Consider the following 288,358-nt stretch of genomic DNA (forward strand, 5'->3'; position numbering starts at 1 on the left):
AAAATCAAATTGCAAAGCTACAAAATGAACTAAAAAAAATTAAGCTACAAACGACTTTCCATTATAGACTTACGGGATTACCAACAGATAACTCCTTCTTAAACTTATCTGTGAAAAATGAAGTCGAATTTGATCTGTCGCTAAGGAAAAGACACTTCCTGTAAATTACGTTCATTTTTTTTTTAAATCTTAACTTCACTCAAGTTCAAGAAAAGTTATTGCTTTTAATGATGTATATAGTAGTAGTACGTCTGTTTGCAAGGACGGTTTCTGAGAGGTTTGTTACGGCACATTTTGGTAAATCGGCACATTTTGGTAAATTACCAAAATGTGCAAATTACCAAAATGTGCCGATTTACCAAAATGTGCCGATAGTGCACCTATACCTGACGGGATCAACTGTTACCAAAATGTGCAGTTAAAAGTGGATTTGCCTGCACATTTTGGTAACTGAACTAAAAACCCATGGATGGGCTTGAGATTTATAATACGGTCAAGGAGTTAAGGTGATATGGTCCTCCTGCAGCAGTAAAGACAGGCAAGACACCTATTTAGCTCACCCGAGCCGAAGGCTCGAGTAAGCTATTGCGATTGCTTTTCATGCGGGTATGCTGTGTGACCTGTGTGCTAGGTGCGTGGGGCTGACAACTCAGTGAAGGAATTCCTCTGAACGAACGGCAGAAGTACCACAGAATGTCATTAATTTGGCCGCATACGGGGACTGCGTGGGAGTTACCTGCGAGGTGCTGCCGCTAAGGGCCTCCTACTGGCGTTCTACGTGTACCTCTGCGGGCAATTCCCACGACTCACCCGGAAAAAGTTTTGGTCATGCTGTTCATTGACCCTACCTGCCAAAATATCAAAAATCCTTTATAAATTCCCCAACAATTCTTGGATCACTACCAAAATTAATCATTTGTTACTTGTATCATTCTAAAGCTTTCCTGCAAGTATCTTTTTTAGGTAGAAATGTGCGCTTTATAAGAGTCTCACTATTATTATTAGGTGATCCGAGTATCCTCTCGGATCACCTTCTGTATCTGTACGGATTCTTTGTTGGGTCTTCTTCTTTCTTTATTTCTGGACAAAATTTGTGTATCAATTAGCTCAGAAAGAGTTCTTTCTATCACTGTCAAAATTATGCCATCTATGTATCATGTCCCAAAGACGACGGGTAAAATAAAATCATAGTGATCAGTCGACCGTGACGTCACTATGACGTCATTATATGAAAACACATTTTCATTCATATCTCATTAATGAAATGGAATTTTTCAATGAAATTTACGTCTCATATATTTCAAGTTATGCACATTCTACTCATATTATCAAAATTCATATTTTCTCTTAAAACGTGCGCGTACGCGCGCGTTGAAATATTTGCATGCCAAAGAGATTATACCACAAGAGGGCGTAGTCCAGTGGGGAGGCAGCCGCGCGAGGGAGCTGCCATTTTGCGTTGTGGGAGCCGCCATTGCACGGATCCTGTACAATTATTAATCAGTGACAATGACAATGACAATGACAATGACAATGACAATGACAATGACAATGACAATGACAATGACAATGACAATGACAATGGTTTTTTTATTTTCTCATGTCACCCAACGTCAGGGTATTGAAGAAAATCAAAAATAAACACCGTAACAGATAAAATCAGTTAATTAATACATTAATACATTGTAAATTACATATATATACAGAAAATTGCATATTTACAAAATATACAAAATATACAGAATGGTGCAGGACCCAGAAGAGAGAAAGAGAGTGAGAGAGAGAGAGAGAGAGAAGGAAAGAGAGAAGGAAGACAAACAAAACAGTTAAAAAAAAAAAGCAGGGCAACAATAACGCAGATAAAAGCAATTTCAATAATATAAAACTAAACATTGTAAAAAGCTATATTTACATGAAAAAAATACAAATAATGATATTAATAATTATTATTTCTTATGGAGCTTCATTATTTCCTTACAAAATTTAGCTAAATTGATCAACTCACTACGATTTTGGGAATTAAATAACTGAGACATCTTTAAAGTGTTTGGTCTTATTTTATAATAGGATTTAATGAATTTATTCCTGGCATTATTCAATGTATGACACTCAAATAAATAGTGAAATTCATCCCCTAGTCTATTAGAATTACATAAATTACACAATCGATCACAATGTTCAATACCAGCATACCTACCCGTTACAATTGGCAATTTGTGGTTGGCGCAGCGAAATTTGGAAAGAAGTTGTCTGAAAATGTAAGGGATTTTTAACAAATATGGATCTAAACATAAATTCGTTTTATAGATTCTGTAATTCGTACAACATGAACTGTTACTTATCTTAGACTGCCAATTCTGTACAAATTCGTCTCTTAATCTAAGTTTTATCGAACACCTAAACCACGAAGAACTTACGTTTTCAAAGTTATTCCTAACAAAAGACATTCCTAACTCATTTAGTGTATCATAAACTTTCAACAACCATGGTGATGAATATATCTTATAATTATGCAAAAGTGATATGATATTACATACAATAGATGAATATTTTCTTTCTTTTCCTGTAATAATCTTTAACCAAAAATTAAGCATTCTTTCTTTAACAGTACAGGCTATTTCAAGCCTTCCTAGTTCTCCCAGAGCCATGCTATTCATAGTATTTTTTGTTAGTCTCAGTAAATGTTTGCAGTATTGATAATGTAGACTCTCTATGAGTGCTAAATTCTCATATCCCCAAACTTCACTACCATAAATAAGAATGGGTACAACAAGCCGGTCAAACAATTCTAATTGGATATCTATTGGAAGCCGCATCTTTCGAGACTTAACCATTAGACTATACATTGCTCGTTTCGCTTTATCAACTTGTTTAGTTTGGGCCTTTTTAAAATCATTTTTATAATTAAACACCACTCCAAGGTAAGTATACTCATCTACAACCTCTAAAACATTCTCATTAAACATAAAGGGCTTGAGTTTTCTAACTTTTCCTCTTGAGAAAATCATTACTTTTGTTTTACTGACATTAACTTGTAGTAACCATAATTTGCAGTAATCACTTACAGCATTGAGTGCAGATTGCAATTCGTTCTCACTAGTAGCTAGGATTAAAGTATCATCAGCATACATCAATGAGAAGAGTCTTAAAAATACATCTATTCCTTTATCATGTAATACGGTCAACAAATCATTAGGCAAAAAATCAACACCATTATATGCGGAACTTACATAATCTTGAAAATCATTTATATACAATGCAAATAGCAAAGGAGAGAGATTTTCACCTTGCCTCACTCCAATATTACAATTAAAAAAGTCAGAACGCTCTGAATTGTTGACAACACATGACTTTAGATTTTTATACATATTTCGGATTACATCAAAAACTTTTCCCTGTATGTTACATCTAGCAACTTTGTTCCATAGCAATGTTCTATCGACAGAGTCAAAAGCTTTCTTATAATCTATAAACGCGCAATATAATCTTTTTCTCTGTGATAAATACAAGTCAATAATTGAATGCAACACAAATATATGATCAACAGTTGAATAAGTCTCTCTGAATCCTGCTTGTTCTTCCCCAATGGCATGATTATCATCGAGAAAATCTGTCAATCTATCATTAATTATTGAAGTAAATACTTTGCCAATGCAACTTAATAACGATATGCCACGATAATTATCAGGGTCATTAACAGAACCTTTATTTTTGTAGATAGGGCGTATCATACCAATCGTCCAATCCGTTGGAATTATTCCGCTATCTAAAACTAAATTAAATAATTTGGTTATTACATTCACTAGGGACGCATTGCTGTTTTTTAAAAATTCATTTAATATCAAATCAAAACCAGGTGCCTTATTATTCTTCAATTGCTTTATATGAGCAGTCACCTCTTCTTCAGATATTCGGTCATTATAATCATCATCAGTAGGTGGCAGCGCACTGTGTAATGCGCGCTCGACTTGAATATTCGGCGCAGTGACCTTGCGTTGTTTTATTGTGACGTCACAATGGTCATGTTGAAGCGTCATAATGGTGCTGATGTTGTTTGAGTTTATGGCGTGAGTGGGAATGTACGCAAAACAAACGTCATAATGCTCAAGTACTGTCTAGTCTACACCCAAGTTCCCACTGTTTATTTTGCGAATAACAAAAAGGTCTGGACTCTACCAAATGGTTCAATTGATTATGATATCATCGTAGAAACTAATATTTAAACAATTAATCACATTGTGATTCTGAAAATGAAAATGTGTAATGAAGAATAACATATCATTCCACATATGATATGAGAAGATATGACTTGAACGTAGACTTAGATCCAGTGCCAGGAGCTGAGTGTGCGCTCCCTCTTCAATTTTAGACGCACTATTTGTACGCACGCGTATGGCGACTACTTACTCTATAGGTATAATCTCTTTGTTGCATGCTCAAATCGAGCTGAAATTTTTTTTGCACACGTTTCAGACCATTTAGAGCATTTTTTGAAAAATTGAAAAAATCGGACGGACGCGTACGCGCGCGCGCATATACGCACGCACAGCTCATATGCAATAGAAATTTCCCGTTTTTTTACAAGGATCGGATGTCTGAAATGTCAAGGAATATTTCTACCAAGTTTCAAGTCAATCCAACTCAATATGACGTCATACGGGCCCGTCAAAGTTGAAATTCCGCGCGCGCGTCAATGGCGATATACAGTGCAACTATGCCAAAAAACCGCCAATTTTAAATCCGACTTTACTCGTCAGGATGGACGGTGACCCCCCATTTTCTTTACATATTCTGAAAGCTGATGAGTTGTTCATGTCATTTCATGGGTTGGCGATGCTAAAAAAATGATTAAAAGATATCAAATTTCTTAATAAAATAAAAAAATTAAATTTTCAAAATGACGTCATCAAATTTTAAGTTCATTCGAGCGTATCTTACTAATCCTTTGCCAATTTTCACCGAGATTTCAGTATGTTGTAGCTTATTAAATGCTCTTTCCCTAATGTAATAACAGTATTTTGATTAGATGACGGCATCACCTCGTAAAAATGGATTGAATGTAATCTTGTCAAATTTGACCAGTTTACGTGTTATCTCTATGGGAGTGCAGTTTTTCTGGAAATGAAAATTGACATGACTATATTTATCGAGCACTAGCTCACTTATGCTTCGGTGAATTTCTCCCAGATTTTAATATGTTGTAGCGGAGACTTTGTGCTATCGGAAATGTGCCTCTCGTTTTTTCATACGATGTCTGCATCACGTCAAAAAACTTGGTTGAAATTAAAGCTTATCTTCGATGTATTGAAATATTTCTTTCTTTCTGCAACTTTCTTTGCAATAACTCAAGAAAAACATATCCTATCACCCCCATATTTTGCACATGTTTAGTTCATGTCACGTTCATTATTTGATAAAATAACAACTACTTGATCAGACGCCATCTTGGGTATGTAAATTAGGGCCAAAGGTCATAAATGTTTTATCCTGTATCTTGGTGAATACATGTTTTATCTTTCCCATATTTTGCACACGCAAAGACCATGTTACAAGAATCATTTCACCAAATAACCACTTTTTGCTCAGATGCCATCTTGTCTGTGGAAAGTGGGTTCAAAGGTCAAATGTACTTTTTTCTCTATCTTCGTTATGACGTGTTATCTCTATGGGAGGAAATTTTTCTAGATGTGAAAATTGACATGATTGTCTTTATCGAGCACTAGCTCACTTACCCTTTCGTGAATTTCTCCCAGATTTTAATATGTTGTAGCTGAGACTTTGCGCTATCGTTATGTGTCCTCCGTTTTTTCATACAACGTCCAAATCATGTCGAGAAACTTCGCTAAAATTTAAAGCTTTTTGCTCAGATGCCATCTTGGCTGTGCAAAGTAGGGTCAATGGTCAAACATACTTCATTCTGTATCTTAGTTAGTTTATACGGAATTTGGTACCAAAGATGGCAGACCTGACTCCATTTGTAACCGTGCACCTCAAAACGAACATAAAGTCGCACACACTGATTTTGTGTGAGGACTGAAAATAAGTGAAATGGGTCAACCTAGCCGAACTTGACTTTTTCATATTTTCTGAAAGAGCGGGTCTTCTTTTACATTATGCTAAAATTTGGTATCATGAAACGGGCAGGAAAGTGTGTTTTTTTAGCAGTTTATCTCGAACATTTTTGGTAGAATAGTGTGATTAGGTGTGTCTTTAGAATCCCTTTTTCATTTCTGAAAAACCTTGCCACACTCTGCACTTTCAACTCTAATAACTTTTGAAAGGATGATGCTGCTGCTTTCAAAGTTGGCATTAATTATGGACAGAATGTGTTAATGAGGCATGCTTAATTTCAGTTTAATCTAATAATCCCTTCATTGTTGTTACTCTGGTGGTTTACTTCCTGTTTTTTGTCCCATTCATGGCACAGCCAGCGCGGTTTGGTAAAGATTAAGCGCTTGAATAGACACTGTACTTCAGGGCCTCTTTTCTCAGTTCACACTTTTCCTGAGTTTGTGCTTTCTTTCCAATATTTAGATAGGTTAGGAGAGTCCATTTGATTTGAATTATACATCATTTTAAAGCTTAAAGTGTGCTCTTTCAGAATATGGTCTTAACTAAAAAATTCATGTCTGGCGACTTTCTGTTTGTTTTGAGGTGCAGGGTCACATTTTCTAAATGAGAATCCAAACATCACACGGCCAATGTCCCTAAACACAGATGAAACCTGCATGGTCATGCCTAATGGGATCAGGACTCAAATCATTGATTTTCGAATACATCGGATCACCTAATTTCTCAACTTGATGACAAATTCCAAGTCTAGTTATTATTATTATTATTATTATTATTATTATTATTAAACTTAACTGCGGGTAGATATATTATTATTATTAAACTTAGCTGCGGGTAAATCGGACTTGCGTGCGCACCTCCGGGCAAATACAGGCGAGATACGCGCTTATAGGTACTGTCAGGTGCGGACCAACTGCGGAGAGCTCCGGGTAGCAAATTTGCTTACCCGCAAGTCAAACTTCCCCAGATACGGTATGGCAAGGCCTTGAACATGTTCAAAATATGTTCCGTGTGAGTTGCGGGGGTACACGCAGAACACTAGTAGGAGACCCTTACCGGCAGCACCTTGCAGACAACTCCAACGCAGGTACTTCGCAGTACCCGTAAGTCGCTCGTAACAGAAAACGGATCGGTTTCAAAGTTTTTCAGCACGCAGGAACATTTTCTCGTTGCGGGCGGACAAGAATGTTTACGAGTTTCGCACTTGTGTCTTACTTGCTGGATGCGTGCTACTTATGTTCTTCTTGCAGGTATTCTGTGTGACCTGCGTGCCAGGCGCGTGTGGACTGACAACTCAGAAATTCATCTGAAGGAATGGCAGAAGTCCAACAGAAATGACAGAATGTCATTATCTTGGCCGCGCTGACCGCATACGGGGACTGCGAAGTGCCTGCGTGGGAGTTGCCTGCGAGTTGCTGCTCAAAATTTGGCTGCGGGTAAATGGGACTTGCGTGCGCAGCTCCGGGCAACTACGGGCGAGATAATTTCCTGCGTGCTGAGAAAAGCTTACTCACAACAAGCCCGCGTAGCTTGCCCCGGAAAGGTGTGACACGGCCTCTAGGCTGCCGAACTCATTCGATGGGGATAAAAACCAACTGCACTTACAATTTGTTTTTGTGATGATTGTGGAGGAGCAGAAAGTTACCAAAATGTGCCGTCAATGTGCTGCGTAAATTTACCAAAATATGCAGTTACCAAAATGTGGCGTAATATAGTTACGGCACATTTGGGTAACTGCACATTTTGGTAATTTACCAAAATTTGCAATTTACCAAAATGTGCCGTAACATGGTTGATGAATAGCTCATACAAGCAGGTACTCTGACTGCACAGCCTCACCTGCAGTTGTAAGTGGGGGAACCAAATTCCAAGGACCGTATGTCCTTTGTCTTGCTGCTGTTTGTCGAAACCTGTCGAAACTGAACAAGTGGGCAGGTTTCGTGGCGCCGGTCTCTTCAGTAACGTCCAAGACCAGTCACTCCCCGTGTGGTCGCGGCCTCTGCTATTTGTTGCTGTTAATGGATTGGTTCACAGCCTGTGGCGGGAAAAATAATTATTACGAGCACAAGTTATAAGGAACGTTGACGTCAATTAACCTATACAACTGTATGCGGTCACCGAAGTATAATACGATTGAGTTCAACTCATCTCTTTTATACTCCTCAGTGAGAATATTAGTGTATGTAATTTTGCAAGCAGGGTGACTGGATTGATATTGACTGAAATCAAAATACAGTACAAGAAACATTTACAGAAGTCGGTATAAGAGCCAACGCAAAATAACTTGCACAATTTTACAAGGGAAGTGTAATTTATATATACATATATATATATATATATATATATGTATATATATATATATATGTATATATATATATATGTATATATATATATATATATATATATATATATATCACGTAGGACTGCATGCTCTAGTTTCTTCTTTTTATTTTATACTTGTCCTACTTGCCCGAAAGTGGGCAAGTTTATCGGTAAGTAGAAGAAATTGTTTTATTTAATCTTAAAAGTGATCTATTGCCTGGAATTTGGGTCCTATAGGTTAGACATCGAATGCTCCGACAACAATGGCAGGTGTTCTCACGCATCACCTCATGGGATTACAAAAACTTGTAAAGAGCAATGAATCGGCGTCAATAGATCACATTTTCACAGCCGATCCTGACATGTATGTTAATGGAGGATGAAACCTAATGTAAATTGAGGGAATGCAACAACATTTAGTAGAACACAATAAGCGGACAATCAATTGAAAAGTTGTGACTTTTCAAAGCTTTGGTGCAGCCATTGCTGGACGAGAACTCTTCAACACGTCATGTATGGACAACGGTAGCAAGAAAATGTTGAGAAAGCCATTTCATTTTCAATTTTTTAGCATAAAGAAACAGCACCTGACTTGCAAGTCCAGTTTTGTAGAAACCCATGTGAGTTACAGTTATGTTGCAAAAATTCCGCTTCCTCAAGCCGGTAATTAGGGAGCTTTAGATTTTAGACGCGCGGACGTTCAAAGAGAAAAAAACATGATCTGAGTGTGCGCAGTAAATTGATCCGCGCTACTGCACACGCTCAGATCGTGTTTTTTTTTTCTCTTTGAACGTACGCGCGTCTAAAATCTAAAGCTCCCTATTAAAGGGAAGATAAACCCCAAGAACAATGTGGATTGAGTGAAAGCAGCAACATTAGTAGAACACATCAGTGAAGGTTTGAAGAAAATCGGACAATCGATGCAAAAGTTATGAATTTTTAAAGTTTTGGTGTTGGAACCGCTGGATGAGGAGACTACTAGAGGTTATGACGTATGAGTGGACTACAATATCAAGAAAATATAAAGAAAATACTACAAAAATCCATTTTTCATGAAAATTACAAATTCCATCAACTTGATATTGACATATGTTAAGGGTAGCAACTATTCCCCCTGCTTTCTGAAAGCGGTTGGTCCACTGCTCTTTCATAATTCTAGAAAAGTGAATTTTTGTTGAATATCCTTTATATTTTCTTTGTATTGTTGTCCACTCATACGTCATATCCTCTAGTAGTCTCCTCATCCAGCGGTTCCAACACCAAAACTTTAAAAATTCATAACTTTTGCATCGATTGTCCGATTTTTCTCAAACTTTCACTGATGTGTTCTACTAATGTTGCTGCTTTCACTCAATCCACATTGCTCTTTGGGTTTACCTTCCCTTTAAGATCAACTGAAGAACTATCGAGCAATCTCTTTATTGTATCATAGATTTTTGAAACGGCCGTACGTGAACATTATTTGAGTGAATATTTTGGCAACAATGACACGTACATGTACTTTCTTATAGTCTGGTGGGGGGGAGGGGGTCCCCGTGCACCCTCCGAACACGTTCTCCTAGACCCCGTTTACAGTGCAGGGCCGGGCAGAGCCGCGGCCGAGCCCACCCTCAATTGCGGTACCCGGCCCCGCAATTTTGTCCGTTTACAGAGCCGGGGTGGGCCCGGGCTTTTGATTCAAACCTTTCAATATTTTGTCGTAGTGGCGCTCTGCTTGTAAACAAACGACTATTATTGGGAGCGCGCCGGTCGCAATTTGGTACCGCATTTGGCCCAGTTTGCGTTTACAGTGAGAAAAGGCCGGGCTCGGCCGCGGTCGAGACTACGACCCCGTTTACATTGCGGTGCTTTGCCGAGCCGCGGCCGAGCCCAGCCTCAATTGCGGGGCCGAGCCCCGCAAGTTTGTCCGTTTACACTGCCGGGCTCGGCCGCGCTTTTGATTCAAACCTTTCAATATTTTGTCGTAGTGGCGCTCTGCTTGTAAACAAACGCAATTTGGTATAGTCTGGTTTTCAGACTCTTTGCCAACTGGATTCCGTGGCGACGAGCAAAGGCCTTTGCCGAAGGAAAAAATCGTTTGCAGGACAAAACCACCTTAAACTATACTAGTTTTCGACGTTGAGGGGGTTAATATCGTGAATAGCGAAATAGTACGGACAGAGGGTCTGGAAGACAGACTAAAACTGGCCGCGCATTTGGCCCAGTTTGCGTTTACACCAAGAAGAGGCCGGGCTCGGCCGCTGCTCGGCCGCGGCCGAGACCACCTCCAGAGCGTGGCCAAAATGCTCGGCCGCGGCCGAGCCTCGCACTGTAAACGGGGTCCTACTCCAGAACTTGGCCAAATGCGCGGCCAATTTTGGTACCGCATTTGGCCTTTTGCACGTTTACAGTGAAATGAGGGCCGGATGGCCGAGCCCGGCCTTTTCACTCACTGTAAACTGGGTCTAATATTCAAGTGATTCCTGTTACATTCTTTTTGTTCACACAATGATGTGTTCCAGGAGACGATACGCTACAGTATATCCATGAGCTGTTGTCTAACCAAGAGGAGACAGGCACCATCAAGTACGCTGCTAAGATTGGGTACAAGGCAACTGTGGTGAGGACGCCAGACACAGACCTTTTCTTGACTCTCTTGTACCACGCTTACTCCATCGCCCTCACTATCTCCCTTGATAAACGGACTGTTAAGCATTGCCAGATTGTGAATGTCAGTGAACTGGCATACAGAATCAAATGGAGGTGACTCCTGTACCACAATACTTGGACTGTATGTGTTCACCGGGGAAGATGTAACAAGTGCCTTCAAGGGTAGGGGCAAAATTGGACCTCTAAAGAGGCTACAAAGCCACCCCATGTACCACACAGCATTAAGGTGAGAGTAGTCTGACATCATAATTTCAGCAGTATCTTACTGATATCTAGTAACTTACTCAATATCATGTCATAATAAACACTGCTGAAGTGTAAAAACATTACTTTATAATATGCCAATGAGTTGGTTTTTTTTTCCCTCAGAAAATTTGGTGATGAGTGTTCTGTGGAGCCAGAGGTGACAAATGACATTGAGACATCCACATGCCTAATGTATGGCCAGGCCCAGGAGAAGTCTATTAATCGTCCGCAGCATCATGGTGAGGCAGGTGGTGGGAGAGGGTGAGCAACTGACGACCAAATCCAAGGTGGATTTCTCCATGCTCCCCCTTGCCGAGACAACCTTATCCAACACATTCGACAATGTGAACCACCGCCTTGCCATCTTCAAGCGAGCTGACCAGCCAATCTTCTGGTGCCTTAACCCCTTTGATCCTGGACAAGGGTGGCAGAAAACAGAGGACGGTATTATGGAGCCAGTGTGATAAAGTGGCCCTATCCTTCCCACTTCCCTCATTGATTTACTTCAGAAAACTACTGAGGAGATGAAGGAGGATGAAGAGGAGGAGGAGCCAGACATTGCGATGATCGTTTTGATAATGACTAAAAGTTACAGAAGTGTGAAATGAAAAACTGACATATTGCTTACCGCTTCTGTGGTTTTTATAGTTGCACAGGATGATAATTCAGAATACTTTTAGCAAAGTGAAGTCATATTGTGTTACTTTTTTTCCAATATACGTCAATTCCACACTTCAGGAAAAACATATACCCACCTCATAAAATATAACTAACCTCTTTATCTTCTGATCATAACTCAAATATTGTGTCTTGTATTAGAAAACTTTTAACAGAATTTGAAAGAAAATTCGATTCTAACAATTTGAACTTTCCGTTGTTGAAACTGAATGCAGAATATAAGCACAGCAGCAGTTCATATGCAAATATCCCAAAATCAAAGTTGCAGCAATCCACATTGATATAGCAGCATTTATTCATAGAGTGGATTTCTGGCTGTCAAGTTAAATTGATATGTTTGTCTTTGGACAATAAGGTTTAAACAAATACATTTGAATAGATCACATTTAACTTTATCTTGAATAAGTTTTAATGAAAACATTTTGGCGCCTGAATTGTTGAAATCGACTGAACATTTTGACACAGTGATTGTTTTCATGAAAATACCCCCAACTCAAACTCTTTTTAAATGTAAGTGAAACAAAATGAAATCCGCTCAAAGAGAGTTAATTTTCATTTCAAATTTTATTTTTGTCCATTAGTCATGTTCACATGCTTTCAGTAAAGCACATACCTTACGTCTAAAATATGCGTGCTATAGCATTCATTCTCTCTTGCACTGTCACCTGCACACACAACGCACTGTCACCTGCACACACCTACACTTTTAGGCCCGAATTCACGAAGGTGGTACAAATGAAACCATGGTTAAAACCATGGACAAAAACCATGGAGCGCCAAGTGCCGCATGGAATATTTCGTTACGATATCAGTCATTTCGTCGATGAAATGATTATTTTGTAACAAAATGACAACATTTTGTAACTAAATGAACATTTTGTCCACGAAATGCTAATTTCGTTAACGAAACGGTCATTTTGTCGACGAAATGACCAATTTCGTAACGAAATATTCCGTGCAACACTTGGCGCTTGGCGCTCCATGGTTTTTGTCCATGGTTTAACCCATGGTTTCATTTGTACCACCTTCGTGAATTCGGGCCTTATTGTCTATTATGCCAGTAGTCAATGGTGCTGCGTGCTTTTTTTATTTTTTTTTCTTTAAAGCGCCAAGTCACTGTTTTTCTTTTCTTTCTTTAGCAAAGTGCGTTTCGTGTATTAAGATTAAGAGATTATGAGTAGATCCATAATTGGTGTTGTATTATATTCGTATTACATAGATAGGGCCTCATCCACGTCAAGCTCTGCTTACGATGGCGGTCCTATGTATTAATTATTTCTCCTTTGTTCATAAATACAGTATGCCTTAATATGTTGTTTTGTTTCATTTATGTAATTGCAGACTGATGTTTTATGAAATTGACATTTCTTATATTGATCTGTATGTTAAGCTCTCCTTTTTTGCATACTCTGTATTATTATTATTATCATTATTATTATTGTTATTATTATTATTATTATTATTATTATTATTATTTCGCTTTATTTATACAGGGCGGCCCCGTCAGTAATCAAGTACTGTTTTCCAGGGGGCCCTGTAAACACATCACACCCTGTATCACTTTGTTTTCATTTGTTATGGTATTTGGAGAAAGGAAATGCAGAAATAAACCAAACCCAACCAACCAACCAACCAACCAACATGAAGTGATCAAAATTAGTATCATGTTTGATATCTTTTGTCCTTTTATTTTAGGGGTATTTGCATATGAATTGCTATTGTGTTTACATTCTTCCTTCAATTTCAACAAGTGAGGTGTCAAAGTGCTTGGAATTAAATTTTTCTTCAAATTCTGTTGAATGCTTTTTGATACAACACACCATATTTGAGCTATATGGTCTAAAGACAAAGTGGTTAGTCACGTTTGTGAGATGTGTAGTTTGTCATTGTATACGGACTATTTGGGTACTTTCCAGTGTAAATGACACTGAATTTTTCACATTTTGGGATTTTTCTTGTATCAAACTTGCTTTAATGATGTAAATAACCATTTCAATCGATTCCTTATGCCACGTTTACCCCGAAGAAATGTTTTATTTGTCCCTGTATAGTTCAAAAGTTATGGAAATTAATGATTTTCGTTGAAAATCCAAGATGGCCGCCAACATGGCCGCAAATGACTCCCATGGGACACGATTTTTTCTTGGGACCAAAAACAAATCATTAAATAGACACTCTAAGGGTTATAAAAAAGTAAGATTTTAAAAAAAAATGTGTTCGGAGGGTGCATGGGGACCCCCATTCCTACCAGACTATTGTAAACCACTCTTGCGAGACAGTATCTTATCCCATGCAGGGAGGTGCTAGAGAAGGAGAAGAAACGGGTATCTCTCCTTTGGACCCATGCTCCGTACCGCCGAGAAGTTATGCGCAGGTGTTAATAAAATGCTTTGACAAAAGACAACCCTTCTGCTTAGTATTCATCATTCCTAAAATACAACATTTCTAGACAGCAGTAATTCGCTGTCCCTTCAATATTTTTGGCAGCAATATATTACGGTGCAAAGAATATAGGACACGCGAAGAAAATTAATACATTGTAGATATTGTACTTAATATGCTTCTAAACACAGCAGAAACACGCATTAGCTAAGTACTCTATATGAAAGACTTAACATTCATGTGCAAACCTGGTGAACAATATTATGCACAAAATGTACGCAAGATGGTCATATTTTAACATCTTTATGAGATGATACTCCTTTTTCAGTCCGAAGTGTTAATAACAAGGAGATTTGAAGAAAAAAAGTAGTTGTTCCGTAAAAGATTACCACCAGGTTCCATACAAGATTTCAACATTTCCTCTGAAATACAGCTTAAAGTTATCAAAATCAAGAACCTCTTCTTTGGTCTATATAATATGAACTCAATGGAAGAGCGGCTTGGTGCATTGAACATCAAAGCCAGTGAAACAGTAAGCACCCAATTGTCATGCTGTAAAACCTATACGCATAAATTTGCACAAATTGCGAAGAGATTCCACTCCTTCTCTAACACCTTAGCATGCAATGCTGATTGGGGGCAAGGATGGTCATACAAATGTCAGCAACAAGGCTAGGGAATGTGTAATTTTCATATGAAATGATATTTTGTGGAATTTTCTTTGTTTTCTTTAAATAGTAGTGCATGTACAATTTTTAATGTGATGTCATGATCTGTAGTAGTATTCTGATCCAGCGGCCCCGTCACCAAAATTTCAAAAATTGATAACTTTTGAACGCATGGTCCGATTTCCCTCAAACTTTCACTGATGTGTTCTACGAATATTGTTGCATTCAATCAATCCACATGTGTTTGGTTTTCATTCTCCTTCAAAGGGTAATTCCATTCTGATATCATGTTGCTTTGCTTGATAACAGAAAAATCAGAAAAGTAGATCAGTGAAAATTTGGGAAAGAAATTAGACACACACACGCATATAATAATAATGATTATATATATATATATATACACACATTGAATCATATATATATATATATATATATGTATATATATATATATATATATATATATTTATTTATATATTATATATTATAAAGTGGCAAGGTGTGAAAGTTCCGATGTCGGGCAGCTCTCCATTCTGTTCGCACGAAAAAAAAAAGGTCATTAACGTTCATTAGTTTATATCTTGACGACACTCTGCAATAATGGATTATGTCGCTAGTTTTCAGTGCCTAAAAATTACAATCGACACAAATCTTTACATTCAATGAACATGTGAAGGAAACTTATACGAAAGCTGTGATGAATCGCCAAATACAATGTAGTATACTTTAATGAAGCAATGACACTATTAAAAAAAAAAAAATCATCATTCCTTCAGCAGTTTTGTCCTTGTTAGACTTCAACAAAGTGTTGGTATTATGTTTCGACGAGAGAACCCCCAGCCTCGCTTTGCTTCCCCAACTGATCCAGCATGAGCCCGTACTTTAAACAATTCTATTCGAAATATTTTGTATCACGGAAATTGCATGTCAGGCATATCCATGCACGAACCCATTTGCAAAGTACGCTACATTACGTATACGTTAATTTTGTTGTGCTTATAATTGATCAGACGAGATGAAGTTCATGGCATAATATTACAAGGCTAAGTACAAATGTATTGTGCAACCTTACTCTAAACCATATTCTGCAACAAACAAACAAACACATATTTCATAGGTCTCTGTTGGAATGTATACCCATTTTTCCTCAAACAAAATATACATATTATTAGGGCAAATACACAAGTATAACTTCCACTACAAATGGATATCAAAACATCCTCTCTTTTCTTTTTGTGTATCACATAAAAATGTCTTATGATATGGACTACTCAGTATTCCAACATCACTAGCCCTATGTTTGCATGGTAATGACATTCAAGATAACCCAAGCTTAAGTACGCATTCAGGTTCTATTAGCACTTCCAACAACTCTTGCAGCAAACACGGTCTATCCCGTGCATTCATCCAAACCCTATATTTTGCCAACTAGATTACATTCTAATTCAGACATGATCACGAGTGTGATAAATCTAATAAATGAGACCTGCAAGAGAGCGAAAAGACATGTAAAGAAACAGAGAGAGAGAGAGTGGGGGATAAATATAGGTACAGTACCTCCCATAGATGAATATCCTGCGTGACCTTTCGTTCGATTATGTGTGTTTCTGTTTTCATTAGCAGTACGTCTTTGAGAGGTATCTGGACAAAGAACGTAATTGACCGCAATTTTTGTACTCACACAAACACCTACCCCAAAAAAAAAATAAGATAGACCAAGGACATACATTCTGATTTCTTCATTTCATACCCAGAAAAGAATAGAATGGATGGGAATGTTTTCTCTTGAAGAGCATGGTAAGAATCATTTTTGGTTACTTCGTGTATTGTTTTTAATGTCTTTCCTTCCGATGACTAGTCATAAATGGTTACTATATCAATTATGATAATCTGAGAGAAGGAAGACGAAGTAGTCCCCTGCCCCCCCCCCCTTTAAAAAAAAAATATGTATGTATGTATATATATATATATATACATATATAAACATGTTGAGATTTCACGTATTGGCTCCACGAAGAAATGAAGAAACATTGTAATGCATTTTGTTTTGGTTTTTTTTTTTGGTCAAAGCATGATTTTTTCGACTCAAATTTTCGTTGTCCTACGCCTGCTTCAGGAGTGTTATGTATACATATATATATTATTATTATTATTATTATTATTATTATATATATATATATATATATATATATATATATATATATATATTATATACATATACGTGTGTATATATGTATGGTGAAGACTCCCAACAGAAATCGCATGAAATGGCCGGTTTCTTTGAACGGCGTGGCTACCCTAAACAGGTTGTCAAGAAGGCGACAAGAAAAGTTTCTAGCTTGAGCCGGCAAGAAGCCCTGGAGCCCAGGAGACAACATAACAGCGACAGAGTACCACTAGTGCTGACATATCACCCATCAACGGAAAAGCTTGTGTCCACCATTATGGACAACACACACATCTTACAAGAGGATGCCTCGACCAAGGAAATCGCCAAAGATCCTCCTCCCGTAGCATACAAGAAGGACCGGAGTCTGCGGGATCTGATGGTCTACACGGGGTTGAAGGTCCAGGCCCAGTCTGAAGCAGATTTTGGATGCGGTACCCAACCCTGTGGAAGGAGAAGGTGCAACACATGCAGCCATGTGGATGGAGTAGCACACATCAAAGGTCCTAAGTACACCTGGGTTGTTACTGTCGAGAATGTGATCTTGAGTTTAAAACCTTATTATGGCTTACGCATGCTTTTACAAGATGTTGCAGCTGCGATGTCTCTATCCACCAAGATGTTAAAACGGGTGACTGGCGATGCTGGTGTAATGATAATGACACAGTCCTCTGAAAAGCAGTAGGCCTACCAAAAGGGATGTTATCCTGCGTGGACACAGAGAATTGTAGTTATATGTCATCATTACTATATTTTATGAGGCGAAGCACATCTCTCTCGTTCTCTCTCTCTCTCTCTCTCTCTTGTCTCCAGCAGTTGTAAAGTCCAATTCAAGGGAGTGTTCACTTATACGACCAAGCACAAGAATCCTAAAATCTATAGCAATCCTTTTAATGTCGTCGTTTCTGAATTTCGGAATTATGAGAAGGTGTATTCCCCCATTTTGGTGTTCGCTATCATCGGTTCTGCTCTCAAAATGTTATGCAGACTGTAACAGCTTTGAGTATACACAACTGACACTGCCTGGCAACAGAATAAAATCACCCGGCGCTTAATAATGTGCCACTTGAGTACGACCCGATGCTTTCAAGTCGATTACGGTATGCTCTTTAATCCTTGAATTTTTGAATTCACATTGTTCAGTCAAGTACCAGGTTATGTTATCTTTCTGACGTGTGTATTTCAAAACGATGATAATACAGTTATAGTCTAGTGGGATTTCTGAAAAAGGGCTCTCTAAAAAGGTGTTAGAGGCATTTTTTAGTAAAAGTTGGGAACCGGTCTCTTTTACCTAATTTGAGTATGCTGAATCCGAAAAATCCGGTTCCCAAGCAAAATTTACTGATCTTGACCATCTAGTTTGCATAAACAAAATGGATGCCCAGCCACAGAATTTGTCGGTTTTAGACACGCATTTTCTATAGAAATTCTTTGCAAACGAGCTGGTAAAAAGTGATTTGAAATCTTTGTACAAAGAATGGAATTAGCAATTTTGAGGGATAAACGTTTCTCAGGTGGTAAATAGTTTATTTTATTCATAATTATGCAAATTAGGACTGAAATACGCATTTATATATGTATATATATATATATATATATATATATATATATATATTAACAGTAGAAGAGTAATTTCTACTTTTTTTTTTCTTGAGAGTCAAGTTAAACACTAGATATGTAGACTTTAAAGTTTTGAGGGTTAGGAAAAAATCCGGTTCCCAAGCGAAACTCACCGATCTTGACCATCTAATTTGCATAAACAAAATGGCTGCCCAGCCACAGAATTTGTCAGTATCAGACATGTATTTTCTAGAAATTCTCTGCAAACGAGCTGGAAAAAGTGATTTGAAATCTTTATACATAGAATGGAATAAGCAATTTGAGGGATAAAGGTTTCTCAGGTGGTAAATAGTATATTTTATTTGTAATTACGCAAATTATTACTGAAATATGCAGATAGATTTATATATTAACACTGGAAGAGTAATTTTTACATATCTTTTTTTTTTCTTAAGAGGGAAGTTAAAAACACTAAATATATAGACTTAAGGCTTTGAGGGTTAGATAAAAACCAGAATCCCTTCTCAGTGGTATCTAAATAAATGCAAATATTGTAATCGGTATGCAAATCATATGTAGGCTTCATTAGTTTTATGCGCATGCAGATCATTCAACAGCCTATATACCCCGGTGGGATTTTTTTTTTTTTCAAATCCTCTAAAAACTTCCTTTTGGATTTCCTTTTTAGAATTCATGTTAGGAACCCGATTCTTAACCAAAATTGATTGTGCTATAGGGAAAAAAATGGGTCTTCTTCAAGCGAATGAACTTAAACACCTAATTTGCATAATACATAAAAAATGGATGCAATATTGCCATAAAATTGTCATTTCCTTGAAAAAAATTTCTAGTACATCGATAATCGCAAAACGAATTGATGAAAACTCTTTCTACGCGGATCAGGACTCAACTTTTCATGGGAGGTGGAAAATGTCATCGATCAATGCCATTTTGTTCATATGCAACATACGTTATTGTATTGTTCAAATATGCAAATCTGTAGCATCAGCACGGAAATTCTATTTCCCAGTGAACCAGAGCATGGTAATCATGACACATAGTTTTCATTGTTATTATCATGTTTTATAACACACACGTGAGTACCACAAGTGTCATGCAAATAACTTTCGGTTTTAGTGAGTATAGATTATGTATTGTATACATGTATATATATATATACATATATACACACATATATATCAAATATTCGTCTATAGGTTGAAAAGGTGTTGGTTGTTTTATTCTACTTTTTCTTGAGGCATTTTTTTTCTTGCACGTAGAAGAAAAACATCTTTAACTTATCACAAAGACTGGAGAAGGATCCATTAGGAAGTAAAGCTTGTAGAATAACCGCGATCACAAACTGGCAAAAGATCAAGAAGTTTAAGATCGCAATCTTTAAGATCTTGAAGTTTTACAAGTGCGTGTGACTGCAAACTTTCCGCGAAACTTCCCACTACAACTAGGGATATTTCATTCTATAAAGCCATCCCCGCCAAACTTCTCGATCTCTTGCCAGTGTGACCGGACAACAAAAGATCGCAAAGACTTCGCGATCTTAAACTTTACGATCTTTTGCCAGTCTGACTGCGCCTTATTATGATAAACTTAAATAACGATGTTAGAATAGCAATGAGGGAGAAGAAATGGAAAACATCTCCCTAGATTTGATCCTTCTACATCTGTTATAAGAATGTAACTTAGTCAACTTCCAAGACAGTTGAACTCTGAAATTGCCTTGGCCAGTGCAATCTGCGAAATAAGGGGTTCACACCTTCCTGATGCTTTTTGCTTTTGTTTTCAATATACGTTGGTAGCATTCCGCCAGTGATAACTACCAGGTATTGATGTATTTCAATTCATTCTTAACTTGACGACGCCACGCTCCCTTGTCTGTCTGACTTTGGCTAAATGGGTAAATTATTCGGTCCCATTCCTCGAAAATTTATGCTGTTATGCATCTTAAACAGCGAGAAGTGATATACCTTACTTATTAATCTGCTTCCATTGATCTATGTTATTTTCTGTTGATCTTTATAATTCTAGATATTGAGCTTAAGTCCATGCTTTATGTTAGTCTAGAAGACACATTTATGATAGATCTCACCAGGTCTGATTCAGATCATAGAAATGGCATTCTTATAGTAAATAGGCCTCTATCTTTAATGGCCAGTGGTTTGTATGAACTAATGAATACTGAATACTCATAAGGAACCATTTTACATACAGAAGATTCCACTTCGTATAAGACGTAGATGGTCGCCGTTTTGCCTCTCATTATATGCTTTATCAAGAATGATTTTTGAATATCCATGTTGTCACTTGAATTTCTGCCCAAGAATTAGGATATGAATCTTTTTATGGAGGACTGGGTTTTCCACCACCTTGTGAACATGAAATTCCTTTTGTTCCCTTGAGAGATAACATCGATCCGATAGCTACCTTAAAAGGGCCTTCTTCCGTAGATACTGGAGTTGTGCTTTTTCTGCCAGACTGATACTGACAGTAGCACTCTTAGTAAAGCAAGTGATCAAGGACTCACAATCATCAAGAATGCTGCTTGTGCGAGAAGAAAACTAAAGGATTCCAAGAACATGGTTGTTATCAGTCGTCTTTATAAGAATAAACTTACATTCGATTCAAAAGATGCATCACACAAGCTCGTTTGGCACAAAATATGTTCCGCCCATTTTACTGACAAAAGTAAACTAAACGCTCGCGGAAGCAGTTCAACGACAATACTCCTGTATAAAAAAAAAAAAGAAGAAAAACTTGCTCACTGTGCCAGACCTGATCTTTCTTCAGCAGTAGACAATGGGTGGGAACGTTTTGATCTGGCCTACAGCCTGTACTGATATCTAGCTCCAATCCTGCAAAGTTGCCTTGAATGATTTCATGTGCATGCGAAAGCAATGCAGAACGTTTCGATGCAAATGTCACAAATCAGGCCTGCGATGTACAGCAGTGTGTGCATGTCAGCAACTATGCGATTATGCAAACCTTGCAGGAGTGTAGACTAATTCAGCTTGATTGAGAAATAAATTTTTGGACTCAGGTTATGTTTCTTCGACAGCCAAAACATAAAGGTGTTGATGATTGAAGAATTACAAAGTCATCCTTCGTTTCTGTTTCGAGATACCAGGATTTTTTATTTATTTATTTTTTTTTTTGCTTGAGTCTGCAGAGTGGGTGAGGAGATATATAAGAAAAAAATAGAAATCATGTTCGCAGACGAGATTTATGAAAGTTGCCGCTTGATTTAAATTCAACTGCAGATTGAAAATAATTATATACCAATTTATCCAATGAAAACGACAAAGTACAGGGAAAAATGAAGTGACTTTGCACTAATCCATAGAGCAATGTATTAGGATGATTGCCCAATAATTTATCCTTTTTTCATGACGCCATGATACACTTTGATAGCAAGTCCTTGTTTGGGTGTAAAATATGCATAGAAAGTGGGTAAATATTTGCATAATTTATTATGCAGATGAGATAATAGAGGTGTGTTGTTTAGTAGTTGCAGTTCATTTTTTGTATCTCTTAGTCACACCAGGAAGAATGAACAGGTCTTGATGTAATAACTGTTATGAAACATATTTATATATTGCGGCAGTGCGTTGTAGAATCTCGAAATCTGCCTGGTCTACGGCCTCTTGAAGACCAATTTGCAAACATATTTTCGCAAGTATTATTCAGTTCTTCTTTATCGATTGATTCCAGTACTCGATTTACCTCGGACTGTGACGACACTAATGTGCGCCTTGTTTGCCCGATAACTTAGCTGTTTTTCAGTACGCCAAGGTACATTTTTGATAGCAAGACTTTGTTTTAGGGACAATATTCAGAGAAATGGCCAACTATTTGCATAATTCATTATGCAAATTAGATTATTAGGTCATTTCTAATAGCTGTTTTTTCTTGTATCTCTTCATCACAAAAGAATCACCCACTTAGGTCTTGATATGATAACTGTAATTATTCAGATTCATATATCACGGCAACGTATAGTCACTTGCATACCAATTTGCATACGTAATTGCAAATATTGTTATTCATTTTTTTTTCTGAATTGGTCGATTCCAGTACTTGATTTTCTCGGACTCTGATGACATCATATACACTTTGTTTGACCGACAGCTGATCTATTTTTCACTACGCCAAGGTACATTTTGATAGCAAAACTTTGTTTTAGGGGAAAATATGTTGAGAAAATGGAAAAATATTTGCATAAATTATCTGCAAATGAGATGCGTTTTTATCTTAATACTTGAAGTTGGTTCTTGTATCTCTTTGTCACACTAGGAATCGTGAACCGGTCTCGATACAATGATAACTATCATCAGAATTATGATTCAGATTCATACATGTTAATATTGCGGCAATGCGTTGTAGAATCTAGAAACCTGCCAGTTCTGTATCCTCTTATATACCAATTTGCATAGATGTTTGCATAAGCGTTATTCAATTCTTTTTGAATTGCCTGATTGCAGGACTTAATGTTGATTGGACTCTGATGACACTATGGACTTTTTGTTTGTCCGAAAACTTGTTAAAATGATTAAAAACAGAAGTGAACAAGTATAAGGTACTATACATGTGCATATGCGGCACTGCATTGCTGTACATACATTCAGCGGCAACTCCTAATTTGCATATTTCACTTTTTAATTTGCATATATAAGTGAATGTTATGAGCAATTGATGACCTAACTAGTGTCTCTGCACCTTGATTTCTGAAATTATTACTATTTCTGCATTCCTATGGAGGTTTTATGAAAATATCATCGAAACACCTTAAAAAGCAATGGATTGGCTGCAATTTTGTTTATGCAAATTAGATGCTCTTAGACTCAAATTTCCGCTTGGGAACCGAAATTTCCGGATTCAGCGTACTTGAATTATACAAAATAGACCGGTTCCCAACTTTTACTTTAAAAATGTCTCTAACATTCATATTTTCCCAAACTCCCACTAGACTAAGTCCGACCTCTCCAATCCAGACATATCGGGACCGGCGCTCATCGGGATAAAGGATTTGGCCGTATATGAGGGACTCGATAATACACGCAGCTGCCTATACCCAGTGGTAGCTATACATGTAACCTATCTTAGACCCAGACTGCAGGTAGCGTATATACATTGCGGTGATTTGCGGGTAGTGAATGTCTGAATGAATGCTATTTAGATGAAAATTAGATGTGAATGTATGTTAATTATGTGGGGAATAATATTTAAGCCATATGAGTTTGTGTAGGAATTTCGTTTAAGTTGGAAATCCCCCTTTCTCCCGTAATTATTAGATTGGGGGGGGGGGGGAATCACGCTGAGATCGCATCCGGATTATAGAGATATCCGGATAAAGGGAGGCCGGATAGGAGAGGTCGGACTGTAGTTTATTTTAGTTCGAGGAAGACACCTGAAGCAAATAGGTCATGATGCAATTTGAAACGCAACGTGCGAAAAATACAATTAAATGGAATATTTTCCCTAAAAGTAAAACAAATTTTCAACATCATCACACCTGTTTCAAGAATCTTAGAGCCACATCGGTTGGTACTTTTTCTGTCTTTCGTTCCGATGTAGGATTTATGGTCATCTCTTAATTTCTGGGACTTAAATTTTACATTTTTCTTACGACTTAAAATATTTTAAGTCTTTAAGAATTATTTTAGGTGGCATTTGAACCTTCGATTAAAAGTTGAATGTCGGAGCTGGTTCGCAATCTAAATCTAATAAGGACTTAAAACTTTCAGCCAATCAGATGACTTGTAAATGACGTCATGCGCGATCTTGAACCGCCTAAAATCGGAATCAGTGGAGCAGATATGTGAAAAAGATGCTCACATCCGGCGGAAAGCATGAAATTTTGCACATAGGTGTATTTTGGGGCTCTGATTTCAAAATTTGCCGGATCCAAGAGATCTGACCATTGGATCGGCCGCCATTTTGAATTCCAATATGGCCGCCATCACAAAACATTTAAAGATCCCTATCTTCAGTTCTGAACAACATGGGCCATTGAAATTTGATGCATAAAAACATGGTGATATGATGACTTCAATAATAGACCTGTTTGATATGTCTGACAAGCTACACGGCAGCCAGTTTGAATTTCCCTACATTGTTGCCATGTTGGAGTGTTCAAAATCTCTATTTCGGGTTTGTAATAGTAGAGCAGATAAGCCCTCAAAATCACGTGAATTGTGCAAAATTTGACTAAAGCATGAAACTTTCACCAGTGTTAGTACACACCATAAGATTTATTTTAAGATCGGGAGGTAAGTCTGATTTGACCTCTGATGACCTCCAGAGGTCAATGTACTTTAGATATCAGAAAATCGATGTTTTTAGACATTTGCAAATGATATATGTGGTTATGTTGCACTAAACATGCATTTATACCACAGAGAAATCATTTCCAGATTCAACAGAGCACTGACAGGTTTTTACCTTTGACCTCTGATGACCTCCAGAGGTCAATGAACTTTAAATATCAAAATATCGATGTTTTTAGACATTTGTGAATGATATATGTGGTTATGATGCACTAAACATGCCTCTATACTTCAGGGAAACCATTTTCTGATTCCACAGAGCATTGACAGGTTTTAACCTTTGACCTCTGATGACCTTTGGAGGTCAATGACCTCAAAATATTATATTGATCTGTGATGTCATTGGTTAATAGTAACCATTGTTAAGATGTACAAAACAAGCATATCTGTCTTACAATGAATTGTCTTCATATTCTAAAGAGCAGACAGGTTTCTACCTTTGACCTCTGATGACCTTGAGAGGTCAATGACCTCAGAATATCAGAATATTGAAGTATGACATCATTGGTGAAAGGTCAAACATGGTAAGGATGTACAAAACAAGCATATCTGTGTACAATGACATCGTCTTCATATTCCAAGGCACACAGACGAGTTTCTGCCTTTGACCTCTGATGATCTCGAGAGGTCAATGACCTCAAAGTATCAGAATAGTTTGGCATCATCAATGGTAAACATGATGATGTTTTAGAGAGCACTCGTAGGCCCTGTTTATTAACGAGCCATTACCGTTCACCTATGAAAATCACACAAGGTCAAATACCTCGAATGAAATGTGAGGATGTTAATATTGATATTGCGATAGTTAATAGTTAATAATTGTTTATAATGTAGGGCTTACAAACCATGCATTTCTGTTACCAAAAAAGTGGCTACTCATTCCGCAGTACTTTTCAGGTAATTATCTAAGTCGGGTATGTGCACAGAGCAAGGGGTGTCGATCTGTTTTCACGTGGGGGGGGGACTTGGAAAATATGTAAAAGCATAAGTTCATGGTGCAAAAGAATGAAGCGAAGTGGGAGGGGGAGGATGTGGGTGGGGGATTGGATTTTTGCAGGTTTAGACCTGAAATCAGTGATTCAGTGTAGCTCTTGTTAATGTGTGCGTCATCACTTATACGGAAGTTGATGGGGTGTGGGCGCATCTCACCTACCCTCCTCCCAAAGACGAAGTTTTTTTTTTTTTTTTTTTTTTTTTAAAGAATCTGATGCATACGTTTTGGAGATATTTGGAAAATTATGGATCAACAAGGTGTACCAAGTCTATATGGATGGGAACCCAGGAAGCGCAGCGTTGGCGAGGGTAGGGTATTCCACTCCCATTCGACAGAGCTCTTGTATTTTGAGAAATGAGATTCAACGACCTGGCACACAGGCACTTTTGAAGGAATACCTCGAAATTTGTATCAAAAAGGTGTAGTAAGTCAGCCATCTATGGAGGAAGACCAATCGACAGAAGGATGTGGGTGGAGGTATCCCCTCCCACATTTTGGAGCTTTTGCATTCTTTTGTTTGCAATTCAATGATCTCGTGACACTCTCGGTTGAACTACCATTTTGAAAAAAAAAAAGTCCATACCCAAATGTGTAGCCATAATCAATGCATGGAGGAGAGGTTGATACAGCGAGAGGAGGGTATGAAAGGGGCTGTCCCCCAATCCTTCCCATGCGAGGGAGCCTTTGCAGTAAGAATAGAAATGTAAAAAAAAATCTAGTATATACATTTATGATGGAATATTTGGAAAATCATCAGTAAAAGGAGTGTACCAAATCTAAGGGTAGAAACCGAGGAGGGATTGTTAATTGAAAGATACACTACCCCCTCCAACAAGAGGGATTTTCTTTAATATGTCGGAACTGAAATAAAGGTCTAGTACATACTTTGTGATGATATAGAACAAAAATGGGACAAAAGCACTGAGCGTATATGGAAGGGGACATAACGAAAGATAGTGTGGGGGAGGGGGTATGCAAAGGAGATTCTGCCTTTTAATCTCGTGCATACTATAGCTAAAATGTTCAGTGACAATTCATTTTCTGTCAAAAAAGTGAAGAAAAAAAAAATCTCAATCTCAGGAAATACTTGGAGGCAAAGTCTTATGTCCCCACCATTCCCCCTCCCATATTTTCTCGGGAGGCGGGGCAAATGCCTCTTGCCCTCCAAAATGAACAATCTTGCATATATAGGAAAGCCTTTTCATCTTTGGAATTCAAATAAAAATATCTCTTAAAAACATTTTTCATAGAATAAGGGAAATTATCATTCCCCAAAGTATGTTATATCTGTGGAAGGAACCAAGCAGGGGGAAGGAGTCTATCGAAAGAAGATATCCCCTCTCACAGAAGGGAGATTTTGCATTTCAGAATTAAATTTTAACAATCCGATGCACACTTAAAGTGAAAAACTTGGGCAGTTTTCTTTCTAAAAAGCAAAAAACAAAAAACAACAACAAAAACTAACAACAACAAAACATAGTCCACATCTCAGAATTTAATGGGGTGGGGGTCAACTATCCCTGCCACCACCCCACCCCTCCAAACTAATGCCCCGGTATGTACATGTGTTTTATTCCTCTTGTTGAAAAGAAGAGAGAGTTTAAGAAACAATATTGTTCAGTGGTCGCTATCCCAGTCAAGTAAATTGTTGATCAATAAGGTGATTTCCTTCACCTGTATACCTTAAGATGATGTAGGCCTGGTATTTGCCTTGCACGTTATTACATCTATATCTTTTTTAGTATTCCCGTTTATATTTTGATGTGAAAGCTGTTTACTTTGCCACGATTTTATTTGTACATAGAAAAAATAATCCAAGACTGAAAATGAAACTGATACAATATTTAATGATTGACATGATGCACATATTGTGTATTTCTATAGCAATAAAAGTGAGCAATTCAAAAGGCGTGTACTCATTTCACTTACATGAACATTAGCGATGATCCTCTGACCCCTGGAGGATATTGAAAGATATGCATCAAAATGTAAGAATATTGATGTCTGGTCTCATTGGTGTGTAATGGCCTGCTGCTTATGAAATAATAATTATATTTAAAAAAAATGCATTGTGTGTGTGTGTGTGTGTGTGTGTGTCCAAAATTGTATGCAGAGTATACCACACACAGTTCAATTTTGACTTCCATCTAGGACAATGAGCGGTTACTTTTTTCTCAACTACACTGTAATATCAAAATCTATTGAAAAAACACGGTGGCGGCTGGGTCTAACATATTATCATTCCTTTTCGTTGAAGATCCATGCGGGATGGTCAAAACAAACATAAAAAATAGATATCTCAGACCTAATTGTTATAACAAAGCATCATATTTTCATATACCCAACCCAACCCTCTATGCCCAGACAATGTAAACCACCCCATGGACTTACTGGGACCTTTAGAATATCCTTTGACAACAGAGAGAGACATCCAAACCTTTGCAGTGCCGACTAAGATCTGCCATGGAACCGATTGGTATTGGCTCTGCATCATTGACAGCAGATCTCGTTTCCTATTCTCCTTCTTCTTCTTCTTCTTCTTCTTCTTCTTCTTCTTCTTCTTCTTCTTCATTATACTGTGTAATCTTGTAATATTCTGCCATGGAGCCTTTTCTTAATTGGTTAAAGAAGGTATCCAAAGAAGGTATCCAAAGATATGAAGCAAAAAACAACAAACAAATGCAAAAACAAAAAGAGAGACATATGTATCTTTGATAACAGAGCTGAATATTGAGTATCTCTCTCCTGAAGTGTTTCAAAGAGATACAAGAGACAGTGGCCGAGAGTAGCCGCCACCTTTTTTGGGAGTAGGCCTACTTTGTGTTCTTGCAAATGATGCCTGACATTTTTGGTCATCTGCCCTTTTTGAAGAATGCAGCAATAGAGCCACAATTTCCTGCGGAGTGGATATTGTGGGGTTCTTGATGCAGAACATCATCGCTGAATTTGCCTGAGCTGTACTTTCTTACAGGGATTGCCATTGTAGTTTTGTTTTGTTTTGCTTTGTTTTGTTTTTCAAGTGTGGCTGTAACACTGCTTGTTTTGCATACGACTTGCAGCTATAGAGTGCATATCTTCTCTGGATCATTCCAAACTTCATGATGTTTCACCTGGGTGAATGGATCCCAGATGATGCATGCATATTCCAGGACAGTTCTGAGCGGCATGGAGTAGCAAACACCTGAACTTTATGATACTCGTATCTTCATCTGGAGAGAGTCTTTGGTTGAAGTATAACCTTTTTAAGCTGCTGTGGCGATTTGATTCCAGCTGAGCCTCCTATTGGAACTCCAAAATATTTTGCACAATCCACTTTCTCCATGGTTTGCCATGAATGCTTATCTATTCCCTGGGTAGGTCTCGGATGGCAATAGCTAGTTGCAATACACAGGATTGCTTCATGTGGAATGCATGTTGGGCCTCACAGTATGTCGAAGTTTTCAAGATGGTCCATGATGTCGCAGCTGTGGACTGTATACTCCAGGACCATGAGTCATTCATCGCAGTCATACTGCAACAACCCACCAGCTTTACACTGGCCAATACAGGCCCACCAGCTGGAAACTATGCAAATATTGCCCATGAGCTTGACACTTAGGCAAACCAGTCCCATAATGAGTCCGACAAATGGGGGAAAAGATCTATGAGACTTACACTGAATAGATCAAACACTCTGTATATCAGTCTCTTATGGGCCTTGTTTTCCTCGAGTGTCGAGATAATGGCCATATTTGCTAGTCTACATAACTAACCCAAACATAACAGTTGTATTTGCGGTCACTGCCATCACTCAAGAAACTTAAGCTTTATTTCTGAAGTAATTGACCTCTCACATTTCAGAGACCTGTTACTATAAACCAATGCTCTGTGGAATATGCATACATACTTTGATCAAAACATCAATGCGTGATTTGTACATGATTAAGCATTTACGATTACACCAATGAAGCCAAACATCAATACAGGTAAGCCTACACATGTGACCTCAGTGACCTCTCATTGTCCTGAGAGGTCAAAGTTGGATAAAATGCACAGGCTAATGACCAATGTTCCATGGAATGACAAGATTCTTCTATCATAGCATAAATGATTGTACATCGGGTATTACAAAGTTGACCATTGACTATACATAGAATATCAATATTTTGATATTTTGAGGTCATTGACCTGTCACCTTCCTCAGAGGTCAAAGGTAGAGACACGTGAGTAATTTCTCTTGCTCTGTGGAATAGGAAAACAATTCAATTGTAATACAAATGAATATAACATCTAAATCATGTTTGTCATCAACCAATTGCACCAAATATCAATGTTCTGACATTCTGAAGTCATTGGCCTCACCATAGGTCATCTGAGGTCATCAGAGGTCAAAGGTAGAAATCTGACTCGAAAGGCTCAGTGGAACATTGAGGCAATTCCTCTTACAAAAATTAGTTGTTAGTACATAATTATCGTGTTTCAGTTATGAGTGATGCATTAAAATATTAATTTTCTGACATTTTGAGGTCATTGACCTCTGAAGGTCATCAGAGGTCAAAGATAGAAACCTGTCAGGGCTCTGTGGAATATAAAGACAATTTCACAGTGACAAAAATTAAGTTTTAGTACATCATTACTGTGTTTATCATTAACCAATGACGCAAAATATCAATTTTCTTAGATTTTGAGGTCATTGACCTCTGGAGGTCATCAGAGGTCAAAGGTAGAAACCTGTCAGGGCTCTGTGGAACATAAAGACAATTTCACTATGACAAATATTAAGTTTTAGTACATCATTACCGCGTTTATCATTAACCAATGACGCAAAATATCAATTTTCTTAGATTTTGAGGTCATTGACCTCTAGAGGTTATCAGAGGTCAATTCAGACTTACCTCCCGATCTTAAAATTAATCTTATAGCATGTACTAACAATGGTGAAAGTTTCATGCTTTAGTCAAATTTTGCACAATTCTTCGGCTTATCTGCTCTACTATAATTAGGCTACCTAATTGAGCGCGCGTTTGTAACTGATTGAGTGCGCGCTGCTGTATTTACATTGTGACGTCAGTGAAACGTGCATTATGCTTTATTTTGCAGCACTTTTTGGCATGCCCGTGAATGTTAGTCGTGATATTTTTCTTCGCAGCCATATTGGAATTCAAAATAGCGGGCATTGCGTTTGTCAGACACATCACATTATTCCATTTTTTAACTTAGCATGTTGAAATACCCGCTTGCACCTAATTTCGGAGTCACTCGTCACTGAGAATTCGAGATAGGAATTTTGCACATTTCGTCGAGGCGGCCATATTGGAATTCAAAATGGCGGCCATTCGATGTTTGTCAGGCACTTCAAATTAATCTGCCATCAAAGTCAACATGTCAAAACGCTCTTGTGTACCAAATTTTGGTGCCACAGGTCAATTAGAACTGCAGATAGGGATCTTCAAAGATGTATCGTGACGGCAGCCATATTGGAATTCAAAATGGCGGCCGAACCCGTGGTCAGATCTCTTTGATCCGGCAATTTTTGAAATCAGGATGTGAGTATCTCGACCAATTTTTGCTACATATCTGCCCATTGGCGCTGGCTGTCAACCAAAGACGCTTAACTGAAACAAATGGACAGTGCGCGGTCCTCAAGCGTATTACGCACATCACCTGAGACGCGCTGTCTTGATGCTTGATAAACAACATTATAAAATGGGTTCAAGAATGTTGCCAATTGGAAGCGCTGAAATGAGTCACGTGTGCTCGTATTAATTTCTCACTAACATGCATGCGGCCTGACGTCACAATGCTTACACTAGCAGTGCGCACTCAATCAGTTGTTACAAGTGCGTCGCGCGCTACTATACGCGCTGTCAATCCTGTAAACAACTTCTAGTTCGGGCTGCCGGCCGGCCTTTCTTGTGCATAACATGTGTGGCGTACGTATACTCTTACGTACAGTACTTATGTGCGGGATTTCCGAGTGCGACGTGCGTAAATGTTTGGGACGAACATCTTCGGACATCTTGATTCACAGCTATTCACAAAGGTACGGGAAAAATGCTGTTAGTTTTCGACCCATTTTATAAAACAAATGATGCACAGGATTATTTCGTGGCGTTAGTGGAGATGCAGCTCACTCTCGGGTATTTACAATGTAGTGCAACATGCACTCGGCTTCGCCTCGTGCATGTTTCACAATTGTAAATACCCTCGAGTGCGCTACATCTCCACTAACGCACTCTATCATGTGCATCATTTGTATAGCAGCGGCTTCTATCAGGGACAGCGCGTCTCATGGTGATGTGCATCTTTGCCTGAGACGCGCTGTCTTTGAAGATGTTGTTGTTGTTTATCAAGCGTCTTTGCTTGTGAGATCATAATATTGTTGCCAATTTTTTACCTCCACGAAGTAATCCTTATTACTTCAAAATCTCGTTCTTCAAAATAATCCCCTTAATCGAAAAAAAAAGCTACGACTATAATTTTCAGATCTTTTTAAGATAATAAAAATACCACTTCCTTTGGAAATGAATTATGTTTCTAGGTGCATGTACTGAGTTTGTACCAAAGAGATTTTCCCCAGTGACTGCTAGAGTGCGGAGCCTTCATACGCCCTGTACTATTGTTTTGTGAGCGCAAGGCCGTGAGGGGAGCATTGGATGACAACGAGGCGGTAGGCTCACCCCTCGTGCTAACACGCTAGCAAACGAGCAACCGAGGAGCAGCCAAAATCAAGTGCGTACTCGCGTAAAAGTTCAGAAGTTCGCGTAATACGCGCTGTAGAAATGTATACATAATTATGTACTTAGTACGCAAAGTCCGCCATTTAGTGGTATATGGCGGCCCCATTGTAGAGTCCGCCCTCTAGTGGTGGGGAGGAGAAAATCTCTTTGGTTTGTACTTAGCTAGCTCTCTTTTGTATCGTCATGTAGGGTAGCCATTTTGTGTCCATTTTTATCGCGCGCCTTTCCATCTTGTTATCTACGGTTATCTACTATCTTTGCTGTCAACGCTAGCATATAGCGCTAGCGCTACTTTTATAACCCTAGCGCCAAAGATCGTACACACATTCAGTGCACTTACTCTTTGCAGTGTAAGCATATACGATCTCTTTGCAAACGCTATCGACTCGAACAGTTGGTCTTGAAGGTAACTATAGACCGATTCAATTTCGATGACCTATTCACCTACCGCCGCTAGCGGCGCTATAACGGTCGCCATAACTGGGGGCCAACGGGGGCTTCCAGTGAGCTAGCTACCCAGCGAGTTGCACTTGCAGCTCAACAGCTTAGCGTACCCGTCGCGCATAGTTAGCCGGGCCTGGCCGCTGCGCCGCGGCCGGCGACCGCCGCGCTAATATTGTGATTGTTTACTCACTGTGGGAAAAGTCGTTCAGCGGCTTTTAATGCTTTTCTTTTGGACAAATTAAGTGATTCAGACATATTGATCTACAATGAAAGCTTCAGAGGAAGGATCAGGAAAACATATTGTGCAGTTGTTGGGTGCACAAATAACAGAAAAAAAAAACAATGGAAATGGAAGCTTCACGGCAGTGTGTGCAATTCAGACACCACTGACGCATGATAAATATATAATTAGAGACAATTAAGTGAAATACAACGGTATAAAAAATGCATAGATATCGAAACAAACTATGCCTACTAGATTCTCTATTTGATTAGGCTTTCACTGCATATTCGTAAAATATGTTGTTCATTTTAGAAGACAAGTTCAGTTCAGGTCAAAGATTTTGATAATTCACTGACTTTTTTTTTAATGCTTTTGTGCACTACTTGCCAAAGTTAGAATACACTTCCTGGCTATACTATATCATTATGCCACACATTTTACAGCCTACACTACAGCTAAATAAATGTTTCAAGATGCGTTCAATTCTTATAGGGGCCTATTGATTTCACTTCTTTAATGTTCAGCACTGAATTGACCATATTCAATTTTGGCCTGAAACTCTGAATTTGATTTTTGATAAGGTGATACTTTTAAATATTAAACCATGGATGGTGGCAAACATCCGTTTCATAATCATAATTTATTAAGAAAGTATGATTTGAAAATCTCTTTTGCAGATCTTAGGCGTTAGGGTGATGTTATGCAAGGTTACTTAGACCCAAGTAGTTTGGTTGTTGACATCGGGCAACGTAATTTAAGTTTATACGGCTTAGAAACGCCTAGATTTGTATTCCTTTTGGTTTACTTAGTTAGGCTTGCCTGAAGTTATCGACAACCGAAAATGATATAGGATGTAGGGTTCTAGAAGTCAATAGGTCTAGATCTAGTCTGGACTCTTGCCTAGAATTCTAGACAAGATCTAACGTAGATCTAGACAGATTCTACCCCGCTGGCCCGAGACTCCCGAGTAAAGGCAAAAGCCTAAAAAGGTTCAAGTTAACTGATAGGTTGCATTTATAGCGCCATCTCTAGCTCAAAGTTCTTATTCATTATTTGTATTTAATTATACCAGTTAACTTCTCAACAGTCTATGCTTACTAGCAAGACGTCTGCCTGCGCCTAGCCATAGTTCTCCCCAGCGGTTTTTATTCTCTTACACAAATGTGAATATATGGGGCTTACACGCGAGTAACCAAGTCATCGCCAAAGAAATAGAGTCTACAAACACTCACGGATCGTACCGATATTTACCTTGAAATTCAAGTTTTGGCTACAGCCGTATGTCATCTACCCATTCGCTCATAGTCGGTAGAAGTTGTTTAATTTTTTTTTTAATTAGCTAGCAAAAAAAAAGTAGACTCTAGGGCCCGTATTCTACTGTAGACCAAGGTTTAAACCCATTTTAGACTCACCTATGGTTTCGCTAGATCCGAGGTTTAATTTTGTATTCTGCTAGCGAGGTTTAGTTAAACCCAAGTCTATTTCGGGTTTAAATTAAACCCGAAATAGTCTTGGGTCAAGCCACCATGGTGCCCTCTATGGAAGAAGAAATTCCCTCTCTGAGTACTTTTCTCTCCACAAATCCACTTAAATTTATTATTTGCAGTGTATCAGTCACATGAGCGTGACTTTCTTGGATTTTGAATCGTTTTTACGGGTATTTATGTCGAATAAGGGCATGCTGTATTTTTGCTTGCGACGACTCGTGAAGCACTGTACATTAGTTTGTGTACGTGTGCGACACACATCATCATCGCGCCGCGCCGGCCGGCGGCACGGTTGCTGTGTGCACTGGATGGGACATGGCTTTTTATGCCGATTGAATCGTGAATTCGGAATGGATTGGCGATTGATTAAACCAGGACTTTGAGGTAGGAAATTGAATAAAAGCTTTTCTCTTAAGATTGTCGGTTAATAAAAATGGAAACCATTCTCAAATTTAGAAATAGATCTAGACATAGGCCTATATCAACCCTGTCTCGATATTATTACTATGCTAGAAGTACGGTAGATTTTACCTACCGTACCACACTAACCTAACTGATCTAACGTTAGTCCTAACGTTACAATAATGTACTCTAGCTATTCGAATAGGTTCTACTAACGTTAGTAGGGCCCTACTCCTAACAAAGTCCCCCCTAACGTTTAACAATAGTCCTACGTCCGATCTAACGGTTAGGTTCTCGATCTAGTAATTTAACACTACCTATGCCAAATCGACCTCGGGCTCAACCTACCCTCTAGTCCTACATTGAGTTCTTGGTCTAGTCTTCAGGTTATTTTCATCGTAAAGTCTAGACTAACTACAGGTAGTACTAGGTAGGCCTAGGGCTAGTAGTATTTCTAACATTTAGATCTCGAGTCTCTTCTATTATAGTGTACAAGTACTAGATCTAGCGTTAGTACGTACGTAGTTAGGCGTATCTCGTGTGTACACGCGTGTGGCCGGCAAGCTAGCTGCAGCTGTACGTATCCAGGCAGCCACTCGTTTGTGCCATTGCATTGGCATTGATCTGTGTTCTGGTACCCTTACCAGTCATCATTTATAGACTCGATTTAAACTCGAAATAAACCTCCTCCTGGGTAGGTTTAATTTAAACCCAATTTAGACCACAGCTGGACTTAGTAGAATACAAATTAAACCTGGGTTTAAACCTGGGTCTAAACTGATGGTTTAAACCCAGGTTTAAACCCCCAAAACCCACTTTAGACCCAGGCGTGGGTTTAAACTCGGGTCTAAGTTTTTAGCAGAATACGGGCCTAGTTGTCACAAATCCAGATGCGTCGATCGCTGCCAGCGCCAGAGATAGCTAGCTGGCCGGCTGGCGCCGGGTGGTAAAAGCACTGGCTGCCGCTGGCACCCTTGCCACGCACGCAGGGCGCTTGCCGACCCGGCCTGGTTGGCCCCCAGTTATGGCGTCGCCATAAGAGGGCGCACTTCCATGAACAGTCACTTGAATCGGTCTATGCACAGCCCAGTCGCTGTACGTACGTATAGTTTTCGCACAGAGTAAAAACAGCGTCTGGTCGGGCTAGTCTTGAAGGCAGAAGTCATGCAGGCCGGAGATTCTTGAGGGCATAGATTCCGACGGAAGCTTGACCATATTGTTGTATGAATGCTTAAGAATGTGTTTGATAACTCTGGGACTCAAAATCCGAAGATAAAGATGTTAAGATGCGCACTAGATTTTTGGCGACTTGAGCCTTGCAGCCTGCGTCTGTGTAGCTATCGTATCGGATTTGTATACAGCGCTGTCCGCGAAGCGCCAGCCAGTGCTAACGTTAGCTGTGCACGGCTAGTGTCTCAACAAGTTTATGTAACGTTATATGGGGGGGGGGGCTCTATCTCGGTGAAACTACATGTAATATAAATAGAGAGACTCTACATAAAGCGCTCATTCTACGTAAAATTAACGGTGTTATGGTCTGACGTTAGAGTGAGTGTGTTATATCAAGACTACAGTAGGTGTATACACTAGTCTTTAGGCCCCAGTGCAATGGAAGGTGGAAAGTAAAATTTCGCACTCTGTTTGCTAGTTAGAATAGGCCCACCGTATTTGTAGACCTAACCATGTTAGGCCTTAATGGGGGACTGCGTAAAGTTAATATCAATCAAGGGCAAAGCCATAACAGGCTACTGTAGCGTAGGCCTAACTGTCGATCGGTCCACCCCTTCCTACACTCTTGTATTTAACGTTTAATTTATTAATTACTACCTATGCCCTATGCTGTGATATTCTATCAATCATGACGGTAGACGTCTAACTGTTAGATGGGTCTATACTTTAACATTAGTATGGGCGGCAATAACTGCGACCAGCCCGAACACGAAGCCCACTGTGTGATGAGCGGCCCAGGGTTTAGGGCACCAATATGGCAGTGCCAATGCAGTGGCATCAAGCTTTGAACTTTAAAGACCTCTAACGTTAGATCTCAATTTGTTTCACATTTTGGTTAGACAATCCACAGGGTAACAAGAGTAGAAAACGCTAAGACCTAACATGTATTTGATCATTTGGTACTTTAATAGACCCATGTTGTTCAGACTAGTTCACTACTTATAAAGAATCTTCAGTCTATTGAAGGAGGCAGACTTAATCAGAAGAAGAAGAAGTCATTTGTTTGAGCAAAAATGGATGTCGCATGGTTGACATCTCCAATTTCCATTGACTCCCGTACGTGTTAAACAGTTTCTGTTCCATTGCACGACTATTGAGTCTGATGTCACAATAAACAATTACCTTTGGCGTGTGCACTCAACAGTTATAAGCGCGCATCCTGTCGCTCATCTTACTGGAGTAAACAACTTCTCGGCTTCGCGTACGTAATGTGAATGTGCTACTCATTTGCATTCCATGAAAATACTAGTAGACACCTAGGCCTAATGGTTGTCATTTCTGTACTGAATTCAAGAATCTGTCTGGAACTACGTCTGTTATCTTTGAAGGTGTTGTATGAAACAAATAGTGTATGGAATTTACTCGTGCAATTGAACAAGATTTTGCACTCTGTGAAAGATGTTCTACTCCAGTCTTTCTGTTTATAGCATGATCAATGTGATGATCTGCGTTACAGTAGAAGGATCTAGTATTAGACTTAGAAATTCTACAGATCTACACTTCTGGCTGAGATATGCACTAGGCATCACATACATCAGTGAGGGAATGTAGTGACGTTTTACAAATGTGAAGCCTTTTAATTTTTTTAATTTTAATCTTTTTTTAAGGTAAAAGGAATGAAAATTACCTGTTATAATAAAATTTTATAAGTTTGTACTCCGAGAGATACAAACTCTCTCAGGACTATCCCTTCTTGGAGTTTAGATATGCAAGACATACCTGGTATTTCTAAAAATTGATTTTAACGAAAACATCTCAAACAAAAATCAAAGATATTGGTCTCACTTTTTTCCCCAGCATGAAATACAATCGTCGAGACCAATAAGAAATAATTCATTACATAAAAAGCTAGAAATGTTGCTATGGCGACCGTTTATACTCCTGATGCATGTTTGTTTTCTTTTCTTTTCTTTTTCAGAAGTTTCTGTTTTTCATTTTCCACTTCCTTATCACTGATATTTCACAGTTTTTGTGTTTATTTTCAGATCAATGTGGACTTTGTCCAGTTGTACCCAGCAAAGTGTGATGAGATGGTGAAGAGTACCCAGAAAAGTGTGATGAGATGGTGAAGAGTACCCAGAAAAGTGTGATGAGATGGTGAAGAGATGGGGGCCATTTTACGTCGATAGAATAATTGCACTTGCCAAGCGAGACTACCCTAAGTTGCAAGACAGCGTAAGAAGAAATGACATGGATGGAGACAGTAAGACCTTCCTCATAGATCTTGTGGCAATGAATCAGGTCCTACATTAAACCATGGTTAATTATTGGAACAATTTCTGTCCATAGTGTAATAGTAAAACTTACTCAATTGTTCATGCTTCACTGCTATTACACCTTTCAGAAAAGTGAATGTGTACGAGTTTGCTCTCCATAGACTAATTTTGATAATAAATCAGAAACTTAATGTTAAAGATTGTCAGAGCTGATACAATACGTCATATCTAATATGTTAAAGTTAATGTGTGAAATACTTGAAGTTGAAAAAAAAATCATTTGCATTGTGTTGCATTCTATAGGACTTGTGTGGGTTGTCACTACTTGCAGTGATGCTTCAAAGACCCACATGTAGGAGAAAGGGAGAGGACCTCTCATTCTCCCGAGGGGATGCAAAGCATTGTCTGGTGCAGAATGTGCCTGTAAGTACAGTATATGCTTTATGTTTCTAGACTTGAAATCAGTTTATGATCAAATCATTGAGCTTCAAATTTTGAGAATTATCAATATGCATGTTTCAGTGGGCTTTTAAGTACGAGCTCATGTTTAGAGAAGAATGTTTGAGCTTTGTATCTTACAAAGCAAGACTCGTGTAGAATCTGCATGTAACAGGTTGATTTTAAAAATCTGAATTTCTCATGCTGTCGTGAGAAATTCAAAGTTTTCTTTTAATAATAATAATAATAGTGATATATCAGTGTTTTTGAAGCGATTCTTCTCAAACAAACTTTAGAACATTCAGCAATGAATATTGTGTATCTATTTTGACAGTTTTCTTTTGAAATTTTTAAAGGACAATTAAGGATGAAAAATGCATGCTGACTTCTATTGATTTGTGATAATGTGTACATCAAATATCTTATGAGTCTGGGACATGTAGATATCCAGTAGGCCCCATCCCATGATGTCAAAAAAGTAATCTGACTTCTGGGATTTTTTCAAGGCTTGAGGCTTACCAGATAAGACAAAATGTTTTGAAATATTCCAAAATATATCAGAAATATTTACATCACAAACTAAACGGTATGTAATGAATATGTTATTAGTATTTAAGATCAATAAGTAAAAATGTAATTTTAATTTAGTAACCCATAAATAATCTTTCCCTCCAGAGTGCCCTCTCACTGAGAACTGAACTTCCCTCAACGTGATGCAAAGTTTACTTGATATAATTGTAGCCTTTGTCATTTGCTCACACGTTTCAAGTGAACTTTAATTCGAAATATCATTAGTACTATACATGTTTAATCTCTTTTCACCTTAATCTCTTTTCAGGTAGGAACCAATGTTCAAGGTCTTGCTGATGCAGAGACTCTTACCCCAAGCATCTTCTGCAAACGGGAGACGCCAAGTTGATGTGCGCGAAGCGCATATCACGAGCGAGAAGCGCGAAGTTCAGTGATGCTAAAGATGCCACCTTCAGCCAGCCCCACCTAGTCAGATTAGGGAGTGACAAGACGTACATCCAGTACTTTCTCATCCTGGACAAGACAATACTAAGTCCAAGCTGCAGATGACCGGGAGCAAGAATTTGACAAACTCTTTAAAGCCCACTATGTCTTCATCGTCGAATATGCTTGGGTGCTTGAAGCATTCTACGTATCAGTTTGTGGCGGCATATTTTACAACGTACTGCTACAATCCCAAGTGAGGGCTTCGGTCTGGGCATTAGTCACGAACTTCAAGAGCACGTCAGTGTATATGGTGGTAGTAAAATTTTCCGACATTGCGCCACAAACCCATGCACACAAGAAGCATATCTGGCATGCCCTGATGTGCATTAAAGTTTTCTTTTAATTTATCTGTGCATTCTTAAATCAAAATAACACAATAAGAAAAGTAAATGCAGCAATGTTTCCTTTAAAGGTACTATCATGCATAATGTTTGACTCCTGAATATTGAATTATGTGTGTGCCTCACTTTTGCATTTGCATTGTTACATTTAAACAATATTTCAAGTTTTTATACATTGCCAATTTCAATATTGTTCGTCTTTGGCTTGTTTTCTGTATATATGTCAGGTTGATGATAAAAAATGTATTGCCAGATAGTTGGCATACAGCTTTGATTTAAATTGAAAGAAGAAAGTTTAAGTTCTTCTGAACACTTATGTAATTAAACAAAGATTACCTATTTTGATCACTCCCACAATGTTGTTGAGCCATTGTCCATCGCATTTATTGAGCGGTGATTTGTTGCTAGTTTTCACAATGATGTTGTGGCTATACACTTTATGAAACTCTCTATAAAGAAAAAACTTTGGTTTTCCAGCCAAAGTATGTGCTTGAACCCACGAGGAAGGATAGATTCAGCGGAGATGGGCACCTTAAGCATTCATGTGAAATCAACATAAACTTTGAGACAATCTTAAATATAAAAATTCAGATGGCATCACTTCGACATAGTGCTTTGTTACGAAAATGTGACATCAAAGTAATTAAGAAGTCTAGTGGTCCATCTCACTTGAACAGTCTCTTGAGATGGTCCCCTGTCATCGGTTGAGATGGAGCCTTAAAATTCACAAAATCAAGCAGGAATTTGTATATTCTTTTGTCAAACATTTTGTCCACCAAAATGCAGTATGAAATTGTACTTATGTAAATCCATTTGAGACAATCGACATTGAAGGAATTAGCTCAGTAAGTTTAGAATGTTAATTGTTATTTGAGCTTGTTAATGTTTTAAGATGAATTTACTTCAGAGTTTACATGGATCTTGATCCCTACTTTGTATGTAATGCAATTCGGATTCAATTGTAAATTATCCCTACGGAATAGTGGAAAAAATAGGAAAGTCTGGTAAGAAAACATTTCTTGACTAGTCCATATGAATATTCAAATGAGTAAGCTGGTCATGTCATCCCCTCGCAATTTTTCAGAAATATATTGTACGTGTAAGTAGTAAGTTTTACTGTCTTGTAGCTAAATTATGAGATTTTTGTCATTTCTCTCAATGAAAAGTGTAAAAATATTGTGAGGGAATGACATCATCAATTTCCTCATTTGAACGTTCATAAAGACTAGACAAGAACGGTTTTCTGAAAATGTGTGAAATTGAAAAATGCCATATCTTCCTTATTTCTTAGCTGATTTTCATAATTTTTGCACCATTCTGTATAGGGAAATTTCTTCTCTTTTCTAATTTGATTACACTAATTTTGGCCTTTACTTCCCCCTTTAATTAAATTTATACTATACATTATTTCACAAAAGCAAATAATTCTTTAAATTGCATGCATGGGACAAAGCGTGTAAATTTACACATCGAGTTATACTGGAATATTATTTATTACACGGCATCATTTCTGAGATTGAAGTTATTAGAATTCACATATAATCTTATGTCTGTTCATAGTTTCCATCTTAACGATGCTCACCAGTGAAAGGAATATATAAAATACAAGTCTGAATCGAGTCGTATGGAGTCATCTTGCAAGATGAAAAAAAAAAGAAAAGAAAAAAGTCATCAGTTTGGCAATGAAGGTTCCAGTCTAATAACTTGTTTATAAAACACAGTGAAAGAAGCATCAGTAACATTAAGGTAAAGATGTGACCATCTGAGACTATTGCAAGAAATGCACTGTTTTCATCATGTCGCATTTCCTTTTTTCTGGAGCCTACATGTGCATGACAATCGTCTCTATATTTTGTAACTTATCGATGTTTGTGAAATATATGCAGCAGTTTAATTTTGATAAAATAAATAGACCTTTACATGTGCAGAAAATGCATCAATTGGCTGTCATTTTCAGTAGTCTGAGTTCAAAAACATGATGGACTAATTTGAAATAAAATCCAAGGAAGACTTGAAATCAGTCTTTCGTCATTTAAATCTATGCTGGACTTATTCTAAAAACAAGTCTAAGAAAGGTTTAAATGTAATCTAATAAGACTTAAAAAATAAATCCTATAGACTTGAAATTTAAATCGTACATAGACTTATATTTTTATATCCTAGGTAAGACTTACTTTTAAGTCCTATGGTTCTGTCTGTAATTACAGTCCCCTAGGACTTTAAAAAACAAATCCTTAGGACTTCAAAGTAAGTCCTAGAAATTAATTTGTGACCATATCTGCTTTGAGTGCCATTTGCCACAGAAAACTCCACAGCGTGCTACACGCGGTCCTAAGTCCCTGGCAAGAAGGCGTTCAGTTCAATTCAGTTCAATTAGATTAGATTTTAATGTCAATTTCTGGAGATTGTATGCATACACAGAACACAGAAACATTGCAAGTCCACCTTCATAAATATGTGAATTGAGAAAATGCAGCAAGCGTTAGAATAAAGTGCTATGTAAGAAAGTATTATACATTTATGAGAGAGTTCAGCAATATTAGTAGAACACATACAATTGTATGTGAAAGTTTGAGTAAAATCAGACAACCCGTTCAAAAGTTAATGAATTTTTGAACTTTCAGTTGTGAAAACGCCTAATGAGCCCAACAGGTCGTCTCATTCACATGGACACTAGGCGTTTTCACATCAGCCCGATGTTGCGAAATAGCGCGCTATTTTCTGACTTGGGAAATTTTCCCGATAGCGAAATAGCGCGCTATTTGATAATGTGAACACAAATTAGCGCGCTAATTGTATCACTCTGATCGAGAAAATTTCTCGACTCCAACTCGGGAAATTTCTGAAATAGCGGGATAGTAGCGTGCTATTTGATAATGTGAAAACGACTCGAGAAATTAGCGCGATGAATCCCATCATGCCTAGCGTGTGTGACCCGATCGATCGAGGCAAACTGCACACAAATCATGAGGAATTTTTGAGAGGGCACACACATTACTGATGCTGTTTGCACATACTCGGCTGTCAGATTAGCTATTTTAAAATTTTTAACTACTCGGGCTACCCCCTCTTCGGGCTGATGTGAATAAGAAATGAAATAGCGCTCTAATTCGCAATCGCGGAAAATATTTCGAGCTTGGATTTTTATCGGGCTGATGTGAAAACGCCTAATGACAATCACGCCGTCCGCCCCACATTCCACACATTGTGAACGTTACTGGTTTTTATATGGCAAGCAGAATGGCAAGCTGGTTTCGGTATCTCCAGGGAGGTGTTACAGAGATGGAGTGGCAACTCTTCGTAATTCATGCAAACACATGTTTGGGTTCAAGGCGTTACAATGGGATGTCTAGCATTCCACTACGCTTTGAAGTCATGCTCGGCACCGCTCTAGTTACAAGACGAAGTTCGGAGACGAAGAACGCATTTCACCTTTCGTTGAATTACAAGCTTTATTTCACTGCAAAATTTTAAATGAAATACTCGAATTGATTTAGAATAGTTTAGGAAAGAATTCAATATTATTAACATGTATTTCTAGTTTCTTCGTTATTCGCAAATCGAAATGAAATGAAAATAAGGCCCTCTTAAAAACCTAATATTTTTCTATAATGCGCACATTTCCGCATGTTAATTTTCTATCTTTTAATAAAGGATATTTTGATCTTTCAAATAAAGAAAACCGTTAAAGCGTGTTCCAGCGTGTTTTCAAACTATTTGCTGTTAAAATTGTGAGTTTTACACTGCATTTTGATTCGCTGCTCCAATACAAGGTACACAAATTCATTGTTGTCATCACATTGAAAGAGAGAGCGAATTGCAGTAGGAGCAAATATTTCTAGATGTGAGAGCGCTAGTCCCGATTATTGATGCTCTCTTTTGTCAAGGCACATGGGTAACACCTGTAGTTGAACGCATAACTTCTCGGCGGTGCCGCGCATGACTTCAAAGGAGAGCAGTAGTTGCCTCTCCTTCTCTAGCACCTCCCTGGTATCTCTGAGAGTGCAAAACGATCACATTTTGAAAATTGCAAGGGTTGACAAAAATGGTCCTAAAAATAAGATCTTATCTGTTCCGTTCTTTCTGGGCCAACCTGTATGTAATGGATCTAATAAATAATAACGTAAAAAGATAATTTGGCCATTAATTGTTTGTAATTTCAAGGCCCTGACATTTCATTTGACTATTGAGATTGTGTACCCCAAGTCATCATTCTTAGCTACTGTGAGTTTTTGCTATTCTGCAAACTCTTCTTTGACGATGCTAAGTTCAAGATGGACATCCACTTCGAAAAAAAAAACCCACAGTTTAATATAATCCTTATTTTGAATACGCGTGTGTTTGTTTTATTTGTGTGTGTTTTGTGTAGTGGATGGGTGCGTGTGTGCATGTGTGGGCGACGTATACATAATTATACTTTGAGAAGCCATATGATATTTTGACATCGACTGCATGCCTTAAAAAAGACAGCCATCGTATAAAAGAGTCCATTCCAGATTCGTAATATGTGCCTTGTGCTCAGCATACCTACCGAGTTTTGCTTCAAAAGAGAAAGAAAAAGAACACTTTAGAACATACATGCAATCAGCGGAAGCCCTCTTCTACTCAAGGGCTGCCCGTCAGATTTCTCAGATGGTAATGAAAATGATGTCTTAGAAAATGAAGCAAAATGATATATCTTGAATTTGAGTCGCACTGTTCAAATTAATAATGAACATAAATGACATATTCATTTTTACACACTCACGACTTATCTCCACACAAACACTTCATATCTTTGCACAATGCGCCGCTGCATTTTCTTTTTGTCTTAATTTTTTCTCTCTCTTTATCTCCACCAAGTGATGGGTGGTGACTTGAGTATATCCCCTTAATTTGTCGTACCACAAATTACTTAGAAAACTGTTTCTAGATGAGGTCATTATCCTCGTCAAGCGTTGCTTATGATGATGGTCTCCTGTATTTCTGTTGCATTTAGAGTTATTTTGTCTTTTGAACGAGGGGACATGTGATTCTTAAGTTTGCGTATATATATAAGATAACACCTCGTCTTCATTTTGCATTATCATGGAAAAATAACGTATCCTTGAATTACTTAGTAATCTCTTACCTGCTTCAACTGTCAGATCCAAATAATATGGTATTCAATCAGTTTGTTCAACTGACTTTGTATTACATTTATGTACGAAAAACAAAATGCAGAAATAAAATCAACCAATCACTCAATATGGCGGGGGCACTCGAAATGAAGTCCGTCTCAATTTTCTGATCATGACTCTCAAACATTAACATCAAATAGTTTTAGATTTTTTTTTTCAGAGATGGGCTACTCTCTAACATCCTGCTAGATTGGAAATCAATCTATAAGATTTGTCATTAGGGACAAATCCAAAATTAGACTGAGAAAATAGATTGACTTCTAAATCTATAGATTGAGATTTTCAATCTAATTTTGGATTTGTCCCTCATCTTAATATAAGGAATTTAGAGAGTAGTAGCAATGACATGACTGGCGTTGCACTATATAGTAAAACTGAAGTCGCCCGAGGTCAAATTTCTACTTCCAAGTCGTTTTGAAACAGAATCTTTACCTTCATACAACATTGTCATGTCATAACTACAAAACGTTAAGGCTTCACCACATCAAATTAAGCTCCATATGTATAAGCAATTACACACACGCACATACCAATTTATATATGCTTTGATATATGTATATATATATATATATATATATGTGTGTGTGTGTGTGTGTGTGTGCGTGTATATTACATATACATATATGTGTGTGTGCGTATATATATGTACATATATGTATACATACACATACATATACATACACATACATATAACAGAGCGTTGTTATGTTATGATTCATGTAGATTTTGTTTATACACTGACGAAGGCCCGAGGCGGGCCGAAATTTTTGTTAATAAAAACCTTGTTGGAACTACAAATGGCGTACTCGAGACTCTTTCTTCTACTTATAATGATATTTCGTTATGTATTTTGTACTTTCTATTACATAAAATAATAACCTTATTTTCGGAAAGATCAAAATTGTCGACTGATAGACGTGCTTTCTTTTCTGCTTCCTCGTCTTCGTTCGCTGCGTTTTTCTTGTTTCACGTTTGCATATTCTTCATCATTGCCTTGTGCTTTTCATCAGTTTCAGGGCATAAACCAATGCTATTTCAAAATATCAACTTGGACATTCAATAAACCACTAAAGTTCAATCTAAAAATGTTACTTCCAAAGAAAAAAAAATCACAAACTAGTTCTGGATATTAGAGGGCAACACTTTGGCGACACAGAATTGTTAAAAATTTGGCGATCCAGAATGACCAGTGCCTTGAAGTAACAAAACAAATACAAAGATACGAGTAAAAATCGGCATATTGATATCACACAATAATGTAACACAACGAGAACATTAACAGTTAGATTTAATTAAAAATTGAACTTACAATAGGAAGTTGAAAGAGTGTAAGACACTTGCCTCAATTCAACTTTACTTGTCTCACATTCACAGCTCTGTTATTCACTGGCGAAGTTCCGAAGACTCCAGGGCATCAACAAGTGACATAGTTTCAGTATTTCGAAGAAATACCTGTATGCCAGGCCTATAGATGATATTCCCGATGCAAAACGGAAGACAAAAAACTGACTACAGGCTGATTTCATGCGACAGTAGATCCATTAGCGAAGACTCCACAACATGTCATGGTACCATCATCGTGCGAAAGAAATGACTGTCGTTTCCCCCTTCTCGTTACCCTTGACGATCTGTGCGTAGGTATGCCACTGTACGGTCAATCCTTTTTCTGTGACAGCACGTCTCAATGAGCAGTATGGTGCACACGGTCTTTTCCATGCAACAAAATGGTGATATTTGTCGCCTCTGCACGTGCGTTAAAAGCTATGACACATAAATATACATTGTCAATTACTATAAATGAATAAACAAATACGCTCACACAAAATTACGATACGCGTAGACACAATGCACATGAAAGAATCCATTGTTCACGTAATAGTTAATTTCGCGATTAATTTTACACAAAATTCGTATATATGCCTTTTAAAGCACATTTTAAATAGACAAAATAAAAATCAGACGTGATACATGCTTGTATTATAACTGTTTGTAATTCACTGGCAGCAAAAGGAACATGGAATTGTTCAGTTTCTTATCATTATTATCATTCATCCAAATGCCATAACTTTGATTCTTTTTTTTTTGGGGGGGGGGGCATTATGATGTGATGCAATGGGCATAGTAGATTGTTGCGAATGGTTTTAAGTCACATTCGCACACATTATGCAACAAGCATATTTCATATACTTACGAAAGTGAAACCATATAAAATATACTGGTAACGCTGCTGATTATGATAATAGTGTGGCAACTTGTTCTGCTGTATTGTGATGTTTGTGGCGCGGTTCAATTGAATTCCACTTATAGGACCACACTAAATAAGCATAAAACAAACAAGGCATGACATTAACATCAAGACAAATCCATCAGACAATTTATGTAAACGGACTCGGTGTCCATAGAAGAGTTAACGCAGTGAAATCCGACGGCTTCCCAAATATTCCAAATGCAAATGCACACCGTTCCAAGCAGTATACCCTACGTTTTTCTGGAGTCTCTGTATGTATGATTATGTGCTGCAAAAAACGAAGATTGCGTATATAGTGTACCTTATATTCAATTCTAACAATATGTATACAATGTATAATTGTGATGTATAAGAAATTATCAATATCAATATTTTTATTTCTTCCGGGAAATTTTGAATCATAATGAAAACGTCCGATATCCAATCACGCCAATCTCGATTCTTTATCGCATTTCTTTCATTAACTGTACCAAATTAAAAAAAAAAAAAAAAAAAAACTTTTCAATAAATTTAGTGCCTAATGACTTCCATATATTATTGTTACCTATTACTATTATCTAAAATCCTACAGATAGATAAGACACGATAGTACCAAAGATTAAAAGGCCATTATAGAGCTTATAGGAAACCGACTTATGATGTTTAAACTGGCGGCTCGCGATTTTCTCTCGACTTCATTTGAAAATGTTCTTAAATGATCTGCATGATACAAGCTGAAGCTCTATGAATGTAAATCCTGAATGTAACAGAAGGTTGTTTTCTGTATCATTTCAAAATAGCGGAGAATGCAGTTAATGCCATAAAATTAAATGTTTGAATTTTAAAGGGGCATTCCGGACGATTTTCACAATTTCACATCATGTAGTACATAAATCAACAGCTTCATGTATAGGTTTGTAGAATTTATTGTGGTTCTTGAGCAGAGAAACAGTACTTTCAAAAACCTTAAACAAATTACACTGAACAAAGATGATGAAATAGGAGCCTCACATATCTCAGAAATGTAGCAGTGTCATTCCATTACAATACCGCATGCTTGCAAGCTCACCTGTGTATAATTTATGCATGCCTCCTTCTTTTGTTCTGCTTCTTTGAACCACGTCTCATGCATTCTTATGGTGAGGCTCAGTGGCGTATCTAGGGAAAACGGCGCCCGGGGCAAGCACGAAAATTGCGCCCCTAATTTCTGAAAAAGTGTTCAACCCCAGCCCCATCCCGGTAGGGACTTTAAAAAAAGTACACATGATGCTTTTTCAAGCACTTAAAAGGGATCTTTTTGAGGGTGATTTAATTGTAATGAATTTTGATAGATTTTGGCGAGCGAGCGCAGCGAGCGAGCCGAAAATTTTTGTATTTCAGCTCACAGAACATGGAATTTTTGTGTGAACACAATAAACATTGTCATTTTGTCCGCGTCATCATCATGATTTGTTTTTATCTTGTTTGATTTGGTTTTCTGCCCCCCCCCCCCCCCCACCATTCTCCCTCCCCCCTTCCGGGCGAGTTTTTGTTTTTTGTTTTTCCTTCTTCTTCTTCTTTTCTTTTTTTTTCTTCTTCTTCGTTTTTTTTTCTTTTTTTCTTTCTTCTTCTTCTTCGGTTTTTTTTTTCGTTTTTTTGCGCCCCCAAGGAGTGGCGCCCGGGGCACGTGCCCCCCTTGCCCCCCCCCCCCCCCTAGATACGCCACTGGTAAGGCTGCCATGTCATCATCCTTGTTCATTGCAACTTGTTAGAAATTTCGAAAACATTCTTATTTTTCATCCCAATCATTATAAATCCTGAAACGCTGTACTCAGTATAACTAATTTATGTATGTTCAAATGTGAAAATGTGAAAATCATCCGGAGGTCTCCTTTAAGGATAACTCCGTTGTCAGTGTTTGCCTCCGGATATGAGATCGATATGCCTTGCAGCCCTTGAGCACAGGCCTGCCATACCTACGTCAACATTATATAAGCACAGTCCTGTCGCATCAAACACAAACACGCATGCACACACGCGCACACACACACATTAAATGTGTGTGTATAAGAGAGAGAGAGAGAGAAAGAGAGTGAAAACTTCGACCAAAGAAAATGGGTTTCCATCAGGATTCGAACCTGAGACCTTCGGAATGCTAGACCGGTGCTCTACCGACTCGACTGAGCTACAGAAAGCCCTAGTACGCTGTTCGTCCCAAAACCCTTGATTCTCTTTGCTCGTGTGGTCAGGTGCTATAGTGTGTGTATGTGTGCCGCACACACATACACATTAACCTGACACCGGAGTGATGCAGCTGTTTTTTAATATACAATGTAAACAAAGAAAGGGAAACCTGACCAGAAATGACTGATAAATAGTGAAAAGAAAATGGGTTTCCATCAGGATTCGAACCCGAGACCTCCAGAATGCTAGACCGGTGCTCTACCGACTGAGCTACAGAGAGCCCTAGTACGGTGTTTGTCCCATAACCCTTAATTCTCTTTGCTCGTGTGCTCGTGTGGTCAGAAGCTAGTGTGTGTATGTGTACCCTCACACACACACACACACACACACACACACACACACACACACACATTCACACACATTAACCTGACATAAACCCAAAGGATGTGAATCAAACATTCCCTTGAGAACGGCTGGAACATGCTTGCCGAAATGTCGGGATTGGGTAGGCCCATAAGCCCTTTTCAAGGCAACACACTTACCCTAGAAAGAATACGTGGTGCACCGTTTAGCCTTCTACCACCCGATGTAAATCAACTTTGGAATAAATGCGAGGGATCACCGGAGTGATACAGCTTTATATATATATATATATATATATATATATATATATATATATATATACGATGAAGACGAAGAAAGGCAAAACTGACCAAAAACGACTGATAAAGTAACTTTGAGCATGTTTTCGTATCTATGCTTTGACGTCTTGTCCGCTACCGGCGGTTTCACGTTGCAGGGCGATCTTCAGGCAGACTGACCTTCAAAGTGATGTGCTTCTGTGTTTATGTGGCGCGTAATCCGAATATGGAAACGGCTCTTGTGTATAAGGCAACCGTCAGACATGGCAACGTGGAAAAACTACGGACTGGCCGGGGTACATTCAAAGATACAGGAACCATGTTAAATCGATCAAGCATGAAAAATACAAAAATGAGACCCAGTACATTTGGAGCCTGAAAGACAAACATCAAAAAGAGTGGTCTGTGTAATCTCTGCCTCGATGAGAAGGTCATTATCATCCGAAACAAAAACGCGCTCAACAAAAGGTCCGAACTTATATCAAAATGTAGACACTGGAACAGGCAAACCATCCATGCGTTAAGCCGATCCACCGGGCCACATAACCACAGAAGCACATCACTTTGAAAGTCAGTCAGTCTGCCACAGCGTGAAATCGCCGGCAGCGGACAAAACGCCAAAGCACAGTACTACGTACGCCTGTATATATATATATATATATATATATATATATATATATATATATATATATATGTATATATATATATATATGTATATGTATGTATATAATTATGTATATATATATATATATATATATATATATATATATATATATGTATATATATATATATATATATATATATATATATATATATAGACGATGAAGACAAACAAGTTGACATAATGCATTAGAATCCAACTTCATTTATTTGTAAACCAAATTTTCGACCCTTGCACGGATCTTCCTCAGGGTAACAGTGATATTTGTATTTGAAGCTCAGCACAGAAAAATAATAATAATAACAAAGAAACGCGCCTGGTTGTCAGCTTAGAGTTTGAGCTAGGTTAGCAACCAACACGCACGGTTGTTAGCGTAAAAATTGCGCTATCTTCATGAGTGCAAAATCCTTAAACTCAATTATGACGTAACAATGCATCATAAAATGCATAAGAAGTAAGACATAGACATTTTCAAATCAAACTGATCGTTTACCAGCCGCGCAAAATACATACCAACACGCACGGTTGTTAGCTCATAATTTGCGCTATTTGAGTTTAAAGCCCAAAGAAAGTTCTGGTAAGCCTGCAAAATTTGTCAAATTTTGCTCCAAAATGTGAACGTGTGCCTAGGAAATGTGCGGAATAACGCTGTAATAACAAGATATTCGATGGGTAACGACGAAAATGGGAAATATTAACAAAAAACGTTCAGTCTTAGAACTTACCCGAACGGGGTCAGGCTAGACTCGGACTCGGGGATAACTCGGTCTCGCTGTGCTTGATGGCGGGATGAGTTGTATTGGTTGTCCCTCTGGATTGTACAGCGTTGTACTATGCATATGGGAGCGGCCTGTATAAACTACATTGGAGGTTGCATGAAACTCCGAGTAGCAATAAATACGGATGAACCTGCTGTCAACCGAGTGAACTTGTTCCAATACTTCTGTATATATATATATATATATATTATATATCTATATATATCTATATATATATATATATATATATATATATATATATATATATATTGACAGCAAATCTTGCACATATAGACGTGGCTGGTGTTGGGTAGCACCCCCTTTAATCATCGAGCTTTCGGGCGAAAAGCCCTTCTTCAGGATCTACACAGTCAATGACAACAACGTATAAATAGAATCAACCTAGGTATAAAATCATACTAAACGTAACTAACCTTATATACTATACATTTCAAAATATACTCAACACAAAACATACCTCAATTCAGAACAAACAAAAAACAAACCAACATACTACAATGTATTACTAGATACAATCTCAAAACAAAACTTACTGTGTTTTTGCTGAGTGTGGTCTTGTACTGTTGTCTGTGTGAAAGGTATGGTCGGGTGTATCTTATATGTATTTGTGTATGGGGGGCGTTTCTGTACTAAGGCTCGTTCTCATTTAATCAATCATAAACTACCAATACTCAAGTTTTTTCACCTACCAACAATATAAAAAACTTCCAAATTACCATTACAATTTCTACATATTAATACACCTCTTATAATACATACAAACATACATATCTGCGTACATAATATAATTCATACACATGAATCTATTTATCCAAATACTTACATACCTACACCCACATTACTTTAACAACAATTCAACTTTCCCAAAAATTCATATACCATTATAACATTACCTATTATATATCTACCAACATTTACATCAATCACTAATTCTATCTAACTAAAAAATATTCTAACCTTCTCAAATAGTAACATATTTATTTATACATTTATATACATATATATATATATATGTATATATATATATATGTATATATATATATATGTATATATATATATATATTATGTATTATATATTATACATTATATGTATAAATATATATATATATATATACAATCGTATACAATCGGATATTTGCATTGATAACTTCCAATATGATTAAAGTGTCTGAATGCTATATCAGGGTCTTTAAATGTAACATCTATTTTGCAGAACCCCCCCCCCAGTTTGGTTATTAAATATGGATTGTTGTAAATCATGTCATGGGTCTGATTCTTCCAAGTTGCACTTGGATGCTCTTAGAACTGCATAATGTGTGAACAAAATGGACAGAGCTTGGAGGGAAGGGATTCCTGACATGCTCTTCAAAAATCCTCATTTCTCTCTGACTACTGAAGCAAACCGAATTTTTTTTTTTTTTTTTTTTTGGGGGGGGGGGTAAGATGTGGGTAATAAGTTACAGTTTCATACTCTGAAATTGTATTCGGATTGACTCACTATTTTTACAGTTATCGTTGCAGAGGTTCCCGTTCTAATTTGTAATTTTTGGGGGGACATACGGTATATATATATATATATATATATATATATATATATATATATTCACACTGTATATACATGCATACATAGATTTATAGAAATAGATATCGATATATATATAGTGCGAAAGATTGTTCGTTTATATATATAAGTATATATTATATATATATATATATATATATATATATATATATGCGTTCCTTATCACCTCTATTTCACTGCTCACAAAAATAGAAATATTGATATTCATGCAGAACACTGTAAATGATTTAATACTGTGTATCTATCATCTCCTTGTGTACCAAGTTTTAATGAGGTGGACGAGAAACGCTGGCAAAAAAAAAAAATCATAGGAGCTTATGACTGACGTAATTATGATGTTTCATTGAACGCCTTTACTTAGGCGCACAATTTCCTTATGGTATACTGTAAACATAATTTCATTTCATTTCATTTCATTTATCTTCATATTTCTCAATCTAAATAGAAATACATCAAATATAACAAAATTGAATAATACATAATATCCAGCTAGGAGACATACATAGAATACTGCAAACATATAAAAACATAGTGGTCGATCTATAAAAGTTGGAATATGGGAATGGATGCTAAAGAAATATGAATAATGATAGAAATAAAATAAATATAGAAATAATGTTTTCTGAGGCAGAATGAATATCAAGTGACAGCTTATCACATTGTCAAAGGCATTTCCAACCTCTCCTCTCTCTCTCTCTCTTCAAGATTAAGACATAATCAAACGTGTTCTATGTGTGTGTCCTACGATACTTTTCTTTGATTGAGTACAATAATGCTTTGTATCTTTATGCTTGTTTTTAGGGGCTCACGAGTTGTATCAAGCATGTGTACGCTTCTATGATTTTAAAAACTGTAGAAATGAAAAAGATCAGTTGTTATAATGTTCATGCTGTGACCGAGTGTTAGTTTTTCTAGTCTTTACATGTACATAAGCCAATACGGAGTAATATTCAAAGATGATTCATCCTTGGAGACTATTTTTCAGGGTGAAGAACTCAAAATTCTGCAAAAATCCTACGAATCACTTACGGGATACACATGCACTCGCTTACGCATACGGATGCAGAAATGTATACGTATACAACCAAAACAAAGCACATGCGCCAATCTGAAATCTGATGATATTATGTACTCACCGTTTTTACACACACACACACACACACACACACACACACACACACACACACACAAACACACACACACCACATCACATCACACATATAACTGTAGCTTTATGCCAAGGCCCTCTTGCTGTATGGTGGTGAGCGACCAAGCCAGCTCGGAGTTAGCTCATGGGCACATTGTTACGAATGACCTTTCTTTATTCTCAGTTGGTTAGGGGCACTTCACTCGTTTTCAGAGCGACATAAAGCATAAGCTTTACGTAATGATTTATCGGATTCATCAATCCTGTTCAAACGAAGAATGAACTTGCGTAGACCAGATGACCAGAATGATTCGTCAATTAATACTTGGGGAAGCATCCATTTCATTTGCACTGAATGTATTAACACTCTCGTTCTATTGATATTGTCAGATGGATGTGCTGGCAAGCATCATTTATAGGGATTACATGAATAATCATTACATCACTGATGCTTATCCCAGCGAATTTAAAAACCAACATGCCTGTTGGTACGAATGACCTTTTTTTCTGCTCATGTGCAAAGTTGAACTGCAAACTCGCTTATGGAGGCGAACAAACACATACACGGACACAAACCTTCAAATATAACCAGGGCTCTACAAAACATCGCAGGAATTGACTTATAGCCATCTTCCCCATTCCCCCACATCTTCCTCTCTCTCTCTCTCTCTCTCTCTCTCTCTCTCTCTCCCTGTCTATCTCTGTCCTTCTGTTTCCCTCTCTCCCCCCCCCCTCTCTCTCTCTCTCTTCGTCCGTTTGCGACGACGTATCTTTCTACCACATTTTTATGTGAATGTACATTTCACCAAAGTCTGCAAATTTTCCATTTAGGGGCAAAAACATCCTATTGCTATTTCAAACGAAGAGTTGTGACACGGCACTTGTCAATAAATTTCCGGCGTTCCTTGTCATAGTGGACATTCATAGACACTGGTTTGCACACGCAAACAAACGCGCGCGCACACACACACACACACACACACACACACACACAAACACACACACCAAACTCCCTTTTTTCTCTCTGTTTTCCTCCGTCTTTGAACGAGCAGTACCAAGTCTGATATATTTTGTGAGTAATTCAGGCTGTGTTTTCCTCGCACACTTGCAGCAATGACACCAAAGCGTTATTCAATTCTATACTTTTCCTACTATTTTAACTTATCCTTTCTTTCGTATTGTATTGTTATAGATTATAATATTTCAATGTTCACACATTGTTTTAAATTCTAAACTGTATGCAGATTGTTTTATGTAATAAATGGCTTTCTTGCAAGGCAGGTTTTATGTATATACAGAAGAGGCCATACCCTAAAGAACACAGACTTAATAAGTAATCAAATCATTACACACTAAACAAACAAAAATCATATGTTCGGGTCACGTAAAATCAGATACATATGCTCTCTCTCTCTCTCTCTACAAGCATGTCAATTACTACTTTTTCACTTTTGAGAATTCTTGCTGAACTTGCAAGACCTCTAAAACAGTGTTTTTCATGCATCTCTTTCTCTTTCATTCATTATGAAAATGACATAAATACAGAAGGCCTTATTCAAAATCCCTGCCCCTTACAACCTCGAAAGTTTTCCTGACATGCACCTTGGGGTTACGTGAGCTACATGCGATGTATCAAAAATGTATACCTTAAAGCATGATCGAAAGGCCGTTGTTTGTTTGTTTTTTAAAGTATGGTGTTCCTTGCAGATATTATCGATTGCAACCTTGTAATCCACATTAAACAAAGTAGATGAACAGAATGCCATATCAAAGGATATCTATTACAATAATACCACGAGGTCATCGGGACACTGAAGTAGGCCTACACCTGTCAACGGAAAGAAGTGAGGTGTGTTTTGTTCAAGATATTCCTAGAACATTAGCATATCAAGTGTGGCTTTTCATAATTTATTATGAAAAGATGGAATCATTTTACCGTCGTATGTCGAGTATATGCGTTCACGAAGGAGTGCGTGGGCGAGTGTATGTATGTATTTGTGGGAGGTAGTACGTGCTTGTGACTGCGAAAGGACAAATGTGTAAAAACATACCTCATGCTGTAAACGTTATTTTTGTCTTAATCTTCTCCTTGCAGTCAGTTCGAGGGTTGATTCATGTGTCACTCTTCCTCATTAGTCTAGTCGCTTGAAGGCATGATCATATTTGATATTATATTGCAGCACACAATCTACAGATAAAAAAGTACTTTCATACTATTTGTGTCTCGCCTGCTTATCGGAAGCGAGACATAGGCATCATATTTCTGTCGTCGACGTGGTTGTTGTCGTCGTCGGCGGCGGAGACGTCAACAATTTGGTGTATTCTCTATATGTTTGCAGTTTCATTAAGTCATTATTCGTTCTCTTATGTATTTTCCGAGGGTCCCATATCGCATAGCTTTGCTTCATAGCACCTCCATTTCCATTCCCATCCTTATATATTCTGTATTGTGCATATGTGTATATTCATTAATAAAAATACAATTATGTTGTTGCTCATTATCACATGTATTTTGTTAATTTACGTTGTTGAAATTATTACAAATAATTTATAATTTGAACGCCCTTTTTACATATTCATTTAAGAAACCGCATGAAATCGCATGCTGATGAAATTAAATTGAATGAACTAGTTACCTCTTTTATGTTGATCTCAGTGATGGATGCAAGTCACGAGACAGACACCCACGAGCCGTACAGTCCTCCAAGCTATATAGCCCACAAGTCATACAGCCCACTAGTTATACAGCCCATGAGTTCGACATTAAGTAAATAAAGCCCACGAGTTCGACATCCAGTGAAATAAGCCCACGAGCTATACAGTTCACGAGTTCAACACTACGCTGTAAAGGCTCACGAGACAGACCTTACGCAAACAAAGCTCACGGGAACTCATGGGCTGTAGTTACAATCTCTCGCTGAATAGCGTGACGAAATCTCACCCGCCAGTATATTACTTTCTCCTTCATGGAACACCCTGTACAGGAACATACTTGTAATTGACATGTAGATGGCGCTGTTTATCCTGTCGGTCTCGTGAGCCTTCCTTGCGTAGTGTCTGTCTCGTGAGCTTTCTTTGCCAAGTGTCGGTCTCGTGAGCCTTCTTTGCCTAGTGTCGGTCTCGTGGGCTTTCTTTGCCTAGTGTCGGTCTCGTGAGCCTTTTCTGCGTATTTTCGGTCTCGTGACCATTTATTGCGTAATGGCGTTCTCGTGGGCATTGTTTGCGTAGCGTCGATCTCGTGAGCCTTTTCTGCGTGGTGTCGAACTCATGGACTGTAGGACTCATGAGCCGTATAACTCGTGGGCTGTATGACTGACGAGCAATTTCGTCGGTCTCGTGGACCTTATTACTTGTGGGTGTCGGTCTCGTGGGATGACATCAAAGGGTGCAGGTCACGAGACCGACTCCCACGACACATACAGCCCACGAGTTATACAGCACACAGGTTATACAGCCCACGAGTCGTACAGCCCACGAGTTCGACACTGCTCAAAAAAAGGGTACAAGAGACCGACACTACGCAAAAAAGCCCACAAGACCGACACCATGCAAAAGAGGCTCACGAGACCGACAGTAGACAAAGAAGGCCGGACAATAAAAGTAGCGCCAGCTATAAACTGATGAAGACTGCGTAATTGTATAGGTGTCCCGGTAGTGGCATAACGAAGAAATGAGTGATGGGAAAGGGGAGTTGCAAGGGCCTTCAGTTACCCTCCCTCAAGCCCTGGAATTTTCAAGAAGTTTGTTTGTGTGTGCGTACGGTGTGTGAGTGTTTTTGCAAATATTGATACAATTCACGAAAGGTTTGCACTAAATCTTTCCACTTCAATTCCCAAAATGCAAAAGCACCCTCGTTTGCGTGTAAATTCATCGATCTTAGTACTACCTAAGTATTCTTGCTTTCCCCCACCCCCCTTAAAAAAAAAGAAATCTATGTACCACCGTGTGCTATTTAGGTGATCCGAGTATCCTCTCGGATCACCTTCTGTATCTGTACGGATTCTTTGTTAGGTGATCCGAGTATCCTCTCGGATCACCTTCTGTATCTGTACTGATTCTTTGTTTTTCTTCTTTATTTCTCCTCAAAAGTTGTGTATCGATTAGCTCAGAAAGTGCTCCTCCTATCAATTTGAAAATTATACCATATATGTATTGTGTCCCAAAGACGACAATCGAAGTAAAATCATAGTGATTAGTCGACCGTGACGTCACTATGACGTCATTATATGAAAACACATCCTCATTCATATCTCATTAATGGAATGGAATTTTTCAATGAAATTTACGTCACATATATTTCAGGTCAGGTTGGTTCTACTCATTTCTCAAAATTCATCTATACTCTTAAAACGTGCGCGTACGCGCGCGTTGAAATATTTGTATGCTCCAATCGAGCTCAAATTTTTTTTGCACATGTTTCAGAGCATTTCGAGCATTTTTTGAAGAATTGAAAAAATTGGACGGACGCGTACGCGCGCGCACATATACGCACGCACAGCTCTTATGCAATAGAAATTTCCCGTTCTTTTACTCTTATCGGATGCCTGAAATGTCAAGGAATATTTCTACCAAGTCTTAAGTCAATTCGACTCAATATGACCTCATACGGGCCCGTCAAAGTTGAAATTCCGCGCGCGCGTCAATGGCGATATACAGTGCAACAATGCCAAAAAAACCGCCAATTTTAAATCCGATTTTACTCGTCAGGATGGACAGTGACGCCCCATTTTCTTTACGTATTTTGAAAGCTGATGAGTTGTACATGTCATTTCATGGGGCGGCAATGCTGGCAAAATGATCAAAAGATATCAAATTTCTTAATAAAGTAAAAAAAGTAAATTTTCAAAATGACGTCATCAAATTTCAAGTTTACTCTAGCGTATCTCACTTATCCTTTGCCAATTTTTACCCAGTTTTCAGTATGCTGTAGCTTATTAAATGTACTTTCATGTTTATAATTACAAAATTTTGATTGGATGACGTCATCACCTCGTAAAAATGGATTGAAAGTATCCTTGTAAAATTTGACCAGTTTACGTGTTATCTCTATGGGAGAGCAGTTTTTCTGGAAGTGAAAATTGACATGACTATCTTTTTCGAGCACTAGCTCACTTATGCTTCGGTGAATTTCTCCCATATTTTAATATGTTGTAGCTGAGACTTCGGGCTATTGTAACTGTGCCTTCATTTTTTCATACGGTGTCGGGATCACGTCCAAAAACTTGGTTGAAATTAAAGCTTATCTTTGATTTATTTTCAATTCCTTTCGTTTTGCAACTTTCTTTGCAATAACTCAAGAAAAACAAGCCCTTTCAGCCCAATATTTTGCACATGTTTAGTTCATGTCACGTACATTATTTCATAAAATAACAACTACTTGATCGGACACCATCTTGGGTATGTAAATTAGGGTCAAAGGTCATAAATGTTTTATCCTGTATCTTGGTGAATACATGTTCTATCTTTCCCATATTTTGCACACGCAAAGACCATGTTACAAGAATCATTTCACAAAATAACCACTTCTTGCTCAGATGCCATCTTGTCTGTGCAAAGTGGGGTCAAAGGTCATATGTACTTTTTTCTCTATCTTCGTTATGACGTGTTATCTCTATGGGAGGAAATTTTTCTAGATGTGAAAATTGACATGATTGTCTTTATCGAGCACTAGCTCACTTACCCTTCGGTGAATTTCTCCCTGATTTTACTATGTTGTAGCTGAGACCTTGCGCTATCGCTATGTGTCCTCAGTTTTTTCATACGACGTCGAAATCATGTCGAAAAACTTCGCTAAAATTAAAGCTTAGCTTTGATGTATTTTCATATTTCTTTCTTTTTACAACTTTATTTGCAATAACTCAAGAAAAAAATAGCCTATCACCCCCATATTTTGCATGTGTTTAGTTCATGTCACGTGCATTATTTCATAAAGTAACAACTACTTGATCGGACACCATCTTCGGTATGGTAATTAGGGTCAAAGGTCATAAATGTTTTATACTGTATCTTGGTGAATACATGTCCTATCTTTCCCATATTTTGCACACGCAAAGATCATGTTACAAGAATCATTTCACAAAATAACCACTCTTTGCTCAGATGCCATCTTGTCTGTGCAAAGTGGGGTCAAAAGGTCATATGTACTTCTTTCTGTTTCTTCGCTATGACGTGTTATCTCTATGGGAGGGAATTTTTCTAGATGTGAAAATTGATATGATTGTCTTTATCGAGCCCCAGCTCACTTACCCTTCTGTGAATTTTTCTCAGATTTTAATATGTTGTAACTGAGACTTTGCGCTATCTGCGCTATCGTAACGTGCCCTTTGTTTTTTCATATGATGTCGGGATCATGTTAAAAATCTTGGTTGTAATTAAAGCTTATCTTCGATGTATTGAGATATTTCTATGTTTCTGCAATTTTCTTTGCAATAACTCAAGAAAAACAGCCCCTATCACCCCCATATTTTGCACACGTTTAGTTCGTGTCACGTACATTATTTCATATAATAACAACTACTTGATCGGACAACATCTTGGGTATGTAAATTAGGGTCAAAGGTCAGAAATGTTTCATCCTGTATCTTGGTGAATACATGTCTTATCTTTCCCATATTTTGCACACGCAAAGATCATGTTACAAGAATCATTTCACAAAATAACCACTTTTTGCTCAGATGCCATCTTGTCTGTGCAAAGTGGGTTCAAAGGTCAAATGTACTTTTTTTTCTCTATCTTCGTTATGACGTGTTATCTCTATGGGAGGAAATTTTTCTAGATGTGAAAATTGACATGATTGCCTTCATCGAGCACTAGCTCACTTACCCTTCCGTGAATTTCTCCCAGATTTTAATATGTTGTAGCTGAGACTTTGCGCTATCGTTACAAGTCCTCCGTTTTTTCATACAACGTCCACATCATGTCGAAAAACTTCGCTAAAATTAAAGCTTTTTGCTCAGATGCCATCTTGGCTGTGCAAAGTACGGTCAATGGTCAAACATACTTCATTCTGTATCTTCTTTAGTGTATACGGAATTTGGTACCAAAGATGGCAGACCTGACTCCATTTTCTAAATGAGAATCCAAACATCACACGGCCAATGTCCCTAAACACAGATGAAACCTGTATGGTCATGCCTAATGGGATCAGGACTCAAATCATTGATTTTCGAATACATCGGATCACCTAATTTGTCAACTTGATGACAAATTCCAAGTCTAGTTTATAACAATTCTTTATGAAATAAAAAAAAATCATACCTTCGCTGTCCATTTGTATTTTTTTTTAGGAGGTCGAGGAATTTATCCCCCGAAGCCATCCTGTCCCTTCCTGCAGAAGTTCAACAGAACATACACTCACTTAGGAAAAAAATGATAATCAGGATATTTGTTATTTGCTATGATTCAGGGAAAAAATGCATCCATAAACAGCTTTATTAGGTATAAGTCTATGGAATTAAGTTTTACGCACAGATATCATTTTGATGACGTTCATTTAGAACGTGTATCTCACATAAAGTTTCTCGGTATCACATTGGACGATAAACTTTCGTGGAAGCCTCATATTATCAATATTAGTAAAATAATTTCTTATAATATTGGTATTATTAATAGACTTAAATTTCATATCCCGTTGTCTTCTTTGTTGACGTTGTATTTTTCATTCATATTACCTTATCTTGATTATGGAATTTTTAGCATGGGGTAGTGCCCATCAAACTTTATTAGGTAAACTATTCTTATTACCAAAAAAAAAGGCACTTCGTATTATTTGTGGCGTTTCTCCACGTTCCCATGCAGATCTATTATTTGTTAAATATAAGATTTTAAAAATTAAAGATTTGTTTTTCTTTCAGCTGGGTCAGTTTATGCTTAATTATAACACAAATGCACTTCCCAATGTTTCCACGAAATCAATCTTTTCATAATCATCCCACCAGGCGATCAAATGAGTTTCATTTACCCCTCCTGAGAACTTTATTGGTTCAAAATACATTTACATACACTGGCCCTAAATTCTGGAATTCTTTAAGCTGTGAAATAAAAAATTATTTATCTCTGAATTCGTTTAAGCATAAGTTGAAACTTTTTTTTGTTGAATTCATACTAAGATATATACTATTCATTACTTAGCTGGTCTCCACAACCTAAGGGTTCATCCTCAATCATTGAATTCATCATTGTGTATTTTTGTATATTATCTTTATTTTGTACAAACTTTGTTCAGCTCCTCGAGCTCTGAAGCACCTCAATTTCCTCTTCCGATCCCGATGTTCAGCGTGTTGGCTTTTCCTTTCATTTCCTTTTTTCTTTCTTTCCTTTCTTTCCATTATTCTTTTGTGCTTTATCACTGTCATTGGTATACCCTTCTGTAAAGTCATATAATGTCGTTGTGTTTCTCCTGTCTTGTTCTGTCCTGTCTTTGTAAACAAATATGTTCACAACAATCCTTTGAGTGGTTCACAGTTTACAAGCATGCCTTTCAGTGGACCTCTCAATTCTTTCTTCTTCTTTTTTTCCTCCAGACATAACTTTGTATTTTGCCGGTATGCATGTATGATTTCGTAAGGAAAGTTGAAAGGTCTATGCCAACACACGCGAGGCACAAGGATGCGATGTACCACCGAGATGATTAAATTAAAAAGAATGATTATGACGAATAAGAAATAGAACTTAAATTTAGGGCTTACTAAAATGTACCTCATTCTGCTATATACGAACATACGATAATGAGCATGGACCCAAACACAGATGGGGGAGTATATGAATGTATACAATGTATCGTTACTGTAAGTTTACAATTTTTGTTGCCTACTCTGATGAATCCACATTGTTTTGCTTACATGATTTCTGTCACTAAAGAAAGTGAGATGTATATTCTGTTATCTTTATTGTCGTAAAAGGAAACACATTTAAATTGAGAGAACTGGTGGAAATTTTGTACATGAATACTCCTAAATGTAGATAAGCCAGATCCTTTATCTTTATTTCTTTCATGAAATAAAACATTATTTGATTTTATGTTTTTCATCTTGTATGTGTGCCTACAAAATGAGGATCACACGTCACTTGGATAAGACTTATGGACAAAATAAGATCATGATGGAACAATATTATAAACGTGTATCAGCCCTTGTTTTGTCTACAATTCTATTTGATTTATAGATGGTTTCACTGGTAAGAAGGCAATTTTTTACCAACATGAATTCTCATGACGTGGGAAATCTTCATCGATGTGCCTTTCAAAAAACATCCTTCCTACCGGCAGTGTAATGACAACAAAATATGGGCGACATTGCTCAATTATGTGCACTCACTAGAGAGTAATCCTGGACAATAACAATGCAACATCTTTTATGATGTTCCTCATCTTAATTACTTTCATACATACGAAGTAGGAAATGATAAACTAGCCGACCAACGAACCAAATGAGCACGACTGCTGATCTAAAAATAAGCACGGCCTGAGGGGAGAATACACTTTGGTAATTACCATGTAAACACCGAGAGAGAACGCGCAATAGTGTGGCGATACACAGTTTGGAAAACAAATGGCTATGCGTAATTACGCTTGACTTGAAAAAAGATAGCAATTTCGATTTTTTTTTTGTCTCCGATTGTTTTGCTTTGTAAACATGAACAAAATGAGAGTTTTCATCTTATTGCAAGTGAATTTCACGTGTTTACAATCTAGAAACGCGGTGGCAGACAACGATACGTTCCTGCAGACTGTCTCACATTCCAACAACATTTTCAACTGTTAGTCTTCTTGACTCATGATTAGATACATTTTATGTGATACAAACGCTGCATAAATTTCTCTATATTCCATCTACAAAGCAGTTTGCGCAGTGACAACACTCGAATGCAATTGTGTGATGGTTCGAGAATCGCCTCTCACACCACGTTCGTAAACACCATTCGAAACGCGTTTTGAAACGTGATTCTCTCTCCAAGTCTCAGAGCAGCAGTCCCGATCGAGTACGCACCAAAAATTGGGCAATTTAGTACTACGGACGGTTTAGGTACAGTTTCGGTGCTGTCGGGGTGAAGGTTATTGAAGAATTTTTGCTTCCGACTTCAGAATCAGAATGGAGGATTCATCAAAATGAGGATTATGATATATGCCGACATCGATGTAAATGTGTATGATTGTATTATGAATATATATATATATATATATTTAAACGCAAAGAAAGGGAAACTGACCAGAAATGTATGCAATTCCTAAATGAGAATTTAACAAAGAAACTGGGATATCGTCGGGTATACTGCATGAAATGTCAGCGGTATTTTCAGATGGTTGTCTTGGTAAAGAGTTCATGGACGTAGAGGTGGTTCGGGTTTCCTCGCGGTAATCTCGGTTGGACCGAAGGGACGTACACAAAATGATAAATATCTCCGTATCATTATTAGTATTAAGATACTGATAACATAACATAAGGTAACATACATATGAGTATGAACATGCTGATGAATAGCTTCATATCTTCAATATGAAATATGTCACCTCACAAGATGATGTGATCGATTTCTTTCTCGCTTCGGTGACGGCCTATGCTGCGTTTTTTAATGTAATCGTAATATTCGCTAACCTTTAGAACTTGATATCGTTACTCCAGTATACCACTGCAGTAAATTGAAAATGTTCTTATAAAGGTCACAAATATTTATGTGTAGGCTGTCACCTAAATTTCTCGATAACTTCGCTCTGCTTGTTCAAAGTTTGGGGTCATCTTTTTAGTTACGCTTGTTAGCATATCTATATCTTTGGCAGATATCAACATAGCAGTCAATCTCATGAGAAAATCAAAATGCGATACATAATATTTATATAATATTGGATGGCCTTGAGGTTATACAAGGAAATATTGGACGAGCTATGCACTAATATTGGACGAGTCGAAGACGAGTCCAATATTTTGCTTAGCGAGTCCAATATTTCCTTGTATTAACCGAAAATAGGACATCCAATATTATCATTATTATCCTACAGAGGATTTTAGCAAAGAATATTTTCACTAACCCTTTCTGTCTCTGAGTGCTGTATGGTCTCCTCCTGTACTTGACCCTGACATGGGGTATGGTAGGCCTACACTCTTCAGTGCAAGTTAATCCACTTCATTCCCAGATAAAACAGTGATTTATTTATTTTGATGTACAATTTTAACTAATTAATATATGAAATTTGTTTGTATAAACACAGAATTTTAGAAAAAAACAAACGATAATTTAGTTAATTCGTGATTGACCAATCACAGAGTACGTTTTTATTTCATATTTCGGGTCATCTCGTATATCTCAACCAATCACGGTGCAGTTTATAAAAACTTTGGGGAATCCCCCTCTTGCCGTCCAATATTTTAAATATTGGTCGCCTCGGCAAAAAATATTGGTCGAGTTCAACAAACTTTCTAAGTGGGTCGGAGGTTATGAGGTGCGTCGACAACATAACACTTGTATTTGGGCTCTAAAAATCCTCTGTACGGATAATAATAGGTCATAAATTCAGAAGGTATAACTCAACTCTAGGTGAACCAGATTGGGTGTTCGGAGAATCAAAAAATAGACCTGCCAAGAATCGATCAGTAAAGCACAATATAAGAAACAGGCAAAGACAGGCTTAAACCTCGGGCAAATACATAAATGGAGAGTCCAGTTTTCATCCATGATACTATAAAGTGTATAGTGTATTCCTAATTTTAATAAAACATGTGGTCAGCTTAGTCTGCAATAAACTCCTCAGTTGCTGTATGATTATAAAAGCTAAGATATCACGGATATCATAAAGACTATAGGAAAAGCTCTTGCAGACTAGCACCGGCAAGAAATCATTGTAAAATAACATACTTAATTGTCAAATCAATTTGCAAGATATAGCGGCGGGCTTGGCACCTAGATTCGTGTGTTCAAACAAATCCTGGAAAGTGGGATTCTCTGCCACGCGATCTCACAAGTGTGAATATATCGGGTCTGTTATTCGCAGCACACCAATTACCCATGCCAGAGACCTTTTGCTCCATTTGTTTTTCTTGTTTGTTTAATGAAGTTTATCCCAATAATGCTGCACGAGTGGTTATATGTGATTTGCCTCTTAAAGATTGAGTAACTGTCATTTTCGTGGTTGATGATACGTAAATCTTCGCGTAACTAACATATTAGATTGTTCCTGCAGTGAGGCATAGTATGACGAAACCCTACAATTTCCTGGCTGCAGTTCCTCCCATAAGGCTATTTTCAAATCAACCCTAATGAAGGAGGGAATTAGACAGCAGCGAAAAATATTTACCAGCATATGTGTACTCTATCCCCGTCAAATCATGCTGCATATGCAGAGCAGCAAGTGTGGTATTCTTTGCACGACGAATTCATAAGCAGGCACGTTGTTTATCACCCTTACTGCATATCAAGTTGCCATGGAGACTGCTTGTTTTGCAACACTAAGATAAAGGTCAGTATACTTCCTTCTCCTCCTCTCCTATCCTTCTATCTCGTATTATTCACGACTCTCTTTCTTTCGGTATCTTCAGTAATATTCTGTATTGTATCACTCTAGAACCTGTTACAATAGCGCAAATACCATTATAGAGATGAGATAACGCTTGATAGGAAGGACGTTTGTAAAATGTCACAAATTCAATTTTCAACTCCATTTCGAATTACTTCATAAGCTCACATCTACATTGCTGATATCAATCAATACATTGCTTACGGGAACCAGGTGTACCATTATTGTTAAGGCTCCGAGTTAAGATTCAAGATTCAAATTCATTTTCACTTCCATCAAATAAACAGAAATTATATACAATGTATAATATGCACAGGATATTTTGTAATAATTGCAGAATGTGATTTAACAAAGTACATAATCATTAAAATGAGTAACAGATGAAAAAGAACACACGATTACATCTTTTATTATATACATAAAGCATGAAACTGGGGAGTTAATTGGTTGAACCTTTGTAATGCATTATATACCTTAAAACATTATCAAGGGTCAAATTTGATTTTAAGATATTAAAACCAAAGTGGAAAGTTCATCTGCCATCAAACAACACATGCATGACTCACCGGCTTTAAATGAATTTGAATACTCATTGATGAAATGCATGCTCCTATCTTAGATTTGAATAACGCAAATTAACAATGATTGTCCCGATAGTGAATTTGAATAGCCGGATTTAGATTTGAATGCTGATTCAGTGCTGCGAAAAATGCGTGAAATTGAATGCTCGGAATAGGAACTTGAATGACAAAATTATGAAACTGACCGGGAAAACCTATAGAAGCGGAACTTACATGCTCTATGACAGCCGGGTTTGCGCATGTCGTGTATGTACGTGTGTGTATATATATATATATATACATATTTACATACATAAACTGCTATAATTTTACCAAACGCTTTTGTCATCTTGGGAAGACTAATACGTAATAATTATATTGTATTTGATACTACTTCCCCAGAAGTAGGGTTCTTTTTTATTGAATTTTTAGGTGTTTGTTTTGACAATAAGCTTTCGTGGAAGTATCATAAATATCTGTAAAATTATTTCGCGTAATGTAGGTGAAATGCATAGATTGGAATTTTATCTTCTTCATCTGCATAAATGACACATTTATTCAAGTTTAGTATTACCGCATATTACCGTAATATTTGAATTATAGAATCCTTGGTTTGGGTAATACATATCAGACATCCATAGAAAATGTATGCTTTTGCAAAAGATGGCCTTTAATCTCCATACCCGAGCACGTACTGATGCTTTGTTTTCTGAAAATAAAATTTGGAAAATAACTGTATTTATTTCAGCATCGCCAGTTCTTGTTTGATTACAATTCTAATACTTTACCCCAAATATTTCGTGATTCATTTTTTTGAAATATTCACATACACAGCTATCTCACAAGACGATCAAATGAATTCCATCTCCCCCTAGGGAGAACTGTACATGCTCTAAGTATGTTTGTTTATAATGGTCCCAGATTTTGGAAAATCTTAGATAACAGCTTAGAAAATTCCTGTACATTTATTATCATTTATTACATTCATATATAAATTGAAAAAAAAAATCTACATAATAAGATAATTACATTGTGTGTGTAACAGTGTTTGTTCTTTCACTTGTCCTGGCTATGGAGTGGCACAAACCTGTCTTCCTTCTTCCCTGCTCCTCTTCTTTTTTCCTCGTTCCTGATGGTGTTGTAATATTGTGTCTTTTCTTCATAGAATTTTAGGGTGCTGTTCGTTATTCCGAAGGTTCGTTATTCCGAGGATTCATTATTCCGAAGGTTCGTTAATCCGAATGAGGGGAATTCATGTGATATACTGGGAAGGATGGTGTGTATGCGATGGAGTGTTTCTGGCAGGGTTTGGGTCCAAAGGTGAGTTGTGTTCATGTTAGTGTGTCGGTGGAGGATTGTTTTGGCAATGCAATATTAATGGACATTCTGGTGGTCATTTTGTGTCCTGAAGTAGTAGTTTATGCTGAAATCACACTAAAGTCGTCATGTTCTTTACTCATTTCATTTTACGGCCTTGCTGAAAAACAGCTTATGGCTGATAGTAAGCGTTCAACCAAGGTTAAATAAATAAACTAAATTCCATTTGTATGGCTTGTTATGCTCAAGACTTCTATTCCATTTTTTTTTGTATACACAGACAATAAAGCAAACCTATGATTGAAACTCCTACTACCAAGCTGGCATCCTGTGACATCCATTGCCTTCAACTGTCACAGTTATGTGATGAAAACCTAAAATGGCATATATACGTTTTTATCACATAATTGTGACAGTTGAAGACAATGGATGCCTCTCTCTCTCTTTATTTATCCTCTCTCTCTCTATCTATCTCTCTCATCTGTTGTCATGTTTGCCTTCTTTTCTTGTTCACTATATCGTTTATATAAAGCATGTGTTTCTGTGCATTCTTCTTTGTTTCTGTTCATCAATCGTATTTCACTCTTTCATTTAATAATGATAATGATAATAATAATACATATAGTTTCTATAGCGCCGTTCTCCACTCTGATTAAATGCTCAAGGCTCTTTACATCAAGCAAAAAAAGTGAAAATACAAGTACATACACCGTAATAGAAGAAGATGAAAAAGAAGACATGAAAGTCTGTCTTCAGAATACACTTTACTCTATTATTTACTTTATCTATAGTTGTTTGTAAAAACTTAAAGTTACTTGCAACTCTGTATTATTGAAGTAATAACGTGAAATATGATTTTAAATTGGACTCCGATAGCCAGAGTATGGGTTGTTGAATAAAATGAACTTTCAACTACCGAGTAATAACAGTCCCGCAAACACGTCATGAACGGAAGGTGTCGATCGATTAACAGATAGTGTAACGCAAACTCCCGAGCGCATTAGATCGATTTTCTTTATAATATCTGATTCCTACAAATGGCTGCCAATTACTGTGCCGAAACGATGGAATAATAGGTAATATCAATTCCTACAAATGGCTGCCAATTACTGTGCCGAAACGATGGAATAATAGGTGATATCAATATTGATAATTGACTTATATTTGTATATTAATACTTTCATGAATGCTTGTTCACAACAATAGGTAAAACAAAATGCACCGTCCAGGATATTTTTGCAACAGAAAAGCATCATACTATAATTCGAGCAACGTTTGTCTGTCTGTCTGTTTGTTCCTCTACTCCTCCCAGGTCCTTGGTTCGATCTCCATCAAACTTAGTGGGTGGATGCAGGTTGACCGCGAAATTGCCCTTGAGGGGTTCATTTTTGGAAAGGTCAAGATCACTGGGGTCAAAGGTCAAATACCTTCAGACACCTGATAGAAGGCGTTTAGAGGGCGCTATGTAGGCCTACTTATATATGGGGATTCACCCAGAAATATAATCGGACACCCGATAGAGGGCGCTATGTAGGCCTACTTATATTGGGATTCCCAGGTGTACGCCAAAGAGATTTTTCTCCTCGAAATCTCTTTGGTGTACGCCTACTTATGTTTCCAGCAAGTTTGGCCAAGATCGGACCAAGGAGTAGCGCAAAACAGATATTTGACGTCTGTTGACCCAGTGACCTTGACCATTTCTGGGGGAATCCCCATAGAGGATTTCTGGCACTCCACGGGTACATTGACTAGTTTATATAAGAGTCAAAGGGGGGAGCCTACATAGCTTGTATTACCTGGGCCAAAAAAAAAGTAAATCACATCGTTACTTTGATGAATTGATCTGAATTCATTTCCACTTTGTGTTCACAAGAACAGAAAAAAAAATAGTAACAATGATTATGAAAAAAAAGGAATATCTATTTTTTTTTATGTAAAAAATATAATAATCTCAAAACACAATTGCAACAAACCGTAAATAACTAGTGGTCATAAGAACCTAAGTGGAGGAGTCTAAATCAAAAGCGCAGCTAGTATATTAGATAGGCCCCTGAAAAAATCCCATCATAACAGAACCATAATTTACACAAACAACAGCAACAACAATAACAAAGTATTCATACCTTTACAAACAAGCCAATAATTATAACAACTGAATATATTCCCCCGCAATTATAACAGAAAATGAGATGGAAGGATACGAAACAGAAGGAATAGATGAGATAACTTGAGATTAGAAGGGAAAAAAGAAAAAAAAAAGATGGAGAGGGGAGCTGATATCGAACAGAAGGATTTAACATTTCAAATATAACATTGTTGTGATATTTGGTTCTTAAATTGTCTCTTAAAATAAATGATAGACTGTCGATGCGTCAAAGTTGCATATAAATTGGTTAGTTTATAAGTATTCTTTGTATGTCGGGTTTTGTTTAACCTGATGTTGTGAACAAACATTGATAAAAGTACTAACATACAAAGGCAACTATTAATATAGCTAAGGTAGTTTTGATTGTTTCGGCACAGTAATTGTCAATAATTTGTGGGGAAACAGATTAATTTTACCACCAACTGCGTTCAGGAGTTTGCATTTCAGAACCTGTTAATCGAGAGACACCTTCCTTTCACAAGTTTACAGTACTGTGATTAGTGGAAAGTTAGAATTTTATTTCCTTCACTATATAACCCATATTCTTGGTATCGGAGTCCAATGTAAAGTCATATTTCAATTCAATAATACAAACAGAGTTGCAAGTAACTTTGAAAATATACAAAATAACTATAATTAAGTAAATCAGAGTGAACTATGATGAAAGGAACCAAGTAAATGTACAGTAATATTAGATAAGCCTATTACAATACACGACCCCGTGAAAAAAAAAAAAGAAGGAAAATATGACGAGAGAGAGAGAGAGAGGCGGTAGGAGAGAAAAAGAGGGGAAGGGGAAGAGTGAGAAGGACCCACAACTGATGACATGAGCACAGCTGTACAAATTTAGAATGAAAGAAATACGAGTCAAGTATAGTTAAGAAAAACAAAAAGGGAAAATAAAAAACCCAAAGACGTACGGAAATATATTCATATAAAGTGAACAAAGAATGAAGGAAAAATGGAGACGAGAGAGAGAGGAGGAGAAATGAAGAGAAAGATTGGGAGTAAGAGGAAACAGTAAGAAGGACACAAAGCTGATGACAAATTCCTTGGACAAATTAACAAAAGAACTATGAGTAACATATAATTGAGAAAAACAGCAACAACAACAACAAAAAGAAAATTAAATAAAAACATACAGAAATATATTCATACGATGAATAAAGAATATCAAATGTTTCTTAGGGGCAACACGTGTGGTTTCACATGTCTACGGGCAATAGCAAATAACTTTTTTGTGTCCTTTGACCCTCATTTTGGCTCCATTTATTTCATTTTCATTTTGTGTGACATATACAGTTCCAGTGCATTACTTTGTAATGTTCATTCTGGTTTTGTTTCATGTTTGAAATGTTTATGATATGTATCCTATATTCTTTACTTGGTCGAATAATATTACATGAAATATGGACACAAGAGCGAGAAGAGAAAGGAAGAGAATGAGGGGAGAGTGGGATACATGTTGCAGATGAGCCACATACTGTAAAAAGAGTTATGTATGAATTAAGAAAAGGTCGAAAAAATATTAGTCATCTACACATATTTCTTTATTAACTTTAAAACTTGGTTTAACTAGAAAGGACTGCCCTCTTTTCACTATAAATAATTGATCCATCTTCATTTTTGGTATTTCCTGTGATATCTTATTAAGTATTTCTTTAGCTGCTCATTTAAGATGCTGCATATAAAAAATTAATCACCAATTTTATTCTTATTGAAATGGGTACAGAATCTTTAATTTCTGAGAATGTGATTATATCTTCCAGAAACAATTGGCAATTTGGGATTTGACCGACGGAATTTGCTTAAAAATTTCACTGGGAATCATTGAAGTGTTGGAAGTATTTCTTAAAATAACGCTCCCGCTTGAAAATTCGAGACTTCTTAACATTGGGAATTACAATCTCCTCTACATCACTACTCCACTCTTGCTAGAAACTTTTATTCAGTCTGGTGCTAATCAAATTTGCGCTTCTGCAAGAGTGAAAATTTGATACAGGAAAATAATAGTGTTTTGTGAGTCTCGTTTTATATATCCTATATATAATATCGTGTTTTGTTTTTTAATATCGAGGTGTTATTTTCCGATATTTGAAATTGATGTAGGTAGTTTTCAGGTAGAAAAACTTTTTGTTTTGGAATTCTCAGTACTATAGTGTTTCGATGTGTCATTTCCCGATATTTATAATCGATTTAGGTTATTTTAACATTGGAAAACGTTATGAGTTTGCATTTATACATCGGGTGTCATTATCCGATGTTTGTAATCGATATAGGTGATTTTCACATAGGATAGCGTTGTGTCTTGGAGTTTGTATTAATTAGTACTAGGTGTTACAAAAAAAACAAAACATTTCCCACTTTTGATGCTTAATAGCTCGAAAACTAAAATATTTTATCAGATAAATCTGTCATTGATATGAGTAATAGCTGAATAGCGTACATTTTAGTTGGAGGTGATTTGAGTATGAAAACCTGTATCAGTTTCATGAAATCCATGATTAATTTCAAAGTTAGTTTCCGGATTTTGGTCACATTTTAACTCTATGTACAAAACCTGAATTTTACACAGGAACTAATGATGTGTTTCTGAGTGTGTACATGCAATGACCCTGAACAATGGACCTAGATACCACCTGTTCAGAGCTCTGCTCCAATAGGCCAGCGGATTGAGGCTGAATTTGGGGGTCAACTGGCAACTATCGTATAACAAACAAATTTTGTAATTTTTTGAAAGTATATGTCTTAACAAACTTACCAGTAATATTTACCAAGAAGTTCTGCTTCGGAACATGCCCAACTGACGTCATCAATATGGCCACCCCCCCCCCCCCCTTAAACCAGAAAAATGAATGGGAATTTTAGGATATCTCAAGTGTTCATTATACAACTGACATTAATCATGAGATAAGTTGCTAGTGTATGTATTTCTTATTTCCTGCCTTTCTTCAAGCAAAATTGGGCCCATTTGTGACCTCTTTTTCAAAAAATCTGAGCCCAAATTAGGTCATTTCTATGGCAACTTTATGCTGAAAACAATGTTTTTCTCAAACAAAAAATGCAACACCTTCTCAACGATAAACACCATTTTAAATTTATGTAAGTATGTAGATTCATTTGACTGGAGTTGAGACCTAACCTGTGAGAGACCATAGCTACCATGGTTACACTCAAACATGCCTGCAGCCATTATAACACAGCTGTCCAGAAATCACAATTTTCATTATTAGTGGTGTATTATGTATGTTCCATCTCAGTAGCTGGATTTTTAGTTGTTTTTTGTTTTGCATTTGGCACAATCATAAGACAAGCTGACATTTCGTTCAAGTCAATTAGACATAGAACATAGATTAAGTCAATTTCTCATAAAATGAGACCCTCCTCCACCTCCGCCCCCACTCCCAATAAAAATGGTTAGTTCATGGTTGTTTCTTTCTTGCAGTCCTGTTGGGTGTTTCACCAAACTTTTCATTGATTTCAGTTTCACTTCACTGGTTTCAGTCTCGCTATCTCACTTTTCTGATTGGTATGTTTCAGTCACGAGGACTTGCTAAGTGAAACTGAAAACACGAAGTGGCAGTGATCTCACTGAAATCAATGTTAGTGAAACGGGTCTTGCATGGACTTCTGTATACGATGCCAAAGCAAACTCATTATACTCCATGGACTACTACAACACTGTACTTCTGAAAGAAATGAAGCACTGTTAACAGAAACTGGACACACATTTTGTCATAGATCACATTAGTCCAGTCAAAATAGGGTCCTTCTGGTCCTCTAGCAAAGAAACGTTTATTTAATGAAATTCAATGGAGTCAACAGACGATATATTGCTCTGCAATTTTGACTTACACTGACATAGTTAAAGTGGTTATCATTGGAAGGGAGCCGACTATAAATGGGAAGTGCCCACATTAATTGCCTCTATACATGACCCTTTGTAACGCAAATACAAACGCAATTACAGTCGTTCCAAAAGTGCATGTCTCAAAAAAAGGTCGTTCCTTGAGTTTTATGATTATGTATAATTATCGTATGGTGCTATAATCATTGTACACTCTTTTCATTCGACATAGTTTTACGCACCTCATTTTCTGTTACAAAGAAAGTGATGTCTGTCTGTTCTTGTCGAAAAATGAAATAAAAATTGAATTGAATTGCATTGAATTGGATTCCTGCCATATCAAGACAATTTTTTTTTCTATAAAAAATGCCGGGGTAGAGATAAAATAACAATAAAATAACATTGATCTACAATATCTATGCAGTCCAAAGGGTTGACTTGCAGAGACCTCCTTGTGGGAGGTGCTCAAAGTAACCCCATGCATCCTAAAGGCAATGAAAAACATGTAGTATGCAACCGCGAAAAATGTTCCATGGTTACATGCCTCTTCCGCCTGTATAGCACATACGCTTTTAGTTTCGTAAAATGCGATTAAGGTGATATAGGAGACGTTGCTTTACAATATCTATTTTTTCAAGCCCTTGGGAAGTGCCCAGATCACCCCTACCCTGACCGTCGTGGTCCCAAAACATATTAACAAAACATGCATTATAATTATGCCAAAGCAAACTCACTTGTACATGCATATAAAGTCGTTTTGCCGAGTGGTAAATAAAGACACTTTACTTTTCATGATTTTTGAATGATAGAGACACTGCTTTACAATCATCATATAGTCAAAGGGGTGCACATTCAAAGGCAACCGAGTAGGATGTGTTCAAAATCATCCAACCCCCAGGGCAATATAGGAAACATGCACCAGCATATAGCACAAATATGTTTCAATTTTCCATGCCTTCACATTGTCGTTACGGTTGTACAGCGATTGCCCTTTTGTTTGTAAGAAATGCAATATAATTACAAAAAGAAAAAATGCTCTACATCAACTATATTGTCAAAAGGGTGAACATTCAAAAGCAATCCCTTGGGAAGTGTCGAAAATTACACCGCCGCTCAAGCCCCGTAATTAGAACACACGGATACTATGAACGCCAATACCGACGTTCTTTCGTGCATGGTTTTAAAAGTAGTTCCAGCAATACAGCTACACACTTTTATATCAATGAATGTCGTGGAAATGATAGGAGAAGCATTGCTTCAAAATATTTATTTAGTGGGAGGATGCACATTAAATGCCAATCCTGTGGGATGTGCCCCAAAGTACACCACCCTCATGGCAATATAGAAAACATTGAATATCATTAACGCGAATATATGTTCCAAACGTACATGTTTTCAAACTTCGATCGTGCCGTACATCAAGGGCACTTTTGTTTTCAAAAATACATTGTAGTTAATAGAGGAGACATTGCTCTACAATATCCATATCGTCAAGAGGGTGAACATTAAAAGAAAACCCTATGGGAATTGTCCAAAAGTACACCTACGCTAAAGCCCCCTTAAGACAAAATACAGATATTAGCAACGCAAACACCGTTGTTCTAGCGTGAATGGTTTTAAAGTAGTTCCGGCAAAACAGCAAATACAATTTTCATCGATGACAAGTAATGAAAACGATAGAAGAGACTTAAATTTACAAGATCTATGCAGTGAAGAGGGTGCACATTGAATGGTAACCCTGTGGGATGTGCCGAAAAATTTTCCACCCTCACGGCAATATATAAAACATATAAAATCATATAATGCGAATATATATGTTCCAAACGTATATGTCTTCAAAATGCCATCGTGCCGTATAGCAAAGGCTCTTTTGTTTCCAAGAAATACAACTTATTACTAGAGGAAGCATTCCTCTACAATAACTACATTGTCAAAAAGGTGAACATCCAAAGGTAATCTTTGGGGAGGTGTCTAAATTTACACCTACGCTCACGGCCTTTGTTACAAAATACGGATATTAGCAACGCAAATACAGTTGTTCTATCGTGAATGGTTTTAAAAGTAGGTCCGGTAATGCAGCAAATACACTCTTACATCAATGAAAAGTCATGGAAATGATAGAAGAAGATTTACCTTAAAAGATCTACATAATAAAGAGGGTGCTTATTGAAGGGCGATCCTGTGCCGTGTGCCCCCAAATGCCCTTTATCCTCTTGGCAATATAGAAAACATATATTATCATATAACGCGAATATATATGTTCCTAACGTACATGCTGTCGTGCCTTATAGCAAGGGCACGTTTGTTTCCAAGAAATGCAATGTAATCAATACAGGAGACATTGCTTTACAATACTTATGTAGTGAAAAGGGGTGTACATTTAAAGCAACCCCTTGGGAGGCGCCCAAAGTTACCCCCTCAACCCCGCGTCCCCATCTGCAAAACGTGCATTATGCCAACGTGAGTACTGTTGTTATTATACAAATTATTTTTGTATGACAAATTCGAAAAGGCATCCATCGTGTTCATTGACCGACAAAGTATAAGTTCATACATTTAAATCTTTAGAATTGGATAACGGGAAGCGACAAGTACTCTAGCAAAATTGCAGTCCTTAAGACGCCATTTTGATGACGTCATTTTAGCATGTTCCCGATTAGATTTTCTGGGTAAATTTCATGTGGGATATTGTGAGGACGTATACTTTAAAAAAAAAGGTTAAAATTTGCTTGTTATACGATAGTTGCCAGTTGAGCCTTTTTTAAGACACTTTTTGGCCATCGTCTGCAGGCCTACAAGGCACATGAACACTTTGTTAATTATTCATGATTGATTGCCTGGGCACTGCTAGTCTGAATTCCTAGCAAAGGGTGAAATGCATGCACATGAAAAAAGTAAGTACATGTTTCCACGTGCTTGCATACATTACATTTCAGAATGAATCAAGACTAGCTGGATAGTGGGATTTCTCATGAATAATGTAGCATTCAAATTCTGGTAATTGTCCAGACCATTGTCTGGGTGTCAACTACACACACCCCTACACACCAATTGACTTCTGTGCGAAGTTAAAGTTTTGTACAGAGGGTTGAAAATAGAGCAAAATCTGAAAACTATCTGAAAAATTAATGTTTAATTTAATGAAACTGAACTATGCTGTCATTTTGAAATTGCCTCCAACAAAATTGTAAACTATTCAGATATTGCTCATATCAATGTCAGCGTTATCTGAGTTTTTGAACAATTAAGGATCAAAGTGGGAATTGTTTTTGTAACACCTAATATTAAGGGGTGTCATTTTCCAATATTACAAGTAATCGATATAGGGCCTACGTGGTTTTTACATAGGATAGCGTTGTCTCTTGGAGTTTGTGTTGAGTTTGCATCGGTCCTACTAATTGACGAAAACTAATGGAAACTGATGCAAACTGACGCAAACCGTAATGCAAACTCAATGCAAACTACTAATCAATGCAAACTAACGCAAATTACTAATTAATGCAAACTAATACAAACCGCTAGCGGTGAATCAGTGGCGTATCTAGGGAAAACGGCGCTCGGGGCAAGCACGAAAATTGCGCCCTTAATTTCTGAAAAAGTGTTCAACCCCAACCCCATCCCGGTAGGGACTTTAAACAAGGTCCACATGATGCTTTTTCAAGCATTTAAAGGGATCTTTTGAGGGTGATTTAAATGTAATGAATTTTGATAGATTTTGGCGAGCGAGCGCAGCGAGCGAGCCGAAAATTTTTGTATTTCTGCTTACAAAACATGGAATTCTTGTCATTTTTTGCCTACCAAATCTTACAGTTCAAAACAAGATATAGCGACGGCCTTATAGATAACGATTTATACCAAAAAACTGAGGACTTAAAAAAATACTCTACATTAGTACGCGCGAGTGAGCTGAAGTTTGTATATGTCCTCGTCATCATCACGTATTGTTCTTATCTTTTTTAATATAAATTTTGGCGAGCGAGCGCAGCGAGCGAGCCGAACATTTTTGTATTTCAGCTTACAAAACATGGAATTCTTGTCATTTTTTGCTTATTAAATCTTACAATTATAGTGACGACCTTATAGATAACGATTTATACCAACAAAGTGAGGACTTGAAAAAATACTCTAAATTAGTACGAGCGAGTGAGCCGAAATTTGTATATTTCTGCGTCATCATTACGTTTTTTTTTTTCTTATCTTTTTTGATTTTTTTTGCGCCCCCCTCTCCCGTATGTTCGAAACCGTTGGCATCCTCTTTTGATAAAATCGGCGATCGCTTCAGAACGAATGAAATTGCAGACGCTGCTCCGTGTAACATTTTTCCTGCTAAATATAAAATGACATGAGTGAACACAATAGACATTGTCATTTTGTCCGCGTCATCGTCACGTTTTGTTCTTATCTTTTTCTCTTTTTTATACAAATTTTGGCGAGCGAGCGCAGCGAGCGAGCCGAAAAGTTTTGTATTTCAGCTTACAAATCATGAAACTCTTGTCATTTTTTGCTTATTAAATCTTTCAATTCTAATCAAGATAATAGTGACGGCCTTATAGATAACGATTTATACCAACAAACCGAGGACTTGAAAAATTAATCTAAATTAGTACGAGCGAATGAGCCGAAATTTGTATATTTCCGCGTCATCATTACGTTTTGTTATTATCTTGTTTGATTCGGGTTTTTTTGCGCCCCCGCCCCCCGTATGTTCGAAACCGTTGGCGCCTTCTTTTGATCCAATTGACGATCGCTTCAGAACGAAAGAAATTGCAGCCGCTGCTCCGTGAAACATTTTGCCTGCTAAATATAAAATTACATGTGTGAACACAAAAGACACTGTCATTTTGTCATCATCACGTTTTGTTCTTACCTTCTTTTTTTATATGAATTTTGGCGAGCGAGCACAGCGAGCGAACCGAAAATTTTTGTATTCTCACAGAACATGGAATTTTTGTGTGAAGACAATAAACATTGTCATTTTGTCCGCGTCATCATCATGTTTAGTTTTTATCTTGTTTGATTTGGTTTTCTGCTCCCCCCCCCCCCCACCATTCTCCCCCCTTCCGGGCGAGTTTTTTTTTTTTTTTTCTTCTTCTTCTTCTTCTTCTTCTTCTTCTTTTCTTTTTTCTTTTTTTTCTTCTTCGTTTTTTTTCCCCCGTTTTTTTGCGCCCCCAAGGAGTGGCGCCCGGGGCACGTGCCCCCCTTGCCCACCCCCCCCCCCCCAGATACGCCGCGGTGAATATGAGGGTGACAGCACCTGGACCTAGGCCACTCTAGCCCTATCGAAACAGATATCGATCAAGTAAATCCATCCCACAGAAGAATGACTAAGGTCACGTTTACTTCAGTATATCAAACATCTCACCTCAACAGTCAACAATAACTTGCAAAAAAAGAAATTATTGAAAAATCATCAAATTCATATTTTTGACCAAACAGATGTCGTTTCGATTTTAGTTTGCTTTCAAAATTCAGAGAATGTAGAACAGAATGAAGCGCAGAAATACGGACTGTAATGATCGATCATTGATGGCCGAACTACTAATTAATGCAAACTCAACGCAAACTCAACGCAAACTCCAAGCAGGAAGGTCTCACCCATAGCTCCCTGCTCCAAGACACAACGCTATCCTAGGGTCTATCCTATGTGAAAACTAAGTAATATCGATTACAAATATCGGAAAATGACACCCGATTAATTAATGGAAACTCAACGCAAACCGCAAGGCACAGCACTATCCTATGAGAAAACCACATAATTCGATTCTAAATTTCGGAAAATGACACCCCGAAATCTTAATTAGTGCGAACTCAAAGACACAACGTTACCCTATGTAAAAAACGACCTAATTCGATTACAAATATCAGAAAATAACACCCTAAAATATAAAACAAATATAGATTATTGATAACCTAGGTCTCACGGAAAGTTGGAACAATCAAGCATCAAATCTCACTCTAGCAGAAGCAAAAGTTTAGTTAGGGGCAGATTAAATCACATTTATAAGGAAGAGTGGCGCATAGATGTAGAAGAAATTTTAATCCCCAATGTTTGCAATATCGAAATTTCAAACAGGAGCTTCATTTTAAGAAATACCTGAAGCACTTGAATGTTTCGCAAGGAAATTTCCATGCAAATTCCGTTGTGCTAATTATAGTCTGGGTGCCAAAGCCACTTTTTGGGCCTAACCTTGCTTTACCGTCCACCCAATGTTTTTTGATGGTTTTACCCTATTTCGGGGGTGCTGAATCCGAATCTGGATGATGCAACACTTGCATCCTTGAGGCTTTTGAGATATTCAAGATGGCCGCCAAAATGGCCGCCCGAACTGGAAATTCCCACGTATTTCCTTCTAAATGGTGATGAATTGAAAACAATTGATGGTTTTACCCTATTTCGAGGATGCTGAATCCTAATCTGGATAATACAACTTTTGCATCATTGAGGATTTTGAGATATTCAAGACGGCCGCCAAAATGGCCGCCAAAATCGAAAATTCCCACGTATTTCCTTCTATATAAATGGTGTGAAATTGAAAATAATTGATGATCCTATACCCTATTTGGAAGGTGCTGAATCCGAATCTGGATGATGCAACTCATGCATCCATGAAGTTTTTGAGATATTCAAAATGGCCGCCAATCAAAACCGGAAATTCCCATGTATTTCCTTCTAAGTGGTGAGAAATTTAAAACAATTGATGGTTCTACCCTATCTCTAGGGTGCTGAATCCGAGTCTGGATGATGCAAATCTTGCATCCTTCAGGGTATTGAGATATTCAAGATGGCCGCCAATGTGGCCGCCAAAATGGACGCCAGTTAAAACCGGAAATTTCTATGTATTAGCTTCTAAATGGTGAGAAATAGAAAACAAATGATAGTTTTACCCTATTTCGATGGTACTGAATCCGAATCTGATGGATGATGCACCTCGAGATAGTCAAGATGGCCGCCAAAATGGCGGCCAAAAGGGAAACTCTTATGTATATCCTTCTTATAAAAGGTGAGAAATTGATAAAAATTGATGGTTTTACCCTATTTTTTTTTTTACTGAAAGATTTCAGGTTTTCGTCAATGGCACAGTATGACATTGCTGTATATACAGTGGAACCAGCTCTATACCCGATATCTTTTGAATTGGTACGATATAAGTGTGCCAGCAATTAACCTTTCAAGAATACACATACTTTTGAATAATTGCAAGATTACACTGTTTCCTCTACATATAATGGATATGTTTTGAACACTAACAATCAATGGACAAGACATGTTCATCTAAATCATATTGTGATAGTGATGTAGAAAAGTGTATTGAAATTACCCAACATTACCTGTCTTCATCCATGAGCAGTTTTAATCTCTTCATCCATGAACACTCAAATTGGTTATTTGGTTTATATTCCTGGTCTTGATGACATTGTTGAAGACACGAGTGGGACATTTTTATAGTTATGCTTCAATTTTTTTTGTCGGCAATATGATGTAACATTATATATGTATATATGGATTATATATATATATCACAGGTAACGCGCCGTGAAAAAAAAAATGAATAAAAAAAAAACACGACAACATGGAAGGTAATAATTGATAATCCAGTACTTACGAATATCATAATCGCGCAGAGTGCTTTTGAAATTACCCTTTTTTTTAATATTGATAGTGGTCATGGATGCAAGCATTTCCAATGACGTAATCAGAAAATGCGACAAGTTTCACAGACTACGAGGCGAGACTCGCCAGCCTATAAACCAAGTTTCGACACCAAATACCAACATGCCATAATTTAATTTTACTCGATTGATAGCCGAAAAGGTTTAACTTCACATCTGTGGAGCCACATTATTGGCGACCACAAGCATTATTTTGTAACAATTATGCATAAAGAAATTTTCAGTCGTATGTTTGTGTTTGTACGTTTCAGTATGATGTCAATATCACTTCTTTTTTTTTTTTTTTGCAGTACGTGTTAAAGTTCCGTTTGAGATCGGAATATCTCAGTATATTACAATACCATTGTGACAGTCATTTTGGATGTCAATAACTTTTGGCTGATTTGACAAATTCGCTCAACTGAGTTGAATTTAAGAATACGAATTATTGCTTTTCACCCTACATGGTTATAATCCCCCGCTTCACGTTCATTTCATTTCATTTCATTTTTATTTCATTTCCGGCCAAAGCAAATATGACAATTGCATATAAACAAATTTAGTACAATGTAACTTTTACATTTCCAAATAGAATTTAGATACACGTCATAATATGTTTACATGAATCAATAAACATACTTTAGTTGAAGAAATACAGTACATGGACAATATGTGACTGAATCATAACAAAGAAAAGGTCGAAAATGGAGGGGACTGCTAAAAAGCGTTAGAGCACAGTACTTCACAATTTAAGTGTAAGCAAATGTTAAGGAGTTTTCGTTCATGCAGGACATTTATAGATGTCCCAAAACCTTCAAAGACCTTCAGCACCCTCGAAATAGGGTAAGACCATCAATTTATTCTAAAATTTTTACCATTAAGAAAAATATATTAACATTGGAATTTCTGCCACTTATATTGGCTATCATCTTGGACGTCTAAAAACCCTAAAGAATGGACGAAATTCAGCAACCAAGTTTCGAGGGTGCTGAATAGGGTCTAAAATTTTCCAATATTTGACAGTTATTTTGGCGGTCATCTTGGACATCTCAAAACCCTTAAAAAAGAACACGAAAGTTGCATCAACCAGGTTCGGATTCAGCACCCTCGAAATAGAGTAAAACCGCCAACTGTTTTAAATTTTACACCATTTAGAAGGTAATATAGGGCTTACATGGAAATTTTCGTTTTTGACGGCCATTTAGGGGCCATTCTGGCGGCCATCTTTATTATCTCAAAACCCTCAAGGAAGCAAAAGCTGTATCCTCGAGCTTCAAATTCAGCAAACTCAAAATAGTGTAAAACCACCAACTATTTCATATTTTACACAATTTAGAAGGAAATAGGGGGTCTACATATGAATTTCCGTTTTGGCTGTCATTTTTGGCGACCATCTTTATCATCTCGAAACCCTTAAGGATGCAAGAGTTGTATCCTGAGCTTCGGATTCAGCGCACCCAAAATAAGATAAAAACCACCAATTGCTTTCAAATTGTCACAATTTAGAAGGAAATACATGGGAACTTCCGTTTTGGGCGGTAAATTTTAACGGCCATATTGAATATCTCAAAATCTCCATCAATGCAGGAGTTGCATTATCCAGATTATGATTCAGCACCCTCGGAATAGGGTAAAACCATCAATAGTTTTCAATTTCTCACCATTTAGAAGGAAATACATGGGAATTTCCGGTTTTAATTGGTGGCCATTTTGGCTGCCATCTTGAATAGCCCAAAAACCTTATGGATGCAAGAGTTCCATCATCCACATTTGGATTCAGCACCTTCCAAATAGGGTAAAACAATAAATTGTTTTTAATTTCTCACCATTTAAAAGGAAATACATGGGCATTTCTGGTTTTTATTGACAGCCATTTTGGCGGCCATCTTTAATATCTCAAAAACTTGTTGGATGCATGAGTTGCATCATCCAGATTCAGATTCAGCACCTTCAAAATAGAGTAGAATCGTCAATTATTTTCAATTTCACACCAGTTAGAAGGAAATACATGGGAATTTCCGGTTTAGCGGCCATTTTGGCGGACATCTTGAATATCTCAAAATCCTCAAGGATGCAAGAGTTGCGTCATCCAGATTCGGTTTCAGCACCCTCAAAATAGGGTAAAACCATCAATTGTTTCCAATATCTCACCATTTAGAAGGAAATACGTGGGAATTTCCGGTTTTAATTGCCAGCCATTTTGGCGGCCATCTTGAATATCTCAAAAACTTGATGGATGAATGAGTTGCATCATCCAGATTCGGATTCAGCACCTTCCAAATAGAGAAGAATCATCAATTATTTTCAATTTCATACCATTTAGAAGGAAATACGTGGGAATTTTCGGTTTTGGCGGCCATTTTGGCGGCCATCTTGAATATCTCGAAACCCTCAAGGATGCAAGAGTTGCATCATCCAGATTTGGATTCAGCACCCCCGAAATAGGGTAAAACCGTGAATTGTTTTCAATATCTCACCATTTAGAAGGAAATACGTGGGAATTTTCGGTTTTGGCGGCCATTTTGGCGGCCATCTTGAATATCTCGAAACCCTCAAGGATGCAAGAGTTGCATCATCCAGATTTGGATTCAGCACCCCCGAAATAGGGTAAAACCGTGAATTGTTTTCAATATCTCACCGTTTAGAAGGAAATACGTGGGAATTTCCGGTTTTGGCGGCCATCTTGGAGGCCATCTTGAATATCTCGAAACCCTCAAGGATGCAAGAGTTGCATCATCCAGATTTGGATTCAGCACCCCCGAAATAGGGTAAAACCGTGAATTGTTTTCAATATCTCACCGTTTAGAAGGAAATACGTGGGAATTTCCGGTTTTGGCGGCCATCTTGGAGGCCATCTTGAATATCTCAAAACCCTCAAGGATGCAAGAGTTGCATCATCCAGATTCGGATTCAGCATCCCCGAAATAGGGTAAAACTATCAAAAAACACTGGGTGGACGGTAAAACAAGGTTCAGCCTTTGGCACCCAGACTATAAGCTATTTCGAGGGTGCTGTATCCGAATCTGGCTGATGCGCCTCTTGCATCCTTGAGGATTTTGAGATATTCAAGATGGCCGCCAAAATGGCCGCCCAAACCGGAAATTCCTTTGTATTTCCTTCTTAATGGTGAGTAATTGAAAACAATTGATTGTTTGAAGCTATTTCGACTTTGGTGAATCCGAATCAGGATGATGCAACTCTTGCATCGTTAAGGGTTCAGAGATATTCAAGATGGCCGCCAAAATGGCCGCCAAAACCGGAAATTCCCTTGTATTCCTTCTAAATGGTGAGAAATTGAAAAACTGTTGATGGTTTTACCCTAGTTCGAGGGTGCTGGATCAGAATCTTGATAAAACTCTTGTATCCTCAAGGGTTTTGAGATAATAAAGATGGCCACCAAAATGACCGCCAAAAATGGAAACTCACATGTAGACCCCCTTTTTCCTTTTAATGGTGTAGAATTGAAAACAAATTGATGGTTTTACCCTGTTTTGAGTTTGCTGAATTTGAAGCTGCAGGATACAGTTCTTGCATCCTTGATGGTTTTGAGATGATAAAGATGGCCGCCAAAATGGCCCCCAAATGGCCGTCAAAAACGGAAATTCCCATGTAGGCCCCTAATTCGTTGTAAATGGTGTAAAATTGAAAACAATTGGTGGTTTTACCCAATTTTGAGGGTGCTGAATCCGAACCTGGTTGATGCAACTCTTGTGTTTTGGGGGTTTTGAGACTTCCAAGATAACCGCCAAAATAACTGTCAATATTGAAATTTTTGAGACCCTATTCAGCACCCTCGACATTTTGTTGTTGCCATTTTTGTAATCCTTAGGGTTTTCAGATGTCCAAGATGACCGCCAAAATAATTGGCAGAAACTGACATTCCAATATTAATATTTTTTTTTTCTAAATGGTGAAAATTTGAAAATAAATTGATAGTCTCACCCCATTTCGAGGGTGCTGAAGGTTTTGAGATATTTACAAATGTCCTGTATAAACGGAAACTACTTGATATTTTCTTATAAATTGTGAAATATTGTGCTACAACGTGAAGCGAGGGATTAAAAGCAAAAATCCGTATTCTTGAATTCAAGTCGGTTGAGCAAATTTGTCAAATCAGCCAACAATTAATGGCATCCAAAATGACTGTCACAATGGTATTGTAATATACTGAGATATTCCGATATGTCTCAAACGGAACTTTAACACGTAATGGAAAGAAAAATGATATTGACATCATACTGAAACGTACAAACACAAAGATAAGACTGAATTTTTTTTTTTTTTATAAGCACAATTGTTATAAAGTAATGCCTGTGGTAGCCAATAAGGGCTCCGGAGACTCATGTGAAGTTAATCCTTTTTGGCTATAAGAGTAATATTAAATTTTAGCCTGCTGGTATTTGGTGTTGAAATTTGTCTTCTATTCTTTTGAGTCTCGCCGCGTACTCTTATGAAACTTGTGCCATATTCTGATTACGTCACTAGAAATGGTTGCATCCATGACCACTATAGTAGATATCAATATGAGGGTAATTTCAAAAGCACTCTGCGTGATTATGATGTTCGTAAGTACTGGACTATCAACTATTACTTTACATGTTGTCGTTTGTTTTGTTTTTTATTTCTATTTTTTCACTGCGCGTTACCTGTGATTTTTCCATCCCCTCGTGTGTATATATGATATCGTATCGTTATTTGGGCGACAAGACCCTGTACCTGAAATTTTTAGTGAAAATGACTTTTTTGAATAAACAGTCAGATAATCAGTTAATGATGTCCTGTCCAAACCTTAGCTGTCTTACCCCAAAAATGAAGCTACCATGGCATGTCAAAGGAAAGGTTCTCTCATTTGTATAGTGCTTTGGCTGCCATGTTTGTTTGCTTTTTGTTTTTGTTTTTGTTTTTCTCTCCTGAACATGTGACATTTTGTAGATACGAGGTTTGTCGCCCAATATATGTATGTATATATATGAAGAGTTTGTTTGCAAAAACCGATAAGTCCATATTTGCCAAATGGAGATATTTGCGATTAAAGGTCAAGAAAAATAACGAAAATAATAAGAAAATTTCTGCTTCTTTTGACCATAACTTCAAAAATGTACCTTGATATGTAGTGACCAACATATCATTCAAAAGGTATTATTTTGTACTTAATGACAGAGACCGTAATTCAAAATCTTCAAAAATGGACTTATCGGTTTTTGCAAACAAACTTTTCATATAAATATATATATCTGATATCACATCATATTGAAGAAAAATTTGAAGCAGAACTATAAAAATGTCCAACTCTTGTCTTCAACAATGTCATCAAGACCACCAATATAAACCAATTAACCAATGTGAGTGTTCATGGATGAAACGATTAAAACTGTTCATGGATTAAAACAGGTAATGTTGGGAATCTCAGTAAACTTCTCTATACATCACTATCACAATATGATCGAGATGGGTATGTCTTGTCCACTGATTGTTAGTGTTCAAAACATATCCATGATATATACATGAAATAGTGTAATCTTTCAAATATTCAACCGCATCTGTAGTCTTGCAGGATTCATTCCTGGCACAGCTGTATCTTACAAACTCCAAGATATCCGGTAAAGCTGGTTTCACTGAGACAGCAAGTTCCAACTGGGATGTACAATATGCGTTCGTTTATCAGCAGAGTATGGTTGGGTTTAGATTTTGCCATTGACGAAAACCTGAAATAGGGTAAAACCATCAATTGTTATCAATTTTTCACCATGCTGACGAGCATTTTGGCGGCTATCTTGAATATCTCCAAACTCTCAATGATGCAAGGGTGGTATCGTCCAGATTTGCATTCAGCACAGTGATCGAAAAAGGGTAGAATCATCAATAGAATTGTTCTCAATTGCGAAACATTAAAATTAAAGTACGTGGAAATTTCCGGTTTTGGCGGCCATTTTGACGTCCAGATTTGCATTCAGCACAGATTTGCATTCAGCACAGTGATCGAAAAAGGGTAGAGTCATCAATAGAATTGTTCTCAATTGCGAAACATTAAAATTAAAGTACGTGGAAATTTCCGGTTTTGGCGGCCATTTTGACGGCCATCTTGAATATCTCAAAATCCTCAAGGATGCAGGAGATGCATCATCCAGATTCGGATTCAGCACCCTCCAAACAGGATAAAACCATCAATTGTTTTCAATTTCTTACCATTTAGAAGGAATGTCGGAATTTCTGGTTTTAATTGGCGGTCATTTTGGCGGCCACTTTGGCGGCCATCTTGAATATCTCAAAGCCCTCAAGGATGCAAGAGTTGCATCATCCAGATTCGGATTCAACACCATCGAAATAGGGTAGAACCATCAATTGTTTTCAATTTCTCACCATTTAGAAGGGAATACATAGGAATTTCCGGTTTGGGCGGCCATTTTGGCGGCCATCTTGAATATGTCAAAATCCTCAAGGATGCAAGAGTTGCATAATCCAGATTTGGATTCAGCACCCTCGAAATAGGATAAAACCATCAATTGTTCTCAATTTCTCACCATTTAGAGGGAAATACATGGGAATTTCCGGTTTTGGCGGCCATTTTGGCGGCCATCTTGAATATCTCAAAACCCTCAAGGATGCAAGAGTTGCATCATCCAGATTCGGATTCAGCACCCTCGAAATAGGACAAAACCATCAAAAAACATTGGGTGGACGGTAAAACAAGGTTAGGCCCAAAAAGTGGCTTTGGCACCCAGACTATAAGGCAATAGTCCGGGCTAGAAGGCACCCAACCTTGTTTTTTGATATATACAATGTTTTTTGATGGTTTCTTGTCAATTCGAGGGTGCTGATTCCAAATCCGATTGATGCCACTCGCGTAACCTTGAGCATTTTGGGCAAAATGCATAAATCCAAAATGGCCGCCAGATATGCTAATTCGGCCGTGATAAACACAATAACGTGCATTATATGACCAATTATTCCACCAAAATTTGCACATTTCTGTTCCTAGATTTACTCCATCTGCATTTGCAAGAGAATTTTCATTTCATATAGGTTCATTTACTATTTAAAGCTCATTTTTTTAATTCAAAATGGCCGCCATTCCTATGCTTATGTACTATATGAATGGCAAAACAGATGCATAGAAGAACAAATTTACTGTATTTCCAGTCCCGTACCTACGCTGTCAAAGTGTTGCATGTGTAATACAAATATGTTGGGTGTCACTTACAATATACAGGGCCTACATGTATATTTGAGCATTTAATATTCATAAACCTTACCATGTTTAACACAATTTCTTATGTTTCATTCTGTCTCAACAACGAATATAAGTTCATTAAACGTCTCGCAAGAAATCAATGTACCATCATATTCTACATGCAGGTTGAATATAAAAATGTAATACTAACACAATATATTAAGAACCCTAGATGCATGGTATTTATCAAATAATGTTGAAAATGGAGGGGAAGCTAGAAAGCAAAGCTTCTAATATGCATGCCCCTAAAACAATATTAACAAAATACAGAAAAATCCTCTACAGTAAGTGCAGAGATACATGGTTGCAGACAAAAACACATCAACATTAATGACACAACTAAAAACCCTGTACTATTTACAATGTAGATTTTTGTTTCCAGTAAGGAGTGGGGGGGGGGGAGGAGTCCTGAGGCGAGTTTGAAATGGGTCATAACCTCCATCACTTTGATATGATATAATTTAGAAGTACCGTCTTGATATTATCGAGGAAACTTGAATTTCTTCTTGAATTAAAACAACAAAAACTGGCGAAGGCATAAACGAAACTGTCCAAACGCAATACCGTACAAACTATTCATTAAACATCAACCAAGGAGCAATGTGAGATACCTCTTTCCGTTCTCTCACAGTTCCCAGGTGTTGATAATATACACTTTGACATCATGATCTCATTCAGTCTTGTCTTAAAACTAAAACTGTCATTTTATTGTCTTTAAAGAACCCTTTAATTGGATGTTTGGCAGCAGGCGACATCAGCCCCAAATTTGGAGAATTCTCAGGCTAAAGATGCATATTAGTCATGCAATTGCTTTAATTGCAACCACATCTGGTGATGTTCAGCATTTCCTCAGGGGTCATAGGGCGATTATTTGCCATAGAAATAGAATGAAGACATGAAGACTTGCTTCACCACCCATTGAAGCCCTTTGGCTCTGTTGCCAGGCCAGAGACAGTGTTGTAGGTAATTTGGGTGGTATCAGAGATGACATCAGACCAGCATCTCCACCAACCTGTTTTGGGGTCAAAGCTTTCAAGTTACGGGAGGGAAATCTAGGCTTGTGGGATTTCAGACGCATTGATGGCAGGTTGTTCAAGGGGGCATTTCATGAAGCATTTTGTCAGATCTTTTCTTTTTGACAAACTGCTACAAGCTACTAAAATCCTTGCATCTGATTGGTTGAGAGCAAATTTGTCAGAAAAATTTGTCAGACAAAACGCTTCATAAAATGCCCCATGCTATCGTGTTTGGAAGGTCAGGGTATGCGCTGACGGCACTGGTGACACTTGCCATCCTTTCCTTCCAGCGTGAGGGAGAGTGATCGAGTGTCAGTGAAGGAGGGTAGACTTCCTTAGCCTATGCTTGGAAGGCTTGCCACAGAGGGCTACCTTGAACATGGCGTTGGCAAGATGGTTACTAAGATGGAAGGCATGGATCTGATGATAATCTTATCAAGGTTGGGGCAAAGTCTCTCCAGAAGGTGAAGTACTCCTCTCTTGTCTTGAGATGGGTCAGTACTCGACCTATGTCATCCAAGGACTTTCTATGAGACGTAATGGCAAGATAATCTGCAAACTTCCTACATGAAGTGAATATTATGTCACCATGTATATGTTAAAAAGAGGTGGAGTTAGTTTACAGCCACCATTAAGTAGGCCATCATTCAGAGTCCTAACACAGCTGGTCTGGTTACCTAGAGCAATCCTGAATCTGCAAGTGCTGAAGATTAAAAACAAGCAGTGTGAAGTTGTTATGACACTGCTTTCAGAATGAGGCAGCACTGTACAGATCTCAGAGTCTCCCTTGACATCATACACGCAAACGCATTCACTCCGAAAAAAAAAAAAAAAAAGTGGTGGTAAATTTCATCTACCATATATAATTCATCTGGGTTAACATGAAAAACTTTTGGGCATTGTTTTCAGTTCAGAGATTTGACGACAGGAAGTGAGGTGGTCCCTTTTTTCCACTTTATCCTGCCTCATGTTCTTTCTCGGATGAGGGGACTGAAAAGTTTGTATAATATCGCTTTTAGATAATGTAGAACAGGACAGGTAATTGGAAATTTCATTTGTGTCATCATCTAGAATTCAGCCTTTTAATTCAGTAAATCAGAGTGAACATTATGATGTTGAACATCTTAAGGCAAGCAAGTATCAAATGTTCATATCTGCATGTAATAATTCCTGATAAACGATCTTGATGTTGGCGTCAATTCAAGCTTTGGTGGATTTTTCCCAATTCCTAGGGAAAAATTCAGATTGAGGTAGCAAATTTGGATGTTTGCATCAAAAAATAAAACAGCTTTTGTTAGTAACAACCTTCTGATTTATAATCAGCACACAAATTGATAAACAGTGTACCCGAGTGACAGAAAAAAAAAAACACAGGAAATTTGTTTATTTCCATGTACACTTTGCCGTTCATATTGTGCAGGGGTATATGAGTGGCATCCATTTTGAAGTTTTGTATTAAGAAGAATATAATAAGCCTAAAAACAACAGATTTTCTGTTTGTTTACTTGTTTGTTTGCTTCTTTTGCTAGTGGCACTCATCAGATTTGCATTGCACATGCAAAACTTGAGCGTAGGCATATGACTGAAAATTCGACTTCTATTTCTATGCATATTTTTTGCCATTCATACAGTACATGAGTATAGGAGTGGCGGCCATCTTGAATTGAAAATAAGCTTAAAATACTAAATGTAGCTCTTCAAATGAAAAATGTCTTGCATGTGCAAGTACTGAAGGAACAAAAATTTAAAACACTTTGATGGAATCATTGGTCATAAAATTGACATAACTGGGATTATCATGGCCAAATTAGCATATCCGGCGGCCATTTTGGATTTTTGCATTTCGGCGAAAATGCTCAAGGTTACGCAAGTGGCATCAATCGGATTTGGAATCAGCACCCTCGAATTGACAAGAAACCATCGAAAAACACTGTATATATATATATATATATATATAAAAAACAAGGTTAGGTGCACTTTCTATGGAGCCTAGCCTGGACTTCAAAGCCGAACGCGATCCCGATGGCACCGATTAAGGGCCTATTTATGTGAAGTGGAAACACACACACACACACACACACACACACACACGCATACACATACACATACACACAAACCCGTTGTTATGTCTATGTTTGAAGGGCGGCGTGCCATTCTCACATTCTCATCTGATTCTGTGGTAATCACACGACCATGCCAATGGTACTGTGTATATATAGCAGTACAAACTCAATGCCTAACTGTCCACGCACATGCGTACAAAAACCAACTTGTACACTGATAGTCTTTGCTCAAATGACACAACTGGCAATTTTGACGCATTAGGGTTACGGAAAAAAAAAATGGCAACACGTATATATTGTGTGCGCGCGTGTGTGTCCACGAAAGATGATCTAGAGCTTTCGCTGTATCCCATTATCCCACTGAAACAGGAGTCAGCGCAATGTTTTTGTTTTTCTTTGTTTTTTGTGCCGCTCTCGACGTCGACAAGGAGGTGGAGCGCGGACGAAACCCAGTCGAAGGCATAGAAGAGACCATCCCGCTGCCGACGGCACCGGTCTCGGGGGCCCGGAGCCGTCGGCTTCGGAGGAGATAGCTCCACAAAAAAAAAGCGTGCAAAACCTACGGGGGTCCTCCCACGATTACTATATATATAATATACTTGTGTATATATGTGTGTGTGTGTGTGTGTATATATATATATATATATATATATATATATATATATATATATATACACACACACACACACACACATATATACATACATATATAAATATATATGTGTATATATATATATATATATATACACACACACACACACAGATTAGTAACGATATATGCCATTTCTGTCTGTATAAAAACTTGTCTAAAAATCGTTTGGCCAAGTAACTATACATGAATATATCTGCATAATCATGTACATATAAGTACACATCTTTAAAATAATAACAAACAAGGTAACTCTGGGATTTTAAATATGAACTCAAGTCATGAATTCAAACCAGAAACAGAATGACATATTTTGAACTGAAATATCAGTGAGTTTATTTGATACAGAATAATATATTCACAGTATACTCTTGTCATACACATACGTATCATCATTTTCAGAACACTTAAAGTCCATTCACAGCATCAAGTCTTCACATGTTGCATCTACTTTTACCTAACATAAAATGTTTTAACACCATTCTCAAAAGAGGAAAATATTTTGCCATCCAATCAAACACAGAATTATAAAAAAAAACCTGACAAAAACATCACAGAAAGACAAATTTTACAGTTAACACATCAATTGCTTCACATACCTCCTACTATTCTTTTGTCACTGGCAGTACTGATTATGGATCACCACTTTGAATTCACAGGGGAAAGGACATGTAAAAAGTTGATTTGGTTTCTGTGATGTATCACATTTCTGGGAGATGTATCTTATGACATATAAAATGCTGAGAATTACACTGGACATGACAATGATCACTAACTCTCCATATAAGCATATATAGGATAATTGCTTTAGTGGAGGCATGAAAAATGACAGTAGAAAAACCAAGTTTGAAAAATAATCATGAAGTGAACACAAAAAAACATTTAATATACATCAGGATTGAAGCTTACTGTTAGTGCACTGTTGGCATGTAAACGGGAACATTTCCTTCATCTGTATCATCTCGCACTCTAGTAGACTTGTCAATAATATGACACTTGGGATGTGAACTTAGCCAAAACATTTCTCGTCATAACATGTTATCTTCAAAATGAACATAATTAGGCTTGTATTTCGATGTGCAACTAAGGCATTCTTTCATAGACATGACCCACCCTAGTTAACACTGAAAAGTCAAGAGCAAATTCTCTTCTGAAGAGTGGAGAAGGGGATGGGAAACAGACAAATTTCTACAATCGAACTTGAATAAAGCATACACACCCTCACACAACACATACACACAACAGAACATAACTTCAATATTACCAATCACATCAACTTTACTTAATGACATGACTTGTTGCATTCCTGCATATGCATACCATAAGGTGTTGGATATGGCAAATACTTTCAACAACCTTCACAGAGCCTTGCATGAGCTTTTTCTAGATAGCAAACTACATTGCACATGTACATGTCAAATGTGGGAACCCTCTCACTACACTATCTAACCACATTCATACTAGCATCAGAGCTCCCTTTCCAGCGGAACATTAACTACACTGACAAGCACATTTGCATCACTGAAGTATGGCTTGCTAAATGCATAGATGGCCCCCTCTTTCCCATTCATTTACCATGTTTATGCCAGAAATCATTTCCAGACTGTCATTTTCCATTATATGCTACAATCAATTTAACCCGTTGAAGATGAGTCTTGAGAATACTTGGGCGGGTATCTATGGAAAATGCATGTTATAGCAAATTCAATCCATTCTCAGCAGGTTAACACACATAAACATATAAAAACAAATCTTCATACACGTGAGTACAAGGCTTGTGCACTACTTCTTTAAAATACAAGTTTTAAAGTCATTAGAAAACTAGAATTATCACTGAAGGTGATTAATACCCCCGCCCCTAGTGTTGCTTTATAGTATGTGATGTCATGAGGGCAATGACGTTAATACCAAGTTTGTGCACTTGTCGAATTGGAAAGGTTTGGGTAAAAAGTGTGGTTTCCATGGCAATGCATTGTCTGATACAAACACAAGGGACATTTTGCATAACTACACTTAAAGACCATCATTCACACTAAATTTGACCTTCATAGCTTGAATGGTTTATTTTGATACAAAAATGAGTGGTTACCATGGCAACACATTTTCCTTATACTAACACATTGGTGTCTTGCAAAACTACACTTCTAGATCATGATACATACTAAATTTGACTTTAATTGCTTGAATGATGGAAAAGTTATTCAATCTGCAAGGTTTTGGTAAAATTGTGGTTAACATGGCAACGGTTGGTGTGACAAACACAAAAATTATGTGTTCCACATCTATACCTCAGGGCCATAATGCCTACCAAATTTTGTTTCAATTGCTTGAAAACTGTGGAAGAAGTTCACTCCACAGGATTAAAAAAAAACAAACATGTGGTTACCATGGCAATGCATTGTCCAATACAAATACAAAGGACATTTTGCAAAACTACACTTAAAGAGCATCATACACACCAAATTTCACCTTCATAGATTAGATGGTTCAATTTGATACAAAAATGAGTGGTTACTATGGCAACACATTTTTCTTATATTAACACATAGGTGTCTTGCATAACTACACCTCCCGATCATCATACATACTAAATTTGACCTTAATTGCTTGAATGATGTGGAAGTTATTCAATCCACAAGGTTTTGGTAAAGTTATGGTTACCACGGCAACGCTTTGTCTGACAAACACAAAAATTATGTGTTCCACATCTATGCCTCAAGGCCATGTTCCACATCTATGCCTCAAGGCCATAATGCCTACCAAATTTGATTTCAATTGCTTCAAAACTGTGGAAGTTGTTCACTCCACAGGATTTCGAAGAAAACATGCGGTTACCATGGCAACGCTTTGTCAAGTACAAACACAAAGAGTGTCTTGCATAACTACACCTATAGATCATCATAGATACCAATTTTGAAATTGATTGCTCAAATACTATGGAAGTAGTTCCCTCCACAATGTTTTGGTAAAATTGTGGTTACCATGGCAATGCATTGTCCAACAAACACAAAAAACATGTCTTGCACATCTATACCTCAATATCATCATTTACCCTAAGTTTCATGTAAATTGCTTCAAAACTGTAGGAGTTTGTGACGCAAGATTCTGCAACAGACCGACCGCCCGACCAACATCACGGTGATTCCTTTATACCCCCTTCACACTAAGTGCGGCGGGGGTATAAAAAGAAAAGAAAAATAAGAATCAGTCTGGAATACTCTGTGCCTGTCTCTCTGTGCTGTTATCAACTCATTCTGACACATTTGACCCCTGTATTTTTCTTCTGCAATTGCTGTGATAGCTGAAAAGAATGTACTGTGTCACAACACTATGCTTTATCTTTTCCTGAAACCCTGATCTTAATGATGTCAATTCAAAAGTGACAAGAATTAATCTATCTCTAAATAAGTCTCTGTTTCTGTCATTTTCTACTTGACTGCTGTTCTGACTCGACCATTTCACCTTGACACACAGCGCATTTATTTCAGAATTCACCTGTTGGTCTATGATTAACACCATTTGATTAACTGCCATAATGAGATCACATAACAGATCTTGAAAGTAATCTAGATTGTGCCTTTTCATCCTTCAATCTCTTTCATCATTTTTTTTTTCATACAAGACATGTATGCACATACCAAGCTTTAAAGGGCTGTATGCACTGAAAGTATATTATACTTGACTATTTGCGGTTAAACTAGAAAAGATAACAAAAGACAATTGAGTAGAAAAGTTAGATGAATAGAAAAACTAAAAATGTCGCTTTGGCAACTGGTATGCCTGCCCCATAATGCATGGTTTTCCCAACAGGTGTAAAGTATGTCTTGACAATGTGTGACGACAGTTTCACATAACTGGCTAAATATGAAAATATAAGTCACAAATTGTGTTGAGTGTTCACTTTCCTTGAGCTAGATTTAATTGGATAAATTGCTTGAGAGCAGATATTTGGGGATTTGAGGCTTTTTATTTGACCGTTGACCATTCTACAAGTATATGTTTTGAATAATCTCCACCAAAGTACGGAGACAAAGTGTAATTTCAGCATTAAATTTTAAAATTTTCACATTTTGCCCTGGCATTTGACCCTTGACCCCATGACCCTAAAATTCTCAAGAGAATCACTGTTGGGCAGTATATGCATAAATATGTATTAAGTTTCATGATGATACCTTGAGCCACTTCAAAGATATGGAGGAAAGTGAAATTTAGCATTTTCCCTTGACCTTGACCTTTTGATTTTTCAAATTTTGGCCAAAAACTTTCCATGAGAATCTCTATTGGGTAATACATGTATGCACTAAGCTGTAAGAAAATACCTCTAGGCATTGCATATATATGAGGGAAATGGTGAAATTTTGAGGATTTGACCTTTACTTTTGACCTTGATCTTTGACCCATGACCCCAAATTCCCAAGAGAATCACTGTCAGGTGGTACATGCATATGAAGAAACCTTGAACCATTTCTGAAATACATGTATGGAGAAAAAGGTGAAATTTTAGCATTTTCACTTGACCTTAGTTTGATCCTTGCCTTTTGACCCTGCAGCCCACAACTTTTCTTCAAATAATTCCTATCTGGTAATGTTCAATCTTCATGACATCACTTTGAGCTATTTTCAGAATATAAGGAAAAAAGTGAAATCTTACAATTTTCACTTGACCTTTAACCCGATGGCCCAGATATTTCCCTCCAGAATCATTGTGCAGTGATGCAAGTACAAACCTAGTTTGAAAAATCTTGAAGGTAATGTGAAAAGAGTGTAATTTCAGCATTAAATAGAATTTTAGCATTTTTACCTGACCTTTGATCCTTGACCTTGGACCTTATGATCCAAGAATTCCCAAGAGAACCATTGTCAGGCAGGTAAATTCATATGTATTAAGTTTCATGAAGATACCTCGGGCCATTTCAGAGATATGGAGAAAGAAGTGAAAGTTTAGTATATACACTTGACCTTTGGTTCAAAAACTTTCCCCAAAGAATCTTTATTTGGTAAAACATGTATTGCAGAGATATGAGAGAAATAACAAAATTTTCAGAATTTGACCTTGACCTTTTAACTTGAGCATGTTCACCAAAAAGTTGATAGGCACAACTTCATCCACTCAAACACACATATGCCAAGTTTCATATGGACATCTTAAACACTTCCTAAGTTACGTCGTCCACAAAATCAATTATGGACAGACAGACAAAAGGACGGACAGACAATCAGAAAACATAATGCCTCCAGCAACACTTTGTGACAGAGGCAGAAAAACATTGTGATGGACCACTCATAAAACCCAATCCCATCATATGACATTGGCAGTGACAGTAATTGGGTTGTATTTTTCACCAGATAATAGGCCCCCACATTTGGTTGCTATGGGCAACATGAAAATGTTGAAAGCTGTGGCACACTGATGACTCGGCAAACCTTCACATGCTATTACTTCTTCTCCTGCCCAGCAACAATAGTAGGCATCAGTCACTGAAAAGACACACTTATTGCCATATGCGTTTTAGTATTGCCTTGAAGAGAAAGGAAAGGCGGGAGTAAGGAAGGGGCAGAATGAAAACTTCTGGCATATCATGAATTGTGTGCACCATGGAACCAACCTCATAGTCCATATGGGCACACTTCATGAATTTGAATGAATAGAGCGATTACATGCTCTGTAATGTTTTAACCAAAAGCTGTACATAAATATATCTTACTACACACATAACATACCTTGCCATATGCTTGACACATGCTCATAAAATGATTCTGTGCAGTTCTGTCCCAGTATGACCCTTTGGGGACACAGACTGGTTAGTATGAACTTTTTTGTACAAGATCATAAGGTGTGCCAGTTTACAAGAATGTTGAAGTACATCCAATTTGACTGCAGATATGAGTGAACATGAAAAACAAGAGTTTTCACATAAACCTGAATATAACAACATCTCAACAATTATTCCCACGGTTGGCCAGTGTATCAAAGATTTTTTTTTTTTTTTTTTTTGAGACAGAAAGAGACGGTCACAGCTTGTGTTAACAGCACCTGTTTATTTGTTCTACAGGCAATGAAAACATACACTAAGAAAGTGTTCATAAAAGCCACAATATAAATTGCACTTTTTGTAATCACTTCGCAAATTTGTCACGCGAGAAACATGAATTTCATTATTTGATTTGACTGGATTCAATTTGAAATCATCAACTGATTCGAATGGGGCATGTGGTCATTTCGAGGATATATTACTGAGTATGATGTTAGTATTTCTTTCTGGCCCTAACAAAAAGAATTGATACCTTTCACACTCATTCATATTCAATACAAACATTGCTATGGTGACTGGTATGCCTCCACCATATCACATTCTCCCAAATTCTCCAGTTTATATTGCCAGTGTAAGAAGATAATTTCACATGATTGTAAAGTAATATTCATCTGGATCTTATACACCAATTTTCATGACAATAGTTAGCTAATTTTAACTTGACCTTTGATCCCATGGACCGAGCCTTTCCATACGTAATCCCTGTGTGGTAATGCATGTACAAAATTGTATGTACCAAATTTAAATACACTGATAAGTACATACATTCAATCATATTCAGGGTATGGAGAAAATATAAGTAGTCTAAGCATAAAGTAATATAATTTTTTTAATCTGACCTTTGACCCCTGACCTCACGACACAAAACTTCAAAGAGAATCAGTGTCAGGCAATACATGCATACAACTGTATGTACTAAGTTTTATGAAGGTACCTTGGTGATTTCCCAGATATGGAGGAGAAAAGTGAAATTTTAGCATATTCATTTCACCTCTGACCTTATGACCCAAACTTTCCCTTACCTAGAGAATCTTAATCTGGTAAAACATACACTAAGTTCCAGGACAAGACATTCAGGCGTTAAAGAGTTAAAGGGGAAATACTGAAATTGTAGCATTTGACCTTGACATATGACCTTTGATCTTGAACATGTGAATTCAAAAATCGATAGGCTCAGGTTCATCCACTAATACAAACATAAGCCTAGTTTTATCTAATTTAGATACCTCAAACAGTTTTTAAGTTACATCATCCACAGAATTGATTACGGACGGACATACATTATGTATGAACAACCTGAAATCTTACTGTCTCTTGTGCCACTTCATGGTGGAGGCATAAAGATTTTGAAAGTTAAATGTGAAAGGACTACAAGTATTGCTAAATAGTTAATAAAAGTTCATCCCCTCTTTTGATGCACTCTGTCTTCTTTATCAAATTCTACACACTACCATTCAATGTAATCTTTCAAACTTGAAATATCCATTGCCACACAATGGAAGTGTATCCCACAGGTCGTTAAACTATATGGATTAAGAATATACCATGATGGACATGCATACCTAAGATATGAAGAATACATGTGTTGCCAGTAGAGTGTTTACAGTCAGCTACCCAGATATGACCTTTGACCCTATTAAAGACAGGACACTGAGGACAGTGTCACCAAAGTCTAGATATGACCATCATACACTAAAAGTGCAGAATTTAAACAATATCTGACATGTAACGTCACCTGTATGGCGTACACAAGACATCAACCAAACTACTGTATGGACTTTGACCCTATAAAATATCAGAACAATGGCAGCACGAATATCACCATGATGGAGGTCCACACAAGTTTTTTTAGGAAAAAAAAAAATCCATCATAAAATGTGAAGAAATATCACATGGTGGCTGCCTTTGATCTAATAAAGGGTGAAACACTAGGGGCAGCACTACCAAACCTAATACACATCAATAATTGATGAACATACATCTTTGTACAAAACAAAAATCTACTGAGAAATGTGGCCACTAGTGTGCAGATAAGAAGGCGCCAAAAAAGCAACCATTTAGTGTAAGAAGAAAGAACATACAAGGGCGTTACCACCAAAAGTTACAGGTGACTAGATCTTTACATCATGCACTTCCTTATCAAATTTGAATAAAATCTGTTAACAAATGCAGCCCATATGCAACACACTTGACATCGCCAAAATATGACCTCTGACCTTTTACAGAAAGCGGAACACTGGGGCAGCATCACCAAAAACAATATGGGGGTCTAATTTGCACCATGATACACCTCCATGGGCCTTATAAGCTTTTGAAGAAAATCAAACCATAAATGTCCCTGGCAGAGTGTGCACAAGAAATATAACATGGTGGCTGCCTTTGAACGTGTCAAAGGCAGAACATTAGGGACAGCTTCGCCATAAGGCACAGAGGTTTAGACTTGACTGATAAACTTGGAACAAAATCTGTCAAGACATGAGAATAGTAGAAGAAGTAGATTTTCAACAATTAACCTTTTTGCGTGTAGAGATGGACAAGTGAGGAGGCTTTCACCAGAGGTTACAGGTGGCTAGATTTTTGTCATGATACTGAATCTGAATAAAATCTGTCTGAAAACATGACCAGTATAATAATAATAGCTCGTTTTTATATAGCGCATTTCACACTTGTTAAGCATCTCAATGCGCTTTACAGACTACTATTACCCCTGGATACATTATTTACCACCAGCACTGACAGTGCTCACTCTCCACTCCCTGGGGAGCATTCCAGCCAGTTGCAGCCATTTTACAGGCGCGCACATGCTGATCAACCAATATAAGCTTTCTCATCCTACGGTGTACCCATTTATACTCGTGGGTGGAGAGCAGCAATGTGGATAAAGTGCCTTGCTTGAAGGGCAAACGTGTCGGACTTGGCATGGGCTCAAACCCACGAACCATACCACGCTCATGTCGTTGCCCACACAAATGTGATGTGGTGGCTGTGGCCCAGCAGTGCTGAATCCAAAGTGTCTTCCAGTACATGTACTGGGGGATAAAACGATCACAAATGAATATGTGCTCACAAAATGAAAAGGACAATTGTGAATGTCATTTAAGAATCATTTACAATGTTGTCATATTAATATTTCAATTGATACTGCTGATGAATACTTGCACAAATTATGCTGGAGAAATCAACTGATGGTCATTACATTGATTTTTCTCTTTTGTTTTTCTATATCAAAATTGGATTGCTGGAAACTTTCACATATTTCATGACATACAAATGTCCCAATTCCCTCTCACATGTTTTGAATATTTGTGATGCTATGTGACATTTATCAACCCCACAAACTGTCTATATCACAATAACTGAGAGGAAAATGTTGACACAATTATCAAACGAACACTACCAAGCAAGCCACAAGCAGTGTTCACTATCTACAATGTACTCGACTCATAATGGACATAGACAACACTGCTTCAATGCATTTGTCAACACATATGATTGCTGTAGCATGCAGATAGTTCCTACCACATAACACAGTACAGTTAGTGGGACAGGTTTTTGATACCATCATGTACACAGCCAACACCTATTCATTGTAAAGGGGGAAAAAGACTACTACAAGTGCACACTCTTACTGATAATACACCTTTCTCTCTTCACAAAATAACACAGTATGGTACCAGGTAACAAATACACAATGTCATTTTATACCAGTAAGTACAGTGATAAAAATTATATTTAAAAAGATATATATTATGAAAATGGTGTACAGATGCTAAACTTTCTCATAGAGAAGTTTGGTTTATATGTAGACCTGCCAGACATCATTTTTGTCATCCGACAGATCAACCTGATCATTTGGGAGACTTGGTGATGTAGCTGTTGCTAGGGAGTCAGCATCATCTGGTATACTCTCATTAGGAGCACTGGATGAATCTGTCTCCCTTGCCTCAGCATGGTAGGCACTCGGTGCTTGCAGCGCTGAGCTCAAGTGAACCATGTTCCCATTCTCAAAGTCAATAACTGGCACAGTGTCCAGACCATAACTTGAAGATGCGATGGAACATCTATTGGGACTGGCATCTTCTGTCTCAAAAGGATGAGGATTGGTTGCTAGGGCCATTTTGAAGTTGGAGGGTGCCGGGACCAGCACATCTGCAGTGGCTCTTTTCCAGATATCTTCTGTAGGCTTGGGGCTAGGGTTGTGAGGAGACTGTGAGTTCCCAGATGTGGACACTGAGGGCACTTTGATCGAGGTCTGTATGAGCTTAACAACATCACCCTCCGAGACCTTGCGAGGCTTATTGAGCAGAGGCCTCTCTGATGAGGTGATATCTCCAAGACTGGACTTTTTGATCAGTGCGTGGTTGGGGGACAATGTCTTCCGTTGAAGCTTGGTGAAGACAGGGGAAGTTGATGTATCAAGTCTGGTCTTAGTAGAGGGGGAGGAGGAGAGGTCAGATCGTACCTTGGGTCTTGCAGCTGGTGAGCCACCTAGAGGTGAGCTCCCAGTACTACCAGCCTTAAGGTGAGTACAGGATGTGTTTGGTGCATTATCTCCACTTGAGCCTGGATTTTTACTCATGTCCTGCACAGATGCAGACAGGACCATGTTCTCTGCCTGAAGTTGCTGTAAAGCACGGTCAATAACCCCCGTATGTGGGTCACTGGATGCCCGCCCTGTTCGAATGTGAGGAACACTTTTACTAGAGCTAGACATGTGACTCCTAGAGCCCTTTTTTCGGACAGTGCTCTTGTCCAACTTCAAAGCACCAGCCAGGTTTGGTGACTTGCTGCTCATGGTACTCATTCCTACTGCTCCTGCAGGTGAAGAAGAAATCGTCTCACAGGAATCTCTGGAGTATTTGTGATCATCGCTTTTCTTGCCTGTTGTACTCCCAATTTTTTCCAGGAACTCTTTCCGCATCCTTCGGATTCTCTCAGCCTCCAACTCACCATCTCTGGATGGTTCCTGGGCACTTGCCATTGCACCTCCGTTACCAGGCCGAGTCCTGTCTGCCTTTGCATGCCTGTTGCTCCTTGATTTTCCATGAGACCTGGATGCTGATCGCACCCCTCTCTCCTTTGATGCATTTTCCAACAGCAGGTCAAAGTCCATGTTGATACTGAGTCCACCAGATGTAGCAGATTTATAGCTGCGACGCTGGGCAAGAGAAGTGTGAGGCCTCTCTAAAGGGGGGGGGGGGGAGGAAATAGGAGTATTAGAGACATGATTCGTTATCGTCTGGGCTTGGTTGTTGATACTCCAATTTTTACAACTGAAAATAGTTTCAACTTCATCAGACAAGGGAAAACCATTTTCCTCTTCATGGCCACAGATTTATCAATACATTCATCTTTAAAGTGTTCTGAGCATACCAAAGAATGTTTGGTAAGATTAGAATCAGACCTGTCATTCTGCACGAATCAAACCCGGGCATGCTCGTCAAGTTGCAGTGTAACTGGAAAAAAGTCAGCCAAAACACATCTAAATTTTCTCCTTGTTCCTACTTTATCTGCCAAGAACATATGAAACTGGTATGGTAGTAGTACTATTCCAAAGCTATGATTTCCTAAACCTACTGCAGAAATTGGAATATATAACACTAAAATTGCATTAGTTCGCAAAAAAAAAAATAAATAAATAATAATAATAATATTATATATAATACATATTAATAATATTCTTTTATTTTCCCTTCCTTCCTAGTTTTCTTTGTGACGTCCTATCTTGTGCGCTACTTGTGTACGTGCGCATTTTGTTATGGACGCGCTACCACTGACGACGCATATTTTATCTTGATTTATATCTGCTTCAAAATAAAATCTGTCATTGATTTGACAAAGCCCTATGGGCGAAAATTCATCAAAACTACGTCTCTCACGGAGTTTTCATATTGAACTACTGTTGTGAATCAAAACTTTCCTGGACTCCGAGCAGAAACCTATTGCTGTTATACTAGAGGGTGAGAGTTTATCTTTTGAAAAACTGAAGCAGTTTGAAATGTTAGAGGCATGTGTAACTTAAAACTCTTTGCATTTGTTACAACTTTTGTCAATTAGATCTTTAACTCCCCTGCTTTTATTTTATTTGTTTTGCATAAGCCAGTTAAAATTACTAGCTTCCTATATTAGTGTTATCATTTGCATATATTTGCTGGAATGTGACAAAGCTTTTTGATTTCACTCTAGTTATTTGATTGAAATCACCTACATTCAAAGCCTGCTCACCTTTTGGAGACCTTCCCGACTCCTGAAGAGACAGCTCAATTGCCCGCTTGAACTCATCATCAAAGTTGCCACTCCCATCTGACATGAATGAACAACACACATTTATGACTATTTTGTACTACAAACACTCTTTCCACATTTTTTTCACTTCTTATATCTCTCCTGTACATTGCAGAATCAAATTGTCTGTCACAAATCACAAACACTGAACTCCTCTCATTGTAAATGAAACTAGAACTATCACTCATTGTGATTAATATACCCCCACCCACAACTGAGGGAATTAGCTCAACCAGGATTATTATTTTTTTTACTTTTTAATGGAAAAAAAAATGTTACCATGGCAATGCACTGTTCAACAGTGAATAAATGTATTGCTCACTGTTAGTCAAATGTCCCACATCTCAAGTCAAGTGCTCAAAAACTGAGTGAGCAAGATAAATAAACTGACGATATATATGGCTTTCATTAAAAATTGTGTTACCATGGCAACACAATGTTGGACATTAAGAAAAAATAAAGTTTGCACAACTATATATATATCATAGCCGTCACATGTGTCAAATTTCAAGCCCAATGCTAAAAGGCTGAGGGGCTTCGTTGAATTCACAATATAAGTGTATCATTTTCATTCAAAATATACTGTTACCATGGCAACACATTTTCAACACTGACAAAAGATTTTTTGCACATCTAGGTAATGTAGAGGCAACACATGCCAAATTTGAAGCCAAAATGCTCTAAAACAGAGAGAGTTAGGAGAATCGAAATGTTTGTATGATTTTCATTCAAAATGCACTGTTACCATGGCAACACATACTTCAACAATGATGAAATATGAAGTTTGCATATCTCTGTACTATAGTGGTTGCATGTGCCAAATTTCAAGCTAAATGCTCAAAGACTGAGGTAGTTACCTGAATCCTCAATATTTTTGTATGCATTTTAGTGAAAAGATGCTGTTACCATGGCAACGCATTGTTCACCACTGACGAAAAATCAAGTTTACACACTTATATGCTATAGTGGTCACATGTGCCAAATTTCAAGCCAAATGCTCAAAGACCGAGGGAGTTAACTGAATCCACAATATTTTTGCATGATTTTCATTCAAAATTTGCTGTTACCATGGCAACATATTAATCAACAATGACGACAGATTATGTATGCACATCTACGTACTATAGTGGTCACATGTGCCAACTTTCAAGCTAAATTCTCAAAAACTGAGGTAGTTACCTGAATCCACAATATTTTTGTATGCATTTTAGTGAAAAGATGCTGTTACCATGGCAATGCATTGTTCACCACTGACGAAAAATCAAGTTTGAAAATCTATATGCTATATAGGTCACATGTGCCAAATTTCAAGCCAAATGCTCAAAGACTGAGGGAGTTATCTGAATCCACAATATTTTTGTATGATTTTCATTCAAAATATGCCGTTACCATGGCAACACATTGCTCACCACTGACGAAAGCTTACGATTACACATCTACATACCACAGTGGTCATGTGTGCCAAATTTCAAGCTAAATGCTCAAAGACTAAGGGAGTTAGCTGAATCCGCAATATTTTTGTATGTTTTTGGTAAAAAAAAGCTGTTACCATGGCAACACATTGTTCACCACTGATGAAAGATTAAGTTTGCACATCTATACTATAGTGGTCATGTGTGCCAAATTTCAAGTCAAATGCTCTAAGACTAAGGGAGTTAACTGAATCCGCAATATTTCCGTATGATTGTCATTCAAACTATGCTGTTACCATGGCAACGCATTGATCAACAATGACGAAAGAGTAAGTATGCACAGCTATGTACCATAGTGGTCACATGTGCCAATTTTCAAGCCAAATGCTTAAAAACTGAAGGAGTATGGTTAATCCACACATTTTTGTATGATTGGTAAAAAAAAACTGTTGTTGCCGTGGCAACATATTTATTAACACACACATCAAATGTATTTTGCACAACTATACATTACATTGATCGCATATCCTGAATTCAAATTGAATTGCTACAAAACTGAGAGAGTAGTTTGATCCACAACATTTTGTAAGATTTTTATGAAAATCTGCCGTTGGCAACAAATTATGAAATACTCATGAAAAAGATGTCTTGCACATCTGCCTGTGATAGCAGTCACACATGCCAAATTTGAAGTTAATTGCTCAAAAACTGAGAAAATAGTTCAATCCACAAGATTTTATGAAAATATGACTTGCCATGGCAATGCATTAGGCGATACTAACGAAAAAGGTGTCTTGCACATCTACCTTTGATAGCGGTCACACATGCTAAATTTGGGGTCAACTGCTCAAAAGATGAGAGAGGAGTTCGATCCACAACATTTTGTAAGATTTTTTTTAAATTTGCCGTTGCCATGGCAACTTATTATGCAATACTAACAAAAAAGGTGTCTTGCACATCTTCCTTTGATAGCGGTCACACATGCTAAATTTGGGGTTAGTTGCTCAAAAAATGAAAGAGTAGTTCGATCCACAAGTTTTTATGAAAATATGCCATTGCCATGGCAACGCATTATGCGATACTAACGAAAAAGGTGTCTTGCACATCTACCTTTGATAAAGGTCACACATGCCAAATTTGGGGTCAATTGCTCAAAGAATGAGAGAGGAGTTCGATCCACAAGATTTTGCAACGGACCGACTGCCCGACCGACCGCCCGACCGACTGACCGGCCACCCAACCTCAGAGTGATTCCTGTATACCCCCCCCCCCCCCTACACACTATGTGTGGGTGGGGGTATAATTACAGTTTGGTTGTATACAAGGTATCTACACTATATATAAGTCAGGCACAAATATTCCACACAAACTCTTTCCCTTACTCATAACCCTACTGTCCACACACAATAGTCATTGCATATACTCCATGTGCCTCATATTCGAGAGAGAAAGGAACTAAAAAAGTTGCTGCCATGACTGGTATGCCTCTGCCATATCGCATGGTTCTCCCAATATGTCTACAGTACGTCTTGACAATTTAATACAACAGTTTCACATACTGTAATTGGAAAAAAACAACTTGAAATGGCATGTTTGTCAAAAATGTGTTGAGTGTTTACTTTCCTTGAACTAGGTTTCTTTTGGATGGCTGGCTAAATTGTTTAACAGATCATGTACAAAATGGTTGGGAATTAGAGCCTGGCCACTTGATCTATGACCCTTGCCCTTTGACCCCATGACCCACAACTCTTCAAATAATCACTAACTGGTAACATCCATTTTCATGACAATACTTTGAGCTATTTTCAAAATACATAGTTTCATCACAGTTTATGGATTAGCTAATCTCCAAGGTATGGAGAAAAAGTGTAATCTTAGCATTGAATAGTAGAATTTTAGCATTTTGACAAGACCTTTGACCCTGTTACCCCAGAATTCCCAAGAGAATCATTGTCAGGCAATATATGCACATGTACCAAGTTTCATGAAGATACCTACAGCCATTTCCGAGATACTGAAGAAAAAACAGTGAAATTTTAGTATTTTTACCTGACCTTTGACCCCCATGGCCTAAAACTTTCTGAGATTCTATATCTGGTAATACACTGTACATGTATACATTGAGTTTCAAGAAAACATATTTCCCTTCAGGCATTGCATAGATAAGGGGGAAATAGTGAAATTTTAAGAATTTGACCTTGACCTTTGATCTTGAGTGTGCACAGTTAAGTTGAAAGATACAAATTTGTCCCCTCATAAAGTTTCATTACGATACCTCAAATGATTTTTTTTAGTAATGCTGTCCACAAAACTCATTACGGACAGACAGATGGACAACCTAAAAATATAATACCTTCAGCGACACTTCGTGGCAGAAGCATAAAGACTGAATACCATAAAAAAGCAAATGTGCAAAGTCAAGGCAACAATGCACCTTCCCAAGCTACATGGAAATACAGGTCTACAAAAAGTTGCAAAGTGCAAATTTCTCTTTGCATTCATGATGTCAGGTGATGCCAAACAACATTTGTCATATCAATGTCTCATCAAATGTTTGTCTGTTTGTTTGATTTTTTTTTTATGGTGGTGGTGGGACATGTCAAAAAAACTTTTAGTGCTTAGTTTGATAAAAGCTTCTGTAAAGTACATTATTTGTGATTTATAAGTGAAGAATTTGCACTTAGGGTACATCCACCCATGCAGTTATATAGAGTATATATAGGGGGAGAGAGAGCTTGATTTTCCAAATATACATACCAGTACATGGTGCTAAAAAGCTAGGTGAGTTTATCTGTTATCTTACATACAACGTACATATATGTGGCATACCCTTTCTGTCCTTTCCTTGACTTTGCTCATGCATTTTCCTTCCTACAGTGTGATGCCGAATTACGTCTCTGACCATAAACCTTATTGTTGATACATATAGCATAACTTTATAACATGCTCTATCAGAGTTTTAGACAAAGCCAATGAAGCTCTTATATATAATTAACAGATAGAATGATAAAAGACATGGCAAATACTATAAACTGAATGACTATGAAATGCCCTGAGTACACACACACAAAAAAAAAAAAACATACTGACATAAAGACATTTCTGACATTTTCAAAGGAATCTTTATCATAACATTGCCATTACATTGGGATCTACATATTGCTCTTGTAATTTTACATTCGAATATCATTACCCTTCCAAAAGAAATCTACAGAAATTATTCTTAGAGCTGATGACAGCCACTTAAAGATTAAAAAGAATTTGTTTAGACCTCAGGGCAGTCATGCCCCAAAATGTTGAGATTAATTTGCACAAACCTGTTCTAAAAGCATTGCATCATACATACTTCTGATATTGTAAACCAGCAAGCTAAAACACTTCTTTAGTGTCACCAAGGAATCTTACAAAATACCAACCTTGAAATGGGTATTTTGAAGTTATAAAAAAAATACTCTTAATTTTACATAAAAAGTATTTGTTATTCCACAGTGATAATGGTCCTGAAGCCACATTCTGTCAAAGCTTCCATTTTACATGTGTGAGAAGATGCAAAATGTTGATACTGAGAAAGAATCTGCATAACTGCCTCATTGTACAATGAACACATTGCAGGGAAGGGGGGGGGGGTTCTCAGATTGTCCTTGGTCAATGGTATCAGGATGATATCCTACTTCAACAGAAGACTGAAAACATGACACCTATTTTCACTACCCAATTGTAAATGTCAATATGGTGCACTGACCTACTTATTACATAATGCCCATAAGAGAGTCTTGTTCTTGGTTAGCAATCTTTAGTGAGAGCCTACGGAGCTATAGACTATCAGAAAAGATAAGGGTTTTAAACAGCCCACGAGTCACAAAGGAGCTTAATGAATCCAGATGACCTGCTATGATTGCTCAAACTGCTCTTTGGATGAACAGAAATTAACGCATTAGTGAAAGATGTTACAAGAGCATGAGACTATCCAGATTACAGCTAGGATAATTACTGCAGATCAACATCAGTGACTGTGACAGAAAATCAAGCATAGACTACAGATAACCATTTTTATTCAGACAATGGTAGTGAGTACATGCATTTGCCAAATCACTGGCACATACATGAGATGATGTTCTTTGTAAGATGTTTTCTAATTTAAACTAGAAATGTCGCTAGGGCGAATGTTATCTTGACAAGTGGCTAAATATCAAAATGACATATTTGTCACAAATGGGTTGAATGTTCACTTTCCTTGAACTAGGTTTTAATTGGACGAATGGCTATATTTTCTAAGAGAGTATGCATTTGGGGATTTGAGGACTTTTACTTGACTTTTGACCCTTTTATACGTTTATGCATTGACTACTTGTCAAAGTATGGAGAAAAAGTATAATTTTTATATTAAATAGTAAATTGCAAGCATTTCAACCTGACCTCTGACCCGAAAATTCCCAAGAGAATCACTGTCAGGCCAATAAATATGTACTAAGTTTCACGATGGTACCTTAAGCCACTTCCGAGATATGGAGGAAGAAGTGAAATTCAGCACTTTCACTTAATCTTTGACCTTTTTGGCAAGAAACTTCCTAGAGAATCTTTACTGGGTAATACATGTATACAACCAGTTTAAAAAAAAAATAAATAAATAAATCCTGCAGGCATTGCATAAATATGACGGGAAAAGGTGAAATTTTGAAGAGTTGACCATGACCTTTTACTGCTGACCTTTGACCCCATGACCCCAAAATTCCCTAGATAATCAATGCTAGTCATTACATGCATATGCAGTATGTTCCATGAAGATACCTTCAACGATTTCCGAGATATGGAGAAAAAAGTGAAATCTTAACCTTTTCACTTGACCTTCGACCTCATGACCCAAAACTCTAACCAGAGAATCTTTATTGGGAAGTACATGTGTACACAAAGTTTCAAGAAAATATGTTCAGTCATTGCATAAATATGGGGGAAATAGTGAAATTTTGAGCATTTGACTGTTGACCTTGAGCATCTGCACCCAAAAGGTGATAGGCACATCTGCACCCAAAAGGTGATAGGCACAACTTCACCCCCTGATACATATACATGCCAAGTTTTATTAGGATACCTCAAACGGTCTTCTAGTTACGCTGTCTACAAAATTGATTACGGACAGACGGACGGACGGAAGGACGGACAACCCAAAAACATAATGCCTCCCACACCTCTTCATGGCGGAGGCATAAAAAGAAGTTGGTTCAGCAAATATAGAGTCTTGTGTTTAAACCCACCCCTTCATTTCCGCAGGGAATTCATAAGTACCTCATTGTGTGTACACATACATTATAGGTGCCTCTTTTTCCTCAGTATCCATGTGTGCTCAATGGAAAATATCTCTTCTTTTGCAAATTTGAAAGCTTAAATGGCAATCCTTTGTATGTGTTACAATCAGAGACATTATGAGCACATAAGAATGCATTTCTTTCTGACCGTTGTTACGGATTATCTGCATAACAAATAAATACAGCTAAAATCCTTATGATTCATGGAAGCAATTTCAAGAGCTGTGCAAATGAGAAAAGTGGCAAATCACTCACTTTCAGACACCAAACTCTGTGCATCTTTTCTCCTTGGGCTCTTCGGTCTGCTTGGTGAGACACGTGGTGTTCGATGAGAGCTATACAATATATTGGTAGACAAACAGAATACAACTTTGGGAATTGATCACATGAAAAACATGTCATTTGCAATGGAATGCATGGCCATTGTATCAGAACATCCCCTCCCCCTGCTAAATACCAGTTAGTGATAGGGTAAGCGTAAAGATTAGGGTTAGAGTTAGGTTTACAGTTAGAATCTGGGTTAGGATAAGATTCAGGATAAGGATTAGGGTTAGGGTCAGGGGAAGGGTCAGGGGAAGGGTCAGGGGAAGGGTCAGGGGAAGGGCCTGGGGCAATTGTCCAAAGGTTAACTGTCCTAGAACCCATGGCCATAGGTACATCACTACTTTACAATCATCAACTTACAAAATATATATCAGTATATGATTGTGAATTGGGTACAAGCAACAGACCGTATCAGGGGCTTGGAATGGAACTAAGGCACAGATCATATAAGGGGCTTGAAATAGAACTAAGTGTTAGAAAAAAATTAGCAGTTAGACGAACGTTTGTGACGTCAGCTAGTCTACCCCAGCTAGACTAGAAAAATCATACAATTTAACTCACGGCAATCTTTCTTCTGTAAATTGTCTTACAATTGAGTTTACCCAGATAGTTTCTACTTATAGTTGATTTTGGATCAATGACAGAGTTGTCATTGATTTGCAAGGTTATAGTTGATTTGAAAGAAAGTTATAATTGATTTCAGTTATGGGTCTCTTGATAAAACGGAGATATATTTGATCATGAAGTTATCATTGATTTACGGACTTGTGATTGATTTGGGATAGTTATCACTGATTTCTGGGACTTATAATTGATTATAAATTTTGATAAAACAGGGCCCAGGTTCCTAAAATGTAGACAAGAGTGCCTACATTCATGTTCCTAAAATGTAGACAAGAGTGCCTACATTCATGTTCCTAAAATGTAGACAAGAGTGCCTACATTCACGGCCTAAATTAATGTTTATTTGTGTTATTGCTGCTGAGAAAAATGGCTTTGATAGGAAGATTAGAGTTTCTTCTAACAATATCAGCCTTCTTTCAGTATGAAAACTGCATGAATCGCAGTATTATTTGCCTTTTTGCCTAATGTAGTGTGCGCATATTTTGTTATAAAACTTGTATGAAGATGTACATAGCAATCAAGGCTGAGCTCAGTAGATTTTCGCTTTTGCTGACCCCATTCAGGTGCCTCTTTTGTGTAGAACAAAAGAGTTTGTGAACCTATCAGCGCACACTCGATTCATACCTAGCGCCCAATCATTTTGCATTATTCTATGGCATATGTAGTTGACAGTGGAAAAGGGATACACAAGGCAAGTGCCATAATGTGTCTCGCCCATTCGCGTACAAGAAATTGTACGCGAATGGGATATAACAGTTAAAAAAAAGAGATATAACAGATAAAAAGAGATATAAGAGGGTAAGAATTTATGGCAAAAAAGAAACGTGCCATAAAAACTTAATATTGGGCCCTTAAGTTTGTTGACCCCTGCCTGTGACTTTTGACCTTGTGGTGACCTATGGATCAAAAGTTATGACCCATAATAGAAACGCGCCATAAAAAGTTAACATTGAGCTCTAAAAGTTCGTTGACCCATGCTTGTGACCATTGACCTTGTGGTGACCATCCACTCCCCAAGGGACATCTACCACCCAAGTTTAGTCACAAATGGAGTTATGGATCAAAAGTTATGACCCATAATAGAAACGCGCCATAAAAACTTAACATTGGGCTCTAAAAGTTCGTTGACCCATGCTTGTGACCATTGAGTGGGGGTAGAATTATGTAAGGTACATGTAGTTACATGTCTGTAAAAGGATAAAAAGAACTTGACTCTGACAGCACTGGCAGCCTTTTTAATCACCATAGGGACATCTTCAGTTTTTCAATGCATACTTGCCAACATTTTCATTTGAGAAAGGGGTAGAGTCCATGCTGCCGACGTGAGCAGCGCTAGTTTTAACTCTTAATGTGCCATGGTCGCGGTACGGCGACCTTAGTCCTGACGTGCCATGGTTGCCGATCAGCGACTGAGAAGAGTGCGAAAACATTGATCATTTAAGTTCTTGTGGTACCATAATGTGTTACACCAAGAAACTGCCAATGATATGTACTGGTAGCTGATTAGCATAGCCATCATTTCCACTAAAAATATGAGTATGCTTACATTGGAAAATTTTGAGTAAATATGTGATTTTTCAGCTAGATGTATTTTTTTTTCGCATCGGGAAAATCCGCAGCAAGCGCACTCTCTGCGAGATGTGTACAGATCAAAAGTCTCAGTGGTGAACCACTCGTGTGTATGCTATTAAATCTGCGTGTGTTGTCTATGCGTTTCCACTAGTATTGTTCCCCTTGGATGCTGTCCTGCGGGAAGCTGCTTTCATTTTGTCCCTCAAAGAGGGTCAGCTTTTGTTCGTCGGTCAAGTCTTTCATCAATTTGTCTCGGTGAACTTCACTAATCGTCCCCACGCTAGCATACAAAAGAAGAAAATGCTTTTGTTCTTGTCTATGCACGTGTACACACGTAGGCCTAGGTCCTAGTTTGTTTTGGCGTGATCATCGTCTCCTAGTTCAAAGCGAAATGAAAATCAAGTAGGTATTTCGGAATTTCAGACAAAATATAGAGAGTTAAAGATGAACATTACTTTGCTTAGTTCAGTTTCAGAATTGTAGGCAGCGTTTGCAAGGCGCGAAGAGAGTTGTTTTGAGCGATGACATACAAAATAGTGCAAGTACTATAATCAACGCTGGTTTTGACCAAAAACCGATCTGTCTCAAACTTACGAAAGTAACTGGAAATAAACCAATCTAGTATTTTCATGTGATTTGGTGCAAGCTGGCTGTATTAGTTTTCATACATCTCAACGGAGACGAAAGTACATTATAGCGCCTGATTCTCTGTATGTGACGATGTGCACATGAAAAGCATTCAAACTAATGTTGTTTTCATATACTAGTATTTGTTTTTGCGCTTGCGTTCACTGTTGCAATTTTTTTTCTTTCTTTTAGAGTTTCTCTTCAATTGCTCTTCATAATGTACCTCTTTTGGCGTGCCTTCTCTCTTGTTATGTCGCCTTTTCTTTTCCCTATACATTTTGAAGAAAAGTAGTATTTTCAAGCATTGTGCATGCCTTCGTAGTTTGTCATTTTGCTGCCGTATTTTGCAGGAAGTTTTGGTTCTTGTAGCTTTCACGCTGTAAATAGCGTGTAAATAACCTTGGCAAGGAAACAGCAAATGTCTAGAACTACATGTACTCTTGAATTAGTGACCAGAATCGTTGCAAACGTCAAGATTATATCTTCAACAAAGAAACAAAACAAACAAAAAATAAGAACCATCGACAGTGGTGTATTGTAGTAATCGTTTACTCAACCACGCAAAATAATCATTTATTTATCATTTCATGACAAAAACGGCACGTCCGAAGAAAATTACAAAGCAGTGTCGTCTATCGCCGAAGCGATGATGCAGACACATGTTGGAGAGAATAACGAGCCTACAGCTGCACAGACTCCACAGAACAGAGTCCAAACGAAAAACAAACTGCGAATTTGATCAGTTATTCGTAGAGAGCTGAAATCAAATTCACAAACGGGTTTTCTTTTTTGATTTTGATTGCAACTGTTTACACAGCTTCGAAACCCAAAATTTGGTAGGTTTTCAAACATTCATCGCTCAGTGAGATACAGAATTAAAGTATATCTAGATGTATTTTTGTGCCTCGTAAAATCCAACAGATTGATGTAGAGGCTATGTGCCCTCAATATGTATGTTCGGTATCGAACATTTTATCTACAAGAGAGCTTTACTTACCTATCGATATAACAATTGCCATTCTAATGCCGATTAGAATTGCCCCCGGTAGCTAAAATTTCTTTGAACCCCTCATTGCCCCGGCAACGGCAGGGAAACCCCTCACACACTCCCCTATATAAGCCCGTGCGCAGGCGATCCAATCCTCTTTCGATGCCGATGAACCGGCTGAACCGCAGAGCGGGGAGGAGGGAGGGATAAGGTAAGGAATACTGGGGGAGAAGTTAGAAGGTCTAACAGTGTGGGGAACCAAGGGTGTTTCGGCCACCAAGGGGCTATCAGAAGGAGGGTTGCCTTGTCCGCTAGCACTTTCTGTAATACCCTTGGTATCAATGCAAAGGGGGGAACGCATACCCCAGAAAACCGTTCCACTGCATTGTGAATGCGTCCATCATCAGAGCTGCTGGATCGTTGTGTTTTGTGCAATAAACTGGCAGCTGCTTGTTGAATGTCGATGCGAACAGGTCGACCTGAGGAGGCCCGAACTTGTTGAAGATCTGTTTGGCAATGCTTGGATTGAGTTGCCACTCTGTGGGGAGATAACTTCCCCTCGACAAGAAATCTGCCACATAGTTGTCTTTCCCTGGTATGTGAGAAGCTATTAGATTCATCTCCACCGAATCGCACCAATCTAGAATGTCTAGAGTGAGATTGCACAAAAGTTTCGACCTTGTGCCCCCTTGTTTGTTTACGTAAGATACTACCGTGAGGTTGTCTGACTTTATCAGAACCGTTTTCCTCCGAACTCTGTCTTTGAAGGCAAACAGAGCATTCTGTATTGCCAACATTTCCAGCACATTTATGTGCTGACCCCCGTCTTTTTCTCCCCAAGTTCCTTGAACCTGGTCCGAGTTTAGTACTGCACCCCACCCCATATTCGACGCATCTGTGAGAATGGTCAGGGAGGGGGCTGGGGTTGTGAAGGGTTTTCCCATTTGTAGGGTATTTGGGGGCATCCACCAGCAAACCGCCTGGGACATTGTCCTCGTAAGACGGATAATTTTTGTCATCGGGTCTGTTTGCGGGCGATACTGACTGAGAAAGGCCATTTGGATTTGCCTCATTCTCCTTCTGTAATCTGGGACTGTGTCCAAGAGACTTGCAAGGAGGCCCAAAAATCACAGCCAGTGCTTGGCTTGCGCGTGAGACGTGCGGAGCAGGAACCCCCCTACTAGGTGAACCTTGTCTACTCTGTGAGGAAGGGGATGGGCAAGCCTTAGTTTTAGGTCTAGTTTGGTACCAAAGAACTCCAGACTCTGAGTGGGTTCGAGCTGGGACTTTTCGTAGTTTACAAGGAAACCCAGCTAGGAGACTAGGTCTAACGTAATGTCTACGTGACGGCGTAGTGTGTCTGCAGAGTCTGCTATTACCAGCCAGTCGTCTAGATAGACAAAAATTTGAATGCCCCTTTCTCGTAAGTGGGCCGCGAGTGCCTGTACAATTCGAGTAAAGAAACGTGGAGCAATCTTGAGACCAAAGGTCAGAGCGCCATATTGGTACACTTTGTTTGCCACTGCGAAACCGAAAAAGTGCTGTGCAGCGTGGGCAATGGGAACATGAAGATAGGCATCTACTAAATCTATGGAGACCGCCCAATCGTTTGCTTTGATGAGAGGCAGTATGTTGCGGAGATTTTCCATTTTTGAAAGTGGAGTTTGCGATGTATCGATTTAGCCTTTTTACATTTAACACCATGTGGAATCCACCTTTCCGCTTGGGGGTGAGAAAAACTGGGGATATCACAAGATGCCTTCTTGTGTGGACCCGAACAATCGCTCGTTTGGTTAATAGGGACTCTATCTCTTGTAACAAAGCCCTTCTTTTTTCTGGGTTTGTTGGCAGGTCGGTTTTCTTGCTTATATCCAGAAGCAATTCTGGGTGAATCAGTTTGGGAACACATCCCTTCTGGATTACTGAGAGCACCAATTTGTCTGTTATTATCTGAGACCATTGATGGGCAAAAACTTTGAGTCTGCCCCCCAATTGGGGCGTGCCCTGCGCGCTGATGCGGATAGTCATGATGAACGGTCCCGCTGGGGGGCAGTCGACTGCGTTCTGGGGGGTTAGGGTGCTGTCCCCGAGATCGTCTATACGATCTTCCACCCCGCTCTCTGCCTTCGGGCCTGCGAGAGTCGGATGATGACCTGTAAGACTGACTGTACGGTTGTCTCCGGTAGGGGGAACCTTGAGGGGATCGCCCCTCGCGGAAGAACCCTGACCGAGGGGGCATATGGTCCCTAGAGGATCGAAAAGAGCGATTGGGTTTGCTCAGTTTGTAGGCGGTCTTGTCTGCAGTGCTAGACGCCGCGATGGTGTCCTCCAGTACCTGCTGAAACTCTCCCGCAAAGAGATCTGAGCCCGTAAGGGGCAATTTTGCGAGTATGGTGTCTGCCTCTTTCTCAAGTTTGAGCTGTTCCATCACCTGAGTTCTGCGAAACTTGGAACATAGTAACGCTGTTCAGGCGGCCTGTTCGAATTGGAGGTCTGAAATTCGCAAGAGCAAATCGGAGATCTTTTTCAGGTCCTCCCCGTCTATGGCCAAACGGCTTGCTTCTTGTTGCGCCGTAATTAGATAGCATTGGTAAACCGCGAGCCTCATTGAGCTACAGGCTATCTTATCCATGTGGGCAATCTGCGAATCTATCCTTTGGAAGGATTGAGATCTCATACCGTTGAAACTGGTTTTGTGAGCGCGAGCATCACCAACACGGAACGCTGCCTCTGGGACTACGGGTGTATTGAACACTGCGTTGAAATCATTACTGCCAAACCGAACGGCTCGAGCGGGATTTCAGGGATGAATGGGCTAGTTTAGTGTAACGAGTAGTGAAGGGGGTACCGAGTTTCACCGCGCTGGGTCCCTGGCTATGAGCAGACAATTCAGATCCCAAGCAAAAAATGGGCTTGGCCTCTTCTTTTCCCTCAGTATCAGTCGATTCTGCCTTTAACTGGGGACAGTATTTTATCAGTAGTTCGGCGGCTGTCTGGCCGTCCCTTCTACCTGTCTGTTTCGTTGATTCTTTTTCAGAGGGAGGTACCTCGTCAGTAAATAGGCTCTCCCGACCATCTGAGCTGATAGAGTGTACTGAGTGAGACGATGGGAAAACTAACACCCGTATCATCGTCTGCCCAGTTTCTTGCACGAGATGCTATTTTGGGGGGGCGGTATCCAAACTCATCATCGGAATAGCCACCCAAACTGATCGTCGGATCGCGAGAGTGGAAGCGAGACCCGATATCTTCCCCCTCTCTCCGGCGGGGGGAAGCCCTATCAAGGATTCGGCATCGGGATTGTCGAAGTACAGGGGCCGAAACGGAACGGGCCGCCTTATTGCGTGTAGGCAGGCCGACAGACCCGAGGGAGGACAGAGCTCGCAATACGGTAGCTGGGGCGAGATTCCGGAGGCCTGTCGCATCACCCGCCCGTGCGGGAAGGGACCCCAGAGGATAACTGACAGATTGCGGGAGATCGAAAAGACAGAGGGACCTGTAGAATCGCCCGCCCGTGCAGGAAGGGTTCCCTGGTTTTGCGTAAGAAACACCATTTGTAAAGCCTGCATGAAGAAGTTGCAGGCCGCTGTGGGATCACTCGAGTTGGCTGGTAAGACACTTGTACTGCTGGTATCAACGCTAGCAGGCTGGTTTCTGTTTGTTGGTACACTGGAGCCTACCGACTTGGTCGGCGGGGCCAGCGTAGTATCGGTGGGTCCCACGGCAGGAGAAACCGCTAATTTAGAGCCGGGTTTCTTGGCCGGACCGGGAAGAGAATGCTTTTTCGGGCACTCTTCTTTCCCTTCTTAGATGGAGGAGAAGAGGCAGGAAGCACAGGATTACTACATGACGGTCTCTTTTTTGTGCCCTGCCCTGCTTTAGTGGTGTTGGATCCCGCCTTTGATGTATCGTTCAGTGCAGCCTCCGACGTAGTGTCCGTGCGGGGCGGCGAAGAGCGAGACAATTAGGCATCTTAAATGCTCTAACCCGACGCCAAGAACAAGAAAACAACAAAACTCAGCTAAGCAGCCGCTAGAACAAGGGAATATAACTAAGTAATTACGAAAACAGTCCAGATAAGGTAAAAAGGGAACGATCTTATCTGGATGTACGTAGAGTTACACCGTGAGGAACTCGTAGTGAGCAGCGGCGGCAGAAGAAAGAGGGGTTTCCCTGCCGTTGCCGGGACGAGGGGGTTCAAAGAAATTTTAGCTACCAGGGGCAATTCTAATCGGCATTAGAATGGCAATTGTTATATCGATAGGTAAGTAAAGCGAAATGAAGTAGATCTGTGAGGTTGTCTCACGTATATTTTTATATACATTTTATGTTATTTGTTGAGCTTTGCTCATCGTTTTATTCCTACTTCTTTTATCATAGAAACATGCCGATGACCAACCTTTTGATATTGCGGTACATCTACCTGCTTCGATGTGTTTTTTGTTTCTTTTTCATTGTTTGTTTGTTGTTATTTGCCCCGAATCGCAGGTGAAGAGGAAAATCTTCAAACTCAAGCTATTGAGTAGATTCTCGCAATCAAGAGGAGATCATGTCAGTGTATCTATTCAGAAATGACAATAATCTATTCAAATTTGTCAAGATTATCATTACGTAGAATTTCAGATGAGAGAGAGAGAGAGCATGACCAATGCAAAGTAATGTCAAACAATTTGTCAGCATGCAGATCTTGCAAACTTAAATCCCGCTGTTCAGTCCTTGGAGTAAATCAGTGTTGGAGATTACAAAAAAAAAAGGAAGAAAGAAATGTCGGATGATGCTGCTTTATGAAAACTGCGTCACATAGAAATGAAGATAAATGATACGTTTGAATTCAATTACGGAACTAACATTCATTGGCTAACCGATGAAGGAGCTGCAGCAGCAGTAGAGTGATGTTATAATTTCCATGAAAGATCAAAATTATACTGATACTTACGAATCATTCAGTATGAAACCTATATTGAAAGGAGCCAGAGATTTCTGACGCCATGTGAAAGTATGGAATGTGCTGCTGAATAATGTCAGATAATCAAATGTGATTAGCGAAGTAGATTCAAGACAATCAAAGGCAACCAACATCGAATAAGCATACCAACAATGTAAAAATTGATTTCAAATTTGTCGTTTACGCACGTGTAGGCTCAATATATCACCATCTTTACAGTTTTATCTTCTTGTTACCAATTTTAATATACAGATCAGGCCTACTGTGAGGGGGCTTTTGACTCTTTTTTTAGTGTTATTCTTTACCGTAATCATTTTCTTGAATGTAATTGCATTGTTTACCCCTTCTTCATGACATGTGCAAGCTGCCTTTCCTTCTTCACTGTTTATCTGTGTCATGATTCAGTGTTTTGTCACAATGCGTTATTTTCACTGTTGTGTTCTGGCTTTTGAAAATTTCAAATCTGACTGAATTTATTCGTTTGCAAGATTCAAGTTACTTCAAAACTCTGGAAGCATAGTTCGAAAGTACAGCACTGTTGAATTTGGCTATTTCAAAGTGAGATGATCGTTTCGAGAATGAGAGTGATAGGTCCTATGTAGTGCTATTTTACCCAATTATGAATAAATGGTGAGCTCTTTCAGTTGCATGCACGTGACTTCAAACACCAGCGCTAGGCTTGCAAGCACGTGGCATGCTGCTCCGAGCAACTGACCTCGTGGTGCTGAAATTGAAGTGCTTTTCTAGCCAAACCCACTTTTCTTTGATTTCCCTGGATCGGCAATTAACATGGAAGTGGTATACTATCATGAATTAACTTTATTATGATATTTTAGTCATGTTGTGATCGGAATGGCAGTGATGTCTAGCGATAGGTTGATCGGATCAACATCCTTGATTGGATACGGCATCAGAAAAAAAAAAATCCAGAAGACATGTGCACATTTATCAGTCAGATCACAGCAGCATCTTCGCTTTCAGGAGATATGTTCATCCTTCAAGCTGCCCCTAGCAACCGCTAGTGTGTATTGTACTCAATCAGGACTCAGATCATCTCCGCCATTACCAAGCAATTGCACGAGCACAAATCCCTCGCGGACAAAGGCCTGCCGATTTCAATAGAGTATGCCCGCCCGCAGTCCGCATAGACAAAAGAAGGATAATTAGTAGGTGCTTCCTTCTCAAGGGGACAAAAGAGACTCTTCCAGGGCCCGGGACAATTACTTTAGTTTCAAATACAGGATCTGGGACTAAAGGACTCAAATTTGTTACCATTTGAAAGAGGAGATCTAAAACTTTCTCACAGAGTCAAGGGAGTGTTCTATTGAAGAAAAACCATGACTGACTCTTTCTTTCAATAATACACAAAAATTTCTAATAATTTTTTTGATTTTTTTTTTCGATTATTTCTGCAATATTTCAGGTTCAGATAGATATTACGGCAAACTGACTACATGACATGAAAGAACAATTATTTCTTGATATTTGTTCTGTAGAACTCAATTCAAAACAGTCGACAGTTTCAAAGATATGGCAGTTTTAAATTACATTGTCAATCCAGTTTCGAAACGTTCTGGCGTTAGGAAAAAACCTCTGGCACATTAGGGTTTTGGGCCTGGCACATTAAGAGTTAAATCTCTCAAAAGCAGTGGTCTGCAAAAAGCAGTTGAGTTGGGCAAGTATGCAAATGTACATATACACAATGTATCAATCCATCCATCTGAGCTTAGTTTAGCATCAGGTGGCACCCCTAATGAATCATGTTGGGTACTTACAATGTATTGCATGTTGTTTGAATGTCATTGTTTTCAGAAAAAAAAAATGATCTAGCCCCTCTACCTTGTCAATAGACTGTTGTCATCATTGGTGTTCTGCTGTGCACTGCCACTACTAGAGGAAGGCTGCTCCACTCGACTAGAAGGGGTGTCCAGCATCTCTGTCTGCTGCATCAACAGGAGTTGAGACATCTCTAGGGCACGGAGCAGACCTGCTGTCATGGTGGTTGATCCTAATTTCAGTGTTATCAAAGATACAACTGGCTCAATTAGCTAATGGTGATCACAAAAACAACACTACTTGCATCATGGAAGAAATCATTCTTGAAACTAGAAATGTCGCTATGGCGACTGGTATGCCTCCGCCATGAAGCATGGTTCTCCAAATAGGTCTACAGCACAATGTCTTGACAATGTGTAATGACATTTTCACATAACTGGCAAAATATTAAAATGACAGGTTTGTCACAAATGCATCGAGTGTTCACTTTCCTTGAACTAGGTTTACTTGGATTAATGGATATACTGTCTAAGAGTGCAGGTATTTGGGGATTTGTACCCAACTTTTGACCCTTTTATAAGTTTAAAAAAGACGTGAAATTTAGCACTTTCACTTGACCTTTGACCTTTTGGCAAGAGACTTCGAAGAGAATCTGTATTGGATAATACATGCATACAGTAAGTTTCAAGAAAAAATCCTGCAGGCATTAATGACATTTTGATGAGTTGACCTTGACCTTTGACCCATGACCCCTATATTCCCTACATGATCACTGCCAGTCAGTACATGCATATAACTAAGTTTCATGAAGATGCCTTTAAATATTTGTGAGATATGGAGAAAAAAGTGAAATTCTAACATTTTCACTTGACCTTTGACCTCATGACCCAAAGCTCTCTCTGGGGAATCTTTATTTGGTAGTTCACGTATACACCAAGTTTCAAGAAAATACCTCCAGGCATTGCATAGATATAGGGGAAATAGTGAAATTTTGAGCATTTGACCTTGACCTTTTGACCTTTGACCTTGAGCATGTGCGCCCAAAAGTTAATGGCACAACTTGGCCCACTCATACATATACATGCCAAGTTTCATTAGGATACCTCTAACAGTTTTTTAGATACGCTGTCCACAAAATTGATTACGGACGGATGGACAACCCGAAAACAAATGCCTCCGGCGACACTTCGTGGCGGAGGCATAAAAATGTGAAAAACTCTAACGGCGGCATGAAATTTAAAAAAAATGCTGATCAATCTCAAATAGGTAGAATGCACTCTGGAAATATGTCACAAGAAAAGTCATCAGTATGTATATCTAACCATAAAAGTTGATACTGATTCCCACATAAAGATATATTTAAGGCTCAACACTTACCAAAATCAACAATTTTCAGGTTTTGGTGGCCAGACAAAGAAATTTTAGTGTCCCCCCCCCCCCCCCCAAAAAAAAAAAAAAAAAAAAAACTAAATAAATAAATAGATAAAATAAAGAAAAACATGTTTCAAAAAATCATTTAATAAAACACATATAATAGTACAAGAGAAATGGTGGTGTCACGCTCACCTGAGTACAAAAATTTCACCTTCCATGCATTCTTGCTGACTATCACTGACAAAATTTGGAGGGAGGGGGAGGCACTTTCATATTCTATCACACTGGCAAAAATACCTGCAAAGTATGTAGAAAATTTGGCCATGCATTCTTAAAAGCAAGATATATTAGCCATGTTCAGACGTATTTCTAGTCGGAGTAAAAATTAATGGCACGGCAATTAAAATTCAAATTAATGCATATCTTTCGACGACCCTTGTGTCCACACGACGGTCGTGGGAAGAAACTCTGACCAATTTATGTGCGAGGGTCGGTGTATCTTCCGGAAGTGGTAGTGCCGCGCACGTCGACCATGCGATTGTTTTTTACCAGTGGCACTTGTCTTCTCCATTCTTGTTGATGGAAATTTCTGCATTAGAGCTAGCTTCTTCGTCGCGATCGACTAGGTTAGAATTGCACTACACGCGCACATGTAGTCACAAAATGTCAACATTGCGATTTGACCCAGGAAGTTTTACCTAGGTAGTAAGGTATGTATATCTTCATAGATACTCCGAGGGTTTGTCCGCACGGGCAATTTACTCCGACCGGCTAGTCATAGTAGCGTGATACCCCTGAGAAAACTCAGGAGTATCTTGTTCGGAGGAAGAGGTCATGACAAGTTCCTCTGATCGGAGGAAGTTACCACGACCTTGTTCAGACGGGCACTACTCCGACCTATCCTCCAAAGTTACTCCGACCAAGCTTCCTCCGACCCTTCCTCCTAAGTTACTCCGACCAAAACTGCCTCTGTCTGAACACAGCTAATGTAACAAGTAAGCTTGGGGTCTTGCACTCAAATGAGTATTCCATGTTCACCTCCCATGCATTCCTGCAGACTACTACCTGAGAACATTGCAAACTTGGGGGGGGGGGCAGGTTTGAGGGCTTTCATGGGGGCATGGTGTCCATTTGCAGATTCAATCACACCTGCTGAGTACACTGTACATGTATATAGAAAATTTAACAAAGTAATGTACTGTGTTTGATGAGTAATTTGACCATGTGTTTTTAAGAAGAGAATGGGTCGTCTGCCTACCCTCCCCCCCCCCCCAAATGCCCCTCCCTGGTACTGCCATGAACAAATTAAAACTGCAGTCACCAATTTACTCACTCACAGGACTTACTTACATGTAGCTTGTCAGTTCTGGTTCTGAAAAAGAAGATTTGTGAAGATTCCTTCATTTGGGGGCTCTGTCTCTCCTTCTGCACCCCAACCTGCCCCATCCCCAATGGTCATCGTGCCCCTGGGACACTCCAAGTAAAGAATTGTGCCCATTTGTACAAATATTTTCTAAAATCTAGCAATAACACCTGTCAAGTTTGGTGAAAATCTGACCATGCTTTTTCAAAACAAAACTGAAGATGAGAAAAATAGGGTCCCAACTTTGAAGCCCACCCCTACATCTGCCATGAAAAAACTAGACACTGCAGTAACCAATTTGTACTACCTCATCCGTACTAACCCCCCAAAATGTATAATTTAGGCCCCAGTTGGCACCCCCCCCCCCCCAAGCTCTAAGGGAGGCGCTCCTGGATCTGCCATGCATTTGGAAGCTGGACTCCACGGGGAAAACCCCTTGATCCCCCATGAACAAACTTGAAACTACAGTAATCAATGTACTATCTAATATATTACTTAGTTTGATCATTTCTGGTTCTAGACAAGAAGAATTTTTTAAGATTCCTTAATTTTGAAGACTTTTTTTTGGGGGGGGGGGCCATGAAGCGCACAAGTACACACAAGAATGCGATGCGGTGGTGGAGAAGGCAGTGGCGGCGTAACGCTGCTGAATCCAAAGTATCCTCCGGCATATATGCCGGGGGATACAATTAAGCACATAGTCATCGTGTATGATCATTAGAAATATATAATTAATAATAATTAGTGCTCAAAACAAAACTTTACTTGTGCAGAAATCAATGACACAAAATCATTCTCAAAAAAGTAGTCCCAACAGCCACAAGCAATATAGCAGATGTTTGTGTAAAATTGCCAATATGAATTCCAAGAAAAGAATTAAACACACACAAAGAGGCAATACAAAGCTTTGTATTTGCAAAACATTGTGAAATTAAAGGAATCATATAAGCTGAATTACAGTTTTTGAGCCTTTCTTTTTTTTTTGGGGGGGGGGGGGGGGTCAAGGACTGACGGCCATCACATTGGTCAGACAATTATGTGCGCTGATCAGAAGAACAAATCTCACCTCCTTGATTCCTTCCACTGCCCAACCTCCCCCTGGAAATGTCTGATGATTCTTCCTCTTCCATACCTTGCCTTTGGGACTGGGCCATGGCATCTTCTATAGATGCCTCAATGGCTCTGCGCAATGCTTCATCATTCTGAAGGGGAAAATACAATATTACTCAATATGTAAATGACAGGGCTTCAACATCACTTAACCCTTTTATCCCACAACATCACTAAAAAATGACAACAATGAAACTTACAGAAAGAGCTTAAAGCCACTGTTAACCATTGGGAGTAGTGATTCAAGCAATGTTCAAATTATCACATTTGATGCATACAAATGGTTCAAATGTATCACAAAACATCCTAACATATAAAAATTTGGCAATAAAGCTGCAAATGCAAGGAGATATTACTCTTTTTCTCAAGAAACCATAACTGTACGCAGTTAATTCTAGAAATGATTTTAGTAAAACTTTTGCTCACATTCTTTATATTTAACAATACTTAACATTGACTATACTGATTAACATTTTCATGTTGTTGTTTTTATCCCTAACTCACATCTTTTAACTATATTAAAGCACTAAAGCTGGGATGTTGTTGTTGTTGTTTTTTCATCTGCAAATGATGCAACTGTAAGTAGTTGCTTTAATATACAAATTGTACTCGTATGAAAGTTTACATGTATATGAAACAGAAATCTCTTGAAACATTTGAACTGCAAATGGTACATGACAGAGCACTGGGTTCATACTTCAGATCATATTCCTTTTACTACAGAAAACTGCTATGAATTCCTCACATGAGAAAGGTGAAAATTTTATCAACAGCATGAAAATTGTATGGTCTATCACAGTGTATGTGACTTGCTACAACAAAAGGAGTTAAAAGTCTGGAGTGGCCAAATCTCTGAGAATGATATGGCATTATTTTCCTATTTCTCTGCTTTCATTTGATACTATAGTTTTCATTTGATTAAAAAAATAATAATCCTGTGCAGAGATATTCAGGCTTTAAGGATAGCATGTATTTATTATCACATGGTCCCCACACCTGTTACCATTATGGTGATAGGGTGTTTTCTGTTATTTCTCCATCTCTTTGGAACAAACTCCCTCTCTATATTCGTAATGCTGAAAGTGTTGATAAGTTTAAATCATTGCTGAAAACTTATCTATTTACTCAATCCCAAGTTTTGTTCTTGTTGATATTTCATAGGTACATAATGCTGTATTTTACTTCAATATTTTTTTCCCAAGATTAATGCATTTAGAAACATCAGTATCAAGCGCTTTATATATAAAGCGTTATTCATTATCATTATCATTAGCATCATCATTAGCATTAGCATGTGTAGTCCTCGAAAGCAGTGTCTCAAGGAAACCACCTTGAAAGTTTTCATTCTGTCATGACCACAATCAAGGACAAGTAGAAAGAATTCCAGCATGAACAATAGCAGGTAGGCCTCCAGCAACCACCTTAATGTTAATCCAAGAATAGCGCAAGGTATCTGTCAAACAACCAATCACTGGCCATGTTGTGTACTCACCAGAATCAAAGCATTTCATTTATATGTTAATTGTAGTCTTTTACACACCATATTTTCTTGGGTACTATCAAAACAATTACCTGATCGTTATACGTGAGGCAATGCACTGTGGGGAGTGTTGGCCATCTAAACTTTTCTCTGCCTTCTCTCAGTGGTAATCACTTTTCACTTATTTCTGGTAAAGCATCATTTCTCTCTGCTTGACCCAAGATAATGTATCACCCTATTCACTGACTCATTTTGTTGCAGCTGACACCCTTCGATATCATACACCACATCTTTATCTACCATAGTCCATTACATGATTGAGTTCAATGTGTCCAGTTTCCACTTCTTGTGGTATCTTAAGAATGCACTGATAACCAAAAGGAAGATATGAAAGTACAGACAAGAACAACTGAAGCATAATCAAAATAACACCTCTCTGTTCACACCAATACTGGCTGCTGAGTGGAAGCTCGGTAGTGGATACGATGCCTGTCTAGTAATCAGGAGATTGTTAGTTTGAGTCCAATCCGAGTATGTATGCTCATGACGATATTAGATGAGGACAAAGGTCTTGGTCCAACTCATTCTCAATTTTATAATTGATTTATGTAAATGTGATAACAAGAGATCTTGCATGAAACAGATTGAACTTCTTGGTAAAGATAAAGCAACTGGAGAAGATCACATCAGCTGCAAACTATTAAAGATGACAAAGAATGTTATCACAAAGTCTCTTTGGGATATTATTGACAAATCCCTGTCTATGAGAATTGTTCCACGTGAATAGAAAAAGGTTCGGGTAGTACCAATATTTAAAGCTGAAGATATTTCTCTGTTGAATAACTACCACCTCATTTCAATCTTAAAAATTGTGAGTAATATCATTTAATGGGCTGTCCATCAACAACTGAGCAAATTTTTGAATGCGAAAAACTTATAACACCCTAATCAATCTGGTTTTAGATGATTGCATTCCAAAGCAACTGCTCTTGCAAAACTTGTGAATAAATGGCTATTAAATATAGATCTAATAATTAAATTTCTGGAGTTGCCTTCATAGATCTTCAGAAGCCCTTTGATACTGTAGACCATGGGCTACTTTTACATAAAATATAATGATCGGGTGTAGTAAGACAGCTGTTGATTGGTTCAAATCATGTTTACCGGTAAGTGATGGACAGCAAGTAACCCAATTCAAAGAAGCCAAGTCCCATCCATCAACTATCAAATTGGGTGTGCTACAAGGGTCAATTCTTGGTCAACTTTTATTTTCAATTAATGTTAACAATCTACCTGAGTGTACTCAAGAATATATCACAGATATGTACACTGACGATACCACCCTCACTGTCAGTGCTAATAATCCAACATTTTCAGAAGAAAAAATTCATTGTTGCACTAAACAAAGTTATGGCGTGGAACAAGGAAAATTGTCTCTTTCTTAACATTGACAAAATTTGTGTCCTGATTATCAGTTCCCATGCTAATTTTGGGAAAATTGACACTTTCAGTATCTCATTGAATGGCAGTTAAATTAAAAGAGTTCAGTTTACCAAATATTTCAGAGTTCTGATAGATGAAGAATTGATGGTCTAAACAAATTGAAAATGTAAGTAAACTTACCAAGAAAAGTGTTTGCATGAAAAAGAGAGAATTTTTTTTTTTTTTTTTTTTTTTTTTTTTTGCTCTGGCAATCCTTAAAGTTACTCTAAAACAGTCTAGTGTCACCATGATTTGATTACTGTTCTGTTGTTTGGTTGAACAGATTTCAATCTCATACAACTAAGCTGCAAAAAAAAAAAAAAAAATTCAGTAAAGGGCCGCACAAATAATATTGAGGAAAACATGACACAGTGTTGGCTGATTTATTCAAAGTCTTAAATGGATGAGACTTGACAAACGTTTCAAGTTCAGTCGCGTTATGATGATACATAAATGATTTAATAACTTAGCACCTTTTTCCCTTCAGGTACAATTAGTTAAACCTGATGATGTACATGAATATCACATATGACAAGTAGACAGTGGAAGTCAATGTGTGCCAAGATTTTGCTCTGACATTTTGACAATCAGTTGCAATAAAAACTACTCAATGCAAGAATTCATTAATTTTAAATACAATGTGTAACAACATTTTTCTTGTTAGTGGACAGCATCGCATTCTTCACATTCTACTCTGAAACCATTCTTGCTTACTTTATTAGCATAAGACAGCTAGGGGAAAAAAAAACACTTTAAACAAGAAAGTGTAAATTTCTAAAAAGAGAGCTGTACTTTCAAATGCTTGTGGGTACAAACACTCAAGATCAAAGGTCATACATGTAGGTCAAGTAAAAAAATTAAGTATAACTTTTTTCTCTCTATCTTTGGAATGGCTGAAGGTATCTTCATAAAACTTTAATAGCACTATATATATGTATTGCCTGACAATGATTCTCTTGGGAGTTATGGGGAATCACATCAAAGGTCAAGGGTCAAAGGTTAAGAGTCAAAGGTCAGGTTGAACACTTAAAAGACACTATTCAATGCTGAAATTACACATTTTTCTCCAAGCCTTGGAAATGACCAAATGTTTCTTTCTTATCTTGTGCAGATTTAAGGAAGTTCCATCTAATCTTTCTCCAATCTAAGATACATGTATGCTGTAAGACTCACAGGTGCCAAGTTCACCATGCAATGATGATAAATTTTGCAACGAAAGACCCTGGTACTCATTAGGCTAATCTAGAGAATTTTGTTTTCCAATCATCCACATTCTGACATTTGGAACAGCAAGCTGATACATGGCCATCATGGCTACGCAAATCATGGTAAAAGATGATATTTAATATGCTACATTTGAAAGTGAAAATGATCCTTAAAGCACAGAGTGTCACAGTTAGATTTTGTTAATGTTAAAGCCCTCTTTAGGACTTTATCGAGTTTCACAGGTATCAAGCTTGCTATATCAAAACACTTCCACACGCACATGTTATTTTCTCTCATTTTGTATCTACGATACTGTTTGTGCAAATGTGTTAAAAATTCATGTGCATATAGAACTTGACCAGACGTATCTTAAGATAATTTCAAGTCCATACGCGGCCCCCTTGGGAATAAAAATGAAAGTGATACCCCTTTTTTAAATGTGATGAGCAAAAGCAATCATTAAAGGATCCTGCACATGACCTTTAGAAGTCATCTCAGTGACGACTTAAAATCTAGCTTAATTTTTTCCTTTGGCTTTTTTTTCTAAGTGAAGATGAAATTTCGTACCTAATATAAAATCACCGAACTCTTATCTCACACCTCAGGTTGGTTTCAAGATGTTTCATACTTTATAAATCATCACACTGCAAATCTTCTGTACAAATATGATTTTAATTCAATCTATGAAAAAATTAGGAAAAACATGGAACGGAACCTATCTGATTCATATTGTAGATACTGAAAGATACGGTTGTATTTTATCTAGGACATTGGTCTCCCTCTCAGACATCAATGATTTGCTAAAAAAAGAATTGAGCTGGAAATTTTGAGTGCAAAGTCTATGAGAAAACTCTGTTTTTCATATATTGAGGTTTGAGTGATCGTTGATTGTGAGATGACATCTGGTGATCATTACTTTGGCATTCAGATTGCTACAGATCACTTAATTTGTCAGCAATGACGAATTCAAATCTAGCCACTAGTGGTAGTAGTAGTAGTATCATTACTACAATGCATATATTGATGGAACATGTGATCGTTATAATTTGATGTTGTTAACTCATTACTGCATCATTAGCATATGACTGGTTTTTCCTATGTTCTGACATTAATTTCATTATGTGTAGGTAGCATTTTGTTGGTTTTTGTATTTCATTTGCTCCAATAAGTTTTCTTATAATTATATTATTAGTACTGTTATTATTTTTATTATTATTATTATCATTATCATTATACACATCACCATCATCATTACTGTCATTATCATTGAAAGAAAGAGAATATGTAGCAGAGGGGTGAAGGTTGAGGTGTGAATTTTCTCCATTTGTCTACTACAACAAATGAAACTTGTAAGATTGCAACTAATGATCTATGAAGATACGTATTGGTTGAGATGAGGATTCAGCTTAAAACTTTTTTTTTTCACATACTTCGAAACCATTTTATTAAGCGTTCAAGAGCATACAATTCTATTAAAGAGAATTCAGAGTTTATTTGACGAAAATCGGTTTGGAAATGGCTCCACCTTCTATTAGGATCACTTTGTTTTGGATATCTCATACATTTCATGACCAATTCTTCATCAAATAAACTTAAAAAGGGACTGTACGGTTCTGGTTCAGGTGAGAATTTAGCTTTTGATGTTTTGCGAGATATTCAGAAACCACTCTATGAGATGTCAAAGAGCATGCAATTCTAAGGGGAATCAAAAGTTTATTTGATGAAAATCAGTTTTGAAATGGCTGAGATATCCAAAAACAAGGTGAAACAAAGAGATCCTAATAAAAGGCGTGGCCTGTCACCTTTTATTATTATCATTTTTTTTTTTTTTTGATATCTCAGCCATTTGAAAATCAATTTTCATCAAATAAATGTTGAAACCTTCTTGAAATTACAAGCTCTTTCATATTACATAAGAGGTTTCTCATTATCTCACTTAGGGATGTTATAAACTTGAATCCTCACCTCAACCAGTACTGTACATTCCCTTTAACTGAATTCCTCTTAGAATAATATGGTCTTCCATTTCATAAGAACTATCTCATAAAAATCACCATCAAAAAATGTTGGAAACCTGAAGCCCTGGCTCAACCGAAACTGCACCATCCCTTTAACAACAAATGTAGCAATTTAATATTCTCTTGTTTTCATTAATGCCTTGTCCACCTTGGGCTACTTCAACATAACAATGTCAGAATCTAGGAGCTTGGGTATTTGTTCCAAGTTCATTGTGTCACTGCCAACAACTAGGGATAGCCTGGTGATAGTGTCACTGCCCAGAAAGCAGTAGATGACAGGTTCTAGTCCCATGGTCCTTTTTCCGAATGTTTGTTAAATTACAGATCAGCAGTTGCGATCTTACAAATTTCATTTGTAGAGGGAGACAAATTAAAGAAAATTCACATTTCATTATTATTATCAATATTATTTGGCCTATGATATCATTTGTGTGAATGTGTGTGTGTGTGTGTGTGTGTGTGTGTGTGTGTGTGTGTGTGTGTGTTGGTCTAGGCTATGTACAGTAAACAGTGTAAGCCTGTTTAATACAGATATTTTGATAGTATCATTACGCATGATCTTTAATAAGCACAGTGAAATAATCCTACAGAGCATGAAAACATACAAGGTTGTGATTCAAACTCACTTCCCCATCAGAATCATCATCCCATGTTTGGTAGGACCATGAGGAGCTGGTCCTCCTCCTCCTAGAGGGGGAGTCCGGGGAGACATCCGGTGGGAGGAAGCCCTTGCTGACAGCTGACAGGAACTCATAGCGCTTCCTCTTGGCTAGCTGGGCAGCTTGGATTATCTTGACCCTTGGTGTTCTCAAGTAATTCCTTGCAACCATCTGAGACAGAGTCTCAGATGATTCCTCAAGCTCATTCTAAGTGACAATAATGAGACAGGAGAGTACAAGACAATATGATCTGATAATATGATCCATTTAGTGTGATACTACAGGACATAATGCACTCAACTTCACTACATTCAATTTAATATCAAGATACAAGATAAAATATATGATACAATACAGCACAGTACAATATGATACAATACATCAAAATATTATGCATTATAATCAGAACAAATCATTTAAAATTGGTTAAATTGCTCTTACGAATGAGGAGAGACAGAAATAGTAAATGCATGTTACATGATTTTTAAAATGAGGATATTTATAACTTTTATTTCATTAAACAAAGACATGTGGATGTGGAGGAAGGAACTGGTGCTAGACTTCACAGAACATGAACCAGTATTGTACTTGTTCAAAAACAACAATTGCAAAGGTTTCGAAAGCTGGTCAAATGGTAGTGCAAAATTTTGGCAGGCAAGTTTTGCAACACAGAGTGTGGGACATTAGTCTTCATCTGTGTCATACTGTCTGAAGCTAAAATAGACTGATTGATTTTGCACATTCACCTTTAGCCCCTGTGCCCAACTGCAAGATTTTTTATATCAATTGCCTCCAGACTAAATTTATGATCTATGCAGCGAGAAAAATATGAATATCTCAAACAAATAATACAAATGAATAAACAAGTGCTTTCCTTGTTGCAAAATATAAAGACACATTGGTCTTCATATCAACATGGATTCAGTAAGGAAGTCTCTGATATTCTCAGTCTATTGTACGTTACAATCATAGATTAACCCCATATGTGACCATGCATCACAAAACGAACATTAAGTCGCACACACTGATTTTGTGTGAGGACTGAAAATAGGTGAAATGGATCAAATGAGCCGATCTTGACTTTTTCATGTTTTCTGAAAGAGCAAGTCTTCTACATTATGCTAAAATTTGGGATCATAAAAACGGGCATGAAAGTGTGATTTTTAGCAGTCTATCTTGAACATTTTTTGGCAGAATAGTGTGATTACGTGTGTAAGTGTGTCTTTAGAGTCCCCTTTTCATTTCTTAAAAACCTTGTACACACTCTTCACTTTCAACTCCTATAACTTTTGAAAGGATGATGCTTCTGCTTTGAAAGTTGGCATTAAGGACAGAATGTGTTAATAAAGCATGCTCAATTTCATTTCATCTCCGATAATCCCTTCATTGTTGTTACTCCAGTAGTTTACATCCTGTTTTTCGTCCCATTCATCGCACAGCCTGCACGGCGTGGTAAAAGATTAAGCGCCTGAATAGACACTGTACTTCAGAGCCTCTTTTCTCAGTTCACACTTTTCCGGAGTGTGTGCCTTCTTTCCAATATTTAGATAGGTTAGGAGAGTCCATTGGTTTGAGTTAATACATCATTTTAAAGCTTAAAGTCTGCTCTTTAGAATATGCTCTTAGCTAAGATTTCATGTCTGGCGACTTTTTGTTTGTTTTGTGATGCATGGTCACATATAGCCCGGGCCATTTTAAATTTCTCATTATTTTTGTCTTTAATTTATGTACTTCTTTGTTTTTTTGTTTTTTTTTCATTGTTTCTGTTCATCTAAAATAGTTGATGATAGCCAAAAGGAATGTCATCTGAGAAGAACCAGGGAAAAACATCCATCTGACAATTCTTGTAAAACCCCTATACGGCATACATGAAAGTCATTGGAACTGCCATTTTTGCTGACATTGGTCATGAAAATATGCTATATCTCAGCAAGGATAACCCTGCTTTTCACAAATAAGGTCTCAAAATGTGCACAAGATGTGAGAGAAGAAAGTCATGAAATTTCAGTGAAAAACTTTTGCATTCTGAAATTGCAAAAAAAAAAATGTTGAGCTGATTGTACTCTGTAACTCAAAACCCTTTACTGTATTCAGTGTAGCCCACAATTTGATTGATAAATACCCCTCAGCTACATTTGACGCAGCCTGCATTTGATATTCTTTCTCAACCCTTTAGCAACTGAAGATTCCATATGTAATGGACTTTGGTTCCCTAGAAGGTACAGCAATATTACTCTCATTCAGACAACTTTCTAAATTATGTACAATAGCTCACTGAATGTTTATTTTTGTCTATTATAAATTATGTTTATTTGAAAGCCTATTAAGATTTTACCAAGAGAATGGTGTGTCACAGAAGTAATTTTGACATACTTTTGTTGACCTTTGACCTCTTTCAAATTATGTATGGTAATTATATATTCTATATAAAAACAATAAAAATGGTAAAACATAAAACTATAAAAAAGCAGACGGGCTGTTTCGCGCATTTTAGGGAGTAATGAGATGGGCAGTTTCAGGCCGTTCAGTTACCAATGGGTTAAAGTCTTTCATACTCACTTGCATGAACTCAAAGATCTGTTTGCTGCCCCCACTGTCCTCCAGATAATAACCATAGGGATAAGAGAACTTGAGTATGTGTCTCGCTGCCAGGAGTTCTTGGATGGCTTCTAGGATGAACTGAGTCTCTTCTCTAGATGCTGCAAATACAAAGCAAACAAGAAATGAGATAGAACCATCCTAATTTCCCTTACTACTGCATATAAAATATGTCTTCAATGCAAGTGGCAAACAAATCTTCCTGATACTTCATTTGGAATGTCATTTATGTCTTTGATTTACATATGAAAGTGTTCATGTCCAGATGATTATGAATTCATACAATGTGTTGGACATCATGATGAATTGCAAATAATGTCTGCACTTAACATGAGCTTGTTCTGAACAAGATATTCCTGCTATTGCCCGTCTGCATATTGCATGTTGACAAGCATTAGTTTCTTATTGTTCCTCAAACTATCACAGTTTGGTGCCAGATATCTGTGAGTGAGAAGGATACATAATGATGATGAACTCCATGTCCCTGTCTAATAAACAGACTTACAAAAATTGCAACATCTCTACTGACAATTACAATCTTTCTAGCTACAACAGCCATGACTAACACACTCACATGTGACATGTTGCATTTCTATTATACTAGAATGGTAACTTTATTTTTGCTGTTGCTGCCCTTATTTTCATCTTGCAGTTGTTGCACAATTTTTCTGAAACAATGCCCAGGTTTTTTACCTTTGGCTTCCGAATGGCATGCCAGTTTCCGCATCTTGCCGGGTGCTTTCCTGAGCAGTGGTTCCTCCAACTTGAAGCTGTTCTCATGGTTACGGAAACGGGTGTAGTAGTGGAGGAAGCGATTCAGCTCCTGCATCTCTTTGTTCCTCTTATCAGCCTGAAACAGAGGATGCATAACAATGAGAGCTTTAATTTGATTTAAGCAACTGCAAACATTTCCACAAAATATACCCATCATACTTAAACTGCAATTCAACAGCATTTTCAAGTTGACTTTAACAAATAAATGGAATTCCACTTCACATATAGGTATGCAATGGTATCATCACTTCTCCCAATTTGAAAGACATCAGTGAAAACAGGAGAACATTTAAAGAGGAAACTGCCTTATAACTTGGTCTACTCATCAAAAATCATACCAGGTGTACATGCACCCAGTATCTAGACATGCCATTATTCAGAACACTTTGTATCTACATACAGCAATTAATTGCAAGTTTCTGAATATGTGGACATGGTTCATAAAGTTCATTTGCATAGTATTACCTTTCACTGTGTCCCTTAGCTTCCTTGTATCTGCTAATGAAGACTTTCTTTTTTTTTTCTTTCTTTACAGAGCAGGAAAGCAAGTTGTCTAGAATCTTGTACAAGAATTTATTCAAAGGAAGATAAGGAGGATTGCTGAAGTCTTGTAACACTTGTTTGATCATGTTGTTATTTCATTGTACAAAATTTATACAAGTCATCACCTTACTTCTAGTGAAAAAACATAATATGATTTGTAATACTCCAATCTTAGATGACAAGCTGGGATAGGTTGTTGTTAAATTCTAGTGCAACAAATTTCTGCAACAAGCTTGATAGCATGGTGCTGTTAGTCAATTTAACAGCTGAAAGGAAATGATGGTTTGGATCATTTAAATAGGATTGAAACATGTTGGCATCACATGATTGTACATGATAAACCTAGTGGCAAGATTTTACTTACTTCAACTAGTAATTCTGCATGATCAAAATGAAGAGGACAAATAACAGATTACAGATGACAGCTTCTAACCTTTCAATACAAAATGCATAATACACAACTTCAAATCAAGATGTAAATAATGTTACAACAAAGATTTTATTTTTCCTGCCACATATAATGGGAAAACAAATTGATGCATGCAAGTAGTAGGGAAATTAGTTTATCGGGACAAGCAGTTTCAAATACTGCTTTGTCCTTTGCATAATTCATCACAGTTTTTCAGAAATGAATGCTGATAAACTTGTTACATCCAAACAGTGGGCATGCCTAGCTCACACTTCATTAGAAATACTCCTCATCAATAGTGAAATTATTTGGTTGGGGGATTATTTTTGGTAGATTCCCACATGCAGATAGACCTTTTACATGTACTGTAAACAGGGAAATGTTTGCATATTTCGCAATACTTTTGGCTAGCACGAATTTCAAAACCCGAGAAAATATCTTCACAACTCTCTCTGCATATTTCGAACAAGTTGAATGGTGGGCTTTGTCACCGATGCCTCCCTTTTACGAGTATGCATGTGTGTGTGTGTGTGTGTGTGCACATGTGGCTTAGTATTCATTTGAGCACAATTGCGCCTGCAGTAGTTTCTGTGCAGGCCGTACATTCACGTGAATCAGGCAGCATATTAATTTTCATGCAGGGAAATGTGAAATCAAATTCTGTCTTTTGTGTGAACTGAATGAAAACATATGAGTGTAAAGTTATGGTACAGCACAATTCAAGAACCTAGGAATTTGTTTTTGAGCTGCTTAGCGCAAAAAATTAATCGCTAAAAAAATAATCACTAAAGGATATATACGTTTCCAGTATCTCATTTCAATATAAGGAAATGGTGCTCTGTACAGTCACTAACAGTCTACTGTCTTTTCTTATCACGGCTGAGTTTTGACAAAGTTAGATTTAGACTTGGCTTTTGACATTGTGGCAGTATATGACAACAGCTCTCCCAGCATATACGCTGACATATTTGTGCAAATATTTCAAATGACACTGATCAGAGATGGAAACACAGCTTGGGGAAAAAATTAGTACAAATCCTACATTCTCTGCTGAATATTTTCATGATGGAGAATTAATTCCCGTCTGAGGAGAATGATGGCAAAGCAGTCACATCTTTGTGACATTTTTACTGACCTCTGACATTAATGCTTCTGTCTTCTCTTCCACCTTCTGGACAACTTCATAGCGATTGCACCTAAAGTAACCTCCAGTCTCTGAACTGTGTTTACTCCAGACCTCAAGGCACACCCAACAAAAGTCATGTTTACACTGGAAAGAAAACAATTGGCACCGTCAAAAATTCCATTTTTCCCCTATGTGTAAGTATCACCATCTGTATGTTAACACCAGTAGTGACAAAAAGGACTAGCAATTTTTTTTTCTCTCTCTCTCATATTTCCAACACCATCAAGCTTAATCACGCCTAAACTAGAGGGGAGGCATTAGTATACAAAAATTAATCCAAGGTAAAATAACACCTATCAAGGAATATCCAAATACTTTGAAATACTGCACATAATATGACATGACTGTATCCCTACCACAGGAGTAGCCTTTTATTCAAAGCCCTCACACTGTTGTTAGCACTGACAGTCATTGCTTAGGTAAGAGCACAAGACCCCAAGACAAACACTTTAGTGAGGGGATTTTGAAATCTGAGATTGTCATTATTATTTATGACCAGGAGAAAACCTTGGTAGCTGGCACACCATTTCCACTGACTAATTTAGCCACATGATGATCCAGTTAGTATCCTAAACCATATTCCATAAATGTGAAACATACATGCATACACTTTTTTGTACAGTGTTCTGCATATTGGTTGCGATCTTTGTTACCAAAATGCTGGTAGAAAATTTGGTAATTCAAAGGAGTAAGTTAAGAAATTCAGCCAGATTTCTAAAGGCCCTGTCACTCGATCTTGGCTCTCACTGGTGGCTTGAATAGTCTCACCTAAAGACCTTCTACTTGCTCCCTCTGTAATCACTACAATGGGAGAGCCTTTGACAAATAATACAGAACATACACAAGCAACATCTTGCAGACGGGCAGTAGCCATAACAAGAGACCTGAGGCTCTCGCACTCACCCGAGTATCGCAAGTTCACCTTCCATGCATTTTTGAAAACATTGGAAACTTAGGGCGGGGAAGCTTTGAGAGCTAGGGGCATGGTGTCCATTTGCATATTCCATCACACTGGTAAAAATACCTACCAAGTACCTTGTATTTTATAGAATGTTGGACTGTGAAGTTAGGGAAAAAAGACTTAACCCTAATCAGGCCGGGCTTTTTTGGCTATGCTGAGACTGGAGGGGGCGTATTCCGCCCCCCCCCCCCCCAAGATCTCGGCCATCAGAGGTGCAATCGTGACGAAATTTGGCATGCGTGACAACCACGTCATAATACACAAGAATATGCCATAATAATTTTTGAAACAATCCATTTTTAATTTTAATTCATTAATTATGCAAATTAAGCTCAAAATCATATTTTAGCCTAATCAAAGTCATTAAGAGCCTACTTTTTGGTCAGTAAATCTGTTTTGGCATATTTAACAATTGTACATCACAAAAACTTCAAAAAGTCATTTCAATTCTTATGTATTTTATTGTTTTCAGAATTTCTTATGTATTTCTGTTTTTCAACTTTAGTTTTTTTCTTTGTTTTTTTATTGGAAATTGTCACTGACCACTTTTCTACCATGATTAGCATAAAATTAATCAATGAAAGTGATCAATTGTAAAAATAATCAAGGTTTTATGACTTTCATGACAGAGCACTGTTTTCCATAGGATATGTACACAAAATCACAAAATTGTGCATGTTTGGGTCCGACGTGCCTGGCTTCGTAAACATATGCACGGACGTTGCAAATTTGGTCTCAAAAGTTGCGCGAGACTTGAACAAAGAAAGTCAAGAAGCCTCGCAACGAGGTCTTCTCCCGTTACAGAATTATAGTACGAAACGTCGAGGGGGGGCGGATTCTGCCCCCCCCCCCCCCCCGGCCCCTTTAGGGTTAAAGCTCTATCACTTCTGATTCTAGAGAAGAATACTGGGCCCCCAAGGAAAGTATGACGTCCATTCAAAGACTGTTGTGACAAGGGTTGTCGCCCCTGGCTCAGGCTCGGAAGAAATTGAAATTCTATACCCCTCGAGATGCTACCTGCTAAGTTTGGTGAAAATTCACCATGGGGTTTTCATGAAGTTCCAGATGAAAATGTACAATTTGGGCCCCATTAAGGGGGGGGGGGGCACCCCTGATTCTGCAATGAACAGATTTCAAACAACCATCATCAATATACTGACTCATTGTTTTAACTTAGCTCAATCACTTCTGGTTCTAGAGAAAACCTTGAAAGATTCCTTCCTTGGGGTGGGTTGGGCCCACCTGGGCCCCCAACGTGGGACATGGTGCTCATTTGAAGAAATTGAAATTCTATACCCCTCGAGATGCTACCTGCTAAGTTTGGTGAAAATTCACGATGGGGTTTTCATGAAGTTCCAGAGGAAAATGTACAATTAGGGCCCCATTAAGACCCCTCCCCTGATTCCAAAGGGGGGGGGGGGGCACCCCTGATTCTGCCATGAACAAACTTGAAACTACAGTCATCAATGTACTATTTAAAACTCATAGTATTAAGTTAGCTCCATCACATTTGGTTCTAGAGAAGGAAGATTTATTTTAAAAGATTCCTTAATCTTGGGGGGGGGGTTTGGGGGGAGGGGAGGTTGGGCCCCTCTTGGGGCCCCCAGGTGGGGCATGGTGCCCATTTGAACAAGGAAAAGTAGAAATTACGCGGTGCGTAATATATGTCCCCGCCGGAAGTAGCATTTAGTAGCAAAATGTACAATATAGGTAAAAAGATCAAGGTCAAAGGTCAAAGAAGTCAAAGGTCAAAATTCTATGTAGAAGTTTTGAAGCCCTCACCTAGTGCCATCACATAAAGCAAACGGAATCGAAATCGGGTTAGAAATGGCGAAGGAGTAGCATTTTGTAGCCAATGTACAATATAGGTAAAAAATCAAGGTCAAAGGTCAAAGAAGTCAAAGGTCAAAATTCTGTGTAGAAGTTTTGAAGCCCTCACCTAGTGCCATCACATAAAGCAAACGGAATCGAAATCGGGTTAGAAATGGCGAAGGAGTAGCATTTAATAGCAAAATGTACAATACAGGTCAAAAATCAAGGTCAGAGGTCAAAGAAGTCAAAGGTCAAAATTCTGTGTAGAAGTTTTGAAGCCCTCACCAAGTGCCATCACTTAAAGCAAACGGAATTGAAATCGGGTTACAAATGGCGAAGGAGTAGCATTTTGTAGCAAAATGTACAATTTAGGTCAAAAATCAAGGTCAAAGGTCAAAGAAGTCAAAGGTCAAAATTCTGTGTAGAAGTTTTGAAGCCCTCACCTAGTGCCATCATATAAAGCAAACGGAATCGAAATCGGGTTAGAAATGGCGAAGGAGTAGCATTTTGTAGCCAATGTACAATATAGACAAAAAATCAAGGTCAAAGGTCAAAGAAGTCAAAGGTCAAAATTCTGTGTAGAAGTTTTGAAGCCCTCACCTAGTGCCATCATATAAAGCAAACGGAATCAAAATCGGGTTAGAAATGGCGAAGGAGTAGCATTTTGAAGCAAAATGTACAATATAGGTCAAAGGTCAAGGTCAAAGGTCACAACTGAAATTCTTTATAGAAGTTTCAAAGCTCCCATGTAGTGCTATCATATAAAGCAAACAGAATCAAAATCGGGTTAGAAATGGCGAAGGAGTAGCATTTTGAACATTTTGATCACACACGGACGCACGGACGGACGCACGGACGCACGGAGGGACACACGGACGCACGGATGCACGGACGGACACACGGACACACGGACACACACACGTATGGAGCCCGTTTCATAGTCCCCTGCTCGAACTCGTTCGGCGGGGACAACAAACCGAGATCCTATCCCCCTAGGGATGCTACCTGCCATAGTTGGTGAAAATCAGTCATGGGGTTCTTAAGAAGAAGCTGAAAATATAAAAAGTTTACGTGTGACGCACAACGCACAACAGACGCCGGACGAAGAGCAATCGCAATAGCTCACTTGAGCCTTCGGCTCAGGTGAGCTAAAAACAGCACTGATTATTCTCATTCCTGTAAATGCTCCATTAATATCACTATCATCTTTGTCATTGTCATTACCATAACAAAATCATGGCTTTCATCTGCATCCATATGAGCATCACCACAACTTTCATAACCATCATCACTCCCATCAAATCTCTATTCAATCATATAACACATTACTGAAGCCAAGTCTTCTTACCTTAGTACATTTCATATGGTTGCATCCTTCATTTTTCTGGATGGGAGAATGGCACTTAGGGCATGGTTTGGAGTTTGTTATAAGCCACAAGCAGTTTGCAGCACTTTCTGTCTCTTCATCTGTCTTGTTCACTGCAAATATTTGTGTAAACATTACATATCACAATTACAGGTGGGATAGTGGTGACCTAACATCATATTCAGTGATTAGGCTTCAGTCTTGCTTTGAATGCTATCAACATTACTGTAATAATTCTGAATCTTTCATCACTTTGCAATTTCCTGTCATATTCATGAAAACACATACACAAAATACAGAAGTCTACCACAATTTATTATTTTGGTATATATGCCACAGATTGAATCAAGCGAAGTGCAAATCAATTTAATATAGCAACAAACAAACAACTGCGTCAAGGACACATCCCACTACTTTCAGACAGGACTCACATTTTTCTGGCTGAATCTCAGCAATCTTCTCACTCCATTTCTTCCAGTTCTCACAGCTGCATGGGTCATGGGGTTCACCAGAACAATCCCTGTAAAGAAAAGAAAGGAACTCACGTCATTATCACATTACCAAGAGCAATGGGGGACAGGGGACAAATTCATCCACCTTACAGGTAACAACAAATCAGAAACTAATTGGTGAGGAGGCTCTTTAAAAGAGAAAATTGCCTATGCAAGGGCAATGTGTTAGAAGGCAAATAATAAACATGTGACCCGCGTCAACAGTTTCAGGCAATAGTCGCACGACTAGAGCAAATTCCCTCCCATGCAGGGTACACAGATTTTGACCATTATTTTTGCCAATTTGCTGATAATCACGTAAAAAGAAAAATTACAATACTCTCAAAAGTGTGCTCGTAGTAAATATGACAGCAAATACAAGAAATTTGACTCAAAGGACAGCAAAGGAGAGGAAAGGAGCGGTCATAAATGACTAATTTTCAAATATAAGAAACACAAATTCGTGTTAAGACTGCACCAATCATGGCTGTGGGTGCCATGAGGTAAGAAGTCGTGTGTTTTATTTTTTTTTTATATGATAAACACCACCGCACAATGCAACACATACGTACATGGCTTGGAAAAAAAGCAACAACAACAGAACAACAGGAAGCATGACCCTGGCCAGCTCAAGCAATTTTTCTACCTTCAGGGTCCCCAATGATGGAAAAAAAAAAAAACAAACAAACATGATGAAAACGTGACTTGTACAGATCTGATGTTAATATGAATGCACCGCCCGCTCCTGTTACGTGCACACATGGGCATGGCGTGTGGATGCATTTGGGTAATACGTACACCATAAACAATTATCGTATGCGCCATCTTGGAAGACGAATTGGTACACAAACCCGAGTGAAAAGCATGGTGTATGTCGGCTCCATACAATGAGTTCAGAGGAAGGTGCGCTGGGATTTTGATTCTTTCAGTGAGCCAATCAGAAGGTGCTGTGGTTGCTAGAGGATAATCTTGATTGGCAACATCGCACAGATGGGTGATTCTCACCTCCCATCGCAGCTCGGACATTGTCTTTGAGCAAGAGGAAAATTGTCAAAGCCCGTTTTCTCGAAATTTTGTCAGGCTAACAAATTAAAAAGTGCATCATATTTCCCTTTATATGTAATCATACAGTGCCAGAGAATACAAGTGCTTTATATCAATGCAAAGTTTAGGAAATGGGAAATGTGATTCAATGAAAAAATGAATGTTCAAAATTCCTGACTTTTGTCTGAAACCATTGTTGCTGGTCACATACGTAACAAGAGACCTGTGGGTCACACGCTCACCTGAGTATCGCAAGTTCACCTTCCATGCATTCTTGCAGACTCTTACCTGAGAACATTGGAAACTTATGGTGGGGGTAGCTTTGAGAGTGGGGGCATGGTGTCCATTTACATATTCCATCACACTGGTAAAAAATACCTACCAAGAACACTGTACTTTACACGAGTGTTGGATTATGCAGCTTGGGTAAAAAAGACTTACAGCCCTATCACTTTTGATTAGAACTAGAGAAAAATATTATTGAATATCCATTAATTTAGGAGGTTTGGACCCCCTGGGGCCCCCCAAAGGAAAGCATGGTGCCCATTCAAACACTTTGAAATCTTATCCCCATGGAAATGCTACTTGCCAAGTTTGGTGAAAAGCCATTATGTTGTTTTCAGCAAGATGAAAATTTAGGCCCGCATTTGGACCCCCTCCCATCCCATCCCGCTTCCTTGGGTCCCAAGGGGGTGGGGGGGGGGGAGGGGTAGGGTACCCCTGATTTTCCCATGAACAAACTTGAAACAACAGTCATCAATATACTGACTCATTGTATCAACTTTTCAACCCAGTTCCAGAGAAAATCTGTAAAGATTCCTTACAGGAAGGGGGGTGGGACCCCTGGGGGCCCCCAGGTGGGGCATGGTGCCCATTTGATGGAATTGAAATTCTATCCCCCTAGGGATGTTACCTGCCAAGTTTGGTGAAAATTTGTGATAGGGTTTTCAAGAAAAAGATGAAAATCTACAATTTCAGTCCAAATTTAGGCCCCCTGGGGCCCCCAGGTGGGGCATGGTGCCCATTTGATGGAATTGAGATTCTATCTCCCTAGGGATGCTACCTGCTAAGTTTGGTGAAAATTTGTGATAGGGTTTTCAAGAAAAAGATGAAAATTTACAATTTCGGTCCAAATTTAGGCCTCCTGGGGGCCCCCCAGGTGGGGCATGGTGCCCATTTGATTGAATTGAGATTCTTTCCCCCTAGGGATGCTACCTGCCAACTTTGGTGAAAATTCATAATGGCATTTTCAAGAAAAAGATGAAAATGTACAATTTGGGCCCCATTAGAAAGGGCCCTGGCTTTAATACCGCTTCGGAATAATCAACATTAGAATATTCGGATTTACAAAAACACCTAGGACCTATTTCATGTTCGGATAATGAATACCTACTGGGACATATAAGTGTACAAAATTTGTGCGTTTTGAGAAAAACGAGAGGGAGAAAAGGGGTAAAGTGGACTGTCTTGGGTACTACATGTAATGCTCCAGCTCCAGTGTAAATGAGTGTATGTCCTTTCTATATTCTGGCATACAAGACAATGGACACATGGCGCGAACACTACCGCGCCGTACACTAGCAAATTACCGAGTAGAAACGCAGCGAATCAGAGCGGGAAAACAATTCTTTTTCAGAAAATGGCGATAAGATTTTGAGCGAAAAATTATGTCGACTTAGACGAGGGAATTAACACATATTTCAGCTCAGTTGGCACTGAAAAATCAGGTAGACTTACGCGAGTTGTCGACTTATGAATGTCGACTAAGACGAGGAAATTTTCAAGGAATAACAAAGGCAAAAATCGGGACTTTTTTATTGTGTCGACTTAAGCGAGTTGTCGACTTAAGCGAGTTGTCGACTTATGCGATGTCGACTTAGGCGAGGTCTACTGTATGTGCATTTTGCAAATGAAATTAAATGAGCCATGATTTCCCAATGTATACTACAACTGCACATGAATTTTTCTTGATTTAAGAGTTACCTTCTGCACATGTAGTTTTTAGATATCTCAAAGTGCCAGAAATGTTAGATATGATATTTCACACCATCATTTCTGTTTATTTGTATATCCAGTGTAAGTTTATCATGTCTGATATATTGTTATATATGTATAAGCGATTTGCACCCTTTGGAAAAGACACTATACAGTCATAATGTAATGTGGCAAACACACAAATTCATTATCTACTATATTACCAACAAAAGAGATGTCCACTCCCGCAGTCCACGGCTTTAGACATTGGGGGTGGGGCGGACGGACTAGATGCCTCCCTGGGGGACATAGGTTCTATGCTGACTGGTAGACGGACGGCCCGACCACACCCCACCTTGGGGCACCATTTCAGACTGGGGTTTGTGTCCACAAAGGCCTGGAGACATGGCGACATGGCAGAGCAAGATAAGGATGGAAAGATTAATTAAAAAATAATGACAATTAAGATTACCACTGATTATCATCTTCATTGTTTTAGTCAATCCATGAATATAATCAGTAGTAGTATCAATGGGCTCACAGTTACACTTGTAATTAACGGCAGTGATAATAAAATATGCATTCATTTTATGTCTTTTACTTTTGCCCAAACCATGAAGAACACACCATAACACGTCTCAAGGGATAAGGAGACCAGGCATTTTCTTCTGTCGCTCCTCCTCTATGGAACTCCCTCTTATCTTTTCTCCATGAAAAAAAATGGAGCATTTCAAAGCCTCACTCAAGACTCACATTTTTCACCTGGAATTCAATCTCTAACTCTCTTGGAGGAGTCTGCGCCTTTGAATGTTTCTACAACAGATATATGGCGCTATACAAACACTGTGGATCAATAAATTAATCAATCAAGATGAAAACATAACATCACACTACTTATCTTGCCCTTTAAAACTGCTCAATGTAGTAGCAGAGTAACATAGAAAGGAGAAGGTAAAACATGGTCAATATATGATTCCCTAAAGTCATTGCAAACAAGTAAATAGGGCTTATGCTCAGGCAGCCTTCAAGCAGATATTACCAGGTGAATGCTTGTAAACAAAATTGTGAAATCCTTTGTGACAGAAGGATGTTGTCTTGAGGTCAGTACTTTGCACTCGATAAGTGCTTAGCTATCCAGCAAAACAATGGAGTTACACAGCACATCATGTGATGTGATGCAAACTTAAGTTAGCACAAAGGAACTCATACTCGATATGTGTGCTGTAGAGCTGACAGAAGGAGAATCCAACTACTACTGAAATGCAAATACTGGTACCCTCATGGAGAATTTGTGATGAATGTTTTCATACTTCAAGGTCTCCAATTGACTACATGGCAATATCATACATTGCTGCCTCCTATTCAGAAGTACTACCTAGAGTGCAGATACTCAGTAATGGGAAGTCCATTACATGAGGCACATTGATCTTACTTATGTTAAACACACACATTACCTTGATATCAAACTGGAGAAATCGCCTTGCCATTTCCCTGGACACCAATGTCTCTATAATTTCCACAGGTACCAGCTTACAGCACTCAAAGGCAGGACACATGATGTTGTGGGCATTACCTTCAGCAATCTTGCCAGAAAGATATCTGATGACAAAATATGAAAATAAGTTTCAAAGAAATTCAGTTGCATTAGACATTAACATCTTGATACAACCTATGCAATATTTTCAAACATATCCTCATCTGGGAACTCACACAAATTAATTCTATTTTCTTTACAATATCTACACGATGACATCATGAGAGAAACAAGTAATGCAGTAGATTTTCAATGATGAGCAAGGAAACATAATCTTTGATACAGTTTGACCTCGTTTATCCGGCCATGTTGGGACCGGCGCTCATCCGGACAAGCGAATTGGCCGGATATGGGAGACACAATGTTAATGTACAGTGTATATAGCTGCCGTCCAAGCTGCCGTCCCAGTGCACTGGCAGCTAGGTAGGTAGCGTACCCTGCATCAGTGGTGTAATCTATGCTAGCCTGCCCAATATTGTAGTGTGTCCCTTCTTCACAAAAATAAAGTATATCTTTATGTGAAAATCACACATGTTTTACCTCATAAAATATTGAGAAACCTATCATGCACATCTTATGAAATTAGTGAAATAGATCCATGAAAGTCACCGTTTTTTTTCTCAATTTTTGGATGAAAAAAAAAAAATCCTTCACTGCGTGAACGCGTCCGGATAATAGAGATTTCCGGATAAAAGGAGGCCGGATAATCAAGGTCAAATTGTACATTATCTTCATCCTTGTTATAACTGATTTTATTTTAAAGCATAAATGATATCAAGCATGGTATTTATTGTCTCCCTATAACAAATGAAATTTGTAAGATCGCAACTGCTGATCTGTAATTACGCAAACATGTCAGAAAAAGAACCATGGGACTCGAACCTGTCATCTATTTCCTTCAGGGAAGCGACACTACCACCAGGCTATCCCCAGTTGTCGGTAGTGACTGGATGAACTTGGAACAAATACCCATGCTCTGAAATTCCGACACTGTTTTGTTAAGTAGTCCAAAGCGGACATGGCATTCATGAAAGCAAGAGAATATCAAGTAGAGGGGTGAAGGTTGAGGTGTGAATTTTCTTCAATTTGTCTCCCTCTATCAAATGAAATTTGTAAGATCGCAACTCCTGATCTGTAATTTAACAAACATGTCGAAAAAAAAGCATGTCAGAATGAAAGCAAGAGAATACTAAGTAGAGGGGTGTCACTACCAGCAACCAGGGATAGCCTGGTGGTAGTGTCGCTGCCCGAAGAACAGCAGATGACAGGTTCGGGTCCAGTGGTACCTTTTTTCCAAAATGTTGATTAAATTATAGATCAGCAGTTGCGATCTTACAAATTTCATTTGTTAGCGGGAGACAAATTGAAGAAAATTCAAACCTCAACCTTCACCTCTCTATTTAATATTCTGTTGCTTTCATGGTATTTATTGTACAATATAATGTATTTTTTAGTTTTCTTGTCATAAATTCATGACAGCTCAGTCACAGAGCCTGCAAAAAGAGAGTGCACAATTATTATGAGACACCACCCATACACTGTAGGGATGTTTGCCAACATATCAATAAATCTTCAGTCTCATACTAATGGCCAAGTCTACATTTTTGAAGTGTAGGTAGCAAAATGGGTATCCTTATAAATGTGGACTTCAATCCGAATACAGACACACCCATCCATAGTCTACAGTGGTGTGGTGACTTCTAAAGGTTATCTACAATGCAGATCAATAGCAGTAATAGAATATGGTCCTTATAAATAGGAACTACAACTTTTGGCTTCAGCAACAAAGAAGGTAAACTGATTTGTACATTTTGATGTCACTATCAGAGATATGCTCCACCTCACCTTTCCCAACAGTCCCTGCAGAATTGATGAGAGCATGGCATGTCTACAGGAGAATCATCGCTGGGTATATCATCTCTGCATATATCACACTGCAAAGGAAGAGACAATATCTGCTTGTTTGTTTGTTTGTTTTCCTTCTGTATACTATGATCCATTCAAATTGTTCATATACAGTCAAACCTGCCTTAGCGGCCACCTGTCTATTGCGGCCACTGGAAAAATCCCCCTCCCCCTCCAAAAGAAAAGCCCTATTAAAGACTTTGTGTATAGTGGCCACCTGTCCAACGCGGCCAGCAGCCACAAATTTTGTTTCTGGTGGTAGATCTTAACCTGTCTATAGCGGCAACAGACCCGATGGAGCCATAGCAGAGCCGATAATTCAGCGCGTTTTTCTGCTTTGTAGCCGTGCCAGTCATTCATGGGCAACAGTCAGTAATCACCACTGCTGCATTCATCACTCATTCAGTCAATAATAATACACCAGTGTTCAAAGGCCCAATTTGCCATTGCAGACGAAACAAAAACTCAGCTTTGGTGATTCAGAATAGTTCTAAAATATGAGTGAGGGATAGAAACAACCAATGTAAGTAAGTTAATCAGTATAATCAATGTTAAGTAATGTTAAATGTAAAAAATGTTAACAGTAGTTTAGAATATAATTGTGTCTAGATTAAACCATCTACAGTTATGGTTCAGTGAGAAAAATAGTGACATCTCCTTATATTTCACGCTTTATTGCAAAATTTTAATACAGTGTGATGTTTTTTTACACTACTGACCTACACATATGCATCAAATGTGATTACTTGAACATTTTTGAAATCACCGTTCCCAATGGTAAACTGTACCTTTAAAGTATGGTGAATGAGACATTAAAATCAAGAAAATCATATAAAAAAAGGTGTCAAAGCAGAGGGAAATGTCTCCTTAAACAGATTTTTAATGTGACTTCATAAAAGATATTCGCGCCACTGAGAAATCGTGAGTTAAAACTGACTGATTTACTTCACTGATTTTCGCTCCGGAACAGCCGTCTTTTTCGAGCCCTAAAATGTGACGTCATGAAATGAACAAAACCCTTTACAAGTGCAGCGGGACATCGAGGCCACCATTCATAAAACATCATATCTTGGTGAGCGGATGCAATATATCTGGCCTGTCTTTAGTCGCATCTGCTTCCTCGACTGAGACATTAAAACGTCCAATTTTTACCTTATATTTTACGGTAAGACTTTGAGTTTGACATCGAGAGTGAATTGAGTGATGACAGTGAAATGACACTGATAGTGACAGTGGCAAAGTCGGGGTGGTAGAAGAAGCGAGGGAGAGGCGGCGACGGATATGGAAGGCCGTTGAGGACATAATTTGTTTGGGGCATACGTATGCAACTGCCTTTAGCAAACGTTTGCTAATTCACCAATCAGCCAGTGTTGTTTGGCAAATGTTTGTACAGTGTTTAGCAAACATTTGCATGTTATCTATTATACGTATGCCCCATTCCATACGTATGTTAATTTACTGCGCATATGTATGCAAGTGATCAACCAATCAGGTACTTCGTTAAATATGCACTTGCGTATGTATGTATGTTGCGTGTGTGTTATAGTGTGCACAGTAGGTACTCACGCCTAATCTGAGCAAGGAGTTACTAGGTGTACGTATAAATGTGTACGTGGAAATCTCACACCGTACCTTGTTAATTCCTCAGCTGGAACATGGTTAAATCTGCCTTCTTCAATGAGCTGAAGATTTTTTTTTTTTTTAAACTTTTGCGCTTTCCGCAGTTCTTTTCCACTTGAATTTTATTGGCCATACTGAGCTGATCTGAGCAGTACTGAGTTGATCAGCTGGTTCTAACAGCTAACTTCATTGGTTGCCTTGAAAATCAATTTACTGGCATTCTGCACATACGTATTAAAATGGCATACGTTTTCTAACATAAAAACTTGCAAACGTATGCTATCGCACCGTGCAAACGTTTGCCAAACAACACTCGCTGAATGATCAATTAGCAAACATTTGCTAAAGGCAGTTGCATACGTATGCCCAAACAAATTATGTCTGCAACGGCCTTCCATAGACGGAGCCCACTGTGTGGATGGAGTGCGTAGCACAGCGCATCAGCGCAGGGCTGATTCGTTCACTTCTTGACGTCATAATTTTGGTCACCAAAATATTGCTGTCAGATCGGGTCCAGGTGGTCTAAAAAGGGTCTCAAAACACCATCTCTCCATCATTCTAGAGACGTTTTTACCTTCTGAAAGTTAATTATTCATATTCCTAGAGACTTAAGCTTTCCAGAAATGTATAAATCACAGTGTTTATGAATAATGTCCTTTTTTTTCTTGTTCACCATATTTTAAGCTTTCTTCACAACTGTACACATGCTACTGTGCAACAATTTAAACATCGGCAATGCATGAAACACACATGTGCATACACACTATATTGTTGTACATATATACACATGCATGTACATGTAAGCACTTAATCGAGTATACAACAATGATACATGTACCACTATGTATGCAATGCTCACAAAGTTGAATAACCTGTCTATAGCGGCCACCTGTCTCCCTTGGGTGGCCGCTATAGACAGGTTTGACTGTATTTTCATCAAGAAAAGTAGGTAGCAAACAGCTAGAGGCTTTTGGAAGCTTTCTTGAGTTCTATATGTTTGACATAGGAATGTTCAATACAGAAGTAACTGAAGTCACTTTTGAATGCTTCTTTATTTCACTGCTCATTATTTACTTTGAAAAGAACCACCCTTCTAAATTTATGTTCAAAATAGTAAGATTCCATTGTCTACTGACAGTTATATAAAAAAAAAAAAAGCCACTCAGATTAAAGCAAACTAAATAAATTTGTGGAAATTACAAATTATATATGGCATAGCATTGTGCCCAAAAGATACTGCTTCATACTGTATGAAAGCTTACTTCCAAGCTCAATGTCAGGAAAGACTCGAAGCAGTTAAACTCCAGTATATAAACCTATTAGATGGGTGCATTGTGAGTTGCTTCAATGGTACATCCTAGCTGCAGTATTTGTAATTTCTTCATGCACTGGAACTCTTCTAAACGAGGACAAACAGTAAGGATGCAACGAGAGAACTACTACAATACTGAATTCATATGCACTCCAACACTCCACACGTACCAGCACCATCGAGTTACACACATACTCCACAACTTTCTTGCTATATCTGTGTCAGAGTTTGGCAAAGGAATATATTCCTATGGCAGCAGGTTACATTCATATACTGTAAAAGTGGAAATTTTCGCGGTGTTGAAATTTTCGCGCATTTCGCGCAACCAAAAACTAGCGCGAAAATAAAATCCCGCGAATATTTTTGCTTGCCATATGTTCCTGTGCGTGATGTCTAGATTCCGCGGAATTAAAAACACGTGAAACTCTTCTGACCCGGCCAAGCGCGAAAAATTAGTCGCGCGAAAATATCCACTTTTACAGTACACTGTAACTCTACGAACAGTGGTGTTAAGAGTAATAAACAGGATAGGCATCTTAACACAGACAAAGCGATTAGGGGAATACACCAAAATTATCTAATGAGCAAATGTTTAATAGCCTTTGCAAGACACTCTGATTTCTGTTTATTTGTTCATTCACTCACTCATTCAACTACAGTGGTCTCCGCTCCATCAAGCAGTGTCTGAAAGAGGCAGTGTCTGAAAGAGCATTTCTTGCCCCATTAAAGCGGAATACCAGATTAACCGGAAAGCATGTTAATCCATTCACAGCCAGATACCACATACCAATCACACACCTCTCTGCATCAGACATACAGCACAGTATGTCATTTACAGCCACAGCTCATCTAAAGTCATACAACAGCCGTAGTTATTGTCTGCAATGTAATTTGGGGCTAGCATCCAGAGCTCTCAGGTTCGAATCCCGATGGAATCCCATTTTCTTTGCTCATTTTTCCACTAATAAATTGTATTCATTTCGGGCCCTGTTTTATGAGGAGTTACAATTGATTACATAGTTGATTTCTATCATAAGTCAGCCAGTGCACACATCATATGCCAACCTGTGTGGTAAAGGAATTTACAATTGACTTTATCTTTTGATAAAACGGGGCCCTGGTCAGTTTCCTTCTGTTTGCATTTGTTACATACTCAAAAAGCTGCATCACTTTGGTGATCCCTAGCATTTATCCTTTGAGTTTATGTCAGGCTTAAGTGTACAATGTGTGCGTGTGTGTCACAAACACACACTGTCATAGCTTCTGACCACACGAGCACTGAGAATTAAGGATTTAAGGGACAAACACTGTATTATGGCTTTCTATAGCTCAGCACTGGGCTGGGCTGGTCTCGGGTTTAAATTCCAATAGAATCCCATTTTCTTTGCTCATTTTTTCCACTAATAAATTATATTCATTTCTGGTAAGTTTCCTTCTGTTTACATTTGTGACCGTGCATCACAAAACAAACAAAAAGTCGCACCACTTGATTTTATGTGAGGACTCAAGAAAGGTGAAATGGGTCAACTGAGTCAGTTTTTATTTTTCCATATTTTCTGAAAGAGCTATTCTTCTTCTACATTATCCCTAAGTTTGGGATCATAAATTGACTGGGAAAGTGGGTTTTCAGCAGTTTTTCTACAAAACCTTTTCTTGGTAAAGTAGTGTGATCAGGATTTTCTTAGAGGCCCCTTTTAATTTCTTGAAAATCCCTTGCACACTCTTCACTTTGAACTCTAATAACTTTTGAAAGGATGATGCCACTGCTTTGAAAGTTGACATTATGAACAGAATGTTTTAATCAAGCATGCTTTATTTAAGCTTAATCTGATAATCCCTTCATTGTTGTTGCTACAGTGGATTACATCGTTTGTTTGTTTTTTTGTCCCATTCATGGCACAGGTAGCACAGCTTAGTAGAGATTAGGCACTTGAATAGATCCTGTACTTCACAGCCTCTTTTCTCAGTTCAAACTTTTCCAGAGTATGCCCTTTCTTTCCAATATTTACATAGGTTAGGAGAATCCATTTGAATTGAGTTATACATCATTTCAAAGCTTAGAGGCTGCTCTTTCAAAATCTGCCCATAACTAAAAATCCACGCCTGGTGACTTTTTGTGTGTTTTGTGGTGTAGGGTCACATTTGTTACATACTCAAAAAGCTGCATCACTTCGGTGATCCTTCGTATTTATCCCTAAGTTCAATTATCCTTTGGGTTTATGTCAGGTTTAAGTGTGTGTATGTCACACACACACACACACACACTGCCATAGCTTCTGACCACACAAGCATTGAGAATTAAGGGTTTCTGGGACGAACACTGTAATAGCGCTTTCTATAGCTCAGTCGGTGAGCACCGAGCTACTAGCATCCGGAGGTCTTGAGTTCAAATCCCGATGGAATCCCTTTTTCTTTGCTCATTTCTCCACTAATCAATTATATTCATTTCTGGTCAGTTTCTATAAGTTTGCACTTGTTACATACTCAAAAAGCTGCATCACTTCGGTGATCCCTCGTGTTTATCCCCAAGTTGAATTATCCTTCCGGTTTATGTCAGGCTTATGTGTCTGTGTGTGTCACACACACACACACACACACTGCCATAGTTTCTGACCATACAAGCATTGAGAATTACGGGTTTCTGGGACGAACACTGTACTAGGGCTTTCTATAGCTCAGCTGGTAGAGCACCGGGCTAGCATCCGGAGGTCTCAGGTTCGAATCCTGATGGAATCCCATTTTCTTTGCTCATTTTTCCAACGTAATTTTGCAAACAATCTGCATGCAGCCTGGAGTCCTCATCACACCACATGCACGCTTACATCCCTGTGTGTTTCATGGTGACTGTAAATTGCTCTCAATTATGAAGACAGGTTAGGGTCTTAATGGATTTAGTCTATTCTTTGTTTTTCACGAGAGCTAGCAATTGCTCATATGCACATGTATAGTGATTAGTGTGTCCCTGTGTCTGTGGTGCTCTAGTGGTTCATACACAGCATTCTGTGTCTACTTTTGCCCGTGATAACTCTTTGACTTTCAGCACCTCACAGTTTCTTCAAATTTCATATGTACACAAATTCTACAGGCTTTCTGCAGAAAACAATGGGAATAGATCAGGTTAAGCTGGAAAATTCCTACCCGTTTATCCAGAATGCCTACCTGATTATTCGGTAAATATAACATGCATCAGAATTGTTTTTCAGTTTTTCAGTCGGTTAAGCAAAGTACTCTATTAAGCGGTACTCGATTATGCGGAGTACTGTATTATTTACTCATATTATATTTCCACTACTGTTCTCATTTTTTTTTAGTAACTGATTTTTCGCGGTGAGTGGCTCATAAACATATTTGTGGGTTCTTAACTCCTATTAGAAGGGGGTGGGGGGGGTGGGCACTACATAAGACCCCCTCAACATTTTTTGTGATAATTTTAAAACACATATATTTTTTTTTTTGCTGAAATTTAAGGATTTTTTTTCTTTCACATTGTGACCCTATTCATGAAAATCGGGTGTATGCTTCCCTAGATATAGCACATTTTCATGACCAATGTCACCAAAAATGGCAGATTCCCATGACTTGTGTGTCTGTGTGTACAAGAAGTGTCAGATAAATTTTTTTTCCTGGTTTTTCTCAGATAACATTATTTTTTATTATCACCAACTATTCTAGATAAAAAGAAACAATGAAACACATAAATAAAAAACAGAGAAATACAAAGAAATCACAAAATAAAACACATAAGAAATTTATTTTGATACCACAGTTGTTGTTTTTTTCATGTTAATTTGTTTATACTGCTACTAAAAATACTAAACAAAAATTAGCCCATTTGAAGATTTGGGAATTTAGAGATTAAAATCTGATGCATAATAAATCGTATGCATAAATTGGTATGGTTAGCATAATTTGTAGAAAATGATCATGTTTTAGGAATAATTAATTATTCATTCTTGGAGATTAAGTAATGGGCAACATGCATGGTGATTTTCGCAATGATTGCTAGATTAACAGCCAGGCTCTAGGGGGCCAAATATGCCCCCCTCCCCCTCCCCCTCTGCTACACAACTTCAAAATAGCAAGGGCTATACAGGATTAAATTCATGCTGCGCATTTGCTTAATACTTGTATGTGATCTGACATTTCATGACATGGATGAAAATCAATAAGCTGCCCGATTTTCCTTGAACTTGAATAGCAATCTAACAAGTATAATATGTTTATTACTGGTCATATTTGGAGAGGAAATGATCTGTTTGAATTTCATTCTATAGAATACACGACCAAGTAGAGAGGGATTACTCCTTGTAGATGTTTTAGTAAAGGGGCACAAACACACACACTCATATAAACACATATTAAGTATTACTTTGTACAGTAGTACTAAGAATTTATCACCGAGGAAGCACACACTTTATCCCATTGAAAATTGAGAAGATATTTTTGTAGGTTACAGAATTCTCACTTGCCACAAATACAATGTAGCATGAAATCCGTGAAAATTAAGGTACTGACCAGAATGAAAGAAGTCTTCCATGAGGGTCCTGACACAAGAACATGTATGTATACATGACGATTGCTTCGACATGGGAAAAGAAGCTATTTTCTCCGGCTGTTAGTAAAATGTTTTACAGGCAATAACCTTTATCTGTCAAGCATACCTCTCTCTCCTCCGACACATCTGTCTGACTCCCCGGCTCATTCTCTACTGTTGTCAAGGCAGGATTAGGAACCGGGCTGTCTGCTTCTTCAGGTGGCTTGACACCAGACTTCTCACAGCATTCACTGGGGTTGCTGATCCACTCCTCCAAAAGAATCTCACGTGACCATTCTGTCCATACAAAGGTATGCATTGAATGAGTTATGTTGCATTCACAATTTGCACTGTATAGCAGATACACAGGGCTTCACCTTTTACACCATAACATAAACTGATTTCGAAGTCAACGTAGCGATATTTGTAGCATAGATCACAATATGATTTCAACTCTATTATGCATTTTCATGTAGTGATTAGTGTGCCACTACAAGTAAAGTAGATGCATAGATGAGTCTACCTGTAGTGATACAACCAATATACCATACAGTGGACACTGAAAATGTTAGAGCGTAAACCTAAGCACTCCTGCCTCTCAGCACCCTAATTTCTTCAGAACTTATATCTAATATACACATATGAAACTCTATCAGGTGTGTTAAGAAAATTTCTGTTTAATCAAAATGCACACCCTATTATAAGGTAAAAAATAATGTGCACTTAAACTGTCAGTTAAGCCTGCATGCCAATTCAGTGGAGTACCTGATTACACTGGCAAGGACTACTGTACATACTTAGACTGACCAGCAGCACAGGCTGAAAGGGTCAGTTTGCAATAAAATAAGGCATTCTACATTCGTGTATAAATAGTTACACAGATACCAAGGTATTCAATGTATGCACTTTGATAAAGAAATCATTAAGAAGCCAAAAAGAGGGAGAATATCAGCAAAGTAGGAAGAGGACAAGAAATGATGGAGGGAAAAAAAAAATATATATATATATATATATTATTTTAGAGAGAGAAAGAGAGATAAAGGGGGAAGCAGGAGGTAGCTCACATCAGTGGGTGCACATTCATATTTGAGATTCACATTCACAGAAGGAATTGAACAAAGAGAGTAAAATATTCAGCATTTTAGTTAAATCACTACATCACGGCTTAATACATAGCATAGATAGAAGTGCATTTCAATGATAACTCACAAATATCAAACTTGCCCTGTTTCAAAGGACATTCTCAGCTTTTCTTTCCTGCTCCAACAGAATTCTTTCTAAGCCTCAACTGGTACTTATTTTTTTTTACCTCAATGCCCAGAGATGACATTCACTTACTATTTATGAGTAACATACACTGCTTTTGAAGTCATCATAAACATAAAAAACATGTAGCACCAATAGGTTCTGAAATACCCCCTTTTTGATGCAGTAAATATTTTCTACACAGGGTTATATATCTGTATTGTCCAGAAATAAGACACATACCATAGTTCCTCAAGAGTGCCTCAGCTGTAAAGAGGGGAACATGGAGCATATCTGCAGTCTCCACCACCAAGGCATCCTTAGCCTCCTGCAAGTCCTGTGGTTTAAGTCCTACAAAGCTCTGTGTAGCAAACAACATTTTTCAATCCTTCCAGTAATGTAGAGTTTATATCAGAACATGATTGCCTTTTGTCCATCAAAACCCTATAAATTTTATATGAAGCTTATATATGATTTTAATACAGCACTAAGCATATGTCAGCATGAGTTCAACTTCCAGTGAAAATTCAGTTAATTTGTTTTCTAAAAAGTCTCTGAGGTCTCAGGCCATCCAAATAGAAAGGAATAAAGCTCATTAGAAAAAAAAAAACTTTGAAAACTAACAAAGATTATCTTGTGATACTGAACATTCTGGTTTCTTTGCAACTGATTGACAAATTGCCCTCCATCGACGTAAATAAGCACTGAATTGATCAGTGTTATAGTAGTAGCCATGATAAAAAATCATGGGCGTACATACTCGAGCAGGATTCGAACCTACGACCTCCTGATCACCGGACAGGCGTCATCTCCATCATGGCTACTACTATAACACTGATCAATTCAGTGCTTATTTACGTCGATGGAGGGCAATTTGTCAATCAGTTGCAATGAAAACACCTCGACGGAAGAATTTTCATGAATTTGAATTCTGGTTTCTGTAAGTGAATTTCTCGTAACCCCTCTCTCATGATCATACCCAACAACTAAACAAAATATTTCACTACTCATTAAACATTGTGACATAATACTGAACAGTATGGTTTCTGCACATCAATTTTTTTTACCCTTCTCTTTGGTCCCATGATCCTTTGTAGCATGTTAAACCCTTAAGCCCCATGTGTGTTGCTTGGTAAAATGGCTGTACTTATCCCACATCTGGAAGTCATATCAAAGTCAAACCTGATGTTGTAAAATAAGCATTTTTACATAATGTATTTCTACTCTCCAATCACAGCATACCTCTTCATACGTTATTGCACTTAGATCTTCCACGGGTTCTTCATCACTGATTTGCTGCAGGAAGATAGATAGCAATGAATACAAAAATTAACAAAGCATGGCCACTATAAGCTATAAAGAAAGGTGAAATGTTGAAAGTATTTTATGCCATCATTTGATTCAAAGGTTATTCGAATATCAAGTAATAGGTTACTTTCTGGTTTGTTTGCATTTTGTGTACATTATCAAATCCAGAAATCCTGCAAATACTTATCAAACTCTGTGCACATGTACGAGCTATCTTCAAGCTTTCTACACTAAGTCTGGATGATAAGAAATTGAATTCAAATGACACACTATTCAAAGACATACTTCAAACATTTTCATACGTTCATAGGGTGTGTTCACAGGATAAATGAGTTCAGGGAAGCTACACAGGAACACAAGCTTAAAACTCCTCATTAGCACTAAATCCAGGTAATTATGTCCACAGGCTACGACAACACATGCCAACTTTGCAAATACACTGTAACTCACACACAAAAACAAAGCATCATCTCGCGCATACTACCTGAGCTCACAAAAAGTTCATGTGTCTTAGAGAGATATGATGCAGTTTGACAACCGCTGCAGCCACCATATACAAGACCATTTCCAGTGCTACGCAGAATGCCAAAATATTTCACATTTTAATAGCATCCACAGCAAAACAGACCGGCAGGGCTCCGACTTGACTAACACACAGTCGATAACCACAAAAACGACAGCAAAAAACAAAAAAAAAACAAAAACAAAACAAAAAAAAAACTCCCCCGCTCAAGTCATCGGGTCAGCACTGACCAGCATGATTTGCACAGTTTTTTTAACAAGTAAGTGTTTATATCATAATATCCCTCATGTACAGTTTCTTGCAATATGATTGTACACAGCACGAAAAGGGGGTAGTTTTATTAGCTATCTACAAGCAGCTGAATGTGGTGCAAAGACCTACTATCTGGCAAGGTATAGTACATTTGGGAATCCACAATCTGCTTGCAATCGTGATTCTGTGATCGATATCTAAATTTCTCACATTAGAATGTACGCAGTGCGTGTAGTAGCAATAAAATCTGTGGTGTGATGGCATGTGTGTGTGATCAATGCAATTCAGCTCAATTTACAAAGTGACTGCTTCGAGGAATTTCGTAAATTGCAGCAGAAATACAACATATCAGGAACGGTTTAGAAATTAGCTTAGGAAACTAAAACCGATTTTGAAGATGATCTGAAGCCTGAAGTTAATTTTTAGACCTACTTCTAGTCCTAGACCTCCTTATGTCGCAGTTCTATGCTGTAGCTCAGAGGAATCAACAACACACAGTGAATACTGTATTGTACGGTGACCTATTAAATACATAGCGGTGTCGTTTGCTATGCGCTGCATGCACTGCTGCACGGCCACGACCTTGATCTAATGTTAAGCCTACGTGTTTCCAAGAGGAAACCTTGTCATCACTCCAGTAAAATGCTCGTGAGGGATATAAAACAAATGTCTACTGCTTTCTTTTGAGTCATGGTAATACTATTTGCCGTCAGTGATTTCTCAACAGTGTCATGCCCCTCGACCTCGTCTCGGGGCATAGCACTGTTGAGAAATCACCTCGGAGCAAATAGTTTTAATACCATCCCCCTCTAAAGCAGTCGACATTTGCATATTAGCATCGAGCTAATCTTTTGATTTTGATTGTTTCTAAAAGGATACAAGAAAATTAATTCTCTTGCGATTTGGCTATTTCACAGTGTAGCAGCAGTCATTTACATCACTGGAACCAAGACAGTGGGTCACACACTGTGTGTTCCCTAGTTCAGCACTAGTACTAGTTTTGTGCCACATACCTTAACCGCATAACCCACATGCAACATCACTACTCAGCGCCTGGCCATACATTGTACCTTCTTGTTTTGGTTGCTGAGCAAGCCCAAAGCAGAGGGATGCTGAAATTCTAGGCCACCCATTCACCACCTTTTATTTCCCACCGATATCAAAGTCAAAAAGCAGCACAATATGCACTACATGATTTGTCTTTCTGTGAATCCATAATGTGTACAATTTTAATCATTAAGTGATACCCAGCTAGCGTATCACCTATTGTGTTTATATGGAATCTTACCCTTTTTTTATCTTCTTTCTTTCTGATGAATTTTGTGAGCAAAATATCTCAACAATGACATGACCAATTAACATGAAATTTTCATATCTCATGACATGAAAGTTTTCATGACGAATACATATCTGTGATTTCATCTAGGCGTCATTTTGTGATTTTCAGATATTGTCAATTGATCGATCATATCTTCATAACTAAATGTCATTTCCTTATCATTTTCGGTAGACATTAAATTCAAGTCATGGCTGATTGTTCTGCACCATGCTAATCACACAGGTCATCATGACGCGCGCATACGTGCACGTCAAAATTTTAAAATGCTCAAAATGACTTCCGACTGGTTTTCTATACGTTTCAGACAATTTTAAGCATTTCAAAAAATTCCACGTCCATCGCGCGTACAGCGCATAAGCAACATGAAAATGCACTGTTTCTGACTGATCTGGATTCCTGATACATCCAGTAGTAATATTCATTGATTTCCGATTGATTTTGATCAATAACAAAGCAATGCGCTTCCGTCAAAGTTCAAATTCCATGGGCCAGCTGCTGTTCCCACACACACAGACAGTCCGCGACCCAGGCTTAACCTTGCTGTCTCAAACATTGCATACCTGGGTATTTGGTGAGTTAGGCACACATTTCCCTATAAACCCTTTTGCAATTTGTCTGTAGATCTGAAATTATCAAATAGCGCAAGGCCACAGCAAATGAATAAGGCATTGGGCTGTATGCATAAAAGGTAGCAATTACTTGCAAGCAGTTGCTTCAAGCACAAGCACAGGCTTGTCAAGCAAAAGATCAAGTTCAAGCAATTGCTTAAATCCACATTCATAACCTTTTGCTTGTGCTTAAAATTATACCTTTTACTTGCCCCGCACAAGCAATTCCTTGTGTTTTCAACAAAAGGGATGTCACGCCTGTGCGAACACAAGAACAAAGGTGGGTATGATACGATTTATTTGAAAGGGCGTGTGTGTGCAGAAACATTTCCTGACGTAGCAGAAGAACTACAAAATGACACTCATAAATGCTCACACACAGACACACACACATACATAATGTACACACACGTAGGCCTACTGGCTGATTCCCATCACTTCCACAACAGCTGCTTATAGTACCCTGGATCTGCCAGGTCACAAGTGGAGGGTGGTCTCCTTGCTCTCCACAGATGTCAGACATCCTAGACCCATTTCTCATCTCATTTTGCATGTTAACCACTGGGTATTCCCCTTCTTGAGATAAAAAAGTTTCTCATACATCTCAGGAGAAATTTCTTTTATATTTATACCACTCCTGCACAACTTGGGTCTTTCTTTTATGAATATGATAATGATGCTTGAAAGCATATGTCCCAATTAAGCAAAAGCTCAAGCTCGTTTTACAGAGCTTGGAAAATCGTAAGCAATTGCTAGCAACAACAAGCAAAAGGTCCGTTTTATGCATACGCTTTTAAGCAATATGCTTGGTTTCTAAGCAATTGCTTGTTCTTATGCATACGTTTTAAAGCAAATGCTTGAAAGTAATTGCTCGCAGGCAGCAAGAAATTCCTTGTTTTTATGCATATAGATTCCAGCAAAAAGCTAGCACAAGCAATTGATAGTGTTATGCACACAGCCCATTGTCTCTTTACCGAGAAGACCATCTTTGACTCTAGGAGCTGGGCAATGTCCAGATATCGGTTTCTCTCTGCGCAGTCACATGGGGTTTCCTTGTCTCCATTCTCAACGAAAAGGCAGGCACCATTGTCCAGTAAGGCCTGCAATATCATGATTACACACACAAAAACATCAAAGAAGAAAATCCTCCTTGATAGGGTAAAAAATACATATTTTATTTATTGGTAGGAAGCCATTTCTCCATCAGTTTCTGTAAACACATGATCATGACAACACATATATTACCAACACTGACAAAACAGTGTACTATACAAAAACTAAAGGACACTTTTGAAGCCAGGTTTCTAATAATGGTCAGTAAAATGTATTCATTACGTTGCGGAATAAAGGAGAACGTCATTTTAAAACTAGAATTATCACTGAAGGTGATTAATACCCCCCCCCCCAGTGTCGCTTTATCGTATGTGATGTCATGAGGGCAATGACGTTAATACCAAGTTTGTGCACTTGTCAAATTGGAAACAGAATAATTTTAGTTTACTGTAAAATTAATTACAGAGTTGACACTGAGTTCCACAAGGTTTGGGTAAAAAGTGTGGTTACCATGGCAATGCATTGTCTGATACAAACACAAGGGACATTTTGCATAACTACACTTAAAGACCATCATACACACCAAATTTGACCTTCATAGCTTGAATGGTTTATTTTGATACAAAAATGAGTGGTTACCATGGCAACACATTTTCCTTAAACTAACACATTGGTGTCTTACAAAACTACACTTCTTGATCATGATACATACTAAATTTGACTTTAATTGCTTGAGTGATGGAAAAGTTATTCGATCTGCAAGGTTTTAGTAAAATTGTGGTTACCATGGCAATGGTTTGTGTGACAAACACAAAAATTATGTGTTCCACATCTATACCTCAGGGCCATAATGCCTACCAAATTTGGTTTCAATCACTTGAAAACTGTGGAAGAAGTTCACTCCACAGGATTTTTTTTTTTTAAATGCGGTAACCATGACAATGCATTGTCCGATACAAATACAAAGGACATTTTGCAAAACTACACTTAAAGAGCATCATACACACCAAATTTCACCTTCATAGATTAAATGGTTCAATTTGATAGAAAATGAGTGGTTACCATGGCAACACATTTTTCTTATATTAACACATTGGTGTCTCGCATAACTACACCTCCCGATCATCATACATACTAAATTTGACCTTAATTGCTTGAATGATGTGGAAGTTATTCAATCCACAAGGTTTTGGTAAAGTTATGGTTACCATGGCAACACTTTGTCCGACAAACACAAAAATTATGTGTTCCACATCTATGCCTCAAGGCCATAATGCCAACCAAATTTGATTTCAATTGCTTCAAAACTGTGGCAGTTGTTCACTCCACAAGATTTCGAAGAAAACATGCGGTTACCATGGCAACTCTTTGTCAAGTACAAACACGAGTGTCTTGCATAACTACACCTATAGATCATCACAGATAAAAATTTTGAAATTGATTATTGATTTTATTGATATCAAAATTGATTACTACATAACACCATAATTTGGGATATGATAGCACCCCAGGTTACAGTGTGCCGAATCACATAAACAAAACACTATCCTTGCCCAGCAGTACCCTTCCTCGAAGTAACACAGGATATTTTTGTCAGTGAATACACATATGTATGCAAGAGTGCAGCCTGAAGAAGCTCTCACGGGCTACAATACAGTGGTCACCACTTAATCAGAAGGGGTCACGAGACAAGTTTTTCTCACATTAAAGCAAAGCTCCCTCTTAATGAAGCCCAGTACATGGGCATCATCACACTAAACCACGCAGTTATTAAACTATTCTGGTCACCTGGTCGATGCAGGTCCATTCTTTGTTTGAATACGAGTGAAGTGACTAACCAACTGAGAAAGACGAAAGGTCATTTGTACCCATGAGTTATCTCCAAACTGGCTTATACTGAATTGCCCTACTGGACGTACAACATGCTAGGTAATGGCGATATGAGTACAGTGCACTCCCGTTATAGCAAAGACAGTTACAATTGTATAACGAAATTCCGGTTACAACAGAATAAAAATTCAGACTGCAACATTATTTACTCTATGTTTATTTATCGTTTATTTGTCCGGTTGTAACGAAATTTCGATATAACAAAAGAAAACTGCCAGTCCCGAGGACTTCATTATATAACAGGAGTCCACTGTAAACATGTGCAGAGTGTAGAGGGAAAAAATATGTTAGTTTCTTTGTCCTGGTTCGCCAACACTTAGCAATCTCATTTCTTTAAATATACAGTGCGTATAAAAAAAAAAAAAAAAAAAAAACGCAACAAGATTTGATTTCAAAATTGTGAAGATTGTGTTAACTTTACACCAAGGTGAGTAGGAACAGCTTAAAATAAGGTGCATTGATTCTTGCAGTGTCTAAACTTGGTCCCAAGTACAATTTGACCCATTGTCCAAAAAGAGTGATTACTCAGCCATTCATGACCTTGTAAGAATAAATAAGATATCATTGGAAAGAGGAGATATGTGGCTTTAAGATGTTGCTACTCACTTTGGTGTAAAGTTAACACAATCTTCACAAATTCGAAATTAAATCTTGTTGAGTTTTTTTGATATGCACTGTACAATCAGTTTGTCTAAATCCATGGAAAATTGTGTAATTTACTGCTTCTTTCTGTAACTTTGTGACATTGATAGACTTTATCTACAAAATAATTTATGTGCAAAAGGGGTACCATCACTCAGTGGCACAGACAAAAAAAGGCTAATTTCATTGCACCGTATCACACAGTTATCAAAAATGCATAGTTTTTAACACTTAATTTCCTTGTTGTACTCTACCGATATGAATGCAGGAAAGTACACACTGTAAATCATACCTCCACAAGAGACCTGTATCCTGCAGCTGCTGCATAGTGAAGAGCTGTGTAACCCTCCTGCAAAAGTCAAAAAGATGCATTGAAACAGTAAAATTGATGGCAAAATTGCAAATTGACAACATGTAGCAGTATTAATTCTAATGGATTTTAACATACAGTTCGACCTCGATTATCCGGCCCCCTTTTATCCGGAAATCTCTATTATCCGGACGCGTTCACGCAGTAAAGGACTTTTATTTTCATCCAAAAATTGAGAAAAAACAGTGACTTTCATGGATCTATTTCACTAATTTCATAAAATGTGCATGATAGGTTTCTCAATATCTAATGAGGTAAAACATGTATGATTTTCACATAAAGATATACTTTATTTTTGTGAAGAAGGGACTACAATTTTGCGCAGGCTAGCATAGATTACACCACCGTTGCGGGGTACGCTACCTGCCTAGCTGCCAGTGCACTGTGACGGCAGCTTGAATGGCACCTATATACAGTAACATTGTGTCTCCCATATCTGGCCATTTCGCTTATCCGGATGAGCACCAGTCCTGACATGGCCGGATAATCGAGGTCGAACTTTATATCTACACTGTAACATCTAATCTACAATGGTTTATTCAAATTATCACTGTGCTGACAATTAGATAAATCAAATGTGACCCTGCGACACAAAACCAACAAAAAGTCACCAGACATGGATTTTTAGTTAAGAGCAGATTCCGAAAGAGGAGACTTTAAGCTTTAAAATGATGTATAACTGAATTCAAATGGACTCTCCTAACCTAATACTGAATATTGGAAAGAAAAAAAAAAAACATGCACTCTGGAAAAGTGCGTACTGAGAGAAGAGGCTCTGAAGTATAGGGTTTATTCAAGCACATAATCTGACTGAGCCGTCCTCTGTTCAATGCATGGGACAAAAACAGGATGTAAAACTCCGTAGCAACAACAATGAAGGGATTGTGAGATTAAGCTGAAATTAAGCATACTCTAGTAACATATTCTATCCATGACTAATGCCAACTTACAAAACAGTAACATCATCCTTTCAAAAGTTATTAGTCTTGTAAGTGAAGAGTTTGTGAAGGGTTTTTCAGAGATGAAAAGGGGACTCATAAGACACACCTAATCAAACTATTCTAGCAATAAAAGTGTTCTAGAAAAACTGCTAAAAACACAATTTCCCATTCCAATAATGACTCCAAACTTCACAACAATGCAGAAGAAGAATTACTCTTCCAGAAAATATGAAAAATTCCAGACTGACTAGGTTGACCCGTTTCACCTATTTTGTATGCTCACACAAAATATAAAGTGCCCAAAAGTACACAAAATATAATGGTCACAAATTGTATCTATTGGAATTACCTATATATGCATACCAACCAAGGTTTGATTGGTACATGACTTACATAGGACATCACATAACATTTTACAATATCTAAGTAACATGATTGCACCAGATAAATCAAAAGATGTAAGTATGAACTGCAAAAAAAAAGGTAAATAATCATCAATGAAAGTCCATCAACTTTGTGTGAAACTGTAAACAATAAGTGAGACATTGTGTACAATGTACATACAAATATGAATATTACTGCACAATCCCAGAGTTGCATGTAGCAGATAAGATACCTACATTACAGAGTATGATAATTCTTATACAGTGCTCAGCGCTAAATCTGGAGGGGTCAAGAGATAAGTTTTGCTCCCGTTTAAGCGGTGGCTGATATTGGCCAGTGCAAACCACACAACATGAAGCCCAGTATGTGGGCATTACACAAAACCATGCACAGTTATCAAACCGCCAATAACCACAGCAACGAGTACACATGCGCTACGACACATAGACACAAAACAGTGAAAAGAAAAGACACAGCAGTCTCACAATTTTGGCAAATGCATCATCTCGACAAACCTTCATTCATTATTTATCCACAAAATAACCCTTTTTTAGAGTTCAAAGGACATAAAGTCATGATGCCTTCCCTATTAATGCAACGAAAGAAGCAGCTAACTTCCACACACACTGTTTTAACATGTTAAAAACATGCACATTAAGACAACACTGATGTGACGATCATACAAACACATTTTTCTCATACATTTATTCATACTCAATTGTTATACTGTCACATACAAACACACGCACAGCATGCATACATGTACTACACAAACAAGGAGAGTACGGTCCAGACGCGTGCGGGGAAGGGGACTCTCCTTATCGTACAGTGTCCCATGATAGAAACTGACGACACTCGATAAGATGACCACCTCTGCGCTACGTCTCATTGCCTAACAGCAAATGTTTAGATTACAGTCGGCATAATCTATCTGGAACTGGTTAGAAAATAATCCTTCTGGTAAGGAAATGAAATCCTTGCATTTATTTCTAAGGATTTACTTATTATTCTGAGACATAAATGACGAACAATGGAAGTGTTTCAGCCAGATTTGTCCCGATAAAGCGGTTCATGGTTCTGATTAAGCAGTGGAAATATTTGTAACATCAAGTTTTGTTGCACTTAAGTGGGGTTCCCGCTAAAGCGGTTCCTGATTAACGGGTGAGCACTGTATCAAATAAGCATCTACATATACAGTGAAACCCCGTTATAACGAGTTCGGTTATAACGAGGAACCGCTTATAACGAGGTGATCGCGTCGGTCCCGTTTTCCTTTGCGTGTAAACCTATGGCAGAACGAACCGGTTATAACGAGTTCGGTTATAACGAGATTCCGGTTATAACGAGGACTTTTTCGGCGCATCATGATAAAGAAAAACATAAGAAATTTGATCGGATATAACGAGGTACCATTTCTTGACTTGCCGCTTTTCAAACACGAGACAAATGAAACATTGAAAATCGAATTCACGCTATCCATGTCTTTTTCACGTTTTGCAGAGAACGGTTCCTTCCATGTTTTCTTCTAAACCACGCAAAAAAACAACACATTAATGCCATTCGATGTTCCTACTAAATTATTAAACATAATCACTCGATTTTCTTTTTCGCGAGATCACACGCGTGCGTAATGTTATAGGTCAGACCACAGCGCAACAAGAGAAAAAAGATAACGCACTCAAAAACTTTTCATGTAGCGACACTCGTGGCAAATATGGAAATTGGAATGCGTGTTCAACTCAACATTATATCCTTTCCATTTGTAGTCCCGACTTCAGTTCTTTTGCTGGTTAGCAAATACGAGTGTATAATTATAGCCGAAATAATTAATGAAATCGCGATCTCGCCTGGTGACAGTAGCATAAAAATAGTTGAATAACGCAATCCTGTCGCAATTTTTTTAAGAGCGGATGGATACAATGCGAAGGGATTTTCGGCAGATGATAAAGAACGCATCTTTAATCCTTTCGGGCGCAACGATAATACATTGTATGAGATTACAGCCGAAATGATTCATGAAGTCATCGCATTCCCGCTGGGCACCAACAGCGTAAAATAACCTCGCAAGTTACGGTAAACGACGCACGAATGTTACTCTGAAATCATCGCGATCTCGCCGGATGACAGTAGCGTAAAAATATAGTTGAATAAAGCATGTTTAGCTACTTACTCGGTGTTCAGAAGAAGAAACAAACGTATTTAACAATTTGAATAGATCTGGGTTTGTTCATTATCACAATTTTAACAACGCATTTCCCAATTAAGATTAAACAATCTTTCTTTCAAAATGGTCTGCGAGTAACAGATTTGCGTAAAAAGGATCACAACCTTCTAAATTCAATCCTGTCGCTTATTTTTCAAGAACGGATGTACAAAACGCTAAGAGATTTTCGGAAGAAAATGAACAACGCAGCTTTAATCCCTTCGGGTGCAACGAACATACATTATACAAGATTACAGCCGAAATGATTCATGAAATCATCGCATTCCCGCTGGGCACCAACAGCGTAAAAATACCCCGCAAGTTACGCTCAACGACGCACGAATGTTACTCTGAAATCATCGCGATCTCGCCAGTTGACAGTAACGTAAAAATAGTTGAATAACGCATGTTAAGCTACTTAGTCGTTGTTCAGAAAAAGAAACAAACGCATTTAACAATTTAAATAGATCTGGGTTTGTTCATTATCACAATTTTAATAACGCATTTCACAATGAAGATTTTCTTTCTTTCAGAATGGTCTATGAGGAACAGATCTGCGTAAAAAGGATCACAACCTTCTAAATTCAATCCTGTCGCTTATTTTTCAAGAACGGATGTACAAAACGCTAAGAGATTTTCGGAAGAAAATAAACAACGCATTTTAATCCTTTCGGGCGCAACGATCATACATTGTATAAGAATACAGCCGAAATGATTCATGAAATTATCGCATTCCCGCTTGACACCAACAGCGTAAAAATACCTCGCAAGTTACGGTAAACAACGCATTTTATACAATGTGATTTTAATATAATATAGGCCTACACTTCTCAAGAACATAACGTGCACTATTATGCGAAGAGATTTTCGGAAGAAAAATAAAGAATTAACCTATTTCAACCCCGACTTTTTCGCCTAATTCACAAATAATTTCCCTTTATTCTCTCGATAATAATGATACATAATTGTGTAATAACAACGCAAAGGATGTTCTTAACTTTCATTGTTGGGTATATTATGACGTCGTGCTTAGGTTTTTCTTTGTTTTTGATGCGTACGGTTATAACGAGGTACCGGTTATAACGAGGTAATATCGCCGGTCCCACGGACCTCGTTATAACGGGGTTTCACTGTAATACATTATTTTGCAGTCCATTAGAATCAGGAGTTCTAGAAGTCATGAATCCAGGTTTCCCACATGGAAAACAAAAAACTCAAAATAAAATGCTTTTGAAAATGTTACATGTTAATTCCATTTAATACTCATATTAAATGGGCAATTCCGCGGTTAGTAACGTTACATTTGAACAAATTTAGATATTTGTTTTTATCACTAAATTACCATTTATTCATTTCAAGTCAAAATTATGTCAAAAACATGTTCATCCTTCCCAGGTTTATGATACAGAAAAGAATGAACACAATCCAAGAAATATTAGAATTGCTATAGCAACTTAAAGGGCTGGTTAGTAACGTTATGAAAAAAGGACATGACAAAAAAATCAATGTCTTGTAACAAAAAGTGTGCAAAAGTTCAAGTTACTTCAAACAAAGTGTTGCATTAATTTCAATTATTGCATCATGACAAATGTTCATGCAAATTTTTTTAACAGTTTGACCGATAATTTTTTAGCTAGACCCCAAAAGCATGGTTAGTAACGTTACAGTTAGTAACGTTACATTTGTCCGGAGTAATTCCGCAGGTCATTTCACCCTTTTGTAATTGACAAAATGTCACATGACTTCTGGAGTATTTAAATGTATTCATCTTTTACCCTTTAGCAAAACTTTGAGGAAAAAATTTCAAAGGAACCCACTGTAATTTGCATTTAAGTGAATTTCAGCGTCCCCAGTCCCACATGTACATTTTAAATGATGGTTTTAGATCTCGCAAAATCAATATATACGAAAAATAAAATCTACTGAATTTGAAAGACCCTAATGATTGGTGAACATCCATGGCATTAGTTGATACCTAGATCAAAGGGTAAGATAAAGAGGCACATTTCTTTTATCCATGTCATGTCCACCTAACTGCGGAATTGCCCAAATGACTTTTTCTCTGAAACACAATATCACACACACACACACAAACACACACACACACACAAACATACCAACAGAGACAAACATAATTATGTACATATACATACACACAAGCACACACACATACAAAATACATACCTAGAAACATGTATTTGAATTTTAGGTTGGTGATACTGTAACATCAAAATATGAACACATATAGGACCTCTGTACACAGGGCAAATATGACGACAGACATTACATTCTGAATTATAACATCAGTAAATAATGAAAGATAATGAGAATTTGATGACACTACTTTAAAGCAGGTTAATACAGTTCTACTATACAGATATTAGTAAGCTTTACAATGTAGATCTGTGACGCAAACACTAAGACAACGCTAATTCAAGGTAAAACTAGAAATGTCGCTACGGCGACTGGTGTGTGCCTCCGCCATAATGCATGATTCTCCTAATAGGTCTATAGTACAATGTCTTGACAATGTGTGATGACAGTTTCACACAATTGGCAAAATGTTAAAATGACAGGTTTGCCACAAATGTGCTGAATGTTCACTTTCATAGAACTAGGTTCAATTGGATAAATGATTAAAACGTCAGAGTGCAGGTATTTGGGGGAACTGATGATTTTCACTTGACTTTTGACCCTTTTACAAGTTTATGCATTGAGTAATTTTCAAGGTATTGAGAAAAAGTATAATTTCAGTATCAAATGGTAAAATAGTATTATCGAAACCTGGCCTTTGACCTTTGACCCCACAGTTCCAAAGAGAATCACTGTTAGGTAGAACATGCATAATATGTAAGTTTCATGACAATACCTTGAGTTACTTTTGAGATATGGAGGAAAAAGTGCAATTTAGCACTTTCACTTGACCTTTGACCTTTTGACCTTTGACCTTTTGGCAAGAAACTTCCCACAGAATATATATTGGGTTATACATGCATACATCAAGTTTTAAAAAAGTCCTTCAGGCATTGCATAAATATAAGGAAAGTAGTTATATTTTGAGGAGTTGACCTTCACCTTTGACCCCCTGACCTTTGACAAATGACCCCCAACATCCCTAGATAATCACTGCCCATCGGTACAAGCATATATACTAAGTTCCATGAAGATACCTCAAACCATTTGCGAGATATGGACAAAAGCATGAAATTTCACTTTTTTTTTTCACAAAATAACCTGTGACCTTCGACCTTTGACCCTGTGACCCTAAAATCCACACAAAGTATCATCCCCCAAGGATATACCCTCATACCATGTTTGATGCAAAACCACCACACGGTTCTTGAGATATCGACAAAAACAAAACGGGACGGACGGACGTACGTACGGACGTACGTACGGATGTACGGACGGACGGACGGACGGACGACCCGAAAATATAATGCCTCCGGCCACTTCGTTGGCGGAGGCATAAAAACAGTGCACTGCACATGCACAAGACAGCTGTTTCCCTTGTCCAACCCCAGAGGCCGTGTCATCTTCACATTCATGTAGGAAATCTAAAGCTCACTAATGCCTTCCAACAAGACATCTAGGTACTCTCTTTGTATCACCTGTACACTCTTGAAAGTTCATTCGTTCATTCATTCATTTATTTTTTCCATTTCCAACAGATATTTTACAGAAATTGAATACATAAATTACATCACAATACATAATAAAAGATAAGTTTACAGAATATTTTGAATATGGAAATGATGGAAATGCTGGAAATGGGAAGGAATGCTAAAAAGCAGTGCTTGTAGGGTGCTTTCCCCCCACATGTAATACAACAAATTATAGGATCTACTGTACATGTACTATTTGTAGGACAATTACCCCCTGGGTAAATAAACAGGAATTTTTTCTTCAAATTATTCTTAAAAGAACTTAAAACGTGAGGATGCCTTTAAAGTAGATCACAGAGGTTAATCCAGTATTTAGGTCCAGCAAATGTAAATATTTGTACATTGTGTAAAAATAGTCCTATAGTTATTAAAAGGCAGATGAAATTTAGTGATGAGTCAGGTATTTATGGAAGGAGCGGTTTCTTGCAAACATACTGGTGAAAACGGATGGAAATAAATCATTACTTACTTTGTACATAATCGGCCAAGATGATAATAATAAAGACTGGTTATCTTCAAAATTTTGTTTTCTGAAAGCAAAACATCGGTGTCAGATCTCCAAGATGCGTGGCAAATTATTCGAAGGGCATTTTTTTCTGGAGATGGGACAGTCTGTCGAGATAAGTGGGATAAGTGTTCCCCCAAGCTATGATACCATAATTAAGATAAGGTAAATCTAGATTCGAGAATTTGTCAAGACTGACAAATTAGGTGATCCGATATTTAAATGATTTCTGAGATTCTCAACGAAGAAAAGGGAATCAAACCTGTTGTGACTACAGATTTAAAAGGGAAAGGGCATGTTTTGACCTTTGACCCCACATTGCACACCCAAGATTGCATCTGAGCAAAAAGTTGTTAATTTATGAAACGATTCATGCAACATGGTCTATACGTGTGCAAAATATGGCAAAGATAGCACAAGTATTTACCAAGATACAGGACGAAACATTTATGACCTTTGACCCTTATTTACCTACAAAAGATGGTGTCTGGTGAATTGTTATTTTATGAAATGATGTACGTGGCATGGACTAAGCATATTTGCAAAATGCACTGAAGGATTAATTAGCTACTGCTTGATAAGACAGTCACATGAGTCATTTTTCTTTTCCAGAAAAAAACAAGGAAAAGTAGAAATTATGCGGTGGGTAATATATGTCCCCGCCGGAAGTAGCATTTTGTAACAAAATGTGCAATATAGGTGAAAAATCAAGGTCAAAGTTCAAAGAAGTCAAAGGTCAAAATTCTGTGTAGAAGTTTTGAAGCCCTCACCTAGTGCCATCACATAAAGCAAACGGAATTGAAATCGGGTTAGAAATGGCGAAGGAGTAGCATTTTGTAGCAAAATGTACAATACAGGTCAAAAATCAAGGTCAAGGGTCAAAGAAGTCAAAGGTCAAAATTCTGTGAAGAAGTTTTGAAGCCCTCACCTAGTGCTATCACATAAATCAAACGGAATTGAAATCGGGTTAGAAATGGCGAAGGAGTAGCATTTTGTAGCAAAATGTACAATACAGGTCAAAAATCAAGGTCAAAGGTCAAAGAAGTCAAAGGTCAAAATTCTGTGTAGAAGTTTTGAAGCCCTCACCTAGTGCCATCACTTAAAGCAAAGGGAATCGAAATCGGGTTAGAAATGGCGGAGTAGCATTTTGTAGCCAATGTACAATATAGGTCAAAAATCAAGGTCAAAGGTCAAAGAAGTCAAAGGTCAAAATTCTGTGTAGCAGTTTCGAAGCCCTTACCTAGTGCCATCACATAAAGCAAACAGAATCGAAATCGGGTTAGAAATGGCGAAGGAGTAGCATTTTGAAGCAAAATGTACAATATAGGTCAAAGGTCAAGGTCAAAGGTCACAACTGAAATTCTGTGTAGAAGTTTCAAAACTCCCATGTAGTGCTATCATATAGAGCAAACAGAATCAATATCGGCTCATAAATGACAGAGAAGTAGCAAATTGAACATTTTGATCACACACGGACGCACAGACAGACGGACGGACGGACAGACGGACGGACACACAGACACACACACGTACAGAGCCCGTATCATAGTCCCCTGCTGGAACTCGTTCGGCGGGGACAAAAAAAAAAAAAAAATATAGCCGGCTAAAATCTCTAAAAAGCGGTAGTCTACCGCCAAAATCGATAGAGTTGGCAAGTATGCAATTGCAATGCGCCAAGCATCAGGCCCGGTACGGTATATATGCTCAAACAAACAACAAATGCTCAAACACTGGGGGAGTTAGCACACTCCAAACTAGAAATCACTGAAGGTGATTAATACCCCCACTCCTGCAACCCAGATTCCTATGAAAAAGAACTGAGCCAAAGTTTGATTGTGTGTGTGTGTGTGTGTGTGTGTGTAGTACTTTGTGAGTTTGACTGCTTCAATTGTGGAAGTAGTTCACTCCACAAGATTTTCAAGAAAATATACTGTTACCATGACAATGCTTTGTCGGGTACAAACACAAATTGTGTCAAGCATAACTATACCTGTAGATCATTATACATACCAAATTTGAAATAAATTGCTTAAACACTGTGGAAGTAGTTTACTTCACAAGGTTTGGGGAAAATTGTGGTTACCATGGCAACGCTTCCTCCGACAAACACAAAAATCATGACTTGCACATCTACACCTCAATGTTATCATGCAACCCAAGTTTCATCAAAATTGCTTCAAAACTGTTAGTCCCGAGTTCACGACGCAAGATTTGCAACAGACCGCCCGACTGACCACACCTGATTCCTATATACCCCCATATACACTTTGTGCATGCAGGGGTATAAATATCATTCTAACTTTTATTCAAAAATATTGTTACCATGGCAACATAGTGTGTAATGACAGTAAAAGATGAAGTTTGCATTTAAACTTCATATCATTGTGGTCACATATGCCAAATTTCAAGTCATATGTTGAAAAACTGAGACAGTTAGCTAAATCTACAATATATCTGGTATGAGTTAACATAAAATATGCTATTACCATGGCAACAAATTGTTCAACAATGATGAAAGATAAAGTCTGCACATCTATTTAATATTCTGGTTACATGTGCCAAATTTCAAGCCAAATGCTCAAAAACTGACATAGCTTAATTCACAATATTTGTGTATGCTTTACATTGAAAAATGTGGTTACGATGGCAACACACTGTTCAGCATTACTGAAAGCTTTGTTTTGCACATCTGAAATTTATAGTGGTACAATGTGCCAAACCTCCTGTAAAATGCTAAATAATTGAGGGAGTTCGCTAAATCCACTGGTAATTTGGAATATTTGTTCATAAAACGAACATCAAGGATTACACACATGTGCAATACTCACATCATCAGCAGCATTGATGTCAATCTTTTCCCGCTCCCCATTGCCAATGGATACCCCCTGCCAGGCTAGTATAAGGCGTAGACACTCTGCTCGCTTCTTCTCTGGTGGCTGTGAGTAATAGTACTGTGAGTAACTATAGGTGGACGAAGGGGGGCGTGGCACCTCTGACATGCAAAGGCAGTGAAGAGAGGTCTGGTTGTTGACATTGCGTTTTATCGGGTTGCCACTGTGCTTCAGGAGAAAGAGTCTGGTGTAGCAGAAGCAAAATAAAGGATGGAGGGATCAGATAAATCTTTGATATAAACTATACAATTCGTGTATGGAGCTGTATATAGGTTCACTCCAACAGGGCAGGTTAAAGTGATGGTATAGTTTCAATTGAGATGGGGCTTCAGGTTTCCAACTCTTTTATGAGATAATGCAAAACCTCTTGTGATATATGAATGAGCATACAATTCTTAGAGGAATTTAAAGTTTATTTTGAGAAAATTGGTTTTGAAATGGCTGAGATATATAAACGCACAGTGGTCCTAATAAAAGGTGGGACCCGACCTTTAATAGGACAAATTTGTTTTACTTTGTTTTTTGATATCCCAGCCATTTCAAAACCAGAGACTCCAACTCTCCCACTTTCAACTGGAGATCTCCGGCCTAAAGCCCATTTTTGCAAAATCTCCCATTCTCCCGCTTGAGATTTAATTTCTCCAGCCCTGGCTCTGTGTCTCCCGTTGGAAAGGATTTCTTACTTATTGCCATCCTATATTGAAAAATAAGCCTTAGTTGACACGAGAGAGCATATAGAACCCTAGAGTAACCAGGACCCTTAAGCGGGCCCTGGACCCTGGCCGCAAGGAACTTATCACTTATGATGCGCGCACATTATCTTGGAGTCTCCCGTTTGCTAGGGGTTTCAGGCGGGAGAATCTCCAGATCAGAAGGTGCTTGGGGTTGGAGTCTCTGCAAAACTGTTTTCATGAAGTAAAATTTGAAGACCTTTAAGAATTCTCGCTATCGCCAATGACGTAAAAAGTGCCCGGATGTTGATTTAAGGGTCATTTACAGTGCATATTATGGGATAGTTCGGAACCCAAGTCACTTCCGTTCGTATGCGCATGATACGCGAATGCTCTTTACATAATATACAGCTCACAGCTATACAGTCGGCCGACTGTATTCTTGCGTGTACTGTTTCCTTGACTTGAATTTTAGCTTTTATATGATTTGAAATTTCTCCATTCTAGAGAAATTGCTGTAAATACGACTATGGGTCGTCACTGCGAAGCTGCCATTCGTTGGTCGCACGACAATAAATGAACAAATCTACAGAAATATCCCTGGCATGCGAGACGTGATGTGGGTGAAGTCTACAGGTGACTCCACAGCGCGTGCGACTTGCTTGGAAGAAATTGCTTTGGAGATAGGATAAGTTCGAGATCACAGTTCGTTCCCGATTGTGCTCAAGGCACTTTAACAGAGAACAAATAAAAAAAGACAGGCATTCCATGATGATATCCAGGTGGGTGAATATTTTCCAGTATTATTTTCAGCGTATGCAGAGATGACTAATGTGCAAGTCGTTCAAAATGATCAAGCAGTACCGATATGTCTAGCTTGTATGCGTGCCCTGCATACTATATGCAAGTCCTAGGGCAATGCGGGGGCTATAGCTACAGTAGGTATGTATCACAGGCCTGGCTAGCTCAGGTACTGGCGCCTATCCGTGGCCAAGGTGGCGCTAGGTAGGTACATGTACGCGCACACTAGCGCTGTGCAAAATATGCCCCCCACCGGAAGTGCCCCAGTCCCGGAAGTGCACTAAATCGAGACAAAAAAGCCATTCCTTAATTTTGGGGGGCTTGGGCCCCCTTGGGCCTCCCAGGTGGGGCATGGTGTCCATTTGAACAAATAATTGAGATCCAATCCCCCTAGGGACGCTGCCTGCTAAGTTTGGCGAAAATTGGTCATGGGGTTCTCACGAAGAAGACGAAAATTTAAAAAGTTTATGAATGAGGCACGACACACGAAGCATGAAAAACGATGGACGACGGACAAAGAGCAATCGCAATAGCTCACTTGAGCCTTCAGCTCAGCTGAGCTAAAAATGTACAAGTTGGGTCCACATTTGGATCCCTCCCCCCCCCCCTCCACTCCAAAGGGGGGGGGGGGTAGCCATTGATCTGCAATGAACAAACTTGGAATCAAAGTAATCAATGTACAAACTCATGGTATTAGCTTTATCACTTCTGGTTCTAGAGAAGATGACTTGTAAATATTCAATAATGTTGGGAGGGGGGATTGGGCCCCCTTGCAGCCCCCAAGGAGAGCATGCTGCCCACTCGAACAAAACTGAGATGTTAACCCCCTGGCATGCTACCTGCCAAGTTTGGTGAACATTATCAAGAGGTTCTCAAGAAGAATATGAACATGTACAATGGAAGTCCTCATTTTGACCTAGTGAAAATGGCTTGTGCCGAAAGGGTGGGTTGGGTGGTGGCGCGTCGCGTTAATGGAAACACCACCCTTCGTCCAAAGCCCCCCCCCCCCCCCCCCGGTTTTGCCGAAAGGGTGCATTGGTATTTTTTCTCATGTAATATTAAAAGACGAGTTTTGAATTTATATTTAACCTTCAAAAAAAAAAAAATAGCCCAGTTGGTCATATAGACGAAACGATGATTGGACCAAATGGTACCTGATTAGACCAGGAGGCTGGCTATTAGACCAAATGACAATAAGATCAATGGTTATTAGACTAAATGGGTGTAGACTAGACTAAATGATGATAGACAGAGGCTAGACCAACTGGGCATACAATGGACCAAAATTAATGTGTACACCAAATTTATATTGGACAAATTTGGTTTTATTTTAGACCATTTGATGATTAGACGAAATGGAATTAGACCAACTCATAATAGATCAAATCGGTATTGGCTGATATAAATTGGTGTTAGACCAAAAATAGACCAAATGGCTATTATTAGACGAATTGACTGTAGACCAGACAGTAATTAAACCAAATAACAATTAGACCAAACAGTAATTAAACCAAATAACAATTAGACCAAACAGTAATTGGACGAAATGATGACTAGAGCAACTGGTTATTAGACCAACTGATATTAAACAGTCTATCAGACCAACTGGCTGTAGACCAAGTGGTAATAGAGTGTAAACCGATCCGGACGATAGCCTCTTTGAAATGGTTGTTTGAAGGTTAAATATAAATTCAAAACTCTTTTTTTAATATTACATGAGAAAAAGTACCAACGCACCCTTTCGACAAAACCAGGGGGCTTTGGACGAAGGGTGGGGTTCCAGTCAACGCGACGCGACCCAACGCTCCCAACGCACCCTTTCGGCAAAACCGGGGGGCTTTGGACGAAGGGTGGTGTTCCCATTAACGCGACGCGCCACCACCCAACCCACCCTTTCGGCACAAGCCGTGAAAATAACCTCACTCCCCTGGGTCCCAAAGGGGGGGGGGGCATCCCTGAGTCTGCCTTGAACAAACTTAAATCAACAGCCATCAATACACTAACCCTTTGTATTAACTTAGCTCAATCACTTCTGGTTCTAGAGAAAATCTTTACAGATTCCTTCCAGGGGATGGGTTGGGCCCCCCTGGGGCTCCCAGGTAGGGGCATGGTGCCCATTTGAACAAATTGAGATCTTACACTGTATACCCCTAGGGATGCTACCTACCAAGTTTGGTGAAAATCGGTCATTACTCATGGGGTTCTCAAGAAGAAGATGAAAATGTAAAAAATTCACGCACAATAGACGACACACAACAGACGCCTTATGCCGGACAAAGAGCTATTGCAATAGGGCCATTCTCCCAAAAAGTGTGCAATACTGTGATTTTCGTGTCGCCAGCATGCTCATACAGTTTAAATTGATATTTCGTTCCTCAGAAATCAATTTAGACCTGTAAAATACATATCAATATGGCTATTGGGACATCCAGGAAAATATTAGAAACACGATCCGAAGTTTGATGTAACCCTAAATATCCCATGTCGCCAGACAAGGAAGTGCTCATATAACAAGTTGTTACTCGTTAAATATCTTTCAAATCAAATCTTTTGGACCTCATTCCATTGCCCTGTGGAGCCGGGAAATGTGCAAACATCTCGCCGGGAAATGTGCAAACGTCTCGCCGAGAAATGTATAAATTTCATCAACGGGAAATGTGCAAACATGACGCCGGGAAATGTGCAAAACGTCGCCGGGAAATATGCAAATCATTTACTTTAGCGATATTGTGTATAAAGATAGTAGATAAACTCCATATCAAAACTGCCCATGAACTTCCACCATATAGATTTTCTTAATGAAATCCTTGACAGATTTTCAACAACAAAATTGGCAGGTAGCACGATTATGGCAATGGGATCTCAATTTGTTTATATAGTAGCCACCCCCCCCCCCTGAAAAAGGGGAGGGGGCCTCAAAGTCCCAGAACTACAATTTGTACGGTATTATCGAAATTCTTCTTGTATTATATAACCAAATAAGAATGAGCTAGGTTGGTTCTTTAAAGATATTGATGACAGGATAATGGCAGATCCTGGGATGTAGGGCACGGGGCCATAAGTGGGGAGGAGTCTTCAAATTGAAGCCTCAGAGTCCCTAATCTAGTGCTATGAAGACATTAATGACTGAAATTGCATGTTTGATTATGACGGATCCAGGGGTGTCCGGATCGCGGGGGGGTGGGGGTGAGGGGAGGAGAGGGATTTTCTACATTGTCAGTATCTTCTTGAAAAGTCTAGGACAGATTTTCACTAAACTTGTCAGATAGCCTCATTATACGGTGATATGATCTTTATGAATTGAAATTAGCCCCCAATCCTCCCCCCCCCCCCCCCCACATCTGGCCGAAAGGGGGGGGGGGTTGAAGCCTCAGAGTCTCTAAACTCTGGATTTTTAAAAATCTTTTTCTGTCGAACAAAAAAAAAAAAGATAGAGCTATGTTAGTGCCTTGAAGACATTAATGACTGAAATTTCATGTTTGATTATGGCGGATCCAGGGGTGCCCTGATTGGGGGTGGGGGGAGGGGAAGTGATGGAGAGGCGGGGGATTGTCCACATTTACTGCATCTTCTTGATGATTCTCAAGAACGATTTTCACCAAACTTAGCAGATACCATCTTTACGGTGATATGGTCTTATATGGTAACATGAGCCCCACCCCCTCCCACCGCCAAGGGGGGGGGGTGGAGGGAGGAGGAGTTGAAGCTTCAGGTCCCTAAACTCTGGAATTTGTAATCTTCTTCTGTTGAACCGAAGAATATGGAACTATGTTATATGACGACACTATAGTTACTAAAATTTCAGGTTTGATTATGACGGGTCCAGGAGTGCCCTGATAAGGGGTGTGATGGGGAGGAGGGGGATTTTCCACATTTTCTGCATAGTCTTGTAAATCTATGACGGATTTTCACCAAACTTGGCAGATGGTATATTTATTGTGATTCGATCTTAATTTGTTAAATTGAATCCTCCCCCCCCCCCCCCCCCCCCCCCCCGCTGACGAGGGGGGGGGGTTGAACCCTCACAGAGTCCCTATTCTCTTGATTTTTTTTTTTTTTTTTACTTCTGTCCAACCGAAAAAGTTAGTACTGTAGAGACATTAATGACCGAAATCTCATGTTTGATTATAATGGCGGGTCTAGTGGTGCTCTGATCAGGGGTAGGTGAGGGGGAGGGGGTGCTGTTCGTTATTCCGAAGGTTCGTTATTCCTAAGAGTCGTTGATCCGAAACACGCAAAGTCCCTATACCTAGAGGTTCGTTAATCCGAAAATTTGTGGTGTTATTCCGAAGGTTCGTTATTCCGAAGACTGGTTAATCCGTAAATGAAATTCGGAACAATGAACCTTCGGAATAACGAATCTTAGGAATAAAGAGCCTTCGGAATAACAAACCTTCGGAATAACGAGCTGTAACCAGGGGGAGGAGGGGGATTTTCAAAATTTTCTCCATCTTCTTGAAAAATCTATGACGAATTTTCACCAAACTTGGCAGATAGCATCTTTATGGTGATAGTACTGTAAATACAGTTAATGCATGATGTAGGTTCAAGTTTACTATGACAGATGAAGGGATGCCCAAAAAGGGGAGTGGGTAGGAAGGAGGCTTAATTTTCACATTTTTTGCCTTTTTCCTGAAAACTCAAGACGCATCCCTCGGATAATAAAATCATATATCAGCTTTTAAAAAAAGAAAAAAAAAAAAACTTCTATACAAAAATGATGGAGCTAATAGAGTGCTAGTGCCTGTTATGTTAATTCATGAATTAATGTTAAGTGCGGCGGAGGCAGATTTGTCACATATTCAGCTTCTTCTTGAAACCCTTATATAATAGATATTTGCCAAGCTTGAAACGTAGCATAGCGTATTTATCTGGTGACATGACCTCAATTTGTCTAAACAGGGAGGTGGAAAGAGAATGAGCACTGCCCCAACCCCTAAGGTGGGAGGAGATGGAGCCCCCTACCCCATCTCCGCCCCTTGAACTTGAAAGGGACCAAGACAAGGGGGTGGGGTCGTTCGGGTGGAATTCAGAATTTTATTGAAAACCCTATACATATGAAAAAAAAAAAAAACGGAATACATACTTTTTAAAGAAATTTTTTATACAACCAAGAGTAATAGAACACAATTTTATCACATTTTTAGAAGGTAGATCTATACTTTGATGAAATTTCACGTCTGCTTACTAAATGATGTGGGGGCTACCCTGGTCTTATCCCTAGCTTTGGGGAAGGGGAACAACTTGGACTTGTTGCCCCTTCGAACAAAGTGGGGTTCTATTACCCTAGAGATGCTACCTCCCACGTTCGGTGAAAATCCGTCAAAGATTTCTCAAGAGGATGCAGAATATGTGAAAATCCCCCCTCCTCCCCCTCACTCCCCCCCCCCCCCCCCCATAAGGACACCCCTCGATCCGCCACAATCAAACGTGAAATAAAATTTCAGGCATTAATGTCTTCATAGCACTAACTAAGCTCTCTTTTCCGGTTTGACAGAAGATAAAAATTGAGTTTAGGGACTCTGAGGCTTCAACCCCCCCCCCCCCTTAAGCGGTGTGTGTGTGTGTGTGTGTGTGTGTGTGTGTGTGTGTGTGTGTGTGTGTATGGGAGGGGGGCTCATTTTAACAAATTAAGTGCATATCACCGTAAAGATGCAATCTGCCAATTATTTTGGTGAAAATCCGTCGTAGATTTTTCAAGAAGATGCTGAAAACGTGGAAAATTCCTCTCCTTGCCCTCACTCCCTCGATCTGGAGACCCCTTGATCCGTGCCATAACCAAACATGAAATTTCATTCATTAACGCTGTGTCTTCATAGCACTAACTTAGCTCTATCTTTCTCGGTTTGACAGAACAAGATTAAAAAATTCCAGAGTTTAGGGACGCTGAAGCTTCAACCCCCGCAGCCCCACCTCCCCCCCCCCCCCCCTTCGGCGGTGGGGGAAGGGGGGGGGGCTCATTTGAACAAATTAAGATCATAATTATTACCATAATCTTGCTATCTGTCAAGTTTGGTGAAAATCCCTCATAGATATTTCAAGAATTAAGATCCTAAAAATGTGGAATACCCCCCTCCACCCATCACCCCCCACCCCCGATCAGGGCACCCCTGGGTCCGCCATAATCAAACATGAAATTTCATTCATTAATCACGTTAATGTCTTCATAGCACTAACTTAGCTCTATCTTTTTCGGTTTGACAGAAGAAGATTTTTTGAAGAATGCAGATTTTTTGGATGTTAAAAGTGAAGCTTTAACCCCCCCTTCGGCAATGGGGGGGGGGGGGCATTTTAACAAATCAAGATTATATTACCATAAATATGACTGTATTTCACAAGTTGGGTGAAAATCCATCCTAGATTTTTCGAGAATGTGCTGAAAATGTGGAAAATCCCCCTCCTCCCCGATCAGGGCACCCCTGGGTCCGCCATAATCAAACATGAAATTTTAGTCAGATGTCTTCATAGCACTAACTTGGCTCTTTCTTTTTCGGTTCGACAGATGAAGAAAAAAAAAATCAAGCGTTTAGGGACTCTGAGGCTTCAACTCCTCCCCCCCCCCCCCCCCCCCCTAAGGACTGGTGTGGGGGGGGGGGGGCTCATTTTGACAAATTACGATCATATCACCATTAAGATGTTATCTGCCAAATCTGGTGAAAATTCGTTGTAGGGTTTGCAAGAAAATGCTGAAAATGTAATTTAAAAAAAACAAGACAGATGGTCGCTAAGACAGGTGGTAAAGATGGTAATGGTTCGTGCGCAGCTTTGATTGAGAGTTTCTCTTCCATCTCTACATAAAATAGGTGAAATGAATGGTTTGCACATTTCCCGGCGACGTTTTGCACATTTCCCGGCAAAATTGAACATTTGCACATTTCCCGGCGTCACATTTGCACATTTCCCGTTGATGAAATTTAGAGATTTGCACATTTCCCGGCAAGATGTTTGCACATTTCCCGGCATTTGCACATTTCCCGGCGACACGTTTGCACATTTCCAGGCATTTGCACATTTCCCGGCGTTTGCACATTTTCCGGCTCCACATGCCCCTCCAGTGCCTGAATGGAAAATTATATTACATAACAATATGATGTGTTTATATTTCTCTCTGAGATCATTTATATCATGTCGCCAAATCACAGTCAGACACGATACCCTTCTACAAACTCTTGAGAGAAGATCAAAGAAATGCTGCATGGCAGTGTAATTTCAGTGTAAAGTCAACCTAGTGTATACATGGAACCATGATTTATTCATTGAATCTCGTTAAAAAAAAAATATATACTGATCCGAAGCCGAACCGCGGAAGCCTAATGTTACGATGAGCTGATATCAGATACGTTACTTAAACTTTGCTTCATTTAAAAAAAAGTATGCTGTAAATAAAAACAAAGCTCAGATACTTTTGAATCCTTAAGGTAATGATTAATCACACAACAGAAATTGTTGGAGAAAATGAATATTTTTGTAGATAATAGTGCGAGAACGGCAACAGCACATCTGATACATTACCATGAAACATGTCAGATACGTTACCAATAAAATGTATCATGTAGCGAGGTTAACCGCGACGTTCGTGTGCAGATTTAACAGGTTGACAACACGTGCTCTATATGACTTACTAAGAGGACAAATAGTTCTAAGAGGAATTAAAAGTTTATTTGATGAAAATCAGTTTTGAAATGGCCGATATATCCAAAATAAAGTAAAAGAAAGAGGTCCTAACAAAATGTGATGGCTCATCTACGTTTATTTGGACATCTTTCTTGTACTTTACATTGAACATCTCTGTCATTTAAAAACTGATTTCATGAAATAAATACTTAATTCTTCTTAGAGTTGTATGCTCTGAAAGTACTGTATATGTCATATATTTCACCAGTCTAAATTTTCGCGAATCAAGACTTCCCGACGATTTCGCAAGTGGTTAAATCCGCGCAAGTGGAGTCCTTTACTGAACGCAGAAATGTGTATGCGTACATCCCATTCGTATCGGGATCAGAGTCAATATTTTCGCGTGTCTTTGATTTCGCGAATTGCAGCTGACTCGCAAAATCGCGAAAATATAAACCTTGCGAAATATTTGGTGTATACAGTATTTCGTATAAATGGATTTCGATTATCTTGCAAAAAGTTAAAACCTAAATACTCATCTAAACCAGAATTGTATTATCCCTTAGAATTGTGGCATTTACAATAACAGCCGTCATATATACAGTAAGTATGTTACAAATTTTATTTCTGCTTTGTGTTTGTGTGTGTGTGTGCTGTTTCACAATAACATAGGACTTGAAGGGCTGAAAGGTGGTCCAATGTACCCACCTTTTTTTTCAACTTCACAGCAAACGCAACTACATGAACAGTCTACCTTTGTTCATTATAATTTTGCATCGTAATGGGCTTAGTATTATTGTTAAAGTCAAGAGCACTTCCTTCGTTGCAGGTTTATGTTCTGTAAATGACAATAGGATTTGATGTCGAACGTTTTGCATCAGGTTTTTGAATCACATGTTTGAGTGATTGGGGTTTGATGTAAATCGGTAGTTTATTGTGTCAATGAACATAAATACTTTGTTGAATACGTTACCATCAATTACTAGTATTGGTTCTTGGGAACTAATTTCTTACAGAGAGGAATAAAGGAAAATTGAATTCATGTGTATCATCTGCATAAATCTTTTCCAATTTCATGCTTACCGTCTTCCGTGTATCATAATAACAAAATTTCAGAACCATATCAGAAAAGAAGTATTGTGGATTTGTCCCTGCTTGGCTCTCGTATTTCACATATAGTTGTACACCTCAAAGTTTTATTGAAGAGTTATAATCCAATCTTCTATCTATGATGAGAACATTCTTTACATTTAGAAGTGTGGCGTTTTAATGAAAATAATCATATTGTGATGTTCTTACAAGTTAAAATGAATATCATTGGCATGATTGGTGTTGGGTTTGAAATTGTATACTAACGGAATGTTTGATGAGTCAGATACGTTACCACACACTGTTCTTCTTTCAATCCGAAATGCATTTAATCTGGCAGAGATGTTACCTGGCATTTGCTATTTATGAGAAGTATAATACTTGTTCATAAAGTTTCATATAATCAATGAGATTATTGACATAATTCAAATGCAGACAAAAAGTTAGATTAGGGTAACATAATTTAAGCCAAAAGTTCTTGATTTTTATTTAGCCTTCACTTTATAAGTGAATAAGTAAATACTGAGTAAATAAGCAGACAATCAACAGTCTTCTATGTTGCTACCTCTGGTAACGTATCTGATATTTGGTTTTAACATGCAAAAAGGACTCTTCTTTGGAAATGTTTTTCGGAGAATGACCCAATAGCTCCCTTGAGCCTTCAGTTCCAGTGAGCTAAAAAAGCTTAATGCTCAGATATCAATCAATCATTTCTGGTTCCAAAGAAGAAATTTTGTAAACATTCCTTAATTTGGGGTGTTTGAGTCCCCTACGGAACCCCCAGGGGAGCATGGTGCCAAGTCGAACAAATTGAGATCCTAACCCCCCCCCCCCCCTGGCATGCTACACGTACCTGACAAGTTTGGTGAAAATCCATCACTGGTTTTCAAGAAGAAGATGAAAATGTACAATTAAGGCCCCATTGGACCCTTCAGTCACTGATATGACATAAGCCGTCATGCTTTACATGCAGTTACAGTTACAATTTAGCAGTCATCAAGCCTTGGTATGTTGGTGATGGCAATATCAGTTAAAGGACAAGTTCACCTTCATTAACATAAGGATTGAGAGAATATAGCAATATTAGTAGAACACATCAGTGAAAGTTTGAGGAAAATTGGACAATTGATGCAAAAGTTATGAATCTTTAAAATGTTTGTGTTGGAACCGCTGGATGAGGAGACTACTATAGCTTGTGAGTCATATGCGTACAACAGTGTAAAGAAAATGTAAAGAAAATTAAACATATTTTCACTTTTTTCGCATAATAAAAGGCACTTGACTTGCCTCTGTTATGGGTAATATTATTCCCCCTACCTTTAGAAAGAGGCAAGTCAAATGCTCTTGTTTTATGCGAAAAAAAAATGAAAATATGTTGAATTTTCTTTACATTTTCTTTATACTGTTGTACTCATATGACATCACGAGCCTTGGTAGTCTCCTCATCCAGCGGTTCCAACACAAAAATTTTAAAAATTCATAACTTTTGCATCCATTGTCCAATTTTCCTCAAACTTTCACTGATGTGTTCTACTAATATTGCTGCATTCTCTCAATCCTTAAGTTTATGAAGGTGGACTTGTCCTTTAAAGGCATAATTTACCATTTGCAGTTGAAACAAAAACCCAGCATTAGTGCTTTAAAATAGTTCTAAAATGTGAGTTAGGGATAGAAACAATCACTGTAAAAATTTGAATTAGTAAAATCGTATACAAAATGTAAACAATAGTTATAATAGAATTATTTTCTGACTAAACCGTCTACACGGTTTATTGAGAAAAATACAGGCATCTCCTTATACTTTAGGTTTTATAATAAAAATTTTATATGATAGGATGTTTTGTGGTACAACAGACTAGATACATATGCATTAAATGCCATATCTTGAAATTTTTTAAAATCTCTGCTCCAAATGTATACAAGACCTTTTAAGTTGTGCTACACACAGTGTAGCTGCCAGGCACATGACCCTGTTGCTACAAAACTTGTGACCCATTCCATAATAATTCATAAGGTACATGTTGTACACTTTTCTCTGCAGAGCACTTGAACGCTCCAAATATGGCATATGGTACGGTACACATTGGATTGGTTCGCTCACATGTGACCACAGATTCTGTAACCCTGGCGATACTTGCCATAATTGGTGGGAAATTTGACTATGTGTTTTCAAGAAGATGAAAATTTTAAAATTAGCCCCCAACAGAGGCACCACTAAATCTGATGAACAAACTTGAACTTCACTGCACTCACAAATGCACTTACAGCACTTTAGCTCTATCATTTCTGGTTCTATAGCTTTTAAACATTCAATACTTTTCGGATGTTAAAGACTTCAACCCCACATGTTATACTCATGTGAAATTCTCCCGCCTGGACCCCCTGGTAAAACTGGTGACTGGCTGCATGAACACGCACACTATCATTGTGTGCTGGCAAACATCATGAGCGCAAATTATTACGTCCCTCGCAGCTGGGGTCCAGAGAGTTATTGATGCTCTTTGATCGTATCTTAGTCTCATTTTTAACAAAATTTTTTGTACTTCACTTCACCTTGAAACTCTTGTTATTTTAGGGGATAAGTTTGCTATCTTCCCTCAAAAAACCTGTGAAAGGGGGTGATTTTGATGGCTTCCCTTCGAAAAACCCATGACAGGGGATCACAATCCTGACCCATTTCCATCCCTGAAGAGAGTATCTCTAAGAATCTGGAAAAAAGCATTATGTGTATGGTTGACCACCTGACTGCGGGGTTGGGCCTGGGGTATGGCGCTACCATGGGTTCTGGCATGCTGAATCATTAAAGGACAAGTCCACCTTCATATATATATATGTGGATTGAGTGAATGCAGCAATATTTGTAGAGCACATCAGTGAAAGTTTGGGAAAAATCAGACAATCTGTTCAAAATGTATGATTTTTTTAAATATCTGCACAGTCACTGCTGGATGAGAAGACTACTAGAGTGTATGATGTCACATACGTACAACAATATAAGGAAAATATAATGAGAATTTCACAAAATTGTACTTCTTGAAAAAGGTGCACATTTCCTCGACTTGTCACCGACGTATGTTAAGGATGATATTATTCCCTCTGCCTTCTGAAAGAGGGAAGTCAAGCGTTCTTTTATTATGCGAGAAAAGTGAAAATATCTTGAATTTCCTTATACTTTCTTTATATCGTTGAACACATGACATTACAAGGTGTAGCAGTCTTCTCATCCAGCAGTGACTAAGCAGAAACTTTAAAAATTCATAACTTTTGAATGGATGGTCCGATTTCCTCAAACTATTGCGGATGTGTTCTATTAACTTTGCTGCATTCACTCAGTCCACATGTCTCTGAAGGTGAACTTGTCCTTTAAAATCCCATTCAATGTCAGCCACATGATATCAATCTGTGACAGCAAATTATAATCATATATATATAATTATATACATACTCAAATTCATGAAATTCTTCTGTCGAGATGTTTTCATTGCAACTGATTGACAAATTGCCCTACATCAATGTAAATAAGCACTGAATTGATCAGATATTAGAGTTAAAGTGTGTGTGGGTGTGTGTGTGTGTGTGTGTGATATAAAACCACAAATTTTCATGTGCATGAAACTTTCCCAAATTTCACAAGCCAATATTAATGAAAGTTGCTAAGGAATGTACTGAATGCCAGTGCCAATTCAAGAAAGTTTTATGCTGTATTATAGTTCTAGATTTACAGTATATTCTTCTTATTCACTTTATTAGGAGGGAACTATGTGTAGGCTATGCGTCAAAAAAAACAAAAACACATGAATGAGTTGTTATGAAGTGACAGAAACATAGCATAGGCATAAGGCTGCATTCACATAGAAGTATACTATTCGGGTATTCGGGCTCGTTTTTCGAGGGCACGCGAATAGCTTGAATCGAACGATAGGATTTCCTCACACCGGTTCACATAGAAAGGCACTATTCGAAAGTCCCGAAGAGCTGCGAAAAGTATAGCAAAGTGGGAATCGAACTTGTTCGATTTTCTTGCAGCGTATACCGTCTCTCGTTTATGAAAAAATGACAATTTTGGTCTGGATTTGCCCTTTAGCAAAAATAAGCATGTAGACTGACATTCTGATGCAGTTTAGAAATTGTTAATAAGATTTGCTAGGATGTAGGAGGAAGAAATCCTCACTGCATGGGATGGTGAGTTGACGGTGCGGGTGATGGTGTATTCGGGGCACGAATAGCGAATACAAATTGTACCGAATAGCGAATACCGAATACTTCTATGTGAACGCAGCCTAACCGACAGCTATATCTGGTTGCACTTTAATACACATTGTCTTAAAACTTTACATTTTACAGTACTGTTTGCACGGATATTTTTTCTTTTGTCACTGTCTTTTTAGTTTCCTTGAGGATAAAGCAATGACCTCAAGTTCACTCTTACACAGACAAAATATTTTCAAAAGAGAATGAAGCAAGTGAAAATATATGCACATAATATGTATATGTATGCATGCACATGTTGGAAGATATCTCAGCAATAGTTTCATTACTTCTTATGAAGGCTAGAATCCTCAGAAGACGCATAGATATGGGGCGCACAAAAGATTGGCGCATGGATACTCACCTGACCAATCTGTGCATGCCATGTCTGCAAGCGTAGTGCAAGGCAGTGTTGTGGTCATAGTGCTCACCGTAGGACACATTGGGGTCAAAGGCTTTCTGGAATTCAACACTGTGCTGGTATATCTCGTCTGCTGTCTTCTCATCACCAGACTGCAGTGCCTTGCGGAATTTGGACGAACTGTTGCCCATCCTGAAAACATGCAGTGTCCTGTACTGCCAGCTGAATTCAAACCTTTGGGCACCCTCTGTCTTTCAGCAATACAATGACTAATACACAAGTCTTTCCTGAGCCAGGTCACTGCCCAGTCCTAGTGATAGGCCGAGTTATCATATGGTTGATCCTGCACAACTCCATCAAAGCAGGAGCATCCTTCTTTAACTGCACATTACTATGTAAGTGTGATCAAAAAGAGCATATGAATGAAAACAATTGTGATGCCATGTGAAATCATCTTCACTGTTGGCCGCTGTTACCTGAAATGCAGTCAGGAAACGCAGAGTTGCCTTTTCTTTTGACAGGTTCTTCCATTGCTTTTCATCCATGTGTTAATAACACAATCATTTCTGTTAGGTATGCTTTCACTCTGCATCAAAGATAAACCAAATTCAAAAAAAAAAACTCTAGCAGGTTTTTTTCTTTCTTTTTGGTTTCTTTTTGCTCTGTTATGCTTGCTTGCTTGCTTGCTGAGCGTATCTTTGAGGATCACTTTTCAGATAGTTGGCAACGGCTAACACAAACAGATGATAGAGAAGAGCTCAACACTATGGATAAGTCTTGTACACTAAGTTAATCTACTTGAGACAGAGTGTAGGTTGCTCACACAGAAATGTCAGAACAAATGTAATCAGCTGTTGCCTTGCTACAATACTTTGAGTCTGTTTTCTTGTAACCTTCAAAACTTTTCTGGTGTTACCGCTGAATGACTGTACAAACCAAATAGTGTTTACTGCTGGGCTTTTACTGAAATTGCTAAGTTGCACAGCTTGGGTCCACTGTTCAGTGGCTGATATCAACTCACATGCCAGTCTTTAGTTGATCTTTCCTGATGTGAGTCACTTGGACCATAATGATCAGCAACATCCATACATACATACATACATACCCCAGACTTTTTATCACAGATTTCTCAGACTCTATGATAACCATCCATTTACATTTTTGCATGCATTTTCAACACGCTGAAGAGATTGTTTCTTGTTGTCTAAGAGGGGTGTATATATCCAAAGTTTGTGCATGGTGTGATGCAATAAAGTACTCTCACTATAAAAGCACAATGCAAAACTGTTATCAACAATCCTGATTTGTGATTCACTGCAGACATATAAAACAGCATCCAGTGGCACTGCAGTGTCACAATTCCATCAGCTGATCCCACCATTCCTCTGTTTTTCTCCTTTTCTTCCACAGCATGCTCTTGCAGACCTAAGCCACTGATTCCACAGATCTTGGGTGATACTGCTCATACATCTGTGTTGCCTGGCAACGAATTACATCATCTCAATGGGGCTGTTCAGTGTGGCAATATCTGCTTTTAATCGCATCCTCAAAAGAACTCTGCTAAGTACAGCCCCCTAGTTGTTACAGATGATATCCCAGGCACGAGTTTGTACCAGATGTTGCCTCCCAACATCTTCATGTGCGATCCATGTATGTCATTCCCCTGCCTGCTTCTCCTGGAGGGATCTGTGCCAATAGAGAGCAAATTGTCAGCCAGGTAATCACAAGAGAATAAGTGCAATGAAAACAATGTGAAAAACAATGTACAATACACACATCTGTACTGTGTAATAATTCCCTCACAGAAATTGGCTTCATTCTGAGGAAGGGCAATTCCACAAAAAAAAAAAAAAAAATACCCGAGGGTGACAAAATGAAAAATCAAGAAACAACTTATTTTACCCTCAAAAGTTTTCAGGAAGGGTCATATCAAACTGATGTGATAAAAAGCTTTGGTCTAATTCTGAAACAAGGCAAGTGCCAAATTGTGTCTCACCCATTCGCGTACAAGAAATTAATATTTTTTTCAACACCCAGAAGTTCATTGACCCACCTATGACCTTTGACCTTGTGGTGACCTTCAACTCCCCAAGGGACATTTACCATCCAAGTTTGGTCACAAAAAGACAAAGGGATCAAAAGTTATGAGCCATAATCGAAACGCGCCAGAAAAACTTAATGGGCCCTAAAAATTTGTTGACCCCTTTCTGTGACCTTTGACCTTGTGATGACCTTTAATTCCCCAAGGGACATCTATCATCCAAGTTTGGTCACAAACCGACATAGGGAGCAAGAGCTCTGAACCACAATCGAAACGCGCCTTTAAAAACTTAACATTGGGCCCTAAAAATTTGTTGACCCCTGTCTGTGACCTTTGACCTTGTGATGACCTTCACCTCCCCAAGGGACATCTACCATCCAAGTTTGGTCACAAACAGACAAAGGGATCAAAAGTTATGAGCCATAATCAAAACACGGCATAAAAACTTAAAGGACAAGTTCACCTTCATAAACATAAGGATTGAGAAAATGTAGCAATATTAGTCATCACATCATTTGAAAGTTTGAGGAAAATCGGACAATCCCTTCAAAAGTTATGAATTTTTGAAGTTTTTGTGCAGTCACCGCTGGATGAGAAGACTACTGCAGTGTATGATGTCACATGCGTACAACAATATAAGGAAAATATAAAGAGAATTTCACAAAATTTAATCTTTTGAAAAAAGTACACATTCCCTTGACTCGTTACTGACATATGTTATGAGTAATATTATTCCCCCTGCCCTTAGAAAGAGGCAAGTCAAGTGCCTTTTATTATGCGAAAAAAGTGAAAATATGTTTAATTTTCTTTACATTTTCTTTACACTGTTGTACGCATATGACTCACAAGCTATAGTAGTCTCCTCATCCAGCGGTTCCAACACAAAAATTTTAAAGATTCATAACTTTTGCATCAATTGTCCAATTTTCCTCAAACTTTCACTGATGTGTTCTATTAATATTGCTGTATTCTCTCAATCCTTATGTTTATGAAGGTGAACTTGTCCTTTAACATTGGGCCCTAAAAGTTTGTTGACCCCTGTATGTGACCTTTGACCTTGTGACGACCTTCACCTCCCCAAGGGACATCTACCATCCAAGTTAGGTCACAAACAGACAAAAGGATCAAAAGTTATGAGCCATAATCAAAATGCGCCATAAAAACTTAACATTGGGCCCTAAAAGTTTGTTGACCCCTGTCTGTGAGTCTTGCAAGTAAACTTTAATCTATGACCTCAAATGACCTTTGACCTTATCATGTGACCTCTTATGGCACCACAACATGAAGGTACCCCCAGTGCATCCATCACCCAAGTTTGATTGCCATTGTCGCAACATGTGTCAAGTTACGTGTGAATATCAATGTCAACTTTCAAGTTGTCTAATTGAAACTGAAGTTATCTAATGTTGATACACTTACAGTCACATAAAATTAGATGACTTCCTTCACTTCAGATTGCATAGCATGGACAGTACAGTAGATGCCACAAAGCTCGCAAAAATGGAGTAGTTTTGAGCGACAACATGCAAAATCTCACACGTGCATACAATAAAATAGCTAACTTCAGTTTCAGATTGTGTAGGCAGTGCATGATCAGCACCACACCTGCATACAAGCACAATTGCACAGGACAAGCACAGCACACAACGGGAAGCTCGCAACAGCAAGTCAACATCCATATTAGTAGCGCTTCCCAATAACCAATTTGGTGTAAAATTGTATGAGTGATCAAATACAGGCTACAAAGTATTTCCTGTGATTTTGATGCATTTCAGTACGGTGAATTTCAGACATCTACTAATAAGATACACATGTATAAAAGTAGGCCTACACCATACACAATTACTGTTTGCATGAAAGGTGCTACAGTATCTAAAAAATAACCCTTTGATAGTTCTGATATATCATGTGAAATGTCAGAAGATACAAATCTTATTTAAAATAATACAGGGTATCTATGAAACTCATTCTCGGAACAGTTGTAGATGCAAATACCACAAATTCAACTTCAAGTCTGTTTCAGACACCATACATCACATGATAGTAATTGATACACACTTGAGACCCACTCATGGTTCAGTCTTCTTGTAGATTGCTTAGATGTCCTAGCTCCCTATTCATAAGTATAATACATTGTACCTTGAACCCAAATCACATGCTTTTTGGGGAGGTTGTTCCAGTGAATTTCCAACTTGTGTGGGATATTTTTCGCTCAGAACGTCAAGGTTGCCATGCTGTGAGTCACCTTCAATATTAAACACATTGGGCCGAACCCAAGAAGGCTCAGCTAATTTCGGATACATTGAAACAGTAGCAACAGCGATTTGCCAGAGGGTAAGCTACTACAGTTCTGTGAAACAGCATTAAAAGAGGTACCATAATGTACATTGTAGAATTCTATGTTGATGACAACTTTACTGTACTTATTGAACATTACCTTAAAACATCTACCAAAATTCATCAAGACGATGTTCATGATTGAAATACTTCAAAACCGGCATAATTTCAGCATGCAAGCAAATATGTGAACTGTGGCCAAATCGTAAACACTGTATGCATAATTCATACAAATCTTTCGTTTTTACTGTTGGAACACTGAGCCTTATTTCCATGCAGGTTGTAATCTTCCTCATTAAATAGAAACTGGTTTAATTTACTGTTTACGCCGTAAACTAAACCGTTTACACCGAATATGTTGCAAGTTTTTATTTTTGCGAATTTCGCAAGGCAGGTGCTATTCACGAAATCAAAAACGTGCAAAAATATTGAATCATAATCTGATCAAGCTATGAATGTGACATACGCATGATATACATTTCTCCATTTGGTACAGGACTCCACAATCGCGAATTTAAAGGGACTGTACAGTTCTGGCTGAGGTGAGGATTTAGCTTTTAAAGTATGGTGAACGAGACATTAAAATCAAGAAAATCATTTAAAAGAAGGTGTCAAAGCAGAGGGAAGTGTCTCTTAAAGATTTTTAATGTGACTTATCAAAAGACATTCGCGCCACTGAGAAATCATGATTTAAAAATGACTGATTTACTTCACCGATTTTTGCTCCGGAACAGCCGTCAAATTCGAGCCCTAAAATATGACGTCATGAAATGAACAAAACCCTTTACAAGTGCAGCAAGACATCAAGGCCACCATTCATAAAGCACATATTTCTTGGTCAGCAGATTAATATCTGGCCTGTCTTTAATCGCATCTACTTTCTCGGCTGAGACATTAAAACATCAAATTTTTACCTTATATTGTACGGAAAGACTGAGTTTGACATCAAGAGTGAATTGAGTGATGACAGTGACAATGACACTGATAGTGACAGTGGCAAAGTCAGGGTGGTAGAAGAAGCAAGGGAGAGGCAACGGAGTCCACTGTGTGGATGGAGTGCGTAGCACAATGCATCAGCGAAGGGCTGATTCATTCATTTCGTGATGTCATAATTTGGTCACCAAAATTTCGCCGTCAGATCGGGTTCAGGTGGTCTAAAAAAAGGGTCTCAAAACACCATCTCTCCATCGTTCTAGAGACGTTTTCACCTTCTGAAAGTGAATTATTCATATATTCCTAAAGACTTAAGCTTTCCAGAAATGTATAAATCAACTTGTTTATGAATATCGTCCTTTTTTCCTCATTCACCATACTTTTAAGCTTTCTTCACAACTGTACACATGCTACTGTGCAACAATTTAAACACCGGCAATGCATGAAACACACATGTGCATACACACTATATTGTTGTACATGTACATGTAAGTATACAACGATGATACATGTACACGTAGGCAATGCTCATAAAGTTGGATAACCTGTCTATAGCGGCCACCTGTCTCCCTTGGGTGGCTGCTATAGACAGGTTTGACTGTATTTCCATCAAGAAGAGTGGGCAGCAAACAGCTAGAGGCTTTTGGAAGCTTTCTTTGAGATACATTTTTTTCTCGTTCACCATACTCTAATGTTTTGCGAGATATTCAGAAACCACTCTATGAGATGTCAAAGAGCATGCAAGTCTAAAAGGGTATCAAAAGTTTATTTGTTGAAAATCGGTTTTGAAATGGCTGAGATATCTAAAAACAAGGTGAAACAAAGAGGTCCTAATAAAAGGAGTGGCCTGTTGCATTTTATTATTATCACGTTTTTTTGATATCTCAGCCATTTGAAAACCAATTTTCATCAAATAAACATTGAATCCTTCTTAAAATTATATGCTCTTTCATATTTCATAAGAGGTTTCTCATTATCTCATTTAGGAATGCTATAAACCTGAATCCCTACTTCAACCAGTCCTTTTAACCACTCGTGAAATCGTCAGGAAGTTTCGATTCGCTAAAATTTAGACTTGCTAAATATAAGGCGTATACAGTATACAAAAAGAATACGGCTTCTTCAATTACCAAAATGCAAAACAATTTTTGGACAATTTGCATTTTCGTTTATACTGTGCAAAGTTGTGGAATTCATTGCCCAAACGTTTAAAGGTCAATAAACATAGAAAGTCATTTTGAAAACAGCTTATGGATTATTTATTTGAAATATAAATTGCACTGTGTAAGAAGTGTAAAACTTCTCAGCTTTAGTTCTCCATGTACACATTGATTTAAGTTGGCTGTCAGTATTGATACATGTACAGTGTGTGCTACAGACTATGAGTTCAAGGGATCAGTCCTTACTAGCAGTTCTTACTAGCACTTGTGCTTTTTTGATCCTTTTGACAACTACATCCTGTAATATATATTGTTCTATTCTTATTCTCTTTTCTTTTTCTTTTTTTTCTATACTTCATAATTGTTCTATACATTATGTTCTTGTCAATGAAAACCAGTTCAGTTCTCATGTTTATGCATATTTGTCTAGCCTGACTTATGTGCAAGTGTATTTTGAACTTTTGTATCCATTCATGTATTTGTGTATTCATGTACTCATTAGGTGATCCGAGTATCCTCTCGGGTCACCTTTTGTATCTGTACGGATTCTTTGTTCTTCTTCTTCTTTCTTTATTTCTGGACAAAAGTTGTGTATCTACGTACTCAGAAAGTACTCAGAGTATCAACTTCAAACTCATACCATATATGTATCATGTCCCAAAGACGACAAATCTAATGTATCAATGTGATCAGTCGATCGTGACGTCACTATGACGTCATCATATGAAAACACATTTTCATTCATATCTCATTAATGGAATGGAATTTTTCAATGAAATTTACGTCACATACATTTCAAGTTATGGGCATTTTAATCATATTCTCAAAATTCATATTTTCTCTTAAAAAATATTTGTATGCTCAAATCGAGCTCAAATTTTTTTTTGCACACGTTTCAGACCATTTGGAGCATTTTTAGAAAAATTGAAAAAATTGGACGGACGCGTACGCGCGCGCACATATACGCACGCACAGCTCATATGCAATAGAAATTTCCCGTTTTTTCACACTTATCGAATGCTTAAAATGTCAAGGAATATTTCTACCAAGTTTCAAGTCAATCCGACTCAATATGACGTCACACGGGCCCGTCAAAGTTGAAATTCCGCGCGCGCGTCAATGGCGATATACAGTGCAACAATGCGAAAAAAACGCCAATTTTGAATCCGATTTTACTCGTCAGGATGGACAGTGACAGCCCATTTTCTTTACATATTCTGAAAGCTGATGAGTTGTACATGTCATTTCATGGGTTGGTGATGCTGGAAAAATGATTAAAAGATATCAAATTTCCTAATAAAGTAAACACAGTAAATTTTCAAAATGACGTCATCAAATTTCAAGTTCACTCAAGCGTATCTTGATTATTATTTTGTCGATTTTCGTCCAATTTTCAATATGTTGTAGCTTATTTAATGGTCTTTCAGTCATATAACAACAACATTTTGATTGGATGACGGCATCACCTCGTAAACAGGGATTAAAAGTAACATTGTCAAATTTGACCAGTTTACGTGTTATCTCTATGGGAGTGCAGTTTTTCTGGAAATGAAAACTGACATGACCATCTTTATCGAGCACTAGCTCACTTATGCTTCGGTGAATTTCTCCCATATTTTAGTATGTTGTAGCCGAGACTTTGGGCTATCGTTAGTGTGCCCTTTGTTTTTTCATACGGAGTCGGCATCATGTCCAAAAACTTGGTTGAAATTAAACCTTATATACGATGTATTGTAATATTTCTTCCTTTCTGCAATTTTCTTTGCAATAACTCAAGAAAAACATACCCTATCACCACCATATTTTGCACATGTTTAGTTAATGTCACATACATTATTTCACAAAATAACAACTACTTGATCGGACACAATCTTGGGTATGTAAATTAGGGTCAAAGGTCATAAATGTTTCATCCTGTATCTTGGTAAATACATGTCCTATCTTTCCCATATTTTGCACACGTAAAGACCATGTTACAAGGATCATTTCATGAAATAACCATTTTTGGCTCAGAGGCCATCTTGTCTGTGCAAAGTGGGGTCAAAGGTCATATGTACTTCTTCCTGTATCTTCGTTATGACGTGTTATCTCTATGGGAGGGAATTTTTCTAGATGTGAAAATTGACATGATTGTCTTTATCGACGACTAGCTCACTTACCCTTTGGTGAATTTCTTCCAGATTTTCGTATGTTGTAGCCAATTTAATACTCTTTAAGTTTTGTTCGATCAAAGTTTTAATCGGATGATGTCTTCACCTCGTGAAAATGGATATAATGTAACCTTGTCAAATTTAACCAGTTTACGTGTTATCTCTATATATGGGAGGGAATTTTTCTGGAAATGAAAATTGACATGACGGTCTTCAGATTTTACTATGTTGTAGCTGAGACTTTGCGCTATCGTATTGTTTTTCATATGGTGTCGTGATCACGTCCAAAAACATGGTTGAAATTAAAGGTTATCTTCGATGTATTTTCATCTTTCTTTCTTTTTCCAATTTTCTTTGCAATAACTCAAGAAAAATAGCCCCTATCAACCCCATATTTTACACATGTTTAGTTAATGTTACGTACATTATTTCATAAAATAACAACTACTTGATCAGACACCATCTGGGGTATGTAAATTAGGGTCAAAGGTCATAAATGTTTCATCCTGTATCTTGGTGAATACATGTCTTATCTTTCCCATATTTTGCACACGCAAAGACCATATTACAAGAATCATTTCACAAAATAACCACTTTTTGCTCAGATGCCATCTTGGGGGTGCAAAGTGGGGTCAAAGGTCAAATATACTTCATTCTGCATCTTTGGTAGTGTATACGGAATTCGGTACCCAAGATGGCAGGTCTGACTCCCTTTTCAAAATGAGAATCCAAACATCACACGACCAATGTCCCTAATCTCAGGTGAAAACTCGAATCATTGATTAAAAAAAAATCGGATCACCTAATTTGTCAGTCTTGACAAATTCCGAGTCTAGTTTACATGTACATGTTGTTGTTGTTAATAAACTTCAAACTTCAAACTTCTATATTCAGCGGGTCTAATTTTTTTGGAATTTGGACTTCCCAATAATTTATTTGAGTGGTTAAATTCACATCTGTGAAGCACAGTAATGGAGAAATGTATGCACACACGTCACATTCATGTAGGGACCAGAGTCAATATTTTTGTGTGTTTTCATATTCGCGAACAGCACTGAATCGCAAAATTCACAAAATATTCGGCATATACAGTGAATGCCTTAGCAATGTCACCATTTAAAGAACATTTTGAGGTCACTTCCTTGCATTTGGTCATGCATCAAATAAAGAGAGACATATAATGATTTGAACATAATCTATTCAAAAAGCAATTTTTAATCAAGTAATTTGACGATTTGCATCTCTTCCTAGTGGCACACACTGAATTGTAAGAATGAGTAACTGTAGTAGAAAATGGCCAATACATGGATCACCATTACAAAAGAGCAGAGTCCACCATATGACAGGATGCACGAGATACATGCATTTTAAAGAGAGCGAATCCCTTTTTGCATGCAAAGTTTTGAAATATTGATGTGAACACTTAGGTATTGAAGAAAACACCATTTGGAAACCTCCTGTAAATTTTGAACTTAACAGGGTCTTTATTTGTTTAGTTAAACTGACCATTAAGACTTTTTCGTACTACGAAAAAATTACAAATCTAAACTACTGGTCCAGGTTTACAGACCTGTGTGATGCATTTAGTTGAACATGTACATGTAGTTCATGTAAGTGGTGTGTTATTTGCCATCGATAACAAAGTAAGAGAAACTAGTGAATTCTTCTATTCTGACGGCTTTAACATTTATATCTTTTGTTCGAAGTATAAGTATCATATTACAACCACAGGAGGATTAATGGATGCAGCTGAGCCTAGTACACAGAATATGTCACGGCAGGGAGGTGCACCTCCCTGGTCACGGTGAGCGTTTGGTGCATTATTTGAACTTTAACAGCTAACAACATTCAAATACCACAGAAATGTTATAGCTTTTCAATAGTCTTGTCATTCTGGTGGAATATATCATGTTCTGTGCTATTTGGGAAGGAATGCAAAAGGGATGGCCCATCTTTAAGGCATTGCATCCTTGCTGGGAAACCCCATTCTTTGGAGAGCACCGCGTTACTTGACAAGTGACAGTGACTTTTGTGTAAAATAGATAACACTGGGCCGAATGCATTTAAAAACAAGCAATTGCTTGTGTACATAAGCAACTGCTTCAAGCAAAAGCACAAGCTCGTCTAGCAAAAGGTCTAGCTCAAGCAATTGCTTAAATCCATAATGCATAACCTTTTGCTTGTGGTTATATCTTTTGCTTGTCCGGCACAAGCAATTGCTTGCATTTTCAACAAAAGGGACGTCACGCCTGTGCGAACACAAGAACAAAGGCATGTATTTGTAAGGGCATGTGTGTGTGGAAACATTTCCTGACATAGCAGAAGAGCTATGAAATCACACTCATAAATGCACACACAGACGCACACACACATCTATCATACACACACACACGTACTGGCTGATTCCCATCACTGCTTATAGGAGCCCGGATCTGCCAGATCGCACGTGGAGAGAGGTCTCCTTGCTCTCCACCGAGTCAGACATCCTACCTGTTTTTCATCATTTTGCGTGCTAACCACTGGACATTCCCGTTGTTGAAACAAAAAAGTTTCTTACACTACTTAGGAGTAATTTCTTGTAGATTTATACCACTCCTGCACAAGTGTGGTCTTCCTTAAATATGAATATGAAAATGATACTTAAAAGGGAATGTCCCAGTTAAGCAAAAGCCCAAGCTCATTTTACAGAGCTTGGAAAATCGTAAACAATTGCTAGCAAGAACAAGCAAAAGGTATGTTTTATGCATACGTTTTTAAAGGCGCATAGTCCCGGTAGTGTAGAGGGCGCTGTTGATGATACTGCCGATCACCGTTAGCACTGATACGAACATTACCGAAGTTGAGCTGTCATCAAGAGTAAAGTGCGTAGGTGTTGCTGAGTACCCAATGCTAACGTTGCCTTCGTTGTCTTCTCTGCGCATCGCGCAGTCTGTAGTAATGCCAAGGTGCGTGCATATGTGCCTCTTATTATGACATCACAAAAGAAGTTTGCTAAAGCTGTCATCCCCCTCTGCCGAATCATGAGCTGAACTGTGATCGGACCACTGACTACAGTGGATCGGACTTCTTCGGACTCGGGGAAGTGGGTCACAGCATAAGCGCTGAAGAGGAGTCGATAGCGTAGGTCTCTATAGGAAACTTGCGCCGTGCCCCCGCATACGCATTCCACTAAACCACCGGGACCATGTGCCTTTAAGTAAATCCTTGGTCTCTAAACAATTGCTTGCGGGCAGCAAGCAATATCTTGTGCTTGCTAGCAAAAGCTTCTGCTCGCAAGCAATTGCTTGTTTTTATGCATACTGATTCAAGTAAAAGGCTAGCACAAGCAATTGCTAGCATTTATGCATCCAGCCCACTGTGCTGGACTCAACACCACTGGTAGCATGCAGGTTTATGTTCACTACCAAAACAAATCCCCTCAAACTCATGTAGACTTGATAAGGTCCACCCACAATATTTCTCCTACCTCTTTGTTGCATACATCTCTCCCCCCACCCCCCAAAAAAAAAAAAATAATAATAATAATAATAATAATGATAATGATAATAAATAAAGCATTGAACATCAACATACAGCTCAGTCAATAAAGTTGGATAAGTATGGAATTTAGCCCCAACATTAAACAGGGTTAACTGTACTGCTTTGTGTGATGTCTCAAATTGCTCGTATGGTCAGACAGTCTGCCCATTTTTACTAACTATGGAAAATGATATCTTGTCCTATTTGTCTCTGTTTTTACACCAAACGACCGACCGACCACCCGGCCACCTGCCATACAAGTGATTCCTATATACCCTCATACACACTACAATATGGGTGGGGGTATAAATCACCCATAAGTAAAATATCCTTTCATGTTCCACCATATCTTGTTTGTTTGATTGATACTGACGGACAATGAGATCGATACTGCAACTCATCGATATTGCCATTGCATTGTACTGTTAACTATAACTGCACCAGCGTCCCCCAAACGTATGATACAATGCCTTGGGGTTACTGTATAATACTGCTGTGCAACAGTGGTGTTGATCTCTTTTCACAATTGGAGGGGGGAGCAAAACTTTGAGTTTGACAATCTGTGCAAGGGAGCGGAGTGACCAAGTGGGGGGGAGAGTGTGGGAGGGGGTGTCCCCCCCCCCCCCCCCCACAGACACACACACACACACACCAGGGAGATTTTGCATGATTCAGACCTGAAATTAAGATATCTGGTGACACTTTTGAGGAATTTTTTGTTCCTATCAAAAAAGTAAGAAAAAAAGTAATATTCACAGAAACTCAACGACTAAATCGTACATTGTATGGAAGGGGACCTAACAAGAGAGGGTGTGGGAGGGGGTATCTCCCTCCCATGTGAGGGAGATTTTGCATTTTCAGAATTGAAATTCAACAATCTGTTGCACAATGAATGAAATATTTAGACCATTTTCTATCAAAAGAGCAAGAGATTTTCCTGATTTCTGGAATTATTAGGGGGGACAAAATGGCATTTGCCCCCCATGTCCTCCTGGATTGATGCCCTTACATACAAGGGAGCTTTTGCACTTATAGACTTCAAATGAAATTATGTCGTAAACACATTTTTGGTGGAATTTGGGAAGCTTTCAATCTCCCAAGACTTTTAATGTAGGTCCTACCAAATATATGAAGGAAAACCAAGTGGGGAAAGGGTTGATTGGAAGGAGATATCCCCTCCCATCCAAAGGAATTTTTACATTTTCTATTTAAGTGAAATGAGAGATCTGGTGCACACTTCTGATGAAACATTCGGAAATCTGTCAGTCTATAAGTATATTGTATGGGAAAAGGACCAAACAGGGAAGGGTGTGGGAGGGGGTATATTCTCCTCCCACGTGACAGAGATTTTGCATTTTTAGAATTAAAATGCAGCAATCAGGTGCACACTTGGAGTAAAATATTTGGACAGTTTTCTATCAAAAAGTAAGAAAATTTTCTAATCTCGGGACTAATTGGGGAGGGGGCAAAATGACGTTTGCCCCCCCCCCCCCCCCCCCCGACCAATGAAACTGCTACAGCAGTGCACTCAATGTGCAAGTGACAAGCGTGGCACCAGTCACTGACATGTATACATGTACTGTCTCACAAACTGACTTCAAAGTTACAGTTAACTGCGATGATATGTCCTGTGGTGTATTCGCACGATAATGGTTGAATGTGTGTTTGTTTTGAGTGAGATTTGGCACAGAAAATACATGAAAATATTTTCTAAATGTCAGCCAGTCAACGGTCCCAATAACAGAGAATCCAGATAATCAAGGTCCTACTGTACTTGCAAGTGTTATGGGAAGTGAGGGTACAATGTACTCTCAACTGATCGGGCCTTGTTATCAACAAATGAAACTGCCCCTTCTGCAAATAGGCACCCTGTCGCAAACAGGGATGATTGCTCTCATTCCAAGTTCCAATACTGAGAAAGCCAATATTTCATGATGTGCAGTCCTTAAGGCCGTGTCACACCTTTCCAGGCAAACCTTGCGTGCAACTTGCAAAGAACAATTTTTACTACCTGGAGGTCCCTGCAGATGACCCGCACATGACAGTACCTAGCACGTATCTCACCCATAGTCGCCCGGAGGTGCGCACGCAAATCTTTTTACCCGCAACCATGTTTAGGCCCTGTCACACCTTTCGCGGCAAGGGGATTTTCCAGCATACCAGACAATTTCTGAGCGCGGACAAGGATTTGGGCGAGTCAGTGCATGTGTCTTACTTGCTTGACGCGTTCTACTTAAGTTCTACTTGCGAGTATACTGTGTGACCTGTGTGCCAGGCGCGTGGGGGCTGACAACTCAGTGAAGAAATTCCTCTGAAGGTATGGCAGAAGTCCCAGAGAATGTCATTATCTTGTTCGCTCGCAGAAGTACACGCAGAACACCAGTAGGAGACCCTTACCGGCAGCACCTCGCAGACAACTCTAACACAAGTACTTCGCAGTACCCATAAGTCGCTCGTAACAGAAAAAGGATCGGTTTCAAAGCACTCACGCAGGTCACAAGGAATACATGCAAGTTGAAGGTAAGTAGCACACGTCTAGCAGGTAAGACACAAGTGCGAAACTTGCAAACATTCTTGTCCGCCCGCAGAAAATTCTCCTTTCTGCTGGAAAATCCCTACTCGCAACAAGTCGGCACAGCTCGCCTGGAAAAGTGTGACACAGCCTTTAACTAGATCTAGGCATTTGTGCACTTTACGGCCCTATATTATCGGTACCTCATTCCCCATAATATGCCAAGGTGATACTGATATCCCATGAATCACCACGCACTGAGCAGCTGGCGAGCTTCTCTTGCTACATGTACATTGTATATGGAACGCCGTTTAACAAGCGATAAGGTCACTAAAAGCCCGCCTCACTCACTGCACTTCTACTCCAGCTGCGTAGCTGACACATCAAACATCAATCAATGTACGATTGCGATATTGCGTGCCTTTGCCCTCTGCTGCAGGATTATCAAGCTTTACATTACATGTATATTGTTGCATCGCAGAAAATTGCCATGATCATGGCGAAAAGTATGAAAAAATTGACAGTAAGTCTGTGATACAATAGCTTCTGAACATCCTAGCTAGCCACAACAGTTACGTGAATATTTTTATGCCTCCTTTACGTGTATCTATCGAGACCCCATCACAAATCGCGCAAACCACCCACGCGAGCAAGGCTTTTGTGTGAGTGTGTGTGTTTGTTTGTCCATGTAGCTTGGATGCCCGTAAAACGGTAACTATACACAGCCCTGTCAATGTACACAAGTGCGAGCTTTGCACGGCATCTGATCGGGGTGATCGGGCGAGTAAATCGGTATTACTGTGTAAACGATATAAACACTATTTGAAGGCCCGAATTCACGAAGGTGGTACAAATGAAACCATGGTTTAAACCACGGACAAAAACCATGGAGCGCCAAGTGTCACACGGAATGTTTCGTTACGAAATCGGTCATTTTGTTGACAAAATGACCGAATTATTTGTTAACAAATTATCATTTCACGGGCGAAATGTTCATTTAGTTATAAAATGTTGTCATTTCATTATAAAATAATCATTTCATTGACAAAATGACTGATTTCATAACGTGGCACTCCATGGTTTTTGTCCATGGTTTAAACCACGGTTTCATTTGTAATACCTTCGTGAATTCGGGCCTAAGAAACTGACGAATTGGGATAAGATTTTTTTTTTCCATTACTTCTCAGAATATCACCGAGGCAGCTGTGGACATAAATGTCCTCTGCTATTGGTGAATAACTGTCCCAGTCTTTTGCATTGTCGAGGACCATCTTTACATCCCCATGGAAGATACAGACAGAAATTGTTGGCCTCCGTAAGAACTAGATCTACACCATTGCAGTAGCCTGACCAGGGCAGATGCCGTGCTTAGCACAGCGTCCCCGTCGTGACACTTGTGACTTATGCACACTTGTGACTTATGCACAGCGACAGGGCTGTATATACAGTTAATGTAGACCCCACCTGTGCAGTAGACTCCACAAGGCAATACATTTGAAATTGCAATTCAAGTGTACATTATGACGTAGATCTCGACAGGTTTCTACAAAGACAACAATGAAAATGCTATCTCACTGTACCCCAGCAACAGACCAGACAAATGGTGTTAGGTATCAGTAGCCTGACTAGTAACCGCTCACTTTGATACTTTATTTTGAATAGCTTTACCAAATTATCTCCTTCCCAATTCAATCATGTGAAACGTGGTTCACGATATTGCTCTTTCTTATGTATGTTACCAACATCTGTTCACGAAGTCCAATAACGGAATAAACGCGCGACACTTCGTTGTTACATTCTGCAGGCTGTACTAGTAGCCGCTCACCCCTGACTAGAAGCAGCTCACTACAATGGCACGCGCACATTAATATGATGTAAGGCTCTGAAGGATGCTAAGATAGTCCCTTTCTGAATGATGCCAACTAGCAAAGGGCATGCCTGCATGCCAACACGCACGTGTGCCGAGACTGAGATAAACATAAATTTTAGGCAGCATACGGTGTGGTGGATATTCTAATTGTATTCAATTTTCATGTCTGAATGAATAATCTAATATCACGTTAATGTCTGGTTTGTTGTTTTTCATTTTTTTTCTTTATTGTGTAAGTATGCTGCATTTCGTGTCGTATGTTTTATTATGTGGAAGATGGGTCTGCTTATAGCGAAAATAGAAGTTTACAGATACATGGGAATCCCGTTATAACGAGATTGACAGTTCCGGGTGATTTTGCTCGTTATATCCGGATTCTCGTTGTATCCAAACGCTTGTGGAATGTACACTTTATATATAAAAGCTCAATTAAAATTAGGTTACCTGCATTTTATTATGCCGACGTCATATTGATGAACAGAAAAACAAGAAATGCAACAGGAAAATGAGAGAGCATTCACACGATAATAACGATTATTTTTTTTTCTCGACACATGTTATGAAATATTTCAGATTTGACAAATCATATCGTAGATGGGGCCTGCCTTTTGTTAGCCTCATTCTGATCAATCTGCACATCTGAGAAGAGAGATAGATGAAGCAAAATTTATGCACCTTAAGGTAAAGTAATCACGCTATCAACGTTGCGTTTAGCGTAACTCGCGTGGATGAAAGCTGTGAGTAAAATCCGAATTCATCTTTCATTCTATGACTAATTATTGATATAAACCACATGTACTATGGTGAAAGTTTACACCACAATTCATACTCTCGTTTTTTATTTCTTCCAGGGAAACAGCTTCCCCATTGCGATGCATCAGGTTGAATGCGTGCTTTGCGTGAATGTTTTACCCGACAAGATTGATGGGTGAATGCCTGGCGTTTTATATGAAAAATATTTATATGCAAAAATCGAGTGAAATAGTACTTGTATTTCAATAAGCTAGAGTTTACTTAATTAAAATTTTAGCATCGTAGTTTAGTTATGACATTTAATTCAATTTATCTTATCAAAGTTACGTAAATGGGTATCTAACTGGTATCTAACTAATAGTAATTTTTCGAAAGCAGCAAATAGTGGCAGAGTCTAACTTTCGTTAGGGCTCGGTAACAGTTGCGATCAAACTCAAGAACAGTTTTGATTTTTACAAGCAGTTTTTTCTTATCGCAAAGGATTTTTGAACATGTTCAAAATTTCTCCCAAAACGTACAATTCTCTGTGTTCGCCGCTCACAGATACTCCCGTTACGTATCTTTGGAAACGTTTCGCATACGTAAATACATGCACATCATTTTTTTCTTGTTTAAGCCATTAGATAACGTTAATTCGAATTGTAGCGTTTGTGATAACATTTCGGCATAATTTGATAGCGAAGGCTATAGCTTCTAAATATTCCGATGCTGTTCCATCACGGCCCTCGGAAAGAGACTTTATGAACTTGCAGCGCATCACCTTGATTGCTTCTGTTTGGCACTGGCATAATTATGTTAGTCTGCTTGCACGAAACGATAGTTCAGATATAATTCACGGAGAATTAACCTTTTCTGGTTTTGAAATAAAGCGTGATTTTGCCCATTGTTAAGTTCGGTTTAAAAACAAAATCAGTTGTCGTTATATCCGCACAATCTTTGTTTTTGTTTTTAAGCCCGAAAATTATCTCGCAGTAGCCGGAACTCCAAATCTCCATTTAGGCTAACACGCAAATTTATTTGGGACCGGATGATTTATCTCATTATAAGCAGATTCTCGTTGTATCCGATCTCGTTAGAACAGGATTCCCCTGAATACAAGTTATGAAATAGCCATTATTCATAATGTACTGAACTGAATGATTCATGAGGTCTTTGATGTAGTGATCACTAAAAATATTCAAAATGCAGAATAGATCTAATGCAAATAAATCCAAGTGCATATGCACTCCGCTGGTTTATTCTAATATTCCTTTTTTCTTTTTTTTTCCTTTCTGTTTCTTCCATTTTTTTCTTAGATCATTCCAAGTTGTACATACGTGGCAAACAAGGAACTTTACAAAGAAATCCATTACCTTACAATGTAATGTCAATGTCTCAGAACTTTTCCCACCGAAAGCTTTCATTATAAACATCATTACATCAACCATCCATTAAAAGCGTAAACGGCATGCTCTGTAGGCCTAGAGTAGATTTTAGAACTGGCATAAGGCCAAGTAAAAAAAGAAACCAGTTTCTCATCCTCGCGCACATCGATTTTGGCCGCCGCATCGATTTTTTTACTATTTACTATTTTCAAAATGGCGCTGAAAATACCAAGAAATTCATAATTCTCGTCCCAGCCCGCACCCCGCCCGCATCGATTTTCAGTTGCCGCATCAACTTTTTTGATATTTACTATTTTTTTCGGCCACCGGAAAAAAAAAATCGACAATTCACCTACCAATCGTGATGTCTCATTTCTAATTACGCCTTGCGTCCTCTACTTAGCTGTAGTACAGCTGTAGCTTCTGTAGTGCGTATGTAATAACGCATGCATTTCACACTGCGAGCTCGGCAAGAAGGAATGACCCACAAAGCAGTCGAACTGTAGTTGGATGGGCGCGGGCGGGCGGGCCTGGGCTAGCTAGCTGTGATGTACAGCGCACTCGGTATGTCGTGAACGCGATAGCGGCAACATTTTTGCGATCAATCGCTGATATTCCACGCATATTTCGCGCACTGTTCGTATTTTTCCCCGTTTCTCATATTTCAAGCGGATGAATTATACTGTAAAAATGCTTGTGAGGATTGTATCGAGTTTGTATACATTTTCATGTCATTGTGACTATGTGCATGTGTGTGCAGTGTCATAAGGTACGGTGCAGGTTCAGTGGCCGTCATGCCGCACCGTGGCCGTATTGGCAACGTGTGCGTGTCTGTAGCTGTCCAGGGTCCCCATCCCCTGGTCTGTCAGCTGTCTGCACGCACGCATGAACACATTCGAATGTGTAGAAGCCCGTACACTCTGCTCAGTAACGTTGCATCTGACGGCGATGTATTGTTCTATTTAGAAGAGACAATGAATGCGCTTTTCCAGCAAATGTAGAATTATCAAATGGATGTATCTACAAAATAAATAACTTTTCCACGGATTCTGGTTTGTCTCGTATTTCTGCGGGATTCTTTTCTTTACGATGTAAATTCACAGACAAGGCCGTGAGTCGTATCATCTGTAGCCCGACCAGACGCTGTTAAATTACGCTGTGCGACGTACAAAGGTACCTACGTACAGCGACTGGGCTGTGTACAGTTATATCATCTGTAGTGTGGTATACAATCATTCATCATCCAAATGATGAGTGATTATCAAATGTCTTTTTAGAACATGAAGAAACATCTTTAAATGTTTAATGCTATAATGCCATATCAGTATCATTTTGACATCCATCTGCAATTGTACAAGCCAGTTTCCAGTTGAATGTGCTGCAATTGTACTGTGAAGAAATGCTGATACATACCAGCTGTGTGGACACAAAAAGTCACAAACACCAATGATGAATAAATCAGTGTTTTGAATATCATGGAATTTATTTCAATCGTACATTCTTTGTTGAAAGACATGTTTTATACCGGTACACAATACATCAGAATTGCAAGTACGCTGGTATCAGAAATGCCATTACAACACTAAATACCAGTATTAAGATGGTCATTTTCCCTTGACATATTGTAGTGGAAAGAAAAAGCAAATGTATTTCTGCATGCATGAAGTTTCATTTCAAGTATGGTACATGTACATAATCTATTTGTTTGAAAATGCACAGAGTGCAGGCAAGACATACACTTGGGACTTGGTCTCTCATAACACAGCTACCAGAGTGATATTTCATTTCATGAATTGGATATATAGAAATAGTAAAGCCCTCTCTCGTTACCTTTCTCAGAATTACCGGACGATAAACACATATTACTTTCATTTTGACAATCCTCGAAAAAATAGTAAGATATCAAATAGTAAGGACCTCCCTCATCGCCTTGCTCAAAAAACCCGGACGAGAAACTACTATCTTTTTTTACTTGGCCTACAATGTTTTTAGGCTCAAAACTTTCCATAAAACAAAAGGCTTGTCGGTACATCATTGTACAAAATACAAAAACATACTGGATTGAAAAACAATAAATTTAACCTTTTACCAAAGTGTGGACTTTGATACCACCCGTTTTAAGGTCACACAACTTATACACTGGCAAAATTAGGGTGTTAAAATTCTTACACCAACATGTAAACATATTTTAACACTGTTGATAACGCCAGGATTCAGTCAAATCGCCTACCAAAGCTGAAATGTGGTGTTTAAATTTAACCTCTTACCAAAGTGTGATTGCCTGAATGTCATGGAGGCAAACCACGTCCGTAACCATGTGGGGTTTTTTTTCCCTATGGAGGCGGAGGGGGGGGGGTGTAATTAAGAAAAGAAAACTGACTTTTCATGTAGGGGGGGTTGCCTCATACCTTTATGCTCACACATTGATATAATCTCTTGTTGATTACTTATCCCAATTTCCATGGAATTGATTATAAGTATATGAAAAAGAAGTATACGCTGTACATATTTGTAAGCCTTTAATTCTATATATTGAATGGAAAGTCCCCAAGACATTCTGGTAAATTTAGGGAATGCTGAAAAAGAATAAAAACATACCAGTTATGAGCACCTCGAAGAATGTTATAAAAAAAGTATGTCTGCAAACATTTTAAAAACAGGCAATACTACAGCAAGGCTGGCGACCTTTTCAAACATATATACCGCTAATTCAAACATGTAATATAATAAATCTTACGAATGCAAGAGTATACTTGTGCTTAAAATTTTGGTCATATTAGTAATTCTCATCAAATATGTCTGAAATAAAGGTGCATAAAAACAAACTTCAGTGGTATTACTATATATCACACTGTAAATCACAAGAAACCCATTGATCTTCTACGGCTTCTTCTTTCCTGCATGCTGGACATACATATCCAACATCATCTGATTCAATTCCTTCCTTTTTGTTCCTCTTCTTTTTTCCTTTTCTTCTACGCTATTCTCCTTCTCACTTCTCTCCTTTTTTTTGCATTCAGTTTTTTCCAACTTCATTTCTTCCTTCTGTTTTATTTCTTCTTTATGGTTCCATTTCTTCTATCCTCATCACAATCCCATCTCTGTGATCTTTCTTTCCATTTCCTGTACCCAACTTCATCTCTTCTACTCCTTCTTCTTTAGATCTTCCCTCTTTTTTCTTCTTTCTCAATGTCTTTGTGCCTTCTTCTGTCTTTCCTTTGTTTCTCTCTCTTTCTCTTCCTTTCTTTTCTTCAACTCTCTTTTCTGTTTGGATTTCATGGTGAATTATGAAATCATCTCCTGATATTGCTTCAATAGCCGCAAATTTCCTTTTTTGACTTCCTGGGACGCGTCCTTCAGGAAACTCGATATAATGTTCGAGAGACGGGAAGATTTTTATTTGAAACCTCATTTCACTTTTGGATTAACAAACCTTATGAATAACGAGTTGTAACAGTATTTATTTATTTATTTATTTATTTATCTATAGCAATGTCACAATAGAGGAATGCATTAAATGCCAATTGCCTTGATTATAATTCAAAATCTGAATTTTCGGGGGCCTCCCCCTTCGTCGCGGATCCAAGAGGATAGTTAGCTGGGGGGGGGGGGGGGTAATCAATCAATGTGGTCTGAAAGCACACACGCCACACGTAATTAGTGGGGGGGGGTTGAGCGCGAGCGGTAACTAGTCAAGTGCCATCTCTGTACGAGTTTCGAACTTTTTCTTTTCACGTACGCAATTTCACGTACGCACACTTCTATCGTTCAGTTTTTTTGCCGACAGTTGTCAGGTTGACAACTAGCGCCTATTCGTACGACTTACCTCAACTTTGCGGGACTTTAACTAAAAAATCAAGGCCTACTCACTAACTTCAGTAGACGAGACCTTTCTAGCCATCAGGAATCTCCAGATGTGGCTAATTGCATTTAAACATCATAAAATAGTCGTGAATACTTTTAATATTACATTTCGTTTGAGCATCGGATTCTTAACATTGCGCATACGCGTACTGCAGTGCGTGCAGCGCGTATTATAGAATGTAGGGCAGATATTCTCGGTCATCATCAACTACACTCGTGCGCTAACGGGTGAGCGGTTACTAGTCAGGCTACTGTACTTTAATATACCTTAGACTCCTAGAATTGAGAATCTAGTCTGAAACATGCACAGACAGACGGACAGACAGACAGACATACACACACACACACACAATCGACATTACATACCTTACAGTAGCTAGTGTATGTAGTAGCCTACACACACACTGCCGCTTGATAATGATGGTTCTTTGTACCAAGCGAGAGCCGCGACGGGCATTGGGCATGATCGACACGGTTTACCTTTTAATAATTACCCAGCTCGCTGTTGTCAACATTTCTTCCTGGCCCGGCCTCGGTGTCCGTGTTCATTGTCATATTATTCTCGTTATGGAGCGGATTGGCTACATGCAAAATGTGTTTTTACTGCAAGGGCATCCGCAATATCAATAATGTCATGATATCACATACTGTAAAAGTGGAAATTTTCGCGGTGTTGAAATTTTCGCGCATTTCGTGCAACCAGAAACTAGCGCGAAAATAAAAACACGCGAATATTTTGGCTTGCCATACGTTCCTGTGCGTGATGTCTTGATTCCGCGGAATTAAAAACACGCGAAACTCTTCTGACCCAGCCTAGCGCGAAAAATTAGTCGCGCAAAAATATCCACTTTTACAGTACGGAGTCGGATGTCCAAGTATGGTAGCTCTACTACACATCGACCATCCTTTTTGAAACCCTTTTTGAAACCCTTTTTGAAACCCTTTTTGAAACCCACTGCGTAGTTTTGGCGCACAGAACACTTTATAGTAAATTTACGCACTGCACGGCGCGCAGAGCACATAAAATTTAAAAGGGTCAATTTAAAAATGTATGGTTGAGGGGTCTAGATATCGCGCACGAAAATTTGTGATGCTCTTATAATAGAAATTATTCCACAATCGTACCTGAATTTCTCAATAAATATCACGAAAATGCAGAAAAATCACCTCCCAGAATCTCCTGATGATACGATGAAGGAGTAGTGCGCTGTCGTCGTTTGTATGTCGGACTTAATTTCATGCGTTCAATTTCTCGGGGTATGTAAAAGTCGCGCAGCTGCCCTACAAAATGTATGTAGTTTCATGCGTTAAAGTGTCTGCCCCTCTGCAGCTGTAAACGTGCTTCGGCTTTCGCAGATTATAAACGATCGATCGAACAAATTACGATTCTATCGGCTACAAACGAGACAAGCGAGACGACACGTCTAGGCTACAACATCCTTAAAACAGATTTTATGCTAAGGTAGGCCCTAGGTAAATTACAAGGTAAAAAATTGGAAATTTCGTGAAAAATTTGTTCAAAATCAAAATTTCTTACCTGCTTCCTTCTCATGTTTAGAAGTTGTCAGGTATGTTTATTCCATGGGCGTATCAGCAAATTTTGCGCTTAGTCCTACGCGCACGCGTAATATTGCTTGCTATCGATAGGTCTACGCAGTTTCACTATGCGCGACCATTAAGTCCCTGGCATCTAGAACTTAGAAGTCTACCCTTAAACATTATTTTTACTAGACTTTCTATAGTCCTACTGGCTATGGCTTTGACCGTTGATGATGATGTGTGAGAAAACGCGAAAATTCAAGGACAAAATTTCCAATGAATATTTTAACCGAATCGTAATGTAATCTCAATGCATTTTCTAAAATGCTTCGTACAACACGGTGTTCAATACAACTCGGTTTGTGTGCAATGTCAATGCAAAAACAGCGGTCGATCTAAAAAAGGAGCGGCCCCGCGGGGAGCTGCAGAGAGGCTACTCAAAGACAAAGACCAAGTTCGACGGCGATATTTTTGCACTGAAACTTCGAACTGAAAAGGGAACAACAGCATTTGATAGTGCTGGATTTTCTCAATCACTAGGTCAATTTTTTACGTGAATTTCAGTGTTAAATATCCTTATCAAGCAAATAAAAATTAGGCGGTCGATGAGTAAAATAGGTCCAACCATACATTTGTACACCATACCATAATTGTACGTACGCAGTAGATTCGTAAATAGACATGCTACTACGTGACCACGCCATGGCGGCTTTGGCTGTACATAATGACTACTCAAATACTCAATAGATCTTACGTTAAAATGTAATATGAACACATATGACTTACCAACATGCAAGCAGGCAATCGCATTACTGAAACAGATTTCCTGTGTACTTTTAAGGGCTTTACATTATTTCTTCACTTCTTACTTCATCCAGGCGTAAATACGGACTAAACTATGCATACGACGCTAAAACGATATCAACACAGAGATCAAAGTTCGCCACACACACAGTGTCCGTGTTATGAAGCTGCAATCTACAATCTATGGAAAGCCAGAATGGTTTTAGCCAGTGCAGTGGTTTTTACACAGAACACCCAAAGATATTTTTCTCCTCCCCACTTCCGTCATTGCAGTGTACTGGGGAAAAGCTCTCTGTTTTTACCCGTACCTAAAAGCAAATTTGATTACACACACTTGTCCACTTTATGTACCCTGGTCTAAAATGAGTACTCACAGCATCTCAAAGTGGACCTACAACCACATGGACTACTAACGAAGGTCTTTCTTTGATACCATTATCACCACCGTCATCACTGGTCATCAGATTATGTGCATCTTTTTGAGTAAATTTAGATGTCTGGACAGTGGATGATTGTGCAAGATAATGAGCGTATACATCATGTATTATTGTGCATCTTCACTGAAGCCCCTTTGCCCGTTAAGGCCAACCGTCCAAGAAACATGAGAAACGGGCGATATTTTGCTCATCCGTTGTTCAAATCGTCAATCCGGTGGACAGAGAGTGCGAAGTTTCCGTCAGGAGTGAGCGTACATGCCAGAGCTCTATGGTACATGCACGGTTTAGGGGCCGAACAATAAACAATGCACCTGGAGCGATTGTGTACAGTGGAACGTGCGAAAATGTATGAGTAACATGTGAACTCTCGATTTCGCACGCAATAAACGGGTGTTTTACGCCGGCGCGCGCCATGGAGCCCCATGTGGAGCCCAACGGCGGCCATTTTAGTAATAATACCGCGAGCTTCTTAACACGTGAGCCTATGGAGAAAACCCTACCTTCCTTTCATTGTCTTCATTTTAAGGAGAAACACAGCGGTAAAATTTTGTTTCAGGCCTCAAAATGGAGCCACATGGAGCCCCATGTGGAGCCCAACGGCGGCCATTTTAGTAATAATACCACGAGCTTCTTAACACGTGAGCCTATGGAGAAAACCCTACCTTCCTTTCATTGTCTTCTTAAGGAGAAACACAGCGGTAAAATTTTGTTTCAGGCCTCAAAATATCAGCAGAATACGGAGCCCCTAAGGGGACATGAAATTATTATTTTTTTTCCAATTTATCACGGGGCCCCGACTTATTATCTCGGGGCCCCGACTTATCATCACGGGGGCCCAACTTATTATCACGGGGCCCCGTGTTATTATCTCGGGGCCCCGACTTATTATCTCGGGGCCCCGACTTATTATCACGGGGCCCCGACTTATTATCACGGGGCCCCGACTTATTATCTCGGGGCCCCGACTTATTATCTCGGGGCCCCGACTTATTATCACGGGGCCCCGACTTATTATCTCGGGGCCCCGACTTACTATCACGGGGCCCCGACTTATTATCACGGGCCCCGTGTTATTATCTCGCGGCCCCGACTTATTATCTCGGGGCCCCGACTTATTATCACGGGGCCCCGACTTATTATCACGGGGCCCCGTGTTATTATCACGGGGCCCCGACTTATTATCTCGGGGCCCCGACTTATTATCTCGGGGACCCGACTTATTATCACGGGACCCCGACTTATTATCACAGGGCCCCGACTTATTATCTCGGGGCCCCGACTTATTATCACGGGGCCCCGACTTATTATCACGGGGCCCCGTGTTATTATCTCGGGGCCCCGACTTATTATCTCGGGGCCCCGACTTATTATCTCGGGGCCCCGACTTATCATCACGGGGCCCCGACTTATTATCTCGGGGCCCCGACTTATCATCACGGGGCCCCGACTTATTATCTCGGGGCCCCGACTTATTATCTCGGGGCCCCGACTTATTATCTCGGGGCCCCGACTTATTATCTCGGGGCCCCGACTTATTATCTCGGGGCCCCGACTTATTATCACGGGGCCCCGACTTATTATCATGGGGCCCCGACTTAATTCTCTATACGATACCGTATATGCCACGCGTACAGTAAGGTGTGTGTTTATGCTTTTATCTATTTTTCTCCAATAAACAAGTCAAATTAAATTTTCCATTCAGTCTCGTTTAAAAAAAAAAAAAAAAAAAAAAAAAAAAAAAAAGATTTGTGGATATATTACGTGCAATACATGTTCCCAATCTGACATAAGCCTATTGCAGATTGGGATGACAATAATAAAGGACATTTATATTGCGCAGCTACTATAATGATATACTCTACTGCACATTACAAAATGACACGCATACAGGAAATTCAAACAGAAAATACATTACTTCAAGAGACGACTTTTTAACCTGGCCTTAAACTCATTGATTGTAACTGCTTGTCTTACAAACAAAGGGAGATTATTCCATAATTTTGGTGCAGCGTACAGAAATGCCCTGTCATCAACAGTAACTTTTGATTTCCCCGATGAAAATTTCAATAATGTTTGATCCCGTGAACTTCGAAGATGAAAAAATATTTGAAATGATGTTTTCAACTCTACATGTTCCTTTATACGACAACACTTATTCTTGTTACATGTATTGTCATTTTTATCATTATCAGTAGTATACCGCGTAGTCAACACGAATGGACAATACACAGGAAGCAATATAGGCATGTATATCTGTATATATATGAAATAAACCAGAAACCAAGTTCTTGCTGACCACCATCAATTTATTTCAGCACGCAAATTTTAGAGTAGTTCGCAAGAACACTTGAGAAAGAGCAAAATTTGTGTGTCAAAACAAATTGTTGGGGATCAGCATGGACTTTATTTTTTTGATACATGTATCATGATACAGACTTGTATTGATATCCTCTTGTACCTATATGTGGACTACTTATACTGTGTATATATATATAATGTACATATATATATATATATATATATATATATATATATATATTATATATAAATAATATCGTGGGAAGGTGGGGGGGTTGAGTAGGGCGGTCCGCTATGAAGTAGAGAAAATGTTCTCATAGGTTTCCATATAGAAGTTGTAGTCTGATATCTCCTCTACACGTTCCATTAGGTTTCATAAAAAAATAAGTGGTTTCAGGCCTTTAAAAATCATATTTTCTAAAGCAATGTCATAAGCCGCCATCTTCGTGTACAAAGGCTATGGGGTTATATCGTGGGAGGGGGGGGGGGTGAGTAGAGCGGTCCGCTATGAAGTAGAGAAAATGTTCTCATAGGTTTCCATATAGAAGTTGTAGACTGATATCTCCTCTACAAGTTCCATTCAGCTTCATAAAAAAATAAGTGGTTTCAGGCCTTCAAAAATCATATTTTCTAAAGCAATGTCATAAGCCGCCATCTTCGTGTACAAAGCCTATGGAGTTATATCGTGGGAAGGGGGGGGGGGTGAGTAGGGCGGTCCGCTATGAAGCAGAGAAAATGTTCTCATAGGTTTCCATATAGAAGTTGTAGTCTGATATCTCCTCTAAAAGTTCCATTCAGTTTCATGAAAATAGAAGTGGTTTCAGGTCTTCAAATTTCTTTTTTTTTTCTAAAGCAATATCACAAGCAGCCATTTTCGTGTATTGTATAAAGCCTATATTATGGGGTTACAGTATAACGTGGAAAGTGGGGGGGGGGTAAAGAGAGCGGTCCGAAATGAAGCAGAAAAATTATTATGCAAGCTTTGGATATATGAGTTGTAGCTGGGCATCCGCTGCGCAAGGTCTAAAAATGGTTTCAGGTCCTCAAATAGCATTAATTCCAACGCAATGTCATAAGTAGCCCTTTACGTGTATACAAACCTTCCTTAATTTTCCGTAACATTCTTACTTATGAATTTTCTGTAGCATTTTTCAATCTTCTTCCCTGTATAGTAATCGTTTTCTTTCTTTTTTGTAACAGCCTCCTTTCTTCTTACTAGTAACACTCCTCTCTTCCTAATTCTCTTCATCATTTTTCTAATTCTTATCTGTCACATTTCTCCTCTGTACATACTTGTTCGTAACATTCCTTTCTCCTGAATTCTCTATAACATCCTTTTATTCTTCTCTCTCATAGCATTCTCCTCTTTACAATTTTTTATTGACCGTCTCTTTACGTCCCCCTATAACATTTTCTCTTTTGAAATATCTGTGTCATTCTCCTTTCTCCATGTTTGCAACATTCTTCTCCCTTTAGTCCTGAACATTTCTCTTCCTGGCTATAATACTTTGCTCCTCTGAATTCTCGGTAATATTCTCTTCTTTTTCTTTCGTTATACCTTTCTCATCTCTTCTCTCTCCGTTACATTCTCTTGTCTTCGACTTGTCTTTAACACTGTTCACCTGTCTTTTCCATATCCTTTCTACTCTCTTCTTTAAACATTCTTTCTTCTGCATATAATTTATACAATATGTAGTTCAGCCAGTTATACATCCAAATCCTTTAAAACTTTCAAACTTTACCTATTTCCATAACGATAGATCTCTCTTTTACATTATTGTGCTAATTATAAACCAGTAATAATCTCCTGATTTCATAGAATTAAAGTTAAAAATAAAGAAAAATTGGTGACGTATGATTAAACACGTATCCACATTCCTCTCTATTTTTCTCATCTAATCGCCGAAATCAGAATAGGCAGTTGCAGACATTTTTTTTTTTTCTTGTCAGTTGAAGAAACCCGGAAGTGGAAGGATAAAGATAAACTGAAGGAAGATCATTTTTTTTCTTTCTTTTGATTTGATTTGATTTATTTCTGCTTAATTCCGTTACATCAGATAGGATCATGTACATGTCATTTATGACAAACAGTATATCGACACATAGTTTTTAGTACAATTATACAAGACAATACAAACATACAAGCTTATGGAACTTAAACAGAAGGGTCTCCAAAATAAGCCGAGGCTTGACGGTATGGAGACTACAATATGCTTACCTACTCTGAATAGAATAGGGAATAGAGAAAGAGAGAAATAGGGAAGGGTAGGGGGAATAGGGAAAGTTACAGAGTGTATGGGTACCACTCCAACTACTTTACAATAATAGTGATGATGATAAATACAATATGATAATGATATTAAAGTTAACACGTTCAGTTGCCTTTGCCGGAGTAATGACCGAATATGCACTATGAAAATAATAATATGTGATTACAAAATATCTTATACGTATTGTTATCTGACATTGAATAACATATATCGTGCTTGTTTTATGTACGCAGTAATGGTAAGGCACATCGTACACATGCATGCTCATAATATATACATGATGTATCCTCAACATACATATACATACTCATATTCATAATATGGATAGATAAATAAATCGATATATGTATGCACACATCCATGCATTATGTATCACGTACATATTCATATACATTTGATTATAATACAATAAAGAAATCAGAATGTTATCCTGGGGAATACTGCTTAAGGAGGTGAAGTTTTACAGCCTTCTTAAATGAATACATAGTGGTCATGTTTTTAATTTCAGTGGGAAGGGAATTCCAAGTGTCAGGGCCGGAGTGTCTGATAGAATGATGCGCGAGTGCGGTTTTGGGGTTAAATAAATGTAAATTTGTGGATTGTCTGGTTGGATAAGAGTGAATCTCTGAATTTGACCGAAATATTATGTTAAATATTGGAGGCAAGAAGTTTGACTTGAGACAAAACATAAATACAGCTTTTTGGAGAAAATTTATATCATTTATCTTAAGGGATTTAAGCTGGAAAAACAATTGGTCGGTGTGATCTCGAGAGCGTGCTCGACTGCACACTCGTATTGCTTTTTTCTGTAGGAGAAGTATACGGTCTGTGTTACATTTGTGGGTTGCCCAGATAATGTTGCAATACGATATATATGGTAAGATAAAGGCATTATACAGGGTAAACAATACACGAGTTGGTAAAAAATACTGAAGCTTAGTTAACAGGCCAACGTTTCGGGATATAGGCAAAATGATGTGTTTTACATGATCATCCCATTTTAGGTTTTCATTTATATACACACCAAGAAACTTATTAAATATTTTCCTTTCAAGAGATATACCATCAATATACAATTCATATTCTGGTAGATCAGCTTTTTTACATTTAAAGTGAATGAAATTAGTTTTGCTTAAATTAAGTGCCAGTATATTACTTTTAAACCATGTAGATAATTTCGGTAATTCATTGTTCAAAGTAGCAACTAAGTGGTTTAGGTCAGCATGTGAGTAAAACACATTTGTATCATCGGCAAATAATATATATTGTAACATAGATGATGCGTTTGAAATATCATTAATGTAAATTAAAAACAATAACGGCCCTAAGATCGAACCCTGGGGAACTCCACATGTTACAGGTAGTGTATTGGAGGATACTGAGTCAAAGGAAACAAATTGTTTTCTACATAACAAATAGTTTTCAAACCATGTAAGTGCAGTACCCCGAACCCCGTAATGTCGTAGCTTATATAATAATATTTTGTGGTCAAGAGTATCGAATGCCTTGCTCAGATCCATAAATATACCAATTACATGTTTGCGATCTGCCAAGGCACTCGATACTCTATCAAATAACTGCATTAACGCGTGATCAGTAGAATGATTGGTTCGGAAACCGAATTGATCAGGATTGAAGAAATCATTCTGACACAAATATCCATACAACCTATTATACACAATTCTCTCGAGTATTTTGGAGAAACTAGAGAGAATAGAAATGGGACGGTAATTAGTTACACACGTGGGATCATCTTTTTTATAAATCGGTATTACTACAGCAATTTTGAAGGAACTTGGAAAAATACCAGAAGAAAGAGATAGATTAAAGATATGGACTAAGGGAGACAAAATACTACCTATAATCTGCTTAAGTAAATTGGTGCTGATTTCATCATGACTGACAGAATAACTATTTTTAAAAGCACAAAGCACATTCATCAAACATATTACTTATATCTACCGGATTACTTACAGTATTGCCATCTTTATAAGATACTTGAGAATCAGATGATGATTTACTCTTATTGAGAATTTCATTGATTATTTTCCATATAGTTGAACTTTTACCTTGAGCATTATCTATCTTTTTAGAAAAATACATTTGTTTGGACTGTTTAATAATGCTTGTTAATCTATGTCGATATGTCTTGTAATTATTTATTAATTACAATTAATTGTAATTATTTATTAATTATTAATTATTAATCATTAATTTTCCGCTCATAAAACCCGGAAGTGGGCCACCCCACTTTTGAAAACCCTCCGCCGGCCCTGATTACAACCCGCAAATAAAGCGATTATGTTGAACGACAGCAAAAAACTTATACAAGTCATGTTTTAAACATACAAGGTATATTATTATCAGGGGCGTCACCAGCTTTTTTTCAAGGGGGTGCGTTTTGACACTAAATGTAATGAGATTTTTTGAACGGACATTCTTTTGGAACTCAGGAAGCTCTCAATCCCCAGACTTTTAGGGTTTTTTTTTTTTTAGGGAAACCGAGCGGGGAAAGGGCACCGGCGTAGCTAGGATTTCATCTTTTTTTTGGGGGGGGGGGAGGGAGGAGGCTGTTAGTATGCGAGGGAGCGAAGCGACCGAGCCCGAGCGAACGGAGCGAGCAAGGGGGTAGGGGGGTGGGAGGGGTTGTCCCCCCTCTCACGGTGAGAACTTTTTGCATTTTGATGTTGTAAATGGTGCAATTTGATGCATGTTTTTGCTTGTTTTATCGAATTGAAACAGTAGCAGTATATTTTGATGTAGATTATTACTGAACAATTTCAAAGCAAAAAAGTAAAATGGATTATAAAAAGACGCCTAGGTTACCGTGGATTTCAAAATCAATTCTTCGTTCAATTAATAGAAAAAATCGATTGTATTATAAATATAAAATGGAAAAAACTGAACGATCAAAGAACAAATATACATTATATAAAAACACATTAACTAGGATTTTACGTTTGGAAAAGAAAAGGTATTATTCTCAGCAGTTGTTGAAATTTAAGTTTGATATTAAAAATACCTGGAAAGTTTTAAAGCAGGCAATGAATATTCCGAACAAAAAAGCAGAAATATATGAAATAAAGTGGGATGATGAAATAATTTATGACCCTGCTGATATTGCAAATGTTTTTAATTCTTATTTTTCAAAAATAGGTGAAACGCTTGCTCATGGTATTCCGGCTACAGAACAGAATTTTACTGAATTCTTAGGTCAGTGTAGCCCCAACTCTATTTTTTTTTAACTCCAACAAATAGATATGAAATTATCGATATTGTATCCTCTTTAAAAAACAAACGTAGCTCCGGTTATGATGATATAGATAATTGTATTCTTAAGGGTGTTATTTCATCAGTCGCAGATCCCTTGGCTCACATTTTTAATCTGTCAATTTCTAATGGTATGTTTCCTGATAAACTGAAATTGGCTAAAGTAATTCCAATATTTAAAAAAGGTAATAATCTGGATGTCAGTAATTATCGTCCAATCTCTTTATTATCTTCATTATCGAAAGTTTTAGAAAAAATAATATACACCAGAATTACCAAATTTTTAAATGTGCACAAAATATTCACAAATTCCCAGTTTGGTTTCCGAGAAAAACATAATACCATCCATGCAGTTCTTCATTTTATTGATAAAGTCGTTAATGCAACTGATAATCATTCTCATTTAATTAGTATATTCTTGGACTTCTCCAAGGCCTTCGATACAATTAATCACAACATTTTACTCCACAAGTTATCGCACTACGGAATACGTGGGAAGGCCTTGGAGTGGTTCAAGACTTATTTAGCTGACAGAAAACAGTTTGTTTCAATTAAAGATAATAATTCAGTTATAAGAGATGTAAAGTGTGGTGTTCCACAGGGAAGTCTTTTAGGGCCGCTGCTATTCATAATATATATCAATGATTTTTCCGCTGTTTCAGAGGTACTTTCCTTTATACACTATGCTGATGACACCAGTGTTTTTCTTGCCCATAACGATATCGATGTTCTTGTTCAACAAGCTAATACAGAATTGAAAAAAGTGACCAACTGGGTCAGGGCTAACAAGTTGTCATTGAATGTTCAAAAAACAAAATATATGCTTTTCAGCAATACTGTTGATTCTTTGAATTCAGAAATAGTTCTGGATGATTGTAATTTAGAAAGTGTGTCATATTTCAAATTTCTTGGTATTTTTGTAGATAATAAACTTTTCCAAATTCATGAAATTCTTCCGTCGAGATGTTTTCATTGCAACTGATTGACAAATTGCCCTACATCGACGTAAATAAGCACTGAATTGATCAGTGTCTTAGTAGTAGCCATGATAAAAAATCATGGGCGTACATACTCGAGCAGGATTCGAACCTACGACCTCCTGATCACCGGACAGGCGTCATCTCCACTAGACCACCGAGCTTTCGCCCGACAGCAAGTGTTGGTTCTAATCCTTATAGCATGCAGCGGGTACTGCTTTGTTATTCAAATTCATGAAATTCTTCCGTCGAGATGTTTTCATTGCAACTGATTGACAAATTGCCCTACATCGACGTAAATAAGCACTGAATTGATCAGTGTCTTAGTAGTAGCCATGATAAAAAAATCATGGGCGTACATACTCGAGCAGGATTCGAACCTACGACCTCCTGATCACCGGACAGGCGTCATCTCCACTAGACCACCGAGCTTTCGCCCGACAGCAAGTGTTGGTTCTAATCCTTATAGCATGCAGCGGGTACTGCTTTGTTATTCAAATTCATGAAATTCTTCCGTCGAGATGTTTTCATTGCAACTGATTGACAAATTGCCCTACATCGACGTAAATAAGCACTGAATTGATCAGTGTCTTAGTAGTAGCCATGATAAAAAATCATGGGCGTACATACTCGAGCAGGATTCGAACCTACGACCTCCTGATCACCGGACAGGCGTCATCTCCACTAGACCACCGAGCTTTCGCCCGACAGCAAGTGTTGGTTCTAATCCTTATAGCATGCAGCGGGTACTGCTTTGTTATTCAAATTCATGAAATTCTTCCGTCGAGATGTTTTCATTGCAACTGATTGACAAATTGCCCTACATCGACGTAAATAAGCACTGAATTGATCAGTGTCTTAGTAGTAGCCATGATAAAAAATCATGGGCGTACATACTCGAGCAGGATTCGAACCTACGACCTCCTGATCACCGGACAGGCGTCATCTCCACTAGACCACCGAGCTTTCGCCCGACAGCAAGTGTTGGTTCTAATCCTTATAGCATGCAGCGGGTACTGCTTTGTTATTCAAATTCAAAATTTTTTTTTTTTTTTTTTTTATCATGGCTACTACTAAGACACTGATCAATTCAGTGCTTATTTACGTCGATGTAGGACAATTTGTCAATCAGTTGCAATGAAAACATCTCGACGGAAGAATTTCATGAATTTGAATAACAAAGCAGTACCCGCTGCATGCTATAAGGATTAGAACAGGGAGGTGCTAGAGAAGGAGAGGCAACTAAAGCTCTCCTTTGAAGTCATGCGCGGCACCGCCGAGAAGTTATGCGTTCAACTACAGGTGTTACCCATGTGCTTTGACAAAAGAGAGCATCAATAATCCGGACTAGCTCTCTCACATCTAGAAATAGTTGCTCCTACTGCAATTCGCTCTCTCTTTCAATGTGATGGCAACAATGAATTTGTGTACCTTGAATTGGAGCAGCGAATCAAAATGCAGTGTAAAACTCACAATTTTAACAGCAAATAGTTTAAAAACACGCTGGAACACGCTTTAACGGAGTACTTTATTTGAAAGATCAAAATGGCTACTACTAAGACACTGATCAATTCAGTGCTTATTTACGTCGATGTAGGGCAATTTGTCAATCAGTTGCAATGAAAACATCTCGACGGAAGAATTTCATGAATTTGAATAACAAAGCAGTACCCGCTGCATGCTATAAGGATTAGAACCAACACTTGCTGTCGGGCGAAAGCTCGGTGGTCTAGTGGAGATGACGCCTGTCCGGTGATCAGGAGGTCGTAGGTTCGAATCCTGCTCGAGTATGTACGCCCATGATTTTTTATCATGGCTACTACTAAGACACTGATCAATTCAGTGCTTATTTACGTCGATGTAGGGCAATTTGTCAATCAGTTGCAATGAAAACATCTCGACGGAAGAATTTCATGAATTTGAATAACAAAGCAGTACCCGCTGCATGCTATAAGGATTAGAACCAACACTTGCTGTCGGGCGAAAGCTCGGTGGTCTAGTGGAGATGACGCCTGTCCGGTGATCAGGAGGTCGTAGGTTCGAATCCTGCTCGAGTATGTACGCCCATGATTTTTTTATCATGGCTACTACTAAGACACTGATCAATTCAGTGCTTATTTACGTCGATGTAGGGCAATTTGTCAATCAGTTGCAATGAAAACATCTCGACGGAAGAATTTCATGAATTTGAATAACAAAGCAGTACCCGCTGCATGCTATAAGGATTAGAACCAACACTTGCTGTCGGGCGAAAGCTCGGTGGTCTAGTGGAGATGACGCCTGTCCGGTGATCAGGAGGTCGTAGGTTCGAATCCTGCTCGAGTATGTACGCCCATGATTTTTTATCATGGCTACTACTAAGACACTGATCAATTCAGTGCTTATTTACGTCGATGTAGGGCAATTTGTCAATCAGTTGCAATGAAAACATCTCGACGGAAGAATTTCATGAATTTGAATAACAAAGCAGTACCCGCTGCATGCTATAAGGATTAGAACCAACACTTGCTGTCGGGCGAAAGCTCGGTGGTCTAGTGGAGATGACGCCTGTCCGGTGATCAGGAGGTCGTAGGTTCGAATCCTGCTCGAGTATGTACGCCCATGATTTTTTATCATGGCTACTACTAAGACACTGATCAATTCAGTGCTTATTTACGTCGATGTAGGGCAATTTGTCAATCAGTTGCAATGAAAACATCTCGACGGAAGAATTTCATGAATTTGAATAACAAAGCAGTACCCGCTGCATGCTATAAGGATTAGAACCAACACTTGCTGTCGGGCGAAAGCTCGGTGGTCTAGTGGAGATGACGCCTGTCCGGTGATCAGGAGGTCGTAGGTTCGAATCCTGCTCGAGTATGTACGCCCATGATTTTTTATCATGGCTACTACTAAGACACTGATCAATTCAGTGCTTATTTACGTCGATGTAGGGCAATTTGTCAATCAGTTGCAATGAATACATCTCGACGGAAGAATTTCATGAATTTGAATAACAAAGCAGTACCCGCTGCATGCTATAAGGATTAGAACCAACACTTGCTGTCGGGCGAAAGCTCGGTGGTCTAGTGGAGATGACGCCTGTCCGGTGATCAGGAGGTCGTAGATTCGAATCCTGCTCGAGTATGTACGCCCATGATTTTTTTATCATGGCTACTACTAAGACACTGATCAATTCAGTGCTTATTTACGTCGATGTAGGGCAATTTGTCAATCAGTTGCGATAATAAACTTTCTTGGAAAATACATATTGATCATATTTGCAAAATCATCTCTCGAAATATAGGTGTAATGGACAGACTAAAATTTCATATTCCTGAAAAGACATTACTTGTGTTATACTCCTCTTTGATACTCCCTTACCTTCATTATGGAATTTTAGCTTGGGGCAATACACATCAGACGCTGCTTAAAGAAAGCCCTCCGTATCAATTCTAATTCTCCCACTCGTTTACATACAAATGTATTGATTAACTGTAATAAGCTATTAAAAATTAACGAATTATTTTTATACAACTTAGGCCAATTTATGTATATGTATGATAACAGTTTACTGCCACCTATCTTTGGTTCTATGTTCCAAAAAAATCAATCATTCCATAATTACCCCACCCGACGCTCTAACGAGTTTCATTTACCACTTCTTCGAACGATTCTAGAAAAGAATACACTTATTTACACTGGACCTAATTATTGGAATTCCCTGAACCACGATATAAAATCTGCTCCCTCTATATACTCCTTTAAAAGGAGATTGAAGTTTTTTCTTTTGCAATCCTATAATGACGACCCCCTGAATCAGATTAGTTCATAGGCTTATTTTGTTTCCCGTCCGCAAAATCTTTATTGCCGTTTTTTTTTTTCTTCATTATTGTTACTTTTGCCTTAGCTTTGATTATGATAAGATCTTCTTTAACTTATACCTCGCAGTTGAAGGGTTTGTTGTATATTCTTCTTTTCTTCTTCTTCTCTTTCTTCCTCTAACCTCCGAGGATCGTTGTCTCTGTTGCTTACTGTTGCTTACTCCTGTCTATTTTGTTACCTCTTCGTCGCGCTGTAGTCTTGTTTCCTGTCGTGTCGTCAAGTCAGTTTTCTTCCCTATAAGTAGTCTTCTTGCTGTCCCAGTCTTGTCTCATGCTCATTATTTCGTTTGTCTTGTGTGTAACTGTTTGTGTGTAACTGTTTGTCCGTCTGTCTCTTAGTGGGCTGCTAAACTTTTTATGCCAAACTTTTCGTGCTGCTTTGTTGCTATATTTATTAAAATTTTGCATCGAATTTTTAATACAAGAGGGGCCCACACTCTACAAGCATTGTCTTTTTAGTGGGTCCCTCCGTTTTTTTAACACAGTGCATATTGACAATTCTTTCATTTTCGTTACATCTGCAACAATTGCAATGTATTGACACTATTAGTTTTTCTCATTATTGTTGGTTTCTTTGTACGAATTTACATACATTGTTTCTGTCACTAAAGAAAGTGAGATTTATATCTGTATTTTATTGTGGAAAAACGAATAAATTCGAACTTGAACTTGAACAATTTGCCTAGAGAATAGTGTCATCCAAATAAACTTCCTCACACTGAATATCATGAACGCGACCAAACAAGAGCGAGCTGAGGGAGCGATGGGAGTGAGCAAGGGGGAGGGTGTGGGAGGGGGTGTCCCCCTCCCACGGTGAGAAGTTTTTGCATATTGATGTTGTAAGTGGTGCAATTTGATGCATGTTTTTGCTTGTTTTATCGACTTGAAACAGTCCCACTTGTTTAAAGTAGCAATATATTTTGATGTAGATTACGGTTGAACAATTTGCCTATAGAATATAATCATCAAAATAATTGTCCTGTTTTGATATTTACACTGAATATCATAAAAGCGACGAAACAAGAGTGAGCGAAGTGAGCGAGGGGGAGGATGGGGGGGGGGAGGGTGTGTGAGGGGGTTTCCCCTCCCACGGTGAGAACTTTTTGCATTTTGATGTTGTAAATGGTGCAATTTGATGCAGGTTTTTGCGTGTTTTATCGACTTGAAACAGTCCCACTTTTTTAATTTGATGTAAATTGTTAATGAACAATTTCCCTATAAAATTATATAATTTAAATAAACTTCTTGTATTAATTCTTACACTGATGTCATGAACGCGACCGAGCCTGAGCAAGCCGGGAGCTAGCGAGAGGGGGGGGGGGTATGGGTGCGGGTTGTCCCCCTCCCATGGTGTGGTGAGAACTTTTTGAATTTTGATGTTGTAAATGGTGCGATTTGATGCAGGTTTTTGCGTGTTTAATCGACTTGAAACAGTCCCACTAAGGTAGCAGTACATTTTGATGTAAATCATTATTAAACAATTTGCCTATAAAATGGTGTAATTTAGATAAACTTAATTCTTACACTGAATATTATGAACTCTGTTTGTTAAGCAATCAAACAGAAAAAAAAAGCATGCACACGAGGGTGTACATGAGGGTCATTTCACATTTCTCATCCCAAACGAAGATGAAATTCAGCGATCTGGTGCAAACTTTTGGTCAAATACAACTGTACTTGAATTTGTTGCAGCCCCCTCCCAAAAAATAATAATCTAACAAATATGTTTTTTTTTCCGTTGAAATGTTAATGGCTCTTATTCCGAGTGTGCATCATCTCTGTATAAGTACAAAGTATAGTAAGGTGCTAGGGGGAGGATTTGGGAGGGGGATACCCCCTCCCGCTCGACGGAGCTTTTGAGTTTTAAGAGTTGAAACAAAGCGATCTGAAGCACACTTTTTGTGGAAAATCCGGAAATTGTCATTCCCCATAGTGTACTAAGTCTATAGAAGGGACAAGGCAATGGGAGGGTGGTAAGATACCTCTCCCATATTCGAAATCTTGGGGGGGGGGCGACTGCTCCATCGCCCCCCCCCCCCTTGGCTACGCCATTGGGAAAGGGTTAATAATTCAATTGAAAGAAGATGATATTCCCTTCCCCACGACGGAACTTTTGCATTTTTTTATCAAGTAAAGTGACAGATTTGGTGCATACTTTCGATTAAACATTTGTAAATCTGTCAATCTATAGGTGTATCAAGTCCATGGAAAAGACCGAACGGGGGAAAGTGTGGGAAGAAGTATCCCCCTCCCACACGAGAGAGACTTTGCTTTTTTAGAAATGAAATTCAGCAACCTGCCATCTGGTGCACACTTTTGGCTTGGACAGATTTCTAACAAAAAAGCAAGAAAATCTTTTCATCTCGGGAATTACAATTATGTGGGGTGGGGAAGATATGGTGGCTTGCCCCTCGAACATTTTATGGAGGCAACTTTTTTTTTTCTGTCAAAAAGCAAAAAAATCTTCTCAACTCACTAATTATTAATTATGGCGGGGGGGGGGGGAGCAAAATGATAATATGCTTGCCCTTCCAATGTTTTTATGGGGGTAAACTTTTTTTTTCTTGCAAAAAAGCAAAAAAATCTTCTCGTCTCGGGAATTATGGGGGGCGGGCAAAATGATATACATGCCCCTACATTTTTTTTTTTTTTTTTAATGAGGCTAAGGCTCGCACTTGGGCTCGCATTATCAATATGGATTGGTCAGAAGTAACGTGCTGTACATAGACCCTACATACTTGTAAGTATAGCACACGTACATGCAAACGTGTACGTGCTCCGTACCGTACGGATGTATAGTACGGTCGATAAATAGTAAACACTGTAGAATACTCGTAGATACGTATAAAATCAGTGTTGACAGAGCCCAGGATGAGAATTGTTTTTGCCTACGATTTTGTTGTCCCTGTTGGAAAATTAAAAAAAAAAAAGTAAAAAAAAAAATATTATCATTTAGCGTCCGGCGTTTAGGTTGCTCGCAGACTGAAGAGGTGATTTTTTTTTTTTTTTTTTTTTTTTTTTGGTCTGAAGGGGGGTGAAAAAAAGCTCAAAAAAAACAAAAACAAAAACAAAAACAAAAAAAAGCCCCCCCCCCCCTGGTGACGCCCATGTATTATTGATAATCATCATGTCTATACATGATATAACCGTATCAAATTGCATTTGTATTTTCATATAGCTGTTGGGTAATTGTTTCGCTTGATTTTTTTTTTTGTGTCGTTATGTAATGAAAATGGGAAATATGAAAATTATCGCCAACGTGAAACCTTAATGCTACCGCAAAGAAATGAAACTGATGAACAAAATAATTGGTAGACCTTATTTAACGAAGAGTGAAAGACTGGAGATAGTTGTTGTATGTGTTTATAATGTCCTATAAAAAAACAAAACAAAACAGAAAAAACAAAACAAAACAGAAAAAACAAAAAAAAAAAAACATAAAGGCCCTGATGACTACGCCTTTCAGGGGAAGTTACGCGGGCTTGTTGCGTGTATGGATTTTTCAGCACGCAGGGTCATTTTCTGCGGGCGGACAAGAATTTGGGAGAGTTTCTACTAACCTTCTAGCTACGGGCTAGTTGCATGGGAGTTGCCTGGGAAGTGCTACCGCTACGGCCCTTCTACTGGTGTTCTGCGTGGACACATGCGAACAATCCTCACGACTCACCCGGAACAAGTTTGAGCATGCTCAAGGGCTTGTCACACCTTTCCAGGCAAACCTTCCTTGTGACTTACGGGGAACAATTTTTGTTACGTGAAGGTCCCCGCAGATGGCCTGCACTGTGACAGTAAATAGCATGTAGCCGCCCGTAGTTGCGCACGCAAGTCCGATTTACCCGCAGCCAAGTTTTGAGCATGCTAAAAACTTTTTTTCCGGGTGGTTCGCGGGGATTGCCAGCAGAGGTCCACGCAGAACACCAGTAGGAGGCTCGTAGCTGCCGCAAGTCACAGGCAGTTAACCAGCGTGTAAGTTGAGGGTCAGTTAACTGCCTTTTTGCTGTTTAGTTGAGAGACAGCTGCAGGCCAGGATTATGACATTCTCTGGGACCTCTGGCAAATAGTTATTCCTTCAGAGGAATAATTTCTTCACTGAGTTGTCATCCCCACGCGCCTGACACGCATGTCCCACAGGCCACAGAATACCCTCAAGTAGAACTTTAGTAGCACGCGTCTAGAAGACACATGCAAAACTCGCCCAAATCCTTGTCCGACCTCAGAAATTGTCCGGTATGCAGGAAAATCCCTATAGTACACGCAACAACCCCGCGTAGCTTGCTCGGAAAGATGTGACAGGGCCTTAACATGGCTGCGGGTAAAAAGGATTTGCGTGCGCGCCTCTGGGCGAATACAGGCGAGATACCTGCCAGGTACTGTCATGTGCGGGTCATCTGCGGAGTCTCCGGGTAGCAAAAATTGCTCTCCTCATCAACATCACGAGCAATAGAAAAAGATGGCGGCGCACACTACTGCGTGAACACGTGGGGATTTTCGTGCCCTGAATTTATTTCAATTTTAGTCTTAATACTGCTATTTTTTACATCGTATGGACAGTTGTGAACGCAAGAATGGACCCAACCTCCAGCCCGGCGAAGAAAAAGGTAAAAACAGGCACACTTTCTGATGTTTCGGTGATTCCAAACGAAAACTTGAGTGTACCTACAGCGATGCCGGACGATGAAGAACAAGCCCCGGCATGGGCCCGGGCGTTTGAAGCCCGTATGCACGCTAGATTTGAGCAGCTGGCTGCGGATTGCCGAAACAGCCACGGCCTTCTCGAGCATGAGATTGGCGAGGTATCTGACAAAGTAAGCAAACTGGAAATTGCATTAGCTAAGGCAGAAGAAAAAAATCGACGACCTAGAAAACCGCTCGCGGAGATCTAACATTGTTATTTTCAACCTGCCAGAAACGGAAGGAGATGATGCCCATGAGGCTAGCGCGAGTTTGAAATCAGTGAAGCTCCTACTTGCTGAGGCCAAGATCAACATAAACATTGAAGATGAGACCTCCAGAATCCATTGCACACCTACATACCGTAGCAACCAGAAGAACTCTCGCCCTCGCCCTATTCATATCGGGTTCAACAGTTATCGTGTAAAAGAACGAGTCAAGAAGGAGCTGATAAAGTTTGTTTCAGGCCCAGACCAGAGATGCAGAAAGATTTTTGTCAACGATGATATGTCTAAGCGGGTGTTGGACCAAAGAAAGGCTCAGCTGACCAAATTCAAGGCTCTCAAGGAAAAAGGTTTCAAGCCTTTTTTTATCTACCCAGCCATTCTGAAGGCGAGAGATTCTTCGGGCAGGATCGTAACACCAACGGCAAATACCGACGTTCCCAGAGGAAGTTAAACAAGGTGTCTTGTTTCATGCTTCAGGAGCACCAGATCGGATTTTTTTTTTTCATATTCGCTGTTGTATGCTTTTTAAACTGTTTTTCGTGATTATAAAGGCATCTCAGGATGGAAGTCCAGTTAGAGACATGTGGAAGATCTGGTACACAAGAAGAATATCAACATTAACTACTGATAACTGATATACTGTTGCAGAATATACTGAACCAATGTTACTTCTTGAGAGAGAAAAAGGAGGAAGCCGATTTGAAAACTCCAAGACTTTATTCCATTATCTGGTAATGTTGTCTGCACTTGGCTGTATTATTGTTTGCAAGCTTTTTATTTCATTCTGATCGAGTTCTAATTGATATCGTTTGTTTCACTGTATACAAAGTAGAATTAGTGGTACAGTAGTCAGTAACTTGTATAATGGGTGTGTTTTGTTGTTATTTTAGTTTAGTACTGGTTAAAGAGAAGAAGTCAATACAATTGATTATACATTACACTCATAATAGATTCCTATTATTTTTTCAAATGTTATTATCATTTTATTTTTTTTTTCAAATTTTTGATCTTTAAGAATAAGATCTTCATAATGCAAGTTTGTTGTAAAAGATTTTATTGGTGTATTTTAAAGTAAAATACCCCTTTTTTTTTCTTCCGTTGATATCTTTACTGTGGAAAACTAAATAAGGTAAACTTATTTTTATTTTATTTGGAATAGTAATTACATTTAATTAATATAACTTATGTGGATTCCATTATATTGTTAGCAGAAAAAAAAAGGAAAGATTTTTTTTTTTTTTGAGGGGGGACCTGAATGGTTGTAGTATTGACTGTTCATATGATATATTTTGTATTTCATTTTTATTTTGTACCAATTATATGTAATATGAAGGGCATGATTATGATATGTGTTTACGCCCCCATGCGCCGGTGGCCATTGAGGCCACTCCAAAAGTTGCACTTTTGGCCTGGGCCGTTTCACAATTTGAGGCCCGGTGCCACCCTATCTTGTGCACCCATCCTTTTGTTTGTTTTTTTCCCAATTGTTTTTCTTTTTTTAATCATACCACTTTCTTCTAATCTCACAGCAGCCGCAAGTATTATTATTATTAAGTATGTTTTTGTATTTCATAATTTTATTTTGTTGGCAGTTATTTTGTCTCAGGTGCTCTTGCTCTCAAACTTATTGAAAGTCCTGTATAAAGGTAATAAGAAATGGACTGTTTTCCCCACATTACAAATATGGATTTAAAACTTGCAACATTTAGTTGCAGGGGAATTCAAGATCATGTAAAAAGACGCAAAATTTTTCATTATTTAAGATCCATTGAGAGTGATATAATTTTTCTTCAGGAAACCCACTCTTCAAAATCGGATGAACAATTTTGGATGCAACAATGGGGTGAAAAATCATGGTTTTCCAGCCATTCTTCAAACAGTAGAGGTGTAGCCATTCTAATTCGAAATAGGGTTTCATTGGTCCTTGACTCTTCTTACATTGACCCTAATGGAAGATACCTGATTATATCTGCTAGTATTAATGAAGTTCCTTTAGTTTTAGTAAATTTGTACGGTCCAAATAATGATGACCCCAATTTTTTTCTTGAAGTTTTTAACAAAGTAGACCAATTTAAACACGCTTCTATTATATGTGCTGGGGATTTTAATGCTGTTTTGGGCCATCTGGGCCCTGTTGCTAGAAACTTTGCGTTTAAACGCAACTTGCAACTGATTGTCACTGACCAATCAAAATCATTGTTGCATGCATGTCTTCTTAATAGGGCAGACCCTGAGCCAATTAGAATGGTTGTTTCAAAATTAGCAATTATTGGCAATTGATTGCAACTTTCTTGCAACGGGGCCCTGGACTATCAAGGGGGTAGGGACACCCACTCTAATGTCAAATCAAGTGAAATGTTAACAACACTTATGGAAGAATTTAATCTTTGTGATATTTGGCGTACTTTTAATCCAAACCTTAAACAATACACCAGACATCAAAAAAATCCTAAAGTGTTATCCAGGATTGATTATATTCTTGTTTCTGATAACTTTGTTACTAATTGTTCGCAATCAAAAATAAGTCCAGGTATTCAATCTGACCATTCCCTCGTTACATTAAATTTTAAAGGTGCCCAACCACTAAGGGGTCCAGGATTTTGGAAATTGAACTGTCAGTATTTACACAAAGATTCAGATTTTTGTACAATCATTAGGGACAACATTGAAGAATTTAAACTTATTAATTTTAAAAGTAATTGCAATCCAAATATTTCATGGGATGCGCTTAAATGTACCATTACCGGTATTTGTATAGAATACTGTGCACGTAAAAAGAAAGAAAAGAATTTCGTAAAAAGAGAACTTCTGCGGGAAATAGAGGAGATAGAACAAAAATTGAGTGTTGACTTAAATGATGATGAGCTTCTTAATGAAAAGGATTTTTTAACCCAGGCCTTAAATGATATTTTGGATGAAGAAACCAAAGGTTTAATTATTCGCTCGCGCATTCGTTGGATTGAAGAAGGGGAAAAAAGTTCAAAATATTTTTGTAATTTAGAAAAGAGGTCTGGAGAGAAGAAAAGTATTTTTAAATTAAAGAATGATGATGATGAGATTATTGTTAAGCAGGACACTATATTGGAAGAGATTTATTCATTTTATCAGCTCTTATACTCAAAACAATGTGATAACAATGGGTGATGAAAAAGATGTTTTTTTAAATTCTATTGAAATTCCCCAATTAAATGAAGTTGATAAGGATTTTCTTGATAAACCACTTTCAAAGAAGGAATTGTATGATACAATTACCTCAATGAAACATAACAGGTCACCAGGTTTGGATGGGCTACCCATAGAATTTTATATCGTGTTTTGGAAAGACATTTCTGATTTACTTTTAGATTCGTTTAATTTTTCGCTGCAGAATGGACTAATGTCTAGTTCACAAAGAAATGGAGTCATTACTTTGATTCCCAAAAAAGATAAAGATCATTCCTTTTTGAAAAACTTCAGACCAATTTCTCTTTTAACAGTAGACTATAAAATTTTAGCCAAAACTTTAGCAAATCGTTTAAAAAATGTCTCTCGGATTTGATCCATCCAGATCAATCTGGTTTTTTAAAAGGAAGGAATATTGGAAATAACATTCGCTTAATTATTGATATAATAGAATATACAGATTTAAAGCAAATTCCTGGAGCAATTCTTCTCCTTGATATTCAGAAAGCTTTTGACAGTGTTTCGCATGATTACTTGTATCGGGTAATGAGAAAGTTTAATTTTAGTGATAAATTTATTGATTGGATAAAGGTATTTTACTCAGGTAGGAAAAGCTATGTTTCAAATTATGGACATTTGACTACACCAATAAATATGGAACGAGGTATTTTCCAAGGGTGTCCTATATCCCCATACCTGTTTTTGTTGGTTATCGAGTCTATGGCTCTTGCTATTAGACAAAACCTAAATATTAAAGGTATCCCAGTGGGTGAAAATGATTTGAAAATTTCTTTGCTAGCAGATGACTCTACTTGTTTCATTGACGGTTCACAAAACTCGTTTAGATCACTTTTTGATACTATTGGTTCATTTTCTGAGAGTTCTGGCTGTAAGCTTAACATCTCTAAATCAGAAGCAATTTGGATTGGTTCTTTAAAGGGTTCTCAAAAATTTCCATTTTCGGAGAAAGGTCTTAAATGGAATAAGTCTACTTTTAAAACTCTAGGTATTCATTTTTCTTTGAACATAAGTAATCTGTATGATCTTAACCACAAGACAAAGCTTAAATCCATTAAAAATATTTTGAATTGTTGGCGTGTAAGAAATTTATCTCTGGTCGGGAAGATCTGTGTTATAAAGACCCTATTGCTGCCTCAACTTCTGTATTATTTTTCGGTATTATGTATAAAAATACCAAAGAAATTTTTTAGACAAATAAACACAATACTATATAAATTTATATGGAGTGGTGGAAGTGATAGGGTCAAAAGACACCTCTTGTGTAATGATTACTCTTTGGGTGGTTTAAAAATGATTGATCCATACATGTTTTCTATTGCACAAAAAATGACATGGGTCAAAATGCTTCTTGATGATAACTATCAAAGTATATGGAAATTTATTGAATTATGTATTTTAGATGATTTTAGTGGTAGAAAAGATATATTGTGGAAAGCACATCCCCCTGCATGTATTTTGAACAAATTAGGCTCAAGTCAATTAGCCGAATCTCTTCAAACATGGTACATTTTTAGAGAAAAAATTGTTAAAGATGAATTTAATACAGCTTTTTCTGCAATTGGTTCTTGTCAATGCATTTGGTTTAACAGAAGTATTCGTTCAAAATCCAAACAATACTTCTTGTATGAAGATTGGTTAGACAAAGGTATTGTCTTTATAAGTGATCTACTCAACCCTCCCCATCCAGGTTATAAATCATTTGAAGAACTGATTTTGGATTACGATATTAGCAAAAAGGACAGGCGGAGAAAAAATTTTTTATTGAAAAATATTCCAAAAGATTGGTTTGTTTCCTCTGATTTAACTCCAGACAAAATATTTGAGGAAATTAAAGCAAAACTTTTAAAGACTCAAAAAAATCCAAAGTTCGCTTACAGTATAATACAAGAAACATGTTATCCAGAAAGACAGACTGTATTTTGGAGTGACCTCCAAGAGTCCGAAGAAATCAATTGGGAAAAGGTTCATGTGAACAACTTTTTATGTACCATAAATACACGTATTCGATCTTTTTATTTTAAGCTATTTCACAGAGCTATAGCTTTGAATAACTTTCTATATAAAATTAAAAGAAAAGATTCTCCCAATTGCTCATTTTGTAAGAATGCCCCTGAAACCTATATTCATATTTTTGTTCAATGTCCTTCAGTTCAACCCATTTGGGAGGATACTCTTAAAGCTATCTCTCAGAAAATCAATAAGCCACTAAATGTTTCATTATTTGAACAAATGTTTGGTTTTGATTCTGATAAATTTTTGACATATCTTTTTCTTTTACTTAAATATTATATTTATATTTGTAAATTTCAAAATAAACCACCGAGCTTTAAAGGTTATAAATCGTATATCACAGCCAACAAGGAGCTTGAGTATAATATTGCTAAAAGAAATAACAAACTTTCGATTCATTTCAGGAAATGGAGATTTGATCTGTAAATAGTATTTTTAGTTTTGCAGACGACATCTCACATGGGTCTGTATGAGTAGTTTTAACCTTGGCATGTTTTGATGGTATACAATGTGTATGTATTTTACATGTTTCTGCAGAATCAGCCATAATTTTGTATTATGTATAATTCAAGAAGTTGGTTATTTTATCTGTTCTGTGGAATTGGGTGATTCAAAAGCTTTTTTGTTTTTTAAGGCTACATTGCCCATACAGGTCTGTGGATGATGTTTTATGGGACATTGTATTAATTAGTTAAAGAGGAAAGCTTAATTGTTATTGTCAAATACATGTAGCCATGTATTCGTATCTTTATCTATAAATTGAAACCCCTCATCTTCAATAAGTTATATATTTTTTTTTAATGTAACACAATTTTTCATATTCTTAGTACAAATTGTACATGTTCTGTATGTGTCATGTTAGTGACACTTAATGTGGATGGGGTACAAATTTTCATGAGACGAAGGACTGCCTTAATTTCCCTTACTAGTAAGTTAGATTACTACTAGTATACTGTACTAGGATTGTAGGTACATGGATGTTGAGATATTTTATCATTTGTTAAACCTGAAAGAATGTTATGTACAATAGTACATACATGTACCTATTTTGGTTTTGTATTAGTATTATGCAAAATTTGTTTACATGGTTTATGCTGTTTTAGGTTGTCTTCCATTCCAGCGAGTCACATACAGTTTATACTGCCAGCAGGTTTCGGGAATGACTCCGGCTTTCCGTTGGTGGCCTTGTGTGCCTGCTGGGTGGGTTTGCTGCTCTCTCTATTCCGGCCTAACCCGATCGGCTCTGTGGGCAGATTCCATTTTGTATATTGATTATTGTGTGTGGGTATGCATGTTTGCGTAAGTGTATGAAGAAAGAAGGGTCGAGTAAAGAGTATCGTAACTCTGGGTGGATGATTTGTCATGTTTAACTAAAAATGTAACACTCGAATAAAGAATGGAGTCTGCCAGGGGCCCGAATTGGTGCTGGTGGATTGAGCGGCGGTCCGCCTGGCATGTTCGCGGGCTTGTCGGCGGTTTGCTTGGGACATCTCTCGTAATCCTACATTATTTTGCTTTAAGATGATTTGTGAAAATGGGTGACAACTGCTATTTGTGAAATACTTGGTATGGCTGCTTTTTTTGTTTTGTTTTGTTTTGTTTTGTTTTATTTCTATTTTTATTTTTATTTTTTGCTTTGATTGTTTTAATGTTATGTATGATTTGTTTTTGAAAATCAATAAAAAAAAAAAAAAAAAACATCACGAGCAATGTGACACTAAACAGGGCCTTCATATCCACTTTATATAATCTATTGATGCCAATAGTAATACTGACATTTTATAAAGTACGATTTACTTGACTGTATAGGCTATGAAGCTTACCTTCATCATCTGTCATTTTACAGCGCAATCACAGCATTGAAGAGAAGAAAACTCATTTACTGCTTTGAAACAATGAAGAAAATGCAATAATTTTATTCATTCAACCGAGAGAGGGCGTTCCAGAATCTGTTTTTTTTTTTTTTTTTTTACGTTTAAAAATATAAGACCAAGGCCGAATGTGCCTAAGATTTGTGTAAAAATAATCTATATCTTTCCACACCTACACTTCAATTTTCATACCCAAAGCGGCTTCCAGTGCTATTCATTTTCACCAACAGCCAGCATACTAAATTGTAAAGTACGACTCGATTACGTTTGTCCACGGACAACCCTTACGGTAAGAGCCGTGCGTCGTTATTGTCCACTGTTGCCACTTTTCTCTGAAGAGCATATGGAAAAGATTAAAAGCTGTTCATCAGCACAGAGATACAGTGTTTGGGGGTTTCATACAGAGTAATAAAACACCCTTTTTTCCCTCACATTCCACAGTTGAAATATCCTGATCTCGTATATGCGTTATTATATTCTTCTTTTTCTAATATTCTATACGGTTGTGTGAAAATTACATCCTTTATATTATAGCTGGCAAATCAAAATCACTTGAATGCCGTTGGTCTTTTATCATAACATACAAGACGACATGGAATCCAGCAGTGAAAAGTGAAAATTTGTTGATTATTTTATACAACAAGGAAATTAGGTTTAACATAAATCTTCTGATAAAGGTGAATGTTCATCAAACATTTCTTGCTTCATTCACTGCACTGATGCTATTCATTATCGGTTGTCAAACAGTGAAGTATTGTCAGTTATTCTTGTCAATCGTTTATGGAAAATAAGATGTAACGCAAGATTTTACAGATGCATGTATGAAAACAAAATAAAATTGTCCAAAAAAATTAGATTACTGTTATTTTGTGCAATGTAAATGATACTCCAGACAATATTGATGTAGCCCTACTGTTAAAGAAAATGTCATCCAGAGATTAAATCAAATAAATGAAATAAACATAATCATTGAAAACGTCAAAATAGGTATACATATTTGAATCAACTGAAGATTTTCCAAAAGAAATTACACTTCCAGATAATATTGCCATCCTTGTTCAATAGGGAAGAATGACAATGACATCCTGCGTCAGCTGTCATCCCGCACAATAGATTGCATTTTATTTAACAAACGTTAATGGAACTAGGGTAGAAGATATCTGACTACAACTTCTATAATAAATAGTTTGTTTGCAAAAACCGATAAGTCCATTTTTGACGATTTTGAAGTAGGTCTCTGTGATAAAGTATAAAATGATACCTTTTAAATGATATATTGGTCACTAATACAAAAGTACATTTTTGAAGTTATGGTCAAAAAAAGCAAATTTTTTATTATTCTCTTTATTTTTCTTGACCTTTAATTGCAAATATCTCCATTTGGCAAATATGAACTTATCGGTTTTTGCAAACAAACCCTCCACAATTATGGAAACCTATGAGAACATTTTCTCTACTTCATATCGCTACTCACCCCCCCCCCCCCCTTCCCACGATATAACTCCATAGGCTTTGTACACGAAGATGGCGGCTTATGACATTGCTTTAGAAAATATGATTTTTGAAGGCCTGAAACCACTTATTTTTTATGAAACTGAATGGAACTTGTAGAGGAGATATCAGTCTACAACTTCTATATGGAAACCTATGAGAAAATTTTCTCTACTTCATAGCGGACCGCTCTACTCACCCCCCCCCCCCTCCAACGATATAACCCCATAGCCTTTGTACACGAAGATGGCGGCTTATGACATTGCTTTAGAAAATATGATTTTTAAAGGCCTCAAACCACTTATTTTTTCATGAAACCTAATGGAACGTGTAGAGGAGATATCAGACTACAACTTCTCTATGGAAACCTATGAGAACATTTTCTCTACTTCATAGCGGACCGCTCTACTCACCCCCTCCCCCCCCCCCCTCCCACGATATAACCCCATAGCCTTTGTACACGAAGATGGCGGCTTATGACATTGCTTTAGAAAATATGATTTGTAAAGGCCTGAAACCACTTATTTTTTTATGAAACCTAATGGAACGTGTAGAGGAGATATCAGACTACAACTTCTATATGGAAACCTATGAGAAAAATTTTCTCTACTTCATAGCGGACCGCCCTACTCACCCCCCCCCCCCCTTCCCACGATATAACTCCATAGGCTTTGTACACGAAGATGGCGGCTTATGACATTGCTTTAGAAAATATGATTTTTAAAGGCCTGAAACCACTTATTTTTTCATGAAACCTAATAGAGCGTGTAGAGGAGATATCAGACTACAACTTCTATATGGAAACCTATGAGAACATTTTCTCTACTTCATAGCGGACCGCCCTACTCACCCCCCCCCCCCCACCTTCCCACGATATTATTTATATATAAATATATAAATATATACACAGTATAAGTAGTCCACATGTAAGTACCAACAATTTGTTTTGACACACAAATTTTGCTCTTTCTCAAGTGTTCTTGCGAACTACTCTAAAATTTGCGTGCTGAAATAAATTGATTGTGGTCAGCAAGAACTTGGTTTCTGGTTTATTTCATATATATACAGATATACATGCCTATATTGCTTCCTGTGTATTGTCCATTCGTGTTGACTACGCGGTATACTACTGATAATGATAAAAATGACAATACATGTAACAAGAATAAGTGTTGTCGTATAAAGGAACATGTAGAGTTGAAAACATCATTTCAAATATTTTTTCATCTTCGAAGTTCACGGGATCAAACATTATTGAAATATTCATCGGGGAAATCAAAAGTTACTGTTGGTGACAGAGCATTTCTGTACGCTGCACCAAAATTATGGAATAATCTCCCTTTGTTTGTAAGACAAGCAGTTACAATCAATGAGTTTAAGGCCAGGTTAAAAAGTCGTCTCTTGAAGTAATGTATTTTCTGTTTGAATTTCCTGTATGCGTGTCATTTTGTAATGTGCAGTAGAGTATATTATTATAGTAGCTGCGCAATATAAATGTCCTTTATTATTGTCATCCCAATCTGCCATAGGCTTATGTCAGATTGGGAAGATGTATTGCACGTAATATATCCACAAATCTTTTTTTTTTTTTCGTTGTTTTTTTTTTTTTTTTTAACGAGACTGAATGGAAAATTTAATTTGACTTGTTTATTGGAGAAAAATAGATAAAAGCATAAACACACACCTTACTGTACGCGTGGCATATACGGTATCGTATAGAGAATTAAGTCGGGGCCCCGTGATAATAAGTCGGGGCCCCGAGATAATAAGTCGGGGCCCCGTGATAATAACACGGGGCCCCGAGATAATAAGTCGGGGCCCCGAGATAATAAGTCGGGGCCCCGTGATAATAAGTCGGGGCCCCGAGATAATAACACGGGGCCCCGAGATAATAAGTCGGGGCCCCGAGATAATAACACGGGGCCCCGTGATAATAAGTCGGGGCCCCGAGATAATAAGTCGGGGCCCCGTGATAATAAGTCGGGGCCCCGAGATAATAAGTCGGGGCCCCGAGATAATAACACGGGGCCCCGTGATAATAACTCGGGGCCCTGTGATAATAAGTTGGGGCCCCGAGATAATAAGTCGGGGCCCCGAGATAATAAGTCGGGGCCCCGTGATAATAACACGGGGCCCCGTGATAATAAGTCGGGGCCCCGAGATAATAACAAGGGGCCCCGTGATAATAAGTCGGGGCCCCGTGATAATAAGTCGGGGCCCCGAGATAATAAGTCGGGGCCCCGTGATAATAACACGGGGCCCCGTGATAATAAGTCGGGGCCCCGTGATAATAAGTCGGAGCCCCGAGATAATAAGTCGGGGCCCCGAGATAATAACATGGGGCCCCGTGATAAAAAGTCGGGGCCCCGTGATAATAAGTCGGGGCCCCGTGATAATAAGTCGGGGCCCCGTGATAATAAGTCGGGGCCCCGAGATAATAACACGGGGCCCCGTGACAATAAGTCGGGGCCCCGTGATAATAAGTCGGGGCCCCAAGATAATAAGTCGGGGCCCCGTGATAATAACACGGGGCCCCGTGATAATAAGTCGGGGCCCCGTGATAATAAGTCGGGGCCCCGAGATAATAAGTCGGGGCCCCGTGATAACAACACGGGGCCCCGTGATAAAAAGTCGGGGCCCCGTGATAAATTGAAAAAAAATAATAATTTCATGTCCCCTTAGGGGCTCCGTATTTCTTTCAATCAATTGGCGTAAAATAATGTTATCTTTTTTCTATTTTCTTTATATCTTTCCATAATTATATTCCACTGCCCTATAAAAAGGGGGAAGATTCTCTATCATCATTCTTTCTTTTCTGACGGTGACTCAGAGGTGCTTGATTATAAAAAAGGGAAAATCATGCTACTGTTCGTCACTCTGCAAGTTCGTTGTTCTGAAAGATAGTTAATCCAAAAATGACAGAAAATTATTCGAATCTCGAAGGTTATATTATTCCAAAATGAAAGACAGAGAGAGAGAGAGAGACAAACACTTTCGTTATTTTCATGGTTCCTTGATTCGAACACGGGTGATCGTTCATCCTGAAACGAAATAAATTTCGTACCACGTATAGGACCTAATTTGTTTTCAGAATAAAAATGTTCGGATTATAACGAACGCCTTCATATTCGGAGTAACAAATGGATCTGGAACAGGAATTTGGGGACCCGGATTGACGAACCTTATACATGTGTACTTATCCCCCAAAGTAATGGATACCGTGCGTCAAAAAGGGAGATAAAAGTTTCCCGCCAATTCCCCCTTCCGTCAATACTAAGGCTCCTACTTCGGAAGTATAGGCCTGTCCCTCGTTGCTCGATAAAGAAAACGAAACAGAAATGAACAACGTCAAATAAACAAGAACAGAATAAACGCATGTTCGCCTATCGTGGGGCATCTATGCAATACTGTTACCTTGGATAATGATATCCTCACCCTCACCATCGTGTAATTCCTATATAAGAACGCAATTAATAATTGTTTTGCACTGGATGTTATGAAAATGTATGTGATCTGGTATCCCGACTTAATGTTAAGGAATATATGAAGAGGGCTGTGGGTGGGTGGTATTCGAATATTGTTTTGTATAATTATGATTTCGTTATGTGTATACACATAGCTTTAATATATGTGTGTATAATAAGAGTTTCATTTTAAATGGAGTTTCAATCAATTTAATCATTCATGTCAAATTGGATTCCTCGGAAGACCATCACGACCATGAATGCCGAGTTGCGAGCAGGGCAATCCATCCGTTTACCTTCGGTTATAATACCATGTTATTATAGTTGAAATGTATCATTGTTACCTTGGGACTTTACGGTGAATCATTTATTAACAGACAATCAAACATCTCCCACTGCCGAAGGGGAAATATATCAAACTAAGAATGACATTCATTTTTGCTTTTAAGATTTCCCCTCCCGTCTGACAATTATTTTCTGAAACATCCACCAGTGCCGGATGTAGAATGTTTATTCCGAACGTGATATCCGACAATGAAGTACAAAGGCTTGATACTCCGATGAATTAGAATCACAAGCTTACGCAATGCTATTTGACGAAGAACACTCTTCGGATATGTTGACGATCAGTGCCCTGTGGGTGTCATACAGCCATTGGCCTAAACATTACCTATAAACCAAAACAATCGTAGCATATGCATACTAGGCCTTCTAAGTAACCAATAAAACATTTGAACGAATTAATAATTGCCTATAAATAATCGGCAGCACCCCTCAAGTATTTCAAGAAACAAGTATATGTCTTGTGCAAAACAATTCCGGCATATCTTTTTAATGTGGCAAGATATAATGCGAACATGAGATTGTGAGTTATATGTTGATAGAACAATTTCAATATTGAGCTGAGTTCAGCAGATGTCATAAAATATCTTCGGATCTCGTTCATGAGGACATGCCAGCAGAATTTGTGTAAATGAAATGCAGCCATTTCAACTGGAACTAATGGTAGATCATTGTTATTGCCGTATCCTTGGAGTAAAATGTCGCCGGGGCGCGGGGCAATCTAGTGTGGTATCTTCGAAGGAAACATAGCCGGAGCAAGTGTCGGTGGTTCAGTCGTCGGCGGAGCAATCATTGTCGATGAAGCAGATGTCGTTAGAGTGATGTTGCGGAGCACATTCTCGCGGAGCGAATTAATGTCAGTGGAGCATAAAGACTGACTGTAGAGCCCACTAATGTCAAAATCGACCACTAATGTCAAAACAACCACTAATGTCATAACACGTCGACGACAAATGTCATAACAACCACTAATGTCATAACACGTCGACGACAAATGTCATAACAACCACTAATGTCATAACACGTCGACGACAAATGTCATAATGACCACTAATGTCATAACACGTCGACGACAAATGTCAAAATCGGATTAACCACTAATATCATAACACGTCGACGACAAATGTCAAAATTTCCATTTTTACTGCAAATGTCATAACACGTCGACGACAAATGTCAAAATCGGATTAACCACTAATGTCATAACACGTCGACGACGAATGTCAAAATTTCCAAATTTTACTGCAAATGTCATAACGCGTCACAGGGGCATATCCAGGAATTCCGTCAAGGGGAGGCGCCTTAACAAAATCAAAGGCTGGCGAGACCCTCCCCCCCCCCCTTTTCTTATTCATATTTCTGTTGCGTTAACAAAATATAGAGAGAGGGCATCGATCCGCGATTGCGTCAACCGCAAATGTCAAAATTGGGTTAATCACAAAATAATGTAATAACACGTCGACCACAAATGTCATAACGCGACACAGGGGCGGATCCAGGAATTCCGTAAAGTGGAGGTGCCTTTACAAACTCAAAGGCCAGCAAAACCTCTCCCCTTTCTTTTCTTTTTTCTTTTTTTTTTTTTTGTTTGTTTTAACAAAAACAGAGACGAGGAGGGGCCGCAGCGCCCCCTCTAGATCCGCCACTGCGTCAACCACAAGTCAATGTCAAAACCCATCATTTGCATTACAGAAGCGGATCCAGGAATTCCGTAAAAGGGGGAGCCTTTACAAAGTCAAAGGCTTCCACATTCCCTCCCCATTGTTTTTTTTTTCTTTTTATTTATGTTGTTTAAAAGAAAATAGAAGGGGGCACCATAAGGGGATGCGTCCCCTCTCCATCTATGATTGCGTTAACCACAAATGTCAAAACTCATTGCTTGCATTACTGGGGCGGATCCAGGAATTCCGTAAAGGGGAGGCGGCTTTACAAAATTAAAGCTGCCGTACCCCCTTCCCATTTTTCCCTTTTTAGTTTTATTGTTTTAACTGAAAGAGAGAGAGAGTGAGAGAGAGAGAAGGGGGGCACCAGAGAGGATGCGCCCCCTTCTCGATCCGCGATTACGTCAACCACAATGTCAAAACTCATTGCTTGCATTACAGGGGCGGATTCAGGATTTCCGTAAAGGGGAGGCGCCTTTACAAAATTAAAGCTGCCGCACCCCACCCCCGTATTTCCCCTTTTTAGTTTTATTGTTTTAACTAAAGAGAGAGAGAGAGAGAGAGGGGGGCACCAGAGGGGGATGCGCGCCCCCTTCTCGATCCGCGACTGTGTAAACCACAAATGTCAAAACGCATTGCTTGTAATACAGGGGCGGATCCAGAAAATGCGTAAAGGGGGGAGGGGCACCTTAACTAAAGCCTGGCACATCCCCATCTTTTTGTTATTATTTATGTTGTTTTGAAGAATTTTTTTTTCTTTTTATTTATGTTGTTTTTTAAGGGGGCACCAGAGGGGGGATGCGCCGTCTCGATCCGCGATTGCGTCAACCACAAAATGTCAGAACTCATTGCTTGCATTACAGGGGCGGATCCAGGAATTCCGTAAAGGGGAGGCGCCTTTACAAAATTAAAACCTGCCGCACCCCTTATTCTTTTTTTTTTTTCATTTCATTTGTGTTGTTTTTACAACAACAACAATAACAACAACAACAACAAAATAGCTACCGCACCCCTATTTTTTTTTTCTTTTTATTTCTGTTGTTTTAACAACAAAAAAAAAAAAGATAGAAAGGGGGCACCAGAGAGGTATGAGTCCCTCTCGATCCGCGATTGCGTCAACCACAAATGTCAAAACTCATTGCTTGCATTACAGGGGCGGGTCCAGGAATTCCGCAAAGACGTCTTTTCAAAATGAAAGGCTGGCGTAACCCCCCTCAACTTATTTATTTATTTTTATTTCTACGGAATTCCTGGACCCGCCGCCGCGGCCCCTGTAATGCAAGCAATGAGTTTTGACATTTGTCGTTGACGCAATCGTATATCGAGAGGGGGAGCATCCCCCTCTGGTGCCCCCTATCTTTTTTTTTTTTTTTTTTTGTTAAAACAACAGAAATGAAATGGAAAAAAAATAGGGGGAGCGGCATGTTTTAATTTTGTAAAGGCGCCTCCCCTTTACGGAATTCCTGGATCCGCCCCTGTAATGCAAGTAATGAGTTTTGACATTGTGGTTGAGGAAATGGGGGATCGAGACGGGCGCATCCCCCTCTGGTGCCCCCCCCCCTCTTTTTTTTTTCTTCAAAACAGCATAAATAATACCAAAAAGATGGGGGTGCGCCAGGCTTGTATTATGTAAAGGTGCCCCCACCCCCCCCCCCCTTTACGTAATTCCTGGATCCGCCCCTGTATTACAAGCAATGAGTTTTGACATCTGTGGTTGACGCAATCGCGGATCAAAAAGGGGGCGCATCCCCCTCTGGTAGACCCCCCCCCTCTCTCTCTCTCTCTCTCTCTCTTTAGTTTGAACAATAAAACTAAAAAGGGAAAATGGGGGGAGGGGTGCGGCAGCTTTAATTTTGTAAAAGTGCCTCTCCTTTACGGAATTCCTGGATCCGGCCCTGTAATGCAAGCAATGAGTTTTGACATTGTGGTTAACGCAATCACGGATGGAGAGGGCACGCATTCCTCTATGGTGCCCCCGTCTATTTTTTTAACAACATAAATAAAAAGAAAAAAATTGGGAGGGAATGTGGAAGCCTTTGACTTTGCAAGGGCTCCTCCCTTTTACGGAATTCCTGGATCCGCTTCTGTAATGCAAATGAAGGGTTTTGACATTAACTTGTGGTTGATGCAGTGGCGGATCTACAGGGGGCGCGGCGGCCCGTCCCCGTCTCTTGTTTTATTAAACAAAAGAGAAAAGGAAAAAGAAAGGGGAGGGATTTCTCAGGCCTTTGAGTTTGTAAAGGCACATCCCCTTTACGGAATTCCTGGATCCGCCCCTGTGACGCGTTTTGACATTTGTGGTCGACGTGTTATGACATTTGTGATTAACCCAATTTTGACATTTGCGATTGACGCAATCCCGGATCGAGAGGGGGCGCATCCCCCTCTGGTGCCCCCTGTCTATATTTTGTAACGAAACAGAAATATAAATAAGAAAATGGGGGGAGGGTCTCGCCAGCCTTTGATTTTGTAAAGGCCTCCCCTTGACGGAATTCCTGGATATGCCCCTGTGACGCGTTATGACATTTGCAGTAAAATTTGGACATTTTGACATTTGTCGTCGACGTGTTATGACATTAGTGGTTAATCCGATTTTGACATTTGTCGTCGACGTGTTATGACATTTGCAGTAAAAATGGACATTTTGACATTTGTCGTCGACGTGTTATGACATTAGTGGTTAATACGATTTTGACATTTGTCGTCGACGTGTTATGATATTAGTGGTCATTATGACATTTGTCGTCGACGTGTTATGACATTAGTGGTTGTTATGACATTTGTCGTCGACGTGTTATGACATTAGTGGTTGTTATGACATTTGTCGTCGACGTGTTATGACATTAGTGGTTGTTTTGACATTAGTGGTCGATTTTGACATTAGTGGGCTCTACACTGACCTCTCTCTGATACATACGTATACTCATGGACACAAAAGAAACATTAGACAATGGTACAATGCGTATAGTGGTCGGACATTTCCATCGCCTTGATATTACCATTTTGCAAAGAATCTAAAAATTTTAGTAACACATATTAACCAAAATCAATGTCATACCGTATATTTCTGGATGCTGAAAATAATTAGAAGCTGACCTATTTCACTCAGCCTGACAAAGGTGAAAAGCTTACGTTTTCTCTGTTGTTCCGGATTAAAGAAAAACAAAATAACGTCACCATGATTAATTTCCTGATACGATAATGTGTAGGAAGGGATAATGTGTCATTCATATTTTTTGCGGTACATCAACGATCATTGATGCGACTTGACTTGACATCATCTTGAAGTTCATCAGGACGTGTTTCCAATGACGTTCATTTACAGGTGCTATTATAGGGACAGCATGTCATGTTTTTACGGAGCGTTGTTCAATCTGTTAAAAACAATATAAAAAAAAACATACATAACGTACGATATGTGCACAGGAAATTACAATCCTCTGATAATTTATGACAATAATAATGAGATGTGATGTTTATAGCTTATTTGCAATACATTGCACTCCCGTTACAACGAACACGGTAATAATGAAGCAAAACTTCTGTTCCCAAAATTTTCGCCAATAAAGTCTGTGTTAAAAAATTCGCTTATAACAAACACGATTATAGCGAAATTTTCGTTATAACGAAGTCTTTTCCGAGCGCCACTGACAAAGAAAAACAAAAGAAATGTGCTCTGTTATAACGAAATGCGCTTCCGAAAATACGTAGCGGAACAAGCATTTATATGGTCTCTGCGTGGACGAATGCTTCACAATACTGCGTTTTCGATCCATGTGTCACGCACAAGTTCCGAGGAGAACTTACATTATTGTTATACAATCTGACAATAATCTGAAATTGAGTAAGGTTCCTTATTACAAAACACAAAGATTCTGATACACCTAAATGTCCGTTAGTTCGGAAATGAAAGAGTGTTTGTTCACGAACATTTTGGTGTTATTCCAAAGATTCGTTACTCCGAAAAAAAAAAAAAAAAAGAAGAATATGGTTCTTATTACGACGGTGCGTTTGTCCGAAAATGAATGATAGGAATTCCAAACATTCATTAATCGGAACATTGAAAAAAAACAGCAACCTAAAACAACAACAAAAACAACAACAAAAAACAACCACAACAACAAAAAAAAACAAAAAACACAAACAAACAAACAAAAAACGTTTCGTTAATCCAGAAAAGAAAAAGGTGAGTCCACTAACAAATCTTAGGAATTACAAACCTTATAATCGTCTTAAGAAAACTGAACCTTCGAAATACGTAACCTGCGTCACTTTTTTTTTTATTAACAAACCTTCTTCGTAATGACAAACTTTATTACATTTTCGGATTGAAAAACCTTCGCAACAACGAACCTTCGGAATAGTGATCCTTTCTCAGTTAGTAAATTACAAACCTTTGGAATAACGAACCTGATCATTTTGATTTCCGATCGACGAACCTTTGGAAAACGAATGATATATTCTTATCTAAATTATGAACTTTTGGAAAAACGAATCTTCAGAATTTAAAAGGTCTCATTCCATTTTACATAGCTTTCCAGTGTATGATGAGTATTCATCCAGCAGAACATCATAATTTGCGTGGTTTCCTTGTTTTCGTTTAATATTGTATTTGTTCGGTTATAACGAAACTTCGTTGTAACGAAAGAAAACTGCTCCCATGCCTCCGATAGGGTAAAGTTAGTTCTCTTTTCTTTTAAAATTTATATCATCAAGGTTCTGCAGTGACCACTGTACTAGTATATTATCTTTTAATATTTGTTTTTAGGAAGAAAACAACCCCGTAACGAGGGGGTATTGGTGGCACGAGAAACTGAAGGGGAAAAATGCATGGGGGAGCTTTTTTTCCTGTTCAGCTGATTAATCCCGAGCGGGGCACCAGAAAGAAATAAAAAAGAAAGGATATGATATATATAGATATATACATTTATATATATATATATATATATATATATATATATATATATATATGTTGCGAATTCACGTATTGGCTCCAATATAGCGAAGAATCAAGAAATAAACTAGTAATGCATTATTTCGCCAATAAGAATGAGTTTATTGAACAACTCAAATTTTCGGTGGCCTCCACCTTCTTCAGGAGTCTCGACGCGGAATGTCAATACCAAAACATAAATTGAACATGAAGAGCGCGCACCCATATACACAGAATTGGTTGCTATGAGAGTGCGTACCCTTTACAATGATGTTGCCATGTAGACGCAATGTAGTCAAGGTACCCCACGCATAAGGAGGAGGACATTGACATGTTTATTACGTAACAAAGGTGTTCAATTACTTTGTATTATCACATGTTAAGATATCGACATATGTACTCATCAACGTACCATAAGTTACAAAATTAGGTTAAAGAGCGCTCCAACAATCAAATTGTTTCATGACTTAAAATACAAAAACTCATTCTTATTGGCGAAATAATGCATTACTAGTTTATTTCTTGATTCTTCGCTATACATATATATATATATATATATATATATATATATATATAATTCATCGGAAAGAAGATAGAGATGCTTTACCACTGTCTGATAGATTTGAGCTCTCTAATCAAAAGTGCATGTCACCTAAAGGACAATGACATGCATTCAATTGTAACGAAATTGGTGTATCAATGTGATTGATTAGGAAACAATATCGTGGAATTAAGCGATTTCCTCACATTTTCCGCCTCTTTTCGTCACAACTGACGTTTAAGTGCTTTATGTATGTAAGCCCTCGATTGGATATTACATCTCTTCGGGAGAGAACGCCTATGTTATCCATAAGCATTTAACAAGCACTTAACTCCAGACCAAAGTTGGATAACTGTTTTTGGGGATTTGGGGGATGCTTCCAATTGTAACGAAATTGGTGTATCAATGTAATTTATGAAGAAAGGATAACATGGAATTAAGCGATTTCGTCACCCTTGTCACCTCTTTTCGTCACCACTGACGTTTAACCCCTATATTTATGTAAGCATCTCTCCGGGAGAGAACGCCTGTGTTATATAGCATTGATTAGAATTCACTCCCTGAGTCTTTGGATAACTGTTTTGGGGATATGAGCATATTACTGACTACATCAATTACGTTCACCCTTCCCGACTTTCTTCATAATCCTTTATGGTTTAGGTATTTCAGCCCTTACATGTCTCAAGGTAAGAGAGTTTTGAAAGGCATGGACCTTTAAAGCACAGTGAAGTGGTATTAGCAGAGTTTGATATCTTACCTACTATTACTATTGCACAAAAGTGATACTTAAGCTAAGCAAAAACGTATCATAATTTTACTTCGTCACCCTTTATTTTCAACTGCCGTATGTGATGTCTCTACCCTTGCTGGGTTTTTGCTCTAATCAAAAGTGCAAATCACTTGAAGCTCATTCATCGTAAAGCTCATTGAGATGTTTTAAATTGTAACGAAATTGGTGTATGAATGTAATTTGTTAGGAAAGCATATCGTGGAATTACGCGATTTCGTCACCACTGACGTTTAGCTTCTTTATGTATGTAAGCCCTCGATTGGATATTGCATCTCTCTGGGAGAGAACGCCTGTGTTAGTCAGCATTGACAGGCATTGAACTCCAGACCAAAGTTGGATAACTGTTTTGGGGATATTAGTATATCGCTGACTGCATCCATTTCGTTACCCTTCCCAAATGTCTTTCATCGCCCTTTATTCTTGAGGTATTTGAGCCCTCAGATGCAAAGAACATGTCTAAAGTTGAGAAAGACTTTGGTATGGACACATTGAAAGGTATGGAGCTTGAAAGCATAGCAAAGTGGTATTTAAAGAGTTTTTTGTTATTTTACCAAAGTGATGCCTAAGCAAGCAAAACGTATCACATTTGAAGTCATCCCCTTTGGCCCGAATTCACGAAGGTGGTACAAATGAAACCATGGTTTAAACCATGGACAAAATCTATGGAGCGCCAAGTGTCGCATGGAATATTTCGTTACGAAATCAGTCATTTCGTCAATGAAATTATTGTTTTGTAACGAAATGACAACGTTTGGTAACTAAATGAACACTTCGTCCACGAAATGATAATTTCGTTAACGAAACGATCATTTTGTCGACGAAATGACCAATTTCGTAACGAAATATACCGTGCGACACTTGGCAGTCCACAGTCCTTTATGTTCAACACATGTATGTGATTTCTTAACCCTTGCCGCGCTTTTGCGTCAAACTTTATTTAACTCTGTCTAATAGATTTGAGCTCTCTTATCAAAAGTTCAAGTCACTTGAGGAAAGAAAATTCTGTATCAATGTAATTTATTAGATATGCATTTTGTGGAATAAAGCGATTTCGTCACCCTTGCCGCCTCTTTTCGTCACCATTCACGTTTAACTAATTTATATATCTAAGCCTTCCATTAGAGATATTGCATCTCTCCGGGAGAGAACACCTGTGTGATTGAGATATTTGGGCATCAAAGGAACTGTTCTTGATTGGTTTATATCCTACTTATGTGATCGATCTCATTATGTCAGAATTGGTGATTCTACCTCTTGTAAAACTATGACAAAGTTTGGTGTACCTCAAGGTTCTGTTGGAGGCCCGCTGCTTTTTTCTCTGTATATGCAACCAATTAGTGAAGTATTTCGCAAGCATTGTATTAGTTATCATTGTTATGCGGATGACATACAACTTTATTTGTCTTTTAAACCCACTGTGTCTTCATTGTCATCCGCCATTGTAAAACTCGAAGCATGTTTGCAAGACCTGAAAATTTGGCTTACATCCAATGGCCTTAAACTAAATGATTATAAATCTGAGTTTCTGTTATTGGGATCAAAGCATATGTTAAGCAAAGTTGATTATCAGTCATGTCATGTCAACATCGGTAGCACTTGCATTACTCCGTCGAAAACAGCCCGTAATTTAGGTGTCATATTTGATCAGGAAATGTCATTTCGAAGTCATGTAACTCATATTCAGCGGAATGTTCGATATCAGTTGCGTAATTTAAGTTTCATAAGGAAATATTTGTCTAAATCTGCAGCTGAGATACTTATTCATGCTTTGATTTCTTCTCGGTTGGATTTTTCGAATTCATTGTTGTGTAATCTTTCAAAAAAAGATGTCACAAAACTTCAACGGTTGCAAAATTCTGCTGCCCGATTGTTAACTTTTACTAATAAGTTTGATTCCATGTCACCAGTTCTCCGTTCCTTACATTGGTTACCTGTAGAAAAAAGGATTAGTTTCAAGATTCTGTTATTAGTACATCATTCAGTTCATTCTTTTCCCCCAATATACATAAGTAATTCTGTTCAAAAATACAATCCGACACGAAGGCTACGTTCATCATCAGATGCATTCTTACTCCAAACACCCAGAGTAAAACATGGGTATGGTGATCGTGCTTTTTCCGTTATGGGACCAAAATTGTGGAATCAGTTACCTCTGCAGTCAAGGGAACTGTCATCTACAGAGTCATTCAAATTCAAACTTAAAACTTATCTGTTCCTTTCATACTGAGGATTGTAATTGCTGTATGTCATTAATATGGGATTAATATTGTATTTTTAATTGATATATGTTGTATTCTTTATTTGGTATATATATTTGCTTTTGTTTACCATTTTTTTTTCTTTGTTGAAATGTTTGAATATGTATATGCATGTAAATATATGATATTTTTTCATTTTTGAAGCGCCATGAGCACTGAAAAGTGGACCTGTGCGCTATACAAGTAGCCACTATTATTATTATTATTATTAAAGAAATTGGTGTATCAGTTTCACTTATAAGGAAAGAATATCGTGGAATAAAGCGATTGTTATGGAGCATTGGTAAGCATTCAACTCCAGACCAGATAAGATTTTTGGGTATATAAGCATATTGTTGACAATCAATTTCGTCCTCCTACCGAATTTTTTTTTTCGTCAACCCTAATGTTTTAATTATTTGAGCCCTCAAATACAAAGTACATGTCTCAAGAAGAGAAAGTCTTTGGTATGGATGCACTGAAAGGCATTGAATTTGGATTGACGATAATTCATTATAAACCAGAGTGAGATGCATTAAATTGTAAAGAAATTGGTGTATCAGTATTGTAGAATTAAGTGATTTAGTCACCCTTTCCGACTTTTTTTTTTCATTACCCTTTATGCTTTAAGTATTTGAGTCCTCAAACACAAAGCACACTTCTCAAGGAATGAAAGTTTTGATATCGATGCATTTGAAAGGCATGGAACTTCAAAGCACAACAAAGTGGTATTAATTGAGTTTGATTTCTTTTTATATTACCATTTCACAAAAGTGATGCCTAAAGCTAAGCAAAACGTATCATAACTTGACTTCATCACCCTTTATGCCGTATGTGATTTCGTCACCCTTACCGCGTTTTTTGCTCTAAGTCACATGAAGATAATTCATTGTAAAAGCACATTGTAAATGCATTAAATTTTAACAAATCGGTGTCTCCATGTAATTTATAAGGAAATCATATCGTTCTCTGAATGCTACAATGCGAAGCCCCATTTAGCTATGCGTATGGGGCTGCTGGTCGCAGTTATCATGCAATAATGGTTTCGTACAATACGTGTACTACCCTCGCCGCCGTACGGCGGCGCATACTAGTAAACGGCTCTGGTACGAAACCATTATTGCATGATTACTAAGACATGAGAGCACTTTGGGGCGAGTAAGTCTCACAGTGTTAGTTATATGAAAGGTACTTTAACCAGAAACACAAACTAAGACAATGAAATTCAGGGTACCAAAACTTTATATTATCGTTAACTCCATATGAAAGTTGGATAACTGTTTTGGGGGATATTATCATATCGTTGACTGCCTCAATTTCGTTACCCTTTCAAATATTTTTATCACCCTTTCTGCCTTTGGTATTTGAGCCCTCACATGTCTCAAGTTCAGAAAATCTTTGGTTTGGACACATTGAAAGGCATGGAACTTGAAAGCACAGCAAAGTGGTATCACCATAGAATTGTATACTTATTTTTACTTTTTTTACCAAAGTGATGCCTAAGCAAAGCAAAACATATAATTTGACTTATGTTCAGGTGCCGTTTGTGATTTCGTCACCCTTGCCGCGCTTTTGCGTTAAAATTCATTTACAACTGTTTAATATATTTGAGGTCTCTAATCAAAAGTGCAAGTCACTTAAGATAATTCATCGGAAAGAAGATTGAGATAAAATTGGTGTATCAATGTATTAGGAAAGCATATTGTGGAATTAATCGATTTTGTCATCCTTGATGCCTCTTTTCTCCAAAATTGACGTTTAACTCCTTTATGTATGAAGCCCTCGATTGGATACTGCATATCTCTAAATGAGAGAACGCATTTAACTCCGCACCAAAGTTAGATAACTGTTTTGGGGATTTGGGGGATGCATTCAATTGTCACGAAATTAGTGTACCAATGTAATTTATTAAGAAAGGATATCGCGGAATTGAGCGACTTCGTCACCCTTGCCGCCTCTTTTCGTCACCACTGACGTTTAGCTCCTTTATTTATGTATGTAAGCCCTCGATTGGATATTCCATCTCTCCGGGAGAGAATGCTTGTGTTAGTTATGTGTTTATGTTCAACACATATATGTGATTTCTTAACCCTTGACGCGCTTTTGCGTCAACCTTTATTTAACTCTGTCTAAAAGATTTGAGCTCTCTTATCAAAAGTGCAAGTCACTTGAGGAAAGAAATTTCTGTATCAATGTAATTTATTAGATATGCATTTTGTGGAATAAAGCGATTTCGTCACCCTTGCCGCCTCTTTTCGTCACCATTCACGTTTAACTAATTTATATATCTAAGCCTTCGATTGCATATTGCATCTCTCCGGGAGAGAACACCTGTGTTATGGAGCAGTGATAAAGAAATTAGTGTATCAGTTTCATTTATAAGGAAAGAATATCGTGGAATAAAGCGATTGTTATGGAGCATTGGTAAGCATTCAACTCCAGACCAGATAAGATTTTTGGATATATAAGCATATTGTTGACAATCAATTTCGTCTTCCTTGCCGATTTTTTTGTTTTCGTCAACCCTAATGTTTTAATTATTTGAGCCCTCAAATGCAAAGTACATGTCTCAAGAAGAGAAAGTCTTTGGTATGGATGCACTGAAAGGCATTGAATTTGGATTGACGATAATTCATTATAAACCACATTGAGATGCATTAAATTGTAAAGAAATTGGTGTATCAGTATCGTAGAATTAAGTGATTTCGTCACCCTTACCGGAGCAGTAATAAACCTTCAACTCAAGACGAAAGTTTCATGACTGGGGATATTAAGCATATTGTCGGCTCCATCAATTTCGTCACCCTTTCCGACTTTTTTTTTTTCATTACCCTTTATGCTTTAAGTATTTGAGTCCTCAAACACAAAGCACACTTCTCAAGGAATGAAAGTTTTTGATATCGATGCATTTGAAAGGCATGGAACTTCAAAGCACAACAAAGTGGTATTAATTGAGTTTGATTTCTTATCATATTACTATTTCACAAAAGTGATGCCTAAAGCTAAGCAAAACGTATCATAACTTGACTTCATCACCCTTTATGCCGTATGTGATTTCGTCACCCTTACCGCGTTGTTTTTTTGTTTGGATACTGCATCTCTCTAAATGAGAGAACGCATTTAACTCCAGACCAAAGTTAGATAACTGTTTTGGGGATTTGGGGGATGCATTCAATTGTCACGAAATTAGTGTATCAATGTAATTTATTAAAAAAGGATATCGCGGAATTGAGCGACTTCGTCACCCTTGCCGCCTCTTTTCGTCACCACTGACGTTTAGCTCCTTTATTTATGTATGTAAGCCCTCGATTGGATATTGCATCTCTCCGGGAGAGAACGCCTGTGTTAGTGAGCATTGACAAACATTGAACTCCAGACCAAAGTTGGATAACTGTTTTGGGAATACTAGCATATCGCTGACTGCATCAATTTCGTTACCGTTCCCAACTGTCTTTCATCACCCTTTATTCTTGAGGTATTTGAGCCCTCAAATGCAAAGAACATGACTCAAGTTTAGGAAAGACTTTGGTATGGACACATTGAAAGGCATGGAACTTGAAAGCATAGCAAACTGGTATTTACAGAGTTTTTATTATTTTTCCAAAGTGATGCCTAAGCAAGCAAAACGCATTACATTTGAATTCATCACCCTTTATCAACAGAGAATTATAAACTTACTATTACTTTTTTTTTTACCAAAGTGATTCCTAAGCAAAGCAAAACATATAATTTGACGTTATGTTAAGCTGCCGTTTGTGATTTCGTCACCCTTGCCGCGCTTTTAACCTTCATTCATTTACAACTGTTTAATATATTTGAGATCACCAATCAAAAGTGCAAGTCACTGGAAGATAATTCATCGGAAAGAAGATCGAGATGAAATTGGTGTATCAATGTATTAGGAAAGCATATTGTGGAATTAATCGATTTTGTCATCCTTGCCGCCTCTTTTCGTCAAAATTGACGTTTAACTCCTTTATGTATGTAAACCCTCGATTCGATATTGCATCTCTCTAAATGAGAGAACGCATTTAACTCCAGACCAAAGTTATGGGGTTATAAGCATATTGGTGACTACATCAATTACGACTTCCCGACTTTTTTTCATCAGCCTTTCTGCTTTTGGTATTTGAGCCCTCAATTGCAAAGCACATGACTCGTGGTAACAGAGTTTTTACACATTGAAAGGCATGGAAAATTTAAGGACAGCAAAGTTGTACTAACAGAGTTTGTAAAAAAAAAAAAAAAAAAGTCGGCAAGGGTGACGAAATGGATTGAGTCAACAATATCCTTGATTGACATATCAAATATTAAATACCACTTTCCTGTTCTTTCAAGTTTAAAAACTTTCAATGAATCCATACCAAAGCCTTTCATTCCTTTGCATTTGAAAAAAGTCGGCATGGGTGACGAAATTGATGGAGTCGACAATATGCTTATTTATCCAAAACAGTTATGAAACTTTGGTCTGGAGTCGATTGCTTATCACTGCTTCACAACACAGGCGTTCTCTCCCTGAGAGATGGAAGATGCAATCGAGGGCTTACATACATAAAGGAGTTTCACGGCAGTGATGACAAAAAGAGGCGGAAAGGGTGACGAAATCGCTTAATTCCATCAAATGCTTTCCTTATAAATTACTTTGATACACCAAGTTCCGCAAAATTGAATGCATCTCAGTGTGCTTTACGATGATTTTATCTTCAAGTGAATTGAACTTTCACACCTTCATTTACAACTGTTTAAATTCATAGTTTACCATTTGAAGATGAAACAAAAACCCAGCATTAGTGCTTTAAACTAGTTCTGAGATGCGAGTTAGGGCTAGAAACAACCACTGTAAAAAACTGAATGTTCCAGATTAAACCGTCTATAGTTACGGTTTATTGAGAAAAATACTGATATCTCCTTATATTCTAGGCTTTATTGTACAAATTGTATATGGTAGGTCGTTTTGTGATACAACAGACCTACACATATGCATCAAATGTCATACCTTGAACGTTTTTAAAATCACTGCTCCCCAAAGGTGAACGGGACCTTTAATATGTTTGAGGTCTCTCATCAAAAGTGCAAGTCATTTGAAGATAATTCATCGGAAAGAAGATTGAGATGCTTTACCACTGTCTGATAGATTTGAGCTTTCTAATCAAAAGTGCATGTCACCTAAAGGACAATGACATGCATTCAATTGTAACGAAATTGGTGTATCAATGTGATTGATTAGGAAACATTATAGTGGAATTAAGCGATTTCCTCACATTTTCCGCCTCTTTTCGTCACAACTGACGTTTAAGTCCTTTATGTATGTAAGCCCTCGATTGGATATTGCATCTCTCCGGGAGAGAACGCCTATGTTATCCATAAGCACTTAACAAGCACTTAACTCCAGACCAAAGTTGGATAACTGTTTTGGGGATTTGGGGGGTGCTTTCAATTGTAACGAAATTGGTGTATCAAGGTAATTTATTAAGAGAGTATAACATGGAATTAAGCGATTTCGTCACCCTTGTCACCTCTTTTCGTCACCACTGATGTTTAACCCCTGTATTTATGTAAGCATCTCTCCGGGAGAGAACGCCTGTGTTATATAGCATTGATTAGAATTCACTTCCTGAGTATTTGGATAACTGTTTTGGGAATATGAGCATATTATTGACTACATCAATTACGTTCACCCTTCCCGACTTTCTTCATCACCCTTTATGGTTTAGGTATTTGAGCCATCACATGTCTCAAGGTAAGAGAGTTTTGAAAGGCATGGAACTTTAAAGCACAGCGAAGTGGTATTAGCAGAGTTTAATATCTTACCTAGTATTACTATTGCACAACAGTGATACCTAAGCTAAGCAAAAACGTATCATAATTTTACTTCGTCACCCTTTATTTTCAACTGCCGTATGTGATTTCTCTACCCTTGCTGGGTTTTTGCTCTAATCAAAAGTGGAAATCACTTGAAGCTCATTCATCGTAAAGCTCATTGAGATGCATTTAGTGGTGAATGAATGTACATTGTAATTTATTAGGAAAGCATATCGTGGAATTAAGCGATTTCGTCACCACTGACGTTTAGCTCCTTTATGTATGTAAGCCCTCGATTGGATATTGCATCTCTCCGGGAGAGAACGCCTGTGTTAGTGAGCATTGACAGGCATTGAACTGCTGACCAAAGTTAGATAACTGTTTTGGGGATATTAGTATATCGCTGACTGCATCCATTTCGTTACCCTTCCCAAATGTCTTTCATTGCCCTTTATTCTTGAGGTATTTGAGCCCTCAAATGCAAAGAACATGTCTAAAGTTTAGGAAAGACTTTAGTATGGACACATTGAAAGGCATGGAACTTGAAAGCATAGCAAAGTGGTATTTACAGAGTTTTTATTATTTTTATAAAGTGATGCCTAAGCAAGCAAAACGCATTACATTTGAATTCATCACCCTTTATGTTCAACACATGTATGCGATACCTTACCCCCTGCCGCACTTTTGCGTCAACCTTTATTTACAACTGTCTAATAGATTTGAGCTCTCTTATCGTAAAGTGCAAGTCACTTGAGGATAATTCATCGTAAACAACATTGAGCTGCTTTCAATTGTAAAGAAATTTTTGTATCAATGTAATTTGTTAGATATGCATTTTGTGTAATAAAGCGATTTCTTCACCCTTGCCGCCTCTTTTCGTCACCATTGACATTTAACTAATTTAGGTATCTAAGCCTTCGATTGCATATTGCATCTCTCCGGGAGAGAACACCTGTATCAATATAATTTATTAGGAAATCAAATCGTTAAACTAAGCGATTTCGTCTCAATTGTCTCTCTTTTCGTCACCACTGCCGTTTATATAAGCCCTCGATTGCATATTCCATATATTACTTACTTTTACTACAATATCAAAGTGATGCATAAGCTAACCAAAACGTAACCTAATTTCACTTCGTCACCATTTATGTTCAACTGCAGTATGTGATTTCGTCACCCTTGCTGCGCTTTACGTCAACGTTAATTTACAAATATCTAAAAGATTTGAGTTGTCCAATCAAAAGTAGGAGTCACTTCAAGATAATTCATGGTAAAGAACATTGAGATGCTTTCAGTTGTAAAGAAATTGGTGTATCAATACAATTTATAAGGAAAGCATATCGCGGAATTAAGCGAGTTCGTCACCCTTACCGCCTCTTTTTGTCACCATTGACGTCTAACTCCTTTATGTATGTAAGCTCTCGATTGCATATTGATTCTCTCCGGGAACGAAAGCCTGTGTTATGGAGCATTGATAAGCATTTAACTCCAGATGAAAGTTGGAAACCGTTTTGGGGATATTATCATATCGTTGACTGCCTCAATTTCGTTACCCTTTCAAACATTTTTCATCACCCTTTCTGCCTTTGGTATTTGAGCCCTCATGTCTCAAGTTGAGAAAGTCTTTGGTTTGGACACATTGAAAGGCATGGAACTTGATAGCAGAGCAAAGTGGTATCAACAGAGAATTGTATACTTATTATTACTTTTTTTACCAAAGTGATGCCTAAGCAAAGCAAAACATATAATTTGACTTATGTTAAGCTGCCGTTTGTGATTTCCTCACCCTTGCCGCGCTTTTGCGTTAACCTTCATTTACAACTGTTTAATATGTTTGAGGTCTCTAATCAAAAGTGCAAGTTACTTGAAGATAATTCATCGGAAAGAAGATTGAGATGAAATTGGTTTATCAATATATTAGGAAATCATATTGTGGAATTTATTGATTTTGTTATCCTTGCCGCCTCTTTTCTTCAAAATTGACGTTTAACTCCTTTATATATGTAAGCCCTCGATTGGATACTGCATCTCTCTAAATGAGAGAACGCATTTAACTCCAGACCAAAGTTAGATAACTATTTTGGGGATTTGGGGGATGCATTCAATTCTCACGAAATTGGTGTATCAATGTAATTTATTAAGAAACTATATCGCGGAATTGAGCGATTTCGTCAGTCTTGAGCCTCTTTTCGTCACCACTGACGTTTAGCTCCTTTATTATTGTAAGCCCTCGATTGGATATTGCATCTCTCCGGGAGAGAACGCCTGTGTTAGTGAGCATTGACAAGCATTGAACTCCAGACCAAAGTTGGATAATTGTTTTGGGGATATTAGCATATCGGTGACTGCATCAATTTCGTTACCCTTCCCAACTTGTCTTTCATCACCCTTTATTCTTGAGGTATTTGAGCCCTCAAATGCAAAGAACATGTCTAAAGTTGAGAAAGACTTTGGTATGGACACATTGAAAGGTATGGAGCTTGAAAGCATAGCAAAGTGGTATTTACAGAGTTTTTTATTATTTTACCAAAGTGATGCCTAAGCAAGAAAAACGTACCACATTTGATGTCATCACCCTTTATGTTCAACGCATGTATGTGATTTCTTAACCCATGCCGCGCTTTTGCGTCAAACTTTATTTACAACTGTCTAATAGATTTGAGCTCTCTTATCAAAAGTGCAAGTCACTTGAGGAAAGAAATTTTTGTATCAATGTAATTTATTAGATATGCATTTTGTGGAATAAAGCGATTTCGTCACCCTTGCCGCCTCTTTTCATCACCATTGACGTTTAACTAATTTATATATCTAAGCCTTCGATTGCATATTGCATCACTCCGGGAGAAAACAGCTGTGTTATGGAGCAGTGATAAAGAAATTGGTGTATCAGTTTCATTTATAAGGAAAGAATATCGTGGAATAAAGCGATTGTTATGGAGCATCGGTAAGCATTCAACTCCAGACCAGATAAGATTTTGGGGTATATAAACATATTGTTGACAATCAATTTCGTAATCCTTGCCGAATTTTTTTTTTTCGTCAACCCTAATGTTAATTATTTGAGCCCTCAAATGCAAAGTACATGTCTCAAGAAGAGAAAGTCTTTGGTATGGATGCACTGAAAGGCATTGAATTTGGATTGACGATAATTCATTATAAACCACGTTGAGATGCATTAAATTGTAAAGAAATTGGTGAATTAAGTGATTTAGTCACCCTTACCGGAGCAGTGATAAACCTTCAACTCAAAGACGAAAGTTTCACTAATCAAAAGTGCAAGCCACTTGAAGATAATTCATCGGAAAGAAAATTGAGATGAAATTGATGTATCAATGTACTAGGAAAGCATATTGTGGAATTAATCGATTTTGTCATCCTTGCCGCCTCTTTTCGTCAAAATTGACGTTTAACTCCTTTAAGCATGTAAGCCCTCGATTGGATACTGCATCTCTCTAAATAAGAGAACGCTTTTGAGACCAAAGTTAGATAACTGTTTTGGGGATTTGGGGGATGCATTCAATTGTCACGAAATTAGTGTATCAATGTAATTTATCAAGAGAGGATTGAGCGACTTCGTCACCCTTGCAGCCTCTTTTCGTCACCACTGACGTTTAACTCCTTTATTTATATATGTAAGCCCTCGATTGGATATTGCATCTCTCCGGGAGAGAACGCCTGTGTTAGTGAGCATTGACAAGCATTGAACTCCAGACCAAAGTTGGATAACTGTTTTGGGAATATTAGCATATCGCTGACTGCATCAATTTCGTTACCCTTAACAACTGTCTTTCATCACCCTTTATTCTTGAGGTATTTGAGCCCTCAAATGCAAAGAACATGTCTCAAGTTTAGATACATTGAAAGGCATGGAACTTGAAAGCATATTTTTCAAAGTGATGCCTAAGCAAGCAAAATGCATCACATTTGAATTCATCACCGTTTATGTTCAACAAATGTATGCGATATCTTAACCCTTGAGCTCTCTTATCGAAAGTGCAAGTCACTTGAGGATAATTCATCGTAAACAACATTGAGCTGCTTTCAATTGCAAAGAAATTTTTGTATCAATGTAATTTGTTAGATATGCATTTTGTGGAATAAAGCGATTTTTTCACCCTTGCCGCCTCTTTTCGTCACCATTGACATTTATGTATCTAAGCCTTCGATTGCATATTGCATCTCTCCTGGAGAGAACACCTGTGTTAATGGAGCAGTGATAAAGAAATTGGTGTATCAGTTTCATTTATAAGGAAAGAATATCGTGGTATAAAGCGATTGTTATGGAGCATTGGTAAGCATTCAATTCCAGACCAGATAAGATTTTTGGATATATAAGCATATTGTTGACCGTATCAATTTCGTCCTCCTTGCCGATTTTTTTTTCATCAACCCTAATGTTTTAAGTATTTGTGCCCTCAAATGCAAAGTACATGTCTCAAGAAGAGAAAGTCTTTGGTATGGATGCACTGAGAGGCGTGGAATTTGGATTGACGATAATTCATTATAAACCACATTGAGATGCATTAAATTGTAAAGAAATTGGAGTATCAATATCGTTGAATTAAGTCATTTAGTCACCCTTACCGGAGCAGTGATAAACCTTCAACTCGAAAGTTGAAGTTGAAGTTGAAAGACGAAAGTTGGATAACTGGGGATAAAAGCATATCCATCAATTTCGTCACCCCTTTCCGACTTTTTTTTTTCATTACCCTTTATGCATTAAGTATTTAAGTTCTCAAACACAAAGCACACTTCTCAAGGAATGAAAGTTTTTGATATCGATGCATTGAAAGGCATGGAACTTCAAAGCACAACAAAGTGGTATTACAAATGTAATTGAGTTTGATTTCTTTTTTATATTACTATTTCACAAAAGTGATGCCTCAAAGCTAAGCAAAACGTATCATAACTTGACTTCATCACCCTTTATGCCATATGGTGATTTTGTCACCCTTACCACGTTTTTGCTCTAATGAAAAGTGCACGCCACATGAAGATAATTCATCGGAAAGAAGATCGAGATGAAATTGGTGTATCAATTTATTAGGAAAGCATATTGTGGAATTAATCGATTTTGTCATCCTTGCCGCCTCTTTTCGTCAAAATTGACATTTAACTCCTTTATGTATGTAAGCCCTCGATTCGATATTGCATCTCTCTAAATGAGAGAACGCATTTAACTCCAGACCAAAGTTATGGGGTTATAAGCATATTGGTGACTACATCAATTACGTAACCCTTCCCGACTTTTTTTCATCAGCCTTTCTGCTTTTGGTCAATATCCTTGATTAACATATCAAACGTTAAATACCACTTTGCTGTTCTTTCAAGGTTAAAGCCTTTCATGCCTTTGAATTTGAGGACTCAAAGGGTGATAAAAAAAAGTCGGCATGGGTGACGAAATTGATAGAGTCGACAATATGCTGATATATCCAAAACAGTTATGAAACTTTGGTCTGGAGTCGATTGCTTATCACTGCTTAACAACACAGGCGTTCTCTCCCGGAGAGATGGAAGATGCAATCGAGGGCTTACATACATAAAAGTGTGGCTGACACACAGAACTACTGAGTAGTTGAGTTTTGTGCATTATTCGAATTGTAGATAACTGTTGACTTCCAGATTTCTCAGCAGTGGCCTAAACAAGTCCCCTGAGGTTCATATTTAATGTTTTGCTTCATTTTGGGAGGTCTGTAAAAGGTATCCCCTACCTTTAAATTAAGCGATTTCGTCTCCCTTACCGTCTCTCTTTTCGTCACCACTGCCGTTTAACTGTATATAAGAACTCGATTGCATATTGCATATATTACTATTACTACAATACCAAAGTGATGCCTAAGCTAAGGAAAACGTAACATAATTTCACTTCGTCACCATTTATGTTCAACTGCAGTATGTGATTTCGTCACCCTTGCTGCATATTTACAAATGTCTGAAAGATTTGAGCGGTCTAATCAAAAGTAGAAGTCACTTCAAGATAATTCATGGTAAAGAACATTGAGATGCTTTCAATTGTAAAGAAATTGGTGTATCAATGTCATTTATAAGGAAAGCATATCGTGGAATTAAGCGAGTTCGTCACCCTTACCGCCTCTTTTTGTCACCATTGACGTCTAACTCGTTTATGTATCTAAGCTCTCGATTGCGTATTGATTGCCTCTGGGAGCGAACGCCTGTGTTATGGAGCATTCATAAGCATTTAACTCCAGATGAAAGTTGGATAGCCGTTTTGGAGGATATTATCATAGCGTTGACTGCCTCAATTTCGTTACCCTTTCAAACATTTTTATCACCCTTTCTCCCTTTGGTATTTGAGCACTCAGAAGTCTCAAGTTGAGAAAGTCTTTGGTTTGGACACATTGAAAGGCATGGAACTTGAAAGCACAGCAAAGTGGTATCAACAGAGAATTGTATACTTACTATCACTTTTTTTTTTTACCAAAGTGATGCCTAAGCAAAGCAAAACATATAATTTGACTTGTCATGTTCAGCTGCCGTTTGTGATTTCGTCACCCTTTCCGCGCTTTTGTGGTAAGCTTCATTTACAACTGTTTAATATATTTGAGGTCTCTAATCAAAAGTGCAAGTCACTGGAAGATAATTCATCGGAAAGAAGATCGAGATGAAATTGGCGTATCAATGTATATTGTGGAATTAATCGATTTTGTCACCCTTTCCGCCTCTTTTCGTCAAAATTGACGTTTAACTCCTTTAAGTATGTAAGGGCTCGATTGGATACTGCATCTCTCTAAATGAGAGAACGCATTTAACTCCAGACCAAAGTTATGGGGTTATAAGCATATTGGTGAGTACATCAATTACGTAACCCTTCCCGACTTTTTATTATCACCCTTTCTGCTTTTGGTATTTGAGCCCTCAATTGCAAAGCACATGCCTCGTGGTAACAGAGTTTTTACACATTGAGAAGCATGGAAATTTTTAAGTACAGCAAAGTTGTACTAACAGAGTTTGTAAAAAAAAAAGTCGGCAAGGGTGACTAAATGGTTTGAGTCAATATCCTTGATTAACATATCAAACATTAAATACCACTTTGATGTTCTTTCAAGGTTAAAGCCTTTCAATTAATCCATACCAAAGCCTTTCATTCCTTTGCATTTGAGGACTAAAATACTTAAAGCATAAAGGGTGATAAAAAAAAGTCGGCATATTGATGGAGTCGACAATATGCTTATATATCCAGAACAGTTATGAAACTTTGGTCGGGAGTCGATTGCTTATCACTGCTTCACAACACAGGCGTTCTCTCCCGGAGAGATGGAAGATTCAATCGAGCGCTTACATACATCAAGCAGTTTCACGGCAGTGATGACAAAAAGAGGCGGCGAGGGTGACGAAATCACTTAATTCCATCAAATGCTTTTCTTATAAATTACACTGATACACCAAGTTCGGCAAGATTGAAAGCATCTCAATGTGCTTTACGATGATTTATATTTAAGTGAATTGAACTTTTCAACCTTCATTTACAACTGTTTAAATTCATAGTTTACCATTTGCAGATGAAACAAAAACCCAGCATTAGTGCTTTAAACTAGTTCTGAAATGCGAGTTATTGATAGAAAGAACCACTGTAAAAAAAAACTGAATCCGTATAAATACACAAAATTTTAACAATAGTTGTTATAAGAATTATAAGAATACTTCCAGATTAAACCGTCTATAGGTACGGTTTATTGAGAAAAATACTGATATCTCCTTATATTTTAAGCTTTATTGTAAAATTTGTATATGGTAGGTCGTTTTGTGATATATCAGACCTACACATATGCATCAAATGTCATACCTTGAACATTTTTAAAATCACTGCTTCCCTTTAATATGTTTGCAAGTCACTTGAAGATAATTCAACGGAAAGAAGATCGAGATGCTTTACCACCGTCTGATAGATTTGAGCTCTCTAAACAAAAGTGCATGTCACCTAAAGGACAATGACATGGATTCAATTGTAACGAAATTGGTGTATCAATGTGATTGATTAGGAAAATACATCGTGGAATTAAGCGATTTCCTCACATTTTCCGCCTCTTTTCGTCACAACTGATGTTTAAGTCCTTTACGTATGTAAGCCCTCGATTAGATATTGCATCTCTCCGGGAGAGAACGCCTATGTTATCCATAAACATTTAACAAGTACTTAACTCCAGACCAAAGTTGGATACGCGTTTTGGGGATTTGGGGGATGCTTTCAATTGTAACGAAATTGGTGTATCAATGTAATTTATTAAAAAAGGATAACATGGAATTAAGCGATTTCGTCACTCTTGTCACCTCTATTCGTCACCACTGATGTTTAGCCCCTGTATTTATGTAGCCATCTCTCCGGGAGAGAACGCATGTGTTATATAGCATTGATTAGGATTCACTTCCTGAGTCTTTGGATAACTGTTTTGGGGATATGAGCATATTATTGACTACATCAATTACGTTCACCCTTCCCGACTTTCTTCATCACCCTTTATGGTTTAGGTATTTAAGCCCTTACATGTCTCAAGGTAAGAGACTTTTGAAAGGCATGGACCTTTAAAGCACAGCGAAGTGGTATTAGCAGAGTTTCATATCTTACCTACTATTACTATTGCACAAAAGTGATACCTAAGCTAGGCAAAAACGTATCATAATTTTACTTCGCCACCCTTTATTTTCAACTGCCGTATGTGATTTCTCTACCCTTGCTGGGTTTTTGCTCTAATCAAAAGTGTAAATCACTTAAAGCTCATTCATCGTAAAGCTCATTGAGATGCATTAAATTGTAACGAAATTGGTGTATGAATGTAAATTATTAGGAAAGCATATCGTGCAATTAAGCGATTTCGTCACCACTGACGTTTAGCTCCTTTATGAAAGCTCCTTTTTGAAAGGCATAGACCTTTAAAGCACAGTGAAGTGGTATTAGCAGAGTTTCATATCTTACCTACTATTACTATTGCACAAAAGTGATACCTAAGCTAAGCAAAAACGTATCATAATTTTACTTCGCCACCCTTTATTTTCAACTGCCGTATGTGATTCCTCTACCCTTGCTGGGTTTTTGTTCTAATCAAACGTGGAAATCACTTGAAGCTCATTCATCGTAAAGGTCATTGAGATGCATTAAATTGTAACGAAATTGGTGTATGAATGTAAATTATTAGGAAAGCATATCGTGGAATTAAGCGATTTCGTTACCACTGACGTTTAGCTCTTTTATGTATGTAAGCCCTCTAGTATATCGCTGACTGCATCAATTTCGTTAACCTTCCCAAATATCTTTCATCGCCCTTTATTCTTGAGGTATTTGAGCCCTCAAATGCAAAGAACATGTCTAAAGTCGAGAAAGACTTTGATATGGACACATTGAAAGGTATGGAGCTTGAAAGCATAACAAAGTGGTATTTACAGAGTTTTTTTTTATTATTTTACCAAAGTGATGCCTAAGCAAGCAAAACGTATCACATTTGAAGCCATCACCCTTTATGTTCAACACATGTATGTAATTTCTTAACCCTTGCCGCGCTTTTGCGTCAACCTTTATTTACAACTGTCTAATAGAATTGAACTCTCTTATCAAAAGTGCAAGTCACTTGAGTAAAAAAAATTTCTGTATCAGTGTAATTTATTAGATGTGCATTTTGTGGCATAAAGCGATTTCGTCACCCTTGCCGCCTCTTTTCGTCACCATTGACGTTTAACATTTTTCAAAGCACAAAAAAGTGGTTATCAATTGAGTTTGATTTCTTTTTATATCACTATTTCACAAAAGTGATGCCTAAAGCTAATCAAAACGTATCATAACTTCACCTTTTAATTCTAACGGAAGTATGTGATTTTGTCAAACTTAAAGCGTTTTTACTTTAATCTAAAGTGCAAGTCACATGAAGATAATTCATCGTAAAGCACATTGTAAATGCATTAGATTTTAACGGAATCGGTGTATCAATATAATTTATTAGGAAATCATATCGTTAAATTAAGCGATTTCGTCTCCCTTGCCGTCTCTCTTTTCGTCACCACTGCCGTTTATATAATCCCTCGATTGCATATTGCATATATTACTTACTTTTACTACAATACCAAAGTGATGCATAAGCTAAGCAAAACGTAACATAATTTCACTTCGTCACCATTTATGTTCAACTGCAGTATATGATTTCGCCACCCTTGCTGCGCTTTGCGTCAACGTTAATTTACAAATGTCTAAAAGATTTGAGCTGTCTAATCAAAAGTAGAAGTCACTTCAAGATAATTCATGGTAAAAAACATTGAGATGCTTTCAATTGTAAAGAAATTGGTGTATCAATACAATTTATAAGGAAAGCATATCGTGGAATTAAGCGAGTTCGTCACCCTTATCGCCTCTTTTTGTCACCATTGACGTCTAACTCCTTTATGTGTGTAAGCTCTCGACTGCATATTGATTCTCTCCGGGAACCAACGCCTGTGTTATGGAGCATTGACAAGCATTTAACTCCAGATGAAAGTTGGATAACTGTTTTGGGGATATTATCATATCGTTGACTGCCTCAATTTCGTTACCCTTTCAAACATTTTTCATCCTTTTTGCCTTTGGTATTTGAGCCCTCACATGTCTCAAGTTGAGAAAGTCTTTGGTTTGGACACATTGAAAGGCATGGAACTTGAAAGCACAGCAAAGTGGTATCAACAGAGAATTGTATACTTATTATTACTTTTTTTTACCAAAGTGATGCATAAGCAAAGCAAAACATATAATTTGACTTATGTTAAGCTGTCGTTTGTGATTTCGTCACCCTTGCCGCGGTTTTGCGTTAACCTTCATTTACAACTGTTTAATATATTTGAGGTCTCTAATCAAAAGTCTTCACTTGGAGATAATTCATCGGAAAGAAGATTGAGATGAAATTGGTGTATCGATGTATTAGGAAAGCACATTGTGGAATTAATTGATTTTTTTTCATCCTTGCCGCCTCTTTTCTTCAAAATTGACGTTTAACTCCTTTATATATTTAAGCCCTCCATTGGATACTGCATCTCTCTAAATGAGAGAACGCATTTAACGCCAGACCAAATTTAGATAACTACTTTGGGGATTTGGGGGATGTATTCAATTGTCACGAAATTGGTGTATCAATGTAATTTATCAAGAAAGGATATCGCGGAATTGAGCGATTTCGTCACCCTTGCAGCCTCTTTTCGTCATCACTGACATTTAGCGTCTTTATGTATTTAAGCTCTCGATTGGATATTGCATCTCTCCGGGAGAGAACGCCTGTGTTAGTGAGCATTGACAAGCATTGAACTCCAGACCAAAGTTGGATAACTGTTTTGGGAATATTAGCATATCGCTGACTGCATCAATTTCGTTACCCTTAACAACTGTCTTTCATCACCCTTTATTCTTGAGGTATTTGAGCCCTCAAATGCAAAGAACATGTCTCAAGTTTAGATACATTGAAAGGCATGGAACTTGAAAGCATATTTTTCCAAAGTGATGCCTAAGAAAGCAAAATGCATCACATTTGAATTCATCACCGTTTATGTTCAACAAATGTATGCGATATCTTAACCCTTGAGCTCTCTTATCGAAAGTGCAAGTCACTTGAGGATAATTCATCGTAAACAACATTGAGCTGCTTTCAATTGCAAACAAATTTTTGTATCAATGTAATTTGTTAGATATGCATTTTGTGGAATAAAGCGATTTTTTCACCCTTGCCGCCTCTTTTCGTTTGTGATTTCGTCACCCTTGCCGCGGTTTTGCGTTAACCTTCATTTACAACTGTTTAATATATTTGAGGTCTCTAATCAAAAGTCTTCACTTGGAGATAATTCATCGGAAAGAAGATTAAGATGAAATTGGTGTATCGATGTATTAGGAAAGCACATTGTGGAATTAATTGATTTTTTTTCATCCTTGCCGCCTCTTTTCTTCAAAATTGACGTTTAACTCCTTTATATATGTAAGCCCTCCATTGGATACTGCATCTCTCTAAATGAGAGAACGCATTTAACGCCAGACCAAATTTAGATAACTACTTTGGGGATTTGGGGGATGTATTCAATTGTCACGAAATTGGTGTATCAATGTAATTTATTAAGAGAGGATATCGCAAAATTGAGCGATTTCGTCACCCTTGCCGCCTCTTTTCGTCATCACTGACATTTAGCTTCTTTATGTATTTAAGCCCTCGATTGGATATTGCATCTCTTCGGGAGAGAACGCCTGTGTTAGTGAGCATTGACAAGCATTGAACTCCAGACCAAAGATGTATAACTGTTTTGGGGATATTAGCATATCGCTGAGTGCATCAATTCGTTACTCTTCCCAACTGTCTTTCATCACCCTTTATTTTTGAGGTATTTGAGCCCTCCAATGGAAAGAACATGTCTCAAGTTGAGAAAGACTTTGGTATGGACATATTGAAAGGTATGGAACTTGAAAGCATAGCAAAGTGGTATTTACAGAGTTTTTTATCATTTTTCCAAAATGATGTCTAAGCAAGCAAAACGCATCTTATTTGAATTCATCACCTTTTATGCTCAACACATGTATGCGATTTCTTAACCCTTGCCGCGCTTTTGTGTCAACCTTTATTTACAACTGTCTAATAGATTTGAGCTCTGTTATCGAAAGTGCAAGTCACTTGAGGATAATTCATCGTAAACAACATTGAGCTGCTATCAATTTTAAGGAAATTTTTGTATCAATGTAATTTGTTAGATATGCATTTTGTGGAATAAAGCGATTTCTTCACCCTTGCCGCCTCTTTTCGTCACCATTGACGTTTAACTAATTTATATATCTAAGCCTTCGATTGCATATTGCATCTCTCCGGGAGAGAACACCTGTGTTATGGAGCAGTAATAAAGAAATTGGTGTATCAGTTACATTTATAAGGAAAGAATATCGTGGTATAAAGGGATTGTTATGGAGCATTGGTAAGCATTCAACTCCAGACCAGATAAGATTTTTGGGTATATAAGCATATTGTTGACCGTATCTATTTCGTCCTCCTTGCCCATTTTTTTTTTTCATCAACCCTAATGTTTTAAGTATTTGTGCCCTCAAATGCAAAGTACATGTCTCAAGAAGAGAAAGTCTTTGGTATGGATGCACTGAGAGCCATGGAATTTGGATTGACGATAATTCATTATAAACCACATTGAGATGCATTAAATTGTAAAGAAATTTGTGTATCAATATTGTTGAATTAAGTCATTTAGTCACCCTTACCGGAGCAGTGATAAACCTTCAATTCAAGACGAAAGTTGGATAACTGGGGATAAAAGCATATCCATCAATTTCATCACCCTTTCCGACTTTTTTTTTTCATTACCCTTTATGCTTTAAGTATTTATGTTCTCAGACACAAAGCACACTTCTCAAGGAATGAAAGTTTTTGATATCGATGCATTGAAAGGCATGGAACTTCAAAGCACAACAAAGTGGTATTAATTGAGCTTGATTTCTTTTTATATTACTATTTCACAAAAGTGATGCCTCAAGCTAACCAGAACGTATCATAACTTGACTTCATCACCCTTTATGCCGCGTCACCCTTACCGCGTTTTTGCTCTAATCAAAAGTGCACGCCACATGAAGATAATTCATCGGAAAGAGGATCGAGATGAAATTGGTGTATCAATGGATTAATAAAGCATATCGCAGAATTAATCGATTTTGTCATCCTTGCCGCCTCTTTTCGTCAAAATTGACTTTTAACTCCTTTAAGTATGTAAGGGCTCGATTGGATACTGCATCTCTCTAAATGAGAGAACGCATTTAACTCCAGACCAAAGTTATGGGGTTATAAGCATATTAGTGACTACATCAATTACGTAACCCTTCCCGACTTTTTTTCATCAACCTTTCTGCTTTTGGTATTTGAGCCCTCAATTGCAAAGCACATGCCTCGTGGTAACAGAGTTTTTACACATTGAAAGGCATGGAATTTTTAAGGACAGCAAAGTTGTACTAACAGAGTTTGTAAAAAAAAGTAGGCAAGGGTGACTAAATGGATTGAGTCAATATCCTTGATTAACATATCAAACATTAAATACCACTTTGGTGTTCTTTCAAGGTTAAAGCCTTTCAATGAATCCATACCAAAGCCTTTCATTCTTTTGCATTTGAGGACTCAAAAAAGCATAAAGGGTGATAAAAAAAGTCGGCATGGGTGACGAAATTGATGGAGTCGACAATATGCTTATATATCCAAAACAGTTATGAAACTTTGGTCTGGAGTTGATTGCTTACCACTGCTTAACAACACAGGCGTTCTCTCCCGGAGAGATGGAAGATGCAATCGAGGGCTTACATACATAAAGGAGTTTCACGGCAGTGATGACAAAAAGAGGCGGCAAGGGTGACGAAATCACTTAATTCATTCAAATGCAAATGCTTTCCTTATAAATTACATTGATACCCCAAGTTCATCAAAATTAAATGCATCTCAATGTGCTTTACGATGATTTATCTTCAAATGAATTGAACTTTTCAACCTTCATTCACAACTGTTTAAATTCATAGTTTACCATTTGCAGATGAAACAAAATCATAGCATTAGTGCTTTAAACTAGTTCTGAAATGCGAGTTATTGATAGAAACAACCACTGTAAAAAAAAACTGAATCCGTATAACTACACAAAACTTAAACAATAGTTATTATAAGAATACTTCCAGATTAAACCGTCTATAGTTACGGTTTATGAGAAAAATACTGATATCTCCTTTTATTTTAGGCTTTATTGTAAAAATTGTATGTGGTAGGTCGTTTTGTGATACAACAGACCTACAAATGTGCATCAAATGTCATACCTTGAACATTTTTTTAAATCACTGCTCCCCAAAGGTATATCAAAATATGTTTAAGGTTTCTCATCAAAAGTGCAAGTCACTTGAAGATAATTCAACGGAAAGAAGATTGAGATGCTTTACCACTGTCTGATAGATTTGAGCTCTCTAAACAAAAGTGCATGTCACCTAAAGGACAATGAAATGGATTCAATTGTAACGAAATTGGTATATCAATGTGATTGATTAGGAAACAATATCGTGGAATTAAGCGATTTCCTCACATTTTCCGCCTCTTTTCGTCACAACTGATGTTTAAGTCCTTTATGAATGTAAGCCCTCGATTGGATATTACATCTCTCCGGGAGAGAACGCCTATGTTATCCATAAGCATTTAACAAGCACTTAACTCCAGACCAAAGTTGGATAAGTGTTTTTGGGATTTGGGGGATGCTTTCAATTGTAACAAAATTGGTGTATCAATGTAATTTATTAAGAAAGGATAACATGGAATTAAGCGATTTCGTCACCCTTGTCACCTCTTTTCGTCACCATTGATGTTTATCCCCTGTATTTATGTAAGCATCTCTCCGGGAGAGAACGCCTGTGTTACATAGCATTGATTAGGATTCAACTCCTGACTCTTTGGATAACTGTTTTGGGGATATGAGCATATTATTGACTACATCAATTACGTTCACCCTTCCCGACTTTCTTCATCACCCTTTATGGTTTAGGTATTTGAGCCCTCACATGTCTCAAGGTAAGAGAGTTTTGAAAGGCATGGACCTTTAAAGCACAGCAAAGTGGTATCAACAGAGAATTATAAACTTACTATTACTTTTTTTTTACCAAAGTGATTCCTAAGCAAAGCAAAACATATAATTTGACTTATGTTAAGCTGCCGTTTGTGATTTCCTCACCCTTGCCGCGCTTTTTCGTTAACCTTAATTTACAACTGTTTAATATATTTGAGGTCTCTAATCAAAAGTGCAAGTCACTTAAGATAATTCATCGGAAAGAAGATTGAGATAAAATTGGTGTATCAATGTTTTATTAAAGCATATTGTGGAATTAATCGATTTTGTCATCCTTGCCGCCTCTTTTCTTCAAAATTGACGTTTATTTCCTTTATGTATGTAAGCTCTCGATTGGATATTGTATCTCTTTAAAGGAGAGAACGCATTTAACTCCAGACCAAAGTTTGATAAATGTTTTGGGGATTTGGGGGATGCATTCAATTGTCACGAAATTGGTGTATCAATGTAATCTTTTAAGAAAGGATATCGCGGAATTAAGCAATTTTGTCACCCTTGCCGAATCTTTTCGTCACCAACTTACGTTTAGCTCCTTTATGTATGTAAGCAGTCGATTTTATATTGCATCTCTCCGGGAGAGAACGCGTGTATTAGTGAGCATTGACAAGCGTTGAACTCCAGACCAAAGTTGGATAACTGTTTTTGGGATATTAGCATATCGCTGAGTGCATCAATTCGTTACCCTTCCCAACTGTCTTTCATCACCCTTTATTTTTGAGATATTTGAGCCCTCCAATGGAAAGAACATGTCTCAAGTGGAGAAAGACTTTGATATGGACACATTGAAAGGTATGGAGCTTGAAAGCATAGCAAAAAAGTGGTATTTACAGAGTTTTTTTATTATTTTACCAAAGTGATGCCTAAGCAAACAAAACGTATCACATTTGAATTCATCATCCTTTATGTTCAACACATGTATGTGATTTCTTAACCCTTGTCGCGCTTTTGCGTCAACTTTTATTTGCAACTGTCTAATAGATTTAAGCTCTCTTATCAAAAGTGCAAGTCACTTGAGGATAATTCATCGTAAACAACATTGAGCTGCTTTCAATTGTAAAGAAATTTCTGTATCAATGTAATTTATTAGATATGCATTTTGTGGAATGAAGCGATTTCGTCACCCTCGGCTTGCCGCCTCTTTTCGTCACCATTGACGTTTAACTAATATATGTATCTAAGCCTTCGATTGCATATTGCATCTCTTCGGGGGAGAACACCTGTGTTATGGAGCAGTGATAAAGAAATTGGTGTATCAGTTTCATTTATAAGGAAAGAATATCGTGGAATTAAGCGATTGTTATGGAGCACTGGAAAGCATTCAACTCCAGACCAGATACAATTTTTGGGTATATAAGCATATTGTTGACTGCATCAATTTCGTCCTTCTTGCCGAATTTTTTTTTTCATCAACCCTAATGTTTGAAGTATTTGTGAATTCAAATGCAAAGTACATGTCTCAAGAAGAGAAAGGAATGGAAGTTGGATTGACGATAATTCATGGACCTTTAAAGCACAACGAAGTGGTATTAACAGAGTTTAATATTTTACCTACTATTACTATTTCACAAAAGTGATACCTAAGCTAAGCAAAAACGTACCATAATTTTACTTCGTCACCCTTTATTTTCAACTACCGTATGTGATTTCTCTACCCTTGCTGGGTTTTTGCTCTAATCAAAAGTGCAAATCACTTGAAGCTCATTCATCGTAAAGCTCATTGAGATGCATTAAATTGTAACGAAATTGGTGTATGAATGTAATTTATTAGGAAAGCATATCGTGGAATTAAGCGATTTCGTCACCACTGACGGTTTATCTCCTTTATATATGTAAGCCCTCGATTGGATATTGCATCTCTCCGGGAGAGAACGCCTGTGTTAGTGAGCATTGACAGGCATTGAACTCCAGACCAAAGTCGGATAACTGTTTTGGGGATATTAGTATATCGCTGACTGCATCCATTTCGTTACCCTTCCCAAATGTCTTTCATCGCCCTTTATTCTTGAGGTATTTGAGCCCTAAAATGCAAAGAACATGTCTAAAGTCGAGAAAGACTTTGGTATGCACACATTGAAAGGTATGGAGCTTGAAAGCATAGCAAAGAGGTATTTACAGAGTTTTTTTAAATTATTTTACCAAAGTGATGCCTAAGCAAGCAAAACGTATCACATTTGAAGTCATCACCCTTTATGTTCAACACATGTATGTGATATCTTAACCCTTGCCGCGCTTTTGCGTCAACCTTTATTTACAACTGTCTATTAGATTTGAGCTCTCTTGTCAAAAGTGCAAGTCACATGAGGAAAGAAATTTCTGTATCAATGTAATTTATTAGATATGCATTTTGTGGAATAAAGCGATTTCGTCACTTTTGCCGCCTCTTTTCGTCACCATTGACGTTTAACTAATTTATGTATCTAACCCTTCGATTGCATATTGCATCTCTCTGGGAGAGAACACCTGTGTTATGGATCAGTAGTAAGGAAAGAATATCGTGGAATTAAGTGATTCTTATGGAGCATTGGTAAGCATTCAACTCCAGACAAGATAAGATTTTTGGCTATATCAGCATATTGTGGACTGCATCAATTTCGTCCTCCTTGCCGATTTTTTTTTCATTAACTCTAATGTTTTAAGTATTTCCATCTTCAAAAGCAAAGTACATGTGTCAAGAAGAGAAAGTCTTTGGTATGGATGAGACATTGAAAGACATTGAATTTGGATTGACGATAATTCATTATCAAGCACATTATTCTCATTTAATTGTAAAGACATTGGTGTATTAGTTTAATAAAGTATTTCAGCCCTCAAACACAAAGCACACTTCTCAAGGAATGAAAGTTTTTGATATCGATGCATTGAAAGGCATGGAACTTCAAAGCACAACAAAGTGGTATTAATTGAGTTTCATTTCTTTTTATATTACTATTTCACAAAAGTGATGCCTAAAGCTAAGCAAAACGCATCATAACTTGACTTCATCACCCTTCATTTTTAACTTCCGTATGTGATTTCGTCACCCTTTCCGCGTTTTTGCAATAATCAGAAGTGGAAGTCACGAAGAAAATTCATCGTAAAGCACATTGTAAATGCATTCAATTTTAATGAAATCGGTGTATCAATGTAATTTATTAGGAAATCATATCGTTAAATTAAGCGATTTCGTCTCCCTTCCCGTCTCTCTTTTCGTCACAACTGCCGTTTAACTGTATATAAGCCCTGGATTGCATATTGCATATATTACTTACTTTTACTACAATACCAAAGTGATGCCTAAGCTAAGCAAAAACGTAACATAATTTCACTTCGTCACCATTTCTGTTCAACTGCAGTATGTGATTTCGTCACCCTTGCTGCCCTTTCCGTCAACGTTTATTTACAAATGTCTAAAAGATTTGAGCTGTCTAATGAAAAGTAGAAGTAACTTCAAGATGATTCATGGTAAAGAACATTGAGATGCTTGCACTTGTAAAAAATTGGTGTATCAATGCAATTCATCAGGAAAGCATATCGTGGAGCGAGTTCGTCACCCTTACCGCCTCTTTGTCACCATTGACGTCTAACTCCTTGATGTATGTAAGCTCTCTATTGCATATTGATTCTCTCCGTGAGCATTTAACTCCAGATGAAAGTTGGATAGCTTTTTGGGGATATTATCATATCGTTGACTGCCTCAATTTCGTTACCTTTTCAAACATTTTTCATCACCCTTTCTGCCTTTGGTATTTGAGCCCTCACATGTCTCAAGTTGAGAAAGTCTTTGGTTTGGACACATTGAAAGGCATGGAGCTTGATAGCACAGCAAAGTGGTAGCAACATAGAATTATAAACTTACTATTACTTTTTTTTTACCAAAGTGATTCCTAAGCAAAGCAAAACATATAATTTGACGTTATGTTAAGCTGCCGTTTGTGATTTCGTCACCCTTTCCGCGCTTTTGCGTTAACCTTCATTCATTTACAACTGTTTGATATATTTGAGGTCACTAATCAAAAGTGCAAGCCACTGTACAGTTCTGGTTTAGAGCTATTTTCAGGTTTCTAATATTTTTTGGTGAGATAATGAGAAACCTCTTATGAAATATGAAAGAGCATGTAATTCTATGAGGAATTCAATGTTTATTTGATGAAAATTGGTTTTGAAATGGCCGAGATATCCAAAAAAGAGTGATTCTAACAAAGTGTGGGACCCACACTTTATTATGATTGCTTTGTTTTACTTTGTTTTTGGATGTTTCAGTCATTCCAAACCCGATTTTCATCAAATAAACTTTGAATTCCTCTTAAAATGGTATGCTCTGTACTATATCATGTGTTTTCTTGGTATCTCACAAAAAGTTAAAAGCCCAATTCTCATCTCCACCAATACTGTACCATCCCTTGAAGATAATTCATCGGAAAGAAGATTGAGATGAAATTGGTGTATCATTCAATGTATTATTAAAGCATATTGTGGAATTAATCGATTTTGTCGTCCTTACCGCCTCTTTTCGTCAAAATTGACATTTAACTCCTTTAAGTATGTAAGTCCTCGATTGGATACTGCATCTCTCTAAATAAGAGAACGCTTTTGAGACCAAAGTTGGGTAACTGTTTTGGGGATTTGGAAATTGTCACGAAATTTGTGTATCAATGTAATTTTTTAAGAAAGGATATCGCGGAATTAGAGCGATTTCGTCACCCTTGCCGCCTCTTTTCGTCACCACTGACGTTTAGCTCCTTTATGTATGGAAGCCCTCGATTGGATATTGCATCTCTCCGGGAGAGAACGCCTGTGTTAGTGAGCAGTGACAAGCATTGAACTCCAGACCAAAGTTGGATAATTGTTTTGGGGATATTAGCATATCGGTGACTGCATCAATTTCGTTACCCTTCCCAACTGTCTTTCATCACCCTTTATTCTTGAGGTATTTGAGAACTCAAATGCAAAGAACATGTCTGAAGTGGAGAAAGACTTTGGCATGGACACATTGAAAGGTATGGAGCTTGAAAGCATAGCAAAGTGGTATTTACAGAGGTTTTTTTTTTCATTATTTTACCAAAATGATGCCTAAGCAAGGAAAACGAATCACATTTGAAGTCATCACCCTTTATGTTCAACACATGTATGTGATTTCTTAACCCTTGCCGCGCTTTTGCGTCAACCTTTATTTACAACTGTCTAATAGATTTGAGCTCTCTTATCAAAAGTGGAAGTCACTTGAGGAAAGAAATTACTGTGTCAATGTAATTTATTAGATATGCATTTTGTGCAATAAAGCGATTTCGTTACCCTTGCAGCCTCTTTTCGTCACCATTGACGTTTAACTAATTTATGTATCTAAGCCTTCGCTTGCATATTGCATCTCTCCGGAAGAGAACGCCTGTGTTATGGAGCAGTAATAAAGAAATTGGTGTATCAGATTCGTTTATAAGGAAAGAATATCGTGGAATTACGTGATTGTTATGGAGCATTGGTAAGCATTCAACTCGAAACCAGATAAGATTGTTGTGTATATAAGCATATTGTTGACAGCATCAATTTCTTAGTTGCCATTTTTTTTATCTCCCCTAATATCTTAAGTATTTGTGCCCTCAAATGCAAAGTACATGTCTTAAGAGAAAGTCATGGAATTTGGATTGACGATAATTGATTATAAACCACATTGAGATGCATTAAATTGTAAAGAAATTGGTGTATCAGTTTAATTGATAATTAAAGCATATCGTAGAATTAAGTGATTTCGTCACCCTTACCGGAGCAGTGATAAACCAACTCAAGACGAAAGTTGGATAACTGGGGATAAAAGCATATCCATCAATTTATTCACCCTTTCCGACTTGTTTTTCATCACCCTTTATGCTTTAAGTATTTGAGCCCTCAAACACAAAGCACACTTCTCAAGGAATGAATGTTTTTGATATCGATGCATTGAAAGGCATGGAACTTCAAAGCACATCAATGTGGTTATTAATTGAGTTTGATTTCTTTTTATATTACTATTTCACAAAAGTGATGCCTAAAGCTAGGCAAAACGTATCATAACTTGACTTCGTCACCCTTTATTTCTAACTGCCGTATGTGATATTGTCACCCTTACCGCGTTTTTGCTTTAATCAAAAGGGCAAGTCACATGAAGATAATTCATCGTAAAGCACATTGTAAATGCATTAAATCTTAACGAAATCGGTGTATCAATATAATTTATTAGGAAATCATATCGTTAAACTAATCGATTTCGTCTACCTTGCCGTCTCTCTTTTCGTCACCACTGCCGTTTATATAAGCCCTCGATTGCATAATGCATATATTATTTACTTTTACTACAATACCAAAGTGATGCCTAAGCTAAGGAAAACGTAACATAATTTCACTTCGTCACCATTTATGTTCAACTGCAGTATGTGATTTCGTCACCCTTGCGCTTTGCGTCAACGTTTATTTACAAATGTCTAAAAGATATGAGCTGTCTAATCAAAAGTAGAAGTCACTTCAAGATAATTCATGGTAAAGAACATTGAGATGCTTTCAATTGTAAAGAAATTGGTGTATCAATGTCATTTATAAGGAAAGCATATAGTGGAATTAAGCGAGTTCGTCACCCTTACCGCCTCTTTTTGTCACCATTGACGTCTAACTCCTTTATGTATGTAAGCTCTCGATTGCATATTGATTCTCTCCGGGAGCGAACGCCTGTGTTATGGAGCATTCATAAGCATATAACTTCAGATGAAATTTGGATAGCTGTTTGTGGGATATTAATCATATCGTTGACTGCCTCAATTTCGTTACCTTTTCAAACATTTTTCATCACCCTTTCTGCCTTTGGTATTTGAGCCCTCACATGTCTCAAGTTGAGAAAGTCTTTGGTTTGGACACATTGAAAGGCATGGAACTTGAAAGCACAGCAAAGTGGTATCAACAGAGAATTGTATACTTACTATTACTTTTTTTTTTTACCAAAGTGATGCCTAAGCAAAGCAAAACAAATAATTTGACTTGTTATGTTCAGCTGCCGTTTGTGATTTCGTCACCTTTGCCGCGCTTTTGCGTTAACCTTCATTTACAACTGTTTAATATATTTGAGGTCTCTAAGCAAAAGTGCAAGTCACTGGAAGATAATTCATCGGAAAGAAGATCGATATTGGTATATCAATGCATTGGGAAAGCATATTGTGGAATTAATCGATTTTGTCATCCTTGCCGCCTCTTTTCTTCAAAATTGACGTTTAACTCCTTTATATATGTAAGCCCTCGATATACTGAATCTCTCTAAATGAGAGAACGCATTTCACTCCAGACCAAAGTTAGATAACTATTTTAGGGATTTGGGGGATGCATTCAATTGTCACGAAATTTGTGTATCATTGTAATTTTTAAAGAAAGGATATCGCGGAATTAGAGCGATTTCGTCACCCTTGCCGCCTCTTTTCGTCACCACTGACGTTTAGCTCCTTTATGTATGTAAGAACTCGATTGGATATTGCATCTCTCCGGGAGAGAATGCCTGTGTTAGTGAGCATTGACAAGCATTGAACTCCAGACCAAAGTTGGATAACTGTTTTGGGGATATTATCATATCGCTGACTGCATCAATTTCGTTACCATTCCCAACTGTCTTTCATCACCCTTTATTTTTGAGGTATTTGAGCCCTCAAATGCAAATAACATGTTTCAAGTGGAGAAAGACTTTGGTATGGACACATTGAAAGGTATGGAGCTTGAAAGCATAGCAAAGTGGTATTTACAGTTTTTTATTATTTTAGCAAAGTGATGCCTAAGCAAGCAAAACGTATCACATTTGAATTCATCACCCTTTATGTTGATCACATGTATGTGATTTCTTAACCCCTACCGCGCTTTTGGGTCAACTTTTATTTACAACTGTCTAATAAATTTAAGCTCTCTTATCAAAAGTGCAAGTCATTTGAGGAAAGAACTTTCTGTATCAATGTAATTTATTAGATATGCATTTTGTTGAATAAAGCGATTTCGTCACCCTTGCCGCCTCTTTTCGTCACCATTGACGTTTAACTAATTTATGTATCTAACCCTTCGATTGCATATTGCATTTCTCTCGGAGAGAACACCTGTGTTATGGATCAGTAGTAAGGAAAGAATATCGTGGCATTAAGTGATTCTTATGGAGCATTGGTAAGCATTCAACTCCAGACAAGATAAGATTTTTGGCTATATCAGCATATTGTGGACTGCATCAATTTCGTCCTCCTTGCCGATTTTTTCTTTCATTAACTCTGTTTTAAGTATTTCCACCTTCAAAAGCAAAGTACATGTGTCAAGAAGAGAAAGTCTTTGGTATGGATGCACTGAAAGACATTGAATTTGGATTGACGATAATTCATTATAAACCACATTATTCTCATTTAATTGTAAAGACATTGGTGTATTAGTTTAATAAAGTATTTCAGCCCTCAAACACAAAGCACACTTCTCAAGCAATGAAAGTTTTTGATATCGATGCATTGAAAGGCATGAAACTTCAAAGCACAACAAAGTGGTATTAATTGAGAAAGTTGGATAGCTGTTTTCGGGATATTAATCATATCGTTGACTGCCTCAATTTCGTTACCTTTTCAAACATTTTTCATCACCCTTTCTGCCTTTGGTATTTGAGCCCTCACAT

At 38.1% G+C, this 288,358-nt stretch overlaps 2 protein-coding genes across 2 annotated transcripts; one reads left to right on the forward strand and one right to left on the reverse strand.

The window, feature by feature from the left end:
* Positions 1–102,462: 102,462 nt before the first annotated feature.
* On the reverse strand, positions 102,463–193,576 carry LOC140245099 (ankyrin repeat and IBR domain-containing protein 1-like). The gene is made up of 21 exons (XM_072324697.1): positions 192,967–193,576; positions 178,117–178,363; positions 167,513–167,569; positions 164,610–164,735; positions 160,848–160,901; positions 159,849–159,966; positions 158,488–158,657; positions 150,835–150,923; positions 148,910–149,054; positions 147,680–147,852; positions 144,378–144,466; positions 143,929–144,059; positions 139,757–139,891; positions 137,589–137,745; positions 136,857–136,996; positions 134,265–134,504; positions 127,409–127,544; positions 123,669–123,837; positions 113,005–113,084; positions 105,975–106,052; positions 102,463–104,933 (listed from the first exon to the last, which is right to left on the reverse strand). The coding sequence occupies exons 1-21, from the start codon at positions 193,152–193,154 to the stop codon at positions 103,546–103,548; spliced, it is 4,110 nt and encodes a 1,369-aa protein (XP_072180798.1). The 5' UTR covers positions 193,155–193,576; the 3' UTR covers positions 102,463–103,545.
* A 46,062-nt stretch (positions 193,577–239,638) lies between these two features.
* Positions 239,639–241,441, forward strand: LOC140245088 (uncharacterized). Its single transcript, XM_072324686.1, has one exon. It carries the CDS (start codon positions 239,639–239,641, stop codon positions 241,439–241,441), a length of 1,803 nt encoding a protein of 600 aa, XP_072180787.1.
* Positions 241,442–288,358: the final 46,917 nt, after the last annotated feature.

This window comes from Diadema setosum, chromosome 22 (assembly GCF_964275005.1).
Source record: "Diadema setosum chromosome 22, eeDiaSeto1, whole genome shotgun sequence".
Taxonomy (NCBI): domain Eukaryota; kingdom Metazoa; phylum Echinodermata; class Echinoidea; order Diadematoida; family Diadematidae; genus Diadema; species Diadema setosum.

Coding starts and splice junctions, on each gene's coding strand:
- LOC140245088 (XM_072324686.1), top strand. CDS start 239,639: ATGGAACGAGGTATTTTCCAAGGGTGTCCTATATCCCCATACCTGTTT.
- LOC140245099 (XM_072324697.1), bottom strand. CDS start 193,154: ATGGGCAACAGTTCGTCCAAATTCCGCAAGGCACTGCAGTCTGGTGAT. Junction 137,746..139,756: donor CAGAAGCATTAATGTCAGAG/GTCAGTAAAAAT, acceptor CCTCTGTTTCAG/GCTGATAAGAGGAACAAAGA. Junction 136,997..137,588: donor ATGCCATTCGGAAGCCAAAG/GTAAAAAACCTG, acceptor TTGTATTTGCAG/CATCTAGAGAAGAGACTCAG.